Source organism: Oncorhynchus tshawytscha, linkage group LG19, assembly GCF_018296145.1.
Source record: "Oncorhynchus tshawytscha isolate Ot180627B linkage group LG19, Otsh_v2.0, whole genome shotgun sequence".
Lineage (NCBI taxonomy): Eukaryota > Metazoa > Chordata > Actinopteri > Salmoniformes > Salmonidae > Oncorhynchus > Oncorhynchus tshawytscha.
The window spans coordinates 24,039,970-24,328,327 of NC_056447.1; the positions used below are offsets into that span (position 1 = coordinate 24,039,970).

At 46.0% G+C, this 288,358-nt stretch overlaps 3 protein-coding genes and 1 long non-coding RNA gene across 8 annotated transcripts in view; all 4 read left to right on the forward strand.

Annotated features, from left to right (window-relative positions):
* The first annotated feature begins 16,884 nt into the window (after positions 1 to 16,884).
* On the forward strand, positions 16,885 to 29,872 carry LOC121840068. 3 transcript variants are annotated; one of them, XR_006079356.1, is made up of 6 exons: positions 16,885 to 17,084; positions 21,349 to 21,419; positions 21,510 to 21,668; positions 24,785 to 24,982; positions 27,957 to 28,237; positions 29,685 to 29,872. It is a non-coding gene; the product is annotated as an uncharacterized LOC121840068 (long non-coding RNA). The 3 variants fall into 3 exon arrangements; XR_006079357.1 differs by lacking the exon at positions 24,785 to 24,982 and having other exon boundaries at positions 16,889 to 17,084; positions 27,957 to 28,258; XR_006079355.1 differs by lacking the exon at positions 24,785 to 24,982 and having other exon boundaries at positions 16,893 to 17,084.
* A 9,042-nt stretch (positions 29,873 to 38,914) lies between these two features.
* Positions 38,915 to 193,549, forward strand: LOC112218500 (zinc finger protein 423). 3 transcript variants are annotated; one of them, XM_042301488.1, is made up of 9 exons: positions 38,915 to 39,943; positions 66,241 to 66,303; positions 78,446 to 78,652; positions 117,100 to 120,548; positions 121,306 to 121,390; positions 136,059 to 136,079; positions 176,440 to 176,571; positions 178,359 to 178,474; positions 192,760 to 193,549. In XM_042301488.1, exons 1-9 carry the CDS (start codon positions 39,904 to 39,906, stop codon positions 192,787 to 192,789), a joined length of 4,143 nt encoding a protein of 1,380 aa, XP_042157422.1. In that variant the 5' UTR covers positions 38,915 to 39,903; the 3' UTR covers positions 192,790 to 193,549. The 3 variants fall into 3 exon arrangements, with proteins under 3 accessions (XP_042157422.1, XP_042157424.1, XP_042157423.1); XM_042301490.1 differs by lacking the exon at positions 66,241 to 66,303; XM_042301489.1 differs by lacking the exon at positions 136,059 to 136,079 and having other exon boundaries at positions 38,918 to 39,943.
* Positions 193,550 to 201,269: 7,720 nt separating this feature from the next.
* Positions 201,270 to 233,665, forward strand: si:ch211-212o1.2 (uncharacterized protein LOC492735 homolog). The gene is made up of 7 exons (XM_042301491.1): positions 201,270 to 201,406; positions 201,865 to 202,059; positions 219,786 to 219,905; positions 220,055 to 220,146; positions 228,801 to 228,945; positions 229,583 to 229,795; positions 232,193 to 233,665. The coding sequence occupies exons 1-7, from the start codon at positions 201,400 to 201,402 to the stop codon at positions 232,312 to 232,314; spliced, it is 894 nt and encodes a 297-aa protein (XP_042157425.1). The 5' UTR covers positions 201,270 to 201,399; the 3' UTR covers positions 232,315 to 233,665.
* A 49,043-nt stretch (positions 233,666 to 282,708) lies between these two features.
* Positions 282,709 to 288,358, forward strand: part of LOC112218502 (cerebellin-1) — a 7,935-nt gene continuing 2,285 nt past the window's right edge. The window contains exons 1-2 of the mRNA XM_024379343.2: positions 282,709 to 283,415; positions 284,055 to 284,174. Coding sequence (XP_024235111.1) covers positions 283,164 to 283,415; positions 284,055 to 284,174 — 372 coding nt within the window. The 5' untranslated portion in view covers positions 282,709 to 283,163. The remainder of the gene's footprint in view (positions 283,416 to 284,054; positions 284,175 to 288,358) is intronic.

The following is a 288,358-nucleotide window of genomic DNA, read 5'->3' on the forward strand; positions in this document are numbered from 1 at the left end:
GGATGAATTCCAGTGGAGACAGCTTTAAATCAGTTCTAATGAATTCTCCTGGTTTTGGCCAACAGTAGGCGACATGGCAATATTGAACTGTGTTGAAAATCCATTAACACCTAAATTTGGACAAGTAAAGTGACAACTGAAATAGGTTGGTGTGTGTCTCTTTGGAATACCGAGCAAATACAAAACACTGCCTATCTATGAGCAGGTGGGTAAAGAAAGTGTCCCTTTCATCCTAATAAATAATATAAAACCAGCTTGTATGTAGCCCATTTTAGTCTTACCTACACTATTTGACTGTGGTTGGACATTTGTTGCTTACCTAATTAGTAAACCGTTGTTCTGGACTCCAGTGTTCCCTGGTGAAAACACTAACCTTGGGACTGCTTTGATTTCAATGTATTATTTTTGTCTCACAACACACACAGCACCCACAGCACCTTAACAGAAGAGTGTTTTTTGAATTAATTAACCAAACCTTGGTATTAATTGCAAGAGGTACCTGTTCTGACCCAGAGTAGAAGAGCAAAACTACTAATGTGCACTCTTATAAAACATATGATGTGCTTTGTAAAATGAATGCAAAGCCAAATGCATGAGGAATGTTCTAATGTAGACAGCTTTGAAAAATAAAACACAATATTTTTCCACAGAAACAAAACTCCCTTATAGGCCCTCTATTTCCTCCAGCTACTAATAGACTATAGATGTATAGGTCACAGGTAAGCCAAAGGTGCCATAGACCAGTGTGTCCTGACATCTGCCCAACAAACATAATGTTCTATAGAGATTAGACTAAATGTATTACACCAAACACAATTTTTCTTGCCTGATGGTATGAGAGGATAAAATATGCCCCAGACTTGAGATGAGTCCATACACCAGCTGAGCAGATGATGATAGACAATATACAGTAGACATTTCAAGGCTCAATAGCCTACATTATAGCACTATTATCTGTAATATACACTGAGTATACCAAACATTAGAAACACCTTCCTAATATAGAGTTGCTTTTGCCCTCAGAACAGCCTCGGTTTCTTGAGGCATGGCCTCTACAAAGTGTCGAAAGCGTCCCACAGGGATGCTCGCCCATATAGACTCCAATGCTTCCCGCAGTTGTGTCAAGTTGGCAAGATGTCCTTTGGGTGGTGGACCATTCTTGATACAAACAGGAAACTGTTAAGTGTGAAAAACCCATCAGCATTGCAGTTCTTGACACAAACCGGTGTGCTTGGCACCTACTAACATACCCCGTTCAAAGGGACATCGATTTTTTGTCTTGCCCATTCACCCTCTGAATGGCACACATACACAATCCATGTCTCAATTGTCTCAAGGCTTAAAAATCCTCCTTTAACCTGTCTCCTCGCCTTCATCTACACTTATTGAAGTGGACATCAATAAGGGATCATAGCTTTCACCTGGTCTCTCTATGTCATGAACAGAGCAGGTGTCCTTAATGTTTTGTACATTCAGTGTATATATATTATATCATTTTACACTCAAACCCACATGTGACATCTTAGCAGATTCTAAATGTTCAAAAACATTCCTTGGTATAAGAGAGCCACCTACTGGTTACTTATAATGTTACATTCCCTCTTTGTGAAGCCTATCAGATGTCCCGGTATAAAAAGGATTCCATATACTGCTGCATTACAGTAATAGACCCAGCTTTAGGCCAGTAACACAGAGGACATTACATCACCTCATAGCTCTCTCGTGGTGAAGTTTAATTAGACCTGCTTCCTGCTATCACACTTATTCACAATTCAGAGGTCAACAATCAACATAAATCAAATACTGTCCTCAATCTCTCCATCACCTAGTCACAACGTTAGCATAATTACATTATAGTATCCTTTCATGGCACACCAGATGAATCTCTCCTTGGGCATATTGAATGGCTCATCACTTTCACACTTTTAACTTGCTCCCCTGATAGACACAGGGCCGGCTCCAGGCATAAGCGACATTAGGGACCCAGGCCAATAGGGGCCTCCAACCCCCCAAAAAATGTACTTAACTTACTGTTGTTAGTTAGAATAGTAGAATACACAAGATGCAAGTTCAACATTTGGTTGTGCTTCAGCAATTTTTATCCTGTTATGTCAGCCACTGACAGGTACTCACTTAGCAAGATCAGCTAACATTTTTTTATTGGTAAATTAGTTTAGCCGGCTATCTAAACATGTAGTTGTCATGGCCGAATACCGACCGGTCATGCAGGGCACGTGCCCAGGGGCCCTTACCTCCATGGGGCCCTTATTGACTTTGTTTGTCACTCTCACTCAGATATAATTAACGTGGCATACGTCTTTACAAAATGGGTAGAATTGCAGGAAATTAGCTGTAAAACTGAATTTGCTGAGGGCCCTCAAAACACTAGAGTCGGCCCTGGACAGATGCTAAATTAAAAGGACCATTACCTCAGGAAGTCTTGCACTTTACTAAAATACCATTTTCAAATCTTATGTTATATCGTCATGTTATTGAACAATGAGTTATTCAATCTAGAAAAGAAAGAAAATGATCAACTTACCACCAATTACTTTTTATTAAGTAGCATGTAAACCATCATAGGCAGGCAGGAGGCAAAGTAGGCCTTTTTTGTTTGATTCATTAACAAAATAATGGTAATAGCAGTGGTTAGATGAATAATAATGTCAGCAAAATATGTTTAAAAAAATCATTTAAAAAAGGACATAAACATTGGGTAGGTCGCGAAAGAACCTACCAATGGATACTCTTTCTATCAGAGTTTACCTGGAAAAGCCAGGTAGAAATACCTATTACCACCACTTGGGGTAAAACATAGCCACAATGACAGGGGTGCAATTAACTGGTTGAAACCTCTTTTACCCAAAGGCAGTCAGAGGATAGAAATGCCTAAAGCAACGCCGAGACTCCGAAAGGGCATAGTTCTTCTTGGTGTAGTATTACCTCTAGGTGTCGACGCAGTCAGCCCAGCTGATAATACACTTCTGTTCTCCGTGGTCCAGCTCATACATCAAGCATTCTCCATTCAGGCTGAAAATGCGTCAGTTTCCTCCTTAACTTAATACCTGTATAATGGGTCGCCAGTGGAAAAGAAAATTGGGGAAATATGCGTATTGTCTTAATAAATCAAATTTTTACACCACCATGCTAGTGTGGCAAATGCTGCTTTCTGATGTTGCGATGGGCATTCAGACAGGGGTAAACAACAGACTCATGCAGTGTGTAAAATCTGTACGTTTTCAGAAAATATGCAGTTGTGAGGCTGATTGGTGGTACTGCCAAATTCCTTAAAATGTCATTGGAGTCGGCTTATAGTAGAGAAATTTACATTCAATTCTCTGGAAACAGCTCTGGTGGACATTCCTTCAGTCAGCATGCCAATTGCATGCTCCTTCAAAACAAGAGAAAAATATGTGGCTTTGTGTTCTGTGACAAAACGTGGCCTATTATTGTTCCTAGGTTTTTGTGCATATGGAACATTTCTGGGATCTTTTATTTCAACTCATGAAACATGGGACCAACACTTCACGTTGCATGTTGCGTTTATATTTTTGTTCAGTTTATATTGACATACAGTTGAAGTCGGAAGTTTACATACACTTAGGTTGGAGTCATTAAAACTCGTTTTTCAACCACTCCACAAATTTCTTGTTAACAAACTATAGTTTGGAAAGTCGGTTAGGACATCTACTTTGTGCATGACACAAGTAATTTTTCCAACAATTGTTTACAGACAGATTATTTAACTTATAATTCACTGTAATCACAATTCCAGTGAGTCAGAAGTTTACATACACTAAGTTAACTGTGCCTTTAAACAGTGTGGAAAATTCCAGAAATTGATGTCATGTCTTTAGAACCTTCTGATAGGCTAATTTACATCATTTGAGTCAATTGGAGGTGTACCTGTGGATGTATTTCAAGGCCTACCTTCAAACTCAGTGCATCTTTAATTGACATCATGGGAAAATCAAAAGATATCAGCCAAGACCTCAGAAAAATAATTGTAGACCTCTACAAGTCTGATTCATCCTTGGGAGCAATTTCCAAATGGCTGAAGGTACCACATTCATCTGTACAAACAGTAGTATGCAAGTATAAACACCATGGGACCACGCAGCCGTCATACCGCTCAGGAAGGAGGCGCGTTCTGTTTCCAAGATGTAAACGTACTTTGGTGCGAAAAGTGCAAATCAATCCCAGAACAACAGCAAAGGACCTTGTGAAGTTGCTGGAGGAAACAGGTACAAAAGTATCTATATCCACAGTAAAATTAGTCCTATATCGACATAACCTGAAAGGCCGCTCGGCAAGGAAGAAGCCACTACTCCAAAACCGCCATAAAAAAAGCCAAAAAGCAACTGCAAATGGGAACAAAGATCATACTTTTTGGAGAAAGTCCTCTGGTCTGATGAAACAAAAATAGAACTGTTTGTCCATAATGACCATCGTTATGTTTGGAGGAAATAGGGGGAGGCTTGCAAGTCGAAGAACACCATCCCAACCTTGAAGCATGTGGGTGGCAGCATCATGTTGTGGGGGTGCTTTGCTGCAGGAGGGACTGGTGAACTTCACAAAATAGATGGCATCATGAGGTAGGGAAATTATGTTGATATATTGAAGCAACATCTCAAGACATCAGTCAGGAAGTTAAAGCTTGGTCGCAAATGGGTCTTCCAAATGGACAATGAGCATACTTCCAAAATTGTGGCAAAATGGCTTAAGGACAATAAAGTTTAAAAAAAACCTGTTTGGGATAGGGGGCAGCATTTTCACGTTCAGATGAAAAGCGTGCCCAGAGTAAACTGCCTGCTACTCAGGCTCAGAAGCCAATATATGCATGTTATTAGTAGATTTGGATAGAAAACACTAAAACTGTTTGAATGAGGTATGTGAGTATAACAGAACTCATATGGCAGGTGAAAACCTGAGAAAAATCCAACCAGGAAGTGGGAAATCTGAGGTTTGTAGTTTTTCAACTCATTGCCTATCGAATATACAGTGTCTATGGGGTCATATTGCACTTCCTAAGGCTTCCACTAGATGTCAACAGTCTTTAGAACATTGTTTCAGGCTTATACTATGAAGGGGGAGAGAATGAGAGCTCTGGCAGAAGGTCTGGCAGAAGGCCATGAGCTCGTGAGAGCGACCTGCATTCCATTGCATTTCTAAAGACAAAGGAATTCTCCGGTTGGAACATTATTGAAGATTTATGTTAAAAATATCCTAAAGATTGATTCTATACATCGTTTGACGTGTTTATACAAACTGTAATATAACTTTTTGAACTTTTCGTCTGAACTTTCGCCTGGACTTGCCCGCGCCTCGTGAGTTTGCATTTGTGAACTAAACGCGCTAACAAAAGGAGGTATTTGGACATAAATGATGGACTTTATCAAACAAAACAAACATTTATTGTGGAACTGGGATTCCTGGGAGTGCATTCTGATGAAGATCATCAACTGTATGTATTGGGCTGCTTCTTGGTTGAGCAAATGCCAAATCTTGATGATTTTCTTGACCTTTATTTGATTTCGGGTGCTGTAGATGTCCTGGAGGGCGGGCAGCATGTCCCCGGTGATGCGTTGGGCTGCCCTCACCACTCTATGGAGAGCCTTGTGGTTGAGGGCAGAGCAGTTGCTTTAACAGGCAGTGATGCTGCCCAATAGAGTGCTGACAATGATGTATCTGTAGACATTTGTGAGGGTCTTAGGAGCCGTGCCGAATTTCTTCAGCAGCCTGAGGTTGTAGAGATGCTGTTGCGCCTTCTTCACCACAATGTCGGTGTGACGAGACCATTTCAGGTCCACAGTGTTGTGCATGACGAGGAACTTGAAGCTTTTGACCCTATCCACTGCGGCCTGTCAAAGAGAATGGGGGTGTGCTCTGTCTTCGGTCTCCTTTTCTCCATGATAAGCTCATTCGTTTTGTTGACGTTGAGGGAGAGGTTATTTTCAGGGTTCTAACATCCTTCCTGTGGGCTGTCTCGTCGTTGTTATTAATCAGGCTGTCGTGTCGTCAGTAAACTTGATAATTGAGTTGGAGTCGTGTGTGGCCACGCAGTCATGGGTGATCATAATGAGAGCTTTTGTCACTTATGTAATCATATCTTTCATTAATTGTTTAAATAAAATTCCTTCTAGTGCAGCAGTATGATGACAGCATTCCATAGTTACAGTACTTTCATATGTATTCACCCCCTTAGATTTGTCATTGATCGACACAATTACTCCACAATGTCAAAGTGAGAGAAAAAAATATGCAAATGTAAATTAGTTCAGGAGTCAAATATGGCTTAACAAATCACGTATTAAGTTACATGGACTCACTCTGTGTGAAATAATAGGGATTCTTTTTATGACTCCCTCTGTCCCCCATACATACAACATTTGTAAGGTCCCTCAATCAAGCATAGATTCCATTGCAAAGACCAGGGAGCTTTTCAAAAGCCTCATAAAGAAGGGCGGTGATTGGTAGATGGGTGAAAACTGAGGATGGATAAACAACGTTTTAGTTACTCCACAGTAATGACCTAAATGACAGTGAAAATAATACAAATATACAGAATAAAAATCACCCAAAACATGCTTCCTGTATGCAATAAGGCACAAAAGTAATACTGCAAAAAAACACGACAAATGAATAAACATTTGGCCTAAATTCAAAGCCTATGTTTGGGGCAAATCCAACACAAAACATTACTGACTAACTGCCTCCTTATTTTCAAGCATGGTGGTGGCTGCATCATGGGATGGATATGCTTGACATAGGCAAAGACTGGGGAGTTCCCTTTTAGTCGGTCACTCGGCACAACATACGATGGGGAGTCAACGACCAATCCTATTCACCTGAAGCAAACTGAAATAACACCCAACAGGCCAATGGATGCCGAGCCAGGCCTCGGAAGAACCCGCCTTCCTGGCTATAATACCGAGGCTCGCAACCATTTACTCTATTCTTCGCTCTTCAGCTCACCTGAAGGAAGAACGTGCCACGCAATTTACAACGTTTTCAAGCACACGAAGGCTTTGAAGAACCTAAAATCTAAAATATATTTTGATTTGTTTAATACTTTTTTGGTTACTACATGATTCCATATGTGTTATTTCATAGTTTTGATGTCTTTGATGTCTAAAAATAAAGAAAAACCCTGGAATGAGTAGGTGTGCTCAAACTTTTGACTGGTACTGTATATGGATAGGACCAAGGATATCTGCGTTTCTGACCAGCTTTTTGTCTATTTCGCTAATTCATCTCGCGGCAGGGAGCTTCTAAGCAGCGTCTTTCTCATTGGATTGCGGAGCCTACAGTATCTCTCTGGCATATGACAGCAAAGGACAAGGTTAGCTCAGCAGTGTGTGTGCTCACTCCACTGGGGGTGTGATGGCTTCTTAGGCAGTGTTCAGGGGATGAGAATTGGTGATAACTGTGCTGCAACGAGTTGGGGTTCCCCACATACCTTTGTGATGTTTAATCACTTGGATACAACTGTTCCCAATATGGCTCATAGTGTGCTTCTGGCTGGGTCCAGGAGTATGTTAGGTAGCACACAGATAACGCTTTTATCCGGGTTACCACAGTTCCCCTGTGGGTTTGAGCCGACACGTGACGCATTATCAAGTCACTGCAATTGCTCTGTTGTTAGAACTTCGTTCCCTCCATCAGGGATCAGTAGTTACATTGATAACTGTACATTTTTCAGGATAAAAAGAAAACAGGATTCTAGAGAAAAAGCTGCTTCAGTCTGTTTTACAATAGACAATGGGAGAAGAATTCACCAGGACAATATTCTACGACACAAGGCCAAATCTATAGTGGAGTTGTTAACAAGAAGACAGTGAGTGCTCCTGAGTGGGCCAAGTTACAGTTTTTTCTTAAATCTGCTTGAAAATCTATGGCAAGACTTGATCATTGCTGACAGAGCATGAAGAATTTTGAGAAGAATAATGGGAAAATATTGCACAATCAGGGGTGCAAAGCTCTCAAAGAGTAACCCAAGAAGACTCACAGCTGTAATCACTGCCAAATGTGTATTGACATTGACTCAGGGGGTTGAATACTAATCTAATCAAGGTATAGCAGTGTTTTATTTTTCATATTATTATTTGTTCAAAATACAAATTTTCTTCCACTTTGACAGAGCATTTTGTGTAGATCAATGACAGAAAATAACAATGAAATTCATTTAAATCCCACTTTGTAACGCAACAAAATAGGAAAAAATCCAAGGGGGTGAATACTTATAATACCCACTGTAATTTTGAGATATTTTAATCCCTTTGCACGGCATTCAATTTGAGCCCTCCTCAAATTGCTTTGGAATTGAATTACAAAATCCTTGAAGTTCCGGTTTTAATGCATGACATGGCACCGCCGGCAAAATAACATTTGATTGATTCGTTTTTTTATCCTCACAGGAGTGAATTGGAAAAGCTGCTTTAATTCCAATGCATCCTAATTTGAGGGATTTAGTCTGCTTAACTTAATTAAAGACAGAAATAATCATATAAAACCAATTTCAAAAGCACATGGTAAAAATAAAAAAAAGTAATTTATAATCCAAGTAGATATTATCGACTGCAGATATGATGAATGATTCATCTCTTATTCAAGGGTTGATCATCTGGCAATGAAAACAACAACGTAGTATCAATTTCACTGTTGATCCCTATTGTAACAACCCTGACCTTGGAGAAACATATTACCACTGCCAAGCAAGTGGTACAAAAGACATACATATAAACAGGATGGTACAATTTTTATTGGTCACATACATGTGTTTAGCAGATTTTTATTGCGGGTGTAGCGAAATGCTTTTGTTTCTAGCTCTAACAGTGCAGTAGTATCTAACAGTAATATCTAACAATACACACAAATCTAAAGTAAGGGAATGGAATTAGGAATATATAAATATTTGGGAGAGCAATGTCAGAGCGGCATAGACTAGGATACAGTAGAAAAGGATAGAATACAGTATATACATATAGTTGAAGTTGTACGGGTACATACACTTAGGTTGGAATCATTAAAACTTGTTTTTTAACCACTCCACAAATTTCTTGTTAACAAACTATAGTTTGGCAAGTCGGTTAGGACAATCTACTTTGTGCATGACACAAGTGATTTTTCCAAAAATTGTTTACAGACATTATTTCACTTATAATTCACTGTATCACAATTCCAGTGGGTCAGAAGTTTACATACACTAAGTTGACTGTGCCTTTAAACAGCTTGGAAAATTCCAGAAAATGATGTCATGGCTTTAGAAGCTTCTGATAGGCTAATTGACATCATTTGATTCAATTGGAGGTGTACCTGTGGATGTTTTTCAAGGCCTACCTTCAAACTCAGTGCCTCTTTGCTTGACATCATGGGAAAATCAAAAGAAATCAACCAAGAACCCAGAAACAAAATTGTAGACCTCCACAAGTCTGATTCCTCCTTGGGAGCAATTTCCAAACGCCTGACGGTACCACATTCATCTGTACAAACAATAGTACGCAAGTATAAACACCATGGGACCACGCAGCCGTCATACCGCTCAGGAAGGAGACGCATTCTGTCTCCTAGAGATGAACGTACTTTGGTGCGAGAAGTGTAAATCAATCCCAGAACAACAGCAAAGGACCTTGTGAAGATGCTGGAGGAAACAGGTGCAAAAGTATCTATATCCACAGTAAAACGCTCAGCAAGGAAGAAGCCACTGCTCCAAAACCATCATAAAAAAGCCAGACTACGGTTTGCAACTGCACATGGGGACAAAGATCATACTTTTTGGAGAAATGTCCACTGGTCTGATGAAACAAGAATAGAACTGTTTGGCCATAATGACCATCCGTTATGTTTGGAGGAAAAAGGGGGAGGCTTGCAAGCAGAATAACACCATCCCAACCGTGAAGCACGAGGGTGGCAGCATCATGTTGTGGGGGTGCTTTGCTGCAGGAGGGACTGGTGCACTTCACAAAATAGATGGCATCATGAGGTAGGAAAATTATGTGGATATATTGAAGCAGCATCTCAAGACATCAGTCAGGAAGTTAAACTTGGTCGCAAATGGGTCTTCCAAATGGACAATGACCCCAAGCATACTTCCAAAGTTGTGGCAAAATGGCTTAAGGACAACAAAGTCAAGGTATTGGAGTGGCCATCACAAAGCCCTGACCTCAACCCTATAGAAAATTTCTGGTGTGTGCGTGCAAGGAGGCCTACCATCCTGACTCAGTTACACCAGCTCTGTCAGGAGGAATGGGCCAAAATTCACCCAACTTATTAAGGGAAGCTTGTGGGAGGCTACCTGAAACATTTGACCCAAGTTAAAAAATTTAAAGACAATGCTGCCAAATACTAATTGAGTGTATGTAAACTTCTGACCCACTGGGAATGTGATGAAAGAAATAAGCTGAAATAAATCACTCTACTATTATTCTGACATTTCACATTCTTAAAATTAAGTGGTGATCCTAACTGACATAAAACAGGGATTTTTTAAATCAGATTAGATGTCAGGAATTGTGAAAAACTGAGTTTAAATGTGGTTGGCTAAGGTATATATAAACTTCCGACTTAAAGTGTATGAGACAAGTAATGCAAAATATTTCAACATTATTAAAGTGACTAGTGTCCCATTAAAGTGGCCAGTGAATTCAAGTCTATGTATATAGGGCAGCAGCCTGTCTGTGCTAGTGATGGCTATTTAACAGTATTTAACAGTCTGATGGTCTTGAGATAAACAGCTTCTTTCAGTCTTTCGGCCCCAGCTTTGATGCATCTGTACTGACCTCGCCTTCTGGATGATAGTGGGGTGAACAGGCAGTGGCTCAGGTGGTTGTTGTCCTTGATTATCTTTTTGGCCTTCCTGTGACATCGGGGACTGTATGTGTCCTGGAGTACAGGTAGTTTTCCGCCGGTGATGGGTCGGGCAGACCGGACCACCCTCTGCAGAGCCCTGAGGTTGCTCCTTTGTTTTGTTGACGTTGGGTGAGATGTTATTTTAATGGCACCACACTCCCATGGCCCTCACCTCCTCCCTGCAGGCTGTCTCGTCATTGTTGGTAATCAGGCCTACTACTGTTGTTTCATCTGCAAACTTGATGATTGGGTTGGAGGCGTGCGTGGCCATGCAGTCATGGGCAAACAGGGAGTACAGGACGGGCTGAGCACACATCCTTGTGGGGGACAAGTGTTGAGGATCAGCAAAGCGGAGGTGTTTTTTCCTGCCTTCACCACCTGGGAGGCCCATCAGGAATTCAAGGACCCAGTTGGACAGGGAAGGTTCAGACCCAGGGCCTCAAGCTTAGTGATGAGCTTGGAGGGTACTATGGTGTTGAATGCTGAGCTATATTCAATTCACAGCATTATAACATAGGTATTCCTCTTGTCCAGATGGGATAGGGAAGTGTGCATTGTGGTGGCAATTGCATGGTCTGCGGATCTATTGGGGCGGTAAGCAAATTGAAGTGGGTCTAGGGTGTCAGGTAAGGTAGAGGTGATATGATCCTTGACTAGTCTCTCAAAGCACTTCATGATGACAGAAGTGAGTGCTACGGGTCGATAGTCATTTAGTTCAGTTACCTTTGTTCCTACACACAAGAAAGCAATGGTGGACATCTTGAAGCATGTGGGGACAGTAAACTGAGATCGGGAGAGATTGAATATGTCCGTAAACACTCCAGCTAGCTGGTCTGGGATAACACGCTTAAATGTCTTACTCACGTCGGCCACGGAGAAGGAGAGCCCACAGTCCTCGCACTGTGTTATCCTCAGAACAGGCAAAGGTGTTTAGCTTGTCCAGAAGCAAGACGTCGTTGTCCGCGACGTGGCTGGTTTACCCTTTGTTGTCAATGATTGTCTGTAGACCCTGCCACATACGTCTCGTGTCTGAGCCATTAAATTGCGATTCCACTTTGTCTCTATACTGACGTTTTACTTGTTTGATTGCCTAACGGAGGGAATAACTACACTGTTTGTATTCGGCCATATTCCCAGTCACCTTGCCATGGTTAAATGCGATGGTTCGCCCATTCAGTTTTGCGCAATGCTGCCATCTATCCACGGTTTCTGATTAGGGTAGGTTTTAATAGTCACAGTGGGTACAACATCTCCTATACACTTCCTGATAAACTCAATCACCGTATAAGTATAGTCGTCGATATTATTCTGGGAGGCTAACCGGAACGTATCCCAGTCGGCATTATCAAAATAATTTTGAAGCGTGGATTCCGATTGGTCAGACCAGTGTTGAATAGTCCTGAGCACAGGTACTTCCTGTTTGAGTTTCTGCCTATAGGAAGGGAGGAGCAAAATGGAGTTGTGATCAGATTTGCCGAAAGGAGGGCGGGGGAGGGCCTTGTAGGCATCCCGGAAGTTGGAGTAGCAGTGGTCGAGTGTTTTAGCAGCACGTGTACTACAGTCAATGCGTTGATAGAACTTCGGCAGCCTTTTACTCAAATTTGCTTTGTTAAAATCCCCAACTACAGTAAATGCGGCCTCAGGATATGTGGTTTCCAGTTTGCATAAAGTCCAGTGAAGTTCTTTGCGAGCCGTCGCGGTATCGGCTTGAGGGGGATATGCACAGCTCTGACTATAATCGAAGAGAGTTCTCTTGGGAGATAATACGATCGGCATTTGATTGTGAGGGATATTCTAGGTTGGGTGAACAAACAAAAGGACTTGAGTTCCTGTATTTTATCACAATCACACCATCAGTCGTTAATCAAGAAACATGCACACACGCTCTTCTTCTTCCCAGAAAGATATTTATTCTTGTCTGCGCGATGAACTGAGAACCCAACTGGCTGGACGGATTCAGACCGTATATCCCGAGAGAGGCATGTTTTCGTGAAACAGAGTATGTTACAATCCCTGATGTCTCTCTGGAAAGACATCCCCACCCTGAGCTCGTCAACTTTATTATCCAGAGACTGAACATTAGCGAGTAATATACTCGGAAGCGGTGGGTGGTCTGCACGCCTCCTAAGTGGGACTAGAAGACCACTCTGAGTACCTCTCCTCCGCCGTCTGTGTTTTGGATCGGCCTCTGGGATCATTTAAATTTCCCTGGGGGGTACGAACAAAGGATCCGATTCGGGAAAGTCCTATTCCTGGTCGTAATGCTGGTAGTGCTGATGAGTTACCGCCTCTCTGATATCCAATAGTTCTTCCCGGCTGTATGTAGCAACACAAAAACATTTCTGGGCTAATAATGTAAAAAATAACACATAAAAAAACGAAATACTGCAAAGTTTCCTAAGAGCTAGAAGCACTTCAGTCCTCTGTCTGTGCCATTTCTTAACACCTCAAATGGGAAATACATTGATGAGAAGAAACTTTTTCCATAACACAGAGTGGCTAAACTCTGGTGTACAAACACCTGGCGTGCCCTGGAATGCTGTCAGATGACAGACTGGGGTCCCCCAGCCACATCATAATTCACACAAGCATAAACAACCTGAGTGCCACGCAGGAAAGGGTGGCCACAGCATTCAATAGAGTGATTGAAAAAGCTTCTCAAACTCACATGTAGTCATCTCCTCCCTGCTACCACAAAAATACATTCACCCTGCCACTATAGTCAGTGAATGCAAGCATTTCCCTGGACTGTGCCTCAAAATGTCTACCTGGCCCACCACCCCACCCTGGACTTGAACCGCCTCTAAGACCTGGTCCACCTGTACAAGGCAATAGTCCCCACCTTTGAGAGGACCCTGAAGGACGTCGATCAGCACCTCACACAGGAGCAACAGAGCAACGGACACCCCAACCAGACCAGCGAGACACCCTCCCAGAACTACGAGACCCCCTCCCGGAGGACCTGCACAAAGAGGATCCACACCAAGATGACCGACAACAAAACCACAGTTCCATAAGCCACATACCCAACCCAAGCAGTTGACGCCCCCCACCCCCAACAATCCCTAGCCACACCCTATAGAGGCCCCCCTCAGATCAGGCCTATGCCCCTTCTGCCCCCACATGCACCCCATCCCTGCAGCAAGGACCTCAACATGACAGCCACACACATGCCTAGGCCGTGAGCAGAGAAACAGGCCCAACCCCCACTAATACACCAGCCCAAGCACCATCCTGCAACCTAAGAGGCATGTACCAGATGCTTAGCATGCTCTGCTCACACCTAATGGTCCAAGCATAAACCACACAAATAACAACACTGGAAACTATGAAACACAATGCTTGAGCCCTACCCTCTTCAGAATTTATATAAATGAATTGGAGAGGGCTCTAGAACAGTCTGAAGCACCCGGCCTCACCCAACTAGACTCTGAAGTCAAATGTTTACTGTTTGCAGATGATAGATAAACTCAGCAAAAAAAGAAACATCCTCGCACTGTCAACTGCGTTTATTTTCAGCAAACTTAACATGTGTAAATATTTGTATGAACATAATATTCAACAACTGAGACATAAGCTGAACAAGTTCCACAGACATGTAACTAACAGAAATGGAATGTGTCCCTGAACAAAGGGGGGTTCAAATCAAAAGTAACAGTCAGTATCTGGTGTGGCCACCAGCTGCATTAAGTACTGCAGTGCATCTCCTCCTCATGGACTGCACCAGATTTGACAGTTCTTGCTGTGAGATGTTACCCCACTTTTCCACCAAGGCACCTGCAAGTTCCCGGACATTTCTGGGGGGAATGGCCCTAGCCCTCACCCTCCGATCCAACAGGTCCGAAACGTGCTCAATGGGATTGAGATCTGGGCTCTTCGCTGGCCATGGCAGAACACTGACATTCCAGTCTTGCAGGAAATCACGCACAGAACGAGCAGTATGGCTGGTGGCATTGCCATGCTGGAGGGTCATGTCAGGATGAGACTGCAGGAAGGGTACCACATGAGGGAGGAGGATGTCTTCCCTGTAACGCACAGAGTTGAGATTGCCTGCACTGACAACAAGCTCAGTCCGATGATGCTATGACACACCGACCCATACCATGACGGACCCTCCACCTCCAAATCGATCCTGCTCCAGAGTACAGGCCTTGGTGTAACGCTTATTCCTTCGACAATAAATGTGAATCCGACCATCACCCCTGGTGAGACAAAACCGCAACTTGTCAGTGAAGAGCACTTTTTTCCAGTCCTGTCTGGTCCAGTGATGGTAGGTTTGTGCCCATTGGTGACGTTTTTGGTGAGGACCTGCCTTACAACAGGCCTACAAGCCCTCAGTCCAGCCTCTCTCAGCCTATTGCGGACAGTCTGAGCACTGATGGAGGGATTGTGCGTTCCTGGTTTTAACTCGGGCAGTTGATGTTGCAATTCTGTACCTGTTCTGCAGGTGTGATGTTCAGATGTACCGATCAGGTGTCAAACCTGTCTCCCTGTAGCACTGTCTTAGGCGTCTCACAGTACGGACATTGCAATTTATTGCCCTGGCCACATCTGCATGCTCATGCCTCCTTGTAGCAAGGCACTGGGCATCTTTCTTTTGGTGTTTTTCAGAGTCAGCAGAAAGGCCTCTTTAGTGTCCTAAGTTTTCATAACTGTGACCTTAATTACCTAACGTCTGTAAGCTGTTAGTGTCTTAACGACCATTCCATAGATGCATGTTCATTAATTGTTTATGGTTCATTGAACAAGCATAGGAAACAGTGTTTAAACCCTTTACAATGAAGATCTGTGAAGTCATTTGGAATTTTACGAATTATCTTTGAAAGACAGGATCCTGAAAAAGAGACGTGTCTTTTTTTGCTGAGTTTAGATAGATATATTACATTACCAAAAGTATGTGGACACCTGCTCCTCTCATTCCAAAATCATGGGCATTAATATGGAGTTGGTACCCCCTTTGCTGCCACAACAGCCTCCACTCTTCTGGGGAAACTTTCCAATAGATGTTGGAAAATTGGTGCGGGGACTTGCTTCCATTCAGCCGCAAGAGCATTAGTGAGGTCGGGCACTGATGTTGGGCGATTAGGCTGGCACGCAGTCTGCGTTCTAATTCATCCCAAAGGGGTTCGATGGGGTTGAAGTCAGGGCTCTGTGCAGGCCTGTCAAATTCTTCCACATCGAACTGTTTCCACAAAGTTGGAAGTACAGAATCGTTTGGAATGTCAAGGGGCCTAGCCCAAATCATGAAAAACAGCCCCAGACCATTATTCCTCGTCCACCAAACTTTACAGTTTGCACTATGCATTCGGGCAGGTAGCGGTCTCCTGGCATCCACCAAACCCAGATTTGTCCGTTGGAATGTCAGATTGTGAAGCGTGATTCATCACTCCAGATAAAGCGTTTCCCCTGCTCCAGAGTAAAATGGCAGCGAGCTTTACACCATTCCAGCCGACACTTTGCATTGCGCATGGTGATCTTAGGCTTGTGTGCAGCTGCTCGACCATGGAAACCCATTTCATGAAACTCCCAATGAACAGTTATTGTGCTGACCGTTGCTCCAAGTTTGGAACTTGGAGTGTTGCAACCGAGGACAGGCAATTTTTACTCGCTATGCACTTCAACACTCCACTGTCCCCTTCTGTGAGCCTACCACTTCGTGGCTGAGCCGTTTCCACTTCACAATAACAGCACTTACAGTTGACCGGGGAATTTTAGCAGGGCAGAAATTGTTGGAAAGGTGGCATCATATGACGGTGCTATGTTAAAAATCACTGAGCACTTCAGTATGGCCATTCTACTGCCAATGTTAACTATGGAGATTGCATGACGGTGTTCTCGATGTATACACTTGTCAGCAACGGGTGTGGCTGAAATAGCAGAATCCACTCATTTGAAGGGGTGTCCACATACTTTTGTATATATTAATGGTGTGATTGGTATGATGGTTTCCTCCTTTTTTTGATGGGACTGCAGTCCAGTCGGGCGCATATAGTATAGAATAGATAGATATATCTAGGATTAGCTTGCCCTCCATTGGTGCATTTTTAGTTGCTAACCCCGCCCTCTTGTCATGTCACATGATCTAGCCTAGCTTTACTTTGCGGTTCAGTGTTTGGTAAATTACATAGCACAATTTTGTTATTTTCCTACAGGTTCTTTAGCGATTAGTCCCACCTGGCTAAGGTGCAATGTCGTCGTGGGGACAAGGCGACAGACGGCCTCAACTCAAACGGAGGGTAAGTGGCTAGCAAGCTACCATTAGTTGGCTAGTGAGCTAGTTAGCTGGCTAACTGTTATTAGATAGCTAGCTAACATTAGCCTCATTCAGTTTAATTCTAGCTATCCTAACTAGCTAGATAATAAACTAGCTATGACTATAGTCATCTTTGTAGCTACCCTAACTAACGCTAGCTATTAACCGGATAGCTAGCTATTGTATATGTAGTAAGCAAATTGTGAGTGTGTAACGTTAGCGAACTCAAATTTCAAGGAATGGCTAGGTGAAGAGCTGAAATTAGCTAGTTATGATACTAATAGCTGGCTAACTGTAAATCTCCTTTAGTCGTGTTAAACCTCTTCGACCATTTCGAAGACCAGCACCATACCCCGTGAGAGAAGACAGGATGAACGACCACAAATACTCTGTAGTGGTAGTTAACATTAAGTTACAGCTTGCAAGTTATCAAAATTGTTAGATCGTTATCAATATAGCTAACGTTAGCTAGACAGTCTGCCAACATCCCGTGGTTGACTGTTCATAAATGTTAATGGCAGGTTGGAGGAATGATGGTGAGGTGACGCACCGAAACATGACTGCAAAGGTTTTGTATTATTACACCATAATCTGCTAGATGCAGTACTTGGGGTGTTATGCTGTCCGCTCCATTTTTAAGAATGAAGTAGACACACCTGTGTGTAGGAAAGGGTGAAAAACTCCAGGCCTAGTAAGATTTTTGTTTACTGTAACATTTTTACTTTGAGAACAGAGCTTGACATGTTGGTGTATCACTGATACAGGACGCAGGCCTATACTACACAACACCGATATAAATGCAACATGTAAAGTGTTGGTCCCATGTTTCATGAGCTGGAAAAAAAAGCTTATTTCACTCAGTTTTGCACGCATTTGTTTTCATACTTGTTAGTGAGCATTTTTCCTATGCCAAGATAATCCATTCACCTGACTGTTGTGGCATATCAAGAAGCTGATTAAACAGCATGATAATTACACAGATCTACCTTGTGTTGGGGACAAAAGGCCACTCAAAAATTTGAACTTTTGTCACACAAAACAATACCACCGATTTCTCTTGTTTTGAGGGAGTGTGCAATTTGTATGCTGACTGCAGGAATGTCCGCCAGAGCTTTTGCCAGATAATTGAATGTTCATTTCTCTACCATAAGCCGCCTGCAACGTAATTTTAGAGAAATTGGCAGTACGTCAAACCGGGCTCACAACCGCAGACCATGTGTAACCATGCCAGCCCAGGACCTCCACATCCATCTTCACCTGCGGGATCGTCTGAGACCAGCCACCTGAAAAGCTGATGAAACTGTGGGTTTGCACAACCGAAGAAGTTCTGCACAAACTGTCAGAAGGAAGCTCATCTGCGTCCTTGTCATCTTCACCAGGGTCTTGACCTGACTAAAGTTTGGTGTCGTAACCAACTTCAGTGAGCAAATGCTCACCTTTGATGAATGCTGGAGAACTGTGCTCTTCATGTTTGAATCCTGTTTTCAACTGTACCGGGCATATGGCAGACTGCATGTATGGTGTTGTGTGGGCAAGCTGTTTTCAGATATCAACAGAGTGCCCTATGGTGATGGATGGGGTTATGGTATAGGCAGGCATAAGCTAGGGACAGCAAGCACAATTGCAGTTTATCGATGGCAATTTGAATGCCCAGAGATACCGTGACGAGATCCTGAGGCCCATTGTCATGCTATTCATCCGCCGCCATCACCACATTTCAGCATAATGCATGTTGCAAGGATCTGTAAACAATTCCTGGAAGCTGAACATGTCGCAGTTCTTCCATGGCCTGCATACTGCATACCATACATGTCGCCCATTGAGCATGTTTCAGTATGATTGCTCTGGATTGACGTGTACAAACAGCGTGTTTCAGTTCCTGTCAATATCCAGCAACTTCGCACAGCCATGGAAGAGGAGTGGGACAACTTTCCACAGGCCACAGTCAACAGCCTGATCAACTCTTTTCAAAGGAGATGTTGTGCTGCGTGAGGCAAATGGTCACACCAGATACTGACTGGTTTTCTCATACACGGCCAACTTTTTTTTAAGGTATCGTTGACCAACAGATGCATATCTGTATTCCCAGTCTTGTGAAATCCATAGATTAGGGCCTAATGAATTTCTTTATATTGACTGATTTCCTTATGAACTGTAACTCAGTAAAATCTTAGAAATTGTTGCATGTTTTATTTTTTTTGTGTGTGTAGTATGGTGCATATGTCTTTGCCATTGTGAGGTGGCAGAACGGAGTATTCTGGTTGGGGTGTAGTGTTTAGCATAGCCTGAAGGTAGGGAGGGGCAGTTCCTCTTGCTGCTCCTTAGGCAAGCACCATGGTCTTGTGGTTGCGAGCTTCAACTGGAAACTAGTGGAGTGTGCGGAGGAGCGGGTGACACAACAGAGTTTAGGAAGGTTGAACACAAGGATTGCTGCAGCGTTCTGGATATGTTTCAGGGGTTTGATGGCACTAGTGGGGAGCCCAGCCAACAGTGAGTTGCAGTAGTCTAGATGAGAGATGACAAAGGCCTGGAGTAGGACCTGCACAGCTTCCTGTGTGAGGTGGTGTCGTACGAGGAGCTGGAGCGAGTCACTGCTTTGATGTTTGCAGAGAGCGACAGGGTGTTGTCCCGGGTCACGCCAAGGTTCTTTGCACTCTGGGAGGGGGCCACTGGAGTTGCCAACTGTGATGGAGAGGTCTTGTTGCGGGCAGGCCTTCGCCGGGAGGAAGAGCAGCTCCGTTTTGTTGAGCTTAAGGTGGTGGGCCGAAGTCCAAGCTAAGATATCTGCCAGGCACGCAGGTGGGTTTCGACACCTGGTTGTCAGGGGGATAATTGGTTTTATGGTCATCCACATAGCAATGATAGAAGAGGCCGTGTGAGGATATGACAGCCGAGTAGGGTTGGGGTTAAGAAGATGGTTCTGAGAGGGATAGTGAGGGACTGCTCTCTGTGAAGGGACACTTTCATAGGGGTCGATGTTGGTCTCTTGAGGGGCTCTGGACATTTTGAAGTCAGAAGGGGTGCAGCCAGTGGTCAGGGATGAGAAATGGAAGACTGTTTCCAGAGATGATCGGGATGAGTGGTTGGGGTCGATCGGGCAGGTTGTCGGGTGGCTGGACCGCACTAGTCTCATGATTTCATCTGGATAGAGAGGGGAGAAAGAGGTCAATGTGTGTTGTAGTTTTGTGTGAGTGGGACCAGTGGATTCTAGGCTGAGTGAATGAGGAGCAGATGTCGTCAACCTTTTTTTTCCAAAGCGGTTGACCAAGTCATCCCTAAAGGTTCGGAGTGGAGGATTGAGGGAGGAAGGTGGGAGTTTCTTGTGGTTCGAGGCAGAAGCTTGTGATAGAAAGTGGCTTTAGCAAAGTATACAGAAGAGAATGTAGAGAGGAGGGAGTGAAAGGATGATAGGTCTTCTGGAAGTTTAGTTTTCCTTAATTTTCGCTCTGCTGTCCGCAGCCCTTTTCTGTAAGCTTGCAATTAGTCACTCACCCACTGGGCACACACTGGTTGATCAATGTTGGTTCCACGTCATTATTAACAATTTTGGAGCTTAGGCCACCAGGTATTCCCAGGCGGTCTCCCATCCCAGTACTAACCAGGACCGACTCTGAACAGGTGTGTTCAGGGTCGTATGGCCACCAGCTTATTCTTTTAACTTAGTTTTCTCCCCAAATTAGGCCCCTTGGCTCATCTCTGCGGCGACTCAATGGGCTCGAAGGTCGAGTCATGCGTCCTCTGAAACATGACCTGGCTGGCCGCCTACTTATCACATTGCTCGCTTAACACGGATGTCAGCCGTACCAATGTGTCGGAGGAAACACTGTTCGACTGATGAATCGTTATAAGCTTGCAGGCGCCCGGCCCTGCCACAAGGTGTCTCTAGAGCACAATGAGCCAAGGAATTCCCCACCGGCCAAACCCTCCCCTACCCCGGACGGCGCTGGGACAATTCTGTGTCCTCCTATGGGACTCCCGGTCACATCCAGTTGTGACACAGCCTATGATCGAACCCCAGGTTGTGGTGGCACTTCAGCACTTCATTGCAGTGCTTTTGACCTCTGCGCCATCCAGGACCTTTGTCATTGAAATGACTTGATTCAATGTTGAATTGCTGTCTGTGCCCAGTGGGCAGCCAGCAAGGGGAGGGGACATTGAGTCATAGGATGCAGAGTAGGAGGGGGGCAGAGCAATGATTCAGATGGTACATGACCATCACTTCATGCATGAATGTGTTACTCTTTCAGTCATGAGGAGTTAGACCAACAGCATGACTACTCCGGTAACAACGTGGACTATGAAGGATATCAACAAAATGGTAAGCTCACATTTCTCTTATGTGGTTTATCAACAAAATGTTTTTATTTGCCAAGAACTGGTTTAGAAAATGTCTTCTCTCACCCCTCAGCTTCTCTCAAGGTTTTACAATCCAGCTGACAACCGTAGTGCCCTCTACCAGCGGTTCTACAAGCAACTTCACAAGGCACCTGCTGGCTGTGTGGTCCTGTCTATGAGCAACAAGAGCATGCGAGTACCTCACCTTCAAGCAAATAGGGAATAGCCATGGGTATGCTTTTGCAAATTTTCTTTGCCCTTGTTGTAAATGGAGGTGGGTGTTTTGTTTCTCCAGGAGTGAGGATGAAGATTTCAGCAATTGTGGTGATTGTGTGTGTGAAGAGGAATGAAAAGACCCCTACTCCTGTTGGATCACTTTTGTGAGAGTTTAACAGTAATAGTCAAGAATAACTACAATGCCTTCAGAAAGTATTCATAACCCTTGACTTATTCCACATTTTGTTGTTACAGCCTCTATTCAAAACGTATTAAACATTTTCCTCATCAACCTACCCACAATACCCTAGAATGACAAAGTGAAAACATGTTTTTAAAATTGTTGCTTATTTATTGAGAATGAAAAACTGATATATAATTTACATAAGTATTCACAGCCCTGCGTCAATACATGTTAGAATCGCCTTTTGCATTTACACCTGTGATTCTTTCTGGGTACGTCTAAGAGCTTTGAACACCTGGATTGTACAATATTTGCTCACTATTCTTTTCAAAATTCTTCAAGATTTTGGTGGTTGATGAATGCTAGACAACAATTTTAATGTCTTGCCATAGATTTTCTAGCATAGATTTTCTAGCATATTTTAAGTCAACTGTAACTAGGCCACTCAGGAACATTCACTATCTTCAGTGTAGATTTGACCTTGTGTTTTAGGTTATTGTTCTGCTGAAAGGGGAATTAATCTCCCAGTGTCTGGTGGAAAGCAGACTGAACCAGGTTTTCTTCTTGGATTTTGCCTGTGCTTAGCTCCATTTCTATTCTGAAAAACTCCCGAGTCCTTAACGATTACAAGCATACCCATAACATGATTCAGCCACCACAATGCTAGAAAATATGGAGTGGTACTCAGTAATGTGTTGTGTTGGATTTGCCCCAAACATAACACTTTCTATTCACGGTCAAAAGTTAATTGCTTTGCCACATTTTTTGCAGTATTACTTTAGTGCTTTATTGCACACACAATGCGTGTTTTAGAATATTTGTATTCGGGTCTGGCTTCCTCCTCACTCTGTCAACTATTTTGCTGTCGCCCTTAACTCACCTGATTACTTAATCAAGGGCTATGTATAATTAGTTGAAATACATGGAACGCCCGGGATCCCCGAAGAGAGGTTGGGAGAATCACTGATCTGAATGGTTAAAGTGCTACCACTCACTTACACGCTACCCATGTCTTTCTCTCCAGGTTGGCTGGAAAATGTAAGATCTATTTTTAGGAACAGCCTCCCTGTTGTCCTCACAATCACTGATAAATGAGAATTTTCTCATGCATACATTTCATCTCTCTTCCTAAAAAAAAATATAGAAGACGATACAAATCTAAATTGCACCCATTTAAACCTGAGACTGACTAACGCTATAGTTAGGGATTGTTCGATTTCCCATCATATGCCAGCTTGATGTTTTGTTGAAGATGCATATTTCGTTGATTTCTTGACATGCCCATCAGTAACGTTAATTCAGACATTCACCACAGACACTCTACAGAACAAATCGACGGCAACATAAGTGTTGTGCAAACTAAAAATCTCTTGGAGTAAAAACATGTCAACTCATGCAATGCATGTTTCTACTTTTCTGTTCTACTTGTTCTTATTGCACTCTGGGGGGAAAAAAATATTTTCTTTCATTCTCTTCCTGTTCAATCTCAAGGTCTGACAAGCGAATATTGTTCCCGTTTGCCGAGCCGATGTAGCGTTGAAATGCATGTCTATTCAACTAGACAAACCTGGGATATTTCATGGAGTGGGATGAATGAGTTGTACTTTAAACTCACAAAACTAAATTGAATGGAGACTGAAGATCCATTGACCTATGGCAGTTTTTGTTTTCCTCGCAGTCACTGAGATTATTTTCGTACATAAATTTGAACTTTCTCTCCATTAAAAAAAAGACCATACGAATCCATACGGCTTCCATTAAAGATCCGTTAAGTCTCTGTAGAGCTTATACACTCAAAACAATCTGCATTTTCAAATGGAACTTCTGGTAACCTTATATTGTAACGTTAGGTTTTAATTTTGTACAGTAAGTAACCTGCTTTAGCAATGCTTTGGTAGCTACTTACACGTGTAAATAGTAGTAACAGGACAGAATTCGCTGTCATTCTTAAATGCAAACATATAATCAATTCCATGCTGAAAAGTTTGACACTCACAAATATAAGAATGTTAGTTGAATATAGCCTACCAAAAAATGCCCAGCCTAAACCCTATCTACTGATATTTTTTATTTTCCTCAGTGTGCTATGAAGTTGTATGTTCTCTCAATGTTAAATACTGTAAACCCGAATGTCCTATTCAATGACATCTTTACACTGTTAACTCATCTTGGTACTTGTGGACAAAAAATGTATGCATACTGTATTTTGAAGTTGTCACCCCTGCCAAAAAGCATTGCTGAGCAGGAAACACCTACATACTGACTGGTGCCAAACGTTTTGTGGAGAAATTGAATATGTGCAATGTTAATCGACAATAGTCTGTGTTAATGAAGCAGAGGTTTAAGTTTTATTAGTCGCATGGTGTACACTGTCCAATGAAATGTATACGTGCAGGTTCCTTCTGGACAATGCAACAACAATAAGAAAAGATAAGAATAGGATCATAAAGTAAATGGCTCAGTAAAATAGATTAAACATTCATCACAAGTATTGCTATGATATGTGCCTGTTGTGTGCTTCAAGAGACCTCACTGTCCCACCCTCTTCAACATTCTATATTACTCACAGTAGACAAGTGGTTTGAATGACAATTGTAACTGGTCAGTATATGCTGTTCGTGCTCTTTCAACACTGTGGTAAGATGTTTAAGAACACACAAACGATAAGCATGTTTACAATAAATGCACATCAGCAAATAACGAACTCAAAGCTTTATTGAATCAACCTATCACATCCATTTTTACCATATTAGGCCTATGGTTAAATCAAGCTATCCTGCTCTTCACTGGTCACTTAACTACAAATTGATAAGAGTTACGATTCAGTTTAGGTGTGGTTGTTGACTCCAGGCCTGCACATGCTGCTGCAGAGCTGCTCCTCGCGTCATGTCTGTGTACCCCTCGGTCTGTGTGCAGAAGTCAATAACCAGCTTTCTTCTCTTTCAAAGGGATTACCCCAAACCGATAGGTCACTGTTTGCAGGACCACGGCCTCTCCGTGGAAATGATTTACCTGCAGGCGGAGTCGGGCCTGACCCGGGCCCTACAAGATCTCCGCTCCGACGGTTCCCCCTTATGTATTCTCGTCGAATAGACCAATGTAGCTCTGTCCTCGTGCACAGTAATCATATTTTCACAATCCCGCAAGTAAGTCCCCACAGTCACCTGCCCGCTTTTAACAAAGCAATTACAATGCATCTATAAAAGAACAATAATACCCCAAACCAAACATTCCTGATAATGATCGTAAATAGACAATTTGAGGGCAAAGAACATGACATGTTTCCATGGCGATTTAGTTCCGTTCTGTGGTTGTCCTCAGAACTCAGTGGTTCACAGTCAGTGGTTCACAGTTAAGGCCGCCTCATCAAAGGCTCTCACATTATACTTCCATAAATAGCTTTATTCACCAAAATATGAATTTAGGTTTGAAATAATTCACACACATATGCAGTCACATTAGACCGGTATAAATCGCTTGATATAAATCTGCAGGAAATGTCAAACTAACAGAGGGTGACAATGACCATTCTTAAATTGTATTTGGCTTATACAATTATAAATAGCTTCTTAGAGGTGTACTATACAGCTTAGAAATATCTGAAATAGCTCTAGGTTTACCTTTTTTAATAAAAAATATTTAGTGCAGGGACGTGAGGTCATATTCAATTATTAAACGAGAATCATCTGTGAAAAAGGAAGATCCTATTTTGTATACACTGAATGTGGCCAAAACATCCACTTACCAGTTGACAAGTAACTTTACAGCTTCAAACAAGGTTCCAAAAAAATTCTCATTATGTATCATGTCCCTTTCATTTAGTGGTGCCATTTTATTATAACATGTATCATATACAGTGCATTTGGAAAAGTATTCAGACCCAATTACTTTTTCCACATTTTACAGCCTTATTCTAAAATGGACTTAATACACCCCCCCCCTCCCCTCCCCTCCTCGATCTACACACCATACCCCATAATGAAAAAGTGAAGAAATGCTATGGGACCTAAACTTGAACTCAGGTATCGTGTTTCCATTGATCATCCTTGATGTTTCTACAACTGTCTATATAAGGTCCCACAGTTGAAAGTGCATGTCGGAGCAAAAACCAAGCCACGAGTTCAAAGGAATTGTCCGTAGCGCTCCGAGACAGGATTGTGTCGATGCACAGATCTGGGGATGGGTACTAAAGCATTTCTGCAACATTCAAATCCAATTTTATTGGTCACGTGTGCCAAATCCAACAGGTGTAGACCTTACAGTGAAATGCTTACTTACACGCCCTTAACCAACGATGCAGTTAAGAAAATACCTACAGTTTTTTATTTTTTAAGTAAGAGATAAGAAAAACAAAAAATTGAAGGTCCCCAAGAACACAGTGGCTTCCATCATTCTTAAATGGAAGAAGTTTGGAACCACCAAGACTCTTCCTAGAGTTGGTTGCCCAGCCAAACTGAGCAATCGGGGGAGAAGGGCCCTGGTCAGGGAGGTTGTCCTTCTGGAAGGTTCTACCATCTCCACAGAGGAACTCTAGAGCTCTGTCAGAGTGACCATCAGGTTCTTGGTCACCTCCCTGATGAAAGCCCTTCTTCCCCGATTGCTCAGTTTGGCCGGGCGGCCAACTCTAGGAAGAGTCTCGTGGTTCCAAACTTCTTCCATTTAAGAATGATGGAGGCCACTGTGTTCTTGGGGGCCTTCAATGCTGCAGATACCCTTCCCCAGATCTGTGCCTCGACGCAATCCTGTCTCGAAGCTCTACGGACAATTAATTTGACCGCATTGCTTGGTTTTTTTCTCTGACATGCACTCAACTGTGGGACCTTATATAGACAGGTGTGTGCCTTTCCAAATCATGTCCAATCAATTGAATTTACCACAGGTGGACTCCAAGCAAGTTGTAGAAACATCTCAAGAGTGATCAATGGAAACAGGATGCAGCTGAGCTCAAATTCAAGTCTCCTAGCAAAGGGCCTGAATACTCATGTAAAATAAAGTATTTTTGTGATTTTTTTATACTTCAGCAAAAATGTCTAAACCTGTTTTCCCTTTGTCGTTATGGGGTATTGTGTGTACATTGAAGGGGGGGGAGAATGTAACACAATGTGGAATAAGTCAAGGGGTCTGAATGCACTGTATAAACTGAAGCTGGGCTATATAATCATGAACAACAGCCTATATGGAGGAATTTCTTAAATTCTATATTATGAACAAATACTATTTAAAAGTAGTTGAAAACCTTCAAAGAAGTTATCCTAATTATTCTCTTAAAATATTTGGAATTTGTTTTGCTATCCACCACATCCGTACCTGCTTTAAAAATATGCCATTGTTAAAGGCCTAGCTAGAGCATAATATTTGATGTATATCCTAAACTCACAAATAATCTTCAAAGATGCCCTTATTTCATCTACCTAAAACAAAGATATCATTTAAACAATATTTCAAATAATATATCTGTACATTGAAATAACAAAATAATGTATAGTATTTCAGTGGATTTTCATTTTGTGATATCTGCAGGTACAAATGATTTAACATGGCAATTCTGACATTTTGCTTTGCAATTTTCCATTTCTGTCGAGTTTGTCACAATTGCGCTGATGGGAAAGTTTGACGTAGGTTAATTTGAACCATATGTCATAAAGGTGCAGTGATTGGTTAAAATTGTGGGCCCTCTTTTTGTAATGAGGTTCTGACACTTATGCGGTAGCCTAATATTTTGGTGATTTTACATTTTTATGAGATAATAGTGCGGTGATCGGTCAAATTTGCAAGCCCTCACGTAATATGCGGGGAGTTCTAAGTAAATGTATGACTTTTTTTTTTTAAATTTTGTCAATTTATTAAAGAGTACAAAATCTGTTTTGAACACGTGCTTTGCACAGACACACATCACATCATTCCCAATCTACTGCAAATCTTCCAATAAATTGCATTAAGCTTTCAGTGAAAAAAAAACAATAGGCAATCACCATTGTCATGCATTGATTTTTCACTTGACCCCAAAATTAAACCCCATATAAAGAGAAACCGGAAGAAGTGGAACATAACAGAGCAAAGCAAAGTATGATTCACTTGTAGAATATTTTTACTTTGACCTTCAAACCCCTCTTCTTCTAGTCCATCGCAACATGCCCAAGGACCATGCCATGGACTTTGTGATGGCGGAGAATGGCCGTGGGCTTGGGAAGCAGATGCAGCAGAAGGACCCTGCAGAAACGGGGGCGCGCGGGCGGTCGAGCTTGTGGATGACTACCTAGAAAGGGAGAAGGTGGAGAAGCATGCTGTGCCCTCTGACACGCGCCAGCTGCTCTTCTTCCTGGCCGATGGAGTCCACCTGTACCCTGAGGAGCTGAGCACCATTGCAAAGTATCTCCACAACCGCCAGGACCATCTGCAAGGTGCAGCCACACAACCATAGTGTACATATGCACAGTACAGTCTTTTTTATTTAGGACAGTGAATGATACACTACATGACCCAAAGTATGTGGAAACTTGCTCATCGAACATCTCATTCCAAATTCATTGGCATTAATATGGAGTTGGTGCCTCCTTTGCTGCTATAGCATCCTTCACTCTTCTAGTAAGGCTTTCCAATAGCTGTTGGAACATTGCTGCGGGGACTTGAGTCCATTCAGCCACGAGCATTAGTGAGGTCTGGCTCGCAGTTGGCGTTCCAATTCATCCCAAGGTGTTCGATGGGGTAGAGGTCCGTTTCTGTGCAGGCCAGTCAAGTTCTAACACACCGATCTCTAAAAAACATTGCTGTATGGACCTCGCTTTGTGCACGGGGGCATTGTCATGATGAAACAGGAAAGGGCCTTGCCAAACTATTGCTACGAAGTTGGAAGCACAGAATCATCTAGAATGTCATTGTATGCTGTAGCATTAATATTTCCTTTCAGTGGAACTAAGGAGCCTGACCCCAAAACAGCCCCAGACCATTATTCCTCATCCACCAAACTTTACAGTTGGCACTATGCATTCGGACAGGTAGTGTTCTCCTGGAATCCTCCAAACTCAGATTTGTCTGTCGGACTGCCAGATGGTGAAGCGCGATTCATCACTCCAGAGAACACGTTTCACCTGCGCCATAGTCCAATGGCGGAGAGCTTTACACCACTCCAGCCGACACTTGGCATTGTGCATGGTGATCTTAAGCTTGTGTGTGGCTGCTCGGCCATGGAAACACATTTCATAACGCTCCAGGCGAACAGTTCCTGTGCTGACGTGCTTCCAGAGGCAGATTGGAACTGATAAGTGAGTGTTTCAACCGAGGACAGACTGTTTTTACGCGCTTCAGCACTCAGGATTCCTGTTCTGTGAGCTTGTGTGGTCTACCACTTCGCGGCTGAGCCATTGTTGCTCCTAGACGTTTCCACTTCCCAATAACAGCACTTACAGTTGACCGGAGCAGCTCTAGCAGGGCAGAAATTTGATGAACTGACTTGTTGGAAAGGTAGCATTCTATGACGGTGCCACTTTGAAAGTCACTGAGGTCTTTAGCAAGGCCATTCTACTGACAATGTTTGTCTATGGAGATTGCATGGCTGTGTGCTTGACTTTATGTACCTGTCAGCATCGGGTGTGGCTGAAATAGTTGAATCCACTAAATTGATGGGGTGTCCACATTACTTTTTGTAAATATAGTGTATATCCTTATTTGCTTATACTTAATGTGATTATTGCTTGTCTCTAACTACACCATGCATTGTCATTATGTAGTGGAGATGTTGTATTTGTAGACTATCCTAGGAAAGTGACAATGCTGAGTTATAGTAACTGTATTTTTAGGATATAATACTCTCCTATATTGGGTTTTTCTGTTTTGTTCTCTTTCTCTCAGCCACGTCCACTGAGACATCTGATGGCCCCCTTCCTGAGAGGACGAAGATGTTGCCTCCTGGTTTAGGGAAACCCCCACCGCTGCTACCCACCCCTTCAGGCCCTCGTGGCAGAGAGACACCTCCTGGGATGAGAGAAATAACTGTTATAAAACTAGAAATGTTCTACAGGACAAATGGGCATTAGATGGCAAATGTCTAAAATCAGACTCATGAGTCACTTGTTATAATTGTATATGTACATGTCGACAGTCTCTGATCTGTATCCTATCTAGGCCCATACCCCAAGACCAAGCCCCCTCCACTGCTGTCCATGCACCAGGGGTCACTTCCATTCAAATGAAATGGCCCCCCAGAGGGATCATGGTTCCACACCCCACTGGCGTGCCCCCACAGAACACTTTCTACCACACACTGGCCTCAGACCACAGAACACTGGCCGTCCTATCGCCTCAGACCACAGAACACTGGCCGTCCCTATCGCCTCAGACCACAGAACACTGGCCGTCCTATCGCCTCCTTCCACAGAACACTGGCCGTCCTATCGCCTCCTTCCACAGAACACTGGCCGTCCTATCGCCTCCTTCCACAGAACACTGGCCGTCCTATCGCCTCAGACCACAGAACACTGGCCGTCCCTATCGCCTCCTTCCACAGAACACTGGCCGTCCTATCGCCTCCTTCCACAGAACACTGGCCGTCCTATCGCCTCCTTCCACCGTCCTATCGCCTCCTTCCACAGAACACACTGGCTGTCCTATCGCCTCCTTCCACAGAACACTGGCTGTCCTATCGCCTCCTTCCACAGAACACTGGCTGTCCTATCGCCTCCTTCCACAGAACACTGGCTGTCCTATCGCCTCAGACCACAGAACACTGGCCGTCCTATCGCCACGGACCACAGAACACTGGCCGTCCTATCGCCACGGACCATAGAACACTGGCCGTCCTATCGCCACGGACCATAGAAAACTGACCGCCATGTTCTTTTCATTTCTTGATTTTTCTTTCTACATGTTGAATTGTCACTGTTCTTCAACACCCAGCAGGTAATTGACTGCACGGCGTATGTCTTCCCTCTTTGTGTCAGCAACACACAATACAAAACAGCAACGTTGATGTAACATGTCAATGTCCACAAATGTTATCCAACCATGTTTCTCTCTCCTGTCTGATCAGGTGGTCTCCCTAACACACCCAGGCGCTGAGAGAACATCATCTCTAGAACACCATGGACAGACGGCAGAAAGCATCAGGACTCATTGTCATACTGACCTGAGGAGTGGGATCTCCTTCAGCTCAGTGCCCTCTGCTGCCCCCTCAGGAACCCACACTAGCACTCCTCATCCAGAGCAATGAGTTGATAGAGGATCCATAGTTCAGCAAGCTGAAATGGAATATTGTGAGTTGCCTTTGACTATTTGGGAGTTCACAGCTCAATTTTTATGAGTGTGAGTTGACCCACTACTATGTTCAGGAGCCAGTCAGAACAAATGATCAGATTTTAAGTTTCATTCCCAGATTCTTTGTTTTATATTTGTCTGTTTTTGTATTTCTTTTAACTGGAAATTGTCTGTAAAATGTTATGCTAGTAATACATAACACAATAAAGGCTAAACAAGCCAAAATATCTATACTAATTTCCTCATAAAAGCAAGCATCTTCATGCATCAATCTTCTCTCATAACTTTGGCTGCTGTCTCCCTCAGTCAGAATGGCCTGTCTTTCCATCCCAGATTTGCCCTATGCTTAGGAGGATATGATGCCAATATGCTAGCGATTCAAGATAATCATGATATCCCGTGAATGTGTTAAATATGAAGGTGCTCTGAACATTGTAACATCCTGAGGCATTAACTTACCTAGTTCTCACAAAATACATTTTTATAATGTAAGTATTTGGTAATACTGGAATGAGCTGTTCTGAACAACAGTTTTTATTTCTGCTTCTTAGGCTCTGTATTGAAAATCAAAGTTTATTGTCCGTGTTCACAGATTTGCAGACGTTATCACAGGTGCAGCGCAATGCTTGTAACAGGCATTTTATTAGAAGAAAACTAATTCCATTTGAACTTTTTCAGTAGGTCTGAGTGAATGAATGTACTTTTCAAGAATGTTCATGTTAATTCCTTTTCTTGTATCATGATCAAATCATATTTTTACCATATTATACACAGTGTTTGGGACAGTATAGACAGTGTTGCTAAGCATTAGCTGGTTTCGGTTCTCTATTAGAAAACCTCAATATGACATGCCCATCCAAATGAAGAAGTTATTGTGGAGATGTTCCATAACCTCCAACCCAAACTCAGCACAAAAAGATATATCCTCTCACTGTCAACTGCATTTATTTTCAGCATACTTAATGTGTAAATATTTGTATGAACATAAGATTCAACAACAGACATAGACTGAACAACTTCCACAGTCATGTGACTAACAGAAATTGAATAATGTGTCCCTGAACAAAAGGGGGGGGATCAAAATCTAAAGTAATAGTGCATCTCCTCCTCATGGACTGCACCAGATGAGCCAGTTCTTGCTGTCATATGTTACCCCACTCTTCCACCAAGCACCTGCAAGTTCCCAGACATTTCTGGGCAGAATAGCCCTAGCCCTCCCCTCTGATCCGCCAGGTCCCAGACGTGCTCAATGGGATTGAAATCTGGGCTCTTTGCTGGCCATGGCAGAACACTGACATTCCTGTCTTGCAGGAAATCACACACAGAATGAGCAGTATGGCTGGTGGCATTGTCATACTGGAGGGTCATGTCAGGATGAGCCTGCAGGAAGGGTACCCCATGAGGGAGGAGGATGTCTTCAATGTAACACACAGCATTGAGATTGCCTGCAATGACAACAAGCTCAGTCTGATGATGCTGTGAGACACCGCCCCAGACCATGGCGGACCCTCCACCTTCAAATCGATCCCGCTCCAGAGTACAGGCCTCTGTGTAACGCTCATTCCGTCGACAATAAAGGCGAATCCGACCATCAGCCCTGGTGAGACAAAACCGCGATTCGTCAGTGAAGAACACTTTTTGCCAGTCCTGTCTGGACCAGCGACGGTGGGTTTGTGCCCATAGGCGATGTTGTTGCCAGTGATGTCTGGTGAGGACCTGCCTTACAAGCCTTCAGTCCAGCCTCTATCAGCCTATTGCGGACAGTCTGAGCACTGATGGAGGGATTGTGCATTCCTGGTGTAACTCGAGCAGTTGTTGTTGCCATCCTGTCCCGCAGGTGTGATGTTCGGATGTACCGATCCTGTGTAGGTGTTGTTATACGTGGTCTGCCACTGCGAGGACTATCGGCTGTCCATCCTGTCTCCCTGTAGCGCTGTCTTAGACGTCTCACAGTACGGACATTGCAATTTATTGCCCTGGCCACAGCTGCAGTTCTCATGCCTCCTTGCAGCATGCCTAAGGCACGTTCACGCAGATGAGTAGGGACACTGGGCATCTTTCTTTTGGTGTTTTTCAGAGTCAGTAGAAAGGCCTCTTTGGTGTCCTAAGTTTTCATAACTGTGACTGTAATTGCCTACCGTCTGTAAGCTGTTAGTGTCTTAACGACCGTTCCACAGATGCATGTTCATTAATTGTTTATGGTTCATTGAACAAGCATGTGAAACAGTGTTTAAACCCTTTGCAATGAAGAGCTGTGAAGTTATTTGGATTTGTACTAATTATCTTTGAAAGACAGGGTCCTGAAAAAGGGACATTTCTTTTTTTTGCTGAGTTTGTCAAACATGGATGAGATCAAATGTATCTTTTCCAACCTTAGGCAGTGGTACGTTGTAAAATCAATCAATTTTTTATCACTAGATGGTGCTATAGAGCCATTCAACTTTTATTTTTGAAACCACTGCATCACCAATATCAAATGTTTAGTCTTCTCTGAAATGAAAAGGCTAAAATCTATTATATCAGAAGTCCCAGTTGAAATGTTTTCATTGCTGTTTTGCCACAGGCCTGTAATATTTTTCATTATTTGCTTTCTTAGTAATTTCTTGTTCTGTATTAGTTTAAGTGGAAGAAGCACTGAACTCATAATTGAGATTACAGGGAAACAATCTTGTTACTGAAAATGCTCTGCAACAGATAAAGGTGCCAGACTTTTTGAGAATGAAATCAACTTCTCTTCAATTCTATTTTCATCCATTTCATGTTGTGCACCATGGCAACTGTATTATGTTTTGATTCTGTGGCATCAAAAAGTGTATTAATATGTACCCAGTCTGAACACCATTGAGGCTTACATGAGGACATAGGCAATAAATATTGTTTACCAATATAACAGTAATGATGGCTCTATTCAAAGTTTGAATCCAATAACTTTACTTTCAGAAAATGTCTATCAGTGCTGAGAAACAATGCTATTGTTGGCTTGAGATACAGACTGTATATGTATTTCCAGTATACTGTCGGTTGTACATTGCTAAAGAACAAGTTGTGGGGAAAAATCTACTACTGTTTGTTCTCATTTGGCTGTGTGTATTTGCAGGATGCACACGGTCATGGTTGGATTAGAGTTATTGTCTGTTGGTGGTAGGGTGTGATTGTGCTGTGAGTTTAGGAGTTAGTGGTGTGATCGTGGCACACAGAGTCCGTGTGACTGTATGAGTGGGTGGACATGTGTGGCCAGGCATGTTCACCAGTTGTTTGTCTCCAATTCCTGATCACAGGCCATCGGCTGCAGTTGTGAAGAATCCATCGACTCTCAAAGTATTAGCGAAATGTTTGCTTCATTTCACCAGCTGAGAAATGTTGATTGGAGCTTTTGTGGGAGAAGGGAAAACAAGCTGAGGAATGGCTAGACTGAAAGATGGATAATCAGATTGACCAATCAACTGCTTAAATACAAAAACAATTGCGCACATACCTCCAACTTTTAACCCATGTTTTTGCACATGTAAGCCTACATACAGGAAGCAATCATGTTGAGAACGGATTTTTTTTGTTGCACAGGAGGGCCCTCCCCTGAAGCCTACATATACTTTACTTTCCACTCCTGAGTTCACAATTGGATATCAATCAAAATGTATCACTATGACTATTCCTGGCACCGTTGTGTCAGAATTCACAGGATCTGATCTGCAGTTGGCTCTTAATGGGACGTGTTTCTTCGTTACCTTTACCCCACATTGGGCCTGTGTGTGCTGCTGTGAATGAGATCTTCATTAGGATCCTCCAGCCCCCCCGCCATTGCCACGGATGAGTGCCAGGTAGGCACTCTAACAGCCAAACATGTTGATAATTAGACCCCTGTTATTGGAAGGTGTTATCACAACCATTAACATTATAATGTGTGGGTATCTATAAGGGGTGGGGTTGATTGATTTGGGGTAGGTAGCTTTGTTTGTCGAGATTGATGCCCCTTTCTCATTTAAATGTCATGGAGGGTCAATCCGAAAGCCTCTATATTATGATTGAGCACGTGTCTCTGGTACATTTTGATCATGTGTACTGTATGACATGTATTATTGAGGGGAAATGTGCACTGTCGTCTGCATGTATTTGTGTCTCGTGGTATGAAGTGTGTGCATGGGATAAGAGTGAAGTCACCCAGTCTTTGACTCTCTCTCTCACACAAACACACAGTACAGAGAGATGAGAGGCTGTGTATTTTGTTTCCATCCATTCTACAAGACACATTTCCTTTTTTCCCCTCTGCCTTTTTGGCAAAAACATGCTTCTCTTTCTCTTTTTTTCCCTTCAGTTTTCCTCCCCAAAGTTGGTTGGCTTGACTGTGCCGCCATTCCTCAGTTCCTCAACATCAGCGACAGATCCGGCAAAGCCCCTGTGCACAAAAGGCTTTAATTGGGTTAAGTTTGTCCGCCACAGATAACATTTCTCTTTCTGTTGAGAATAAAACAAATTGCTGGCACTAATGGCACTGTTTAATGTAGCTCTTTATTATTATGGATGAAGGAAATTAGGAAGAGACTCCCTACAGAGAGCTGATGTCGTGGGAGTGAGTGCATTGTTGCAGCTCACCAGAAAATATTTTTGCTGGAGTGCCGTCATCCTTGCCTTTGCCTCCACTTCCCCCTTTCACTGCCAAAAAACACACATAACACACTTTTTAAACCCAGTATGGGACGAAATCCCATTGAATGTGCATTCACACAAAAGTCATGAATTGAGTGGCATATTCTAGGTGGGAGAAAATGAGGAAAAAGTTATAACTTAACAAACTGAAAACATAATAGATGGGGTCCGAAATTATTGAAACCCTTGATAAACATGATCAATAATATATACTGAGCTATATTCTACGCAAAAAGAAATGGGGAAATATTATTTTATACTAATACAATTGATAAGTGGAAGATTTTATTTTTTCCTAAAAGAAGTATGGGTAAAAATCATTGACACCCCTATAGATTCTTATAAATATAGTAGTCTGTTATTGGTAATGGTGCTAACCTCTCACCATTACCAATAACAGGGGAGGTTAGCATGTTTTGGAGCTATGATCTGTGTAATATTCTCTATCGTCATTATTCACGATTAATTTAGGATGATCTGTAATCATGGTAGCATCCACATTAATGTAGAAGTGTTTAGAAACATATTCTATTCTTATTTACAATAAAATGTACTCCCAAATGACCCAATACATTATTATTCATTTCTATTGGGCCAAAATAACCTGAAACACAATCAAAACAAACTGAAAATGCATCCAACAAGTTTGTATAGTCACAAGCGTAGTCATTGCATGCTGGGAATATAGGACCAAATACTAAACTTGTGACTACTTTATGTCTAAGAATCTTTATGGGTGTCAATAGTTTTGATCCCTACCTTTTTGAGAAATAGTATTACTTGTTAAACAAAATCTATTTCTCTGAGCAATTGTATTAGTTGAAAATAATATATTTTCCCCATTTTTTGAGCATACAATATTGCTCTGTATTTGATTAATTTATTTTATACAGTCATTATTGCTCATCTTTATCAAGGGTGTCAATTTCAGACCCCTCTGTACATGGATACATGAATATCCCAACAAGCAGCACCCTCCTCCTCCAATCTCCCTTCATCATCATCATTATTGTTCTCTGGTCCATGGAGGCCTGTTCCTGTGTAGAGCATCTGAAATCACTGTGCTGCCAAACCCCAAACTGTGGTGGGGAACCTGAGCAACAGCAGAACAAAGAATTCCTCCGTGCACATTTGGCTGGAGTTTAACACAGTCAGAGGAAATGGATTCATCTTAAGTGACAAAACAATATACAGTTAAATATTGGTCAAATGTGTATTTTCCCATGCATATTCATTTAAAAAAGATACTAGAGGCAAAATGATTCCTCTGCTCTCACCTTATTGCTCACTATCCACACACAGACACCACGCTTAAGAGACAAAAAGAGTGTGGCTTTGCAGTATTTAAATCAGTTATGTCTAATTATTTCCTTTAAAAATAGCTTATCTAGGGCAAAACCAATGAGATATAACATTGTCTGTGGAAGGGGGGGGGGGGCTAGCAGAGCTGGCAAGAGTTCAGCTGAACAGAACAGAGAGAATCCGCTGTAGGCAACATAAATATAACATGAACTCTCCAGGCTTGTGACAGTACAGTGAGGGAGTGTTTAACAGGGCTTTCTGAGGCTAGTCCTACTACACCAAGAATATACATGTATTTAAGGTGGAGAGGCAATGGGAGAGGGACAGACAGGAAACGGACTGTTGTTTCCATCAACTGTGTCGTTTGTGACAGGTGTATTGGTGTGCTCCTTCACATCCTTGTCAGTTTTCATGTGTCATCATTAACTGTGTTACCAATAATCAAACAGCATTTCAAATCAAGCAGCAACACAGTGATGTCTACATTGTAATGTGAGTCAATAAAATGTGCATTGCAGTCACATTTCACATGCTGATCTAAATCAATTTAGGCCTACATGAACTATGTAGACATCCCCAAATCAAATATGCTAAACTGGTTTTCTAACACAAAATCCAGTTAAACAGAACAGTATTATTATTCAACTATACTACATGTCCCTTCTCCTAATACTTCTGGCCCAGTGTGGGGAATCAAAATGGCAAGCAGGATATTCATATGTCCCTGCGTTGTTACTGCTAGACCAGAGATTGTCTTAATTAATATCAGCCACATGTCTTTTTGCCTTATTCAAAGCTGGTTGATGCTCTATAAAACCAAATCCGAACGATGACAGAGGGTGTAATCGCGTGCTATGTGATTCAACAATACTACTTTTAGAAACCATTCATCTCTCGGCTGTCCTTGACCCTTAAGGAGCTTGTAATGTGGGCTATTTTCCTCCTTTGTATTTATCGAAGAATAAGGGACCACTGCGGAGAGATTTTACCCTTGTGTGCCAGCGGCCTCTCTCTGGGACGCCACAAGCGCTTTAAAAGCGGTCTCCAGGCGCGCGCTCATTTCAGGGGGAGTTCAGACGAGACAAGAGGGGCCCCCACCTCAACGGGGGTCAATTTTAAAGGCCGCTCCGTCTCACGACGGGGGCGAGGCTCAATCTGCAGGACACCCCGCAGGTCAAGACAGGGAGGGAGCCCACCAAGTTATCCATGACAACGTTCGGGCAGCTCTAGCTTGGTCAAAGAGCACACTGTGCAGGAGGGAAAATAACAAAGCACCATGTGATTTTAAATATTTTTGTGGCTCATATTGGCAACATGTCCCTTTTCTGTAGGGGACAAACACACGAATTGCAGTCCTAGTCTGAACTGTTAGGGCTCAGCAGTTTGCCCCAACACATAACTCCTGACATTATGAGTTCCGTTGGTGTTGAAAACATATGGCCCTCTAATAGGTTCTGTCCGAGGGTTAAGCTTACCACAAGTGAGGGCCCAGACCCCTTTGATAAAACAACATAAATACACTGCTAGGCCGATTATTTCAAATACATAAAACATGTGAATAATTACATGACAGGGATTTATATTTGTAATCGGTGCATTTAGAAAGCCACCACGCACAATATAGGCCCATATAAAAAAATACAATCCAGTCAGACTAATTTATGATAAAATATAAACAATTAGGCCTATGTATGTAAAAAAAAAAATATCAGGTTGCATTTCACGACCACCGACTTTTAGAAAAATAATTTAAACATAATTGGCAATCGTCACCCCTAGTGAGAATGTAGCGCACGACTAACCAATTTAAGATGGAAAGGACTAAAACCGAATCCGGTCCGTATTTTTCACGCGCTGTGCAGAGTTCTTTGATGCTCCGTGTTTTGGCCCCGATCCGTGCTCCAAGTTGAGCTGTAGTTTCCATGGCTGACCATGGTTTGGTGCTGTTGGCTCTCTCTGTCTGTTCAACCCAGGCTGTGCATAGCTCCCTGCGGGATCAGAGCGCTCCCCCGCCGGGACCCTACTCTCACATCCTCCTGCTGGGACACGGCTACATTTCCAGCCAAGCCTGGCTTTATTATGTGTGTCTGCGCTGCAGCCCCGCCAGCAGTCGGATCGGGAGGCGGAGGGAAGACCAGAGTCAGGACAAAGAAAAAGGTAGAGAGAGGCTAAATACTACAAACATTTGGCTGATTTCAGGATTTAAAAACACAAATCCCCAAGGGATGAAAATGCTGGGTAAGGTTGCATTACCCCATGCCACCTTCTGAAAAATAACGGACGAAGGGAGGTTCGGTGTTCGCAAGATTAGGGTGAAAGAGACTTATTCCGAGAACTGCACCAACAAACCCTCAAGACGAAGAGGAAACGGAGACAACGTAACGCTTGATTTAACGGAATTCTATAATTGTATAGTCAATGTCATCGTATTTTGACGTATTGGCACCTTTCTAACGGCCCGATCAGGTGTTACCGCATGGCTGTCATTTTGGCGTTGGCTGCCTCTTGAAACTTGGACTCTACCGATTAAGTCGCCTATAGCTAAGGTGTTTATGAACGTAAAGGAGCAAAAGATACTGTCGTCACGGACTCCGAAAGAAAGACGCGTTATTCCGTTAATTCTACAGGTTGAGTCCAGCCGAAGAAGTTACATTGCTGGAGTATCCGGGGCGCAGCTCCTCTCCACAGCTCCAAATTGTATAGACTACTCACCTCCCCTTTAACTGGACTATAGGATACTATCAGACTTAAGTTGCCGCATTGCAACAGGCAAAGAAGTGAAAAACACGCCAGCTGAAGTATCCATCTATATGACTGTTTTCGCAAAACATTAGAGATCGATACGATAAGAAAATACTTTCACAATCCAGAGATGTCTAGACGAAAACAGGCCAAACCGCGCTCCGTAAAAGGTAAGTTGTTTTAATGGGGACAAACTCTCGCATGACCAATAAGATTTCATGACTACCTTTTGGCCTTGGCTACTATGTAATTCAACAATTAAATATCCTCACTGTTTTATTTATATATATATATATATATATATATATCAAACAAAAGCCTAAGCAATTAAGAGGGGGAAATAATAGATAGGCCTAATTTATCCGGTCCAACACAGCCAACTTTTTGTAGTGTTGCAATAGTGACTCAGGTCTTCCCTGGTCAGTTGATTACTTAATTGATTTAACATTGTGACCACATTTGTTACTTGACTAGACTGCAATGTGTTTGTTTCATTCGCTACTGTTCACCTGTATCGTGGAGATGTGTGTATTGATGGTCACCCCTGCTGTGTATGACGCGCATTAAGCCCGTGCATTCCCACATCTTGCATATGTTGTTTTTCCATCGCCATGATTAAACTATTGGCATATTGGTTTGTTTTACTTACTAGACCGTTTTCTTGGTAACCTGTATTTTCTAGTCAAATTCAATAGTACCGCATCCGTGAACTGAGAGCGAGATGACTCTGAGCCATTACAGTGAAGTGGACGGGCAAGGGGCATTTGGCTCGTTTTGCCTCTGTGGAAACCAGATGGGCAATGGGGTGGCCATGTGGTCCCGAATTATTACCCCTCCCCCAATTTGTCTTTTTGTTCTAATTGGTGGCAACAACGTGCAATGGTTTATTTAGGTTGAAAGGTTATAAAGCCTACATTGTTTTCATTATTTATTTCTTGTTTTGTTAGTTGTGCTCTCTGTACATGCAGTAGATGGTTCATCAAGACTAATGGCAAGTTGAAAATGGGTTGATGACCACAGGGGTTGGTATGTTTCTGAGTCAACAGAGATTGGTGTCATGACCTCTCGGGATACCTTTGGTGTCTACTAAAATATACACTGGTTCAAAGCAAGACATTTTAAAATGATCACATATAAGCTGAATATGAGAAAGGGATCACTTGATTATTTCAACAATTACTAATATCGCTGAACTAACTTCAAGGCAAATACAGGTAACTCCCAAAATAAAGGAAACACTTGGGTAAATGAGAGATACAAAGTATATTGAAGGCAGGTGCTTCCACACAGGTGTGGTTCCTGAATCAATTAAGTAATTAACATCCCATCATGCTTAGGGTCATGTATAAAAATGCCCAGTTTCCCGTTATGTCAGCTGCTATGGCTAGAATGTGTGTCAATCACCATATCTCAACACAAGTGAAAACTTATGGGAGAATCTGAAGTGGTGGCTGAGACAGCGTTTTACACCACCATCAACAAAACACCAAATTATGTAATTTCTCGTGGAGGAATGGTGTCGCATCCCTCCAACAAAGTTCCAGACACTGGTAGAATCTATGCCAAGCCACATTGAAGCTGTTCTGGCAGCTCGTGGTGGCACAATGCCCTATTAAGATGCTGTTTCCTTTATTTTGACAGTTACCTGAACATGTACTACATGTCATGTGAAAACAAATCCCAATTTCTCTGCTTAAAGCAAGCTAGTCTTTGTACTGTTTTGTATCCTGAGAGTGTGTGTGTTTGGCAGTGGCAGCTTGTGGCTTTGAATAAACAAAGCTTGTGCTTAGTCAGTGATGCACAGCAGCCAGAGGCCAGATCTATGTGTAACTAAGATGTGTTCTGTTGCTATCTCCCCACAACACCTTTCCCACTAACTGGCATATTCTCAAATTATGAGTGAGTGTCAGTGGTACAGGGCATGCACCAGGGATTATTTGTGTTTTTCCTGTGTCCTCTTGTCTCTCACCTGCTCACTCAACTCCTAAGAGTGCCTGTCAATGCCAATGCTCAAATCAAATATTATTGGTCACATACACATATTTAGCAGATGTTATTGCGGGTGTAGCGAAATGCTTGTGTTCCTAGCTCCAACAGTGCAGTAATATCGAACAGTGCAGTAGTATCTAACAATTCACCATAATACACACATTTAAACGTAAAAGAATGGAATTAAGAAATATATAAATATTAGATTGAGCAATGTCAGAGTGGCATTGAATAAAATACAATAGAATAGAATAGAGTATATACCGGCTATGATGAAAAAGGATTTGAGGAAACCACCAATCCTTGTTATCATCAGTAGGTTGTGGTGGAGGGATTTACTATCCTAATTGTAGATGGCTAATTGAGGTTGCATTAATAGCTATGATTGGCTGTTTTACTAAATGGGGAGGGGGGAGAGGGGAGCGAGTGGTTCTTATCAAAATATTATTTCTCCCGATTAATCCCTTTTTTAATGTGTGTCTTTGCGTAGAGTGCCTAGCCGGGGTATTTCTGTTTCATATCTCCCCCGTCCCCATGAGTATTTCATGCATTATGTAGTGATGATTATTACTTAATTACACATTAATAAATCCTCTTCATTTACAGGACATTAAGCGGGAATGAGTGCACATGACATCCAGGGAGCGAGAGAGCACTTATTTATTTTCCACAGTGTTGTTTAGTCAATCAAATCAAATAGGACCTTTAACCTGGGATGGGGGAGAAGGAGCCGTTGGAACAAGGCTTGTTCTAGGGCTCCACCTCCCCTCTGCTTTCCCCCCTCTTTCCACACAAATTCCACCAGTAGTACTGTTTACACCAGCTTCCCCTATCAATTCAACATTTTTCTAAGTTGCAGTAAAATCTTCAAACATCTTAATCTATTTCTTTAGCTCCACCTGGCTGAGATTGTAATGTTTCTCTTCTCTAGATTCTGTAGTGTAGATATTCATTTTGTGCGTCCGTTTTATGTTGACATAATAGAGTACTTGATTGTATTATTTGTGCAGTTAAATCGTCTCTCAATCTACATTATGGTTAGATTATTCAGTTGCTCATACACCTTTGTAGTAACACTGTAATTACCTAAGTAGTAACATTGTATTAACATATGAGATAGCACTTCAGTAATTGCATAGCAATAGCAAGAGTTGAGCGTTTTTTTGTTATACAAGAAGAAAAGGGATTGTTCTTTATTACATATTTTGTTATAACACAAACTATGCAATTTCCAAAGCAATTGAGCACCCTGTAACAATAATGCTGGTACTCAATTAATTATAGTGTTAATTATATACAGGCAAGCATCTCATTGAAAGTGTTACTGCTGCATATTGTTATGGATTGATGTGGATTTGTTTTTCAGGAATTGTGTGTGCGTGAAGCATATCCCTGGCATCCCTCTACCCCTCTCTCTGCCTTCCTAAAACCATCTATTTTAACATTAAATGGCATTTTTATTGTCATCTAGGCTTTTGGTAGCACAGCCAATGTTTCATTGGTCAACAGGCTGTTATAAAGTGAGTGATGAGAGCCTGCTCCCCTGTCTTTATTCTCGTGTGTGTGTTTGTGTGTGTGCGCGTGTGTGCGCGTGTGTGTGTGCGCGTGTGTGCGCATAAGAGGGAAAAGCGAGAAAGTCCGGTTTGTCTCTTTCACATTATATACAGACAGTGATATTACACTTTTATGTGCCTTTGTGTTTACTAGCAGCAGGCAGGCATGAAATGTCTTTTAGCAATAGTTTTTTTCAATCTGTGAGTATAGAAGACTGTTGCCCTGTATTAATGGTAGGTGAACCACAAAATAGATTTTTCCAAGCCTTTGTAAAATGTTCATTGACTACACAGCAGGGAGAGTGATTTTTGTCCTGTATTTTGATATGACCAAAAAAGTAATTGGTCATTGTTCAGCCACAGCGGTCGACTATTTTTATATAGAGCTTATTGGTTGGCACAATATCATATGGATTTTGCACATTTTTCAAGATGGGAAAGGGGGGGGGGGTTTAAAGGTACAGTGCTCTTCAGTTACATGAGTCATTGAAATAGGAAATGGAATAAACTGCTTATAGTGGGCTGATACTTACAATAAACGTTGCTCTAGAATCAGTCGGTTATTTTAAAGATATTGTCAGGGATGGATCTGATTCTTCCTTCCTTCAAAATAAAATGTTATTGGTCACAGGTGCTGAATACATCAGGTGTAGACTTTACAGTGAAATGCTGAACACATCAGGTGTAGACTTTACAGTGAAATGCTGAACACATCAGGTGTAGACTTTACAGTGAAATGCTGAACACATCAGGTGTAGACTTTACAGTGAAATGCTGAACACATCAGGTGTAGACTTTACAGTGAAATGCTGAACACATCAGGTGTAGACTTTACAGTGAAATGCTGAACACATCAGGTGTAGAGTGAATGTGCAGGGGTATGAGTTAGTTGAGGTAATACAGTATGTTCATGTGGGTCGGGGTAATAGTGACTCGGCAATCAGGCCGTATAATAAACAGTGTAGCAGCAGCGTATGTAAAGTGTGTGTTGGAGTGTGAGTGTTGTATTAGTGTGTGGGTGGAGTCTAGTGAGTGTTGTATTAGTGTGTGGGTGGAGTCTAGTGAGTGTTGTATTAGTGTGTGGGTGGAGTCTAGTGAGTGTTGTATTAGTGTGTGGGTGGAGTCTAGTGAGTGTTGTATTAGTGTGTGGGTGGAGTCTAGTGAGTGTTGTATTAGTATGTGGGTGGAGTCTAGTGAGTGTTGTATTAGTGTGTGGGTGGAGTCTAGTGAGTGTTGTATTAGTGTGTGGGTGGAGTCTATTGAGTGTTGTATTAGTGTGTGGGTGGAGTCTAGTGTGTGGGTGGAGTCTAGTGAGTGTTGTATTAGTGTGTGGGTGGAGTCTAGTGAGTGTTGTATTAGTGTGTGGGTGGAGTCTAGTGAGTGTTGTATTAGTGTGTGGGTGGAGTCTAGTGGGTGTTGTATTAGTGTGTGGGTGGAGTCTAGTGAGTGTTGTATTAGTGTGTGGGTGGAGTCTAGTGAGTGTTGTATTAGTGTGTGGGTGGAGTCTAGTGAGTGTTGTATTAGTGTGTGGGTGGAGTCTAGTGAGTGTTGTATTAGTGTGTGGGTGGAGTCTAGTGAGTGTTGTATTAGTGTGTGGGTGGAGTCTAGTGAGTGTTGTATTAGTGTGTGGGTGGAGTCTAGTGAGTGTTGTATTAGTGTGTGGGTGGAGTCTAGTGGGTGTTGTATTAGTGTGTGGGTGGAGTCTAGTGAGTGTGCATATAGGCAGTGCAATGGACTCAAAACAATTAAGACAAATAATAAAAAAGAGATTCAAAGTCAATTGTCTGGGTAGCCATTTTTATTAACTGTTCAGCGCTCTTATGGTTTGGGGGTAGAAGCTGTTCAGGTGCCTTTTGGTCAGACTTGGCCCACAGTAGCAGAGTGAACAGTCTATGACTTGGGTGGCAGTAGTCAATGACAATATTTAGTAGGGCCTTCCTCTGACACCCCCTGATATAGAGGTTCTGGATGGCAGGGAGTTCGACCCCAGTGATGTACTGGGCCGTATGCACTATCCTCTGAAGCGCCGTGCGGTAGGATGCCAAGCAGTTGCCAAACCAAGCGGTGCTGCAGCCAGTCAATATGCTCTACGGGAAGGAACTTCCTTCCTTCCTGTAGTGCAGAGTAGTCTTACTCTACAGCAGTCCCTACTGGTGTGGAGATGTGTGTGCCCAGGCAGGGTGAGCTCCCTTGCGGCCAGTGTGTCTGCCATTGACAACTCCTTATCAGCAGCCTGCCTGCTAGTGTGTATGGAAGGATCTGTCTTAATGGAAGAGCTCAGTCGTAGGCTGTGCCGTTGTACCGGCTTAGCACCAGGGTTTATCAGCGCTCTAGACTTACTGGGCCGTAACCACGGTCCGCTCAGGTCCCTCTCCGCTCCGCGCTTCCTTTCTAAAGAGCCAACGAAGCCGGGGTGACTTTTGCTATTAATTATGTTTGTGTGGTTGGTTCCCTCTCCACTGCTCCCCCTGAAACCCCCCCCCCCCCCCCACCCCTCCGGCCTGCCAACCATAGCTCCCCCACCAGTACCTCCCTGTGGAGTCAGTCCTCTCCTAGGTCCCTCACTCTCAAACTCTGTGCTGCTGCATTGGGTGGATTAAAATGTGTTGGAACAATGCTTTCAGAAAGCTTCGTTCCTAATCTGCTCCTTCCTGTGCAAATGATGTGTACAGGACCGTAGCCTCAGAACGGCCAATACTCTCTCTACCCTACGAGCCAAGTGTGGGAGTAGATGTAGGATTTGTTATTTTGTTTCACTGTCGTTTGCTGTTCTTTTTAAAAACATTTTTAGAACAGTCAAATGTTGTGCAATGTTAACCTGAGGGCGTGTGGAATGGCCCACCTGTTGTTTGATGTTGAACCAGGCTGATCTGTGGCAGACACCCAGAGTTAACCAGACTAAACGCCTGAGCAAGGTGCAGGCTCCGTAAATGGGATATGTCAAGCGCAGCTCTTTGTGAGCCTGTGAGTGGTTTAGTGAGTGTGTTAATGGGTTTTGTGTGTACATGTGTCTCCAGTGTGGGCAGAGGGCTGTGACCCAGCTCTGCTTTGACCTCGGAGAGAGAAGGCCAGAACCATGAACCTTCTGGAGGATGGCTACAAGAGCCAGATCAGCACTAGCAGAACACTGCTGTTTGTCTGGTCCAACAGCGTAGGCAGAGGTCTTCATGTTCATTTCCCCTTTATTTCTTCCTGTTCAGTTTCCTCCTACTTTCAACCCTTCCCATCTTTGTCACCTCTCTTCCTCCTGCTCTCCTCTCATCTCCTCTGTCTCCTTGGCCCGCCATGATGTCCGTGAGGCTGTGTCCATGCTCCTTTCTCTAGGCAGCTGCTCCTCGATCCCACAGTTTCTCCGTAGACTGTACATTAAACATAAGCAAAGGGGGCAATTAAGCACCTTCGCCACACCTGGCTGATGCATATATTTATTGAGAAGCTACTCGCTTGGAAGGCTCCTCGTCCCAGCTCTGATGATTAAAGGGTGGTTGTTGGGGAGGGGAGGCGAGAGGAGAGGGCCTGATGCTGAAGTCATTAATGAAGAGCTTTGGTCCTGTGTTGACCCCTGCTGACCCCTGCAGCCTGCCTTGTGTATTACGTGTTTTACTTTTCTATTATTTCTCTTTTCTTTCTCTCTGCGTTGTTGGGAAGGACCGGTTAGTACGCATTTCACTGTTAGTCGACACCTGTTGTTTACCAAGCATGTAACGAATGAATTGGATTCGATTTTTACCTCTTGCCAGGAGTTGCTAGGCCTCCTGCTGGCCAGGCCCTAGATAATGGATCCTGCTTGGGTCCTGGGCTCCTTCCAGGGCTAGTATGGGTCTCAGAGCTGCAGGGGGAGTCAACTGGAACAGTCCTGGGTGGGAGATGGGAGACTTACTGTGCCCACGCACCAGGAAAAATCCTCCAATAGCTTCCTTCTGCTCAACCTATTGATTCCACTGCGCCTAGAAACTTTCCTCTGAAATACACGTGGAGTTAAAAACCGAGAGAAATTACTCCAAAGGATTGAGTGCCCTGGGCTGTGTGTATACATTTGCTGTGTTGGGTTATTAAATAGCTCTTTGAATCACAAAACATCAAGTACATTCAGGAAGAAGATGAAGAAACACAGAACTCCCACTTCATCCTAGTGTGAAGTGGTAATTACGTATATTATTATATTTTAGTAATGATTAGCAAAGTATTTTACATGAATGAATGACATTTATATTCGTGTCAAATCGTCAGGCGGCAACCCATCCTTTTACGGGATTAATTAACCCATAAACAAACATTACAATAATGTGATAATTCAGTAATCGTTTTTCCGGTGTTCTGTGCAGTGCACAGACTAAAAAAGAAATCAATGTATAATAGTAAATAAGGTTATCCAAGCAATAATTAGAACCCCAGAGCAGTAAAAAGAATACAAATACAGATAAATAAATGCTGAAAAATTTGTATGACAATGTTAAAATATTTTTGAAATGGAAGCATATCATATCCTATTCTTTGGTCCAATATTTGTCTTGGTCTTTTAAACCTACGCTACATGTTTGATTCTATCAGCATGACCATGCTGCACCATGCCACAGACTTTATTGTATAACCTAAATAAAGTCATGGTTAAAAGTATGGCTAGGAATTGCCAGAGGCCTTACGATATGATATTATCATGATATTTAGGTGTGGGAATTATATTCTCACGATTCTATATGTATTGTGATTCGATACTATGATTTTGTTGCAATTCGATGTTCCAAACATATTGCTCTCCATATGTCTACTGCAAGACATTAGCAAACAAATTTTGATCAGTCATGGAAATAAAAGTGTTGAAAACAAATTGGCTCCCTGTTAGAAGTTGGAAGATGGAGAACAAGCTATGAATGTAAAATACTGGAGTGTTGGTGCGGCTAGTGCAAAATAATATTGCGATATTGTTAAAACGATACGTAATATCGTCAGAAAATATCCCCATCTTTCAACTGTGCCTAGTCTTTTGAGCTTCAATAGGATACTAAAGGAGATTTGTGTTTTGAGAAAAGCGCTGCTCTGTGTTTTGCGGTATAGAGCCTTGATACATTCATCTTCAAATTGATTTAAGCTGTGAAGCAGCCTCTCTCTATCCCAGGGCTAGACACTTGCCTAGAACCTCGCATCATACATTAATATTTAGCTCAGACAGAATTAGCCCTTATTGTAGCCTTCCTTAATGCTGGCCTCACAACCTCGGAGAATGGCTAGTCCTTGATTATGAAGTCACTTGTGTTTGTCAGATTTATTTTAATTCAATTCCTCTGTCAAATGGCGAGCACCCCCTACAGAGGCCAAAATGATTTGCCTTGCAAAGAGCAGGGTGAGGAGGAGGGGGGGGAGACACTATTAAAGTCGCTCTCGATTTCAGCGCAAAAATGACATTTACAAAGCATGCACACATTTGCCATGTTTTCATTTGCTGTTAGTCTTGCCCGTGGTGCATTTTCACTTCATACCCACATTGTTGGATGGTGAGCTACTTACAGATGGTGTTCCCATGAGAGAGAGGGTGAAAAGGCCTCCCCCTTTCCATGTCTCCCTCCTTTCTCACACTTCTTGTAATTTTCCTATTGAAGTTCAAATGAAACAATCTAAATCAGGGAAGTTTTGTGTGTATGTTTTTGGTTTTACTATCCATGTGGGGACAAGAAGTCCTCACAGGGAAAATTCTGACATGTGGAGACCTTTCGTTGGTCCCCACAAGGAAAAAGCCTATTTTAGGTGTTAGGGTTAGAATTCTAGTCCATGTGAATTGATGCGTTGATGGCCGGAAACAGAGACCATATGTTGAGATGTGTGAAGATGAGAAGGAAGGCCTCTGCTCCCAGTCACAGCTCTGTATTGTTCTACCTCCAATGCCACGAGGGACTGGAAGCCACTGGAGAATAGAGGTGGTTGTGGGAACGAGGTGCAGATGTGTGAGAGAGATAAGAGATGTGTTTTGTCTTTATGAAGTAGTCTTTCCAGGGGGACGTTTAGCTTGTAGCCTAATGAGGATTGTGCCGACCCACCAGCCAAACATCAAGAAGAGTAGTCTAGCTGTCCAACATTGTTTGTCCACTGAAACCATCTGTCTGTGAGTGCCACTCTAAGGGCAAGTAGACCGTTTGAGGCTTTTGAGTGTGTGTGAAGGAAGGAGTTGAAAGAGAAGAAGTCTTAAAAAATATATAAAATCAGTATTTTTTTTTTCATTTTCCTTTCCCCTAATAAATCCTTTATGTCACCATCAAACAGGGGCTGAGAGACAGCGTGAGAGTCTGCAGAAAGAGAATAGGAGTGCGGGTGAGAGGATATTACTGTGTTCTGTGGGGCTCCTGTGTTGGTCGATGGATCTCTGCTTTAAAAATGTAGAGTCTAGCCCTGGTCCAGCCGTGTTGATGTGCAGTCCAGGGACCATCCTCTCCTCTTCCCCGAACATACATTGGGAGGGCAGAGGAGGCTGGATTAGAGTGGTGCCCTGCATCACCATGTCCATGGTAATGCCCTGCTCAGCTTCTACAGTGAAGGTCTAGTTGGAAGCTATCAGGGGTTTCAATAGTGACGCATCTTCACCTCAACTTCATCTGTAAAATGTTCCCTTTCTCAGCACGGTCCGTATGGCTATAGTAGGACTCACGGTGTCCAGACATTAAAACGGAATTCAACTGTAGGAAAAAAACTAAACACATTGAATTTAGTAGAAAATGCATTAATTTGCTCAAGATTATTGTAAAGACCTGAACAAAATGCAGTGATTTGTATTTTCCTCCAGCTTTCTGAAGTTTGCCCCTGTACAGTGGGGCAAAAAAGTATTTAGTCAACCACCAATTGTGCAAGTTTTCCTACCTAAAAAGATGAGAGAGGCCTGTAATTTTCATCATAGGTACACTTCAACTATGACAGACAAAATTAGAAGAACAATAATTGTAGGATTTTTAATGAATTTATTTGCAAATGATGGTGGAAAATAAGTATTTGGTCAATAACAAAAGTTTATCTCAATACTTTGTTATATACCCTTTGTTGGCAATGACAGAGGTTTCATTTTCAATGCCCTTGCTGATGGAAGGAGGTTTTCACTCAAAATCTCACGATACATGGCCCCATTCATTCTTTCCTTTACATGGATCAGTCGTCCTGGTCCCTTTGCAGAAAAACAGCCCCAAAGCATGATGTTTCCACCCCCATGCTTCACAGTAGGTATGGTGTTCTTTGGATGCAACTCAGCATTCTTTGTCCTTCGAACACGACGATTTGAGGTTTTACCAAAAAGTTATATTTTGGTTTCATCTGACCATATGACATTCTCCCAATCTTCTTCTGGATCATCCAAATGCTCTCTAGCAAACTTCAGACGGGCCTGGACATGTACTGGCTTAAGCAGGGGGACACGTCTGGCACTGCAGGATTTGAGTCTCTGGCGGCGTAGTGTGTTACTGATGGTAGGCTTTGTTACTTTGACCCAGCTCTCTGCAGATCATTCACTAGGTCCCCCCATGTGGTTCTGGGATTTTTGCTCACCGTTCTTGTGATCATTTTGACCCCACAGGGTGAGATCTTGCGTGGAGCCCTAGATCGAGGGAGATTATCAGTGGTCTTGTATGTCTTCCATTTCCTAATAATTGCTCCCACAGTTGATTTCTTCAAACCAAGCTGCTTACCTATTGCAGATTCAGTCTTCCCAGCCTGGTGCAGGTCGACAATTTTGTTTCTGGTGTCCTTTGACAGCTCTTTGGTCTTGGCCATAGTGGAGTTTGGAGTGTGACTGTTTGAGGTTGTGGACAGGTGTCTTTTATACTGATAACAAGTTCAAACAGGTGCCATTAATACAGGTAACGAGTGGAGGACAGAGGAGCCTCTTAAAGAAGAAGTTCTAGGTCTGTGAGAGCCAGAAATCTTGCGTGTTTGTAGGTGACCAAATACTTATTTTCCACCATAATTTGCAAATAAATTCATTAAAAAAAAATTTTTTTCTCATCTTGTCTGTCATAGTTGAAGTGTACCTATGATGAAAATTACAGGTCTCTCTCATCTTTTTAAGTGGGAGAACTTGCACAATTGGTGGCTGACTATATACTCTTTTGCCCCACTGTATGTGTGTGCACGTTTGTCTACCACTTAGCGCTGATGTCATGACAACTGTCTTCTGGTAGATGGAAAGGTTACCAAAAACCTTCTCAATTAAATGTTAACTACAAAGTAGCCTATGCCTACCTGGCAGAATGATTTCATGATTATTTGCACCTATCCAGTGGCCATTTGTTTTGCAAACTCTGCAGTATATTGCTAATATACTATACTGCGCACTATACAACTGCGCAGTATAGTGCGCAGTTGACAAAGAAAACAGATTTGATAAGGCTCTACTAAAGTTAGTGGCAGTGATTGAGGAGACTTGACTGGTGACTAGTAAAAGTTGAATGTGTTAGTGTTTGGGATAAGAGGAACCCTCTCCTGCCGCACCAAGCAGGCAGGCGTCAGGCTGTGTGAGGCTGTGGGTCTCAGAAGGAGCGTGACTGCAGAGTTAATCTCTCCTCCAGTGATTTGAGAGCCACAAAGCTCCTCCAGAAAAGGGGCCTGCTGTAATGCCTAATCAAGTCTGTATCAAACTAAATAATGCCTTAGTGTGAAATTGGAATCTCAAGTCAAAAAGCACTCCCCAGAATGTACTACAGGGTAAGGCAATTAAGGGTCCCCATTCTGCCTCTCTCTCCCAAGCTGCCCCGGGTGCTCTCTGAGTCTGATGCCATTGTCATTGTGTGTGTCTGGATCGGTGAATATGTGTGTACCTCCCTAAGGCTGTGTTTACACAGGCAGCCCAATTCTGATATTTTGCACATTTATAAACAGCAGAGCTGATCTGATTGGTCAAAATACCAATAGGTGTAAAAAGATCAGAATTGGGCTGCCTGTGTAAATGCAGCCTAAGTGCATGTGTGCCTGTGCCTTTGCATGTATGTGTGTCTCCCTGTGTGGCTGTGTTTCCCCTGTACATGTGAATATGTCTGTCTGCATGTGTATGTCTCTCCCTGTCTCTGTGCATGTCTATATGAGCGGGTCTCGATCTGTACATGCGGCTGTGAGTTGGGTACAGTGGTGGTGTAGCTCTGTGCAGCACTTCTATTCCTGGAGGGTCTCCTGAGGGCCTCTAATCCAGAGAGGCTTTCCTCCTCCTCCTAGGTCACCAGTCAAATGCTAGCTTTTTTGGGGTGGGGTGGAGGGACAGAAGTCTGTCTCTTTCTCTGTCCCCCCCAACACATGTTCCTGTTGTGAACCTTGTGTCACACTCAATGACCGCGGGAGGCAGCCCTTGTGATTTAATCATGTCTGCTTTTCTCTTCACAAATGTTCCTATTCCTCTTTTCTATCCCCTGTTCCCTCCCGCCCTCCTACATTCTTTCTCTTCCTCTCTCTGGTGTTTTATGTACAAGCTGGAGGTATATTGAAATAATTTCCCTCTCTGCTCTGACAGTTGAGAAGGATGAAAAACCACATTGGAGATCTGAGAGGCCCTTTAATCTTCCACTGTGTTGTCTGCTCTCTAACATAGTGGAGACAGGTGTGTGTGTATATATACATATAAAGCTGAGTGTTTCTCTTGGTGTTGAGAAGGGTGGATTTGTTGTCGGCTGATGAGCTCTTGGCGCTGTTTCTGAAGCTGAGTGTGTGGATTCCTTAGCTCCCTGAGACAAAGGTAGAACAGGCAGGCTCAGGCAGGCACAGACGGTGCAGAATCAAAAGGAATGGGTTGACACAGCACCCAGGGCTTTCTTCAGGAAATGCCTGCTGACGACAAGAGTGAGAAACACAGCACAGTCAGGAGTGTGACATGTGTACAAAGGGGAGGAGGTGTGTGTGATAAAACCACAGCTTTGTGAAGACACGGGACCTATCCTGTGAGTGTAAACATAATTGGCCTGTCTTCCATGCGCCCCTTTTCTCCCTTCCACTGAGTCACCAGTGTCCCAGCTCTTACTTGACCCTGATTTACGACCCTATTTGAACAGGACTTCTTCCGTGCGTGTGTGTGTCTGTTTGACCCAGGCTAAAGAGAGTGATCAGAGCCTTCCACACCTGACGCCCCTCAACTTTGCTGCTCTGGTGTTGGTTGCAGACCAGCCAGGTGGATCCTGTTGTGGTGTGGAACTCTGATTTGTGCTGGAATGTAATACGCCAGTCAGGCATTCTGCTCCTCCATTGACTTGCTCCTCCAGGTAAAGGCCTTTTCTTTTTGGTTGTGTCTGGGGTTGGTTCTGCCAGTGCTCCTCTTGTTGTAGAGCTGGGGCTAAGGCTGAGGCTTGGCGTGGGTGCTGCTGCTTGGATGCTCCAGGCAAGAGAAAGAGAGAGTGAGTGATCAAGCCAGGGAGACGGTGTGCGCTTCACAGAGCTCTGCTTGGCTCAGACTAGCCAAGTTCTCCCCAGGGCATCAGCCAAGAGCTGCCTGAGAAGACCGAACCTGAAAACCCACTACCACTGCTAGTCATCCACCCACACTCCTATCCTCCATCCTCTGCTCTTCCACTCCCATCCTCCCTTCTCTGCTCTTCCACTCCTATCCTCCATCCTCTGCTCTTCCACTCCTATCCTCCATCCTCTGCTCTTCCACTCCCATCCTCCCTTCTCTGCTCTTCCACTCCTATCCTCCATCCTCTGCTCTTCTACTCCTATCCTCCATCCTCTGCTCTTCCACTCCCATCCTCTGCTCTTCCACTCCTATCCTCCATCCTCTGCTCTTCCACTCCCATCCTCCCTTCTCTGCTCTTCCACTCCCATCCTCCATCCTCTGCTCTTCCACTCCTATCCTCCCTTCTCTGCTCTTCCACTCCTATCCTCCATCCTCTGCTCTTCCACTCCTATCCTCCCTTCTCTGCTCTTCCACTCCTATCCTCCCTTCTCTGCTCTTCCACTCCTATCCTCCATTCTCTGCTCTTCCACTCCTATCCTCCCTTCTCTGCTCTTCCACTCCTATCCTCCCTTCTCTGCTTTTCCACTCCTATCCTCTATCCTCTGCTCTTCCACTCTTCCCTTCTCTGCTCTTCCACTCCTATCCTCCATCCTCTGCTCTTCCACTCCTATCCTCCCTTCTCTGCTCTTCCACACCTATCCTCCCTTCTCTGCTCTTCCACACCTATCCTCCCTTCTCTGCTCTTCCACACCTATCCTCCCTTCTCTGCTCTTCCACTCCTATCCTCCCTTCTCTGCTCTTCCACTCCTATCCTCCCTTCTCTGCTCTTCCACTCCTATCCTCCATCCTCTGCTCTTCCACTCCTATCCTCCATCCTCTGCTCTTCCACTCCTATCCTCCCTTCCTCTCTCTCTCTCCAGCTCTCTCCAGTCTCGCTTGTCCTCTAGTTCTCCAGCCTCTAAACTCATGCTCCTGTAGAGGCAGGGGTTGTTTGGTTACGGGAGGGGGCTAGTGGTGGGGGGGGCTGGACGGCTCGGCAGGATTTTGGAGCAGCAATGCCCTCAGTGAGGGAGGCAGAGCTGTGGGCCCCGTCAAGCTTTGTGTTTTTTTTCTCTTTGCCATCTAAGCTCTCTGCTGTGTTCCCCCTTTACCCATTTGTGCTTTTTTGGCCAGTGGTGGTGGTTTGTGTTTTTAAGGCTGTTTTGTGCGGCAGAGCGGTTTCAGTGCTGATAAAAGTATTTGGTTAATCAGCTTCTGTCGCTGTCCCATGGTGGTGGCTTGGAGGACAGACCATTGAAGTTAGAGTTCCCCGGGGGATGGCTTGGGCTGCAGATTGGCATCACGCTTGGCCAGTGGTAGAGCGGCGGCGACCAGAGGAACACTGCAGCCAGCCAATGGGTGAGCCCCCCAGGATCCGAGGGGGAGGAGGTGGGGACAGGGGTGGGGGTTGAATGGGAGGGTTGGATCTATGTGCCTGTGTCCTGTCCAGCAGGAAATTCCAGGCCCCTGCCCTCCTGGGCCTGTAGACAGTGTGTGATTGGCCAGAGTGACCCGGTGCAGTGATAAGAGCCCCTGCAGGCCCCTCTCAGCCCCCTCTGTTCACACTTCCTCTGTGAACACAGCTAGCGCAGAGGAGCACCCTGGGAATTGCCATCCCTGCCATTGTGCCCACGTTGTCGTTTGATTATGGTTTGGTCGGGAATGGCAGGGCAGACAATGGGGCCCTGCGCGTTGTGGTGAAGCTGCAGTGGGGGTGAGGAGAGGGGGGATAGAGATGCAGATTGACTGCAGCACTCAGCTCTACACTTCCATCACTTTGATGAATGACTTATAGCTGTGTAGATATTAGTTTTTAATGGCTTGTTTTCTCAGTTATGACTACATTGTTGTTGTCTTGCTGTTAGTGGTGAGTTGGTTTAGTCCTCCCCTGTGTTAGTCCCAACGTGCCAGTCAGTGTGTCTAGCTGCAGATGGCCCTGGTTGCTGGCCTTCTAGTCAGGACTACAATGATGTTCAGCTCTCTTCACTGGCAGAGGAATCCTCTTGTATTCCAGTCGCGTGTCTTTGTGTGTTTGCGCACGATGTAGTGAGACGCAAGAGTCGGTCTAGCACCAAGCCCTAATCCCCAACTGTGTTCGTATGTATGAATGTATATGAGAGGATGAGACAGATCGAGTGGATGAGTCTCTCTTGAGTGAATGCGTGTGTAGGAAAATGAGAGAGAGAGAGAGAGAGAGAGAGTGTGTCAGATCATGTGAGCAGGACTGTGTGTGCGAGGAGATGGGTGTCGTCAGTAGTATTGCTTGCTCCCTAGGGGGGGTTTGGTCCACCACATGCAGACTGCACTGTGCGTGTCCCCATCATTCTCCCAGCTATTAAAATCCATTAAGCCATGCAGAACAAGCCAAGCCTTTATCTTTTATTAATTATCTTGAAACCCAAGACTCTTTGTCTTTCCCTCTGCTGTGTCTGTGTACAAGCCATTGGCTGTAGCTGAGAGATGTGTCTGTGTAAAAGCCATTGGCTGTAGCTGAGAGGTGTGTCTGTGTAAAAGCCATTGGCTGTAGCTGAGAGGTGTGTCTGTGTAAAAGCCATTGGCTGTAGCTGAGAGGTGTGTCTGTGTAAAAGCCATTGGCTGTAGCTGAGAGGTGTGTCTGTGTAAAAGCCATTGGCTGTAGCTGAGAGGTGTGTCTGTGTAAATCCATTGGCTGCACCTGTAGCTCGGAGGTGTGTCTGTGTAAAAGCCATTGGCTGTAGCTGAGAGGTGTGTCTGTGTAAATCCATTGGCTGCACCTGTAGCTCGGAGGTGTGTCTGTGTAAAAGCCATTGGCTGCACCTGTAGCTGAGAGGTGTGTCTGTGTGGTCGTAGAGGACCATTTGGTTTGAAAAGACACAAGTGCACCATCAGTAAAAAGGACAGTAATCAGCCATTCTAAATAGTCAGGCAGCCCATAGATGTTACTGTTCAGTCGGTCTGGGGTTTGTTCAGGATGCATGCTATCAGTGTGACCCTGTGCAGTATGTGAGTTGGAGAGAAGTGAACACCCAAAGGCTTCTAAAAGAGAACAGCTCCTGTTGTACAAGGCTAATAGAACTAGGAAGTAGAGCACAGCTCCTGTTGTACAAGGCTAATAGAACTAGGAAGTAGCGCGCAGCTCCTGTTGTACAAGGCTAATAGAACTAGGAAGTAGCGCACAGCTCCTGTTGTACAAGGCTAATAGAACTAGGAAGTAGCGCGCAGCTCCTGTTGTACAAGGCTAATAGAACTAGGAAGTAGCGCATTGGAGTTTTGTAATGATTTCACCTTTTTCATGTTTATGTAAGGATGAGATGAGGGATGTATTTTCTTCTCTCTGTCTGTTTTATAAACGTATAGAGATCTTAAACTTTGTAAAGAGATCATCTTATGTGCGGAGATCAAACCATAATTCAGTTACGATGTGTGTGTGTTCCGTGTACATGAGGCCTGATTGTGTGTCTAGCTGCGGACTGCGCCATTGCTGCTTGATGCAATGCAGTGTAGTGGGTGTTGTGGTCAGGGGGTATGGGAGGGTGATGTAATGGGTGTTGTGGTCAGGGGGTATGGGAGGGTGATGTTGTGGTAAGGGGGTATGGGAGGGTGATGTAATGGGTGTGTGTGGTAAGGGGGTATGGGAGGGTGATGCAGTGTAGTGGGTGTTGTGGTAAGGGGGTATGGGAGGGTGATGTAGTGGGTGTGTGGTAAGGGGTATGGGAGGGTGATGTTGTGGTAAGGGTAAGGGGGTATGGGAGGGTGATGTAGTGGGTGTTGTGGTAAGGGGGTATGGGAGGGTGATGTAATGGGTGTGTGGTAAGGGGGTATGGGAGGGTGATGTAATGGGTGTGTGGTAAGGGGTATGGGAGGGTGATCTAGTGGGTGTGTGGTAAGGGGGGGAGGGTATGGGAGGGTGATGCAGTGTAGTGGGTGTGTGGTAAGGGGGTATGGGAGGGTGATGTAGTGGGTGTGTGGTGAGGGGGTATGGGAGGGTGATGTTGTGGTAAGGGGGTATGGGAGGGTGATGCAGTGTAGTGGGTGTTGTGGTAAGGGGGTATGGGAGGGTGATGTAGTGGGTGTGTGGTAAGGGGTAAGGGGGTATGGGAGGGTGATGTGGTGGGTGTGTGGTAAGGGGTATGGGAGGGTGATCTAGTGGGTGTGTGGTAAGTGGGTATGGGAGGGTGATCTAGTGGGTGTGTGGTAAGGGGGTATGGGAGGGTGATGCAGTGTAGTGGGTGTTGTGGTCAGGGGGTATGGGAGGGTGATGCAGTGTAGTGGGTGTTGTGGTAAGGGGGTATGGGGGGGTGATGTAGTGGGTGTGTGGTAAGGGGGTATGGGAGGGTGATGCAGTATAGTGGGTGTTGTGGTAAGGGGCTATGGAAGGGTGATGCAATGTGGTGGGTGTTGTGGTAAGGGCGTATGGGAGGGTGCAGGGCTGAGGCAGTGAACCTGTAACAAACTGCTGCTGCCTGCCGAGTAGGCTCCCAGGGTGCAGGGCTGAGGCGGTGAACCTGTAACAAACTGCAGCTGCCTGCCGAGTAGGCTCCCAGGGTGCAGGGCTGAGGGGTGAACCTGTAACAAACTGCTGCTGCCTGCCGAGTAGGCTCCCAGGGTGCAGGGCTGAGGCGGTGAACCTGTAACAAACTGCTGCTGCCTGCCGGTAGGCTCCCAGGGTGCAGGGCTGAGGCGGTGAACCTGTAACAAACTGCTGCTGCCTGCCGAGTAGGCTCCCAGGGTGCAGGGCTGAGGCGGTGAACCTGTAACAAACTGCTGCTGCCTGCCGAGTAGGCTCCCAGGGTGTAGGGCTGAGGCGGTGAACCTGTAACAAACTGCTGCTGCCTGCCGAGTAGGCTCCCAGGGTGCAGGGTGCAGGGCTGAGGCGGTGAACCTGTAACAAACTGCTGCTGCCTGCCGAGTAGGCTCCCAGGGTGCAGGGTGCAGGGCTGAGGCGGTGAACCTGTAACAAACTGCTGCTGCCTGCCGAGTAGGCTCCCAGGGTGCAGGGCTGCAGTTTTGTTCTTAAAGAAATGCATACACACACACTCTAGTATACACATACACACACTAGTACACACACTAGTACACATACACACACACTCTAGTATACACACACACACTAGTACACATACACACACACTCTAGTATACACACACACACTAGTACACATACACACACTCTAGTATACACATACACACACTAGTACACACACTAGTACACATTCACACACACTCTAGTATACACACACACTCTAGTATACACACACACACTAGTACACATACACACACACACTCTAGTATACACACACACACTAGTACACATACACACACACTCTAGTATACACATACACACACACTCTAGTATACACACACACTAGTACACATACACACACACTCTAGTATACACACACACACTAGTACACATACACACACACTCTAGTATACACACACACACACACTAGTACACATACACACACACTCTAGTATACACATACACACACTAGTACACATACATACATACACACACAGGCCTGTACACTCACACACGCTATCGGATGCATTTAAACATTCATACAATCCCACGTGCTCTGTACAACACACACACACACACACACACACACACACACACACTCATGGACCTGCAAATAGGGGGCTGCTAATGGCTTCCAGTGGGAGATAGGGAGAGCAAGGTTTTATCCCTTAAGTGTAGAAGACTTAATCAGACAGAATGGCCGGGGGCCAGCAGCAGGACTGTGCAGCCCGCCCCTCCTGGCCAGGGGAGCGGCTCCACACACATTACGTATTCTGTGTCTACCTCTCCTGCAGACGGCTGCAGTGGAGCTGGGCCCAGGTGAGACTGCTCTCTGGTTAGGTCTGCAGAGCTCTCTCACTCACACACACTCCTTTACATGTCCTTCTGTTAGTGTTCATTATCCAATCTGCATAAAGTAGCAGCCTTTCATCTCTCTGTCCTTTCTTTCTCTATGTGTCTAGCACTAGCCCTGTGTTCTACAGTGTATTAACAGAAGGTCTAGCCCTGTGTTCTACAGTGTATTAACAGAAGGTCTAGCCCTGTGTTCTACAGTGTATTAACAGAAGGTCTAGCCCTGTGTTCTACTGTGTATTAACAGAAGGTCTAGCCCTGTGTTCTACAGGGTATTACCAGAAGGTCTAGCCCTGTGTTCTACAGTGTATTAACAGAAGGTCTAGCCCTGTGTTCTACAGTGTATTAACAGAAGGTCTAGCCCTGTGTTCTACAGTGTATTAACAGAAGGTCTAGCCCTGTGTTCTACAGTGTACTAACAGAAGGTCTAGCCCTGTGTTCTACAGTGTATTAACAGAAGGTCTAGCCCTGTGTTCTACAGTGTATTAACAGAAGGTCTAGCCCTGTGTTCTACTGTGTATTAACAGAAGGTCTAGCCCTGTGTTCTACAGTGTATTAACAGAAGGTCTAGCCCTGTGTTCTACTGTGTATTAACAGAAGGTCTAGCCCTTGTTCTTAAGTGTATTAACAGAAGGTCTAGCCCTGTGTTCTACAGTGTATTAACAGAAGGTCTAGCCCTGTGTTCTACAGTGTATTAACAGAAGGTCTAGCCCTGTGTTCTACAGTGTATTAACAGAAGGTCTAGCCCTGCGTTCTACAGTGTATTAACAGAAGGTCTAGCCCTGTGTTCTACAGTGTATTAACAGAAGGTCTAGCCCTGTGTTCTACAGTGTATTAACAGAAGGTCTAGCCCTGTGTTCTACAGTGTACTAACAGAAGGTCTAGCCCTGTGTTCTACAGTGTATTAACAGAAGGTCTAGCCCTGTGTTCTACAGTGTATTAACAGAAGGTCTAGCCCTGTGTTCTACTGTGTATTAACAGAAGGTCTAGCCCTGTGTTCTACAGTGTATTAACAGAAGGTCTAGCCCTGTGTTATACTGTGTATTAACAGAAGGTCTAGCCCTTGTTCTACAGTGTATTAACAGAAGGTCTAGCCCTGTGTTCTACAGTGTATTAACAGAAGGTCTAGCCCTGCGTTCTACAGTGTATTAACAGAAGGTCTAGCCCTGTGTTCTACAGTGTATTAACAGAAGGTCTAGCCCTGTGTTCTACAGTGTATTAACAGAAGGTCTAGCCCTGTGTTCTACAGTGTATTAACAGAAGGTCTAGCCCTGTGTTCTACTGTGTATTAACAGAAGGTCTAGCCCTGTGTTCTACTGTGTATTAACAGAAGGTCTAGCCCTGCGTTCTACAGTGTATTAACAGAAGGTCTAGCCCTGCGTTCTACAGTGTATTAACAGAAGGTCTAGCCCTGCGTTCTACAGTGTATTAACAGAAGGTCTAGACCTGCGTTCTACAGCGTATTAACAGAAAGTCTAGCCCTGTGTTCTACAGCGTATTAACAGAAGGTCTAGCCCTGTGTTCTACAGTGTATTAACAGAAGGTCTAGCCCTGCGTTCTACAGTGTATTAACAGAAGGTCTAGCCCTGCGTTCTACAGTGTATTAACAGAAGGTCTAGCCCTGTGTTCTACAGTGTATTAACAGAAGGTCTAGCCCTGCGTTCTACAGTGTATTAACAGAAGGTCTTGCCCAGTGTTTCCCAAACTCTGTCCTCAGACCCCAAGGAGTGCACGTTTTTGGTTTTTGCCCTAGAACTACTACACAGCCGATTCAACTAACCAACTAGTCATCAAGCTTTGATAATTTGAATCAGCTGTGTAGTGTTAGGGTAAAAAAAAAAACAAAAAAAAAAACATGCACCCCTTTGGGTCTGAGGACAGAGTTTGGGAAATGCTGGACATGGCTGCAGACTCAGGCTGGCTTTACTGCCTGTACCTGAGCAGTCTCTTTGTCAATGCAAGGCCCTCCCTGGGGTAGACCGGAGCACAGTTGTTTGTGTGTGTTTGGGGTTGAATGAAGAGGCTGAGTGAGGTAGGCTCTTTGTCTGATCGGGGGTCTGGGTGTGTGCTCTGAGGTCCCCCGCACCTTGTTTGCGTTCTGTGGAGGAGCACACGCACCATTCCTTGGATAAATAAAAGGGCTCGTTTAGAAAGGGCGCGTTTGGAACACAGCGCTGTTCTCCCATCCCCCTTATGGGCACAGGGGCTTTTTGTCGGGTAAATTCACGCTCTCTGTTTGTGAGGTCCTCGAGAGTGGTCTCGTTTGATCTCTACCCTCGTGCCATTCGCTGCTACGCTGATTGCTGTGTTTCCGACAGCAACGCTACCCCAGCTACATTTGCTGGTGTGTCATGATGTTACAGCTTAACAAGGCCCAGAAATGCAAATATCAGCATGCGCTCCCACCGCCAGAGCAGCAATTAACAGAGGAATTTCAATAATATAGAAATAAATAGTGTCAAGGATTGGGTGGGTGTGTTTGTGTTTGTGTGTGTGTGTGTGTGTGTGTGTTGTGTGTGTGTGTGTGTGTGTTTGGAGCTTTGTTTTTTCAATCTCTTGAATAATAGTTTAAAGAGGGAGGGAGTAGGAGAGGAGCCTGCCCTGTGATGCTGCTAGATACAGTGTGCTTCCTCTGGGAGCTAGGAGTTGTTAACCCTTCTCTACCTGGCTCAGATACTCTGGTTAACATGCAGGTATTTAGTTAACCCTTCTCTACCTGGCTCAGATACTCTGGTTAACATGCAGGTATTTAGTTAACCCTTCTCTACCTGGCTCAGATACTCTGGTTAACATGCAGGTATTTAGTTAACCCTTCTCTACCTGGCTCAGATACTCTGGTTAACATGCAGGTATTTAGTTAACCCTTCTCTACCTGGCTCAGATACTCTGGTTAACATGCAGGTATTTAGTTAACCCTTCTCTACCTGGCTCAGATACTCTGATTAACATGCAGGTATTTAGTTAACCCTTCTCTACCTGGCTCAGATACTCTGGTTAACATGCAGGTATTTAGTTAACCCTTCTCTACCTGGCTCAGATGCTCTCAGTATCATACTGACAGGTGTTAAGAGATGGTAGGGGACTGTTATTGTGGAACGGTCAGGGAATAACACCAATACTGAGTACACCCAGTCTGTAACTTAGGTTCTGATTTGCGGAAATGGTCCCAGTTGGTGAAAGAGGGGCTGAACCACACCTCAGTGGTGTGTGGACTGGGAGGGGAGGAGGGCAAACGGGGATCCCATTCTGGTTGTTGAGTTCTAGGTACCGGTTTTCCGTTTCTCTCACAGCCCCGGTGTGTGTTTTGGCAAAGGCTGGTCAGTGTAAGTAGGAAACAGAGGGTATCCAAGGTAACTTACTGAAACATGTTGGATTCATTAGACCCCCCCCGTTCCTCTCACAGGGCTGTTTTACTGTAGGTTAATGATGATGTCACAGAGCTTCTGAGGGAATTTAAAAACAGGGGAGTGACCTACTGTATATAAAATAGTACTCTGCATATACTTCCCCTACCTTACATTCTCTCTCTGCTACACACTCCCACTCTCTCTGCCTCTGTTTAGCAGTCTCCCCCTCCACTACTCTCCCACTCTCTCTACCTCCCGCTGGCTTCAGGGTTCACATGAACAGTGCTCTGTACACATGGGACGCAGGCAGGGGGAGGACATCTGGAAATAAATAAATATATCCTCTCTGCTAATGAAGACGAGCAATTCCCCACGGTCACGCTTTTATTAGAATGGTGTTTTTATCTCTTTCTAATGATCGTTATCTTTATCTCCCCCATTCTCTTTTTTTTTCTCTCTCTCTCTCTGTCTGTTTCTCTTGCTTTGTTTGGCTGCCTGGTGATCGTGGTGTGAGGTCTGTCTCTATCCTCCACTGGCTGTATGTTTCTGGTCATGTGGGCTAGGTCTCGCCCGCAGGACCAATCTCTCCGGGAAACATCTGTATCCCGTCCTGTGTCCACATCTCAAGGGCCAAGCCCCAAACCCCGGTCCGTCAGCACTGGCATTCCCCTCCTTTTCCCCGTCCCTTACCTTGCCTCTCCATAGCAACAAGACGGTGTATGGTTCAGTGTATAGTGTGAGCAACTGCATTGCCTCTGAACTCTATCCCAATGATTGCCTTCTGCATTCTTAAATGTAGTGGAATGGAATCTATGGAATCTAAATGAAGGTTAGAAAACATCATCTAGCAACATTTGGAGATAAATCATTCCAGGAAAGCCCAGACCAATCAATAGGTGTCTCTAATCTCCCCCATCTCTAAATGAGTTTTTTTTAAAGCCGGTAATGATCCTGTCTGCTTCCATCAGAGATGGACGTTTTTCCTGAATTTACACCCAGTGCACTATAGCTGTGTGTGGGAGGCTGGGGCCTGGTAGTGTCCTGAGCTTCACTTGTTTTAGCTGGGGAGCTGTGTGTACAGTTGTGTGTGGATGGGGTTTGCTGTGTGCTGTTGCCTGCAGGTAGCTGAGTGCAGTAGTACTGGGTAGTTGTGTTTGTAGAAAGAACCATCTCACCACCTCTACCCTGCTCTGCTCTCCTCTCTGCCTGACTACACTTTAATATTCCCCCTCTAATGAAGCGCTAAATGGAGGATGAGTAGAGCTCTGATTGGGTGTAATTTAGTGCTTTACCTCCTCTGCTGGGAAAGCGGTGTCTTTTAGGAATGAACAGGTCCACTGCAGGCTAGACTATTTAAAGAAGATCAACTGACTGTAGACTTTGACCGCCGTTTGTATTGGATCTAGCCTGTGTTATGCCACAGTGGGGTTTAGACTGTGTCCTCGTTCCTGAGAAAATGCCTCATTGGGCGTGACAAATTAGATTTTTTTCCCCCAAATAGTATAATTCCTGTATATGACAGCCCAAATAGTGCCTTGAATCCCTCCCTGAGCACCTGATGTATGAGCCATAGGCTGCAGACAATACCTGGTGTTCAGTAAATGTCCTCTAGGAGGATCTAAGAGCAGTCTGGGCCCGTAACTACTACAGTCCTAATGGGACCTTGGTCCAGATCCAGCCCATAGTTTCCCCCAATCACGCCTGAAGAGTGATCTCTCCTCAGAAACACCCAGAGAGAAGTAACTCTAAGTATTCTGTACTATGGGAATACTCTATGAATGGTGAAAAGGTACTACTGAGAGACACTGCTCAAGCTGAAGCTCTGCCATTTGGCAGCTCAGACTCTCTCTCTACAGTCCTGGCTAGCTCAGGGAAGAGAAAGAGGAATAGTGAGAGATGGAGAGAGATGTTATGGTGCAGGACCAGAGTTGACCCTAGTCTTCCAGGGGCTTGGGAGCCTGCTGGGTTTTAGCTCTAGGCCATCAGCAACAAGGCCAGTCCTCTTGGAGTCTGGCCGACACACTGGTCCCAACTCTGGATATCTGGATCGCACTCATGAAATGAACATGGGATGGTTGGAGAATGGAAAACAGGGTCTGTTGCCCTTGGCTTTGTTGGGGAATATGAAATAGTGTTTCTTGTCTGGTGAGGAGGCCACTCTGACCACCCTGCTGAGTTCTGCCTGGACAAACCAAGAGCATGAGGGGAAAATGGACTGGCCACTGCTTGGTCCAATCTGCACACTCAGACCATGAAGAGGAGTGTGTTATTTTTTCTGGAATGGGTCTGTTAGTATTTTGGTGTGGAATAAGCTTTTTATTTTTCCTCAACTTTATTTCAACTTAGGTGGGGAATTCACACATTAACAAAAAAACTCCATCTCTACGTACTAGCTCTGGGACTTTTTTACCACCACCTCTCGCTAATAAAGAAAACAGTTTTGACAGTTTGTTTTCGTGGCTTCTACTAGACTGTTGTTGGCCCATACCCTGGGCCATGGGGTTGAGGGGAAGGGGGGTCCTCATTGTGTCCTGACTACTGCCATTTCCTGTTTGTGTGCCAGCGGTGCTTCCTTCCTCTGCAGTGCCCAGGAAAACCTTCAACACACCTTCCTGTTCTGATCTGGTTTCTGTTGTTACATATCTCACACCTCTGAAATTAGGACATCAAAACAAGTAGAACACATTCCCAGTCACTCAGGGTAGACAGACAGACAGACAGACAGGGGACCTTTGATGTTTTCTCCCATCCAACCACCCACCCAGCTAATGAATGATTGAACACTTGTTTTGAGGTCTACCTGTTGTGTTTTTAAGGCATTGTCATGTAGATTAAGAGGAACCAACAAAATGCTGTAGTCCTAAAGATACTGTATGTATTTCTAAGCATCCCTCTCTTTTGTCTTTCTCTCCTCCTTCTCTCTCTCTCTCTCTCTCTCTCTCTCTCTCTCTCTCTCTCTCTCTCTCTCTCTCTCTCTCTCTCTCTCTCTCTCTCTCTCCTTCTCTCTCTCTCTCTCTCTCTCTCTCTCTCTCTCTCCTCTCTCTCTCTCTCCTCCTTCTCTCTCTCTCTCTCTCTCCTTCTCTCTCTCTCCTCTCTCTCTCTCCTCCTTCTCTCTCTCTCTCTCTCCTTCTCTCTCTCCTCCTCCTCTCTCTCTCTCTCTCTCTCTCTCCTCTCTCTCTCTCTCCTCCTTCTCTCTCTCTCTCTCTCTCTCCTTCTCTCTCTCTCTCTCTCTCCGTCTCTCTCTCTCTCCTCCTTCTCTCTCTCTCTCCCCATCTCTCTAGCGGTAGAAGAAGGCGAGTCGTCGGAGTTTGCAGGGAACTGGGATTCATCGTCTGTCCAAACAGGTATCCTCTTTGTTATTCGGAAGTGTGCAGCCTGCCAGGCAGCTGTCAGATCTGCGACACAGATTAGATTCTATATGTCACATTCCAGGTCCACCGCCAGACTACCCACTGAATCAGAATCTTTAATATCAATTCCACATGGCCCAGAATGTTCTGCTCTGAGGGAGAGGGGGATGAGAGAGGGAGATATGGCATGAGGGAGAGAGAGCTTTTCACAGGACGCTAATGTCCAGGCCTGCATGTGAGAGCAGACAGGACTCTGGGGCTCCAGCAGTCTCACATCCTGTTTGAGGTTTTGGTGGTAAAGTAGCTGCACTGAATCAACTCCCCTGTCCTCCCTCCCTCCCAGCCTGCTTTATCCAGCTATTCACATAGGGCCTATAGCACAGCAGTGGGATGGGTTCCTGATGGGCCCAAATAGCATCATGGTGATTGCAATCAAGATCATTTGTTAAGGATTCCATTTGATTAATGCATGGCACCCACTTCAATGTTCTTTACACGCAGTGCAGAGACACAGTCACAGCCATGGAGTCATTGGTATGGCTGTACCTGGAGATGATGCAGCAGATAAATGGACCCATTTTTACAGAACACGGTATGAGGATGGTGACTGACTGATTGTGGTGACATGTTGGCCTCTAGTCTTTGAGTCAGCCCAACATTATGAAGGAGAATATTTATTCTGTTGTTTTACAGCAGTGAGAGATAAGAGAGCTGCATGTTATTTATCTAAACGGTGCTCTCTCTCTCTCTCTCTCTCTCTCTCTCTCTCTCTCTCTCTCTCTCTGCTCTCTCCTTCTCTCCCTCCCTCACTCTGTCCGTTCTTCTGGGAGGGGGAATTGGAAAGTGAGGCCCTGAGGGTGTGATGAGGCAGGGGCTTCTGGTGGGGGGTTGGGGGTGCTGACTGAGGTCCTGGGTGGCTGGAAAGTGCTTTATGTGTGAGATACAGCAGGAAGTGGAGTCCCAGTGCTCTCACTAGCTCTGCTCTCTTCCTCCCTGCTGTTTCTCTTCACCTCTTCCCCACACACACAGACAATCTCGCTCTATCATTCTCTCTCTTGTGTTTGTTTGTGCTCCTGTGTTCAGGCTCAGGGGGGCTGCCCGCCATTTCTTATTTAAAAATCTAAAAAACCTTCCTTCCCTTTATTCCCTGGGAGATGATGTCGACAAGGACACTGGCAGGCTTTTGCTGGTATTAAATTCAAATATTTTTCCTTCCCTTCTCTGGAAAATGTGTGTCGAGTTTGGAAAGAGCAGCGGGGGGTTGAGGGACGAGCCCCCCCCCCCCTGAGGGCCCCTTTGGTCTGTCCCACAGGAGGTGCCTGCCTACCCCCTCCTCTCCACATCCCACCCTCCACCCCAGCCTCCTTGAGACAGAAAAACAACACATCCCTCCCTGGCCCAGAGGGGGAGAAACGGAAAAGAGAAAAGACAGAAAATGAGCCAGGTCTGACACTGTAGACCAAGAGAGGGAGAGGGTGGAAAGCATGGAGAGGACGAGTGAGATTGAGTGAGGAAACGAGAGGGGGAGGGGGGAGTTTTTGGATAGTAGTACAGACGTTTGTCATTTCTGTGGAAGGAGGAGGAGGGGCCGTCAGTGGTGATGTTTTAATAAGTGCCACTAGAGCTGTGGAGTTCAGCCTTGTTTTGCTGGCTTCCTGTTGGAAAGACCCCACTGCTTCACTGTCTGATAGAGATCACCAGGGTTAAGCACACAACACATGCTCAAATCAAATTGTATTTGTCACATACTTCATAAACAACAGGTGTGGACAATGAAATGCTTACAGGCCCTTCGCAACAATGCAGAGAAAAAAACATAAAGAAATGATAGAAAAAGAATAACAGGTAATAATAAAAACACAATGAGTAGCGATAACTTGGCTATATACACGCTATGCTACAGGCAGAATTTTTGCGAGGTGACGGTTTCTCCATGACCTCTTACATACACAATCAATGCAGACACACACACTGCACCCTGTCCGTGTGGACTGTGATTCATGGTGGAAAAAGTAGTCTCATATCCCTGAGCAAAGGGCCGATAAGGGGCTGTAATGGAGCTGAATTAAATTATTTCATTCATTTCCTCCCACAGCCATTGGTTGGCCGTTGCATCAGCGACACCAATGAGAAGGGCCTTTTCCCCCCCGGCCCTGCCATTACACCATTGGGCTGTGGGTGTTGTCTGTGACCTCACTACTGAACAATATGGTGTTCTCGCTATAGGAACAGTACGGTGTTCTCGCTATAGCAACAGTACGGTGTTCTCGCTATAGCAACAGTATGGTGTTCTCGCTATAGGAACAGTATGGTGTTCTCGCTATAGGAACAGTATGGTGTTCTCTCAGTACTGTTCTCGCTATAGGAACAGTATGGTGTTCGGTGTTCTCGCTATAGGAACAGTACGGTGTTCTCGCTATAGGAACAGAATGGTGTTCTCGCTATAGGAACAGTATGGTGTTCTCGCTATAGGAACAGAACGGTGTTCTCGCTATAGGAACAGAATGCTGTTCTCGCTATAGGAACAGTATGGTGTTCTCGCTATAGGAACAGAACGGTGTTCTCGCTATAGGAACAGAACGGTGTTCTCGCTATAGGAACAGAGCGGTGTTCTCGCTATAGGAACAGAACGGTGTTCTCGCTATAGGAACAGAATGCTGTTCTCGCTATAGGAACAGAATGCTGTTCTCGCTATAGGAACAGAACGGTGTTCTCGCTATAGGAACAGAACGCTGTTCTCGCTATAGGAACAGAATGCTGTTCTCGCTATAGGAACAGAACGGTGTTCTCGCTATAGGAACAGAACGGTGTTCTCGCTATAGGAACAGAACGGTGTTCTCGCTATAGGAACAGAATGCTGTTCTCGCTATAGGAACAGAATGCTGTTCTCGCTATAGGAACAGAATGCTGTTCTCGCTAGGAACAGAATGCTAGGAACAGAATGCTGTTCTCGCTATAGGAACAGTATGGTGTTCTCGCTATAGGAACAGAATGCTGTTCTCGCTATAGGAACAGAATGCTGTTCTCGCTATAGGAACAGAATGCTGTTCTCGCTATAGGAACAGTATGGTGTTCTCGCTATAGGAACAGTATGGTGTTCTCGCTATAGGAACAGAATGCTGTTCTCGCTAGAGGAACAGAATGCTGTTCTCGCTATAGGAACAGAACGGTGTTCTCGCTATAGGAACAGTATGGTGTTCTCGCTATAGGAACAGAATGTTCTCGCTTAGGAACAGAACGCTGTTCGCTATAGGAACAGAATGCTGTTCTCGCAATACGGTGTTCTCGCTAGGAACAGAATGCTGTTCTCGCTATAGGAACAGAATGCTGTTCTCGCTATAGGAACAGAATGCTGTTCTCGCTATAGGAACAGAATGCTGTTCTCGCTATAGGAACAGAATGCTGTTCTCGCTATAGGAACAATACGGTGTTCTCGCTAAGGAACAGAATGCTGTTCTCGCTATAGGAACAGGTGTTCTCGCTATAGGAACAGAACGCTGTTCTCGCTATAGGAACAATACGGTGTTCTCGCTAAACAGAACGCTGTTCTCGTGTTCAGAACGCTCGCTATAGGAACAGAACGCTGTTCTCGCTATAGGAACAGAACAATACGCTGTTCTCAATACGCTGGAACAATTGTTCTCGCTATAGGAACAGAATGCTGTTCTCGCTATAGGAACAATACGGTGTTCTCGCTATAGGAACAGAATGCTGTTCTCGCTATAGGAACAATACGGTGTTCTCGCTATAGGAACAATACGGTGTTCTCGCTATAGGAACAGAATGCTGTTCTCGCTATAGGAACAATACGGTGTTCTCGCTATAGGAACAGAATGCTGTAAGGACAGTGCAGCAGACAGAGATGCTAAGCTAACATTACAGGCACCAAAGGCATAAGCATCACAACACATGCACCCATTTTTAGAAGAAGAACGTTTCTAGAAAGACTTGTTATTGAAAACATATCAGACTTCCAATCCAACAGTCAGGGATTGGATTAGTTTAAGAAAACCACGTGTGCTATAATTTGGAGTATGTTTCCACAATAGTTTGACGGTTTTGTGCGTTGTTTGTGTGTTATGTCTGTGTATTTGTTGGGTTATAGTGTGTGTGTTGTTTTGATTCCAGGATGTCCCTTTAACAGTGTGTGTTGGATCACTCCACTGTCTCTCTCTCTCTCTCTCTCTCTCTGCAAAGTGAGATGTCAGTCAGTCTCGTGGCTGTGCACGCTTTCAGTCCCCTCCGGGCTCCAACCTGAGTGTGCGCCAGCCGTCCGGGGGAAAGAATGTACTGGTTTTATTTTTCCCCTTGAAAGGAGGAGAGGAAGGAGGAGAAAGAGGAGGAGGAGGAGGAGGAGGAGAAGAAGATATTACAAGGGGCAGACTGAGACACAGGAGGACGGCCCTCCTTTCTGTTCTTGCTAACTAATGTATGGACATCTTGATGATGTAGACCAGAGGACACTTTGAAAAAGAGGACACGTGTCTCTCTCTCTCTCATTCTCTCATTTGTCTCCCTCTTCCTTTTTTCTCTCGCCATCTCCCTATATAAACCTCTGGAGGTCCATAATATATTTTTTAATTTCCCCAAGGCAACGACAGGAAAACAGTTTTAATGTGCGAGGAGGAGGTGTGTGCTAGCGTGTGTGTGTGTGAAGCCACGGGCTGGAACAGGTGATGGCATTGGTGAGCAGCTGTCAGGCTGTTTGTGTGTGATTTAATTCGCTCCCTTCCATGACACTCCTTTTGGTTTTCATCAGCCTCTCTGGGTGGAGGGGCTGGTGTTGGGTGCTGCGCTCCCCTGCCTCCCTGCCTCTCTGGGGGGGTTAGAGACACACTGAGCCTGGTACACAGTGCTTCTGCTGGCTCCCTGGGGGGAGCACTGTATTTTGAAAAAAAAAGTTGGCAGAGGACAGGGGAGCTGTGGAGAGAGGCCTGCTTTAAATAGGTCCCCCTGTTTACTGGGAGAAGGATAGTGCTCCCCAGAGAGACGGGGGGCTGCACCTGCTCAGCCTGTGTCTGTGTCCCAGACCCCAGTCCTTTTGTTAGTACCCATACTGGACGCACCTGACAGCCTAGAGGCCAGTTAAGGAGGTTCACAGATTCATACAACATTGTACAAATGGTAAATAACCTTTTCTCACACTGTAAACCCAGTGAACCTCCCATGGTGATTAGCGGTGGCTATTTTATTTTTTCACTCCATAAATAGTTTTGACCTTCTTTTTGAAACATTAACCAGGCATAGTGAATACAATGGTACAGTTCAAGTCGGAAGTTTACATAGACTTCAGCCAAGAAGCCAAAAATGTAGACCTCCACGTGTCTTGTTCATCCTTGGGAGCAATTTCCAAACGCCTGAATGTACCACGCTCATCTCTCAAAACAATAGCACCCAAGTATAAACACCATGAGACCACGCAGCCGTCATACCGCCCAGGAAGGAGATTAGTTCCTTCTAGAGATGAACGTACTTTGGTGCGAGAAGTGTAAATCAATCCCAGACCAACAGCAAAGGACCTTGTGAAGATGCTGGAGCAAACAGGTGCGCAAGTATCTATATCCACAGTAAAACGCTCAGCAAGGAAGAAGCCACTGCTCCAAAACCATCGTAAAAAAAGCCAGACTACGGTTTGCAACTGCACATGGGGACAAAGATCATACTTTTTGGAGAAATGTCCACTGGTCTGATGAAACAAGAATAGAACTGTTTGGCCATAATGACCATCGTTATGTTTGGTTGGAAAAAGGGGGAGGCTTGCAAGCCGAAGAACACTATCCCAACGGTGAAGCACGGGGGGGGCAGCATCATGTTGTGAGGGTGCTTTGCTGCAGCAGGGACTGGTGCACTTCACAAAATAGATGGCATCATGAGGGAGGAAAAGGATGTGGATATATTGAAACAACATCTCAAGACATCAGTCAGGAAGTTGAAGCTTGGTCGCAAATGGGTCTTCCAGATGGGCATTGACCCCAAGCATACTTCCAAAGTTGTGGCAAAATGGCTTAAGGACAACAAAGTCAAGGTATTGGAGTGGCCATCACAAAGCCCTGACCTCAATCCTATAGAAAATGTGTGGGCAGAACTGAAAAAGCGTGTGTGAGCAAGGAGGCCTACAAACCTGACTCCGTTACACCAGCTCTGTCAGGAGGAATGGGTCAAAATTCACCCAACTTATTGTGGGAAGCTTGTGGAAGGCTACCCTAAACGTTTGACCCAAGTTAAACAATTTCAAGGCAATGCTACCAAATACTACTTGAGTGTATGTAAACTTCGGACCCACTGGGAATGTGATGAAAGAAATAAAAGCTGAAATAAATAATTCTCTCTACTATTATTCTGACATTTCATATTCTTAAAATAAGGTGGTGATCCTAACTGACCTAAGACAGGGAATTTTCACAAGGATTAAATGTCAGGAATTGTGAAAAACTGAGTTTAAATGTATTTGGCTAAGGTGTATGTAAACTTCTGACTTCAACTGCATGTACCTCACCAGGCCTGTTTTTCTTACTGTCTATGTGCTGTACCTGACTCAGTGAAGTGGAGCATTCCTTCTGAATCCCCTCTCTAACATACTCCGCGAGAGCTATTTGCAGTCCATCCATGTTTTACTTCACTTGGCTGCCGCTGGTCGGTTTGAATGTTTGTGCGCTGTGGAGAGTTGAAAGGCAGCCTTGTACTCTTTTTGTTTTTCATAAAAACACTGGTTTTGTGGAACTTGGAGCTCGTATTTTTCTAACTCCCAGGCAGGCTGGATAGTGATGGCGGTGGAGTGGTGTACCGGGCCGTGTTTGGGCGACCCAGGGCCAGGTGTCCTGCAGATTTACGCCTCTCTTAGCGCAAGTGTGTCCCAAACAGGCCTCCGTCCTGGCTCACAGCACTGCTCCAACACCTAGTCCGGACTCTGTGCTCCATCCGCTCATACAGTTTATTTCTCTCTCTCTCTCCCTCTCACTCACTCACTCTCTCTGAGGACTCCAATGAAGTGTCTGTATTCTGTTTGCGGTATGCCTGTATTCTCCCTCTGTGTACAGTACGATCAAGTCTCACTTCCGTTGCGTGCCCACTGTATGAGTAATAGGAAACTGCTCTGCCTCCAGAGGTCAGGACATTGGGACTGGAACTAGCCAGGGGGATCGTAACGAGCTTCACTTTAAATGTCAAATCTCAAAAGGCACTTAAATGTAGGTTTTGGTTCTGAGCATTTGTGGAGTGGAGGGGAGGGAGCATCTCTGAACATTCCCAGACATTTGCCTAGTATTTCAGTTCAGCTGGTGTTTATTCCAAGTCAAATAATATTTGTTAAGCTGATTATAAGAGGTGAGAGTAGATCTCTCTACCTCCGTGTACATCTAAGATGGGGATCGCTGTACTCTGATGGTGCAGTGAGGGAGGGAGAAAGAGAGACTCTCTGTCTTTGCTGTTGCCTTTGTCTTGTCTCCCCCGTCGCATGCCTGGCGGTGTCCATTAAGCCCACATCGCCCAGCTCCTAATTATTTCCACATCTCACGTTGGAGCTTTGCACCGTTAAAACAGGAGGAAAAAAACATATCAACCTAACGAGCGGTAATTAGCGGGTCCCAGCAAGGCGGGCCTCTCCTCGGCAACACCACTGCTCTGTGGATTCTGTTAATTCACTTCTCTTCATCTAATTACCCCACACAAACATGTCTGTTTGCCTTTCCTCTGAGAGGGAGCAAGAGCGGGAGAGGGGCATTATCTACAAACATTAGACACCCTCCTCCCTCTCATAAACACACACACACAATCTATGAGGCTTAATCAGCAGATATGAAACGTCTGACCTTTATTCATGAGGAAATAATTAGTTGAATAAAATCTGAAAGTACACTTGCCAACGAGCGAATGGTTACAGTATGCTAAGAGTATCTCCATAGCATTAAAGCGAATTGAAATAAAGACAATTACTGATTATTACAGTATATTGTAAGAGTATTACTTTGAGCACAACCTGCTGGTATGCAGTGATTCCTTTCCCCTCTACAACCAGGAAGTGCCAGTCCAGTTGTAGATGTTAAGGGGAAGGGTTAAGATGACCATCCTATCATTACTGTAGGACCATGTTCTCACCCTGTTAACTCCACTGGTCTCTTCTTGGGGCGGCAGGGTAGCCTAATGGTTAGAGCGTTGGACTAGTGACCGAAAGGTTGCAAGTTCAAATCCCCGAGCTGACAAGGTACAAATCTGTCGTTCTGCCCCTGAACAGGCAGTTAACCCACTGTTCCTAGGCCGTCATTGAAAATAAGAATTTGTTCTTAACTGACTTGCCTAGTAAAATAAAGGTAAAATAAATAAAACATTTTTTTAAATGTACACCTGTTCTCCAAGTATTTCTCCCTCTTCTCTTTCTGACCATTACCCCATTTTTTTTTTATATTTTTTTTTTAACCTTTATTCAACTAGGCAAGTCAGTTAAGAACAAATTCTTATTTTCAATGACGGCCTAGGAACAGTGGGTTAACTGCCTGTTCAGGGGCAGAACGACAGATATGTACCTTGTCAGCTCAGGGATTTGAACTTGCAACCTTTCTGTTACTAGTCCAACGCTCTAACCACTAGGCTACCCCGCCGCCCCATCATCTGTCCCAGGTTATTTTTGGGGGGTAGGATATATGGAGATTGTACATTTTCTCAGCACAAAATAAGTATGTGAATAGTCTGCCAAATTGTATTTGACAGTATTTTTTAAATACTTATTTCAAATAGTATTTTCGAATACCTAGGTTAACTGCATGGGAGTGTATTCGAGTCAATGTATTTGAGTATTTTAAATACTTTCCAAGTTTATTTCCAAATAGATTTTGCATTTAACTACTTGTCTTTTCAAATAAAAAGTATCTGAATATTACTTCCAATGTATGTGAAAGTAATTGAGATATTTGAAATAGTTTTTGAACGCGAGTCTGGTGCGTGTTTGTGTATGTGAGTTCATTTGATCTGACTGTGTGTGTATGTAAATGTGTGTACTATGGGTTTGTGTAAATGTGTGTATGAGTGTTTTTGTTTTTTGTGTGTTTTTGCCTCTTGGCGTGGTGACGGTCTGTGACTCAGAGATAATGGCTCTCCGCAGAGTGGGGGACAGGAGCTCCAGCTGGCACAGGGAGACATGACGTGTGCTGCTGGGATTACCACTGCACGCCATGCAGACCCTGCCTGTGTCCCCAACACTCCTCCACCCCTGGAAGCCCTAGGCCCTCATTAAGTGTCCCTACTCTGGATGGGATACCGGGGAGGGGGGCAGCCAGGAGTGGACTATTAAATGAGGGATAAAACAAACATATGAAAGCAAAAGTAGAGGAAGAGAGGGGGTATAGGATAATGTAATGGGGTCAGTTAAAACTGCCTTTGTGAGGGTAACATTTGTTCTTGGGTAGGTGTTGTTGTTTTATTCAGACAGTGGTCAGGAGCATTGAGTTTAAACGGCACGTATTTTAAGATGAAACGCATCAATCATTATCTCCACAACTATCTTGTCAGAATACCCGCTGGCAACTGCCATGCCTGCCTAACAGAGAAAGGTGTTTGACCTATGACCTTATTAACCTCACACAGGCATGTCATTTGTGTTTGCTACATGATATCTAGGAACATTATCGTTTACTATTTGCAGAGGAAAACTGGCCACTAGCAGGGCTGTCATTGCATTAACCATTGACAGAGCACTGTGCATGTTTAGCTCTCCAACCTAGCAGACAGGTAGGCAGAAAGCAGGCTGTCTGGATGAGAAATATAGTCTCTCAGAATATATCTGGGGGCATAAAGAGGCCTTGTTCATCTGAATGGCCATTTAGAAATCATTAGTCTCCTTGGACACCACTTCCAACATAAGCCCTCATTTCATTTTGGTTTCCTCCCCTCAAATTGAATTATGTTTGAAAACACTCTGCGCGTCTCAAACGACTCTGCAGAGCCTTATTAGTAATGACCTCAGCACACATTACGGCACATCTAGGTGTGTGTGCGTCTGGTTGGGTAATATTGTAGTGTGTTTTGTCTTTGCCTGTGAGGGCGGTGTTGCTGTGTGAATGATAACATTCAACTATAGGACTTTATCTTCGATATGGTGCCAGTGTTAGACTTTACAACTGTGTAGTAGTGTTTAGCTGTAAACACTCTCCTAACCATTGTGAGTCCTATTACAGTGGTGTGGTCTACACCAGGTAGAGAAGCCAGCCCACTTTTTTTACGTTCACTAGTATCCGTCACCTCTCCCGAAAAACGATTCTCCGCCAATCAGGACCATTATCCTCTCATCTCCTCCTTCCAGATAAATAGTGTGCTCTGTGTTCATCAGGGCCACTGCTGGAGCTGCAGTGGGTACAGCTGGGGTGCGCACCACCACCGTATCAATCTTCCCCAGTAGCAGGCACATCCAGGGAGGCCTAATGACGGAGGCAGCAGCACTGTGTAGAAGGCCTCTAAATGAAGTGTGCTCCGGACCCCCCCCCTGAGACCCCCTCCTCCATCAGAGATTTGAAAGGCTTACTGGAGGAGCGGGGGCTGCTGTAGAGTGGGGGTGGTGGGGGGCTGAGGAGGGGTTGCTGGATGGCATGGGGCGCCCCCCCCACACACACCAAACACCCTCCCAACCGTGCCAGGCACTCTCATCCTCTCCTCTTCCTCCTGCCGAGCCCCATCCATCTCCCTGAGCCCTGTGGAGAAGAGGGAAGGATAGATGCGGGGGAAAGAGGAGGAGGAGAGGTGGAGAGGGGAAGAGCAAGGTCCCATCTGGCTCCTCCCTTGTTGTCATGGTAGCCGGTTGTGCTGGCATGTACTGGAGTTGGCAGTACCCATACCTCTGGCGTGAGGGCACCTTTGGGAATGACGGTGTGTGTGTGTACACATGCATGTATTAATGTTAGTTTGATTGTGCATTCATGTGTGTGCATGTGTTTGACTGCTAATATGCATTTCCTCTGTCATGGATGAAACATTGTTTAAGGCGCATATCAATGAATATGTGGGTATGTTCATGTCTAGATGTGGAAAGGTGCCTGTGTCTTTGTGACTGCAGTGTAGGACTGTGTCCGTGTAGCATCAGTTAGGGGCCACTCTCCTCCCTGTCCAGACGGCGCTCTCACCACTGGACAGATGGCCATAACCCTCCCTCCCACTCCTTTCCCCCCTAAATGCTCCATTCATCCCTCCATCCATTCATCCCATCATCCACCCTCCGCATCTCTCCCCGAGAGGACGAGTGTGGAATTAGAGCACTTCCACACACAGTCTCTATCTCACTGATCCAGCCCAGACACTCTCTCTCTCCCTACCTAAGTTGTGCTGGGGGGCTGGGGTCATGGGCCAGAGCCCATTACCAGCAGCAGAATGGCGGGCGGGCAGAGTGCTGGGCACTGCCAAATCAAAGCTTTGGAGTGCAGGAATGGCCTCCTCCTGCTCTCCTCTGATTGCACAAGTCCACCATGATTAGACAGGATGTGGAGCCTTAGGGATCCAGCCAGCAAAACCACCCCCACTCCCTCTCCATCTCTCTTTCCCTTTACCACCCTCCTCTTCTGCACTGACATTCCCCATCTCTCTTTCTTTCTCTCTGTCCCTTTCCCTCCCTCCCTCCCTCCCTCCCTCCCTCCCTCCCTCCCTCCCTCCCTCCCTCCCTCCCTCCCTCCCTCCCTCCCTCCCTCCCTCCCTCCCTCCCTCACTCCCTCCCTCCCTCCCTCCCTCTCTCAGTCTCCAGTCCTTTTGGAACAGAGCGTTTAATGTGATAATAAGGTGTGAAAATGGAGCCACAATGGTGGAGGGAGGATTGTGGAGGCCGATTTTTCCACTGGTCCTCCTCTCTGCATGCCATGAGTGGCAGCGTGGGCACACAGGCTGGCATGAGTCGTCTCCCTCCAGAGCCCTGAGTCCTTATACACCCTCTAATGCCACCTCACATAGACTCTCCATTAGAGAGCACACACAGGGCATGTGACCAGGGACATCTTTAGTATGAGATGGACTTGAAATAGTGCTTGTCCCTTTCAATTGCTGGTACAAATGGACTCAATCAAAAAATAATCTATTACCTCTGACCAATCTCCAGTAGATCAGTAGTTCCGGCTGTATGAGTCACATGCTGGTACTCAGTTTCCCTCTCTCTGTGTTTTTGTCCCAGATGTCCCTGCTGCGTTGGACCGCGAGGCGGCAAGGAAGGAGCGGCGTGCAGCCCTAGAGGATGGGGACCACAGTGTCACCAGCCATGACGACCGCATTGGGGATGATGACCTGGACGATGAGTCCATCTTCACCTGCGACAATTGCCAGCAGGACTTTGAGTGTCTGGCGAAGCTGACTGACCACCGCACCAACCACTGCCCCGCAGGTAAGACATCATACACACACTGAGATTAATACACTACACTGCAGGTAAGATAAACACAGGGTGGGCTACATCCACAAACAGTTATTTTGGGGCCAGGGGACTCGGGTTGTTACCACCTTTCAGTTCAATCAATCCAATACCTTGAGTAGTATTTAAAGCTACATTATGTGACCTGACCAAATTCACACAGAAATGTGACTTATAGATCTGTCATTCACATAGAAATCAAGTCTAAGAAGAAAGGTAGATCTGTTCTATGTGCTCTATTTCTATGCTTCCCATTCTTACATTTTGTTTTTGCGTCTTTTACTTTCGGTATTGTACACCAGCTTCAATCCGCTGAAAATACAAAAAATTTTGTTATGGAAAATATATTTCACAGCTGTTTAAATGGTACAATGATTCTCCACACTATACTTGGTTGTTTTGTCACAAACTGAAATTGGGCGAATTACAGTACCAGTCAAAAGTTTTGACACACCTACTCTTAAGGGTTTTTCTTTTTGTACTATTTTCTACATTGTAGAATAATAGTGAAGACATAAACTATGAAATAACACATATGGAATCATGTAGTAACCAAAAAAAGTGTTTCACAAATCACAATATATTTTAGATTCTTCAAAGTAGCCACCCTTTGCTTTGATGACAGCTTTGCACACTCTTGGCATTCTCTCAACCAGCTTCACCTGGAATGCTTTTCCTACAGTCTTGAAGGAGTTCCCACATGCTGAGCACTTGTTGGCTGCTTTTCCTTCAGTCTGCGGTCCAACACATCCCAAACCATCTCAATTGAGTTGAGGTCAGGTGATTGTGGAGGCCAGGTCATCTGATGCAGCACTCCATCACTCTCTTTCTTGGTAAAATTGCACTTGCACAGCCTGGAGGTGTGTTGGGTCATTGTCCTGTTGAAAAACAAATTATAGTCCCACTAAGCGCAAAACAGATGGGATGGTGTATTGCTGCGTTAGCCATGCTGGTTGTGTGCCTTGAATTCTAAATAAATCAGACAGTGTCACCAGCAATGCACCTCCACACCATCACACCACCTCCTCCATGCTTCACGGTGGGAACCACACATGCGGAGATCATCCGTTCACCTACTCTGCTCCCCAAAAAGACATGGCGGTTGGAACCAGAAATCTCAAATTTGGACTCATCAGACCAAAGGACAGATTTCCACCAGTCTAATGTCCATTGCTTGTGTGTCTTGGCCCATGCAAGTCTCTTCTTCTTATTGGTGTCCTTTAGTAGTGGTTTATTTGCAGCAATTCAACCATGAATGCCTGATCCACACAGTCTCCTTTGAACAGTTGATGCTGAGATGTGTCTGTTACTTGAACTCTGTGAAACATTTATTTTGGCTGCAATTTCTAAGGCTGGTAACTCTAATGAACTTATCCTCTGCAGCAAAGGTAACTCTGGGTCTTACTTTCCTGTGGCGGTCCTCATGAGAGCCAGTTTCATCATAGCGCTGATGGTTTTTGTGACTGCACTTGAAGACATTTTCAAAGTTCTTGACATTTTCCAGATTGCCTGACTTTCATGTCAGTCATAATGGACTGTTGCTTCTCTTTGCTTATTTGAGCTGTTCTTGCCATAATATGTACTTGGTCTTTTACCAAATAAGGCTATCTTCTGTATACCACCCCTACCTTGTCACATCACAACTGATTGGCTCAAATGCATTAAGAAGGAAAAAAACATTCCACAAATTAACTTTTAACAAGGCACACCTGTTAATTGAAATGCATTCCAGGTGACTACCTCATGAAGCTGGTTGAGAGAATGCAAGAGTGTGCAAAGCTGTCATCAAGGCGAAGGGTGGCTACTTTGAAGAACCTCAAATATGAAATCTATTTTGATTTGTTTAACACTTTTTAATTTGATTTTTTTGTGGTGTCTTCACTATTATTCTACAATGTATAAAACAAATGATTATTTTGGTTATTACATGGTTCCATAGGTGTTATTTCATAGTTTTGATGTCTTCACTATTATTCTACAATGTAGAAAAGAGTAAAAATGAAGAGAAACCCTTGAATGAGTAGGTGTGTCAACTTTTGACTGGTACTGTGTAAGAATTGTAATAACCAGGAAATGGCAGATAAATGTCTTCATAGTGCATCTTTAAATGGTAGCATATCAAATAATGTTTTCCCCATAGTCATTATATTGTTGAATTGTAGCAAATGTGTACAGTAAATGCTGGGTGAACCCCATCACGGGTAGCTAAAGGCCTGCAGTTTTCAGAATAAGGAGGTGTGTGAATATGTGCACATTGCCATGATAGACTGGATGGAATCGGGCCCTGTGTCCTTATGTGACTGTCTGACTGGGTTTGCTTTGGTATGTATATCCAGTGTTGTACCTTTTGACCCATCTCAGTTGAATTCCATTCAGACCTTGGTGTACTGGTTTAGATTAAACAAGTGAGCTATGTGAGCGCATTTACATTTGATATTTCACTTCAAGCCTTAGACACATGATTGGTTCTGACTGGGTAAGGCCCCCCCCCCCACTCTCCGGGCTCCTATTGCTGTTGGTTGTAGTCATACACCACTAACACCAGTGTTGTTTAGTGTTCCTAAGGGACAGACTTGTTTTAAAGCTAACACAGGTCACACAATAGGAGTTATTAGGAGCGTTGGAATTAATGGAAGGCTCCAGGGCCCCCTGCAGGAGCATCTGGTTCCAGATTAATCAAGGCTCCTTAATGACCGCAAAAACGATCGACAGAGCCACTCAAGCTCCTAACATAACAGCCCGTAGTGCGATTTTGTGTGTGTGTTTGATAGGGGGGGGAGTCACGTTGGGGACTATGGGGGGGGCTTAGTGTGAGTTCAGACAGGGAGAGGGAGCATGGCCTGAGCTCACACAGGGTAGGTGTATGACTGAGTGACCCAGGGGTTGGTTGAACATTAGATACTTAACGTTTACGTATTGTGTTGCGTACACCCTAATGCTGAATGACACTGGATGACCCAGAACTGAGACGTGTCTCACACTTTGGCGACTCCCTCCCTTCCTCCGCCTGACAGAGTGAAGGCTGGGAGATGTGATTTCAGCTCAGAGTCAAGGGAGAACTACATGTTGCTGAGTGAAGAGAGAAGGAAAGAAAAGAAAGAAGGAAAGAAATGAAATAAAACATACAGTCCCCAGGGTGTGAGTGGTGGAGATTGCAGAATAATCCCAGGCTTCGACTGGTGGCTGGTATTCCCCCTGGACCTCAGCTTTAATATTATTATTGAAAAGAACGGTAAATTAAAAAACATTCACTGACGAATCCTTTTAAGTTCTCTGTGGCACCCCTGGGATTCTGCCTTGTGCTGCCTCCATCCCTCTATCTGTTGGGGATAAACACACGCCACCACTCTGTGTGTGTGTGTGTGCTTACACATGCTTACTTGATTAGCGATTCACAGAATTGGAGGCCATCTTGGTATGGGTGGTAGTCAGAGCTGGGAGGCCATCTTGGTATGGGTGGTAGTCAGAGCTGGGAGGCCATCGTGGTATGGGTGGTAGTCAGAGCTGGGAGGCCATCTTGGTATGAGTGGTAGTCAGAGCTGGGAGGCCATCTTGGTATGGGTGGTAGTCAGAACTAGGAGGCCATCTTGGTATGGGTGGTGGGAGTCTTGGTAGAGCTGGGAGGCCATCTTGGTATGGGTGGTAGTCAGAGCTGGGAGGCCATCTTGGTATGAGTGGTGGGAGTCAGAGCTGGGAGGCCATCTTGGTATGGGTGGTAGTCAGAGCTGGGAGGCCATCTTGGTATGGGTGGTAGTCAGAGCTGGGAGGCCATCTTGGTATGGGTGGTAGTCAGAGCTGGGAGGCCATCTTGGTATGAGTGGTAGTCAGAGCTGGGAGGCCATCTTGGTATGGGTGGTAGTCAGAACTGGGAGGCCATCGTGGTATCAGTGGTAGTAGTCAGAGCTGTGAGGCCATCTTGGTATGGGTGGTAGTCAGAGCTGGGAGGCCATCTTGGTATGGGTAGTAGTCAGAGCTGTGAGGCCATCTTGGTATGAGTGGTAGTCAGAGCTGGGAGGCCATCTTGGTATGAGTGGTAGTCAGAGCTGGGAGGCCATCTTGGTATGGGTGGTAGTCAGAGCTGGGAGGCCATCTTGGTATGAGTGGTAGTCAGAGCTGGGAGGCCATCTTGGTATGGGTGGTAGTCAGAACTGGGAGGCCATCGTGGTATCAGTGGTAGTAGTCAGAGCTGGGAGGCCATCTTGGTATGGGTGGTAGTCAGAGCTGGGAGGCCATCTTGGTATGGGTGGTAAGTCAGAGCTGGGAGGCCATCTTGGTATGGGTGGTAGTCAGAGCTGGGAGGCCATCTTGGTATGGGTGGTAGTCAGAACTGGGAGGCCATCTTGGTATGGGTGGTAGTCAGAACTAGGAGGCCATCTTGGTATGGGTGGTAGTCAGAGCTGGGAGGCCATCTTGTGGGGATGGCAGTAGACTAGATGATGGGTCCCAGGTGTTTAGACAAGTGGCAGGTAATTCAGCCACTCGGCAGCAGGTTCATAAAGTGGCTCCATTAATTTCCTATTACTCTGAGTACATGTGAGTCTGGGAGGCCATACTGTCTGTAGGGGGACTGAGCACAGGCATAATGATCTGGGAGGCCATACTGTCTGCAGGGGGCTGAGCACAGGCATAATGATCTGGGAGGCCATACTGTCTGCAGGGGGACTGAGCACAGGCATAATGATCTGGGAGGCCATGCTGTCTGCAGGGGGACTGAGCACAGACATAATGATCTGGGAGGCCATGCTGTCTGCAGGGGGACTGAGCACAGGCATAATGATCTGGGAGGCCATGCTGTCTGCAGGGGGACTGAGCACAGACATAATGATCTGGGAGACCATGCTGTCTGCAGGGGGACTGAGCACAGACATAATGATCTGGGAGACCATGCTGTCTGCAGGGGGACTGAGCACAGACATAATGATCTGGGAGACCATGCTGTCTGCAGGGGACTGAGCACAGGCATAATGATCTGGGAGGCCATAGTGTCTGCAGGGGGACTGAGCACAGGCATAATGATCTGGGAGACCATAGTGTCTGCAGGGGGACTGAGCACAGACATAATGCCATGGGGTAATTTCATTCCACGGCTGACATAAGCCAGTGTGACCGGTGAATTTCACCTGAAATCCTGTAATATCCCCCTGCGTGCTGCATGCTGGTCTCTCTCACTCCATGGCCCACACAGACCTGCTCTGCCTGGGCGTATCCGAGAGAAGCAGTAACTCTAGACAGTGTCTGTGTATCGGGGCAGTGCAGCTGTGTTGGTAGGGGCCTGGTGGGCCAGAGCTTTGTTTGGGAAGCCTGTTGAGCTGAAGGGCTGCTCTGCTCCCTCCACCGCCTCACCCAAAACCCCTTTTCAACACGTGGTTTCTCTGCCTGCCCCCTCCATCCTCTGAGCCCTAATGGGGTAATAGTCTCCCCTGATCTGACACTCGTCTCTTTCTCGTACGCTCTCTCTCATCTTTTTCTGCTAATAAGAGTCCCAACAGGCCACATTAGATTTTATGTTTTAGTTTTCATTCCTGAAATATTTTTATGACCAATAGGCCACCCAGTGTACAGAAGCCCTGTGATCAGCCAGACTATGAGCTGCTCTTAGCATACTATGGCTGCCAATCCAGTCTAGTCTAGTCCAGTCTAGTCTAGTTTAGTCTATCCAGTCTAGTCCAGTCTAGTCCAGTCTAGTCCAGGGCTGGGCCTTTATAGAGAAACTCACTGCAATACATCCTTCCTCCTGCTGCTGTTGACTCTGCTGGAGAGGCCATGTTTGTGTTAGCTGTGTGGAAGCAGTGTGTTTGTGTTAGCTGTGTGGAAGCGGTATGTTTGTTAGCTCTGTGGAAGCGGTGTGTTTGTGTTAGCTGTGTGGAAGCGGCGTGTTTGTGTTAGCTGTGTGGAAGTGGTGTGTTTGTTAGCTCTGTGGAAGCGGCGTGTTTGTGTTAGCTGTGTGGAAGTGGTGTGTTTGTTAGCTCTGTGGAAGCGGCGTGTTTGTGTTAGCTGTGTGGAAGTGGTGTGTTTGTTAGCTCTGTGGAAGCGGCGTGTTTGTGTTAGCTGTGTGGAAGCGGTGTGTTTGTTAGCTCTGTGGAAGCGGCGTGTTTGTGTTAGCTGTGTGGAAGCGGTGTGTTTGTTAGCTCTGTGGAAGCGGCATGTTTGTGTTAGCTGTGTGGAAGTGGTGTGTTTGTTAGCTCTGTGGAAGCGGCATGTTTGTGTTAGCTGTGTGGAAGTGGTGTGTTTGTTAGCTCTGTGGAAGCGGCGTGTTTGTTAGCTGTGTGGAAGCGGTGTGTTTGTTAGCTCTGTGGAAGCGGCGTGTTTGTGTTAGCTCTGTGGAAGCGGCGTGTTTGTGTTAGCTGTGTGAAAGCGACGTATTTGTGTTAGCTGTGTGGAAGCGGCGTGTTTGTGTTAGCTGTGTGGAAGCGGCGTGTTTGTGTTAGCTGTGTGGAAGCGGCGTGTTTGTGTTAGCTGTGTGGAAGCGGAGTGTTTGTTAGCTGTGTGGAAGCGGAGAGTTTGTGTTAGCTGTGTGGAAGCGGAGAGTTTGTGTTAGCTGTGTGGAAGCGGAGAGTTTGTGTTAGCTGTGTGGAAGCGGCGTGTTTGTGTTAGCTGTGTGGAAGCGGCATGTTTGTTAGAGGATGTCTATTTCCTTGACATAGGCCTGTGTAGTGTGTTTTTTCTATTTAGTTTAGTTTGTTTTTTGTGTGTATGTCTGTGTTTCTGTGGAACATGAATGGTGTGTTAGGCCTTATGCATGGTTGTGTGTGTGTGTGTGTGTGTGTGTGTGTGTGTGTGTGTGTGTGTGTGCGTGTCAGAGAGACCGATACTAGAGGTTGATCTGTGCATGCGTGCCGTTGTGTGGGAAGAGTCTGTGGAGAGTCTCAACAGGATAAGAAATCTGTAGCACTGGCTCCCCGAGGAGAGCTTGGAAAAAACCTAGAGATCAAATGGAGAACATTCGTTGCTCCGCTCTGCTGCCCTGCGACCGGTCAAGGTTGGGCTCTGGCTGTGAGAACCCCTCCATCTGCATCCCCCCTCTCCCCCGCAGCGCTGCACAGATGACCCCCGCCCCTGCCCGCCTCCCCACGGCCTGGCAGGGCTGGAGCTGAGTGCCGGGGGGTGGCATAGGAGGTGTGGGCCCCGGGGTTAAGACACCACAGGCACCATCACAGAACCAGTGGGCCAGCCTGAGCGAATGGGACCATTCAGACCCCCCCCCCTCCCCTCCTCAAGACAGAACGGGCTCGTCCTCCACTCCATTCTGTGGGGGGCCCTGTGTTTATGCTGCAATCCTCTGTTTAGTTTGGCTGGTTTATATATAGCAGACTGCCCCCATCTCATACACATACACACACACCTCTGCTCTTCAACCCATGTGGCATAGCAGCGGGAAAGTGGGGGGCTGAGAGTTAGCACATTGACACACACACACACACACACACACACACACAGAAGTGTCCAGGGTATCTATGCAGTGAAGGAGGATAATACGGCAAGATACTGAGAGAGGGAGAGTTTTGAAGTAGGCAGTGACTGGTCTGCTGGTGCTGAACAGTGGAGCTCTGTGGGTGGGTGAGAGAGCTGTCAGTCAGGAGAGGGGGGTGGTGCTTCAGCCTGTCAGATACAAATAGGAGGTGAGCACTAGTTAACCCGCCTTCAGGAGACTGAAAAGAGCTGTTAGGAGTGCGGGGGAGAGAGAGAGAGAGAGAGTGTGTATGTGTGAGAGAGTGGGATTACAGACTCGACAGTTAGAAAGCACTGTATTACTCACACCCTCACCTCAGAGCGAGGGAGGAAGAGAGAGCGAGCGAGAGAGAAGGGAGTGGGAGAATTTCAGCATCCTTCAAACAACACGGCAGTTGATGTATAGCTAGTTTCCTCTTACAGATACACATCTGGTCTCATACATACTAATGCAAACATACATACATTCTAAGACGTATGGCTATTGCAAGTGCTAGCATATTGGTGTTTACTTGTGTGTGTTCATGCAGGACATGAAGCACAGGCTGTGTGTGTTTGGTAGAGGAAAAGGGTGTTGGGACATTTAGGTCGAGCTCCGGCATGCCCCGTATGCCCTCTGTCTGCCTGGCACGGTCACCCATGAGACGAGGAGACTGGAATCTGACTCTCACTGCTGCTCCATTTCACTCTCTCCCTTCTTTTTTTTCTCTCTCTCTCGCTCTCCCTCTAAGATCATATACTTTCTCCTCCTCAATCTCTCTCTATCTCTGGGTGCAGCTGTGCTCTCTTTCCTCAGCAGGTGGGCATGGTGTTAGAGCCCCGAGCCTGCCTGCCAGGGAATCTGTCTAGAAAGAGAGGGGGAGGGAGAAAGGAGAGGGTAGTGTCTGTTTAAGGCGGGGGTCCCTGGGTGATTGGATGTCTCTAGGGTGCCCCGTGCCCCCCTCGCCCCAGGTTCCCAACGCCATGAATACATTTCCATTCTCCTTCCTGCCTGTCGTCATGGTGGCAGCTGGATCCGACACGAGGACAGGGCTCTTATTAAAGCCACAGATCACTTTCCTCAACCGAGCGGGAGGGAAAAAGACAAGGAGAATGAGAGTGGTTGAGGGAGATGGAGAGAAAAAGAAGGCGAGGGTGGTTGAGGGAGAGAAAGAGAAGGTGAGGGTGGTTGAGGGAGGGAGAGAAAGAGAAGGTGAGGGTGGTTGAGGGAGAGAGAGAAAGAGAAGGCGAGGGTGGTTGAGGGAGATGGAGAGAAAGAGAAGGCGAGGGTGGTTGAGGGAGGGAGAGAAAGAGAAGGCGAAGGTGGTTGAGGGAGGGAGGGAGGGAGGGAGGGAGGGAAAAGAGAAGGCGAGGGTGGTTGAGGGAGGGAGAGTAGTAGTGAGAAGAGGTTGGGATAAGAGAGGCCTGCAACCTGAGGCAAAATCACCAGACAGCTCCTTTCTTTGTGTGTGTGTGTGCACCATATGGTACTGTTTGTGTGTGGTTTTGTCTGTTTCTGTCTGTTAAGTAAAAGCTATTTTGATTTGAGTGTGTTTGACAGAGTAAACACATTGGACTGTGGGTATATCACATCTTATTGGTGTTAGCTGGGTTTTGCTGCTTTCTCTGTATCTCTCCCTCTGTTTCCTTCTTTCTCCCTCCCGCTCTCCTTCCCTCCCTCCCTCTGTTTGGAGCCTAAGGGTGGCCTGAAGATTCCTCCACTAAGCCCTTGGCACAGATACAAATGCAGTCACAGCTGGTTGTAAACTCAGGTTTTCCAGGGAGAGCAAGAGCCCTGCTCTATAGGAGAGGAGGATTGAGAGGAGGGAAGGGGGCACAGCATGCAGAGAGCGGAAGAAGTGGGGGTGAGGCGGAGGAGGGTTGTTGTTCATCACAGGGTTCATTTTTCACAAAGTTCTCTCTCTCTCTCTCTCTCCCTCTTCCTCCCTCCATTTATTCCCCTCCCTCGTTCTGTCTTTCTATTCCTCTTCTATCGTTCCGTCCCTCTCTTTCTTCTTCTCTCTCTCTCTCTCTCTCTCTCTCTCTTTCTCTCTCTCTCTCTCTTCCAGCCTACTTTCCTCTCCCTGTTATAAAATGGATGGTACCAGTTTTGGGCGCTGAGAGCCTCTGGCAGAGTGCGGTGCTCTGTCTCTGAAAAGACTCGGCTTGTGCATGCACCTAAACAGCAATCTGTCAACATGTCAGCAACACATGTTTTGTAAAAAAATAGGAAAAAAAGCTTCCAGAGGGAGTAATGGCTCCCACCAGAGCCCCGAAAATGCTTTGAATTCAGCAGATTTCTATTGCAGGGGGACTCCCCTGGGGTGTTTTTTTTACAATGCCTGCATTTCATACATTTGAGCCAAAGACCCCTGGGGGCGTCCTTTCATAATGCCTGAAAATGTAGGGTTATATTGTGTGCAGTTCCCCATGGGGCCTTTATTAATACCTGAATTCTGAGGGACTGGAAATTACATAGGGGCTCTGCGGGGGCCCGCGCTCGCACCAGGAAGGGAGAAAAACTCTGTGGGGACATTTTCTCTTCCCTTTCCTTCTCTTCTCCTCTTCATTTTTTTGTACTTCATGCAAGAGTGAAAAAGGAGAATTTGCCGAAGGACACAAAAAGTGTGTGTGTGTGTGTGTTGGCGCTAGCCTTCTTGTATTCAGCTTGTTTGCTTGAAGGCAAAAAATCGTACGATTAAAAATGTAACTTCCCCCTCTATTCTTGTGTTCAGCTCGCAGTCTGAAGAGCACATAGTAAATATTTGTGCTGTCTGTGTGTGCCCAGGAAAAAAGCCTAAATCTGGTGGAATATCCACACTGGTTTTTTTCAGGGTCTTTGGAAGAGGGGGGGAAAGAGGACTGCATGCGTTTCCATACATTCATTTATATTCCTGTGCTACAGGGTTTTGGTGTAAATTTCTCAGATATTTACACATCAAATGCTGTCTGAAAACACTTTTCAGGACATTTAAAAACAGCCATGTTTTGCCATCAACAAGCATACATATTTTGAAACTTTAGAAGTTATTTTAAATACATTTTCTTTGTACATTGAAGAGTTACTGCTTTCAATACATGTAAAAAAATATATATACACTGCCGTTCAAAAGTTTGGGGTCAATTAAAAATGTCCTTGTTTTTGAAAGAAAAGCTAAATTTTTTGTCCATTTAAAATAACATCAAATTGATCAGAAATACAGTGTAGACATTGTTAATGTTGTAAGTGACTATTGTAGCTGGAAACGACTGATTTTTAATGGAATATCTACATAGGCGCACAGAGGCCCATAATCAGCAACCATCACTCCTGGGTTCTAATGGCATGTTGTGTTAGCTAATCCAAGTTTATAATTTCAAAGGCTAATTGATCATTAGAAAACCTTTTTGCAATTATGCTAGCAGAGCTGAAAACTGTTGTGCTTATTAAATAAGCAATACAACTGGCCTTCTTTAGACTAGTTGAGTATCTGGAGCATCAGCATTTGTGGGTTTTCAGGCCAGAAACAAAGTACTTTCTTCTGAAACTCGTCAGTCTATTCTGAGAAATGACGGCTATTCCATGTGAGAAATACTACTCCCTTTACAGAACAGAGCAAACTGGCCATAACCAGAATAGAAAGAGGAGTGGGAGGCCCCGGTGCACAACTGCACAAGAGGACAAGTACATGGGAGTGTCTAGTTTGAGAAACGGATGCCTCACAAATCCTTAACTGGCAGCTTCATCAACCTTTCTAGCGCAGGCGTTCCGCTAGCTGAACCCCTCAACAACATTCCGCTGAAAAGGCAGTGCGCGAAATTCAAAAATATTTTTTTGAAATATGTAACTTTCACACATTAACAAGTCCAGTACAGCAAATGAAAGATAAACATCTTGTTAATCTACCCATCGTGTCCGATTTCAAAAAGGCTTTCCAGTGAAAGCGCAACATATGATTATGTTAGGTCAGAGCCAAGTCAAAAAAATACACAGCCATTTTCCAGCCAAAGATAGGAGTCACAAAAAGCAGAAATATAGATAAAATTAATCACTAACATTTGATGATCTTCATCAGATGACACTCATAGGACATCATGTTACACAATACATGTATGTTTTGTTCGATAATGTGCATATTTATATCCAAAAATATAAGTTTACATTGGCACGTTATGTGCAGTAATGTTTTGATTCCAAAACATCCGGTGATTTTGCAGATAGCCACATCAAATCCCAGAAATACTCATAATAAACATTGAAAAAAGATACAACTGTTATTCACAGAATTAAAGATAGACTTCTCCTTAATTAGTACCCGCAAAACACCAGTCACAATGGCAACAGTGAAGAGGCGACTCCAGGATGCTGGCCTTCTAGGCAGAGTTGCAAAGAAAAAGCCATATCTCAGACTGACCAATAAAAATAAAAGATTAAGATGGGCAAAATAACACAGACACTGGACAGAGGAAGTTTGGAAATAAGTCTTATGGACAGACGAATTGAAGTTTGAGGTGTTCGGATCACAAAGAAGAGCATTCATGAGATGCAGAAAAAATGAAAAGATGCTGGAGGAGTGCTTGACCCTATCTGTCAAGCATGGTGGAGGCAATGTGATGGTCTGGGGGTGCTTTGGGGGGTGTAAAGTGGGACATTTGTACAGGGTAAAAAGGATCTTGAAGGAAGGCCATCACTCCATTTTGGAATGCCATGCCACACCTTGTGGACAGCGCTTAATTGGAGCCAATTTACTCCAACAACAGGACAATGACCCAAAGCACAGCTCCAACCTATGCAAGAACTATTTAGGGAAGAAGCAGTCAGCTGGTATTCTGTCTATAATGGAGAGGCCAGCACAGCTCCCGGATCTCAACCCTATTGAGCTGTTGTAGGAGCAGCTTGACCGTATGGTACGTAAGAAGTGCCCATCAAGCCAATCCAACTTGTGGGAGGTGCTTCAGGAAGCATGGGATGAAATCTCTTCAGATTACCTCAACAAATTAGCCAGCTGGCTAAAACTGGCACTTTTACTGAAACGTTGATTAATGTGCACTGTCCCTGTAAAAATAAAATAAACTCAAACTCAAATTGACAACTAGAATGCCAAAGGTCTGCAAGGCTGTAATTGCTGCAAATGGAGGTTTGAAGGACACAATTATTATTTAAATAAAAAATCATTATTTATAACCATGTCACCGTCTTGGCTATATTTCCTATTCATTTCATGTATGTTTTCACGGAAAACAAGAGCATTTCTAAGTGAACCCAAACATTTGAACGGTAGTGTATATTGGCACAAAAACAAGGTTTTCTTCAAACAGCGATGACATGACGCTTCTAAAAATCTGAATGTACATAACATTGTAATTGACTATGTGCTGAGACCAATGTCTTATGTTTGAGTTCAGTGCCGTTCTTTTCCTTATTGACATGGTGGTTCAATGTTCAGACTAAGGGACCAGATGATTGAGTTTGTCAGTAATTTCCTGTAGGCTGTCAAAGTAACAGCAAACTATTTCAGGAAGGGAATGGGTGTCTACTTCCTCAATTTAGGAGCTGATATTCCTTTGTCGTTGTGTTACTATGTACGTATATATTAATGTGTGTGTTAGTATGTGAGTTTTGAGGCCTAATCTGCTAATGTATTTTGGACTAGGTGTTTTTGTCCCCTAGTTGTGATAATAGCATGTCTGTCTGGTTGGTGCTGGTTAGTGGAGTTGAGGTGTTGACCCTGTGGGCCACACTGACCCTGTGACCTGGTGGGGGTCAGAATAGAGCCATCACCAGGCCCCTCCCAGGGAGCCAGGATAATGAGGAACATACTGTTCTCTTGGACCCCCCCCCATCTCATTCACCCTGTGGAGTCTCCCCCAAAACCACCCCTTGTCACACCCCCTCTCCCATGCACCCTGTTGAGTACACCTCAAAACTGCCCCTCTCTCGCTCTGTCTCTCTCTCTCTCTCTCTCTCTCGCTCTGTCGCTCTCTCTCTCTCGCTCTGTCGCTCTCTCTCTCTCTCGCTCTGTCTCATACACCCTGTAGTGTCTGCCCCAAACATGTCTCTCTTTCTCACTAAGTCTCCTTCACCCTGCAAAGTCTCCTCAACAACACTAGCTTGTATCAAATCAAATTTTGTCGGTCACATACACATATTTTGTCTGATTTCTCTTGTCTGAACATTATGCCTGGGTCCAGTCTGGTCCCCATTGGGCTGTAGGCCTGAGATGGATCCCTGTAGATAAGCTGTTCCTCCTGCCTCTGTCACCGTTCCTCCCCTGTTGAATGGACACATGGACTCCGTGTGTATTTTCTAGAGGACCTCACATTGTATTGGAACAAACTGTAGAAAACCTCTGAGTCATTTACAGGACACAGCCTCACACATTATCTAACACACCGCTGAAGACAGACTCGCACACGCAGACACGCACACAGACGCGCGCACATACGCAGACACAGACACACACGCACAGCCACACGCACACAGCAGTGACAAAGGCCAGTATGCCGTGGGAGAGCTCATAATAGTTTTAACCCTGTGTACAGGTGTGGCTCCCACAGTTGATTTCTTCTGCTCCCACAGTTGATTGCTTCAAACCAAGCTGCTTACCTATTGCAGATTCAGTCTTCCCAGCCTGGTGCAGGTCTACAATTTTGTTTCTGGTGTCCTTTGACAGCTCTTTGGTCTTGGCCATAGTGGAGTTTGGTGTGTGACTGTTTGAGGTTGTGGACAGGTGTCTTTTATACTGATAACAAGTTCAAACAGGTGCCATTAATACAGGTAACGAGTGGAGGACAGAGGAGCCTCTTAAAGAAGAAGTTACAGGTCTGTGAGAGCCAGAAATCTTGCTTGTTTGTAGGTGACCAAATACTTATTTTCCACCATAATTTGCAAATAAATTCATTAAAAATCCTACAATGTGATTTTCTGGATTTTTCTCATTTTGTCTGCCATAGTTGAAGTGTACCTATGATGAAAATTACAGGCCTCATCTTTTTAAGTGGGAGAACTTGCACAATTGGTGGCTGACTAAATACTTTTTTGCCCCACTGTATATATATATATATATGTGTGTGTGTGTGTGTATTCACACACATATATATATATATATATATATATACATACACTGCTCAAAAAAATAAAGGGAACACTTAAACAACACAATGTAACTCCAAGTCAATCACACTTCTGTGAAATTAAACTGTCCACTTAGGAAGCAGCACTGATTGACAATGCATTTCACATGCTGTTGTACAAATGGAATAGACAACAGGTGGAAATTATAGGCAATTAGCAAGACACCCCCAATAAAGAAGTGGTTCTGCAGGTGGTGACCACAGACCACTTCTCGCTTCCTGGCTGATGTTTTGGTCACTTTTGAATGCTGGCGGTGCTTTCACTCTAGTGGTAGCATGAGACGGAGTCTACAACCCACACAAGTGGCTCAGGTAGTGCAGCTCATCCAGGATGGCACATCAATGCGAGCTGTGGCAAGAAGGTTTGCTGTGTCTGTCAGCGTAGTGTCCAGAGTATGGAGGCTCTACCAGGAGACAGGCCAGTACATCAGGAGATGTGGAGGAGGCCGTAGGAGGGCAACAACCCAGCAGCAGGACCACTACCTCCGCCTTTGTGCAAGGAGGAGCAGGAGGAGCACTGCCAGAGCCCTGCAAAATGACCTCCAGCAGGCCACAAATGTGCATGTGTCTGCTCAAACGGTCAGAAACAGACTCCATGAGGGTGGTATGAGGGCCCGACGTCCACAGGTGGGGGTTGTGCTTACAGCCCAACTCCGTGCAGGACGTTCAGCATTTGCCAGAGAACACCAAGATTGGCAAATTCGCCACTGGCGCCCTGTGCTCTTCACAGATGAAAGCAGGTTCACACTGAGCACGTGACAGAGTCTGGAGACGCCATGGAGAACGTTCTACTGCCTGCAACATCCTCCAGCATGATCGGTTTGGTGGTGGGTCAGTCATGGTGTGGGGTGGCATTTCTTTGGGGGGGCCATGTGCTCGCCAGAGGTAGCCTGACTGCCATTAGGTACTGAGATGAGATCCTCAGACCGCTTGTGAGACCATATGCTGGTGCAGTTGGTCCTGGGTTCCTCCTAATGCAAGACAATGCTAGACCTCATGTGGCTGGAGTGTGTCAGCAGTTCCTGCAAGAGGAAGGCATTGATGCTATGGACTGGCCCGCCTGTTCCCCAGACCTGAATCCAATTGAGCACATCTGGGACATCATGTCTCGCTCCATCCACCAACACCACGTTGCACAACAGACTGTCCATGCTCATCAGGAGCATGCCCAGGCGTTGTAGGGAGATCATACAGGCACGTGGAGGCCACACACACTACTGAGCCTCATTTTGACTTGTTTTAAGGACATTACATCAAAGTTGGATCAGCCTGTAGTGTGGTTTTCCACTTTAATTTTGAGTGTGACTCCAAATCCAGACCTCCATGGGTTGATAAATTTGATTTCCATTGATAATTTTTGTGTGATTTTGTTGTCAGCACATTCAACTATGTAAAGAAAAAAGTATTTAATAAGAATATTTCATTCATTCAGATCTAGGATGTGTTATTTTAGTGTTCCCTTTATTTTTTGAGCAGTGTATATATGTACAGTTGAAGTCTGAGGTTTACACCTAAGCCAAATACATTTAAACTCAGTTTTTCATAATTCCTGACATTTAGTCCTTGTAAAAATTCCATGTCTTAGGTCAGTTAGGATCACCACTTTATTTTAAGAATGTGAAAAAACAGAATAATAGTAGAGAGAATGAATTATTTCAGCTTTTTTCTTTCATCACATTCCCAGTGGGTCAGAAGTTTACGTACACTCATTTAGTATTTGTCTGCATTGCCTTTAAATTGTTTTAACTTGGGTCAAACGTTTTGGGTTGCCTGACTTTGTTGTCCTTGGTGTTATTGTCCATTTGAAACCAAGCTTTAACTTCCTGTCTGTTGTCTTGAGATGTTGCTTCAATATATCCACGTCATTTTCCTCCTCATGATGCCATCTATTTTGTGATATACACCAGTCACTCATGCAGCAAAGCACACCCACAACAAGATGCTGCCACCCCCGTGCTTCACAGTTGGTATGGTGTTCTTCGGCTTGCAAGCCTCCTCCCTTTTCCAACCAAACATAACGATGGTCATTATCGCCAAATAGTTATATTTTTGTTTCATTAGACCAGAGGACATTTCTCCAAAAGTACAATCTTTGCCACCATGTGCAGTTGCAAACTGTAGTCTGGATTTTTTTATGGCGGTTTTGGAGCAGCGGCTTCTTCCTTGCTGAGCGGCCTTTCAGGTTATGATGATATAGGACTAGTTTTACTGTGGATATAGATACTTTTGTATCTGTTTTCTCCAGCACCTTTGCTGTTGTTCTGGGATTGATTTGCACTTCTCGCACCAAAGTACGTTCATCTCTAGGAGGCAGAACACGTCTCCTTCCTGAGTGGTATGACGGCTGCGTGGTCCCATGGTGTTTATACTTGCGTACTATTGTTTGTGCAGATGAACGTGGTACTTTCAGGCATTTGGAAATTGCTCCCAAGGATGAACCAGACTTGTGCAGGTGTACACATTTTTTTCTGAGGCCTTGGCTGATTTCTTTTGATATTCCCATGATGTCAAGCAAAGAGGCACTGAGGTTAAAGGTAGGCCTTGAAATACAGTGAATTATAAAGTGAAATAATCTGTCTGTAAACAATTGTTTGAAAAATTACTTGTCATGCACAAAGTAGATGTCCTAACCAACTTGCCAAAACTATAGTCTGTTAACAAGAAATGGTTGAGTGGTTGAAAAACGAGTTTTAATGATTCCAACCTAAGTTTATGTAAACTTCCGACTTCAACTGTGTATATCTATATATATATATATATATAAAAACACACACACTTTGTTGTTTTTGCAGCTCTCTGTCAGACCGGTTGGATATTTTACGTGTGGACTGTTCTGTAATCTTAGAGGGCGGCTTTGAGGTGTGTGTGATGGAATCTGAGAGGCTGTAGGCTGGCATTAAAGGGGATGTTTTAATTGTGAGGCAGGCAGCCCATGTCTGGGTCAGGCTAGACCACTCAGCAACCATAATGAGGGGGCACTGCGGGAAGAGATGGAACGCCACAGAGAGAAGGGGAGGAAAAGGACAGACTGTGATATGGAGGGAGACGGGGTGGACAGCATATTACTTTGAGGAAGCAGCGCTAGTAGCGACAACGGAAGACATTACAGTGAAGTTGATGAGAGCAGCCAGCCACAGAGGAGGCGATGTGATGTCAGCTATGCTACGGTTGGATGGGAGTTAGGGGAGGCTCTGTTCTCCAGTTCTTCCCGTACGAAGGGCTCCCCAGTGGGGCTTGGACCAGCCTCTGGCAGCCTCTCTCATACACCCACTTACCCCCACCCCACCCCCTGACGTCAGTATGTGACTGGCTTTCTTCCCTGGGGGCCTGGAGCAGCCATTGTTTCCCTCCTCCCCCTCCCCCTCAGGCCTGCTCCACACTGCTCCTCTCCCTGTCCTTTGTCCCTGGAAATAGCTGGCCTGCTTAGTGCCTGATTCGGATTCGTTGCTCTTTGGCAGTCGCTGGAGATGAGGGGGCAGTGGGTGATGGCGTGGGGGTGCTTCCACACTGGGTGAGGTAGAGGGGTTGGCTATGATGTCGGGGGAGGCATATTTCAGTTGTTTTTGCTGGGGGAAACAAAATGTATATAGGTGAGTGAGCATTGATTTGTCAGTGGTTGTGACATTGGAGCCACCCCAAGGAGAGGGTAGGCGGTGGGGAGCACTGTGGGGCCAGGCAGTGAGCTCAAAGCCGAAGACCCAGAATTGGGGTTAAGGACCAAGAGAATCCTCCCTATATTCCCTCTTCCCCACATCCCACGCACAGAGGAGACCTTTTGAAATATTTAAATCTGCTTTTCATTTTCAAATATGATCGAAAACATACTCCTAAATAAGTAAGCAGAGCCACGGGGGATAGAATCAGACAAGAATTCGAATACCCAACAAAACACACAACAACAACCATATATTTTTTTAAGCGGTCACGTTATTAGTCTTGCTGCATCACTGTCTTTTCAGAAGCAAGAAGTCTCTTTCCTTTCTTTCACTCTTTTTTTTTCTCCTTCATTCTTTTTTTCCTTTTAATGAGAGCAGCTCCAGTGGAGCGCAGTGGGGACGTGGCGGGCCTGCACTCTGGCTCACTGGTGGGAGCCCCCTGCTCGAGTAATGAACTCCCCCAGGACGCGGCACAGCAATGCGGGCCTGTTTCCATGTGCTGGGGAAGGCAGGGAGGGCTGGGGTGGTGATGATGCTGCTGCTGCTGCTGATGTGGGGGGGGGTGGCTGTGGCTTTGGAGAGAAGAGAAAGACTTGCTCACCCCCCCGGTCGGCTGCCAAACAGTGCGGCCTGTGAGTGAGCAGATAAAGGGGGAGGGGGAGGCTGGGAGGAGAGGCTAGGGGGGGCTGACAGCTGTGAGGGACTTGGGGCTGACTGGTGAGGGGCTGATAAGGGTCGGTATGGATCGGAGGCACGAGGAGAACACTAATAATCCTCCAGCACTCTGCCACTGTGTGGAAAAGTTAAGGAAAGCTGAAGGGAGCACAGAGACTGGGGGTGTTGGGTAATGAGGAGGAGGAGACCAATGAACAGCTTGTCAAGATACACAAATCACATCTCAGCAAACTTTAGATTGGAAGATAGTCACTGGTTTGTTTTTTTCCTCATGGCCAGCCACCTTCCATTCATGGGCCTCTATGCTGCCGTTGTCCTGTTTGGTAAGTCCATCTGGAAGAGAGGATGATCTGGTCTACAATTCTCCATTTGGCCCATGGCTGATGGAACACAGTGTTGTAGTGTCCACTTGTGTCGCTAACTAGTAGCAGGCTAGCATTATGGTAAAACTGGTTCCCAACATAACTGCTTACCTTCAACACTAGACTCCCCCCCCCCCGTCCACCAACTCCAGGCCTGACCCCATAGTCCCTTCATTGTAACTCATAGGTATCAATATCAGAGCAGAGAGAGGGTCAACAAGGAAAACCCACATTAAATAAGGCAAGAGGAATTGTTTTTTTCTAGATACCCATGTCTAATTATCACTTTTTTTGTAATACAATTTCAGTAATGGAACACCAGTAAGTAATAACAACACTTGGGGGTTTGATTTAATTTAATTGTTGTATTAATTCAATTTTGGGGCAGGCATGTGCTTTTAGCCTCGCCTGGCATCGAACTATGTGTCACAGGAGGGTGGGTGGTGTGTGGATGGAGGTACTGTAAGAGGTGTGAATATGCATCCAGGTGAATGGCCTAGATTATGAGTTTGGCAGCTTCTGTCTTGCCGTGTCCTTATTCTCTCTTGACATGTTGAAGTCATGCAGATTAAACTCAATCAGTCAAACCCTTTTAATAAAATTAGGAAATTGAATAAAATGTTCCTGTCCTTTCAGCCAGTGGCTAAAAAGTCTCTATGGTTGTGAAATGCAATAATACTGCATTAACCTCCTGGCTCCAGTAATTCAGGTTTTGTGCCGAGCCCAGGTGGTCGTGTAGTACTGTAACCCAGGTTGGTGTATTACTGTAACCCAGGTTGGTGTATTACTGTAACCCAGGTGGTCGTGTAGTACTGTAACCCAGGTTGGTGTAGTTACTGTAACCCAGGTTGGTGTAGTTACTGTAACCCAGGTTGGTGTAGTTACTGTAACCCAGGTTGGTGTAGTTACTGTAACCCAGGTTGGTGTAGTTACTGTAGGTTACTGTAACCCAGGTGGTCTGTAACCCAGGTTGGTGTAGTACTGTAACCCAGGTTGGTGTAGTTACTGTAACCCAGGTGGTGGTGTAGTTACTGTAACCTGTAATCCAGGTGGTCTGTAACACAGGCTGGTGTATGTTACTGTAACCAGGTGGTGTAGTTACTGTAACCCAGGTTGGTGGTAGTTACTGTAATCCAGGTGGTCGTGTAGTACTGTAACACAGGCTGGTGTAGTTACTGCAACCAGGTGGTCGTGTAGTACTGTAACACAGGCTGGTGTATGTTACTGCAGGACCGGGTGGTCGTGTAGTACTGTAACCCAGGCTGGTGTATGTTACTGAAACCCAGGTTGGTGTAGTTACTGTAACCCAGGTTGGTGTAGTTACTGTAACCCAGGTTGGTGTAGTTACTGTAACCCAGGTTGGTGTAGTTACTGTAACCCAGGTTGGTGTAGTTACTGTAACCCAGGTGGTGTAGTTACTGTAACCCAGGCTGGTGTATGTTACTGTGGTAGTTACTGTAACCCAGGCTGGTGTATGTTACTGCAACCGTTTGGTACTGTAACCCAGATTGGTGTAGTTACTGTAACCCAGGTGGTCTGTAACCCAGGTGTAGTACTGTAACCCAGGTTGGTGTAGTTCTGTAACCCAGGTTGGTGTAGTTACTGTAACCCAGGTGGTGAAGGTAACCCAGGTGTAGTTACTGTAACCCAGGCTGGTGTAGTTACTGTAACCCAGGTTGGTATAGTTACTGTAACCCAGGTTGGTGTAGTTACTGTAACCCAGGTTGGTGTAGTTACTGTAACCCAGGTTGGTGTAGTTACTGTAACTGTAACCAGGCTGGTGTAGTTACTGTAACCCAGGCTGGTGTAGTTACTGTAACCCAGGCTGGTTTAGTTACTGTAACCCAGGTTGGTGTAGTTACTGTAACCCAGGCTGGTGTATTACTGTAACCCAGGTTGGTGTAGTTACTGTAACCCAGGTTGGTGTAGTTACTGTAACCCAGGTTGGTGTAGTTACTGTAACCCAGGTTGGTGTAACTGTAACCAGGTGGTCGTAACCCAGGTAGTACTGTAACCCAGGTTGGTGTAGTTACTGTAACCCAGGTTGGTGTAGTTACTGTAACCCAGGTTGGTGTAGTTACTGTAACCCAGGTGGTCGTGTAGTACTGTAACCCAGGTTGGTGTAGTTACTATAACCCAGGTTGGTGGTAGTTACTGTAATCCAGGTGGTCGTGTAGTACTGTAACACAGGCTGGTGTATGTTACTGCAGGACCAGGTGGTCGTGTAGTACTGTAACACAGGCTGGTGTATGTTACTGCAGGACCGGGTGGTCGTGTAGTACTGTAACCCAGGCTGGTGTAGTTACTGTAACCCAGGTTGGTGTAGTTACTGTAACCCAGGTTGGTGTAGTTACTGTAACCCAGGTGGTCGTGTAGTACTGTAACCCAGGTTGGTGTAGTTACTGTAACCCAGGTTGGTGTAGTTACTGTAACCCAGGTTGGTGGTAGTTACTGTAATCCAGGTGGTCGTGTAGTACTGTAACACAGGCTGGTGTATGTTACTGCAGGACCAGGTGGTCGTGTAATACTGTAACACAGGCTGGTGTATGTTACTGCAGGACCGGGTGGTCGTGTAGTACTGTAACCCAGGCTGGTGTATGTTACTGAAATCCAGGTTGGTGTAGTTACTGTAACCCAGGTTGGTGTAGTTACTGTAACCCAGGTTGGTGTAGTTACTGTAACCCAGGTTGGTGTAGTTACTGTAACCCAGGTGGTCGTGTAGTACTGTAACCCAGGTTGGTGTAGTTACTGTAACCCAGGTTGGTGTAGTTACTGTAACCCAGTTTGGTGAAAGTTACTGTAACCCAGATTGGTGTAGTTACTGTAACCCAGGTGGTCGTGTAGTACTGTAACCCAGGTTGGTGTAGTTCTGTAACCCAGGTTGGTGTAGTTACTGTAACCCAGGTTGGTGAAAGTTACTGTAACTCAGGTTGGTGTAGTTACTGTAACCCAGGCTGGTGTAGTTACTGTAACCCAGGCTGGTGTAGTTACTGTAACCCAGGTTGGTATAGTTACTGTAACCCAGGTTGGTGTAGTTACTGTAACCCAGGCTGGTGTAGTTACTGTAACCCAGGTTGGTGTAGTTACTGTAACCCAGGCTGGTGTAGTTACTGTAACCCAGGCTGGTGTAGTTACTGTAACCCAGGCTGGTGTAGTTACTGTAACCCAGGTTGGTGTAGTTACTGTAACCCAGGTTGGTGTAGTTACTGTAACCCAGGTTGGTGTAGTTACTGTAACCCAGGTGGTCGTGTAGTACTGTAACCCAGGTTGGTGTAGTTACTGTAACCCAGGTTGATGTAGTTACTGTAACCCAGGTTGGTGTAGTTACTGTAACCCAGGTGGTCGTGTAGTACTGTAACCCAGGTTGGTGTAGTTACTGTAACCCAGGTTGGTGAAAGTTACTGTAACCCAGGTTGGTGGTAGTTACTGTAATCCAGGTGGTCGTGTAGTACTGTAACACAGGCTGGTGTATGTTACTGCAGGACCAGGTGGTCGTGTAGTACTGTAACACAGGCTGGTGTATGTTACTGCAGGACCGGGTGGTCGTGTAGTACTGTAACCCAGGCTGGTGTAGTTACTGTAACCCAGGTTGGTGTAGTTACTGTAACCCAGGTTGGTGTAGTTACTGTAACCCAGGTGGTCGTGTAGTACTGTAACCCAGGTTGGTGTAGTTACTGTAACCCAGGTTGGTGTAGTTACTGTAACCCAGGTTGGTGTAGTTACTGTAACCCAGGTGGTCGTGTAGTACTGTAACCCAGGTTGGTGTAGTTACTGTAACCCAGGTTGGTGTAGTTACTGTAACCCAGGTTGGTGGTAGTTACTGTAATCCAGGTGGTCGTGTAGTACTGTAACACAGGCTGGTGTATGTTACTGCAGGACCAGGTGGTCGTGTAGTACTGTAACACAGGCTGGTGTATGTTACTGCAGGACCGGGTGGTCGTGTAGTACTGTAACCCAGGCTGGTGTATGTTACTGCAGGACCGGGTGGTCGTGTAGTACTGTAACCCAGGCTGGTGTAGTTACTGTAACCCAGGCTGGTGTAGTTACTGTAACCAGGTGGTCAGGCTGGTGTATGTTACTGCAGGACCAGGTGGTCGTGTAACACAGGCTGGTGTATGTTACTGTGGTCGTGTAACCCAGGCTGGTGTATGTTACTGCAGGACCGGGTGGTCGTGTAACACAGGCTGGTGTATTACTGTAACCCAGGTTGGTGTAGTTACTGTAACCCAGGCTGGTGTATTACTGTAACCCAGGTTGGTGTAGTTACTGTAACCCAGGCTGGTGTAGTTACTGTAACCCAGGCTGGTGTAGTTACTGTAACCCAGGCTGGTGTAGTTACTGTAACCCAGGCTGGTGTAGTTACTGTAACCCAGGTTGGTATAGTTACTGTAACCCAGGTTGGTGTAGTTACTGTAACCCAGGTGGGTGGTAGTTACTGTAACCCAGGCTGGTGTAGTTACTGTAACCCAGGTTGGTGTAGTTACTGTAACCCAGGTTGGTGTAGTTACTGTAACCCAGGTTGGTGTAGTTACTGTAACCCAGGTTGGTATAGTTACTGTAACCCAGGTTGGTGTAGTTACTGTAACCCAGGCTGGTGTATTACTGTAACCCAGGTTGGTGTATGTTACTGCAGGACCAGGTGGTTGTGTAGTACTGTAACCCAGGTTGGTGTTATTACTGTAACCCAGGCTGGTGTATGTTACTGCAGGACCAGGTGGTGGTGTAGTACTGTAACCCAGGTTGGTGTATTACTGTAACCCAGGCTGGTGTATGTTACTGCAGGACCAGGTGGGGTGTGTGGTGTCTTTTGAGGAGTACTGTGGTCCACTGTACCCTGAATCGTGACAGTCTGACGGGCAGCCGAATGGTTGAGGTGATCTGTCATTAGCATGCCGAGGGTAGGCAGCATTAGAAAGCTGGGTGGGAGGGGGACCGTAGAAAGGCATGAAAGCACAATGAGCTAAAAGCCGCATTGGCTTTTTCCCTAACATTTCCATGTTTCTGTTCTTGTGCTTTATTAAAAGGTGGAGGTGGTGAGGTGTTTGAAGTCGGGAGGGTGCAGTACTTTTTGTCTGGTCCCTCTGCAATCCTTTTTTCTGCTGTGGAGTCAAACCAGCCAGTGGTCACCATTGATCTATTCCTCCCACTATGCATCCGCAGAACCCAGTTGTGTGCGAGTGTATGTGTGTGTAAGCATTCTCTCTCACATATAGGCATGTTGACGGCTTATTGAATGCATGCTCTTGTATGTAACATAATGTGAGAGGGTTTGTTTAATGGTTTTGTGTGTGTGTGTGTGTGAAGGTCAGTTTGGTTTCTCCTTCCCAGAGAACAGCCCCTGGGGCGATGCCAGAAGTTCCCAACAAAAGTTTTTTTCTCTCTCTGTCGGGCAGTCACAGTGGACAGCCATCCCCCCGCAGGCCAGCGGGAGGACCCCTGAGTGGATTGGGGCCTCGCTGGCGGGGAGGAGGAGGGAGAAGGGCAGAACTAGATCTGGCACTGTTTGTACGGCCTGGTGGGGGGTTGGGGGGTGGGGGGTGAGGACTAGAGCAAAGGCAACCCCAGGAGCCAATGGATTTGAGAAGTTTTTGGGAACCCCCATCCTCCCTCTCTCGCTCCATGGTTTGGCGGATGTAGACCGTAATTACAGGACCCCCTGGCCTCTCATTCTCCCGGCCTCTGCCTTTGATCTGTTTCATGTTGGACAGATATTTTTCCCCCCACTAGCTCTACCTTTGTCTCGTTCTCCATTTCTTTTCTCTGTGGCTCCTTTCCCCCTGTCCGTACCCCCTTTTGATACACACTGTGCGGCTCTGCGCTCTTTAATACACAAAGAAACTTATATTTTCCCCTATTTTGTGTTTTAAAGTTGATGACCACATTGAACTTGATACAGATTTTTATGGGGTGGGGCTTTGTAGTCCAAAGTTAAAAGCTCTTCTCTTATTTCTGGTCTTGTGTGAAGCAGACCCACAAAGCCAACAACCAGCCCTTCGTTGAGCCAGCCCTGACCGACTCCCAGACATGCCCCCTCTGACCGTTGTCCCTCGTTCAAAGGTCCCGCCCCTTGTTTGAACAGTAAACAATTATGAGGCATATGCATGGTGCGTGCATGTGTGTAGGAGACGGCCAGGGACTGTTAGTTGGAAAATAATAATGCAATTATGAAAGTCGACCTACACTAAACAGGGAACCCCACCTGTTGTCTCTATGTAGCTCCCTGTCAGAGACAAGTCCTGCCAGGCATTGATCCTGGCTGGCCTAGCTGTGACTGTGTGGCTGTGTGGGTGGGATCAGGGACAGGCTTTGTTTGTTAGGAAGGTAATGGCCAAGCTACAATAATGGCCTGTTGATTCACCACCCTGTGCATTTGATATAGCCATTCTGCTCAGCTAATTGCTAGTGTGTATCCACGCAGTCCATAGGCAATTCAATCACACCAGTATTGTTAGCTACAGCTAGGCAATTGTAGCTATACAAAATCAGTACAAATCTTTTAACCCTAATTGCAGTTCAATTGAGGTGAGTACTAGTTTCATTGGACTGGAAATGAGTGGCGAGTATTGTAGGTGTAGCTTGGCAGGTGGCAGGGCTTGCTCTGAGATCTGTACAAAGTGTGTGTGTTTGTGGTTTTACTATTCTTGTGGTGACCAGAAGTCAGTCCCCAAGGAAAAAGGCTATTTTAGGCTTAGGGGTTAGGTTTATGGTTACAATTTAGGGTTAGGCGTTATGTTTAGGTTAGGGTTTAGGTTAGGGTTTAGGGAAATAGGATTATAAATGGGAATAAATGTTTTGGTCCCCACAAGGATAGTAAAACGAATTGTGTGTGTGTGTGTGTGTGATAGAGTAGCGCTGCAGACTGAAGGCATGTTGCCCAGACACATCGCTCCTGGACATGGCTGTACTCTGACCAGCTTTCCCATCACCTGTCCAGGAGAGGAGATGTGCTGCTCAAGGCAGGAATTACAGAACAGGAGAAAATGTTTTTTGTTGTTGTTGCTGCAGATGATTTGGGGGCAGCTCTAGTTGTAAATATCTCTCTAACAACCTATTTCTCTCTTCCTCTACATCTTCCTATTTTTGTCTCTCTTCCTCACCCCCCTCACCCGGTCTCTCTGTGTGACAGTGAGAGGTGGTGTAATGACAGTGTTGAGGTGGAGCTCTCTCTGTGTCCTTGAACCCCAGCTGGGTGCTCTGGTGTCACCCTGAGCAGTTTAATAACAGACTAATTATCCTGTCCTTATTCACAGTGTACAGTCACAATAGCAGGGTTGTCCAGGTTTCTCCTTCACCCTGCCCCCCTCTCTGTTGCTTACTGTGTGGGTGTGTGAGTACCCGTCAATCAGAGCCTGTGCTCTGTATTGGTTCGTATTCTGTGTTACTGCTTGTGCGTATCCATGCCTGTCTCCTTGAATCGGAGGGGTTTTGTGTTTGTGGCACTGTGTCTGTGTGTATGTCTGTGTGTGTGTTTGTGTGTGTGTGGCTCTGTTTGTGTTTGTGTGGCTCTGTTTGTGTGTGTGTGGCTCTGTTTGTGTGTGTGTGGCTCTGTCAGTGTGTGTGTGTGTGGCTCTGTCAGTGTGTGTGTGTGTGGCTCTGTCAGTGTGTGTGTGTGTGGCTCTGTCAGTGTGTGTGTGTGTGTGTGCTCTGTCAGTGTGTGTGTGTGTGTGTGGCTCTGTCAGTGTGTGTGTGTGTGTGTGTGTGGCTCTGTCAGTGTGTGTGTGTGTGTGGCTCTGTCAGTGTGTGTGTGTGTGGATCTGTCAGTGTGTGTGTGTGTGTGGATCTGTCAGTGTGTGTGTGTGATCTGTGTGTGTGTGTGTGTGTTTGGCTCTGTCAGTGTGTGTGTGTTTGTCTGTCAGTGTGTGTTTGGCTCTGTCAGTGTGTGTGTGTGTGCTCTGTCAGTGTGTGTGTGTGTGTGTGTGTGTGTGTGTGTGTTTGGCTCTGTCAGTGTGTGTGTGTGTGTGTGTGTGTGTGTGGCTCTGTCAGTGTGTGTGTGTGTGTGTGTGTGTGTGGCTCTGTCAGTGTGTGTGGGCTCTGTCAGTGTGTGTGTGGCTCTGTCAGTGTGTGTGTGGCTCTGTCAGTGTGTGTGTGGCTCTGTCAGTGTGTGTGTGGCTCTGTCAGTGTGTGTGTGGCTCTGTCAGTGTGTGTTTGGCTCTGTCAGTGTGTGTGTGTGTGTGTGTGTGTGTGTGTGTGTGTGTGTGTGTGTATGTGTGGCTCTGTCAGTGTGTGTGTGTTTGTGTGTGTGTGTGTGTGTGTGTGTGTGTGTGTGTGTGGTGTGCTCTGTCAGTGTGTGTGTGTGGCTCTGTCAGTGTGTGTGTGTGTGGCTCTGTCATTGTGTGTGTGTGTGGCTCTGTCAGTGTGTGTGTGTGTGTGTGTGGCTCTGTCAGTGTGTGTGGCTCTGTCAGTGTGTGTGTGCTCTGTCAGTGTGTGTGTGTGTGTGGCTCTGTCAGTGTGTGTGGCTCTGTCAGTGTTTGTGTGTGTGTGGCTCTGTCAGTGTGTGTGTGTGTGGCTCTGTCAGTGTGTGTGTGTGTGTGGCTCTGTCAGTGTGTATGTGTGTTTGGCTCTGTCAGTGTGTGTGTGGCTCTGTCAGTGTGTGTGTGGCTCTGTCAGTGTGTGTGTGTGTGTGGCTCTGTGTGTGTGTGTGTGTGTGTATGTGTCTCTGCCAGTTTGTGTGTGTGTCTCTGCCTGTGTGTGTGTGTGTGTATGTGTCTCTGCCAGTTTGTGTGTGTGTCTCTGACAGTTTGTGTGTGTCTCTACCAGTGTGTGTGTGTTTGTCTCTGCCTGTGTGTATGTGTGTGTCTATGCCTGTATGTGTGTGTGTGTGTGTCTATGCCGGTGTGTGTTTGTGTGTCTCTGCCAGTGTGTCTGCCTGTTTGTGTGGCTTTGCCCGTGTGTGTGTCTATGCCAGTGTGTGTGTGTCTATGCCAGTGTGTGTGTGTCTATGCCAGTGTGTGTGTGTGTGTGTGTGTGTGTGTATGCCAGTGTGTGTGTGTTTGTGTCTATGCCAGTGTGTGTGTGTCTATGTGTCTGTGTGTCTGTGTGTGTGTGTCTATGCCTGTGTGTGTGTGTGTGTCTATGCCTGTGTGTGTGTGTGTCTATGCCAGTGTGTGTGTGTGTGTGTCTATGCCTGTGTGTGTGTGTGTGTGTGTGTGTGTGTGTGTGTGTGTGTGTGTGCCAGTGTGTGTGTGTGTGTGTGTGTGTGTGTGTTTATGCCAGTGTGTGTGTGTGGCTCTGTCAGTGTGTGTGTGTGTGTGCTCTGTCAGTGTGTGTGTGTCTCTGCCAGGCTGTGTGTGTCTCTACCAGTGTGTGTGTGTTTGTCTCTGCCTGTGTGTATGTGTGTGTCTATGCCTGTCTGTGTGTGTGTGTGTGTCTATGCCGGTGTGTGTTTGTGTGTCTCTGCCAGTGTGTCTGCCTGTGTGTGTGGCTCTGCCCGCGTGTGTGTCTATGCCTGTGTGTGTGTGTGTGTGTGTGTGTGCCAGTGTGTGTGTGTGTGTGTGTCTGCCAGTGTGTGTGTGTTTGTGTCTATGCCAGTGTGTGTGTCTATGTGTCTGTGTGTGTGTGTGTGTGTGTATGCCAGTGTGTGTGTGTCTATGCCTGTGTGTGTGTGTCTATGCCTGTGTGTGTGTGTCTATGCCTGTGTGTGTGTGTATGCCAGTGTGTGTGTGTGTGTGTGTGTGTGTGTGTGTGTGTGTGTATGCCAGTGTGTGTGTCTATGTGTGTGTGTGTGTGTGTTTATGCCAGTGTGTGTGTGTCTATGCCTGTGTGTGTGTGTCTATGCCTGTGTGTGTGTGTATGCCAGTGTGTGTGTGTGTGTGTGTGTGTGTGTATGCCAGTGTGTGTGTCTATGTGTGTGTGTGTGTGTTTGTGTCTATGCCAGTGTGTGTGTGTCTATGTGTCTGTGTGTGTGTGTGTGTGTGTGTCTATGCCAGTGTGTGTGTGTCTATGCCTGTGTGTGTGTGTCTATGCCTGTGTGTGTGTGTGTCTATGCCTGTGTGTGTATGCCAGTGTGTGTGTGTGTGTGTGTGTATGCCAGTGTGTGTGTCTATGTGTGTGTGTGTATGTGTGTGTGTGTGTGTGTGTGTGTGTTTATGCCAGTGTGTGTGTGTGTGTGTGTGTGGCTCTGCCTGTGTGTGTGTGGCTCTGCCTGTGTGTGTGTGTGTGTGTGTCTATGCCAGTGTGTGTGTGTCTATGCCAGTGTGTGTGTGTGTGTGTGTCTATGCCAGTGTGTGTGTGTGTCTATGCCAGTGTGTGTGTGTGTCTATGCCAGTGTGTGTGTGTGTGTCTATGCCAGTGTGTGTCTCTACCAGTTTGTGTCTCTACCAGTGTGTGTGTGTGTGTCTCTACCAGTGTGTTTGTGTGTGTGTGTTTCTGCCAGTGTGTGTCTCTGCCAGTGTATGTGTGTGTGTTTGTCTCTGCCAGTGTCTCTGCCAGTGTGTGTGTGTGTGTGTGTGTGTGTGTGTGTTTGTCTCTGCCAGTGTGTGTCTCTGCCAGTGTGTGTGTGTGTGTGTGTGTGTGTGTGTGTGTGTGTGTGTGTGTGTGTGTGTGTGTGTGTGTTGTTTGTCTCTGCCAGTGTGTGTCTCTGCCAGTGTGTGTGTGTGTCTCTACCTGTGTGTGTGTGTGTGTCTACCAGTGTGTGTGTGGTTCCTGCTCACCGTCTGTGCTCTACTCCCTCAGTGTGTCACTAATGGCAGGTCCAGGTGTTCCTCTCAGTGCCGCTCCTCCCCAGAGAGGCTGGGGGGCTCCTAGGGTGTCACAGTGGGCAGGAGGTACCCGCCTCTCTCTGCCTGTGCTGGGGGTCCCCTGGGCCCCAAGCCTCCCAGGAGCCCCATGTCCTAACCCCCATCTCTCAGCCCAGGCTGCTGCTGCCTGCCTCTCTGCCTCCATCTCCCCATCTGAAACCACACAGCTCAGCCTACTGCTTCTGCTCAGCTCCAGCTGCCGGCATGACTTATTTACAGGCCCTACTACACCAGGGTGGGGGTGGGGGGTCTACAAACATGGGGTAACCTCAGAGGAACAGGAAAACTGGCAGAATGACAATTAGCTCTGCTCCACTGGTAGAGGTACAGAGAATGTACGTTAGTCTGGTTGTAGTCACTCACAACATGAGGACATTTTGTCTGTCTATTTGTTATTTGACAGACACAATGTAGTGGTGTAATGTCTTTCCCCCCCATCTCATTCAGTGGATATATGGATGCATGTTTGGGGCAGTGTACTGTGGAAGCATTTTGACACCATCCACTGCCTTGTATTCTCCCAGGCAGACTCTAGGTGGCAATGTCTCTAGTTGTTGGGGTAGCTGATTTTCTGAAGCAGATTTTATTTTGCTGTTCTTAGCCAGGCCTGGACAGTATGTAAAGGGATGCTTGTTTCATACTCCATTTGTGTTTACTAAAGGACCATATGTCTCTTGTTAGATTTCTGAGTGGACATGGCTGTTATACCACAGATAGATAGATAGGAGTGACATTACGTAAGTGATGTCTCCTGGTAACTCCTCTATCCCAAGGCCCCTCCTTCTGAGTACACACGCTAACCCCTCCACTAAACTCCTCCTATGCTGAACCTGCCGCCGGCGATGCCGGCTATTTTTAATAATGAGGTTTAGTTGATTGAGCTCTGTTGAATGATGCCGAGAGAACGGCTTTAACCTAGAAAATCCTCAGCATACACCTTAGTCACAGCACAGAGACCAACACAGTGTCTGACTCATAACCCTACAGAGCAGAACAGCGTCATAAGACCTGAGTCACAACCCATTGAAACGCCCTGGAGAATAGTCAGGAGAGAGGGAAGAGGGTTATGTGCAACGAGAGGACCTGGTGAGCTGTGAGAGAATGGATGTGTTTGATCATAGGGGAGAGGTTGAGGGCTGAATGACGGAGAAAACGCTTCGGTGGGGTCTGCCTAAAGCCCAGGGAAAGAGAGGACGCTCAGATCCCAGAGAATAAGAGCACCATAGCCGGACACTGACGAAGGGCTGACTGAAACCGATGATGTGGTGGTGCAGCTATGGTGGCAGGTGAAACCATAGCGGTTGAGCAAAGCTATGGTGGCAGGTGAAACCATAGCGGTTGAGCAAAGCTATGGTGGCAGGTGAAACCATAGCGGTTGAGCAAAGCTATGGTGGCAGGTGAAACCATAGCGGTTGAGCAAAGCTACGGTGGCAGGTGAAACCATAGCGGTTGAGCAAAGCTATGGTGGCAGGTGAAACCATAGCGGTTGAGCAAAGCTATGGTGGCAGGTGAAACCATAGCGGTTGAGCAAAGCTATGGTGGCAGGTGAAACCATAGCAGTTGAGCAAAGCTATGGTGGCAGGTGAAACCATAGCGGTTGAGCAAAGCAGGTTCTGTTGAAGGTTTGTGCTGTTGATTTCATCCATGGGATCTCACAACAGTTGCCCATTGACAGAGGGAACATGCCCAAACTGTTACTCACACACAGTGACACAGGCAAGGGAGAGGAACTGAGAGGCAGAGCGCGAGGTAGAGCGAGAGAGAGGCAAGGTTGGAGAGGGATGAGAAGAAGAGATGGGCAGAGAGAGAGTAGAAGTAGAGGTAGAGAGTGCAGGATGGAGTAGGGGGAGAGAGGGAGAACCAGATGCCTGCCGTCTTCCTCCACATGGCCTCTGTAGCAAGACTTGTTTTGGTACACTTCACATGTAATTAATGTGCAGCTGTTTAACAGTGCTGGCTCCTTGCAGCTCTCACAGACCGACCAAGACTTGAGTCAAACTCATCTTAACCAATCACGGTTGGTCTCTCTCTCTCTGTCTCGCTCTCGGCGCACATTCACAATTCTATGAATTTTATTGGACGTTACTTTCTACTTATGTAGTGACTTTACCCGGTGTAAATCTGCTTCACATAATGTAGTTCAATAACTCCCGCCCCCCAAAAATTGCTGACACCCCATTCTTTCTGCAGACATTGTTTAATCTTAATTCGGAGCAGATATTTAAGAGTTTTATGAAAATATGTACGCATAACAAACTGAGTGAGATTGTACCAAGATTCAGTTACCAAACTTCCATTTTCAGTGTAAGTTGTTTTTTTCGTATTTTTTCCTCTCACCAATCTACACACAATATCCCATAATGACAAAGCAAAAACTGTTTTTTTATATCACATTTACGTAAGTATACAGCCCCTTTACTCAGTACTTTGTCAAAGCACCTTTTGCAGCGATTACAGCCTTGAGTCTTCTTCTGTATGGGGCTACAAGCTTGGCACACCTGTATTTTGGCAGTTTCTTCCATTCTTCTCTGCAGATCTTCTCAAACGTTGCTGCACAGCTGTTTTCAGGTCTCTCCAGAGATGGGTTCAAGTCCGGGCTCTGGCTGGGTCACTCAAGGACATTCAGAAACTTGTCCCGAAGCCACTCCTGCATTGTCTTGGCTGTGTACTTAGGGTCGTTGTCCTGTTGGAAGGTGAATCTTCGCACCAGTCTGAGGTCCTGCGCACTCTGGAGCAGGTTTTCATCAAGGATCTCTCCATATTTTCACAGTCCCTGCTGCTGAAAAACATCCCCACAGCATGATGCTGCCACCATCATGCTTCTCCGTTGGATGGTGCCAGGTTTCCTCCAGACGTGAAGCTTGGTATTCAGGCCAAAGAGTTCAATCTTGGTTTCATCAGACCAGAGTATCTTGTTTCTCATGGTCTGAGAGTCCTTTACTTGCCTTTTGGCAAACTCCAAGCAGGCTGTAGTGCTTTTTCCATGTGTCTACTGTCCTTCTGGAAGGTTCTCCCATCTCCACAGAGGAACTCTGGAGCTCTGTCGGAGTGACTATCGGGTTCTTGGTCACCTCCCTGACCAAGGCCCTTCTCCCACGATTGCTCAGTTTGGCTGGGCAGCCAACTCTAGGATGAGTCTTGGTGGTTCCAAACGTCTTCCATTTAAGAGTGGAGGCCACAATGGAGGCCACTGTGTTCTTGAGGACCTTCAATGCTGCAAAAAATGTTTTGGTACCCATGCCCAGATCTGTGCCTGGACACAATCGTGTCTCGGAGCTCTACGGACAATTCCTTCGACCTTTTGGCTTGGCTTTTGCTCTGCCATTCACTGTCAACTGTGGGACCTTATATCGACAGGTGTGTGCCTTTCCAAATCATGTCCAATCAGTTGAATTTACCACAGGTGGACTCCAATCAAGTTGTAGAAACATCTCGATGGATGATCAATGGAAACAGGATGCATCTGGGCTCAATTTCAAGTCTCATAGCAGAGGGTCTGAATACTTATGTAATTAAGGTATTTCTGTTTTTAATTTTGCAAATATTTCTAAATGTCTGTTTTCGTTTGGCAGTATGGGGTATTGTGTGTAGATTGATAAGAAAAAAAATCTGAAATACATTTCAGAATGAGGCTGTAACATATAATGTGAGAAATGTCTAGGCGTCTGAATACTTTCAGAATGCACTGTACGAGGGGTGATGGAGGTCCTTAGTGGTTCAAGGTTGTGTCTATAGGACAGAGTGACTCATATACTGGTCAACCTCCCATGTTTGTCCCAGTTCCCCTCCTGTCACCTGGATGTCTCTTGGGCGGTGAAGAGAGGAGAGGCCTGTCAGCTGTTGCCGCCCCATGCCCCCCTCACCCCGACGCCCCCTGCCCCTCACCTTCTGCCCTGGGAATGTGGCCGGCTGCTTGGGAACTTTTGGGCGCCAACTGCTCCATATGGGCTGTGGGCAGCGTGTGACTGTGTCCTCCAGGACTCAGGCCCCTGACAGACTGCGTCCGCTCTGACTTCACCCACCCTGTGTGTGTGTGTGTGTCCTCCAGTACTCAGGTCCCTGACAGACTGCCTCCCATGGGTCTGAGGGACAGCAGTGGACTGGAGACCTCTAGAGACAGACTAGGCCTAGGGAGATAAATGTGTGTACGTTTGCGAAAGAGGGAGATTAAACATTTTGATGGTCAACAACAACCCCACATGGCTTCAGACCCCATCAGAAGTCACAGTGTGTGTTGTGATACAGTATTTGACTGAGGAATGAGTTATAGCATAGTATACCACAATTTAGGTTGATAGTTTTACCCTGGAAAAGTTTGGAAACGATGGATTGATAGTGGGAGGAAGGAAGAGGGGAGAAGAGGTGAGAAGTAAGGACGGAAGGAGCTTGAAAATGGGGAGCAGTTCTCCTCTTGAAAGCTCCATTCCCCCTGTCGGCTTGTCCGTTGCTCCAGGCTTGTCTGGCCTGCATGTTGCGCTGCCCCGTCAGAGACCTGGCTGGAAGTTGTTTTTCTGCCCCCTACGGTGCGTCTCTGCTGCCTGGGGCCATGGGAAGGGGGCCAAGGGGATGGGGTTGGGAGCCAGGCAGGGGGCTCGGTGGAAGTTTGGGCAGGGAGCCAGACTGAAAGGTGGAAATGTTAATTAGGGAGGAGGGGTGTGAGTGGAGGGCAGGGGAATGTGACGAGGTGAGCCCATATGATAAACATACACACATACTGTACATTAGTCTTATTAGAGAAGACCTTCTACATTACCCACTGCTCCCTCAGTAGGGCCAGTCTTGTTACCTGATTCCTGTTGTCTCTGACCCACTGGGGGGTGGCAGCAGCTATGGCCCTTGCTGTTACTCTTCATTACGACTATTGATCATCCATAAATATTGATTCAATGGTCACCCACTTTGTTTTTGTCCTAGTCCAAACCATGTTGTGTGGTATTGAAATGATGTGTACGACATAAATAACAGACACACACACCACGGTTGTCCAAGGCCTGAGTGACTACAGACAACTGCTTTCTAGAATAGGATAGAAACAGACCCCCTGCTTTTAATCAAGTCTCAGTAGAGAGATGTCAGCCCAGTCAAGCTGGCTGTTTGCTCCCCCCCCCCCAGGAGGAGCATGTTGACACTGCAGATTATCTCCATATGCATATGGAGCAGGTTTAGTGGCAGTACAGTTGATAGAACAGATTATTAATGATCACATTGTTTGGACATGAAGGAAGGCGTTAGTCTCTGTCTGCCAGTCAGTGTTGTGGACATCATGTGGAAATGGAGGGAGGCCGTCCTGCTCTAATGAACAGCCTGGCTTTTTGCTTTCTGGGGCTGTGTTTCCGTTGCACTTCAGAGGAGACGCCGCCACAGCGGCTTCTCAGGGGTGGCGTAGTTTTGGGATGGGGTACACGGGGAGACGGACCTCTGTCCTCGTGTCTGATGAGGGGAAGAGCAAGCTAGAGCTGGGGACGCCAGGCTGGGCATGTCTTCATTACCGCGTTTCCTCCACGCTCCGGCCTCGGCATGCCGGCTGGCTGGCCAGCCTATTAGAGAGGGGACAGGCGTCATCAGGCCGGCCCAGTCTGGATAGAGCGAGGTGGGGGGTGGGGCAGCATGGGGCGTCCTCTTGAAACTCAGACCAAAATTGGCCATCCCTGCTCCATCCATCCACTACCTCTATGCTCGTGCTCAGGTAGAGCTCAGTTGGGGCCTTCGTCTGTGGCCTTGTGTTTTGTTCGGCCAGTTCCAATTACTGGGCCCTGATTGGAGGCAGGATGGCCGTTCTTCCTCTGGACTGCAGTGTCTCCATCTGCCAGGCACTCCCTCCTCCCTGCCTGGCCCCACCCCTCCACCTGGGCCATGGCAGCGGAGGTGAAGGCCAGCGCCAGGGGCAGCCATGACTGTAGCCTGTTAATTCAGTAATGAGTAACAACATGAAAGACATGGGCGGACGGAGGGTGGAACAGACTGGGAGAGCGAGATAAAGACAGAGAAGCCATCAGGGGTGTGCTTGGGAACGCTGGAGTGAGGAGACATGGGAGCAGCATGTGTTTGCGTGCCCATTCCAGTCTTTTCTCTCTGCTTCCCCCTCGCCTTTCCCCCTCTTTATTTTCTGTTTCTTTTCTAATTTAACTTTTCATTGAAATTTCTTACCCTGTTTAGTGCTCTTGCCAAGTCCCCCAGCGGACCGATGACAAAAGCCCTCTAAAAGCCATGTGATCTTCCATTTTCCGACAGCCACACTTCTGAGGATTAAGGCTATTTAATGACTATAATCTCCTTTCTCAAAAGTGATTTCTCACATTCTGTTGCAGTCAGAGGGATTGCATTAGCATTAATAGATTTAGAATTCGACAGAATGACCACATGTGCCAGGAGTTTTTTTTTCTTCTCTTTTTTCCCCTCACCATTCTTTCTCCCTCTCACTTCTCTACTTATTTATCTCTCATTTTATTTATTTCTTCTTCTTTATGCTCAAGCAAGTGTTCCTTTGTATATGGTGTGATGTGGTGCAGTACATGGCTGGGGCTCGGCAGGACGGCGTACCTGTCAGTCGTGAGCAGCTCTCCCCTCTGCTCTCTCACCTCCACTCGGCTCACATCAGAGACCAGCCTGTCAGGGGCCACGCTTTCATTGTGCAGCCAAAGAATTCACCCCAGTTATAAGGCCCTTTTGGGCTTTTCATCCCCTCTCTTTATTCGGGACGCCGAGGCCCTCTCTCGCTCCTGTGTTGCCGGGGTTTAACTTGTGTCAGAATGACTCTTATCCTGACACGGACACAAAGGCATGAGAGGAGGACTGGGGGGGAATGGCTACAATAGGGAGGGGATGTCCAGACACCCCAGCTGTGTAGACAGTGGGGTACAGGCCTTAACTGTAATCTGAGAAACAGAGTTGTTCCCCCCCTCCATCACGCTTACATCGTTACCCACACATAAATACAGCACACACTCACGCACGAGCACAGATGCACGCATACACACACACACACACACAATGCAGGTGGTACTCAGTTTTGGGCTCAAAATAGCATTTATGTTAGGATTTATGTACTCAACAAAACAGCGTGTTACTGGTTTGATCTGTAGCATATAAATAGGCTGTAATTGTTAGTTTCTCCTGCTTCCCCTGTCTCTGTACAAATTCTCTCAAACATATTTCCCAGCATCTTTTCTTTCCATCTTTGTCCATTTCCTTGGTCTCGTTCATACTTGTTTATTAACTTGCCCTCGTCCTGTAATATTACTCTCCTCATTGTTGCGGCTGGATGGCATCTCTCTCCTGTTGCCTTTTATCTTCCATGTAATATCTCTATTTTACAGTCTTTTAGAGCAGAGGTTTCTTTCCTAGCTCCAAGCTAAATTCATAATTCATGTTTTTACAACAAGATGACCCACAAACCCCTGCAGTTTTTCTATTTGCTCTGCACCGCATCTACATTTTCGAGTGCATCGATTCATCACATTCATCTATTTTCCACCAAATCTGCAGTGCATACCCTTTTGTATAACACATATTGTAGGAGTGGGTAGTGGGAAGGGAACAATATTCATAGTTGCTTAAAGAGATAAGTAGCAAATTACTTCTCTCTCTTAGATAAAGAATGTTGTTAATACTTTGTTTTGAAGCCTACTTTTGCTGAGAGGACAGTTACCTGTTTGAGTGTGATTGTCAGCCAAAATACAAATGAGATGCAGATTGAGTCACGTGCCCTCCAGCTACAGACTAGTTTCATGTAAAAAGCGTGTTTTATAAGATGTATGTGTGGAGAGGGGAAATGCGGGAGGCTGTTTACTTATTGTAAACATTTGGTTATGTGTGATGATGACTACCAGAGGCTTCTCTCCTCACGCATTGAGAGCAGTGTGTGAAACTTAGTCAAATAAAGCAAACAGGCTGAGCTGGAGAATTCTGGGTTTGTCTGAGCCACAGTGGGACTCCAGGCTCGCAGCATTCCTGCTCAATAAGTCATGAGCGTTTCTCCTCTCCTTCAGACGGCTCTAGTTTAGATGCTAAATAGATGACGTGAGGGCTGTGGCAGGCCCCCTCAGACTGCACAAAGCAGGACAGAGTTAATTTATGCTCTTTGTGTATATTTCTATTATGTATGCATTAATAGACTTTCCCTTGTGTCAGCACCAAACTGGAGAGAAGCATACAGAATCTCGTGTTTTATTTCATTCACATTGTTATATAAGAATATACCCTCACTATTGAGTGTCTTCTAATCGGTTTTCGGAATTTCAATCTTGTCCCCATAATGACAATATATGATAAGGCAGATGTAATTCTAGAGGGGGTGGGGGATGTTTGCTTAGGGAGGATGAAGAGAGAGAAAATACAATTTGTCCTTATTTCTTAAATCTTGTGGGACTGTCTTTAATTCTATTCTGTTTTAGATTTTTTTTTAAATCTCCTCTCTAACACTTTAATTCTGCCTGTGTTTTGCATTGCAGATGGTGATGATGACCCTGGGCTCTCCTGGGTAGGGTCCTCTCCCTCCAGCAAAGACGTGGCGTCACCGTCACAGATGCTGGGGGACGGCTGCAGCGATCTGGGCATGGGCACAGGGGAGGAGGAAGGGGGCGCGGGGCTGCCCTACCCCTGCCAGTTCTGCGACAAGTCTTTCAGCCGCCTCAGCTACCTGAAGCGCCACGAGCAGATCCACAGCGACAAGCTGCCCTTCAAGTGCACCTTCTGCAGCCGCCTGTTCAAGCACAAGCGCAGCCGCGACCGCCACGTCAAGCTCCACACCGGAGACAAGAAGTACAGCTGCCAGGAATGTGAGGCGGCTTTCTCCCGCAGCGACCATCTCAAGATCCACCTGAAGACCCACAGCTCCAGCAAGCCCTTTAAGTGCAGCGTGTGCAAGAGAGGCTTCTCCTCCACGTCCTCTCTGCAGAGCCACATGCAGGCTCACAGGAAGAACAAGGAGCACCTGGCCCTGCGTGCTGAAAAGGAAGGGGGGAAGCGTGGCAGCAATGCAGGCAGTGGAGGGGAGATGGACCAGGACCTGTACATGTGTGACTACTGTGAGGAGACCTTCAGCCAGACAGACGAGCTGGAGAAGCACGTAGTGACCCGCCACCCCCAGCTGTCTGACCGCTCCGACCTGCAGTGCATCCACTGCCCCGAGATCTTCAGTGATGAGGGCCTGCTGCTCTCCCATATCGAGACGTCCCACGCTAACCACAAACACAAGTGTCCCGTGTGCTCAGAGCAGTTCCCCTCTGTGGAGGACGTCTACTGCCACATGGACAGCCACCGGCAGCCCGACTCCAGTAATCACAGTCCCAGCCCTGACCCCGTGCTGGGCAGTGTGGCATCCATGAGCAGCGCCACCCCGGACTCCAGCGCCTCTCTGGAGAGGGGCTCCACCCCAGACTCCACCCTAAAGCCCATCCAGAGCCGGCGCAAGCTGGCCCCGAACTCTGACCATGACGACGGGGGTCACTGGACGGCCAAGGTGACCTACAGCTGCCCCTACTGCTCCAAGAGAGACTTCAACAGCCTGGCCGTTCTGGAGATTCATCTGAAGACCATCCATGCAGACAAGCCCCAGCAGAACCACACCTGCCAGCTGTGCCTGGACACCCTGCCCACGCTCTACAACCTCAACGAACACATCCGCAAAGCCCACAGAGGCAGCGGAGGCGCCTCAGCGGCCTTCCCCCTGCTTCAATTCACCAACGTGTCAGCCTTTCACTGCAACTACTGCCCAGACATGTTTGCAGACATCAACACCCTGCAGGAGCACATCCGTGTGTCCCACTGCCTGCCTGGAGGAATGGTTGCAGGCTCCACCACCCTGGAGGGCAACCACGCCTTCTTCTGCAACCAGTGCTCCATGGGCTTTCTCACAGAGTCCTCTCTCACAGAGCACATCCAGCAAACCCACTGCAGCGGAGGAGGCATGCCCAAGATGGAGTCTCCCATCCTGCAGCCCTCCCAGTCCTTCATGGAGGTCTACTCCTGCCCTTACTGCACCAACTCGCCCATCTTCGGCTCCCTGCTCAAGCTCACCAAGCACATCAAGGAGAACCACAAGAACATCCCACTGGCCAATAACAAGCGGCAAGCAAAGGTGGCGGAACTCAGCCCCGCCTCCTCTGATGTGGAGATCTCCTCCCCCAAACGCCATAGGCTGGCTGGGGACTCCACCACGGCAGGATCCAATGGAGACTACCCCTGTAACCAGTGTGACCTGCGCTTCAGCAGCTTCGAGGGCTTTCAAGCCCATCTCAAGTCCCACCTGGAAATGCTGCTGAGGAGGCAGTCCTGCCCGCAGTGCAACAAAGAGGACTTCGACTCCCAGGAGTCTCTGCTGCAGCACCTGACGGTCCACTACACCACCACGTCCACCCAGTACGTCTGTGAGAGCTGTGATAAGCAGTTCTCCTCAGTGGACGATCTGCAGAAGCACCTGCTGGACATGCACACCTTTGTGCTGTACCACTGTACGCTGTGCCAGGAGGTGTTTGACTCCAAGGTGTCCATCCAGGTCCACCTGGCTGTCAAGCACAGCAACGAGAAGAAGATGTTCCGCTGCACAGCCTGCACCTGGGACTTCCGGAAGGAGAGTGACCTTGAGCTGCACGTTAAACACAGCCACCTGGGGCACCCCACCGGCCCCGGTGTCACCAGCAAGGCCCGTAAGTGCATCTTCTGTGGGGAGACGTTCTGCACAGAGGTGGAGCTACAGTGCCACATCACCACCCACAGTAAGAAGTTCAACTGCCGCTTCTGTGGCAAGGCCTTCCACGCCATCGTTCTGCTGGAAAGGCACCTGAGGGAGAAGCACTGTGTCTTTGATGGGGGGAACGGCACCGGGAATGGAGGAAGCCAGAATGGCACACCCAACGGTGTAACCCAGAGCTCCAAGCGTGGGGGAGGAAGCGAAAGATCCACAGTGGCCACGGAGCAGGCTGACCTGCAGAACATGCTGCTAAAGAACGCGAGTCAGGATGTAGCCAACAGCCATGAGGCCAGCGGAGGGGAGGAGGAGCTGGACAATTCAGAGCCCATGTACGCCTGTGACATCTGTGGAGCAGCCTACACTATGGAGAGTCTTCTGCAGAACCACCGACTGAGGGACCACAACATCCAGCCCGGGGACGACGACGCCGGCACCCGCAAGAAGAAGGCCGACTTTATCAAGGGAAACCACAAGTGCAACGTGTGCTCACGGACCTTCTTCTCTGAGAATGGCCTGAGGGAGCACGCCCAGACCCACCGTGGTCCCGCCAAGCACTACATGTGCCCTATCTGTGGAGAGCGCTTCCCCTCCCTGCTCACGCTCACCGAACACAAGGTCACCCACAGCAAGAGCCTGGACACGGGCACCTGCCGCATCTGTAAGATGCCCCTGCAGAGCGAGGAGGACTTCATAGAGCACTGCCAGATGCACCCAGACCTGAGGAACTCTCTGACGGGCTTCCGCTGTGTGGTGTGCATGCAGACGGTCACCTCCACCCTGGAGCTCAAGATCCACGGCACCTTCCACATGCAGAAGCTCTCAGCCGGCGGGGGCAGCGGAGGCGGGGGCGGCTCAGCCTCCTCCTCTCCCAATGGCCAGCTGCACCAACACAAGCACTACAAGTGTGCCCTGTGCCTCAAGGAGTTCAAGAACAAGCAGGATCTGGTGAAGCTGGATGTGAACGGGCTGCCCTATGGGCTGTGTGCTGGCTGTATGAGCCGGGCTACCAACGGCCAGTCTCCCAGCGGGGGCACCACTCCCCAGGAGGCCGGGGGAGAGAAGACGGCGGTTGGGCTGCGATGCCCCGAGTGTGCTGTGAAGTTTGAGTCCCTGGAGGACCTGGAGAGCCATGTTCAGGTGGACCACCCCGAGATGAGCCCGGAGAACAGCGGGGCCAAGAAGGTGATGGATGCCTCTTCTATCCCTAAAGTAAGAACACACGTATAATGTTTTCCCCCACTATGGCTTGATCAGCACATTGATTTACATTGAAATCTACGTACAATATAAGAAAATGCTAAGGTTTCGGTAAATAGCAGGTTCAGTTTAGTAATTTATGAATCAGCCATATGGTGAATAACCAACATGGTCCTCTGCAGTATAAAATAAATGGAAGTTATTACCAACCCAACAAAAAGTTTAATGGCCCTGCATTTAGACAAATCTAATTAATGCATTAGAACGTCATTGTATTCAATCACTCTTAATCCTTTTGAAATCTAAAGATTTTAATGTCATTTTTATCATTTGATGCCATGTTGTTCCCACTTATACTTATCATGGGTGCAAAAATAGCCTAGTTTTAAAAGATTTCCCTCATACAATACTATAAACATTTTAACGGTATTTTCTAGCAGTGTGTCAGTTCCCAGTGGCTAGCGTGTCAGTAAGAAGTTGTGCTCAGTTAGATGTGTGAATTCATGGCTGCGTTTCATTTGGGCCCGGCGGGGCCTACAGCTCGGCCCTGCTGAGGCATTGTGTGGCCTGTTCGCTCTACTAGATATTGACAGTGAGGTCCCTGGGACGCTCAATCTTTACCTCCGCTTTTGTTTCAGCTCAGTGTAACAGCAAGAAGAAACCTCCAACCCCCCAGTACATCCTTTCTGTATTGTGTGTGTGTGAGTGAGTGAATGAGCAGTTTGATTCCCTCTCTAAAATGATTGTCTACCTGTCTGTTGCATTGCAGAAGAAGACGTACCAGTGCATCAAATGCCAAATGACCTTCGAGACAGAACGGGAGATCCAGATCCACGTAGCCAATCACATGATTGGTGAGTCAGCCTAGTCTCTTCCTGTTTGTGTGTTTACGCGTGTGTGTTTGTTATCTCTGTGCCCGTCTCTCCTTTCTGTTTCCTCTGGCTCCACAGCCTTCTGTTTAGCCTAGCCCTCGCCCTCTCTCTCCCCGGCCTGCACAGCACACAGGTGTGAGACAGACAGGTGAAATGAACAGCTCTATTTGTGGAGCTGCCGCACTCGACAGCTGTTCCATTGTTTAACACTTGACTGCGCAGCTGAGGCCGTGGCTGCAGGTCTGATTGCTCCGTTAACTCTTCACTATGTGACCAGGGCTGTGACTGCAGGCCGTGCTGTACAGTAAAAGGGCAACCAACATTTCCTTTTCTTGCTCTCCCTTTTTCCTCCTCATCACTGGACTTTCTCCCAGACAATAGCCCTCAATGTGTTCTCTCTCTCTCTCCCTCTCTCTCTCTCTCCCTCTCTCCCTCTCCCTCTCCCTCTCCCTCCCTCCCTCTCCCTCTCTCTCTCTCTCTCTCTCTCTCTCTCTCTCTCTCTCCAACATGTGTGCACTCTCTCTCTCTCTCCTCCTCTCTCCCCTCTCAATTCAATTCAATTCAATTCAAGGGCTTTATTGGCATGGGAAACATGTGTTAACATTGCCAAAGCAAGTGAGGTAGACAACATACAAAGTGAATATATAAAGTGAAAAACAACAAAAATTAACAGTAAACATTACACTCTCTCTCTCTCTCTCTCTCATCTCTCTCTCTCTCTCTCTCTCTCTCTCTCAACATGTGTGCACTCTCTAGGACATTATAAGGACAAAGTATTTTTTTCTCTGCTCTACCAGTAACATTGAAATCTATGTACAATATATGAAAATGCTAAGGTTTCGGTAAATAGCAGCCATATGGTGAATAACCAACATGGTCTTCTGCAGTATAGAATAATGGCACTGTAGAGCATTTCCTTTGTATGGTCTGATTGGCCACCCACTACTAACCTTGTGTGTTCACCACCTCGCACTGACCTCCACACCTGGATGTAGAGGACACTGTGGGGAGTTAGGAGGCATGGACGATCACATTACCTCACCCACAGTATGCATATCATTGTAATAATATGTTGTAAATAGGTCTCCAAAAAAGTTAGCGAGACCTTAGAAGCAGCCCAAAGATGCCAGACAGACTCCCCCCTGATTCCCACCAGGTGGATGACATTTCCTAGCACATGCTATCTGGAGGCAAGTCAGGTTTACAGGCTCTGATGCAGCACAGAGGTATGTGTGCTCCAACTGAAAAGTTCCTCTGTAGTTTTTTACGGGCTTCCTCCCTCTGTGTTGTTATTTCGTAACTAATAATTGCTGCCGCAGTGTACTGTAGTGTAGATTAACAAGCTTGGCCTGTGAGTAATTTGGGAGAACAAACGGCAGAACACTGAGAGCCGCAGCGACTCCCCAGCCTTCTCCAGGCCTGACAGCTGATATCGGAGTTGTGCCGGTTGATGTATTTTCAGTGCGTGGGTCCTCCTGAGTCCTGCAGTAGTTGTCTAGAGAGAGAGAGAGAGCTGGTACAGAACAGAACCACAGCTTTAGTGTACAGGCGTGCTGCCTATCTCAGCCCAGTCTGGCTGAGAACAGAGCTTCTCCCCACTGCATTCATTCACCACCCCAGTTTTCATTTTCTCTTACTTCCCATCACACTGTGTTAATTTTCCTCTCCTCTCTGAGGGCTGAAGGCCCATCCCATCCATGTCCCCATGCTCTCTCTCCTCCCCCATCTCCACCTTCAGCCCTCCACCCTGAGAATCCTCTCCTTTCAGAGCGCTCTCTCCCCCTAAAAGACTGTACCGCGATGGGGAGAGATAGGGGGTGCTTGAAGCGGGGCAGGCTGAACGCTCGTCTCTCTCAGCCACCATGGAGGGAATTTTGGGTTAATTAACATCAGAATTTTCAGAAAAACTGGAGATTAATTATGGAATTGAGGCAGATTATTTTCAATAATGTTATTATTTTATTTCTTTCGAACCCCTCTTCAAAGATGGATGACGTTTTTTCAACAGTGAAAGAGAGCCGTGTCTTTACCTTTATCTGTCGAGGCGTCTGTGGTGAGAAAATTGAGGAGAGATCACAGAGGAGGAGTTTTCTGCTCTCCCTCTCGCTCCTCTCTTTCCTGGGCAGATTACGAAACAATCATTAAAAAGCTACGCTATCTGTCGGCTTTGATATATGACTGCTGAGGTTATCCCTGAGCTTTGATATATGACTGCTGAGGTTATCCCTGAGCTTTTATATATGACTGCTGAGGTTATCCCTGAGCTTTGATATATGACTGCGGAGGTCATCCCTGAGCTTTGATATATGACTGCTGATGTTATCCCTGAGCTTTTATATATGACTGCGGAGGTCATCCCTGAGCTTTGATATATGACTGCTGAGGTCATCCCTGAGCTTTGATATATGACTGCGGAGGTCATCCCTGAGCTTTTATATATGACTGCTGAGGTCATCCCTGAGCTTTTATATATGACTGCGGAGGTCATCCCTGAGCTTTGATATATGACTGCGGAGGTCATCCCTGAGCTTTTATATATGACTGCTGAGGTCATCCCTGAGCTTTTATATATGACTGCGGAGGTCATCCCTGAGCTTTGATAAATGACTGCGGAGGTCATCCCTGAGCTTTGATATATGACTGCGGAGGTCATCCCTGAGCTTTGATATATGACTGCTGATGTTATCCCTGAGCTTTTATATATGACTGCAGAGGTCATCCCTGAGCTTTGATATATGACTGCTGAGGTCATCCCTGAGCTTTGATATATGACTGCGGAGGTCATCCCTGAGCTTTTATATATGACTGCTGAGGTCATCCCTGAGCTTTGATATATGACTGCGGAGGTCATCCCTGAGCTTTGATATATGACTGCGGAGGTCATCCCTGAGCTTTTATATATGACTGCGGAGGTCATCCCTGAGCTTTTATATATGACTGCGGAGGTCATCCCTGAGCTTTTATGTATGACTGCGGAGGTCATCCCTGAGCTTTTATATATGACTGCGGAGGTCATCCCTGAGCTTTTATATATGATTGCGGAGGTCATCCCTGAGCTTTGATAAATGACTGCGGAGGTCATCCCTGAGCTTTGATATATGACTGCGGAGGTCATCCCTGAGCTTTGATATATGACTGCGGAGATCATCCCTGAGCTTTGATATGACTGCGGAGGTCATCCCTGAGCTTTGATATATGACTGCGGAGGTCATCCCTGAGCTTTTATATATAACTGCGGAGGTCATCCCTGAGCTTTTATATATGACTGCGGAGGTCATCCCTGAGATTTTACCCTCCTCTTTTCTCCTTATAGAAACCCTTCAGAATGCGCAAGTCTTAGTTTTCACTAGGCATTTCCAACCTAAAATGTCCTGAAACATTTGACCTTGTACACACATTCTATGTCATACATTAGTTTGTTAGAACAGTAGCAACAGTGAAGGTATTCTGCATTCTACTCCATTGTTTACCGTTTGTAAGGTGATGGATGCAGTCTTCATCCCCATTGTGGCAGAGATGGAGTTTTGGAGAGAGTGATCTAGAACAAGAGGTCTTCAGTGTGTGTTGGTCTGTGCGTCGTATCACTAATGATGAAGTTCCGGCGGTGCGGCTTACCTTGTCGACGCATTTGTCAGCAGTGATAATCATGTCGACTTCATTTCTTCCTCTCCGCTACTTCGTTGGTGTTCAGACATTCACCTTACATTTCCATACATGTTATTAATGTGCATCTGCCGTCACAGGTCTGTGTGTGGTAGAGATGTGTGTGTTGTGGTTGAGCTTGGGTGGGTATCTTTTGTCATATATACTATCTTAGCCCCTCTCGTAACAAATCCCCCTGATGTAACTGAGATACCTGAAATAAACTCAGTTGACATTGACACACACACACACACCTCCCAATTGTACATCCCTGCTCTCTTCACATTTGCACGGTGAAGATGTGCACTGCAGACACCTCACCTACCCGGCCCTGTTATCCACAGTGACATTTGGGAAGGTGTGATCATACCCCCGCTCTCCCCTCCCAGTTTTGTCTTGGATGATCATTAACAAGGTGACACTGCATCTCAATCAGTTTACCTCCTGAAAGCTCCAACATCTGCTCAATGCGGCTCCTATCTCCTTCATGTGCGAGTACACTCGTGTGTGTGTGTGTGTGTGGGGGGGGGGATTTGTGCAACTTCCCCACTGTCACTTTTCTTATACACCTCTACCCCACAAACTCACTTAGCATTGAAGATGGTGAGATCTCCCTTAAGCCTAAACCTGGAACTGTCTCTGTGGAAAGGTTGGGACACAGTTATTGTAGAGTGAAGAGGTGCATGTGTGGTTAGCAAAGCTCCGTGAACTGATGTGTTTAGCTGAAGTTGATGCTTCCCTCAGATGGCTTGTTATGCATGCATCCTCACTAGCTGCGGATTTATTTTCGTGTTGCTAGCCAAGTTTGAGTGTGGATGGTAATCGATGAGACGGGGAGAAGTGGAGGAGCAGGCACGGAAAAGTCCTTGATTACATGGAGAAAAGGGGGTGTAGAAACCTGGTGTTTTAATTCATCTGAGTGGTGCGCCAGGCAACTGCCATACGAGAGGCCTTCACCAGGAGGCAGTGGACCTAGGGCAATGGGTGTGTTTCTCCCACTGCCTGTCCATTCCTATTCCTCTGATTGTTTCATGTAGACGTACCACGGCTGGGTGGAGAGGAGACTGCCTAACAACACGGCTCAGACAGCTCACACTGTCACGTGTGATTACACTAGCAGAATTATTATTCTGTTATACACACGACACGTACACTCACATCAAACACACAGATAAACCTGCTTACCTACGGCCTCCCTCACCTTGTTAAAGAGTCAACCCCCCCCCCATCACATTGGCCTGTCAGCGTTTCTCCACTGGGAGGTTATTTATTTAACTAGGCAAGTCAGTTAAGAACAAGTCAGTTAAGAACAAATTCTTATTTAAAATGACGGCCTACCCCGGACTACGCTGGGCCAATTGTGCGCCGCCCAATGGGACTCCCAATCACGGCCGGATGAGATGCAGCCTGGATTCGAACCAGGTACTGCAGTGACGCCTCTTGCACTGAGAGCTCGGGAGACTGGAATGTGATTATGCAGCTTTCCTCATGGCTGTGCCAGCGTTTTGCTCTGTCCTGGAGGACAGGTGATTTGAAGGGAGGCAGCGAGACCTCCAACTGTATAATCTAATCCAGTAATGTGATAGAGTCCCCCAACGCTGCACTAACTGCTCACAGGGTAAAGCAGTGTAGAGTGTACCCATGGCCCCCTAAAAACCCTGTCAGACTAAATCAGATATAATGGGATGAACAGAGAGACACAGAGAGAGAGAGAGGGGAAACTGCTCTCTGTTATTAAAGACTTGTACCTTTTCCTCTTAATCTCTTCAGCATGAATGTGTTAATATGGCAATTCCTTGGTACTCGAATCGTCTTCAACAGTGTATTTGATCATTAAAGTAAGTGCCCATATTCTCCCTGACACCATGTTTCATCATAGGAATGAACAACGTGATGGTGTCATAAATATTACATCTGACATATGTTTACACTTTTCCAATAAGTACATCCTACAGTATACTAACACCCACCAACTGCAATTTTGTGTACACTATTTACACTCTCCGCCCACGATACATGTCTACACACTGCCAAAGCCAAACAGCCAGCGACTCTACATCTCATCTCTCGCCCTCAGATGGAGAGCAGAGGAGAGAGAGAGAGAAGCCATTTTGGCCCGGGGTGATAACCTGCCAGTGGGGACAACCCAGTGTTCTGCTATTGTGTTGTAAATCCCTGCGGCGTGCCTGCCGTGTGGGCTGTGACTGATGCCCATGTCTGCGCACGATGGAGATAACCGCAATAATAATAGTTCAGCCCTTCCAGGGGGAAGCAGACAGAGAGAGGGAGTGAGAGGCCACATGCTGAACAATAGGAGTGTCGGACCAGAGCCCCTCATTTCCCAGAGAGAGGGAGTGAGAGGCCACATGCTGAACAATAGGAGTGTCGGACCAGAGACCCTCATTTCCCAGAGAGAGGGAGTGAGAGGCCACATGCTGAACAATAGGAGTGTCGGACCAGAGCCCCTCATTTCCCAGGGAGAGAGAGTGTCAGAGGGCCAGATCACTTTCATTTCCTTTCCCCCCCAGATGGAGGGATACCACTAGCAAGACAGACAGAGGAGAGATGACAAAATATTAGAAAGGTGGCTGCTGAGAGAGGGGAAAGCTGGGAAATTCTGAAGTAAAGGAGAAAAGAACAGAGTAGAGAACGATCGAATATTGAAAGAACAGATTGAAGTCATTAGTGAGGACTAATGTGGGGATTGAGGTTTGGATTTTAAGAGCCTCTAAATGTCCATGAAGACGTAGCTATTTAACTACAGGCAATCAGGCATGACTACAAATGACTATTTTGTATGATGTGGTGAAGCCTTTCCGTTTAAGACAAAAGCTCTCACAGCAGTTACTACGCCATTTTGTTTTCCTCAGAATGACAAGGAATAGGGATGGAAGGGTTGTTCTAGGAAACTGCAGGCAGTTCAATGGTTCTGCATCTTCCCTTTTTATAGGCTAGAGGGGTGTAAGGTTGGGGGGGGTTGTTGAGGGGGTGCTGTGCACCACGGTGGGGCCACCCCCTGGGCCCTTGACTGGGGGTCCCACCTATGTGGTTAATCACAGTGCTCTTTGAGTTCAGAGCGTCATTTTAACCCCGGTTTGGCAGGGCTCAGCGGGGCAACGGGCCCAGCGCGCCACCCCACCCCCTGCTGGCAGGGGTGGGAGAAGCAGGGGGGGCAGAGCGTTACCACACAAACTCACACCTGCAGGGGGCTCCTCCATGCTTTGCAGCTGCACAGCGGAAAACAATAAAGCCCGTGGAAAAAAAGGCCAGTGTGGTCCTAAGAGACACCAACACACAAAGAGAGGAGAGAAGTGAGGGAGCAGGGAAGAGAAGTGAGGGAGCAGGGGAGAGAAGTGAGGGAGCAGGGGAGAGAAGTGAGAGAGCGGGGAAGAGAAGTGAGGGAGCAGGGGAGAGAAGTGAGGGAGCAGGGAAGAGAAGTGAGGGAGCAGGGGAGAGAAGTGAGGGAGCAGGGGAGAGAAGTGAGAGAGCAGGGAAGAGAAGTGAGGGAGCAGGGGAGAGAAGTGAGGGAGCAGGGGAGAGAAGTGAGAGAGCGGGGAAGAGAAGTGAGAGAGCGGGGAAGAGAAGTGAGAGAGCAGGGAGAGAAGTGAGGGAGCGGGGGAGAGAAGTGAGGGAGCGGGGGAGAGAAGTGAGAGAGCGGGGAAGAGAAGTGAGAGAGCGGGGAAGAGAAGTGAGGGAGCAGGGAGAGAAGTGAGAGAGCGGGGAAGAGAAGTGAGAGAGCGGGGAAGAGAAGTGAGAGAGCGGGGAAGAGAAGTGAGAGAGCGGGGAGAGAAGTGAGGGAGCGGGGGAGAGAAGTGAGAGAGCGGGGAAGAGAAGTGAGAGAGCGGGGAAGAGAAGTGAGAGAGCGGGGAAGAGAAGTGAGAGAGCGGGAAGAGAAGTGAGAGAGCGGGGAGAGAAGTGAGGGAGCGGGGAGAGAAGTGAGAGAGCGGGGAAGAGAAGTGAGAGAGCGGGGAAGAGAAGTGAGGGAGCAGGGAGAGAAGTGAGGGAGCGGGGAAGAGAAGTGAGGGAGCAGGGAGAGAAGTGAGAGAGCGGGGAAGAGAAGTGAGAGAGCGGGGAAGAGAAGTGAGGGAGCGGGAAGAGAAGTGAGGGAGCGGGGGAGAGAAGTGAGAGAGCGGGAAGAGAAGTGAGGGAGCAGGGAGAGAAGTGAGAGAGCGGGGAAGAGAAGTGAGGGAGCGGGAAGAGAAGTGAGAGAGCGGGGAAGAGAAGTGAGGGAGCAGGGAGAGAAGTGAGAGAGCGGGGAAGAGAAGTGAGGGAGCGGGGAAGAGAAGTGAGAGAGCGGGAAGAGAAGTGAGAGAGCGGGGAAGAGAAGTGAGGGAGCAGGGAGAGAAGTGAGGAGCGGGAAGAGAAGTGAGGGAGCAGGGAGAGAAGTGAGAGAGCGGGGAAGAGAAGTGAGGGAGCAGGAAGAGAAGTGAGAGAGCGGGGGAGAGAAGTGAGAGAGCGGGGAAGAGAAGTGAGGGAGCAGGGAGAGAAGTGAGGGAGCAGGGAGAGAAGTGAGAGAGCGGGGAAGAGAAGTGAGGGAGCGGGGGAGAGAAAGTGAGAGAGCGGGGAGAAGTGAGGGAGCAGGGAGAGAAGTGAGGGAGCGGGGAAGAGAAGTGAGGGAGCGGGAAGAGAAGTGAGGGAGCAGGGAGAGAAGTGAGAGAGCGGGGAAGAGAAGTGAGGGAGCGGGGAAGAGAAGTGAGAGAGCGGGAAGAGAAGTGAGAGAGCGGGGAAGAGAAGTGAGGGAGCGGGGAAGAGAAGTGAGAGAGCGGGGAAGAGAAGTGAGGGAGCGGGAAGAGAAGTGAGAGAGCGGGGAAGAGAAGTGAGGGAGCGGGGAAGAGAAGTGAGAGAGCGGGGAAGAGAAGTGAGGGAGCAGGGAGAGAAGTGAGGGAGCGGGGAAGAGAAGTGAGGGAGCAGGGAGAGAAGTGAGAGAGCGGGGAGAGAAGTGAGAGAGCGGGGAGAGAAGTGAGAGAGCGGGGAGAGAAGTGAGAGAGCGGGGAAGAGAAGTGAGGGAGCAGGGAGGAGGGAGCAGGGAGAGAAGTGAGAGAGCGGGGAAGAGAAGTGAGGGAGCGGGGGAGAGAAGTGAGAGAGCGGGGAAGAGAAGTGAGGGAGCAGGGAGAGAAGTGAGGGAGCGGGAAGAGAAGTGAGGGAGCGGGGAAGAGAAGTGAGGGAGCAGGGAGAGAAGTGAGAGAGCGGGGAAGAGAAGTGAGGGAGCGGGGAAGAGAAGTGAGAGAGCGGGGGAAGAGAAGTGAGAGAGCGGGGAAGAGAAGTGAGGGAGCGGGGAAGAGAAGTGAGAGAGCGGGGAAGAGAAGTGAGGGAGCGGGGAAGAGAAGTGAGGGAGCGGGGGAGAAGTGAGAGAGCGGGAAGAGAAGTGAGGGAGCAGGGAGAGAAGTGAGGGAGCGGGAAGAGAAGTGAGGGAGCGGGGAAGAGAAGTGAGAGAGCGGGGAAGAGAAGTGAGGGAGCGGGGAAGAGAAGTGAGAGAGCGGGAAGAGAAGTGAGAGAGCGGGGAAGAGAAGTGAGAGAGCGGGAAGAGAAGTGAGGGAGCGGGGGAGAGAAGTGAGAGAGCGGGGAAGAGAAGTGAGGGAGCAGGGAGAGAAGTGAGGGAGCGGGGAAGAGAAGTGAGGGAGCGGGGAAGAGAAGTGAGGGAGTGAGAGAGCGGGGAAGAGAAGTGAGGGAGCGGGGAAGAGAAGTGAGAGAGCGGGGAAGAGAAGTGAGGAGCAGGGAAGAGAAGTGAGGGAGCAGGGGAGAGAAGTGAGGGAGCAGGGGAGAGAAGTGAGAGAGCGGGGAAGAGAAGTGAGGGAGCAGGGGAGAGAAGTGAGGGAGCAGGGAAGAGAAGTGAGGGAGCAGGGGAGAGAAGTGAGGGAGCAGGGGAGAGAAGTGAGAGAGCGGGGAAGAGAAGTGAGGGAGCAGGGGAGAGAAGTGAGAGAGCGGGGAAGGAAGTGAGGGAGCAGGGAAGAGAAGTGAGGGAGCAGGGGAGAGAAGTGAGGGAGCAGGGGAGAGAAGTGAGAGAGCGGGGAAGAGAAGTGAGGGAGCAGGGGAGAGAAGTGAGGGAGCAGGGAAGAGAAGTGAGGGAGCAGGGGAGAGAAGTGAGGGAGCAGGGGAGAGAAGTGAGAGAGCAGGGAAGAGAAGTGAGGGAGCAGGGGAGAGAAGTGAGGGAGCAGGGGAGAGAAGTGAGAGAGCGGGGAAGAGAAGTGAGAGAGCGGGGAAGAGAAGTGAGAGAGCAGGGAGAGAAGTGAGGGAGCGGGGGAGAGAAGTGAGGGAGCGGGGAGAGAAGTGAGAGAGCGGGGAAGAGAAGTGAGAGAGCGGGGAAGAGAAGTGAGGGAGCAGGGAGAGAAGTGAGAGAGCGGGGAAGAGAAGTGAGAGAGCGGGGAAGAGAAGTGAGAGAGCGGGGAAGAGAAGTGAGAGAGCGGGGAGAGAAGTGAGGGAGCGGGGGAGAGAAGTGAGAGAGCGGGGAAGAGAAGTGAGAGAGCGGGGAAGAGAAGTGAGAGAGCGGGAAGAGAAGTGAGAGAGCGGGGAAGAGAAGTGAGAGAGCGGGGAGAGAAGTGAGGGAGCGGGGAGAGAAGTGAGAGAGCGGGGAAGAGAAGTGAGAGAGCGGGGAAGAGAAGTGAGGGAGCAGGGAGAGAAGTGAGGGAGCGGGGAAGAGAAGTGAGGGAGCAGGGAGAGAAGTGAGAGAGCGGGGAAGAGAAGTGAGAGAGCGGGGAAGAGAAGTGAGGGAGCGGGGAAGAGAAGTGAGGGAGCGGGGGAGAGAAGTGAGAGAGCGGGGAAGAGAAGTGAGGGAGCAGGGAGAGAAGTGAGAGAGCGGGGAAGAGAAGTGAGGGAGCGGGGAAGAGAAGTGAGAGAGCGGGGAAGAGAAGTGAGGGAGCAGGGAGAGAAGTGAGGAGCGGGAAGAGAAGAGGGAGCGTGAGAGAAGCGGGGAAGAGAGAAGTGAGAGAGCGGGGAAGAGAAGTGAGGAGCAGGGAGAAGTGAAGAGAAGTGAGGGAGCAGGGAGAGAAGTGAGGAGCGGGGAAGAGAAGTGAGGGAGCAGGGAGAGAAGTGAGAGAGCGGGGAAGAGAAGTGAGGGAGCAGGAAGAGAAGTGAGGGAGCAGGGAGAGAAGTGAGAGAGCGGGAAGAGAAGTGAGGGAGCAGGGAGAGAAGTGAGGAGCAGGGAAGAGAAGTGAGGGAGCGGGGAAGAGAAGTGAGAGAGAAGTGAGAGAGCGGGGAAGAGAAGTGAGGGAGCAGGGAGAGAAGTGAGGAGCGGGGAAGAGAAGTGAGGGAGCGGGGAAGAAGAGAAGTGAGGAGCAGGGGAAGAGAAGTGAGAGGCGGGAAGAGAGGAGCGGGGAAGAGAGGAGAGAAGAGAAGTGAGAGGGGGAAGAGAAGTGAGGGAGCGAGGAAAGAGAAGTGAGGAGCGGGGAAGAGAAGCGGGGAAGAGAAGTGAGAGAGCGGGGAAGAGAAGTGAGGGGAAGAGAAGTGAGGGAGCGGGGAGAGAAGTGAGAGAGCGGGGAAGAGAAGTGAGGGAGCGGGGAGAGAAGTGAGGAGCGGGGGAAGAGAAGTGAGGGAGCAGGGAGAGAAGTGAGGGAGCGGGGAAGAGAAGTGAGGGAGCGGGGAAGAGAAGTGAGGGAGCGGGGGAGAGAAGTGAGAGAGCGGGGAAGAGAAGTGAGGGAGCGGGGAAGAGAAGTGAGGAGCAGGGGAAGAGAAGTGAGAGAGCGGGGAAGAGAAGTGAGGGAGCGGGGAGAGAAGTGAGAGAGCGGGGAAGAGAAGTGAGGGAGCGGGGAAGAGAAGTGAGGGAGCGGGGAGAGAAGTGAGAGAGCGGGGAAGAGAAGTGAGGGAGCAGGGAGAGAAGTGAGGGAGCGGGAAGAGAAGTGAGGGAGCGGGGAGAGAAGTGAGAGAACGGGAAGAGAAGTGAGGAGCGGGAAGAGAAGTGAGGAGCGGGGAAGAGAAGTGAGAGAGCGGGGAAGAGAAGTGAGAGAGCGGGGAAGAGAAGTGAGGGAGCGGGGAGAGAAGTGAGAGAGCGGGAAGAGAAGTGAGGGAGCAGGGAGAGAAGTGAGGGAGCGGGGAAGAGAAGTGAGGGAGCGGGGAAGAGAAGTGAGAGAGCGGGGAAGAGAAGTGAGGGAGCGGGGAAGAGAAGTGAGAGAGCGGGGAAGAGAAGTGAGGGAGCGGGGAAGAGAAGTGAGAGAGCGGGGAAGAGAAGTGAGGGAGCGGGGAAGAGAAGGAGAGGGGAAGAGAAGTGAGGGAGCGGGGAAGAGAAGTGAGGGAGCGGGGAAGAGAAGTGAGGGAGCGGGGAAGAGAAGTGAGGGAGCGGGAAGAGAAGTGAGAGGAGCGGGGAGAGAAGCGGGAGCGGGAAGAGAAGTGAGGGAGCGGAGAAGTGAGGGAGCGGGGAAGAGAAGTGAGGAGCGGGGAAGAGAAGTGAGAGAGCGGGGAGAGAAGTGAGAGAGCGGGGAAGAGAAGTGAGGGAGCGGGGAGAGAAGTGAGGGAGCGGGGAAGAGAAGTGAGGAGCGGGGGAGAGAAGTGAGGGAGCGGGGGAGAGAAGGGGCGGGGAAGAGAAGTGAGGGAGCGGGGAAGAGAGTGAGGGTGAGGGAGAGAAGGGGAGAGGGAGAGAAGTGAGGGAGCGGGGGAGAGAAGTGAGGGAGCGGGGAGAGAAGTGAGGGAGCGGGGAGAGAAGTGAGGAGCGGGGAGAGAAGTGAGGAGCGGGGAGAGAAGTGAGGAGCGGGGGAAGAGAAGTGAGGGAGCAGGGAGAGAAGTGAGGGAGCGGGGGAGAGAAGTGAGGGAGCAGGGAAGAGAAGTGAGAGAGCAGGGGAGAGAAGTGAGGGAGCGGGGAAGAGAAGCGGGGGGAGAGGGAGGGAGAGAAAGTGAGGGAGCGGGGAAGAGAAGTGAGGGAGCAGGGAGAGAAGTGAGAGAGCGGGGGAGAGAAGTGAGGGAGCGGGGAAGAGAAGTGAGGGAGCGGGAAGAGAAGTGAGAGAGCGGGGGAGAGAAGTGAGGAGCGGGGAAGAGAAGTGAGGGAGCGGGAAGAGAAGTGAGGGAGCGGGGAGAGAAGTGAGGGAGCGGGAGAGAAGAGAAGTGAGGGAGCGGGGAGAGAAGTGAGGAGCGGGGAAGAGAAGTGAGAGAGAAGGGGAGAGAAGTGAGGGAGCGGGAAGAGAAGTGAGGGAGCGGGGAAGAGAAGTGAGGGAGCGGGGAGAGAAGTGAGGGAGCGGGGAGAGAAGTGAGGGAGCGGGGGAGAGAAGTGAGGGAGCGGGGAGAGAAGTGAGGGAGCGGGGAGAGAAGTGAGGAGCGGGGAGAGAAGTGAGGGAGCGGGGGAGAGAAGTGAGGGAGCGGGGAGAGAAGTGAGGGAGCGGGGAGAGAAGTGAGAGAGCGGGGAAGAGAAGTGAGGGAGCGGGGAAGAGAAGTGAGGGAGCGGGGGAGAGAAGTGAGGGAGCGGGGAAGAGAAGTGAGGAGCGGGGAGAGAAGTGAGGGAGCGGGGAGAGAAGTGAGGGAGCGGGGCCGGGGGAGAGAAGTGAGGGAGCGGGGAGAGAAGTGAGGGAGCGGGGAGAGAAGGAGGGAGCGGGGAGAGAAGTGAGGGAGCGGGGGAGAGAAGTGAGGGAGCGGGGAGAGAAGTGAGAGAGCGGGGAGAGAAGTGAGAGAGCGGGGAAGAGAAGTGAGGGAGCGGGGAGAGAAGTGAGGGAGCGGGAGAGAGAAGTGAGGGAGCGGGGGAGAGAAGTGAGGGAGCGGGGGAGAGAAGTGAGGGAGCGGGGGAGAGGAGGGGGGGGAGAGGAGTGAGGGAGCGGGGAGAGGAGTGAGGGAGCGGGGAGAGGAGTGAGGGAGAGGAGGAGGGGGCCGGGAGAGGAGTGAGGGGGCCGGGAGAGAAGTGAGGGAGCGGGGAGAAGTGAGGGAGCGGGGAGAAGTGAGGGAGCGGGGAGAAGTGAGGGAGCCGGGAGAGGAGTGAGGGAGCGGAGAGAGGAGTGAGGGAGAGGAGTGAGGGAGCGGGGAGAGGAGTGAGGGAGCCGGGAGAGGAGTGAGGGAGCCGGGAGAAGAGAGGAAGAGTGAAAAGGGAATTCAGAGTGAGTAGAGACTGCCTTAGCAACCCAACCTACAGCAAAAAATAAGGTAAAGAGAGAGACTGTATTGTTGTTGTCAATACCCAGCTGTTTTTAGCACCCTTCTGTTGTAGAAACTCATGGTAGCTGATACAAATATTTGGACGGTACTACTGCTACTACTGATATTTGGCCAGAATATGCGAGCGGCACGCCATTTTGTCTGTGCGCGTGGGCAGACATACTTCAGGACAGGAGCTCTTCCATCTCACACACATGGCCTCTCCCCCACCCCTTCTCACTCTCTCCTTTACACACACATCGACACACACACGGCTCTGCTCTCTCCACCACGTCCTGAGGAAAAGCATGCAGACACTAATGCCGCACTAATCACCGGCGCCCAGAACTCACAGCACGCCCGCTCTCCTTTCAATCGCCTTAATCAGCCAACACATTTCAATTAGCATATTGTGTTTAACCTGACTTTCATCTTCTTTTATTGGTAGATTTAGCTGTACCCCCCCACTCTCTCTTTTTTCCTCTACCCCACCCCCTCTCTCTCCCCCTCCTCCCGTCTCTCCCCCTCCTCCCCATTCCAGTAACTGTACAAGTGGAAGAGATCAGTGTAATGGAGACACACATTAAAGCATCTACTAGAGTTTCTCCCCTCAGCAAGGCCACAGTCTGAAAAACCGAACTCTGGATCCAACCACTTTAGTTGAGCGCTGTAGCCTTATGACTGATGCTCATGAGTTTCTTCATCTGTATTTTCATCATATTTATTTGCTTGGGATATGAGCTGTGACTGGATATTAGTCTGGGTCTTAGGAATACAGAGAGGAGTGAGTTGGTTTATCACATTGAACAATACAGAGAGAGTATCCGGTGCATGTTACAGTAACCGCTGCCCTACCATAACCCCCATGTATGAACCCCCCTCTAACCCCCATCTAATCATGGACCTACTGACTAACTGTCACCCTGCCTTCTCTTTCCACCCACCTTGCCTGTCGGACGGCCTGTAGGAGAACCTGCCCATCTGCAAGGTTTGTCCCCCTTCTCTCTCCGTACCAAGCTGTGTGAATGGAGCCCTGCCTGTTGAGCACTGGGAAAGAGTGGGGAGGGGGACCGGCCCATAGGGCTACAGGGCCATATGGCAGGACACTGCATGATGCACACGAGATAATAGTGTAAGATACTCCAAATCAAATAGAAATAGCAGCAGACTGCTTAACTGGCATGGCTACAATGTAAAGATGATCTGTAGCGCCCACTCTCAACACAAACCCTCTCATATTCTTTGCACACCAATGTAAAGGTCCACACCCCCCACCCCCGATGGCTGTGTGTGCATGATGAACCCCCCTCCCAGCCAGGCCCAGGGTACAGCCACTCACCTGAAACTAATTGCCCTCGGGGGAGCCCAGCTAATGATGCATCTCATTCCTAATTCTTACTTATTCATTTCAAGGAAGTTAGCGAGCTAGCGCCCCGAGCATGAACCCAGATGAGCAGCGGGGCGGAAAGGCGTCCCGGCTGATCCCTTTAACCCAGAAGTGATGTCACAGTACAGCACTATTCATGTTACTGCTCCTCTACTCTGGCACACACCTGACCTCTCACTGGTAAATCAGCGCCTGCTATCAGAGCCACGTTCCCAACGGTAGTGCTGCTGTCTTGAACTTTAAGCCATATGTTACCCTTAATGCATGAGTGATGTTTAAGATGCCTTCTGTCCTCCTGTGATGTTTTAAGTGTTATTCCAAGCATGCTCTTCAGTGACATCGTGAGACTAACCCTTTATACGGAGGCCAGACCTGTAATCTCCCTGTGACGGCCCAGCCATCGGTCTCTAGTGATGTATGTCTGTGTTGCGCTCCACTAGTAATGTCTGAGGAGTATTCCCTAGGGCAGTGCCTGAGCAGTCTCCTTTTAGTGTTTGCGCGTGGTGTGTGTGTGTGTCGAGATGAAGAGCGAGTGAGGGAGAGGCGCTGGGGAGAGAGGCCTGGTGTGGGCTCTGTGTGTCACTGAAGACCTAATGAGGCAGCACACACAAAGCTTTAGGAGTCAATGGATGTGGATAATGTGGATGATGGCTCACTCCACTGCGTGCATGAGTGTGTGTGCGCCCGTGCCAGCCTGATAGCCATAAGGCAGCGTTTTTGAGCAATGAAAGCTTTGCCCTCTGCCTTCAGTCCACTGCTCAAATAATTATTGTACCATCCATGAAACTCCTTCAAATAGTCACCATCTGAAGTATTCCTCCATATCTGTTATTCCCCCTGGCTGTAGAACATTGCAGTGTAAATGTGGTCTGTTGGAGGATGTTGGTTCTCTACTGGCCTCCACTGAACACCTAGTAACACACCTAGTAACACACAGTAGAGATGCTACGAACATGGGAACAGATGACAGGCCCCTCATGCACATCCCTCACCACCTGGAGCCAGCCAGCCAGAACACCAGAGGGGAGGGAGGGTGGGTGGATGGAGGATAAAGGGAGGGAGGGAGGGTGGGTGGGTGGGTGGGTGGATGGATGGATGGATGGAAGATAAAGGGGGCGGGGGTGGGATGGAGGGAGGGGGTGGGGTGGATGGAGGATAAAGGGATGGAGGGAGAGAGGGATGGGGAATGGAGGGAGGGAGAGAGGGATGGATGGAGGGAGAGAGGGATGGATGGATGGAGGAAGAGAGAGTGGGAGGGAGGATTAAAGGAGGGAGAAAGGATGGAGAGAGAAAAGGTTAGAGGGAGAGAGGGATGGAGGATATAGGGAAGGAGGATTGGGGGAGAGAGGGATGCAGGACAAAGGGATTGAGGGATGGGGGAGGGAGAGCGGAATGGAGGATAAAAGGATGGATGCAGGATGAGAGGGAGGGAGAGGGATGGGGGATGGATGGAGAGAGGAGGGTGAGTAGATTTGGTATTGCTCTTTTATGGATCTACTCGACCGTTTCGTTGTGATCGGAGAGGTGTCAATTGTTCCACAGAATGTCAGCATACCTCTCGTCATAGAGACAACATAATGTAATGTTGTTGCAAGGTTTACATGCACATGATCACATGGTCATAGGCAGCCAGCCAGTCAGAAGTGTTTGAGTCAAGTAGCCTGCCACAGAATCTAGCAACTAACCCAATAATAGTAACTACTTTTACGGCCATTGTATTCCTGTCATTCCCTCTTTCACTTCTTGTCTTTCTGTGCCGGTCTCTACTGCATTCCTCTAGTTACCCCCACTGAGCATTACATGTTTGAATGTAAAAAAGCAAGAATAAAATAGCTCTGATGTTGGTGAAGTGTTTGTTTGCAAGGCTGAGTGCTGTTTGATCCCCCTGAGAGCTTGTTTTTTCCACGTTTGCGCTTGATTTGCTTCTTATGCTGTTTATTAAAAGTAATTACAAGCTGTTTGGAGATCTATAAGAGAACTGCTCAGGGGAGCTCCTCCAAAATGTGTGGGAACAGAATGGATGTGTGTGTGTGTGTGTGTGTGTGTGTGTGTGTGTGTGTGTGTGTGTGTGTGTGTGTGTGTGTGTGTGTGTGTGTGTGTGTGTGAAGAATGAAGAGAAAGAAAAGGGGGTGTAGCATGTAATACATTTTTAAGTGTGTGTTTCATACCAGTGTAAGTATGTACACTAGTTTGTGCGTACAAGCACTAATGCCAGCCCAGGCTTAAATGTCTGTGTTATACAGTGGTAGAGAGTGTATTTGCGCCTCATACCTCAAGTCGGCTTGTGCTTAGTTTAGTGATGGCAGAGGTGCACCTGCCCATCTCCTCTCCCCCTCGTCCCCGCCCCACCCGGCTCTCACACCCGCCCAGGTGTGGCTGAGCCAGCTGCTGGGGAGAATGGGACAATTACCCCCCCTCTCCCCCTCTCCCTGCTCTGTCTGGTAATTGTTAAAAGACAAACAAGCCGCTTGCCTTTTTGCGCATGATGAACACGGGCCAGCCACAATTAGCTCCTCGCTTAATTCGTTAAGTATTCTGAATTTATTTTCTCGAGTGACGGCGGCATCTGTCGCAGCTGGTGAGGAAGGTGTGGCGTGCGGTGGTGAGAGGCGGTACGGGGGGGGGGAGGGGTGCATGGGATTAGAGAATCACACGCTGTAATACATCACACTGTCCTGAGTGCGAGCTCACGGCGGAGGACAGAGAGCAGCGATGGAGGAATGCGGTAGTCCTGGACGGGGAGGAGAGTAATATAGACGAGTGAATCAACAGAGATTCATCTTTGACTTCCATGGTTCCCTAAGGGTCTTTGTGAAGCTCTTAATGGCCTGGTACCTCATAGTTTATTTAGAATGGCAGATAGTTTTTAGTCTTTCTGATGAAGTCAGGTACAATGATAATCCTCTGCGCTAATTAGCATCTCCTGTCTGTCTGTTGGAGGTGATTTGAGTCTGATACGTCAGCGAGGCTCCAGGTGGGATTTATGAGAGGATGACACAGCTCATCTCTCTCCACTCCCAGATCAACCGGGATGTCAGCTAGAAAGGATTGTGGGGAACGTTTGCAGAACGCCCCCTTCCTTATAGCTGCTGAGGGGCGGTGGTGGAGATCCCAGCGCGGCACGGCAGAGCCCCCCATTAGCTTCTCTGTGTGTGGAAGAGGCAGGCGTCCTCTGTGTTCAAAGCCCCACTCCCAGGATGCAAAGCGAGGCTCCCAGAGTGCTGACAGGCTGACAGACACATGCAGCTTTGATACAGGGCTAGTGAGCATCACACGGTTAAATAGGAGAGGGGAGGAGGGAGGCAACATGAGGGAACGGTACAGCTGGGAGGACTCTGGCAACCTGATGTGGATTAAGATCCAAGCTGCCACGGGTTTTCTGGGATTTCAAAATATTTGTTACAAACTTTTTGTTTTACTGGATATTATTTCTCCCCAAATTCAAATCAAACAGTTGTGGACTTTATGTGGTTACACTGGGCTTGAATTGGTCTCATTGGTGAAAAGGCAGTTAGGCAGACAGTACTGATGGAAAGAGTGAGAAATAGTAAGTAAGAGATTATTAGGTCAGTGGAGAGAGGGATGTGGGAGTTGGCAGGAAAAGGGATCAGTTGGACGGTGGGGAATGAAGGTAATTTGGCAGGGTAAGGGAGTGCGATGAAGAGGTGGAGAAGTAGTGGAGGACTGCATGATCAGTGTTTTTGACGGCAGCAACCTGGAGGGGGGCAGAGATGTCCAGAATGGCCACTGATGGAAGGAGGCTGACCTTCCAAAGCCACGGAGAGGTTAAGATCAGGGGATTGATGAAGAGAGGGATAAGGGACGGACACAGGGATGGGAGGATGAGGAGAGAGGGTGGGGGTGTGAGGAGAGCGATGGCTGCCTGACAGGGGCTCTCCCGGATTTTGGCACGCGTTCAGTCTGCGCGGGTGAGCAGCTGGACTTCATTAGGCGCTGGTGTTAATTACTGGGACCAGGCTGGAGCAGCTAGAGGAAAACACTCTCCTCAGCCAGGGTCACCTTGAAATCGATCGTTTAGCATCAGAGAGAGAGATGGATGGATGGAGTGAGAGGAAGAGAGCGAGGCGCCCATTTTTTTTTTGTCACGAGTGAGTGTGTACTGATTCCTGGTTGTGATTCAGGCTGTAATAAGACATAGGAAGGGTTGGTTCATTAGTGATTAGTGATCACTGATTGCTGTTGACGTTGTTTTACAAATGACCGTTAAATGATACAGCTGCTGCTGATGTGGAGGGAGGCGGAACATGGCAGCAGATCAAACCAGTACCAGTCATCCTCATACATACAGAATACAGCTGTGGGTGAATGCAGCCGGACGAGATACACTGCATCTCACTGATCTAAGGTTGCTGTTCTGCTGCTGTGGCGTTGGGATAGTAACACTAGGGGTAGTTTATGAAGACATTTGATACAACCAGGTTCTGTACACACACACACACACACACACACAAGCTGTTTTAGCAGTGAGGTGCTCAAGGTTTATCTTGGCTGTGTTTTCCTAATTACAAAGTAAGACGATGGGAAGAGACTGAAATTAAAGGAAGAGAGGGCGCTGGAGAAATGCTGGAACAATAGTGTCCCATTCTTATCGTCTCCCTCTCAAACAGCTGTGTACAATGGTGTTCTCTCTATTCTGCTACCAATAATAATACAAAGGTCTCCTACAATTTCCTCCCTAATTCTCAGCCATGACTGTTTTTCAGGCCTTGTTTTGTCTTTCACTTTTTTTCCCTCCCCACAGAAAATCAATGCATTCTGATTCAGTAATTTCCCAGGGTGCACTGCTCTGGGCTCCCTGTGCTGAGAGAGGTGACTAATCCGGTCATGGCAGCGTGAACCTTTCCTTTTGTTCCCTTCTCTCTCACCCTTCGTCTTTCTCTGTTTCCTCCCTGGTTCTCTCATCCCTCTCTCTTTCTCTCCCAACACTGTCTCATGTGCTGCGACATAGCGCAAGAATTCATTGGAATTTCCCAGCCTTCCCGGGCTCTCGTGAAAAAACACTCATTTGTGACGGTGCCAACCTGCTAATGGCGGATGGCGGGGTCCTGCCGAATCCCACCTCCGCTCCCTGGCGCTCGGTGCCGCGCGCTGCCTCCCATACATCTGCCAAACTCAGCTGCCAGGGAGCAGCGTAATTATCCCGTCGGAGCGAGAGAGACGCCGCCATGCCGTCACAACTGGGGCTTCATTAGAGACCTGCACCAGTGGAGATGCTACGGCGCCCCCAACGTGTGTGTGTTTGTGCATGATGCTGTGGGTGTTAGGATTGTCTGTATGACTTTGAGGGTGTTTCGTCTAATGTAACAGAAATACTTCTTACCCTGAGTTGAGCTGAGTTGTGAGCTGTACTCCAAGAACTCCTATACTGCGTCAGTACAGTGATGATCCTGCGCAATTATCATAGTTGACCTTTCTTTTAGTCGCAACACTGCATGTCAGGCCAGTATTTTATTTAGTTCCCCCTCGTCCTTTACTTCAGCAGCCCTGTGCATATCCCTGATATTGTAATTGTAGTGCTGTTTTTGGCAGGCCCAGTGCATAGTGAGGCAGTAATAGCTGTCTGGGGCTGGGACGGCTGGGAGAGGCTGGGAGAGGCTGGGAGAGGCTGGGAGAGGCTGGGAGAGGCTGGGAGAGGCTGGGAGAGGCTGGGAGAGGCTGGGAGAGGCTGGGAGGGGAAAGGTGTCGCTGGTGGTAAGTGCAGGATTATTAGCATCTCCTGACGGAGCTGAGACCTGAAAGCACAGCCTCTGCTCCCTGCTTGAGCTGTCACACACACCAGCTGTGGCTGACTACATGGCAGTGCATGAGGTGATGGGGAGAGACTTAGAGTAGACTGTGCCGGAATGTCTTCAAAGGTAGTTAGAAACAGGTATGAGTGCTTACGCTAGGTTTACCTGTGGAACTCTTTACTGAATAGTGTAGTTTAAGAGCTATATGTAGTTTCATCAATACATCCTCTCCCTCCAGCTAGAAACCCCAACATCCATGGAAGCCCCCCCCATTTCCCCCTGACAGCTAGCAGGTATCCAAGAGAGTGCCCAGGCCCTTGGCCCTGCTCCCCCTATCCCCTCCAGCCCACACACATTCTGCACAGGTAGTGCTCTGATTTCCCCTGCGCCCTCCCAGCCAGGAATATCTTCATCTATTACTGCTGCAGGAGAGACGGAGGGAGGCCAGGAGGGGAGTGGGGAATTGGGGACTACTGGGGATGTGTGTGGGGGGTCAGTATGGAGAGGGGTAGGGGGCACGGGAGTGTTCCTTTTTCTTTCTGGGAGTTCTTGCAGACCTGCATTAAAGTAAAGCTAGGATGACGCCTGGTCCATCGTTAATCTGTCCACTAGCACAAGAAATGGCAAGGGCGTTATAATTCTGGGTGTACTTGAGTGCGTATGTGTGGGCTCTTTGCAGTATCATTCAGATTTTCCCTAATAGAGAGGAACATGCCCTAACCATAAACCCCCTCTGAAGAGCCTCTACCCACCCACAGGACTGACAGGCTTCCTCTGGTGCATGCCAATCCAAGCACTGTCTAAAGGAAATATGAACCTGATCTCCTAGCCTGAGACACCTAGCCTGTGTGTGAGCTAAACTGAGATCTCATATCGTCATCTCTGGTGTGAACAGTGGTGTAATGTAACTTCAGTGCCATCTCCCCTGGTTTAATCCAGTGTAGTATGGATCAGAACAGTGATTGAAAGGTACCACTGCCAGACTACACTATCCAGTCCTGGTAACTGCTAACATGAGATATCAAGGGTTAAAGGGATAATCCACCCCCAGAAATTAAATTCTGGACACTCCTGTCAATTTGGTGAAAGCCTATGTTCTGTCAGTGGGTCAAATAAAAAATGTCCCCATGATTTAACTTCTAAGTGGTCCGTCTGTGAAAATCAGGAAATTGTGTGGGAATGCGTCATGGCTACATAACTATTGTCTCTGGAGACGGGGGATAACACGCTATCACTTTTCATACCGCTTTTAAAAGAATGACCTGTACTCCAGATCGCCAAATCAGCTAATAGATGCTATGGCCATACTCGTCTAGAACACATCCGTCTGTTTATACCGTCATGACAAAGTATATATTTCGCTTAGATGTGCTTAATCTAAATAATGTACCAAATTATTCAACTCTGTTTCTCCTTCAAGTACCATGTCGCAATGGTGTCTGTGGAAAACCAAGATATTACCCCCCCACTGACTGTCGAACCATCGCATTCATCTTGTCATGCTGCGTCACGCGGTTGCTATGCTAATCATCGGGCAAACCATTCTCAAAGTTAGGGTATGAGTCGAGAAACCTGCCTATTTTCCTTGAAAGTACGTAATTTCACGATTCCAAAGTTATTCGATATTACAAAGAACAAGTTAATTATCTCATATCTTGGAAAATATTTGCAATGTTGTACTCCTTGTTCACAAAATTCATGCTAATTTTCTATTTTTGAGCTAGCGCCCAATTGACTCTCACCACTCCCTGAAGGAGAGCTCTCCTTGTCGCAGAATCACCCAGAATGCACCATGCGGCCCATTGACGAATTATGGGCAACATGTACACAATGGGCGTTAATACGATTCTAATGTTTCCCATCTCTTTACAAAAACAATAAAAGCAACGTTACTCTGCGCTTTGGGCAGAGACGCCATTTTTGCTCACTGGCAGATAAAACCTGCAAGTTGAACTGAGTGAGTTAGACTCCTAAATTGACAGTGCAGTTTGTTTAGGCGATTTTACAGCTAGCTACTTCACATGCTTTTCTAGCTAACTACCTAGCTAGCCAGCCAGCCCAGAGAAAGAGATCATTTCATTGTGTTTTTTGTAGTTGACTTGAGCTGCAACAGATTTCCAAAAATGTTTCTAAAGTTTCTTTACCAACCTCGTTATAACAACAAAATTAAACATTTGTTTGTAAAAACAATTCTTCACATATTAGTGTTATTTAACACTATTTAACTGTTAATCATAGGAATTCATGTTTGGGGTGGATTGTCCCTTTAAAGAAGGGTCTATGGTGTCTTCAATCAGTGTTCTCCCAACATGTTCAACAATAATGTCTGGTTTACACATTTCATTCTTCCCCATTTCTCTCTTTCAATCTCGACCCTCTAGAAGAAATAAATATTCCTTTTCTCTGAGAGACTGAACCTATTTGGCTGGAGAGAAAAGAGAGGGAGAGTGAGGTCGGTCCGCCAGTCACATTAAAACTCGCTGACAGTCTTGGTTTCCACACTAAACTTTCAACAAATAGCTTTCTGATCAATAGTTTCCCAACAGCAATATTTGGTATAAATACGTGTCCTTCTCATTACACCATGAGGCGGTTGTCTCCACGGGCGTGAATAATTTATCCCCCCAATGTGGACAGAATGCTAAAGGAGGGCAGGCCTCTCTCTCTCTGTCTCTCTGTCTCTCTCTCTCTGTCTCTCTGTCTCTCTCTCTGTCTCTCTCTCTCTCTCTCTCTCTCTCCCCTCAGCCCAGGGAAGAGGGGGAAGCGACCTAGCAACTGTCGCACAATTTCTCTACATTTTCAACCTATCCCTCTCTTTCTCTCTTGCTTATTCATGCAAACTCAGTTCCTTCCTTCCGCTATTTTGTTCCTTCACTTTTTCCCCCTGCAATCTGCACTCTGTAATTGTCTTGGCGTTACATTTGGGTATTCCTAGTTTCTCACTGACCTGACATGGTGTTCAGGATGTAATAAAAATGACTGTTTTTGAGTTCTAACCCATTTCAATATTCTCACTACCCATAGAGGCCTCTACTAAGACAATTAAACACTCACTGCCCTGGTTTTTCTAAGCTAGATGGTGGACAGTATCTCAGGGACGTACCAGTCTGGGGGGTAGTGTGTGTGTGTGGGAGGGGGGGGATAGTTTCACCCCTCCCAGTTGCAGTAGTGTGTCAGCCCACCCCTCCAGGGCTAAGGTCAGTCCTGCCCACTGAAACACATTAGCTCTGAGGCTAATGGAGGTCCTGAGACCGATGGGGCTAATGAGAGAGGGGGATCGCTCTCTGGCTGAGCTGTAGAGCTCCTATTCCTCCTCTCCTCCTATAGGCCAGAGAACCAGGGAAGAAGAGAAGAAAATCACCCCCTTCTCCTTCCTCCCCATCCTCTTCCTTGTGTAGCGCGACTCTAACCCCCTTTGTCCTACTGCCCCACGTGATGCTCATCGCAAAGTATTATAAATGTTAGCTTTGACCCTGCATTAATCTTCTCCCAAAATAATAACGTTGTATTGCCGTGTTCCTATTTAGTGAGTTAATATTGTCTGCTGATGGCGTGTAATTGTGCTTCTTCTCTGCTTAGGCGCGTCCCGCATTCCCTCATGCCCAATCAGCTCCGCACAGGGAGAGGAAATAAATAGCCTAATGCTGTTTTAATTACAGAAAACATCATGCTGGCAGCCCACGCCTTAATTTCAGCTCTCTTGACCAGTATACCTGCAGCTCACTACAACCCTACAGATTGAGAGGTGGGCAAGGTCCGGTGCCTTGTCAGTCATAAATACAGGATGTTATAATACGAATACAGGATGTTATAATACAAATACAGGATGTTATAATACGAATACAGGATGTTATAATACGAATACAGGATGTTATAATACGAATACTGTCACAAACATGGGCAAACAAGATATAAACACATCCTCTCACACATACATTGCTTACATGACTGTATTCATACATAGCAGCACATATACTCACCTAGGCTCACACTCCCACATGGCTCCAGAGGGAACACATTGTTCAGCCCACCCCATTACTAGTCTTCTAGACTGTCACCCTGCCGGTGTCACACAGAGACACGCTGTTCCAGACGCCCGCCGCTGTTCTTATTTTATCCCACACCTTGGCCCCTTTGAGAGGCGACGGAGCACACTCCCCCGATAGGCCTGACACTCGACCAGATGTTAAGAGCACTCCTGCTGTAATTAATCTGATACCTGCATGAGCCAGAGAGGGAGAGGGAGGGAGAGAGAGCGAGCTAGGTCTCTGGACCAGGGAGGGCACAGTGCTGGGTGGAGTGTACTGCTCACCAATACAATTAATTTAGGGCCTACCTCTGTCGTTAGAGGTAGCGTCGACTCTGGTGGTCCGGGAAGACACTCAGAAGCTATAAGGTTGTATCTCTTAAACCAGGAAGAGTTGAGAGGTATGACAGACAGTCCTAATGAGGGAAGTGTTATTTTCTGGTGATGGGAGGAGGGGCTGCTCTACTCTTTAGTATGTGTGTGGCGGCGTGGGGCTGGGCTCGGAGGGCTTGTATGCAGATGAAGATATAGTGATGGAGGGTTTGATTGAAGGTGCTAGTGCCCCGAGGCCCTGGTCCTGTGTGGCTGGCTAACGGGGCGCAGAGCGCCCGCCCATGCCTTCTCCCCTGGATCGATATGGCCTGCGTGTGCACTGCTCATTAACGCATGGCGAAGGGGAGCCAGGGGCCCTCTAAGTCCCTGTTCGGGGACACACAGCAGTCCCAGCACCTGGACAGAACACGCACTGAGCAAGGCTGAGAGCACAGCACAGACACCGGCAGGATCAAGACAGACACGTGCACAGAGACAGACCAGGCTGGATCACACAATGGCCATGTCTGAATACCCGTACTTGCGTTCTAAATAGTATTTTGGGGATGCAAAAATAGTGTTTTACAGTTTAATATGTGACATTTCAAAAAGTGAGTGCTTTGAATGCCAGGATGTCATACTCATTTTGGATCCAGTGAAATTCGCTGCACACAAGAAGAGAATCGTCTTTTCAGACTCACGTGTGTTTGACAATGGCTGATAATCTGATAAAATGATGCGCTGTACCAAAATGAACGAATGGCGGGAGTCAACACAACCACACATTAGTTGCCGTATTCCAAGTATGGATGAACCAAGTATGTTTATGTGTTGCTTACTGCATTAGTTTTTACTAAATGGTACATTTCAAAGTAGTATGATCAGAACACACAGGATTCAGTTTTAGTAAATATTAGGCAAGACAGATTTCAGACATGGTCACAGGAGACAAACAGGAGTATGGAGAGCGAGAACGGCGTAAACATCCACTTTTCCAAATGGGTCACAGGTTGAGCCAGTGACAGTGCTGTATGTATGACATACTTGGCCAGATGGTTCTGGGTTTGGTATTGGCCCACTGATACTGAAGCAAGATACTAAAGTAAGACAGACATGGCCATTGCTTTAAAAATAAAAAATATGTTTGATGTCTTCTGTGCCCACATGAATAACCCCTATGACATAACTGGAATGATGTTTTTGTTTTATTATTTCACTGCCATACTGTGTTCAATCTAAGTCTCAGACTTTGTGTGTGCATGTATGTCTTTTCCAAGTTTTATGTGTGCCTGGTTTTTTTTTAATGGTCGATTTAATAAACTAAACTAAAAAAGAGAAAGTGAGGGGGAGTTTAAGTGTGATTGTGAAGGAGTTGCTGTATTTATCATATTCGCCTGGATGTGCTCACACAGCCACGGTCACACACAGCCAGGGTCACACACAGCCAGGGTCACACACAGCCAGGGTCACACACAGCCAGGGTCACACACAGCCAGGGTCACACACAGCCAGGGTCACACACAGCCACGGTCACACAGCCACGGTCACACACAGCCACGGTCACACACAGCCAGGGTCACACACAGCCAGGGTCACACACTGCCACGGTCACACACAGCCACGGTCACACACAGCCACGGTCACACACAGCCAGGGTCACACACAGCCACGGTCACACACAGCCACGGTCACACACAGCAGACAGCACGGTCACACACAGCCAGGGTCACACACAGCCACGGTCACACACAGCCAGGGTCACACACAGCCAGGGTCACACACAGCCAGGGTCACACACAGCCAGGGTTACACACAGCCAGGGTCACACACAGCCAGGGTCACACACAGCCAGGGTCACACACAGCCAGGGTCACACACAGCCAGTGTCACACACAGCCAGGGTTACACACAGCCAGGGTCACACACAGCCAGGGTCACACACAGCCAGGGTCACACACAGCCAGTGTCACACAGCCAGGGTCACACAGCCAGGGTCACACAGCCAGGGTCACACACAGCCAGGGTCACACACAGCCAGGGTCACACACAGCCAGGGTCACACACAGCCACGGTCACACACAGCCACGGTCACACACACAGCCAGGGTCACACACACAGCCAGGGTCACACACAGCCACTGTCACACACACAGCCACTGTCACACACACAGCCAGGGTCACACAGCCACGGTCACACACACAGCCACGGTCACACACACAGCCACGGTCACACACACAGCCACGGTCACACACACAGCCAGGGTCACACACACAGCCAGGGTCACACACACAGCCAGGGTCACACACACAGCCACTGTCACACACACAGCCACTGTCACACACACAGACACTGTCACACACACAGCCATTGTCACACACAGCCAGGGTCACACACAGAGTATGAATGCTAATAATACCAGTTAGATACCAGTGTGTCTACCTGTGTGAGCTCCTCCTAACACACTTACCCAGACATCAGCAACCTCAACCAGACCAGTACAGAACTTAACTATGAGCTGCAAAACCATACCTTTCTATCAACCCAAGTGTGCGTGCGTTCATGCGTGCGTGGACACAGTGGGTGTTCATTGGAGCAGAGTTGTTGAAGTGGAAGGGTCCATGAGTGTGAAAAGCAGTCCATCTCACAGTCAAGGACACCTCTAATTACATCAGGTGGGGGTTGTGGGAAGGGGTGCCAACAGCACTGGCTTACGGGTAGAATAAGGGTATTTGTAATATTTTGTCTTTTTGTGTTATGTTTACAGGTGTAATGATGTGCCCAGTATGTTTTGGCCAGATTCATGATGATGGATGCTGTTCATTAATGTAATGTGGATGTGTCTGCTGTGTCTGTGTGTGGGCAGTGGCCTGTAGGGGCAGTGTTAGAGGAAGCAGGAAATGAACTAACGGGACGGGAAGGATAGATATGTGAATGAGGAGTATGGCGGTGTGAGAGGCAATGATGCCTGTGTTGGGTACAGGGGTGAGGAGGTAATTAAGGGGTGAGTGAGCAGAGATGTGAGGTGAGGGGTTTAGTAATGGGGGGGGTATTCTACGTTTGAGAGGCCAGTCTGGTCTCCTCACCTCTACTGACAAGGTGTCTGTAACAATAATGGCCTCTGCTATCCACTCTTCTCTCCGCTCCCTCGCGTTCTTCTCCTCAGCTTTCCTATCGTTCTCGGCTCTAATGTGACGATTAGGATGTTTACCTGCTAATGAAGCCCCTGGCTCGGCATGGCCAGGATGGGTGCTGATTGGGTGGGAGGGTGGGGGTGTCTGTTCCTCTCTGATCACTTCTACATTCCATTCACGGAACAGTAGAATGCCTCGCACCTCTCATCTCGCGCCTCTGCCCTCTTGTGATTTCGTGATTAGAGGTGAGCTGTAGCACATCATTAGTAAAGGATGATGCAAAATTACACCTTGTCTGAAAAATAACGAGCTGAAGGACTTGATTAATGAATTAATGTTGTTGCCGCAGAAACAAGAAGATTCCGAATCCTGATCTTGCATTGCGTGTCCTCAGCAGACCATTGGTATTAGCATAATAATAATTGCCATTGTTTACAAGAGAGAAGCGTTTCAATTGAATGCTTTGGCAGTATTACAAGCTCAAGTCATGATTATGGGGTAATGACTCAGGGAAAGGTGAATGTTAGGTCTATGGCCTTGGACTGTCTCAAAGCAGAGACTCATACACTCTAAGTGAATTTGTCCAAATACATATTTTTTTTTTAAATAGAATGGGGCAACTAGATGCATACATGTTTTAATGTCTAAACGGTAAAACAGATATGTATGAAAATATTCTGTACTGTCACCTCATATAGAACATTTGATCTCAAATCCAAAACGCTGGAGTATAGAGACAAATGATATACAAATGACAAATTCATCCCTCACTCTTCCCTATCCCCACTCTCCTCCATTCATCACTCACTCTTCCCTATCCCCACTCTCCTCCATTCATCCCTCACTCTTCCCTATCCCCACTCTCCTCCATTCATCCCTCACTCTTCCCTATCCCCACTCGCTCCATCCATCTCCAGTTCTCAGCATAGTGCACCCTGGGGCATCAGGGTTTGGCCTGCATAGACTTGATTCCCTCCTCCCATTCTGAGGGCTGAAATGGGGGTTGGGGGTTTAGGAGTTGGCAGGCAGAATAGTGAAAAGGGGACATTTGTAGAGGAGGTGGTGGGTGTGGAGTATGGACACTGTAAGAGAACTTGACTGATGCTGTTTTTATTTGGCCATAGATTGGTGGTCCCCCACCACTCCCCTCCCCCTCTGTAGTGGATGCTGGAGGTCTGTTCCATTATGTCTCTCTCAGGGGGTTAAAGGCAGTGTGGAGGTGCGAAGCAGCACTGGAGTTATATTACCATCCCGAGACCAGTGCACTATAGTGTGCATTAATAAAGGCCAGCTAAAGGATACTGTTTGGCCTCCAGTTTGAACCAGATTACCAAGCTCTCGCTCTATCTTAAATTAGTTATCCTAGCCCCTTTGAGCTAATCCAATTAACCCAAACCAGGCCTGTTACCACTCTCGCTTGTAAAGGATTTGTTTATTTGAATGTGTGAGTTGTAATATGCGTGTCTGTGAGATAGTATATGTTAGTCTGTCTGTGTGTGGGTCCTCGTCAGTATAAAAGCTTGGTGTTGTTGCCGAGCTGTTAGTCTCTGCTGTTTATCCCTCTCACGCTGGCTTGTGAAACGCCAGATAAATGTGAATCTTCTGTCACCACGGAGCTCCCACTAATTACGGCAGCTTAAGTGCTTTAACCACTGTTATCACAAACTGTTCGGTCCTAGAGACCTTGTCAAAATACCCTCACCCCCTCCCCTCCACTTTCTAGTGTGTATGCTAGTGTGAGTGTGTGTGTGTGTGTTCATGCTTAGAGACCATGAAAGACTACTTCCAGCCAGTGCAGCAGTATGTGTCTGTGTGTTCGACAGACTCCTCTCTGTGTGTGAAGAAAAGTAGAACGTGATGGCACATTGACGATCTGTTGAGCACAGATTTTCCAGCGCATAATTTAAAAGTTTCCTCCTGTGTTTGTCCCCTGCCGTTTCTGTCTTCTCCTTCCCTCTCTCTCTCCCTCTCCCCTTCCCTCTCCTCCATCCCTCCCTCCTTTCTCCCCGTCTCCTTCATCAGTGATTTTACCTCAGTGACAGCCCCCCACACACGCGGCTGCCTGTGGTGTGCCTATTAGAAGTTGCGTTGCCCAGGCCATAACGCTTCATTTACAATATGTATTTAATGTGAGAGAGCCCAGAGAGATCAGAGAGAAGGTGTGGGCGCACTAATGTCTCTTTTTCTGCATCTTTTTTCTTGTCTTTCTCTCTGTCACTCTTCCTCTATGCCTCTCTCTATTTCTCTCCTCCCAATTGATTGGTTTATTTCCTGGGAAGAATCAACATCACCGAGTTTCAGAAGAAAATAGTCCGATGAGAAAGGAAAGAGTAGACTGCAGTAGCAGACAATGCCTCAGAGAGTCTGGTGTCTTTTTGTCTCAGGTAGGGGGGGAAGGTATATACCCAGAGCAGGGTAAAGCAGAAAAGAGCGAGGAGGAGGTAGTTGGGTTTTAATCAGTTGTCACTGTTTATCGCCCAGTCGTGTGAAACTATTTGAGTTTGAACCTGGGAACTACGTGGCAAGAGGGTGATGCCGAGGGTCCATGTGCAGCGATGTAAGTCACCACTGGGCTAGGCCATGCGGAAACGGAGTCACACTCCCATTATAAAAATTAATTTTTTATAATCAGTGCCAAATATTAATGCTATGTAGGTATTTGTAAGTGCTTTAATGCAAAAAAAAAGTACAATTAACAAAAATATAAATGCAACATGTAACAATTTCAATGATTTTACTGAGTTACAGTTCATATAAGGAAATCAGTCAATTGAAATAAATTCATTAGGCCCTAATCTATGGATTTGACATGACTAGGAATACAGATATGCATCTGTTGGTCACAGATACCTTAAAAAGAAAGGTAGGGGTGTGGGTCAGAAAACTAGTCAGTATCTGGTGTGACCATCATTTGCCTCATGCAGCGTGACATCTCCTTCACATAGAGTTGACCAGGCTGTTGATTGTGGCCTGTGGAATGTTGTCCCACTCTTCAATGGCTGTGCGAAGTTGCTGGATATTGGTGGGAACTGGAACACGCAGTCGGTCGTACACATCGATCCAGAGCATCCCAAACATGCTCAATTGGTGACATGTCTGGTGAGTATGCAGGCCATGGAAGAACTGGGACATTTTCAGCTTCCAAGAACAGTGTACAGATCCTTGCGACATGATAGTTTGTGCAGAAATTCTTTGGCTGTTTCATCCGATGTCTGGCTTGTCTCAGACGATCCTGTAGGTGAAGAGGCCGGATGTGGAGGTCCTGGGCCGGCATGGTTACTCATGGTCTAAGGTTGTGAGGCCGGTTGGACGTACTGCCAAATTCTCTAAAACGACATTGAAGGTGGCTTATGGTAGAGAAATTAACATTCAGTTCTCTGGCAACAGCTCTGGTGGACATTCCTGCAGTCAGCATGCCAATTACATACACCCTAAAAACTTGTGTTGTGTGACAAAACTGTACATTTTAGAGTGGCCTTTTATTGTCCCCAGCAAAAGGTTGCACCTGTGTAATGATCATACTGTTTAATCAGGTTCTTGATATGCCACACCTGTCAGGTGGATGGATTGAGAAATGCTCATGAACAGGGATGTAAACATTTGTGCACAAAATCTGAGAGAAATAAGCTTTTTGTGTGTATGAAACATTTCTGGGATCTTTTATTTCAGCTCATGAAACATGGGACCAACACTTTACATGTTGCGTTTTATATTTTTGTTAATTGTTTGAATATATCTTTAGTGCCAAAAATGTATTAGTGCTTGGCGATGGAGTCACAATTGCCCAGAAACAAAATACATCTTATTTTACATAATTTTGATTCATTTTATGACTCCCATATGACTCCATGACACAATCAATCTTGCAATACGGAAATTGTCCTTCAAATACCGATAGCATATTGCAATAAAAATATCTATTTCGCAAATGTTTTACTCCGTTACCACTCTGTTACCATGTAACGCTGTTATGACTCTGTTACATGTAACTCCATTACCACTCCGTTAACATGTAATTCCGTTACGTTACCATGTAACTCTGTTACCACTCCGTTATGTTACCATGTTACTATGTTACTCCGTTACCATGTTACTCTGTTACCATGTTACTCTGTTACCATGTTACTCTGTTACCATGTTACCATGTTACAATGTTACTCTGTTACCATGTTACTCCGTTACCATGTTACTCCGTTACCATGTTACTCCGTTACCATGTTACTCCGTTACCATGTTACTCCGTTATGTTACTCCGTTATGTTACTCCGTTACCATGTTACTCCGTTACCATGTTACTCTGTTACCATGTTCCTCCGTGATGTTACCATGTTACTCCGTTACCATGTTACTCCGTTACCATGTTACTCTGTTACCATGTTACTCCGTTACCATGTTACCCTGTTACCATGTTACTCTGCTACCATGTTACTCCGCTACCATGTTACTCCGCTACCATGTTACTCCGATACCATGTTACTCCGTTACCATGTTACTCTGTTACCATGTTACTCTGTTACCATGTTACTCCGTTACCATGTTACTCTGTTACCATGTTACTCTGTTACCATGTTACTCCATTACCATGTTACTCTGTTACCATGTTACTCTGTTACCATGTTACTCCGTTACCGAAAAATGTCTTTGGGTTATCTGTATTTTCATGTAATATTTTATCATCAAATGATACCAAAAGTGGTGTTGATATAGTCAACTAAGTACATTATCAGATGATATGTTACATAATGGATAATAACTGAACCGCATGTTATGCTGCTTTGCATATTTCCCCCAAAATATGTTAACTGGCTGTGACTCTGTTACGAAGCACTAATTAGAGATTATTTTGCATGAAGGATATATTAGAACAATTACTTGTTAGTATAGTATTGCAATTAAAGCACTTACAAATACCCATAAAACATACATGGCATTAAGACTGATGGTAAAACAGATATGGATGTTTTTTATAGTGGGAGGGTGACTGTTATCGGGTGACATTGCTATGCAACTGTCAGTGTGTGTGCATGTATGGGCATGATAGTGAATTTTTGTGTATGCATATGCATGTACTGTTTAAGTGGGGAGGGCAAGCGATGGACTCAGTGAGTGACAGCTGGGCAGTTTGGGAAGAGTCGTGTGAGTCATAAAGGGCTGAATTAAACTCTGCTGTGCCAGGCCGCTGCCAACACACACCACCATTTTAGGAAAGGCCAGTGGTGTACTGGTGCCAGGAGAAATGGGTATATTCTAATTTTGGCAACATTTTCCCAAACTGCCTGCCCGGTGACAGAAAGGTGCCCTGTATGAACAATTCTATGAGAAACAGTGACATATACTCTGAATGACCTAAATGATAAATCCCATATTGACCTTTCACAGTCAGGCCAACCCAAGCTGTACTTTGCAAGTAGGCTAATGGTAAGACTACTATTGAAATAGATACACGAGTCAGAAATTCACAGGTTTCAGATTTTTCCCATTTTTTTTCCATGTTTTCGCCCTGGCACACTTTTGTAATATTCCACAACAATGCTTAAACCACATCAGGAGACCATTTAAAAAAAAAATAAGATTTTTGAGTGTAGTTACCCTTGAATTTAGGTGCAGGAACCTAGCACTATTGTTTGGTTAGTGGTATTTCTGTAGCACATGAGATGGAGTTTGCAAAACAAATGGCCACTAGATTGATGCAAATAATCATGTAATTCTGCCAGGTATGCATGTATATACCCTCCACTACACCACTGGGAAAGGTAGAGCAAAGCATCGCCAACTCTCCCTCTCTCTCTCTCTACCTATTTTTGGCCCTCTTTCTTGTTTCCCTTCGTCCCCACCCTCCCTTTCTCCGCCCGTCCCTCCCCTTTCCGTAAACCTTCTTAGTGGGTGATTTGACCTGGAATTTTAATGAGGGGTGGAGAGGTGCAGTGGTCAGCAGTTGGCTGTGGCCCTGGTGGGTGTAAAGAACAGGAGATGGGGGAGGGGGGTATCCAGGGGGGGTTCCTCTACCTCTGACATTCTCCCACTGATCTCTCCTGTCTGATCACGTACAGGGGTCCATTCTGGTCAAAAGGGAAGCAGGGAAATGACCGTAATAAACCAACCATGAAAATGTTGTGTTGTGGGTTAGAATCAGCTTTGATGTTATTAGTAGCTGGCAGACTGCTGATCTGGTAGCTATGTTGCATTGGCTGACATTCTGTAGGAAAACAGAAGGAGAGAACATGAAAAGCAGAGGAGAACGACTGAATGGGCACCAATGAAAAATAAAGAGGGTGAAAGAGAAGAGGCAGGGGGTGCAGACAGGCAGTGCTGAACGGGTTACTAGGAGTTGAGCGTGTGGGCAGACGTTTTTGGGCTATTTTACAGCAGCTGCGGAGCCCCGCTGGTAGATTAAAAGCGGCTCCCGGGCCCGAATGAAGTACATCAGAGCCCCCACCGGGCCAAGGCCGAGGGCTGGGAGGGGCCCAACACAGCTGTCACCCAGGCCAAACTTTCCCAGCAGCCCTAGGAGCACAGGACGGTCAAGCCCCAAAGAACCAAGCCAAAGCCAGGACGCCACCCCCAGATTTGGGCTAGAGGGGGGCAGGCCTGGGGGTGGAGGGTTGGAAGGGTAGTTGGTGGCTAATTGTTTGTTTACAGAGGATCAACAGCCGTATGGGGGTGTGTGTGGGGGGATGTTGCAGGTGCAATTTAGGACAGGAGAAAGTATTTTGCTGTTCTGTATTACTACAGGCTTAAGAATGGTCATGTGGGTTACATCCTGGGGTAACTGGTGATTTTACAGTTAACAAGTTCTCTACAATATCTCTCCAGTCCTGTCTGCCATTAAGGTCCAATGGTCAGTGTTGAACCCAGTCTTCGTCACAGCTCAGTGGTACAGCAGTGATCCACAGAGCCGTCTCTGTGGATCACTGGGGGGAGAGGAACAGCAGCGAGCACAGCCACATGCAAGGAGTGTGACGCATAGCAAACAGATGCTGCTCACATTATATTGTCTTGTCAGATTTGGTTTTGTTTTCGTGTGTGAAGTATTCTCTTGTACATTGACACACAGGCACACACACATATTCCCAGTCACACACTGACAGGCTCTCGTCATGGGGGACTGGGGCTTGCTGAGGAGGCTGGAGTCAGTGGGGCTCTGTGGGCTGGGCATGGGGGACTTCTGTCACGCACACATGCCCTCACCCATGAAAACAGAACAATGACACTGGAGCTCGCCTCATAAACAAACCATGCACACATGTCTCTAGTCTATTCTGAAGCTGCAGCACCACAAGAATACTAACCCTGGTGAGAGTACCCTCCTTTTGTTGTTGCTGTGGGGAGGTTGTGTGTGTGTGCGTGCATGCATGCGTTAGTATTGTGTACTTTGTGTGTGTATCGGCATCTCAGATCCTGATGAAAGTGTGCGGGTGGTGCCAGCGTCCTGTCCTGTGGATGAATGAGGCTTGGCCTCCCTGGACGCAGTTGGCCCTGCCACTCTGTGGCCCCTCCCCTCCTGGTCTCTGCACGCCGCCCGGCAGGACAGGCAGACCAATCGAAGGGCTGACGAGAGCCTTTTTATTCGTGGGGAAAGGCTCTGTCCAGCTGGGAGGGGGACACACACACGCTGATCACCAGTGTGGGCATACAGCCCTACTAAGGGAGGGATGGAGGGGAAAGGGAGGAGATGAGGACATGGATTTGGCAGCACACAGACCTGGTCCCCATAATGGTGGACTTGAGCCATTCCACCCACAGCCCCATTCTATTGGTCTCCTCCACTGAGGAGACATTCTAGAGCCCCATTCCTCTGGTTCAAGACATTCTAAAGCTCCATTCCTCTGGTTCAAGACATTCTAGAGCTCCATTCCTTTGGTTCAAGACATTCTAGAGCTCCATTCCTCTGGTTCAAGACATGCTAGAGCTGTATTCCTCTGATTCAAGACATGCTAGAGCTGTATTCCTCTGATTCAAGACATTCTAGAGCTCCATTCCTCTGGTTCAAGACATTCTAGAGCTCCATTCCTCTGGTTCAAGACATTCTAGAGCTCCATTCCTCTGGTTCATGACATTCTAGAGCTCCATTCATGTCGTTTAGGGGCTGGCAGTCTAGTATATGTGCTTGGTAACAGTGCAGACAGTTCATGTAGTGCGGGGAGTTTCATTCCTGCCTCAGAGAAATATTGGCCTGAAGCAAGTGGTCTGGCCTTCATAGGACCCTAACCCAACCTAGAGAATGGAGAGCAGCATCTGACAAATTACTTGTTTTCCACAGCTTCCCTCTTTCTTAATGGCGTCCTCCATTTTCTCAGTTCATTCTGTCTTTCTCCCTCTGCAGTTTTTCTCCCCCTGCCTCTCTTCTTCTCCAGCTTCCCTCCATCTCTCTACCTCCCTGGGAGAGTAAATCCCTCTCTTCGGAGGAGTGTTTGGAGGAGTGTTGGGGCTTAGATGTGACTTCCCGCTTCGTTTCTTCATGAGCCCTCCCCGTGTCCACCCCCTCCTCCTACACCCCTCCCCCCCATCCCCTTATGCTTTAATCCAGAAACAGCACAGGCCCTTTTCCCAGCTTTTCCCCATTTTGTGTTTTTGAGGGAGGAGGGGGCGAGGGGGGTAGTTATTAGGATTTATTTCTCTTTTGCTCTGTTCATGTGAACATGCTCTGTCTCCTCTGCCCTCTGGGCTGAGTCTGTCTGTCTGAGGATAGTGTGCTTATCTATGGAGAGACGTGGGAAGAGAAGAGAGAACCAGAGAGAGAGCGGGAGGATGGGAAGGAGAAATTGCTGTCCTTTTGTGGTGGGCCTCTCTACCGTGCATTTGGGGGGCCTGTGTGAGTCTGTGTTCTGTACTGTGGTGCTACTCGGTATGAGGCAGTATAGTGTGGCAGGCCCCTATCCATGTGGCTGAGAACGCAGATGATCAGGATATCGCTACTGCCATGGTCAGGAAGCTGTCCGACAGTGGCAGACAGTGAGGCCCAATGCCTGATCATGGTTATTTTAATCAGGCATTACCTCTGTGTAGGTGTGGAAGAGTTGAGTAAGGAGGCAGAGGGCACTCTCACCTGGCGGCTGAGACGGTTTGTCCCCTCTTCCCTCGTAGCGCCAGAGCTGGTGGATTAGCTCAGGTGTGACAGGCAGCCCTCACCAAGGTGGTGCGTGGTCGTGGCTTAGAGATGTGTGTCATTGACTGTGACCTGTAAGTGTCTGTGTGCGTGTGTACGGACCTTAATAGCATGCTGTGGGAGGTGTGTTGTAGAGCCGGGCCTGGCAGGGATTAAAGAGACTTTACTGTCACCATCCCCAGGAGAGTGAGCAGAGAGTAGAGAGCACACACTGACATGGGCATACAGGAGCCAGATTAGAGCTCAGCCCCCACAAACACAGAGGGATAAACACACACACCAACAACCCCGCTCACATGGGCACACACATACCCGCACAATCTACAGAGGCCAGATAAGAGCAGAGCACTGAGCATTGGCACACACACATACACACAAAGACACTTACACTGACTCTGTGCTGTGCTCCTCCACTCCACTCCCCTCCCTCCACCCCAACCATCTCCAAAATGCCCCCCTGATTGGCCCATCTCCTGGAGCAGACTGTGGCAGGAGGAGGAGGAGATGGAGGGGGTGAGAGTGTCAGGGGAGAGGGGGTGGGGGAGAACCGAGAGGAGCTGAAAGAATGTACCCCTCACTGTGGGGAGCGCCAGCCTGCCCTAGGCCCCCAGGGGCCCCCTCCCTCACCCCTCACCCCCTTCCTCCATCCCTCTGTTTCTCCATCTCGCTCCCTCTCTCCCCCTGGTGTTTGGACAGCTGTGGGCAGAGATCAGGTTACGGGTGGCGCTGGTACTTCCTCTGCGCTGGCAGGCAGGCCTCTCTCTGTGCTCAGTGTCTGGTTGCCATTACCACCGTGGCTCCACAGGAAGTCAGCCCAGCTCCTGAGCTCTTCTCTCCCTGTGCTGGGCTCTGCTGGACTGTGCACGTGGAGGGAGGGAGGCTCTGACAACCACTGCAACTGCATGGCTGGACCTCAGGGAACAGATCCTGCTGGGCAGCCATGGAAACCCTGTGTACTCTACGCTCTAAGTCAATGGCTATCAGGACAATGGACTGGGTGGGAGAGGAGTTGACCCGGCTGAGGCTGGACCACTGACTCTGGCTGCAGTAGGGGCTGCTGCTGTTGCTGATGTACCTGATATTAAGACATGGTTGTTTGTTTCTATAATATCCCCATAAAATAAAGCAATTTATATTAGAAATCTTAACTAATCTAAAATGTCTAAGGATTTTAGTTGTTTGCAGGTAAGTAACACATTAGTTGGGCCTAACTATCACTGCTGTGGAGGGAAGCAGTGCTGACAGGCGGGCAGATTTGTGGTGGCGTCTCCTCTGTTTAGTATGTTCGTTAGCATCTTCTCTATCTACCCATTGGCTACTGTATACCTGTTAATGAGGTCTCCATTCCCATGAGCTCCCAGCACCATGAGGCCCAGTGCAGAGACTGAGATGGCATGGCCCCTCGCTTACTGGGGCCCTGGTATGTGAGTGGGCTGTCAGAGCTCTCTCTCTCTCTCTCTCTCTCTCTCTCTGTCTCTCTCTGTCTCTGTCTCACACTCGATGTGTTGCTGTCATTAAGGAAGTGCATTCCTAGCTATTCATCACACAAGGAGAATTTGAGTGGTAGACACTGTCTGTGTTGGTCTCTCTGTGTGATTGTGTGTGTGGGGTAGTGAGTTAGAGCTTTATTGAGTGTGTGGTGGCTGCGTGTGGAGTCAGATTTCAGTGTCACAAAAGATTATCAATATGCTTTAATAAAGTTCCTCAGACTCTCAGACGTGTTTTGTAGTCTGATTATGCAAATAGCATAAATGACGCAAACACATACTGCCCTGTAACACATTCGTTCTGCAGACACCACACACCCCACAAATGGCACAGAACAGAGCTGCCAACACACAACCGCCCAAACAGCTAGGCAGGGAGGCAGGGAGGCAGGCAGGGATGCAGGGAGGCAGGGAGGCAGGCAGGGAGGCAGGGAGGCAGGCAGGCAGGGAGGCAGGGAGGCAGGCAGGCGGCCCGGTGGCCCCCAGGAAGTGGGGAGAGTTGCTGTTTGATGTTGGCAGCTGATTAATGAGATGTGAGGAGTGGGATTTTGATGGGTGCTCTCTTGTAGCCTGTTTCAGGATTCAGCTTGGGGGGGTGGAGAGGACGTGGGAACTCTGCACCCCCGTTGGTTACCCTTGAACACTCTGTGGAGGTGTTGACACGCCCCGTGCTCTGCTAACTCATGAGGGTGCTGTCGCAATTAAAACAGCACAGCAGCGCTCCTGCAGGAGAGGAGAGCATCCTCTCCACACGCACCCTGGCTCCACTACCAAGAGGGAAGGAGGGAGGGAGGGAGGGAGGAGGCTTGAAGAAGGTAGGGGAAAAGGATGGAGCTGGAGAAGAGAAAGGAATCCATAGAGGGACTGCGAGAGAGAGCGTGATGGAGAGATGAATGAATGAGGTAGTGCAGATGGACTGAGTGAATGGGAGATTGACAGCGGGAATGAAATCAGAGATGGTGTAGATGACGAGGGAGAGGCGGAAGTCACAGAGAGGTGATGCGGAAGGAAGTCGGTCCCTGAGCTGCATTGTTTTTACCTACCTGTTATACCACAGTCAGTTTTAAGCCTGAATTCTGTTCTGACGCATCAGGCCTGGTTGGCAGTGAGGGCTCATACTGGGACCAGCTCTTTAATTAGATCCTGATGAGGACCTTCAGGAAAAGAACCAGGTGATTGGACTTCTTATCCAAATAATTAACTCAATTAAGTCATTAAAACCCTGGGCATAGCCTAGCCCAGAACTGCCTCCTCTGTGCCACAGCAGGTATCCATCCCTGATCTCACTCTCGCACACTGCAAGGGCTGCCTGCAATCTCTGTGTGCCAGTGTGTGTGTGTGTGTGTGTGTGTGTGTGTGTGTGTGTGTGTGTGCCTGATGTGGGCTGAAGGAAACTTATTCTGTTTTTGTTTTCTGCATGATAGTGAGATACTGAGATCACCAACAGATCAAACATGTACGCACACACACACACACACACACACACACACACACACACACACACACACACACACACACACACAGGTAGGTAAGTTAATTACACTCAGCATCTGGATGTCCGTATGTGTGCTAGCCTCTAGCTGCAGCGTGGGTCTCTGTGGTTCTAAAAGTGCCCAGGTGTATCATGGGGGATTAGGCTGGGGCTGCTGTGTGTGGGGGATTGGAGAGGGGCAAGCACAGAGCGCAGGCAGGCAGCCGTTAGTGACTACACGGAGATCAGCCATCCCCTCCCTCTTGAGTCCCACCTCACCTCACCCAACAATGCAGAGAGAGAGAGGGAGCCAGGGCTGTATCCTATCACATACTGTACCTTGCAGAAAACCACCATCTCAACCAACCCACACACACTATCTATTTATTACCTTAAATGGGCACCGTCCATGTTCATGGAAATACAAAGCTCCTCTGACATGTATTTGGCTAATTGTGTGTGTTGAGTATTTTGTTGTTGTTTTGGAGGGGAGCCCCCCTCGTTGTGTCTGGCTGCTGACGGTGTCCAGGTGTGCGTTAGGCTGCAGAGCGTGGAAGCACACATCTGGATGAGGATGAGCGCTCTGCACCCAGATGTGCTCCGCCACACACACACACTCCGATTCACACACACACACACGCTGGCCAGTTTTTTGGCTGATTTTATGATTTTGAGAAGTGGAGCAGGGGGCGACATCAGCTGCCTGTCAGGTGTCTGTATGCTGCAAACAGATGTTATTTTGATGAGGGACTGAGAGGGAGGGAACAGAGAACAAAACAACAATGATATTATGCACAGGCTCCCCCTCTGCCCTCACGTTGACTGCAGCTCCAGCTGTTATCTCTGCATAATGTGTTTGTGGTCATGTGTGTGTAATGTATGTTAACGTGTGCAATTTATAAATTGCATACGCTGTTGGACGGGCACACTAAAGACATATTTGTAGACAGGTCCTTTCTGTCACTATTGTATTTGTACCAGTGAAGTTGTTAATTCCTTCACTTGCAAGGTCATCAGAAGTTCATGGTAAGTGTGATCTAGGAACTTCTTTCACTTCTTTCACAGAGTCCACCAGAACAGGATAGAGGCATTCCGATGGGATTTGGTGCCTGTGAAATGCCTCTGACATTTTCCATCCACTTAAGGCGTCCGCATGCTTCAGTTGGGCTGGCGCCTAGCCGAACTCCGCCAGGCAAACTGAATGAGTGTGCCCACATACTCTCTTAAAAGACCTTTGCTTGAAAAACAAGAACAATAGTACTGTTTGTCCATTTTGAGATGCCGTAGCCAGTATACACTTCCTTTAAACTAGTCAGAATTAATCTCAGAGAACTCAAGAAATCTGTCGTAGATTTTTTTTACATTTTTGCAGAGGAGATCTTTGTCACAAATGGCGTCATTTTTTAATTGTTTCAGCTAGGAAGCATGCGGACGCCTTTACTCTCCCTGTCTGCAGTCACTGTGCAGCTCTGGAGACACAGACCCAGACAGACTCGTCCGACAGTCAGGTACAGAGAGGAAGTAGGAGGGTGAGGAATAGTAGCCCCTCCACCTACTGCCTCCCTACATCTACCTGGTTGTCAGCCTCAGTGTGTAGGTGACACCACATTAGCCCTGGCATGGCGGGAGAGCCTTTGATTTGACTGAGGGCCTGGGACACATGAGCTTGCTTAGGGGGATAAACAGCCTCTTCCCCCCTCCTCCTCCGCCTCCTCTCTCCTTCTATGGGGGGGAAGTAGAGAGAAAGAAGGAGGCAAAGTTCAGATGAAAAGGCCCTCTAAATGGGGGAGCTGACATCCACTCCTTTGTTGTGGATGTGTGTGCATTAATATTGATTTATTTTGACTGGGGGTCTATGAACATCTTGTTTGATGTCACCCTCAGGGGAAGGTCTCCCTCCACATGACCTCATAATGCTCAGTCATCTTTAATAACTTGCATCCTTGACACACTGATATTAATATTAGTGTGTTGCTTTAGACCACAGATAACCTTCAAACAGCCCTGGTTAGGAGCCCCTGTCCGGCTGCTAAGTGGTGTCGTTAGTACACAGTGCCGGGTGAGGCAGGCAGGCAGGGCTTGGGGGCTGAGTGGTAAGCTGTGTGTATCACTGGTGCAGTCTCACCCTGTGGCCATTGTGAACTCTGGTGCCTCTGCAGACTGATTGCCTATGTTCTGTTCTGTCCTGCACTCCACTCCACACTGCTGCTAGTTAGGCTTGAATTCTTTCTGCCCCTCTCAGTGCGGAATCCCAGAATCATTTGGGAATCATGCTCACAACGAGACGCTTTTAAAAGACTCTGCTGCTACTCTAACTCACAAACAAAGTGGAGTTAGGAATTCTGGGAGAATGAGTTCCAGAGGAGAAGGGCATTTAAGAGCATCCTTAATACACTTGTCTTTTCCTACTACTTTTTTGAGGAAAAATGTACTTACTATGACTGACGTGGTTGTCTTACCTAGCTATCTTAAGATGAATGCACTAACTAAGTCGCTCTGGAAAAGAGCGTTTGCTAAATGACTAAAATGTGAATGTAAAAATGTTCCTCCTTTCTCTGACATCAAATTGTTGGGAGCAAAGTGCTCTGCACTATAGGAGGGACAGCCATTTGTGGTTTTATTTCGGAGAAACGAACGCTTCTCTTCCTGGTATTACAGAGCTCTCTGGTCACACTGATCACACCGGTTTGCCACCATGCTCTACAGGTATTTGTGCCTGCTCTGATTCCTTTGAATTGCTGTGGAATTATTTCAGTCTCACACACCGATATGCCCTCACATGCAGGAGCCGTGATTGGCAGCAATTTCCTTTCCGGCACTGTTCCCAGTATGATCTCCAATTGATAGGAGTTGTGAGTTGAGTTCCTCTCTCACATCATAAAATATATCAGAGCTATGGGGGACAGAGAGTAGAGATCAGGATGACCAATTACATTTGGAATATGGATTTTGTTTTCCAACAAGTCGTCTTGTTCTATCGTCTGGACTTGGTTCCGTTTTACTTTTTTCCTCCCCTTTCCCTCCAAACCCTAACAGTAGAGTCTGCGAACACACACCAGCCAACATACACGCTTCGTGAAGAGACAGAGGGAGGGTTGTAACAGTTGATGCTTCTGGCAGAGGTTCACACGCACGACCTACACATGATCAGTGTCTTCATTAGAGCTGCAGTACTTCTATGCACTCTTTTTTTTGGGCTTTGGATGCGCTGTCTGTGGTGTGTGTGTCTGTTTAGTGTGTGCTGGGATGTCTATCTGTGAGTGGTGTGCTGATGTAGAGTGTTACTGTGGGCCGGGCATGGAGGGCCTGAGCACAGCCCAGCGTGGTGGGGTTTGGCTGGGCTTGGCTCGGTGCCGCCCGGCCCAGTGTGGAACATCCAGAGGCAGCACACAGTTGGGCTCAGGGCAGGGGGCGGGACAGCCAAGGTCACTCCTACTGCTCCACTCACTATTATGGCCACAGAGCAGGCACTCAGCCAGAGACCATCTCTACATCTCTCTCGCTCTCTACATCACTCAGATGTTCTCGCTTTATTGATATGAGTGAATCAATGTTGCCAAGGCATTGTACTGGATGGGAATTAAATTAATAATTACATTCTGCTTGGATGTTGTATTTATATTTTGATGTGTGTATTTTTCTGTACTCTATGTAATTTGTGGCGCATCTGTAAAGGAGACCTTGGTCTCAGTTTGACTCGCCCCTCCCCCCAAAATCATTTAATAAAGAATTCCTTTAATTGTCTTTCTCCATTTTCCCCCAGATTTCCCCTGGTATATAGTTATCTCCTCTACCGCTCTATTTTTCTCTACGTCCTCTCTCTCTCTCTCTCTCTGTCTCTCTGTCTCTGTCTCTCTCTCTCTGTGTCTCTCTCTCTCTGTCTCTCTCTCTCTGTCTCTCTCTCTCTCTCTCTGTCTCTCTGTCTCTCTCTGTCTCTCTCTCTCTCTCTCTCTCTCTCTCACTCTCTCTCTCTACAGATGGACACATTTGCAGGTTAACTTGAACAGCAGGAGGTGCATTATTAGCATCCTGCTGCTTTCTCATATTTGCTCAGATTCTTTCTCCCCCTCCTTGGCGGCCAGATAATTCACAACCAGCCGGCCAAAGACTGAGTTTGTGTTTTAATGAAAAAGGAACAACACAAAGGGAAGAGCAGGGCGGCAGGCACACACAATCCTGGCTGCCGATCGCTAGCTACAAAGTAGGTTGGGATGTCTTTTGCATATCTGTGTGATCGCTCAAATCTGCTGTCGTTGGGGTTGTTGTTTGTGATTATTTCCCCTCACAGCTGAGAGTTGGGCTGGGGGTGGGGGACAGGAAATTAAGTCCCAGGAATCTGCCATCTCCCTTAGGGAAGAGATGACAATGAGAAATTGTTGTGGAATGGTTCGTGGAGATTGCTTTTTAGCCGCATTTGGGAGATCTACCGTGGATAAACCCCCCCAGTGCACCCAGGGGCGTAGGATTAGGCATTCACATGCATACACACATGTATACAGATGAACACACACACACATGCACCACAGCATGGTAGGATTAGAAATACACATATAAAAGCATAGTATTGAACAAATGTGGACACACACACACACACACCAATACACACAGTGCAGTGGCATTGTTGGCCTGGCTGTGTGATATGTTCTGTTGAAGGCCATGTCAGGAACAGGGAAACATTCTCTCAGATGAAGCTGTCTTCAGTGTAGTGATGGTCCATCACCACTATGTTAATGATCAACAGTGTGTCTCTTTGTGCAAAATGTGTTTGAATACTATACTACTACAGACCATCTCTTTCAGCTAGTGAGGGTAGTAAAAGTGCCTTGTGAAGATTGATGACCAGTGGTGTTAGTTGTGAGTCCGGTCAGGTGCCTTGACTCTCTAGCAGCCCACAGCGCCAGGCCTCAGATTCAATAAGTCTTTCTCAGACCAGGGCTGTCCAGAAACACAGGCCAGCAGCAACCAGGCCTCAGATTCAATAAGGCTTTCTCAGACCAGGGCTGTCCAGAAACACAGGCCAGCAGCAGCCAGGCCTCAGATTCAATAAAGTTCTCTCAGACCAGGGCTGTCCAGAAACACAGGCCAGCAGCAGCCAGGCCTCAGATTCAATAAGGCTTTCTCAGACCAGGGCTGTCCAGAAACACAGGCGAGCAGCAGCCAGGCCTCAGATTCAATAAGGCTTTCTCAGACCAGGGCTGTCCAGAAACACAGGCCAGCAGCAGCCAGGCAGAAGCCTATACCATTTACAACACTCCTAATTACACGATCTACATAATCTTCAATCACCCCAATTAGCAATCTGTGATGGGTGTGTTTTGTGTAGATGTATTCTGTATGTGTGTTGCAACTATTAAAGTTGAGTCTTGAGCATGGAATAAGTGCGGAGTTCCACCTTGAAGTCTGTGGGCAGCAGGTTAGATCAGCGGGTGTATGCTAGACAGCAGTGCACGTTGTATGAGCAATATCAATGAGTAAAATAACCGTCCTATTTTCCTTCGTTTACTTGGTTTAGTTGTCTCCTTATTACAGATTCTTAGTTTTTACAGTGTTTTGGCACAGATCAGTTTTGAAAACCTTGTCCCTCAATCTCAGAAACAGCTGTGTTTGCCAGCAATAGCCAGAGAAAGCGCCAGTCACACAGATAACTGTATAAAAAGGAACACATTATTCACACCAGCCTTGATTACAGGTTACAGTCAACCGTTGTTGCCATGGTGATTAGCTGTAGATACAGAACAGAAGCGCTTGGTAACCTGGTTGGATGGGTTATGATGATTTGTGTTGCTGCTCTCAGTGGGAACTATCACAGAGTCACAATGCCTTCCACTGGAGAGAGTGATGTTGGTTGTCAGTTAATTAAGCAATAAGGCACGTGGGGGTGGTATATGGCCAATATACCACGGCTAAGGGCTGTTCTTAAGCATGACGCATCGCGGCGTGCCTGGATACAGCCCTTAGCCGTGGTATATTGGCCATATACTACAAACCCCCGAGGTGCCTTATTGTTATTATAAACTGGTTAGCAAAATAATTAGAGCAGTAAAAATAAATGTTTTGTCTTACCCGTGGTATACAGTCTGATATACCACGGCTGTCAGCCAATCAGCATTCAGGGCTCGAACCACCCAGTTAATAATGTCAGTTAGAACGTACACTGAGTATACCAAACTTTAAGAACACCTTCCTAATTTTGAGTTGCACCCCTCCCCTTTTGCCCTCAGAACAGCCTGAGTTTGTCAGGGCATGGACTCGACAAGGTGTCGAAAGCATTCCACAGGGAAGCTGGCCAATGTTAGCTCCAAGTTGGCTGGATGTCCTTTGGGTGGTGGACCATTCTTCATGCATATGGGAAACTGTTGAGCGTGAAAGACCCAGAAGCATTGCAGTTCTTGACACACTCAAACCTGTGCGCCTGGCACCTACAACCATACCCCATTCAAAGGCACTTAAGTATTTTGTCTTGCCCGTTCACCCTCTGAATTGCACACACACACATCTGAACGGGACACCATCCATGTCTCAAGGCTGAACAATCCTTCTTTGACCTGTCTCCTCCCCTTCATCTACACTGGTTTGAAGAGGATTTAACAAGTGACATCAAGAAGGGATCATATCTTTCACCTGGATTTGCCTGGTCAGTCTGTCATGGAAAGAGCAGGTGTCATTAATGTTTCGTACATTCAGTGCATGTTCCCAAATAGCACCTTTTAATTGTAACTAAGGTGTTATGTAGGGCCTGTGTGTCAGTGTCTCATCAATGTGGTCTATCTGCAGCCTTTATGGACAGGCTGTGGGCTGATAATGTGGGCTAAAGGACAGAGGCATATGGAAACATATGGATGGGGTCAGTAAGAGGTAGAGGAGGGAAGATGTAGAGCACCACTTGAAATAAATGGAGGCCCTGGGAGTGACTTGCACTTATAAAGACTTATCATATGGCAGTTTTATTGGGGCACTGATTAGAACTATTCCCACATGGGCACTTCTGAGCATTCAATTAACATTCAAAACACAAATATCTGTGCATACATTATACTCCCCGCTCATAACAATCCGTCTGGGCTGTTTGGTGTTGTTATTGTGTAAGTTTGACATTTGAAAATATAATTTCCATATTTTCCCCCTCGCTTTAACCTAGCTCTGACAGATAATTGATTGTTGGGTTTGGATCATGCAAGAAAGGCATTTCACTGGACTTGTGCACGTACATTTAAAAAAAATATATATATATTTTTTTTTTCGACCCTGAGATTTAAATTGACGTATAATTTACTTTTTGATTTGCAGTTTTTTTTCTTCCATGTGGCTGTGATTATTTTTGACGTGTTCTCAAGATCCCTAAACATAATCATCTTGTCACCATATAGGCTGCTAGGTGTAAGCCGAGGACACGCAGCACTTCCAGGCTTATTTAGTTGATTATTTCCCATTTCTCTGGCGTTGGCTGGGGGGTCCCTGCCTGTCTCTCTGTGTGTTGCCTCTTTATCTGTGTGTGGGGGGGGGAAATGAGAAGCAGCTCTCCCAGGGAGAGAGGCCTGGATGCACAGCGGGCGGCCAGGGCTGCTGGGCAGGGGGCACGGGACTACTGCCTAAACCTGATTGGTGGAGCCCAGGTGTTGGGGAGGAGGGATGAGATGTGATTGGTTGGAGGTGGGGAATTGGTGTGAGGAAAAAAAGAGTAGTGGTTAGTAGTTCAGTAGAATAGGACTAGCAGGATTATTGAGGACCTTGTCAGAGATGCGGGGGTGTCTTTGAGATGAGGGATTCCAGTCCCAGAGGCTGTTGTACTATGGCTTCTGTCCTGCAGTTCAGAGTGAGCAGTTTGGTCCATTTGACCTTGCAGTGTGTCAACAGACCCAATCAGAATGGAAAACCTTGGCACCCGGACATTGTGCACCTATCATGGTGGACATTTTCCCACTGTTCCCCAAGTACACCAGTCTTTAGGTCACAAGCTCGCCAAAAGCGTGTCAAGCAGTGGCGGTTGGTGCCGTTTAAGACGAGCGAGGACGATCATTTTTTTATGAGTATGACCTTATTTCTATTAAAGCATATTGGATGACTGCCATTCATATTCCTTTCGCCCTGTTCAATGTAACATTGATAGGTTTAGACTACTACATGATACTCAAATTTTCCCTATACCCATCATGACGTTGATACAACCTAGCCTATGAAGGAAAGTTTACAACATAGGTGCACACAGGTTGAGAGAAAGATTTGAGGTGACAGACAGTGACATACCTCCTTGCACACTCTTGCCTGCATTTAGCTGATCTAAGGTGTAATCATTAGTCCAACAGTTGCAAACGAGCATTTCTATTGGACTAATTCAGGAATGTTTATCCTCGTCTCGTTCTGTTTGCTTATTTTTTATACACCCCTGATCACACACAAACCATTCACTTTCATAGCCACACACGATAAGGAATGCAACAAGTTGTTTGTGTCTACCCGCTCTTCTCTTCTCACCTTTTCCCTTTGCTTATGGACTTCAGTGAACAACACATCAGCTGTCTGTAACCAACCGAAACAACCTTTCCATGCCAAACCTTCATATCATAACTGTTACACACAGCCTAAGTCGTTGTCACCATATTAGCGAAAGTAATAGTCAACATAGATAATAGAAATAACATATTAGTAAACCCGCTACAATCATGCAGTACAGTCCGTAAGCAGTTAAGCTGTTACACCGGCGGGCCCCTGTTTTACTAATAAACCAAAAGCTTACATTGACTTGGAAGAGTTCCAGTGTTGTGTTGTCATAGCCAGCTACAGTAGCTAACATATCATCCCTCTGTTTGAGCCGGGTGTTTTGAGTAGGCTAACCTAGCTAGCTGCATTTGCTAGCTAAGTGAAAGTGGGAATAAAATATGAAATATAGCTATCGCTCTCTCTCTTGCTCCTCCATTTAAAAGTGGTTAAACTACAGTGCCTTGCAAAGTATTTCCTATTTTCTGTTTTCCTATTTTGTTGTATTACAACTTGTTATTTAAATGGATTTTTATTTGAATTTCATGTAATGGACATACACAAAAGAGTCCAAATTGGTGAAATGAAAAAAATAACTATTCACCCCTTTTGCTATGAAGCCCCTATAAAAGATCTGGTGCAATCAATTACCTTCAGAAGTCACATAATTAGTTGCACACAGGTGGACTTTATTTAAGTGTCACATGATCTCAGTATATATACACCTGTTCTGAAAGGCCCCAGAGTCTGCAACACCACTAAGTAAAGGGCACCACCAAGCAAGTGGCACCATGAAGACCAAGGATCTCTCCAAACAGGTCAGGGACAAAGTTGTGGAGAAGTACAGATCAGGGTTGGGTTATAAGAAAATATCAGAAACTTTGAACATCCCACGAAGCACCAATAAATCCATTATTAAAAAATGTAAAGAATAGGGCACCACAACAAACCTGCAAAGAGAGGGCCGCCCACCAAACCTTACCTTAGGCCAGGAGGGTATTAATCAGAGAGGCAACAAAGAGATGAAATATAACCCTGAAGGAGCTGCAAAGCTCCACAGCGGAGATTGGAGTGTCTGTCCATAGGACCACTTTAAGCTGTACACTCCACAGAGCTGGGCTTTACAGAAGAGTGGCCAGAAAAAAAGCCATTGCTTAAAGAAATCAATAAGCAAACAGATTTGGTGTTCGCCAAAAGGTATGTGGGAGACTCCCCAAACATATGGAAGAAGGTACTCAGGTCAGAATAGAATCAAATGTAGCTTTTTAGCCATCAAGGAAAATGCTATGTGTTGGGTTTGCGCCAGACCTTTCATCATCCCGAGAACACTATCCCACAGTGAAGCATGGTGGTGGTGGCATCATGCTGTGGGGATGTTTTTCCTCAGCAGGGACTGGGAAACTGGTCAGAATTGAAGAAATGATGGATGGTGCTAAATACAGGGAAATTCTTGAGGGAAACCTGTTTCAGTCTTCCAGAGATTTTGAGACTGAGGCAGAGAATCACCTTCCAGCAGGACAATGACCCTAATTATACTGCTGAAGCAACACTCGAGTGGGGGGTGAATAGTTATGCACGCTCAACTTTTACATTTTTTGTGATATTTCTTGTTTGTTTCACAATAAAACATGTTTTGCATCTTCAAAGTGGTAGGCATGTTGTGTAAATCAAATGATACAAACTCCCCAAAAATCTATTTTAATTCCAGGTTGTAAGGCAACAAAATAGGAAAAATGCCAAGGGGGTGAATACTTTCGCAAGCCACTGAATTGTCTTTCTCTCCGAGTCAACTAGTCACCACATTTTATGCGCTGCAGTACTCGCTAGCTGCAGCTTAGGCTTTCAGAACTAGATTCATTATTTGATCCTTTGATTGGGTGGACAACGTCAGTTCATGCTGCAAGAGCTCTGATTGGTTGAAATATGTCCTCCGGAAGTTGTCATAATTACTGTGTAAGTCTATGGAAGGTGTGAGAACCATGAGGCTTCTAGATTTTGTGTTGAAGTCAATGTACCCAGAGGAGGTGCTAACCTACAGTGCTGTTGTGGCTACTGTCGACCTTCATTGCAAAACAGTTAATGTTTCACTATTTACATTTTCCTGAAATTTACTGAGGAGTATGGTCCTCCCCTTCCTCCTCTGAGGAACCTCCTAGTGTCAAGGAATTGCAGAGCTTTAAAAGTTATTTTGATGGAGGGAGTTGGTGAGAGGAGGGGGAGATGATAAGAGTGAGTCAGGGGGGGGAAGAGCTGTGATTATCTAGTGTGCTTTGGAAAGAGAGTTTGTCTGTTTGCATGAAGGTTGGTTTCTACTGGGTGGAGAGATCCAGCATCCTACTGTTATGTAATCTGATAGGAGATTCCAAGCCGGTCAGCTCCATATGCTGTCCACGTCTGCCAAAAATATCTGGAGCCGGAGACTCCATCACGCTTGGCCGCCGGAGAGTGCGCTCCGGAAATATTTACTACAGATAATAGGAAACGTGTGAACCAGAGCCGTGGCCAGGAGAGAGGGAGAGGAATGAAGAGAAGAATAGAAAGGGATAGTCACTAGCAGAGTCACTAAACTGGTGAATAGTGATGACTGATGGACGGACTGGCAGACGGAGATTTTGTTTGTGTGTAAACAAGATGTTTGTGTCAGAGAGAGATTGAGTGAAGGCGCATGAGAGTCTATGTGTGGGTGTTAGGAGCTCCAGGGATCAGCGCAGCATTACAGCATTCTGTGTGTGTCTGAGAGGGAGAGTAGAGGTGGAGAGCTCTTGGGACCCCTCCAGCTCTGCAGCAGGTGTGTGTGTGTGTATACTCTGGCCCACATTGCCGCCCCACCACCATGGGTCAAGCTCAAAATGCCTCCGTTTCTCCCTCCTCTCCCTCTGTGTTTCCATGGCAACACACCTTGAGCTAGCCCCCTAGAGGAGCCAAGCACCTCCATCTCACCCCCTCAACCACTCAGCCCTCCTGCCCCCCTCCCTCCCTCTGCTCTCCCCTGGTGTATCTCTTGCCGTCCCTGCCATCAATCGCCAGGCCAGGTTTTAGGCCGCAGGGCGAGGGGAGTGGGGCCGGGGCCCTGGGGAGGCCCAGCTCCCAACCAAGGAGCTCATTTGTGTGCCAGTGCACGCTGCAGGGTGTTGTGGGTGGGTGGGGGAGAGGAGCCGACAGGGGGAGGTGAGCTTGTGGGGGGGGGCTTGTGTAGACGGGACTGTCCCCGGGGAGGGCTGTGAGTCAGGGCGCCACCTGGCTCCCTCTGGTCAATTAGCTGGAAGCACATTGGCTAAGCAGCAACAGAGGCAGCCGCCATGCCGTAGCAGTGTTTGTGCAGGATAAGAATCCTGTTCAGTTGGTGGAATAATAATTTAGGAATAATACATAAATATTGTTCCTTCACACCTTTCCTTTCTCCGTTGCTGCAAGGCCCTCAATCTCTCTATCCACCTCAGTCTGTATTCCTTTACCTTCTTTCTTTCCCTGTATCGCTCTTTCTTCTCCCCTCTCTCTTCCTCACTCTCCCATCCCCTTTCCATGTCTCACACTGTCTCTCTCTCGCTCTCCCTCTGTCTCACTCCCTCTCTCTTTCCCATTAGTGTCCTGGCAAGCCCTCATCAGTAATTCTGCGTATATGTGGCGGCGTCATGCCATTTCTCAATTAAGATGGTGCATACCTTAGGAGGTGGGGAAGGTTTTTTTTCTTCCCCCCCTCTCAATCGGAGTTAAATGTTCTCCCGGTCTCTCTATCTCGCCCTCACACACTCTCTCTTCTTCTCTTCACTCTGCATACTGATCAAGCCTCTTAACAGATCAGTGTGTTTTTCCCCGTTCTTTTCTTTCCTACTCTTTCTTCCTGTTCTCCGTGTCTGATCTGTGGTGCAGATAGCTGAAGTGGGTCCTTTTGAAGGATGAAATGTCCTGTAGCTATTTAACCTCTCCCTTCTGCCATACTAATGACTGCTCTATATGCTGCTACTACCAAACATGCCTACACTCATCCAACGTGTCAAGTCTGGAAACGTCTTACTTGTGGTTAATCAATTGAACCGGTTGGTGCTAGTAGTCTAATAGTCACAGAATGGCAAAGATAAGAGGTCAACCACTAATAAGGATTGTATGTATGATATTCTGCATCAGTGATTTGTATAGCAGTGTAGTACAGTAGTAATTAGTAATTACTGTATATGTTATGCACTTTCTGCAAGTTGAATATAGTTTGGTTTTGTGTTCTAGTTTAGGACTCACCTTCACCAAACCTCTGCTTTCCTTCCCTCCCATCCTGCCCCAGCGTGGGCCTCCCGGGGTAGCAGCCATGCAGCTGTGTGGCCGTCTCGCGGATCAAATGCTCTCTCAGACACAAAGCGGGTCATCAGGATGTTTCAGGGTCCTGTCATCTCTCCATGGTTCCCTCCCTCCCCCACCCACACACACACACACACACACACACACACACACACACACACAGCCCAACCAACCCAGCCCCAGTCCGCTTTGTGCCTGTCCGTGCACGGCTCACCAGCCCTGCCTCCACTCTCTGAAAGGGAGGACAGACAGAGTACACTCCCCACTCACTGATCAAAACCACTGTATTTGTCATAGAAAATACATTACTTTCGTAGGACACACACACAAAAACGCTTTGGGCCCCCTCACTCTGCGCCCCCGGCCCTTGTCAGACAGCCCAATTATCCCCCTGCTCTCTGTACTGAGCTCTGTTCTCTCTTTACTCATAGTTGCCTTCAATTCTCCTGATGTCTCCCATACATAACCCTCATTTCACCTTGGTTTTCACTTTTGGACCTGTAGGCTAGATCTATTGGTCAGTTGGTGTTTAAAGATCAGTATTCTATTGGTCAGTTGGTGTTTGTAGGTCAGTATTCTATTGGTTAGTTGGTGTTTGTAGGTGAGGATTCTATTGGTTAGTTGGTGTTTAAAGGTGAGGATTCTATTGGTCAGTGTCTGATCTGTGGTGCAGATGCTGTTGATTGTGGTTGTGGCTCTAGGGTTTTCTCTCAAAGACAGTTCTGAGGGAATCTCTCTCTGTGTCTCTGGGTTCATGAGAAATTTCATCTGCTGCTTCAATCTTGCCTCAATTTAATATTTTAATGGTAATCAACCTCCATCTCAGGGTGGTTTGGGACCGAAAGGCATCCCACCAAAACGTGATGTCTTTGAGGAAGCAGCAGCGGGGACGGGCAGAGCAAAGGAGTGCCCTCGCCAATCCCCCTAAGCCCCGTCCGCACCCAGCCCCCCTTCCCCTAGCCATTCAGACAGGGATTAAGTCACCCTTGTGGAGGCCTTTGAGACAGAGAGGAGATTGGAATCAGTGGAGGTGGTTTGGGTATGGGGGGTCATGGGGGTGTCAGGGATGTTTGATTGAAGACTTTATCAACCCTGCGTGCCCCTGTTGCTGAGCAGCGGGGCACCTCGGGGCATGGGGGGCTGTCTATGGTGGGACGGCAGGGGAGGCTGCCATCAGGGGGGACAGAGACCGGCGGCGGTGTCTTCCACGGTTCGGGACTCAGCGAGGGGCTAGGATTGGGGCGCAGTGGAGGCAATATGATGGCGCGGGGGCGGGCGCGGCTCGGTCCTGTGTGACGCTCGGCCGATAAGGCGGGAGCGTAGGCACCCAGCCAGGACCCAACGCCCACCTTTCATCTGTCCCACGGCGGAGGGGGCCGCTGATGGCATTCATGCAGGCTTAAAATAGAGCGGCGAGCAGGGGGAGGGCACATAGCCCAGACCACTGGGGGTGGCAGGCAATTACCGGCCGGGAGAGAAGAGGCACTGGGAGGGGAGGGGGGGAGTGGGCCGGTCACACAGGCCAGATCTGGAGAGGATGGAGGGAAAGACGCAAGGAAGGACGGACAGCCCTCTCTTTCGGATTCAGACCTGGACCTGTAAGTGCAGGATCATGGTATCCCTCTCTGGGCTCTGTGACAGGGACATTGTGACCAAGGCAGAGGGACAGGCATGTGTTGGAGCTGTGCAACGTGCTGCAGCATGAGCAGACAGGCAAGAGAGAGGCAATGTTTGAATTAAACTGCTATACTTTAGTACACAAACTTACCTGTACATGAGCTTACACTTTTCCTTTTTTGTCTGTGTATGAGTGAGAGTGTGTGTGTTTGACGATAATGTGTGTGTATAATATGTTTATCCCCGCCTTCACTTTCTGACCCTCCTTGTTGTATGGTGTGTTCTTCTTTTACAGAGGAAGGCATCAATCACGAGTGCAAGCTGTGTAACCAGATGTTTGACTCTCCGGCCAAGCTCCTGTGTCACCTGATCGAGCACAGCTTCGAGGGCATGGGCGGCACCTTCAAGTGTCCCGTCTGCTTCACAGGTGAGGGGTCGGTGTGAGGCCTCAGAGGGGGGCCAGGTGGAGGGCAGTCAAGGTGCTTGAGTGTCTGACCAACATTAACATACACACAGAGACACGATATGAACACATGTTCCACTAGAAGGCCCTCACACAAAGTTGCACTGCACTGTGTCGCCCATTGAGTAGCAGAGATGCTAATACATTGACCCAGATAAATCCTCTCCATCTCCTTATTCCTCTCTCCATACCTTCCACCCTATAACCCCTCATGTGGTAACATGTCGTCCTCCTCCTCCACTACTGAATTGAACTGTATTAACGATCAGTTCAGTGGGAGGTAAAGAGTTGGGTTGGAGAGAAGTCCCGTCTCAGGAAAGACATGGTAGTCCATGTAGTAAGTAGCCAATATAGAAAAAACTCACTCCATACATTGGAATTAAGTCCATTGTGCAAGAAGGTGAAAATATTATGACAAATAGCCAAGTAGACCAAGCAGACATGTTCCACAGAGGTCAACTCTGTGCCTCTGAGATGGAGAACTCAGGTCCTTTAACAGTCCTGTCGTGCTGATGGGAAAGTTAGAGTCGATGTACCCATGGTGCAATCTGGTGAGATGTCCCCCTTGAGTAGGCCAGACTCCCTGTGACATGGTCAGCTCCACTCAGTCACAGCCATAGTCATAGGGCAGGGAAGGCCTAGCACAGAGACTAGCCCAGTCACAGTCGGCATGATTCCGTCAGAGGCACAGTCACAGCGACCATCACAGGGAACCGGCACAGGGCTGGCCAGGTGTAGCCAAGACTTTCAGGCCAAGCAGAGCGGCTCAGGGTTCTTCAAGCTTGGTCGTGGTCCCCTGTGTCTGATGTGCCCCGGATCAGAAAGGCCCTGAGAGGTCAGAGAATAAAGAGCAGGTTGAAAGAGGAGGGTAACTAATCCTCTGTGGCCGTCCGGCTGTTTTAAAGGCCCTCTGTACGTGTCCTCCGAGTTAAGCAGCCTCTCCAGGCAGCAGGCTCAAAGTCACATTGGACTTCTAGCTCCGCTGTGGGAGTCAGAAATCATTATAGACACTGAGACACAGACATGGCTGACCGCAGCTGAGACTAAATGTTGTCTGTCTTTATCCATTGTCTTCTGCCTGTTCTCTTACTTCCTGTTTGTCTGTCTGTCTGCTTTTTTGTATGTTTCTCTATCAATTGGACATCCCAATCCCTCGCTGTCAGTCTGAGTCTACCTGCTTATATGTCTGTCTGTCTGTTTCTGTTAGTCTGTCTGCATCAGAAGCTCAGACCATGAAGCAGCCCCCCGTCTCCCTCTCAACAGTTGTTTGGTTGTGTTCTCCCCCCACCCTCACTCCTTTCCCCCACAGCTACACAACACTCTTTTTTAAAAGTTGAACTCTATTCCTGTGCGGGTTATGAATAAGTAAGAGGATGCTGCTCCTTTGGGGAGGGTTAATAATTCAGACTCTCCACACACACACACACAGCAAACTTAAGTTTACTGAAACAAAACATTAAAAAACCCAGCTGCCTCCCCATCTCTCCATATCTAATCCCCTCCCTGTCATCGCTCTTTTCTCTTTATATTTATATTTACGCTGTTGAAGTTGTTGTTTTAGTGCAATGAGTGTCTTTCCCGCACCTCTGTATTTGCACGGAGAGCGACAGATTCCCACTATTCCTCCTTTTCCTTTTCCTCCAGTTCATTCAGTAACCTAGCTCACTGTTTGGCATAGCTCCGCCCTGTCACTGGTCTTTTTCATCACAAACCAATCATCTGACACGCCCTCTCCTTCTCCCCACCCCCAGTCTTTGTCCAGGCCAATAAACTGCAGCAGCATATCTTTGCCGTCCACGGTCAGGAGGACAAGATCTACGACTGCTCCCAGTGTCCACAGAAGTTCTTCTTTCAGACTGAGCTCCAGGTCAGTACTAACTACATATAGACACAGACTGATGTCATCTCCCAGCAGCATTTCTGCCAGGCACCACTCAACCAATATAATCTGAAATCATATGATCTGACTTCAATAATAATTGCTCCTAATGGAGTAAGTAGGTTATCAATATTTTTTGTCTACCTCGGTTAATGGTCTTCATTACCCGGATTTCATTGCAGTCTTGGACTCAGGGTATACCTGCACATGTTTTGTGGTATGGTTGATTAATGATTTGAAGAGAAAATGTGTAACTTCCTTATGGGCATGATTAGACCCCAGTGCACTGCTAATCAATCAGCTCTCCTGCTGGGTTCTTTGTAACCCAATATTAGACCTCTGATTAATCATTTAATGAATGAATGAGATGAGGTCTAAGGGCATTCCATAGCGACTTCATTCGAGATGATAACTCATGGTCAAATGACTGTACCTGCGTAGCATGTGTCCCGCGTCCGGAGCTACATCCATAATGGTCGACGTTCTGGTGGAGCGTTGCCGTTTGAGCAGAAAACCATGAAACCCAGTGTTTAGATGCTAATCCTCCCTCCCTCCCAAAATCTACAGCTCATATGGATGGCAATGTTTTGTTCTCGCTTTGCACACACACGTTTCCTCGACTTCCCCTCTGGGGCAGCATGGTGCACATTGCAAGGCTGATTAGCTAGACAAACAGGTGTGAAACACAGACTGGTGTGTGCGCAAAGTGAGAACACAACATGGAATCCATGTTTTGGTTTTGATTTGGGGGATGGTAGAATCTAACAATTGGATTACATTTTTTCCTGGGCACCGCTCGGCCATGCAGACGACGACCTCCCAATTGGAACCATCTACCGATTATGGGTATAGCTTCGGGAAGTGGGAAAGCATCGCCAAACAGGCACAGACACAGGTCGGCAAATAACTTGCAAGTGTTATACTGCTAGACAGAGATACAGTATACTGTACAATCTCTGTCTAGAAGCTGGGCTAGGCCCTCTGGTGTGCGCACACACACACCTCCCCTGATGCGCATACACACACACACCCCTCCCCTGAAGCACACACACCCCTCCACTGACGCACGCACACACGCCTCCCCTGACGCACGCACACACACCTCCCCTGACGCACACGCACACCTCCCCTGACGCACACGCACACCTCCCCTGACGCACATGCACACCTCCCCTGACGCACACGCACACCTCCCCTGACGCATACACACACCTCCCTGACGCGCACACACACAGCTCCCACTGACGCACACACACACACCTCCCCTGACGCACACACACACACACACACACCCCCTGACGCACACACACACACACACCTCCCCTGACGCACACACACACACACACTCCCCTGATGCACACACACACACACACCTCCCCTGATGCACACACACACGCACACCTCCCCTGACGCACACACACACACACACACTTCCAGGAAACCATTACCATAGTGAGAGGCCATCATTTAGATGCCCAGCCTGGTCTCATAGACTAGATGTAACACAGTAAACGAAAATCAAGGACACTCCATGAAGTATGATATGTTACGATTGGTATGGTTACATAAGACAGATGGTTACTTAAGGCAAAAACAAAAGGAGGGTGGTTGGTTGGGGTCAATAGGTGGGCGTATAACGTGAACGTCTAGAAACCCAAAGGCTGCGTGTTTTAATCTCATCACGGACAGCTTTAGCATTTTAGCTAATTAGCAACTTTGCAGCTTACTACATTCTAACTACTTAGCATGTTAGCTAACCCTTCCCCTGGCCTAGCTAATGTTAACTAACCCTTCCCCTGGCCTAGCTAATGTTAACTAACCCTTCCTCTGGCCTAGCTAATGTTAACTAACCCTTCCTCTGGCCTAGCTAATGTTAACTAACCCTTCCTCTGGCCTAGCTAATGTTAGCTAACCCTTCCTCTGGCCTAGCTAATGTTAGCTAACCCTTCCTCTGGCCTAGCTAATGTTAGCTAACCCTTCCCCTGGCCTAGCTAATGTTAACTAACCCTTCCTCTGGCCTAGCTAATGTTAACTAACCCTTCCTCTGGCCTAGCTAATGTTAACTAACCCTTCCTCTGGCCTAGCTAATGTTAACTAACCCTTCCTCTGGCCTAGCTAATGTTAGCTAACCCTTCCTCTGGCCTAGCTAATGTTAGCTAACCCTTCCTCTGGCCTAGCTAATGTTAGCTAACCCATCCCCTGGCCTAGCTAATGTTAACTAACCCTTCCCTGGCCTAGCTAATGTTAACTAACCCTTCCTCTGGCCTAGCTAATGTTAACTAACCCTTCCTCTGGCCTAGCTACTGTTAACTAACCCTTCCCTGGCCTAGCTAATGTTAACTAACCCTTCCCCTGGCCTAGCTAATGTTAACTAACCCTTCCCCTGGCCTAGCTAATGTTAACTAACCCTTTCCCTGGCCTAGCTAATGTTAACTAACCCTTCCTCTGGCCTAGCTAATGTTAACTAACCCTTTCCCTGGCCTAGCTAATGTTAGCTAACCCTTCCCTTAACCCTTCCCCTGGCCTAGCTAATGTTAGCTAACCCTTCCCTTAACCCTTCCCCTGGCCTAGCTAATGTTCGCCACATCGTAACATATCTTAAATATTGCAAATTCGTAACATAGTACGAATTGTAATTCAGAACATATCATCTGAAATGGATGATGGACGTTCACAAATGATTGCATACCAAATGTAACATATGATACTAATTTGAGTGTCCCGGATTTTCTTTTTACTCTGCTATGTCTACCCAAGTCCACGTTGCGCAACCACATACTTAAATATATATTAGTACACCCACACTTATACTAACTCGTTCTGTTTTAGACACAGAAGACACTGACACACAATAATGTCCAGATCCAGCCACCCCTCCCCTCCATCAGGTTGACTTCCTTCCCTCCCTCCATCCCCTCCTCTCCTTCCCCCCACCCTCTCCTGGCAGGGTTCTGGCCATGTTGGGTCGTTAGGATCCAGACAGATCGAGGAGGACCCAGCTCTGTATAACTCACTCAAGAGTGGGTCCAGTGGGCAGCTGGGGTCAGCGTTATTCTGCCCTGCCCGTGGCTGGATCCATCATCCTGAGAAATGAGCTACAGGCTGGAGGATGGACCCACCCAGCCGCCTGCTACTAACACACCCTCCCTCCCACTCTTCCTCATGTGGCTCCTCCCCGCTCCACTAGGGTGGATGGTAGAGGAGAGGGTCTGTGTGTATGCTAGCCCTGGGAGTGAGCTTCCTGTGAGCTTAATGTCCAAATAATATCAATGGCTCCATTTTGGGGCTATGACCTAAATCTCCTGACCGGTCCACAGAGCCCTCAAGCCCCCCCCCCCTTCCGTGACAGTGATGTAGGGCCGGCGGCAGTGGGCATATGGCCGGTCAGTCCATTTAGCAGCAGGAGGAGTGCTGGACCCTGTCGGTCACTGTCTGCCTCACCCCGAGGCCGAGCGACTGAGAGATAAACACCAGCCGATCGCACAGTGTGGCACGGCCCCCTCTTGTGCCTCTCCACCTTTCCACACTCCTCCATTTTCCTCCCTTCCTTCCATCCTGGCCACACCTCTCCCCTCCTGACCGGGTCACACCGTCAATAATAAGTCATTTTCCTCTCTGAGCTTCTTTAAGTAGGACCACTCACTCCATCACCAAGCTAGGAACACCATACTCACATGGCCACAGCAGCATCCTCTGATGAGTGTGAATCCTTCTTCCATTTCCTGGCCCTGTTCCATATCTGAGCATTGACTCCTACTAACCACCCCCACCCGCCAGCCCACCACTCTGCCTGTCCCCAAGAGGAGCAGGTCTAAGTGGGGGAGATGGAGTGGTCTGAGTGGGGGATGTGGGCTGGTCGTGGAGGTTCGTGGTGAGGCTGGTTGTTGTGGTGTTTGTGTTTAATGAGGTCTGAATGGATGGCTGGCCTGGGCTGTGCCGTGCTTGGGGTTCCTTACCCCAGCCCTCTGAGGGTCCACCCAGGGCCACCCTCCTTTAATCCTTCAGCCTTCCCACGAGCCTTTGGTGGGACACGTCACTGCATCATCCTCTCTCCCTCATGGCCACCTATCCCACCTCCCTTACTTTTCTGAACTCTCTTGCTTTTGCCTCCCTCTCTTTCTTTTTCTCTATCCTAGTCCCATATGTACCAGCCCCCATGCATATTTTAGCCCCTCTCAGCTCCTCTCTCCTCTAGTCCTTTGTGCCTCTCCCCAGTGCCCCATAAATAGTCCAGACGTAAGCCGGTAAATAAGTGATGCTTATCGTCCCTGATCAGCGCTGCTATACCCAACCTGCTAGATCTGGATTCCTTTACTGGAAACTTCAGAGACTTGGCTTTTTTGTGGTTGTTGTTTGTCTTCCCCAGGTGCCTTAGAGCCTCCACCTCCCCGTCTCACCCCTCTGTGCTCTGCTGTCATTGGCTGACCACATGGCTGAGCTTTACACTATGCTGGTTAATTCAACCCTCAGGGGGGGCGCTCGCGCTCCCCACCCAGGCCAGCACACCCCTCTGTTGGCATGTGTGTACACTATTTCCTTTAGCACTAGTAAATATTTAACTCCAGTCAGCAGTTTAGAATAGGAGGGGATGGGGGGAAGGAAGGAGGGGGGTCCTCTGGCTTGTTTGTTTGTTGATTCCTCCTCCCTCTACATCCCGAAAGTGTTGAATATTTAAGTGCAGTGCATTCTCACACAATGCTCTTATAATGGTAGGAGCTGGGGTTTGGGTCTTAGAGCAGAGAAGGCACACGATTAACATGCAGTGTCTGATCTCTCGGTCTGCCTTGTTTGATTGGACAAGTTGTGCACTGAGCAGTGTCTTTGTTAGCATCGTGTATGTTCACGTTAGGAAATGTGTCTGTTTTAGATTGCGTTGCGCTATGGAGTCTAAGTAGTGCTTTCTTTAATAGTCCTTGTCTATGCTCGCTGCCGTAGCTACGCTACAGTGTGTCAATATTGTAGTGTGTCTCTCTGAACTAAGGATGTGTTTTTGGATATGTGTGTAGGTGGCTGGGGAGTCCTTAGTTTGATCACCATGGCGTGCCACAGTGTGGAGGCAAGATTTGATCTAGGTGTCCCAGTGGCGGTGTCTGGTTGAGTCCCAGCTGCCCCGCTGTGCAGAGTGTCGCTCCATGTTATTAGAATGGGGACCAGGGGGCTCTCTGCAGACCTCACTTCCCCACTGCCCCCCCCCGCTTCCTCCCGCAAGCTGATTGGCCAGCTCAGAGAGATGCAGTCTAGGGACTGCATGCACCACATACAGGATACAGCTGTCTGGCTTGGCATACCTGTCTGTCTGAGCTGCACCGCAGAACACTATGGTCCACTGTGGTAGCCTACACTGGTCTAGTGATCAGGCAGTGGTATGAAGCTGTGGTCACGGTATCAATGGTATTGTATTTTTCAGCACAATAATCACATTAATTGTACAGCAACAACACTTAAGGAGGTGAGAACAGGGATTTTGAGTTGTGCTAGGAAAGGGGGGTGAGAACAGGGATTTTGAGTTGTGCTAGGAAAGAGGGTTAAAGGGGGGTGAGAACAGGGATTTTGAGTTGTGCTTGGAAAGGGGGTGAGAACAGGGATTTTGAGTTGTGCTAGGAAAGAGGGTTAAAGGGGGTGAGAACAGGGATTTTGAGTTGTGCTAGGAAAGAGGGTTAAAGGGGGGTGAGAACAGGGATTTTGAGTTGTGCTTGGAAAGGGGGTGAGAACAGGGATTTTGAGTTGTGCTTGGGAAAAGGGTTAAAGGGGAGTGAGAACAGGGATTTTGAGTTGTGCTTGGAAAGAGGGTTAAAGGGGGTGAGAACAGGGATTTTGAGTTGTGCTTGGAAAGAGGGTTAAAGGGGGTTGAGAACAGGGATTTTGTGTTGTGCTTGGGAAAAGGGTTAAAGGGGGGTGAGAACAGGGATTTTGAGTTGTGCTTCAAAGAGGGTTAAAGGGGGGTGAGAACAGGGATTTTGAGTTGTGCTTGGAAAGAGGGTTAAAGGGGGTGAGAACAGGGATTTTGAGTTGTGCTTGGGAAAAGGGTTAAAGGGGGTGAGAACAGGGATTTTGAGTTGTGCTTGGGAAAAGGGTTAAAGGGGAGTGAGAACAGGGATTTTGAGTTGTGCTTGGAAAGAGGGTTAAAGAACAGGGAGTTGTGCTTGGAAAGAGGGTTAAAGGGGGGTGAGAACAGGGATTTTGAGTTGTGCTTGGAAAGAGGGTTAAAGGGGGTGAGAACAGGGATTTTGAGTTGTGCTTGGAAAAAGGGTTAAAGGGGGTGAGAACAGGGATTTTGAGTTGTGCTTGGGAAAAGGGTTAAAGGGGGGTGAGAACAGGGATTTTGAGTTGTGCTTGGAAAGAGGGTTAAAGGGGGTGAGAACAGGGATTTTGAGTTGTGCTTGGGGTTAAAAAGGGTTTTGAGTTGTGCTTGGGGGTTAAAGGGGGGTGAGAACAGGGATTTTGAGTTGTGCTTGGGAAAAGGGTTAAGGGGGGTGAGAACAGGGATTTTGAGTTGTGCTTGGAAAGAGGGTTAAAGGGGGGTGAGAACAGGGATTTTGAGTTGTGCATGGGAAAAGGGTTAAGGGGGGGCCTCTGCAGCCTCTGCATAGAACATGGAACAACCTCTGCACAGAACATGGAACAACCTGCAGACCTCTGAGGAGATGGAACAGGAACATACTGTCATCCCTCACATCCTCCGCCCCAGGACATGTTTAAGTTGTTTACCTGTTTCTGTGTGTTTTGTTTTTGTTCCCGAACTCCCGCACTGCGAAAGAAACTCAGACAAATTTGAGTGAGGTGAATTCAAATGAAAAACGCTCTACATGGGGTGAGCTAATCTTCTGAGGGAATCAAGACATTCACATCCTGTCGTCTTACCATGGTGTGTGTGTGTGTGTGTGTGTGTGTGTGTGTGTGTGTGTGTGTGTGTGTAAGCATTATTTGCTACAAGCCTCTGAAAGGGACTCTTTGAATAAGGGTTGTTGACTAAAGATCCAATGACACCCTGTATAATACCCACACACACATTCCCCATAGGGATTCTGTCACAAACCTCCCCCTCATGAAACAACCCTACTTAAGTGATATGAAGAGAGAGGGAGGAAGAGAGAGGGAGACCATGGCTGCCCTGGTGCCCGGAGAGATGAGGTGTCTGGTAGAAATTGAATAATTTAGGGGCCAGTGTGGAAGTGGGGAGAGAAAGGCTGGGACAAAGAGGAGGGAGATCCATCGGGATTGAATCAACTATTCTATCTCCTTACCCTCTCCATCCCTTCTCTATCTGTCTGTTACATTCCATGATTTGTATTCTATGAGAGAGAGAGAGAGAGAGAAAGAGGGAGAGAGTGAGTGAAGGGGGAGAGAGTGAAGGGGGAAGGAGGAAGGGAAGGGGGGCAGTTCTCTCCTCCTGGAACCTGTCCCTGTTTGTGTGTCTGTCTCCACAGAGCAAAGCATCGTACCTAGTCAGACATGACAGTTTAACTGAGAACTGTTGTCGCGGTACAGGACTAGCGCTGTATGGTGCGGTGTCGTTCCACTCATGCCAAAACAGGAGCGGAACTGTCATGGCTGTGACAGTGACGTATGAGCCGGAGTATTGTCCCTGAGTGGGTTCTCCTGGCACAGTGTAGAGACGTGGTTACACTGTGATCTGATTTGATCAACCACAAATATGTGGATTACGTCACTAGATCAACATCATACATCACCACAATGGTGGTTTGGTAATGGTCTTTTCTTTCTTTCTCTCTCCCTCTCTCTCTCTGTCATTCTCTTGGTCTCTTTATCTCTATCGTTCTCTTTCTCCATCTCTCCCTCTCCATCATAGAGAACACATAGGATGGGGTCTTTTACACCCTGATGTTCTCCGTTCAGCAGCTGGAGGCTGACACAAACACACTCTATAAATCACACACACCACTGACAGCTCACAGTTGCACCATCAACCCTTCCTCACGCTCTCCTCTCTGTAAAATGTCCCCATCTCTCTCTCTCTCTTTTTCTCGCTTTCTCTTGCTTTCTCTCTCCCCTCTGGGTGATCATATTTGTGACACCACAAAGCGCACCACATCAAACCCCTCCCCTCACCCCTCTCTGTGCACTTTTGTTCCCTACTCTTAGCTTTCCCCCTCAGTTTAGGGTGCATTGTAATCAAATTGGTGGGCTCCCTGGGGGCCTGTGGGGATTGGGTCTGTTATGACAGTGACACGGAAAGGGAATGGGAGTGTGCTTTAGTGATCAGGCCGGGCGGGCTGGGAGAGTGAATGGGAGAGCAGCGCTGCATGTCTCTCTGTACTCTGTCACCCATGGCACAGTCCGTCTGGGGCCCCTGAGCTCATCTGGCACTAGGCACTCCACTACGCCCCATAGAGCCTGTACAGCCACAGGCCCCCTCTCTGTTCTCTCTCTGGGTGTACATGTTCTTATCATATGGTGTAAATAAGTGCACATGTTCTTATCATATTGTGTATGCAAACCAATAAATATTTGAGGGGATATTCTCACACACTAACACAACATTCATATTGTATTTTAGAGGGTATGCCAGTCAGCAGTTGGATCAGGAGGTCATGGTAGGTGTGTTATTTTGTTAGCCTATACAGGGGGATGATGAGGGACTGAACCCCATAGCTGTGTAGGCCAAGGAGAGACTCATTACTGCCACCAGCTGAATCATGCCTATTTTCTGTAATTTAGCTGAAGCTATTTCAACTAGGATGTTATAGTAGGTCTAACTAGGTGAGTGTGTTTCTATGTGGTTTTGTCTTATGGCTAGCCAGTTCTGTGAGTGTTTGTGTGTGTGAGTCTTTCGGATGCGCTTGTCTCTGAGTCTGAGCTTGGCTTTACTGAAGGATAACAGCAGGGGAGGGGAAGTCCCCCTTGGGTGACAGGGTGGGGGCCAGGGGGGAGGATGGCGAAACAGGACATGTCAGGAGAACGGGCACATTTATTGGGTGGGTTGGGAGGTTAAGGAGAGGCGGGGGGGGGAAAGAGGGAATACAGGGGGAGGGCAGGGGGCGTTTATTTGTAGCACACTCCCCAGTGAGTTTCCTGTCTCTCGGAGGTGAAAACCTGGGAACATATGAAGCTTTAAGACAGCCCATCTGTTAGTCTCCGGCCCTTGGAAGACTGTCAGCGGTCTAAAAATAAGGCACACTAAAGTGCACCGGGCGGCAAAGGTGGTTTTTAATTTAGTGTTAAAAACAGAGCAGAGAGGGACAGGCTAGTGTCCTAAGAGTAGAGCCTCTCCCAGATTAATACAAATGTAATAACTCAAATATAGTCGTTGCATAAGTATTCACACACCTTTGTTTATCAGATCACATAATCATTTATATTGACTCACTGTGTGAAATAATAGGGGTTGAAATAATTTTTTGAATGACTACCCCTTCCTCTGTCCCCCATACATGCAATATCTGTAAGGTCCCTCAGTCAAGTATTGCATTTCAAGTACAGATTCGACTACAAAGACCAGGGAGCTTTTCGAAAGCCTCATAACGAAGGGTAGTGATTGGTATATAGGTAATAATAACAAATCAGACATTGGATGCATGGTCAAGTTAATAATAATGCTGTGGATGATGTATTAAACCACCTAAACGCGTCAAAGATGTAGTCGTCCTTCTGAACTGCAGGAAGGAAACTGCTCAGGGATTTTACCATGAGGCCATTGGTGATTTTAAAACCGCTATGGCTGTGATTGGAAGAGAAAAAATGAGGATGGATCAACAACATTGTAGTGACTCAATAATGACCTAAATGACAGAGTCAAAAGAAGAATAAAAAGTATTACTAAACATGCATATGTAAGCAATATGGCACTAAAGTAATACTGCAAGAAAACACAGCAAAGGAATACATAGTTTTTGGCCTGAATGCAAAGCCTTCTAGGAAACTCCAACGCATCACTGAGTAACTGCCTCCTTATTTTCAAGCAGCGTCTATGGAGGAACTTTGAATGTTTTTGGACGTTGGCTTAAAGTTGGACCAGAGCTAGCTCGCTAACAAGCGTCTGTGTGCAGAGCGGCACCTGAAATAAAAACACCTCTTACCTTTTTAGTAGTTAATAAATCCAATGTGAAACGTGATAAATATAGTGTCCGCAATTAGCATTGAAAAAAATGTATCCATTTTCTCAAATGAAACATTTCTCCCTCGTTTCTGAATCACACTTGTAATGTCAGTAGGCTCCAGTAGCTTTATATAACGGCAACAGGCTACAGTAGCTTTATGTAGTGTCAGTAGGCTCCAGTAGCTTTATATTACGTCAACAGGCTACAGTAGCTTTATGTAGTGTCAGTAGGCTACAGTAGCTTTATGTAATGTCAGCAGGCTACAGTAGCTTTATGTAACGTCAGCAGGCTACAGTAGCTTTATGTAACGTCAGCAGGCTACAGTAGCTTTATGTAATGTCAGCAGGCTACAGTAGCTTTATGTAATGTCAGTAGGCTACAGTAGCTTCATGTAATGTCAGCAGGCTACAGTAGCTTCATGTAATGTCAGCAGGCTACAGTAGCTTCATGTAACGTCAGCAGGCTACAGTAGCTTTATGTAACGTCAGCAGGCTACAGTAGCTTTATGTAACGTCAGCAGGCTACAGTAGCTTTATGTAACGTCAGCAGGCTACAGTAGCTTTATGTAACGGCAGTAGGCTACAGTAGCTTTATGTAATGTCAGCAGGCTACAGTAGCTTCATGTAACGTCAGCAGGCTACAGTAGCTTCATGTAACGTCAGCAGGCTACAGTAGTTTCATGTAACGTCAGCAGGCTACAGTAGTTTCATGTAACGTCAGCAGGCTACAGTAGCTTCATGTAGCCATGTCAGCAGGCTACAGTAGCTTCATGTAACGTCAGCAGGCTACAGTAGCTTCATGTAACGTCAGCAGGCTACAGTAGCTTTATGTAATGTCAGCAGGCTACAGTAGCTTTATGTAACGTCAGCAGGCTACAGTAGCTTTATGTAATGTCAGCAGGCTACAGTAGCTTTATGTAATGTCAGCAGGCTACAGTAGCTTTATGTAACGTCAGCAGGCTACAGTAGCTTTATGTAACGTCAGCAGGCTACAGTAGCTTCATGTAACGTCAGCAGGCTACAGTAGCTTTATGTAACGTCAGCAGGCTACAGTAGCTTCATGTAACGTCAGCAGTCTACAGTAGCTTTATGTAATGTCAGCAGGCTACAGTAGCTTTATGTAACGTCAGCAGGCTACAGTAGCTTTATGTAACGTCAGCAGGCTACAGTAGCTTTATGTAACGTCAGCAGGCTACAGTAGCTTATGCCTCGGAGGGGAAAGGGCAGGTTGCCTGCACATACACTGCCGAAGATTTTCAGCTGGCAGGCAGACACTGGAACAAGTTTCTGAGTGATGGAGTGAGGGCTTTGCATAGGCACCTTGTTGCGTTTTTTTGTGAGACTGAAAAAAATACTTTACTTTCGTTCCCAGTTCTGATTCTGTTCCTTGAAAAATGTTGTTATTTTCCAGTTTTCGGTTCTGTTCCCCGATTCCTGTGTTTGCTAAAGGACACCTAGCGAACTGACATGTTTGAGTCTCCCCATTCCTCCCTGCTCCCCAGGGGGCGCCACAAAACCAGGAGCCGAGAGGGGCCAGGGGGCCCTGCGGCGGCGCATCAGACGCCTTATTGAAAGTGACATGATGGCAGCCCTGTCCAGGTTCTCACGCGTTGTTAACATGGTTAGAAAAAGCACCGTGTTGGAAACATAGATTTGATTTTCCTTTATCTTTATCTCCTGCCTCCCCTCCCTTCCCGTGTGTGTGCAGCAGTCTCTGCATTAGTAATGCGACTGGGCCATATTTCCCATGAGCCCACAGCTCGGCAGGATTTAGCCTCTCTTTTATAACCAGTTTAGGAAAACAATGACAGCGTTGATATTGACTGAGCAGTGAGGGGCTGTTCTGTCCACTGCATAGACTCCCCCTGCAGAGGGGCGCTGTTCCATCCATCACACAGTGTCCTCCTGCTACACGGTGACATGAGAGCAGGCTCTCTCCATTTAGTTTGATGGTACAATACAAAGAGAGAACACTGTCAGTGATGTCTTGCCTTTGTTAGTACAGTGGCTAGGTTATCTTGTACACTAGATGTCTTTGTCTTGGCTGTGGTTAGATGTTTGTAAGGTGGAGTTTGCTAGAGATATGATGCAGTCCAAGACAGGGAGGAGGAGGTTGTTTCAGGATCAATTACTGTCTTGATTGGTTCTTAAGGTTGTAAGGGTTTAAGTGATAGATTGTCAGGTACTGTATTGGGGTGATTCTCTGTGAGATGACGGGGTGTATTTTTGGTCTCCGTCTCCACTTGTTTAAAGAGCAGAGCCCTTGATCTCCTCATCCTGGAGAATATATCAATTACAGCTGCAAAGGACTGATGTCACACTGAGAGTCATTATCAGATTCAGAGATGCACGCCATTCGCCCCATCGATTGCCTGCGGCGTGATCAATACTCCTGCCCCTGACGCCGCTTTCAAATGAAGAGCGCTAACTAAGACCAGCATCACAGTGTGTACGTTAACACTGATTAACAAATGAAACAAGTGCTACTTGTTGTGTGTGTCTGTGAAACGGTGTGTCCATCCTATGGAATGTGCAGCAGTGTAGGTGAGGGTGTTTGTGTGGCTACTTTCTCCTCTGCTCTCCCTAGCTGTGCTGTTTCCATCAGGCCACTGCGGTGCTTGTGTAACCCGGGACCCAAGGGAGTAGCCGCTGCCTCTCAATCCCATCTTTCTGCAAATCAATACATACCAGCAAAACCCTGGAAACCTTGGGGGAAACATGCACTCACACTCACTCACTCTCTCACTCACTCACTCACTCACTCTCTCTCTCTCTCCTCCCTCCCTCTCTCACACACACACACACATTCCCTTACTAAGATAAGACAAGGCCGCATCCAAAAAATGCATGCCATTTGTGGTCACAGAATGACAAAGTACACAAAAAGCAAGCATAGATACAACTGACATGTGCATTTACGTGATGATGATGACATCCAGATCTAGTATTCTGTTTTGTCTAAAATGTTCCTCCCCTCTGGCTGGAGCTCTCCAGTCTGTTGTGGTCTGACTAACAGGAGAAGCAGGCAGAGGAAGAGCCAATCCTGACCTCTGCTGGAGGGGGGCAGAACTGCAGGCGGTGTGGCTCAGAGAGAGAAGTGGTTTGCTCTCATAATGGGGTCAGTGGCTCCCAGTGAGATACGGCTCCTCACTGGAGAGCCTCCCTTGTGTGTGTTCTTGCTCACATACGTGGGGGAGGGGCACGGGAAAAGAGGGAGGGATAGAGCAAGAGAGACTAAAAGAGGAAAAGAAAGACTGGCTCTGAACGGCTGCAATCAGACAGTTGAAGGCTTTAAGACCTGGACTGGGCGCTTGGCCTCCTCTGCTGAACTAGTGCAGCCTTGCTCTGCCAACAGTCGCGTGCAAAATATGTGCACCAAGATAAGGCCCGAAGAATAAGAATAAGCATTTATCAACGGAAAACCATGTTTAATCCTACAGATTTTCCACCCTTTTCTTTTTTCATAGTGGTGCACAAAAACATGGGCCTATCTTTCTGTGAGAGATTAATCTTGGAAAGCAGCTTTTAGCAAGAAGAGGGGGATGATTGCTGAGCTTTCCCTGGGAATTGGGTTTATGGTCCAGGGGAGAGCGCAGAGGAACCAGCCAGCCTACCAGAAATCTCCCTAACACACAAGCCTCTGGGAGCCCCATATCTGCTGTGATTGAAAATGTAACTCTTCACATCATATCTGGTTTGGTTTGTGAAGTTATAGCCTCTGGTTGAGGTGTGCATAGAATCTAAGCTCCTGCAGTTGTTTCTGGGGGTGTTGTGAATTTAGTTTTGATAAAGGTGTTTTGTGCATTTTTATTATGAATTTATGTGTTGCGCTCGAGAGCCGTTGAAATGTGGGCCTCATAAGGTATTGAGATGGTGTTTTCAAATATTTATAAGAATATCAGAAGGGATGCATGCCTCATAAATCTGAATAAACAAATCATTGTTTCATGTTGCCATGGATTAATATAATATGACTGTTGTGTTTATCTGCAGCTCTATGTAAGATGAATAGAAATGGTGTGTGTGTGTGTGGAGAGCAGGTAGTTCATGTTACAGGAGGCTGGGGCCATCCGATGGACGGACAGACAGACATGACGGTTGTGTATAAAGATAGGGATAGCGTGAGGGGGTAGGTGGCTGTGGGGGCTCGGAGGTGTGGGCACGTAGCTTATTATTTCTCTCCTCATGTGTTCTCCTCTCCTCTCTTCCCTTCCAGAACCACACACTGAGCCAGCACGCGCAGTGAGACTGGGCCCGGCAGGACTCCCGGCTCAGCCCAGAACCCCGACCCAGGCCCGGTGGGGGAGGACCATTTCAACATCACAGCCAATCAAAGTGTCATTTGCTACTCACATGTAAAACTCTAAGGATTCCGCCACCAGGCGCAGCTATTACGAGCAGTGGGGAATGAATATTAATGGGATATGCTATTAAAAAAGAAAAGGAGAGAAAAAAAGGATATGAAGGAGAGAAAAGGTATTGTACGTGCAGTATTTTTTATCGTCCCTGCTTCCCGGTTGTGAGGGTTTTTTTTAACAAAAGAAAAAAACGGGAGAGAAAAATAAACGCCTCTGTCTGATTTTAGTCTCTAGAAATGCTTCCCTTGGCCTCTGTTGCTTCTTGTATCAAACTTCAGAGGTGCCAAATCTTTTCTCCTGTTTTCTTTGCATATGTTTTCTTCCTGTTGGTTTTTGTACCTTGCAGTAACTAGGTACTTGTGTTGTGATTGTTTGCCAGTCGTAATATTTCTGCCTTTTCCTCCTTTTTATTATTATTGTTACATATTTTCTTTTTTGTAATTACAAAATTAAAAAGACATAAAACAAAATAAAGTTGAGAAAAACACAATGGTTTGATTGGATTTTCCAATCTATGGACCTAAAGGTTATTGTAAAAATGATCAATTTCAGTGAAACTGGATGACGTCTGCTTTTTAAATGTGAATTAACCAGAATGCAACTAGTACAGTCAAAAATGACAAATAAATCAATCACAAATAAAGGGAATGCGTGTGTATGTGTGTCTTGTTTTTCTAATGAAAGTCAGCGAGGTACCCTGGAGAGAACAACATACCTTCACTACAGCATGCGCTCACTGTAAACTAATGATTTCATCTTTTACACTCCATCCACAGCCATTCCAGCTACCTAGCACTCATCATTATCAGTGACTCATCAGGGGTAGACATGTTCCTATCTGAAAACTGATCATAACACATATATGAAATGTAATATAATATGCGGAGCTATGTCTTCCGTTTTCTCAGAACATGAGGTCTTTACATTCAGGGAAAGGATCTGTTGGGGGACAATATCATTAACTAATTGTGGATCATGATTATGATTCCCCCCCCCATTGCTTTTACACAATTATTTAGAGCCTAATAAAACGTGTATAACTGCAATGATCGCTATACTACTTTAAAAAAACATGTACAATCAATGTGGAATCACATTTCCTAGTATAGCAGGATAAAAAAAGCTTACTCCACAAATCATTCACTGATGATTGAATGAACTTGTGTATAATACATTTGAATATATTTCCCTAAATCCTATAACATTTGATGATCATATCAGGAAGAATTTATTTTCAATGTATGACATTGAAATCTGGATTATACAAAATATAACAGAGAGGAATAAACGTATGTCATCTAAAGCCAGCCATATAAAACCTCTTTCCACCTCCCTTTAAACTAACAATAATAGACTGTTGGTTTGACGACCATACGGCTCTGCTTTAATTGCATCCATGTGTTTAAGCAGCTGGTTCAGCCGTTGAGTCTCATGGCTTCTGCTGGACAGAAGGTCGGTACCGTTCCCAGAAATCAGTCATCGGAACACATTGATATACCACAGTGCCCTGGGAGCAGTTGAACTTGAGTCAACTTGCCATATAACTTGTTTGAACTACAACTGGCAAATGCATGTGTACTGTATCTTTCAATATATTTGCCAGCTTTCCTTGAAAAATTAAGGGATATGTTTTAATCATTTACAATTTAAATGTTGCATTTCAATATATTTTGAGCCCAACATTTACAATCAGAACATGGAATTGATATTTCCTAGATGTTAGAAAATATCGACTTTGCAATGGTTATAGCAGGTTATAAATTGTTAGCCTCAAATCAAATTGCATTTGTCACATGCGCCAAATAGAACAGGAGTAGACTTTACCGGGAAATGTTCACTTAGTCCATTCCCAACAACGCAGAGTTAAAAAGTAAGGAAAATATATACAAGGAGTACCAGTATCAAGTAAATGTGCAGGGGTACGAGGTAGTAGAGGTAATATTTAAAAATGACTAGGCAATCATGATAGATAATAAACCGAGTAGAAGCAGCGTGTGTGTTTTGTGTGTGTGAGTGTATGTTGTGAGTGTGTGGGTAGAGTCCAGTGAGTATGCATAGAGTCAGTGCAAATAAAAAGGGGGTCAATGTAAATAGTCAGGGTAGTATTTAATTAACTGTTCAGCAGTTTTATGGCTTGAGGGTAGAAGCTGTTCAGAAGCCTTTTGGTCTCAGACTGCTTGCAATGCAGTAGCAGAGAGAACTGTCTATGACTTTGGTGGCTGGAGTCTTTGACCATTTTTAGAGCCTTCCTCTGACACCACCTGGTATAGAGGTCCTGGATGGCAGGGAGCTCGGCTCCAGTGATGTACTGGACCTCACTACCCTGTGTAGCGCCTTACGGTCGGATTCTAAGCAGTTGCCATACCAAGTGGTGCTGCAGCCAGTCAAGATGTTCTCAATGGTACAGCTGTAGAACTTTTTGAGGTTCTGACAAATATTTTCAGCCTCCTAAGGGGGAAGAGGTGTTGTCGTGCCCTCAACTGTGTTGGTGTGTTTGAACCACGATAGGTCCTCGCAATTACTCGACTGATGGAGGTAGCGAACCATTCATGTAAGCTTGCGAGATCAGGTAGCGAGGCTTATAAACTAGAGGCCTAGTATGTGTAATAATATTTGATGGACTGTGTGTGTCACACCCTGATCTGTTTCACCTGTCCTTGTGATTGTCTCCACCCCCTCCAGGTGTCGCTGATTTTCCCCAGTGTATTTATCCCTGTGTTTCCTGTCTCTCTGTGCCAGTTTGTGTTGTATGTTTTTGACCCTTGCCTGTTTCTGTACCATTCCGCCTGCCTTGACCACGAGCCTGTCTGCCACTCTGTACCTCCTGGACTCTGATCAGGTTTTGACCTTTTGCCTGTCCACGACCATTCTCTTGCTTACTCCTTTTGGATTAATAAACATTGTAAGACTCCAACCATCTGCCTCCTGTGTCTGCATCTGGGTCTCACCTTGTGTCATGATAGTAGGAACTGGCCATGACAGATCCAGGAGACTTGGACCAGCTCCGACAAGCTGTCTCCCTGAATGGCGCCACAATCGGGAGATATCAGGAGTTGCTACAGGGTCTTTTGGAAGGGCTCAGGTCCTTGACCGAATGCCACGACCATGGGTTAAAGGCTATTATGGAGCAAATCAGGGAGTTAGCTCAGAGACTGTCTGCCACCTCTGAAAAACCCCAATCACCCAGTAAATGTTTATTTCTGTGGTGAGTTTGCACAGCCTATTCCAGCTCCCTGAGAACCCTGCTTACCTCCTCCGAAGTGATATTCGGGGAATCCTGGTGCCTGCCAGGGTTTTCTTTCTCAGTGCCCGCTTATTATGGCGCTATAGCCATCTTTGTTTCCTTCAGACCGATCGAAGATAGCGTATATCATTACGCTAATGTCGGGAAGGGCGCTCTCCTGGGCTACGGCAGTTTGGGAGCAACAATCTGCCATTTGTGGTCATCTGGAGGAATTTATGGCAGAGGTGAGAAAGCTATTTGAGTCTCCGGTATCTGGGAGAAAGATGGCCAGTAAACTGCTTGACTTACGTCAGAACTCCCGTAGTGTGGCAGACTACACGGTTGATTTTCTCACGTTGGCCGCCAAGAGGGCCTGGAATCCGGCATCTCTTTTCGATACTTTTCTGCACGGATTATCTGAGGAGGTAAAGGATGAACTAGCTGCTCGGGAACTGCCTGTGGACCTCGACTCCCTTATCGCCCTAACCATCAAAATCAATGAACGCGTAGGAGTGAGAGGTCTCGTCTCGGGCACACTCGTGCACCCGCTATGGCTCGCTCACCTTCAAGGGAATCCGGAAGTTTCCGAAGGCAGCTTTTCCAAGAGGATTTGAAGCCACCCAAGCCCTCTCATAAATCTACCTGCCCTATTAGAAAACCCTTGTCTCTACTGGGTACCAGCACTATGGTAAGTCAGACTGGGAGTTCCCTAATTCCCATCGTCCTCACACCCTTTTTTTGTGCTGTGGAGAGACCAATATAAGTCTCTCCGAGTGCCCATTGACTCTGGGACTGATGAAAGTTTTATGGATGCCACTATTGCTACGGAGCATGGTATTCCCACTCAGTCTCTCACTGTTCCCATGGATGCTAAGACACTGGACGGCCGCTCTATAGGGGAAGTCACTCATAGTACTGTGTCATTTAATTACGGGTTTCTAGTAACCACAGTGAGACTATACAGTTCCTCCTCATTGCATCTCCCCATGTTCCATTTGTTTTGGGATGTTCCTGGCTACAAAAGCACAATCTGGTGAATGACTGGACCACAAGCTCCAACCTGGGTTGGAGCCCATTTTGCCATTCCCACTGCCTTCAAGCAGCACAGCCTTCCCCAAGTCGTATTCCTCAGGAATGTTAGCAAGACTGTGGATGTCTCAGCTATTCCCACTGAATACCATGACCTCCTGGAAGTGTTCAGTAAGGCACGTTGCTTCCCTTCCCCCGCACCCTCCTTATGACTGTGTCATTGATCTTCTTCCAGGCACTATACTACCTCGGGTCGGTTGTATACTCTGTCCAGACCAGAGACCAAAGCTATGGAGGAGTACATAGAGGAATCTCTGGCTACTGGGGCCGTCCGTCCATCTGCATCTCATGCCGGCGCAGGGTTTTTCTTTGTGGAAAAGAAGGACAAGACCCTGCGTCTGTATCATTGACTACAGGGGACTTAATGACATTACGGTAAAAAATCGTTATCCCCTACCTCTCCTCTCCTCGGTGTTTGAACCTGTCCAGGGAGCCACCATGTTTTCAAAGATGGACCTTCGGAATTCCTACCACCTGGTTCGGATACATGAGGGGGATGAGTGGAAGACAGCCTTCAACACAGCCAGTGGACATTATGAGTACCAGGTCAGGCCGTTTGGACTCACCAACGCCCCCGCTGTCTTCCAGGCTCTGGTAAACGATGTGCTCCGGGACATGCTAAACCGTTTTGTGTTCGTTTACCTTGACGACATCCTGTTTTTCTGCACAAGAACATGTACTTCATGTCAGACAGGTTCTTCAATGCCTCCTGGAGAACCAACTGTTCGTGAAAGCCGAGAAGTGTGAGTTCCACTGCTCTACTATCACCCTTCTGGGATGTGTCATTGCTGAGGGCAATATTCAGATGGATCCTGGAAAGGTGAAAGCAGTGGTGGATTGGCCTCAACCAACATACAGGGTGCAGTCGCAAGGGTTCTTGGTTTTGCTAACTTCTACCGCCATTTTATTCGGGATTACAGCACCTTGGCGGCCCCACTCTTGGAAATCAACTCTCCCAAGGTACCGTTCAAATGATCTCCAGCTGTCGACAAAGCCTTTGTGGACCTGAAGCATCGGTTCACAACAGCTCCCATCCTCATCCATCCGGACCCCTTGCATCATTTTGTGGTGGAAGTGGATGCTTTGGATGTTGGAGTGGGGGTCATCCTGTCCCAGTGATCTGCCCAGGACCAAAAGCTTCATCTCTGTGCCTTCCTGTCCCATTGGCTCAATCCTGCAGAGAGGACCTACGATGTAGGCAATTGAGAAATCATGGTGTTTAAGATGGCGTTGGAAGAGTGAAGGAACTGGCTGGAAGGAGTAGAACAGCCATTCTTGGTCTGGACCGACCATACACACTTGGAATATCTCTGTGCAGCCAAGCGCCTCAACTGCAGGCAGGCCAGGTGGGCCCTCTTGTTAACCAGATTCAACTTCACCATTTCCTACTGCCAAGGGTCAAGAAATGTGAAGCCTGATGCTCTCTCCCGCCTATAAAGTACCTCTGCCACACCCTTGACCTCCGAATCAATTCTCACTACCTCTTGCCTTACTGCCACTGTGGATTGGGGTATTGAGAACCTGGCTCGTGAGGCGCAACGCTCCCAGCCTGTTTGTCCCTAACCCAGTCCAGTCCCAGGTCCTGGAATGGGCTCATTCCTCCAGGCTGACCTGTCATCCAGGGTCCCGTCGTACACTAGCCTTCCTCCGACCATGTTTCTGGTGGCCCACAATGGTTCCTGACATCTCTGCCTTCGCCACCGCATGCACAGTGTGTGCTCAGAACAAGACTCCACGGCAAGCTCCTTCTGCCCTCCTTCAGCCACTACCAATCCCTCATCATCCCTGGTCTCATATCTCTGGACTTTGTCACTGGGCTCCCTCCGTCTGATGGCAACACTGTCATTCTGACGGTAGTCGATTGGTTCTCCAAGGCCGCCCATTTCCCTCTCCCCAAACTACCTTCTGCCAAGTAGACAGCCCAGTTTATGGTGCAGCATGTCTTCCTGATCCATGGACTCCTGGTAGACATGGTCTCCGATCGGGGTCATCAATTCTCGTCTCAGTTCTGGAAGGCATTCTGCACCCTTTTTGGGTCGTTGGCCAGCCTGTCATCTGGATTCCATCCCCAAACCAACGGTCAGTCGGAGCGAGCCAAACAAGATCTGGAAACCAGCTTGAGATGCCTGGTCTCAACCAACCCCACAACCTGGGGCCGTCAACTGGTCTGGGTGGAGTATGCCCGGAACACCCTTCCCTGTTCTGCCACGGGACTCTCCCCTTTCAAGTGCTGCATGGGGTATCAGCCTCCACTCTTACAAGAGCAGGAGGTCAGCGTACCCTCGGCCCAGATGTTTGTCCACCGCTGTCGACGTACCTGGAGAAGAGCCAGGGCGGCTATTCAGACAGTAGACTCTAGGGCATAGAGTATGCAGTGCCATTGATGACTTCCACCCAGTTGATTACCTAAGAATGGTGAGACTTCCTATGAGTTAAGGAATGATCACATAATTCCATCCAGGTCATCGGTAGAAGTTGAATTGGGCAATGAATTATACTTTTGAGAAAACATGCCATAACTGCAGGTGGCAATAAATCATCAACATTGGCTTTATACCTGTTCCAACAACACACTATAGGTGCCAGTGTGCACCCTTTAGTACTAAATTTCCCTTTTTCAGGACCCTGTCTTTCAAATATAATTCGTAAAAATCTAAATAACTTCACAGATCGTCATTGTAAAGGGTTTAAACACGGTTTCCCATGCTTGTTCAATGAACCATAAACAATTAATGAACATGCACCTGTGGAACGGTCATTAAGACACTAACAGCTTACAGACAGTAGGCAATTAAGGTCACAGTAATGAAAATTTAGGACACTGAAGAGGCCCTTCTACTGACTCTGAAAAACACCAAAAGAAAGAAGCCCAGGGTCCCTACTCATTTGTGTGAACGTGCCTTAGGCATGCTGCAAGGAGGCATGAGGACTGCAGATGTGGCCAGGGCAATAAATTGTCATGTCCGTACTGTGAGACGCTACAGAGAGTGCTACATGGCCAGCGAAGAGCCCAGATCTAAATCCCATTGAGCAAGTCTGGGACCTGTTGGATAGGAAGGTGAGGGCTAGGGCCATTCCCCCCAGAAATGTCCGGGAACTTGCAGATGCCTTGGTGGAAGAGTGGGGTCAATCTGGTCCAGTCCATGAGGGGGAGATGCAGTGCAGTACTTAATGCAACTGTTGGCCACACCAGATATCGACTGTTACTTTTGATTCTGACCCCCCCTTTGTTCAGGGACACATTATTCCATTTCTGTTAGTCACATGTCTGCGGAACTTGTTCAGTTTATGTCTCAGTTGTTGAATCTTATGTTCATACAAATATTTACACATGTTAAGCTTGCTGAAAATAAATGCATTTGACAGTGAGAGGACATTTCTTTTTTTTGCTGAGTTTAGAAGTAGTAGAAGAAGAAAATGTACTACTTCACAATGGAGATGCCTCAATGTTGCTGCCCAATTTCACACAGTCGCCAAATGGAATATATACAATGTTGCATCTGCTAACTATCTCAATGGGGACTCCTGCCAGCACACACAACAGGTGCAGTTGAATACAATCATTAGGCTACTTTGTCAGACGCAGCCTAGCCAACAGAAATGTATGCTATTATGTTGTCCGTTTACTTCATTCAATCTAAGGTAATGTGATAACTAGAAAGATTTAAATTAAGATATATATACATTTACATTTCAACAAGTCTGCATGAGAAAACCAGATGCTTTGAAGAGGAATTGAATTAACTCAACTCTATAAAGGAATAGAGAATATTGGCCTGCGGTGTCATATTTTAATCATTAAAGTTTGTGAAATACCAACTGGTCTTTGTTTTTGTCGTGCACTGTTGGATCGGTGCCAGTGGGCAATGGGCATCACCCGCGTATCATTTCGAACTACGGGTGAATTCCTTCTGCTGATTCTGTTGCAAAACGTTTCTTAAACGGAAGTGAACTGAACGAAACGGGATGGACCTACCTGAATTTGTCCAATAGAAACTCTCGTTTTGCTCCGTTTTCTTCCTTTTGGTTCTTAAACAGTACATGGTTTCCATAATGAATACGCCCAATGGTTCACTTCGCTGTTGCACCAGGACATTAGGGATCCTCAATATTTTACAGATGATTCTCTGAAGTGCTGGAGACTGAAAGTGTGAGACTGTCAGTCACAGACGTAACCTACGGTCCAATGCCAGGTATTTATCGCGGTGGTTTTGTCATTATCAGAGGAAATCTAAGATTTTTTAAAATACCTATTTAAGTCGTTTCCATAAACAATTGCCTTTTTGTTTTAGACCTTTTTTGTTATCATAAATTTACTATCCCTACACTCTGGCAAGCATGGAGAAATGCAAAAACAAGTGTTTACAATAATTAGCGGAACATGAAAGCGCTGCTCTAAAACACGCAAGTTTTAGGCAGACTTTTGTCTTTGAAGAATGAAATAAACTGTTGTCTCAATCAGACGAAAGGAACGTAGTACTATAGCCGCCGTTATAAGTCTGTTTGTCAGAGGCGGTTCATCCGTATTGTAGTTCCGGGTTTTACTGGGTAGCTCCGGTGCCGAGAGCATCACAACACCACACTGACAAACATTACCTAGCAATCAAATAACTGACTTCGTTTGAAGAAATACATGATTTATGTATTTTAGTTAAAACTGGGGGAATGGAAGGGAGGATCGCGGTGGCAGCGCCAGTACTACTGTCAGAGAGAGAGATTCAACATCGGTCTATGGCAGAGGAGGATCCTAACGGGAATGAGCACGGTTCGGCTGCCCGCAGCACGGCGCCTCGTTGGGGACCGCAGCATGCAGGGGCCCGACAACTTGCAACACTGTACTCACCTGGTAAGACCAATGAATGAGCTGGGGAGAATACTTTTTAAATTAATGAAAGACACTAAACCTCACTAAGATTAGGGCTGTCACCTAACTACGCGCGCCACGCTGCTGATAATTCGTCAAAACTGTAATGGGCTGTTTATATAGAGGATGATAATAACACCTGTCATTGTTCAGATGAAGTATAGCAAAGATTTTGTATTATATTGACAAGATAGTAAGGTGACCGCTCTAACGATGAAAATATATGTCCTCAAAGATGGCATGCATGCGTTAGGAGGCGAGATCAGGTGGGACCAGTCTAGCCAATGAGGGGGCAGATATTCTTTAAAAAATATATTTTATTGCCGAAATGCCATGTGTGTCCATTTATAACAGTGCAGTTGTAACAACCTAACAATTACCAAACTTATATAAGCCTCACGTTGTAAATTAGCAATTACATTTTTGTTGTTGACCAAATTCGACACATTGACCGCCATACAAAATTCCTCACTTTGTGGTCTTATTTTCGTGGACAGATTTTGGGCAGAGTAGAACCTCTCGCTTTGCTTTTTCCTCTCTTGAGTATAGCAACGTTTTAACGTTGGGTAAAAGGGCAAAACCCTTTTGTTATAGAAATAATCCTTGCATTGGCTTCAACATAAAATTATGAGTTATATATTTGTAGCACCAGAAATTTTCATAGAAATGAAAGTGTCCTCCATTTATAAATATGGGCCGATCCAAGCAGGTAATGTGCACTTAATGCACATTTGTAGTAGTAGGCTACTCATCTAATATGATATTACATTGTTTTTTATTTCTGAACCAAAATCCCCAAATACTTTTAACCTGACACAGATCACACGGAATATGGACCTCGTAATACTGTATGCGTTTATGTTGTATTACACATCTATAATGAAATATATCTCATATTTGAATTCTGTCATAGGCTTGTTTATTCTATACAGACTTTAGAGCTGTAAAATGCATATCACTGATTTGGTGCTTTTCCCGAAGTGGGGTTCAGAGGAGAGCACTCTGTCTTGTTTCTGCACACTATGGAGGGTTGAGATCGGTTGGAAGATGAAAGCCGAAAAACTTAGGGGAGCTTTACGAGAAAAGAAGACTATAGTTCAGCTCTATGCTTGTCCTGGACTGTGATTCCTTGTGTTTAGGGAGTTTTTACATCTATTCCAAATTCAGAGTGCTATTTCGGGTGAAAATGATCAGCCATTTTCCTGGGTGTGTTTGTCTATTGCCAGACATATGATACTGCTACTGGCACATGTTATGAATGTTATTACTGTATACATGTGTGTAGATGGATGGAGGGGAGAGTGAATGGTTAATAAATTCATGTAGTAATGTATTTTCTTGGTAATGGGGGAATGGAGAGTTTTCTTTCGGCCAGATGTGAAGCTGGTTCTCACACCAGTTTATATCTAATCTGTTACTCTGCTTAGTAGTAGTAGTAGTAGTAGTAGTAGTAGTAGTAGTAGTAGTAGTAGTAATAATGATACATGGGACTTATATAGCTCTCTTCAAGGACCCAAAGTTGCTTTACAATTCTAAAAAGAAAAACAACCAAACAGGAGTCAAAACATAAATAAAGAGAAGGGAAAGAGTGTGATGTATCAGTATGTGGAGGGTTGGGTTGGGATTGGGGTTAGGATAGTAGTGTGATGTATCAGTGTATGTGGAGGTTAGGGTTGGGATTGGGGTTAGGATAGTAGTGTGATGTATCAGTGTATGTGGAGGTTAGGGTTGGGATTGGGGTTAGGATAGTAGTGTGATGTATCAGTGTATGTGGAGGTTAGGGTTGGGATTGGGGTTAGGGTAGTAGTGTGATGTGTATGTGGAGGGTACGGTTGGGATTGGGGTTAGGGTAGTAGTGTGAGAGGGAAGTGGACAGGTATTAGCGTGTGGCATTGAACCACACATTGGCCTGGAAATAACACAAAACCAGATATCAGGACATTACAACATCACAGCTGTTCATGAGAACACCCATTCCACGACATGGACTCCTCTAATGGTATCTAAGAGGTTGCTTACTGTATCCGTCTGTTGAGTTAATGGACTGACAGGTTTCAGGGTTGAGGGATGATACTGTTACAGCACAGAGATGAAAGGGACGTGATCTTGTAAAACCAGAGTTGCATGTTTGACTCTTTGAGTCTCTGATTATGGATAACTATTCTAAGAGGATTCCCCATGCATTTGGGGTCCTATTTTATCCAAGTCACTAAATGGCTGGGCGGTTTAGTGGGCCATATGGGCACTTCCATGGTAACGGAATTACACTGAGACTCAGATTTTTCATTTTAAAATGTATATCAAACAAAAAACATTGATTTCAAAGTTTAACAAACCATATAACTCTATTTTCAACCGTTCGTTGCCTGCACCCGCACACCTGACTAGCATCACCACCCTGGATGGTTCCGACCTTGAATATGTGGACATCTATAAGTACCTAGGTGTCTGGCTAGACTGCAAACTCTCCTTCCAGACTCATATCAAACATCTCCAATCGAAAATCAAATCTAGAGTCGGCTTTCTATTCCGCAACAAAGCCTCCTTCTCTCACGCTGCCAAACTTACCCTAGTAAAACTGACTATCCTACCGATCCTCGACTTCGGCGATGTCTTCTACAAAATTGCTTCCAACACTCTACTCAGCAAACTGGATGCAGTTTATCACAGTGCCATCCGTTTTGTCACTAAAGCACCTTATACCACCCACCACTGCGACCTGTATGCTCTAGTCGGCTGGCCCTCGCTACATATTCGTCGCCAGACCCACTGGCTCCAGGTCATCTACAAGTCCATGCTAGGTAAAGCTCCGCCTTATCTCAGTTCACTGGTCACGATGGCAACACCCACCCGTAGCACGCGCTCCAGCAGGTGTATCTCACTGATCATCCCTAAAGCCAACACCTCATTTGGCCGCCTTTCGTTCCAGTTCTCTGCTGCCTGTGACTGGAACGAATTGCAAAAGTTGGAGACTTAAAACTCCCTCACCAACTTCAAACATCTGCTATCTGAGCAGCTATCCGATCGCTGCAGCTGTACATAGTCTATCGGTAAATAGCCCACCCATTTTTACCTACCTCATCCCCATACTGTTTTTATTTATTTACTTTTCTGCTCTTTTGCACACCAATATCTCTACCTGTACATGACCATCTGATCATTTATCACTCCAGTGTTAATCTGCAAAATTGTAATTATTCGCCTACCTCATGCCTTTTGCACACAATGTATATAGACTCTCTTTTTTTCTACTGTGTTATTGACTTGTTAATTGTCTACTCCATGTGTAACTCTGTGTTGTCTGTTCACACTGCTATGCTTTATCTTGGCCAGGTCGCAGTTGCAAATGAGAACTTGTTCTCAACTAGCCTACCTGGTTAAATAAAGGTGAAATATATATATTTTTTTAAATAAACAAGGACTGATGGAGATTTTACCATCATTCTTTTACCAAACTTTACATCTACAGTTTTTCCAGTTTTTTAAAAATGGCATAAATAGTTAAATGTAGTCATTGTTCATATAGTTGTAGGGTTTCTTAAACTTTGAAATGAATTGTTTTTGTTTGGCATACATTTTAAAGTGAAAAAAATCGAGTCTCAGTGTAATTCCGTTACCGGGGAATTGCCAATATACAGTGATCCAGAGAGACACAAAGTGAGAGAGATTCTGGGGCAGCAGTAATAGGAGAAGAGGTATGTCAGGGATTCATGGTCCATGGCAGTAGACCTAGCAGACATGTGTTGAGGTGCAGGCGAGGAGTGGTTGGAATGAGAGGGCTGTGTTTGTGGACATGTTGAGGCTTAGCGGCAGGACTGGATTGATGAGGCTTTGGTCTGCTCAATGGAGGCTAAGGCTCATTACAGTAACCCCAGGACAGGCAAACAGCTGGACGTATCTCTCTGCCATATGTCTATCTGTCATGCACGGCTGACTGCTCTTTGCGCTTTTTATCCCACTTTACGGATTTGCCTGGAAGTAAACAGGATTTCTGCCTGCTTTCTGTTTTCCTGATTACTTTCACCAGCCGTCTTGGTCTGGTCTCAAGGCCACTGGCTTTGTGTGTGTGTGTGTGTTCTCACATTACACTTTAAGATCTAGTTTCCTTGGCTCTAAGCGATCTAGACTGTGATAGTCATCTTTTTTTGCCCTTGTCCACATCACAGGCCCGTTTCTATGATTCTTATTCAACAGCTTCCATTTATAAGATAGTACGGTGTGGTTACCATCAGACAGACTAGAGAGGCAGCCACAGTGTTTGGCCGCTTCTGTAGTTTTTAGCTTCAGTGTTCGTAGTGTACATACTGTATGTGGATTGTGTAAATTATGTGTCTATAAACAATATTTTGCCTATAAACTCTGTTTATTGTCTGTGCATTCTGTTTATTGTGGCAGCACCATTTCACTGAGCCAAATTTCTGTACACGAAAATGTATTTGGCAAATAAAGGCATTTCTGATTCTGACCAACTGGGCACTGCACATAGTTCAAGCACAGTATTTTACATTAGTAAAATATGTCTAATGAGATCGATCTCTCTTCAACATCAGATTTGCAACGTTTGTGTTTTCATTAAGTTTCTAGTTTTAACGTCACATGCACAAGTACAGTGAAATGCATTCCTTGTCAACTCAAATCCCAACAATGCAATAATCAATAACAATGTATAACTAGAAAAAAACATACGAGAAATAATACATATGAAGAACACAATAAGTAAGTAAGCATACTATATACAGGGTCAGTTCCAACACCATACAATGTGCAGGGATACTGGAGTGATGGAGGTAGATATGTATAGGGGTAAGGTGACAGGGATACTGGAGTGATGGAGGTAGATATGTATAGGGGTAAGGTGACAGGGATACTGGAGTGATGGAGGTAGATATGTATAGGGGTAAGGTGACAGGGATACTGGAGTGATGGAGGTAGATATGTATAGGGGTAAGGTGACAGGGATACTGGAGTGATGGAGGTAGATATGTATAGGGGTAAGGTGACAGGGATACTAGAGTGATGGAGGTAGATATGTATAGGGGTAAGGTGACAGGGATACTGGAGTGATGGAGGTAGATATGTATAGGGGTAAGGTGACAGGGATACTAGAGTGATGGATGGAGGTAGATATGTATAGGGGTAAGGTGACAGGGATACTGGAGTGATGGAGGTAGATATGTATAGGGGTAAGGTGACAGGGATACTGGAGTGATGGAGGTAGATATGTATAGGGGTAAGGTGACAGGGATACTGGAGTGATGGAGGTAGATATGTATAGGGGGAAGGGGACAGGGATACTGGAGATGGAGGTGATGGAGGTAGATATGTATGGAGGGATATGTATAGGGGTGACAGGGATACTGGAGTGATGGAGGTAGATATGTATAGGGGTAAGGTGACAGGGATACTGGAGTGATGGAGGTAGATATGTATAGGGGTAAGGTGACAGATACTAGATACTAGAGTGATGGAGGTAGATATGTATAGGGGTAAGGTGACAGGGATACTAGAGTGATGGAGGTAGATATGTATAGGGTAAGGGGACAGGGATACTGGAGTGATGGAGGTAGATATGTATAGGGGTAAGGTGACAGGGATACTAGAGTGATGGAGGTAGATATGTATAGGGGTAAGGTGACAGGGATACTAGAGTGATGGAGGTAGATATGTATAGGGGTAAGGTGACAGGGATACTGGAGTGATGGAGGTAGATATGTATAGGGGTAAGGTGACAGGGATACTGGAGTGATGGAGGTAGATATGTATAGGGGTAAGGGGACAGGGATACTAGAGTGATGGAGGTAGATATGTATAGGGGTAAGATGACAGGGATACTGAGTGATGGAGGTAGATATGTATAGGGGTAAGGTGACAGGGATACTGGACAGGGATACTAGGAGTGATGGAGGTAGATATGTATAGGGTAAGGGGACAGGGATACTAGGAGTGATGGAGGTAGATATGTATAGGGGTAAGGTGACAGGGATACTAGAGTGATGGAGGTAGATATGTATAGGGGTAAGATGACAGGGATACTGGAGTGATGGAGGTAGATATGTATAGGGGTAAGGTGACAGGGATACTAGAGTGATGGAGGTAGATATGTATAGGGGTAAGGTGACAGATACTAGAGTGATGGAGGTAGATAGGTATAGGGGTAAGGGGACAGAGATACTAGAGTGATGGAGGTAGATATGTATAGGGGTAAGGTGACAGGGATACTAGAGTGATGGAGGTAGATATGTATAGGGGTAAGGTGACAGATACTAGAGTGATGGAGGTAGATAGGTATAGGGGTAAGGGGACAGAGATACTAGAGTGATGGAGGTAGATATGTATAGGGGTAAGGTGACAGGGATACTGGAGTGATGGAGGTAGATATGTATAGGGGGAAGGGGACAGGGATACTAGAGTGATGGAGGTAGATATGTATAGGGGTAAGGTGACAGGGATACTGGAGTGATGGAGGTAGATATGTATAGGGGGAAGGGGACAGGGATACTAGAGTGATGGAGGTAGATATGTATAGGGGTAAGGTGACAGGGATACTGGAGTGATGGAGGTAGATATGTATAGGGGTAAGGTGACAGAGATACTGGAGTGATGGAGGTAGATATGTATAGGGGTAAGGTGACAGGGATACTAGAGTGATGGAGGTAGATATGTACAGGGGTAAGGTGACAGGGATACTAGAGTGATGGAGGTAGATATGTATAGGGGTAAGGTGACAGGGATACTAGAGTGATGGAGGTAGATATGTATAGGGGTAAGGTGACAGGAATACTAGAGTGATGGAGGTAGATATGTATAGGGGTAAGGTGACAGATACTAGAGTTCTTCCTTACCCAAAGCTCCTCCCTCCACCTCAGTCACCTCCATTAGAGAAGTGAATGCACTGTACTCTGGCAGAAGGCTGAATTATTAAAGCCCTCTCACTCGGGGTTAAAAGTCGGCTCTGGACTCCTGACCCCAGGGTCACAGGGTCGCGGCTTCAAGGCCAGGCTGAGAGTGGAGCTCAGTGCGCTGACCTTGACTGACCTGTGCTCTGTGTCTGACCCGGATCGACCTGGGCAAGACTGGGCCTCTGGACCACCCCAGGTAGAGGGCAGAATACAGGATACATGCATTAAACAAGAGCAGGCCATTTGTTAGACGCTGTGTGTTCCACTGTAAACCTGATTGCATTGCACGCCTTCCTGCATGTGTGCTGCTGAGAGAGAGGAGAGAGAGGAGAGAGGAGAGAGAGAGGGAGAGAGAGAGAAAGAAATAGGCTACCTGCCATTGCCCCTGCTGTGCTCCTCAATTATACACCCACCAGGGCAGCTAAATACATTAGGCTGGATGCATAGTTTCAAACACACACATGTTCTGCCCAAATACATTAGGACAAAGCCTGTTATTAATATTTGATTGAACTCTCCTTCTGTCCTTTGTATCTTCTGGTGACTTTGCTATAGTGAGGATGGAGGCAGTGGGACTCTCGTCTAATTACTGTTATTAAACTGAATATTTTCCTCCCGTCAGTGTGGAGCAGAACTTGGAAATGGGTTTGTGGGAACTTTTACATTTTTAAAGCTCCGTTTACTCAGATACACTACATGGCCAAAGGTATGTGGCCACCTGCTCGTCGAACATCTAATTTTTGTAATTATTTTTTATTTAAACTTTATTTAACTAGTTAAGAACAAAATCTTATTTTACAATGACGGCCTACCCTAGCCAAACCCTCCCCTAACTTGGACAATACTGGGCCAATTGTGCTCTGCCCTATGGGACTCCCAATCATTGCCAGTTGTGATACAGCCCTGGATCGAACCAGGGTCTGTAGTGATGCCTCTAGCGCTGAGATGCAGTGCCTTAGTCCGCTGCGCCACCCGGGAGCCCCAAAGTCATGGGCATTAATATGGAGTTGGTCTCCCCTTTGGTGCTAGAACAACCTCCACCCTTCACGATTTTTAGTGCTACACGCTTCAGCACTTGGCAGTCCCGTTCTGTGAGCTTTTGTGGCCTACCACTTTACAGCTGAGCCGTTGTTGCTCCTAAACGTTTCCACTTCACAATTACTGCAGTTACAGTTGACCGGGCAGCTCTAGCAGGGCAGATATTTTACGAGTCACTGAGCTCTTCAGTACAGGCCACTCTACTGCTGATGGTTGTCTATGGAGATTGCATGGCTGTGTGCTCGATTTTATACACCTGTCAGCAACGGGTGTGGCTGAAATAGCAGAATCCACTCATTTGAAAGGGTATCCACCTTAAAGTGGAACTGACAGCATTTTAGCAACATAAAATCTTATTAAAATATGTTCATATACACCCATAGGAAGAATATGACACTTTAAATATTCTGACAAGCGAGCACTTAGATATAGTCATTTTCATCATGTCTTAGAATGTTTGGGAATTACGTATACTAAGGCATTTGTGAAATTCTAGAACAATATATAGTGGAAAAGCTGCCGTGCATTTGGACAATTACTAGACACTGCAGTAAATAAAACCTCATAAAAACATCTGTCTCCGCTAGGACCATAGTCTACACAAACCGGTGCACCATAGCCAATCAGAGCTACTGTAGGCCTTTATGCAAACAAGACATTTGCCACACAAGCCTGCCATCGTTCACTTTGAACTGGACTGTGTGTTTACAGGCATTTGCAGCAATTAGATTATTTTAACACATTCGGCAAAAACTACACCTTAATGGTATTCTGAAAATATGTCAATACCACGTATTTACCTCTTACATTTGGGAACTTTACAGTCTTATTGATCAAACAACCATGAAAAGGTAGATTCTCTCTCCCGCAGTTATGCAAATCAACAACAACAAAAACAACAACTAATGCTAGTCACAATGGCTAGCTAGCTACTTCCGGACACAAATAAGAGAACACCTCACTCTGAGCATTTTACTCGCCCAAGCAGAGCTCGTTAGCTAGGCTGTTTACATGTTATCTAGAGCTTTTGTGACTAAATGACTTTTTTTGACTACGTTTACTGACACGAACATATTCCATCAGTTATTGTTAATAGTTGCGGCTTGGAGCGCAGCTTCAAACATATTGTGTAATGTGAATTGTCAATGATCACGGCCCTACGGATCCTCATAGGCCAATTATGCAATCGATATGGTTCATGTGTATTGAAATTAATTATATGTACACATGAAGACAATTGAAAGAGTGAAATGAGAAACGTCATTGTTTGCTAACTGATTGACTTTGATCACGGGGATTATAGATTGTATCACCATTCACTGTTTGTATTCTTTCATGATTTATGATAAATAGTTACGAGCCTAAATGACTCGCGGATGATTACTATTGACTTAATGAACTGGACTGTAGAATTCCCTAAATTATGTTAATAATGAATGATATGATTTGATCTTTGATTATGAACTTGATTGGATACATGTTATTTGTTTCCTTTGTGATGCAGCACAGACTATTCAGTAAATATACCACTTTATGGTTAAAGCAATTCCTGCCTCAGTCTCATCCATTCCTCTGTCACCTGACACGTGACCACCTGTTCACCTTCACTGTCAGTCATCCTACCTGTCCAGCTACCCACACAGATTCCACTAATCTTTCAGTGGGTGTTGAGCGTTCGTAAATTCATCAGTTATTCTGCGCTCTGGCACACTCAGACGAGAGTGCTCTGAAATCGGAGTAGATAGCCAGGGTGAATTTGCAAACGCAAGAGATATGCTAACTGGATACTGTAAAAGTCGTTCAATTTCTTGCTAGCTAACCAAATGACACCTGCATCTCTAGCTGTGTATCGCCACCGACAACGATATGAGGGGAAAAAGTAAATCACTCACCCACTTCTCCAATGACATGTCATCCTCCTAGCAGCTACAGTGGTTCTTCCTTTAAAAGTTTTGAGCTTATGCCGTGACTGTTTGTGGTAGATGGTGGCAGATTGTGGTACATTGCATCATTCTGGCAACAATGGCTGACACTTACATAATGTGCCATAGAATTGTGTGGCACCCTGCAAGCTGTGCTGCAGTATGCTGCAACTTTTAAAGGAAGAACCACTGTAGCTAGCTATCTAGCTAGTTTGATTGTATTGACATGCCCAGCCTTAGTTACATTAGTCCGTTTTTGTACAAAATATTGAGTCATTGAAATTGAAACAGTGCATCCCGAATGGAGGCAGCAAATAATGTACCAGGCCAGCTGCGATTACCAATAAATATATTGGTGAATCATATTAATCATGCATGAAACTGCATCCACCTATTCTGCCAACAATGCTTAGTGTACATCATGGAACGTTGAGTCAAATATAACCTATTTTTAAAACCTGTTTATAAAGTTGGTTTTGTTGCATAAACTGGGAATTTGATATTTTTTACCTGATATTATGATTGTCTGTGTAACGATCGTTGTTGGAAGGATCGGACCAAGGTGCAGGGTGGAAGGCGTTCATCATATTTATTCATGTGAACCAGCAACAAAACAAATAAAACGTAACAAAACGACCGCACAGCTTTGTAGTGCAAAAGGCTACAATACAAAAACAAGATCCCACACACAACAGGTGGAAAAAGGCTGCCTAGATATGATCCCCAGTCAGAGACAACAATAGACAGCTGCCTCTGATTGGGAACCATACCAGGCCAACATAGAAAAGAAAAAACTAGACTACCCACCCTAGTCACACCCTGACCTAACCAAAATAGAGAAATAAAAGGTTCTCTAAGGTCAGGGCGTGACAGTCTGTTTGTTCCATATCTGCAAAGTAGTTAAAACACTGTCAGTTCCACTTTAAAGAACTAGAGCTGACATTTTTCAAATTCCTCAAGCTCTCAGATCCAGAGCCCAATGTTCATTATGTCTGAAAACAATAGATATGGACACACGACACATAAAGCATGGAGCTTGCAGTATGCATTTGACTGTTGACCTTGACCATTGCTTGAATAGAGGATGCTTTCCATTTAGCAAAGTGTGATCTTGTTTATGTGTGTGCATCTGTAGTTGAATGAATAAAAATGAATAAAAAATCACTCAAACAGGTAGTGTACGTGAAATACATGATACGTTACAGAACAACACAGAGTAAATGACTATCAACTATACTGAACAAAAAATATAAATGCATCATGCAATAATTTCAATGAGCCGGATGTGGAGGTCTTGGACGGGCATGGTTACACATGGTCTTGTCACACCCAGATCTGTTTCACCTGTCTTGGTGATTGTCTCCACTCACCTCCAGGTGTCTCCTGTTTTCCCCATTAGTCCCTGGTGTATTTATCCCTGTGTTTCCTGTCTCTCTGTGCCAGTTTGTCTTGTTTTGCCAGGTCAACCAGCGTTTCTCCTAGCTCCTATTTTTCCCAGTCTCAGGGTTTTTCCCTAGACCTCCTGGTTGTGACCCTTGCCTGTCCGGACGCCGACTCCACCTGCCTGACCACTCTGTCTGTTCTGACCTCGAGCCTGCCTATCGCCTGGTACTGTTTGGACTCTGACCTGCTTTATGAAATTCTGGGATCTTTTATTTCAGCTCATGAAACACGGGACCAAATCTTTACATGTTGCATTTATATTTCTGTTCAGTATAAATAAGACTTAACACTTCAATTCAAAATAATCTCTCATAGAATAAACTATGTGTGTGTGATACACACAGGAGCTTTCTACCAAGTTCTCAAATTCAAGCTGGAACTCAGGCCCAACCTGAATGAACATTTCTTTGCACTTTGCTAGTTAAAACAATAGGCAGGAAAACACACCCAGATTATAGTCTAATCAACTCAATTTAAATGATAGGAGTGTAAATCTGTCGCTCCTCTTTGAACTATAGCCACTGTCCAATGAACAGAATGACACAGTTTCTCTGTAACAATAAATCCATGACACTTACATATAAAATAGAACAGATAAAAAGTCGTAGTTCTTTAACTCTTGAAACAATCCAAATATGACAATTTAATTCACATAAGTAACATTTCGTCGATTCGAGTTTCACCAGTCTTCACACCTCACCTGGTGTCAGTGACCCCAGAAATTCTGTTGGAACGTCTTAGAGATTGCCACAGATAAATTGGCTCTCACCTGTATCACCTTCTCAAATGTTTCCACTACATTCCCCCCCCCCCCATGGATACTCTGCATTGCAGAAGACAGAGGAACCAGAGAAATATGAGGAGAGAGGTGACTAGACTAAAAAAACTAAATAGCTTGGGTCCATGTAATAGCTACCTCCCAAAAGCTTGCCAGGACACAGTCGAGACACTCAACAAGACAGTCGCCATCTACTTGGCCTGCATTAACTTCTTGTCCATGGTCGTTAGGGGCCCGGTACTCTCCTCATAGAAGGTATCCTCCCACCAGGGGCCAACGTCAGTCTCAAGATACCCAAGGTACCCTGCCTAGAATGGTCAGCTGTCCCAACGTGGAATCCTCCATCAGAAGGTGTGTGGCTTAGCTGGACAGGTCAGGCACCATCATCTGAGTCCGTTTCACGTTGACAACGCACCACTGTTTGTGAATGACTATGAAAACATTCGAAATAGCAGTAAAAGTAAACACATCATGATATCATCCTCTGCAATCTATGACAAATACAGATTATGAAATAAATGTCTCATGACAATAAAGTTTCACTATCATTAATATGAAAACTAGCCCACAAAGGTATCCCATCAACTGCCTGATCCAAACAGATGACGAGTTAGGAGACACATGATCTGGATGAAGGAAACGAGCACAACATGAATCCAAATTCAAACAATATACAGTAAAGAACAATTAGTGTGCCCTCCTTTTAGAGGGATGAGTTTGGAAACAAATGAGAACACTAGAAAACAATTAGTATAGTGTTGAGCAAATACCTTCCCACCCCTATTGTACAGAAAGTAAATGAGTACAAGCAAATCCTAGAATATTAAAATCAGAGAAACAAGGCATAAGAGGCTATATCAAATAAGTTCTGAAAATGTTCTGGCACGGTGAAAATTACAATCAATGTTAAGATTTATATTTCCACATTCTCAGCAGACAAATCATAAAAGCAATTGTGTTGTAAATTTCAGACTGGTTTCTAAACCAGCACGGGTCTAGGCCTTTTATGCTATTACTTCTCTCCCTCTCTGATCATGACTAGAATTATGCCTTGCAATGCTTGTTAATGCCTTCTAACTTCAGCTTATGCCTTGCATAATGTAATCATTCACTTTACAAAGTAATTAAATACATTTGTATTGAGAATTCCATTCTCAGACATTTCTTGATTGCAAATATAATGTTAAATGGAGTCAGATAAACATTGTATTAGGCTAATTGCAAATTTGAATCATGGGTCGCATGTGTGGTATAAATACAATGCATAGGACAAATATTACACCAGTCTCCGTGTGTGTACGTGTTATACTGTATCGTATCTCTCCGTCACCCTTCCCCCACCCTACTCATCTGCGGCTCCCATCATGCTCATTCGACATCCCCAACACACACACCACGGGATCTGTCCATCCTCTTTTCTCTCCCTGTTCACAGGGGAAAGAGGAAGGAGCCAGGCCTAGATACCACTCTCTTGGGCCGTGTCTCTGTGTGTGGTGTTGTTATGCAGTTGTTAAATCTGTCACATTTGTCACATTCATTTTTTTGTTGTAGTTCTTGTCCATAGGTTAATGTATGGATTCTCTGTGTAATTGTTGCTTGGTGTGTGTGATGTGTTGTGTGTGTGATGTGTTGTGTGTGTGTGTGTGTGTGTTATGTGTGTGTGTGTGTGTGTGTGTGTGTGTGTGTGTGTGTGTGTGTGTGTGTGATGTGTGTGTGTGTGTGTGTATGTGTGATGTGATGTGTGTGTGTGTGTGTGATGTGTTGTGTTGTGTGTGTGTGATGTGTGTGTGTGTGATGTGTTGTGTGTGATGTGTTGTATGTGTGATGTGTGTGTGATGTGTTGTGTGTGATGTGTTGTGTGTGATGTGTTGTGTGTGTGTGTGATGTGATGTGATGTGTTGTGTGTGTTATGTGTTGTGTGTGTGTGTTGTGTGTTTGATGTGTTTCCCAGGTTGAGACGTCCACTGAGAACTGATGAAAGGAACGAGGCCTGTGACTGATCCGTTCATCCTGATCAGGGGAATTCTACCTCTGTCTTTTTCGCTTTCTCAGTCTCTCTGTCTCTTCCGCTCTAAGCATATGACCCACTTTTTACTACATCCCCCCCTCCCCCAGAAGATTGGCCTACAGAGAACTGGACAGGGGACAGAGAGGGAGAAAGAGCAGAATTACTATGAATAAATGTTCGTAATTGTATTGTGAATGTTCACGAAGGCGCCCCTGTGTGTGTGTGTGTGGGGGTGGATATGTGAGAGAGAGAAGCGAGGAAGAGAATGATGCTGTCATGGTATGTTGGCACCACTGACTCGGTCTTTGTGCTGTGAAAGGCAGCCATTCTGGGTGTGTGAGTTAGTTTTTGTCTGTGGCTCTGGAGGAGGTGAGAGGCTGTCTTTCAAAGGGACTCTGTACTGAGAACACAAGGCCTCAGCGTTTAGGACAACACAGTCAGGAGAGAGGGAAGAAAAGAGCCCTTTGTCCAGACCAGATAGAGGCGGAATACTGGGCTAGCTTTGAAGTGCTGTACAGAAAGCATGCGAATCATGCATCTTTTTACACAGGACAAGCAAGATATCGACTACTTGTGATAAGTAACTCGGGCTCTGCTCAATATTCACACAACGTTATGGTACATGCTTGTCGATTCACTGAAGCCATCTGTGCAGCAGACTAGGCCAGGTACACGGAGGCCCTTTCCTGGAATAGACCCCAACCACACTCAGACCCATGTATCAGGGGGAAGGAGGAACAAACCCAGGTACCTTCCTCCTGATACATGTATTGTACCAACAACACAGAGATCAATGTCACGAGCTACTCATATTGCAAGATGATTTGAACTGAGAGGTTCAGAAATCACTTCCTTTGTCAGTGTGATGCGCCACCATGGCAGGATGGGGCCCGTTCTGCTGCTGCGCTGTAAAGCCGTGTGGGAGGTAAAAGGGTGAGATGGAAAGAGAGTGAGAGAGAGAGAGAGAGGAGAAGGCCATTAGCATTCACAGGGTGTTGTTTGGTGCTGGCGCCGTCCCTCTGCGCCGAATCAGGCGTCGTTGATTAATTTCAGCCTATTAGCACCCCCCTTTCCTCATCTCCCGCCTCTCCCAGGTTAATTCCATGCCAGCGTGCGGAGTCGGGGGCTGCTGGTGTGAGCGATGGAAGAGGGGTTGCCAGGGAGCATGTTGTTGTCAGGACTGTATTAATGAGCACACCACTCTGGTCCTATGGACAGGGGGACTGTGTTTCTGGCTGCGTGCGTTTGCTCTGTCGAGGCCTGGCCTAGTTTCTCCTCTCATCAGGGATCCAAGGGCTGATGCAGATCACCTGACAGTGGCCCGAATGCTCAACCCTGGGTATGTGTGGGTGTGTGTGGGGGATGTGTGAATTTGACAGAATGGTAGAAATTGTGTCATATTTAGTGTGGAGACAACAAACCTATGTTGCTATTAACCTTCCTGTAAATGGTGTGGTCTATATATTATCTTGGGCCAAAGTTTCTGTTATACTGAGTTTTCACTGGTTTTTCACGCTCAACAGTTTCCCGTGTGTATCAAGAATGGTCCACCATCCAAAGGACATCCAACCAACTTGACACAACTGTGGGAAGCATAGTCCGTATGTGTTCTGTAGTATTAGGTTTCTCCCCCCTTGATAAAAGGTACTATCTCTTAAATGTTGGATCACTTCCTGCAAGAATTACAGACCTTTTAAAGGATCTTTCACACACTTTGTTAGCATCCCAGTGTAAGAAGTGAGGTCAGATAGAGGGTAAGTGGTAGAGGCCTGCCAGGCTCTGAAGGCATTCCTCTGCAGTAGCCTCTGCTGCACGCCCATCCTCCACAGCTGGCCACAGCACATCTGGCCTCCACAGCTGGCCTCCACAGCTGGCCACATCACACCTGGCCTCCACAGCTGGCCACAGCCCACCTGGCCTCCACATCTGGCCTCCACAGCTGGCCACAGCCTACCTGTCCTTCACATCTGGCCTCCACAGCTGGCCACAGCCTACCTGTCCTTCACATCTGGCCTCCACAGCTGGACACATCACACCTGGCCTCACCTCCATACAGAGCGTGCACACCTGGATGCTTCTCACTTGATTAATCTGTTTCATTTAATTTAGCAGCTCATAACAGCTAGGAACATTCCAGTGTCCTCCATCATCAGTACTAGCACAGCTTAAACAATTGCTGTGTGAGAGATGAGACAGTACACAGGTGAAGGGTTGTGTGTGGACTCTTCTGTGATGATTGAGGGCCAGATCTATGTCTTGTGAGAGGGAGGTGTGAAACTAATATTCCCATGAGTATTGGATTGGTTGGTTAACTTGGTTTAGGTTATTGGTGTCAGTTGAGCCTGTGAGGCTTTATTAAAATCTGTCATCAATATCCCATTAACTCCTAGCACGCCAATCTACTGCATTAGGAAAGTCTAATGGCATTAAAGTTTCAGAAGGCCTGGCTTCACTGTGGCACTTGACGCTTTGCATCCACAGAAAAGGAAAAAGAAAGTCGCACTGGATATGGAGAAGAGAGTGAGGGACAGCGACACAAAGGTTAAAAGGTAAAGAAAGAAAATAAGGAAATCTGAATTGAGAGGTATAGTGTGAGAAGGAAGCAGAGGGAGAGGGGATCAGGCTAGTCTCCGTGGATGTGGTGATGAGGCCCAGTACAGGAGTGGGCGGCTAGCTCCGGCTTAAGCACCTCCGCACCCCTCCGTAGCCTGCTGAATTATTCACTAACCCCCCGCTGGGGCAGAGTGGCGACACGGAGGTCCGCCCACCCTGACCTGTGAGTTTAGAGCTGTGTCACCACCGCTCCGCACACGAGGGTTCACGACTCCAGCCTCGGCATACACTTGTCTTCATCGAACCGATTACCTCTTAACACTGTGGTTGATGGGACACACACAGACTGTGGTGGACAGACAAAGATGTGGCGGCGCCACCAGCGGATGACCCCATGACCCTACAGAGCTCCGAGGGATGTTCTCCTGGTAGCAGGGCTGACCTCTCTCTGCTCATTAACACCGTAGATCACAGGACAGGTCCCCTGAACGGAAGAAAGTTACTCTACCCTCTCTTCAGAATGTAGTCATCAGCACAATTGTTCAGTGAAAGTGAAAATGTACTTTTGAGTTTCTGTAGCTTTATTACTGTATCTGTTATGCCGTATCTTTGTTATTCACACTGACTACACAAAACATGAACAATATCTGCTCATACCATAACAGGCTGGCCAGGTGAATAGATGAAGGGGAGGAGACCGGTTAAATACGGATTTTTAAGACTCAAGACAATTGAGACACGGATTGTGTATGTGTGCCATTCAGAGGGTGAATGGGAAAGAGAAAAAATGTCCGTGCAAGGTTTGGTAGTAGGTGCCAGGTGCACCGGTTTGATTCAAGAACTGCAATGCTGCTGTTTTTTTTCACGTTCAACAGTTTCCTGTGTGTATCAAGAATAATCCACCACCCAAAAGGCATCCAATCAACGTGACACAACTGTGGGAAGCATTGAAGTCAACATGGGCCAGCCAGTATCCCTGTGGAACGTTTTTGACTCATGTAATGTTGTGTGATTTGTTGTCTTCCTCAGGTAATGTGTAATGTTGTGCGATTTGCTGTCTTCCTCAGGTAAGCGACTGCAGGAGTGGATCAGTGTAGTTCTGTGCCTCTCTCTCTTCATCATCAACCTCTCCTTCCTTCTCCTCAACTTCTCCACTGTTCACATCTACAAAATCATCTTGGGCATCCGTGAGTTTCTCGAACACATTTTTGGGGTTTCTGTTTGAAATGACCTTGAAATAGTCTGCAATTACATTACGTCTCCAAAACATTTGTTGTCTGTTATTATGGCAAAAGATTTGGTAAAATACTTTTCCCTCCTTTGTTCCCCACTACAGTAATGGGGATAGTGATGGCGGACTTTGCATCTGGTATGGTGCACTGGGGAGCAGACACCTGGGGCTCTGTGGACATCCCTGTCCTTGGGAAGGTAAGGGACAGGGTTCTGAGTTCAAGGTCTTTCCCAGACCTTAGACTCATCATTTGACTCTTGAGAAGATTTACAAATTACTACAGTGCCTTTAGAAAGTATTCACACCCCTTGACTTTTTCCACATTTTGTTGTGTTACAGCCTGAATTCAAAATGGATTAAATGTAGATTGTGTCACTCGCCTACACAATAGCCCATAATGCCAAAGTGGAATTTTTGGCAATTTTTTACAATTGAATAAAAAGTGAAAAGCTGAAATACCTTGAGTCAATAAGTATTCAAGCCCTTTGTTATGACAAGCCTAAATAAGTTCAGGAGTAAAAGTGTGCTTAACAAGTAACATAATAAGTTGCATGGATTCACAATGTGTGCAATAATAGTGTTCAACATGATTTTTGAATGACTAACTCAGCTCTGTACCCCACACATACAATTATCTGTAAGGTCGAGCAGTGAATTTTAAACCGATTCAACCACAAAGACCAGAGAGGTTTTCCAATGTCTCACAAAGAAGGGCACCTATTGGTAGATGGGGGAGAAAAAGAAGAAGCAAATATTGAATTTCCATTTGAGCACCCAGCCACTACAAAGATAAATTAATACTGCCCAAAAAGTGGCAACGCAATTTTCTTTTTTGCTGTATTTGTTTTGGACAAATCCAATGAAACACAGAGTACCACTCTCCATGTTTCCAAGCATAGTGGTGGCTGCATCATGGTATGGGTATAATTGTAATTGATAAGGACTGGGGAGTTTTTCAGGATAAAAAATGTACGGAATGGAGCTATGCACAGGCAAAATCTTCGAGGAAAACCTGGTTCAGTCTGCTTTTCACCAGACACTGGGAGATGAATTCCCCTTTCAGCAGGACAATAACCTAAAACACAAGGCCAAATCTACACCGAAGAAGATGAATGAATGAATGTTTCTGAGTGGCCGAATTACAGTTTTGGCTTAAATATGCTTTTTTTAAATGTATTTATTTTTTTACCTTTATTTTACTAGGCAGTTAAGAACAAATTCTTATTTTCAATGACAGCCTAGGAACAGTGGGTTAACTGCCTGTTCAGGGGCAGAATGACAGATTTGTACCTTGTCAGCTCTGAGATTTGAACTTGCAACCTTCTGGTTACTAGTCCAATGCTCTAACCACTAGGCTACGCTGCCGCACCATATCATCTATGGTACAAAATGGTTCTCTAGTAATGATCGACAACCAATTTGACAGAGCTTGTATAATTTTTTAAAAGAATAATGCATTTTTGAAAGAATAATGGGGAAATATTGTACAATCCAGGTGTGCAAAGCTCTTAGATTTACCCAGAAATACTCACCTCTGTAATCACTGCCTAAGGTGATTCTAACATGTATCGACTCAGGGGTGTGGATACTTATGTAAATGAGATATTTCTGTATTTAATTTTCAATAAGTTTACAAACATTTCTAAAATCCTGTTTTTACTTTATCATTATGAGGTATTGTGTAGATGTGTGAGAATAGTTTTTTTTAAAATTCAGGCTGTAACACAGCAAAATGTGGAATAAGTCAAGGGGTATGAATACTTTCTGAAGGCACTGTACATATCAGTCATATGAGGGATTGTTAGGCAAAACATAATGTAATCCCATTTCTCAATGAGCTATATCAGTGGTCACACCTACACCGTCTGTATACATTACCTGTACTTCTGCAAACCACCGCCCAGCACACCCACCGTCCTGCACCTGTGCTGGGAAGGCCACAACCAGCCAGTCTCCCCCTTCCTGTCCCCCCTACACCCCAGTTGTGTGAAGAGCACAGCCATCCAGGGTTATACAGTAGCTCTGGATTTTGTTGGTCTTTTGTGGTTCATCCTCCCTTGGCTACTCTAAGCAAAATGTCATTCTATCCCTCAGGATATACCACTACAGTACATTTCTGCCTGCCCCCCTCACCACCACCACCACCACAGCCACCCCACCCACTCCTCTGGGGCTGGGGTTCCAGCACCCTGGGCTCCGTATTAATGCATGAGCACAACTTGGTCATGCTCCCCTCTCCCAATTAAAGAAAAGGTCACTCTTATCCTGTCCAATTAAAAGAGCACCTGGCCCTTATGTTGTGCAGTGTGGTGGGTGTCGTCTTTGAGGTGATGAATCGCTGGGTCTGTGTGTATATCTGCTGATGATGGGGTTTATTGTTCTATTGTCAGGGGTCAGGGGGGACAGGGGGAGAAAAGGAATTGGCATTTTAATCTCCAGCTCTGCTTATGATCAGTATGTGTAATGGCTTCACTGATCTTCACAGTGATTTATGTTATTCTGCGTACATTATATTATGTATCGTATTTTGACTGTAAACAGACTGTTTCTATGACCAAAGCACAGCTGTGTGGTGAAGTCAGGTGTACAGACAGTACCAGAGTCATTCTACCTCAAAAAGCACAATAGAGGTTTGACACCCACAGTCTTCTGTTGTTCTGAAATTGTTTCTGTAGTTAGAAACAGAAAAGATTAGCATTTCTGCAACATTATTTTATATATATATATAATTTGATCTCTGAGAAATTAAGCTAATTGATTGCACCCAAATTGGCACTTTCAACTATAGGATTCATATAATATTCAATAAATGTAGTACCCAACATCTGATTTGCACAAGAAACTCTTCTTAACAATAATTCAAATGTGAGCAATCCAAATAAATGGTCAAAGTCATTATCACCATCTATGCACGCATCCACTCACCCAGGTGTGTACCATTTCGCTGACGAATTCCCGGCTCCGCCCACCGACATCCGATTTAAGGAAAACAAGAGCAAAGAGAAATAATTCGGCAAACAGAGTGGGAGGGTCGTCACATTACAGAAAAGGTTTCAGAACAATCTGAGATGGTGGGTGTTATGGCTTTCTGAAATGACAGGAACGACTCACCACATATTAGACTACACATCACTAGGGATATCAGACATAATGTCAAGGAATATACATTCTGAACACCTCGACACCTAGTGTTAAAGGTGTACAATTTAAGCAAAAACAAATAGGGAAATAGCCCAATTGTTAGACAGGGACCTTTCTTAAAGATGTGTAGGGGCCTACATGTTGGCTGCTGTATGTTACTGTACTGCAACAAAGGCCTTGTTCTCCTCTGTAATATATTCCTCAAACATACCTGTGCCCTGGTGAGGCAGAGGGGGGCCGTCCTAGCAGAGCAGACTGCCTGCCCCCTGTAGTTCCAGCTAAGGGGCCCGGGCCTGCTGCCTGCACTCCTTTCATCAGCAGCCTGTCTGGTTGGAGTTCCAGAACGGCTCAGTCCCTGTTCAGCCTGCCGCCCCGCCGTGCAGCGCTTACTGCTCTGACTCTGTAACATGGCCGCTGCTCGCTGTCGATCCTTTCGCTGTCTGGGATAATTAGGATTCACCACCTGGGAACGATCGGACTTCAAAAAGAGCGGGGGAATTTACAGACATCTAGAAAGGAGTGTTTTAAGACCCTTAACCAGCAGATTAAAGGAAACACTTAGCGGATGGATACGCCGTTTTGTCCCGAGGTTCAAACAGAAAAACTTCACTTGAGGGAGAATCATTAATGACAGTGATTAGAGGAGAAAAAACTCTAATTGAACGTCTTCAACCAGTTCAGTCCATAGTCGAGGGTGAGGGGAGGGACATTTCCTTTCCATGGCTGGGTAACCAGGACGATGGTAGATGTGAGTCCTGATTAGTGAAAGGCAGGCGAGGCAGGCCGTTAAACGATGTGGGATTAGTGCTGGTGTGACTCGGGGCGGCTGCAGTGTCCCGAGGAGTCCACACACCCGCTCTGTGTGCCGAGGAGTCCACACACCCGCTCTGTGTGCCGAGGAGTCCACACACCCGCTCTGTGTGCCGAGGAGTCCACACACCCGCTCTGTGTGCCGAGGAGTCCACACACCCGCTCTGTGTGCCGAGGAGTCCACACACCCGCTCTGTGTGCCGAGGAGTCCACACACCCGCTCTGTGTGCCGAGGAGTCCACACACCCGCTCTGTGTGCCGAGGAGTCCACACACCCGCTCTGTGTGCGTCTGGGGTTTACCGCTCCTTTAATCTCACAGACAGACTGGGAGAAGAGAACGAGAGGAACGGAGAGGAAGAGAATTGTCAAGATATTGAAAGATAGTGTCCCTTGCTCCAGCAGTGTCTCAATGTGTTCTCAGATATACATGTGATTGAGTTCTGCCCACAAACACAGGATAATTACTTTTTACCGTCAGTGACACGCTATGGTAATTTGGCGCCAAAAGATTCCTCTTTTTATGTGGGAAATAAATTACCTTCATTGTGTATTTTCTCTTTGTGCTCATGCGAGTCTCTCCCTCTGTCCCTTTCATTTGTGACACCCACGCTGTTACAAGCAGGTGTCTGTCTCAGCTTAGCGAGGTGCTGGTTGTGAGTGACAGGTACGCTGTTACAAGCAGGTGTCTGTCTCAGCTTAGCGAGGTGCTGGTTGTGAGTGACAGGTACGCTGTTACAAGCAGGTGTCTGTCTCAGCTTAGCGAGGTGCTGGTTGTGAGTGACAGGTACGCTGTTACAAGCAGGTGTCTGTCTCAGCTTAGCGAGGTGCTGGTTGTGAGTGACAGGGTGTCTGTCTCAGCGCTGCTGGTACAAGCAGGTGTCTGTCTCAGCTTAGCGAGGTGCTGGTTGTGAGTGACAGGCACGCTGTTACAAGCAGGTGTCTGTCTCAGCTTAGCGAGGTGCTGGTTGTGACAGGCACGCTGACAGGGTGTCTGTCTCAGCGCTGTTACAAGCAGGTGTCTGTCTCAGCTTAGCGAGGTGCTGGTTGTGAGTGACAGGCACGCTGTTACAAGCAGGTGTCTGTCTCAGCTTAGCGAGGTGCTGGTTGTGAGTGACAGGCACGCTGTTACAAGCAGGTGTCTGTCTCAGCTTAGCGAGGTGCTGGTTGTGAGTGACAGGTACGCTGTTACAAGCAGGTGTCTGTCTCAGCTTAGCGAGGTGCTGGTTGTGAGTGACAGGTACGCTGTTACAAGCAGGTGTCTGTCTCAGCTTAGCGAGGTGCTGGTTGTGAGTGACAGGCACGCTGTTACAAGCAGGTGTCTGTCTCAGCTTAGCGAGGTGCTGGTTGTGAGTGACAGGCACCGCTGATACAAGGTTTATTATGATGCTGGATCAGAGCCATAAGTCTGTGCAGTTTTATAGCAAGTTATCTCTCTGGTCCCTTTAGCGTAATGGAGAGGCTTCCCCTCCAGCTTTCATGTACACTCCTCTACAGGGCAGTCATGAGTTTAACTGTGAGACCAACTCCAACCTCTAACCCAGTGGTTCCCAAACTACGTGGTGTCGCCTGACAAGAAATGTATTCAAATCTGAAAGATACAATTCAACCAGAGAGCACCCGTAGATAATGGGAAAAGGTCGTACTTGACCGTTGCTCTTGAATCATTCCCACGGTGAATGGCTAAGCCCGCTACGCTATGTAACCACACACTATTGCAGGGACTTTGATATTACCACCTGCAATTGATATGGTGAAAACAATGAGTGGGGGAGGCAGAGGCACAGCAACTCACATCACTGCCTTCGTCAGATAACACTGTTGAGCGAAGAATGTGTGCTATTGCTAGAAATGAAATGAAAACTGACTGAACGACTCAAACTCCTCAGCTTCTGCTCTCCAAATGGATGTTAGCTGTGAGGGCCAAGATGCCCATGCATTGACTTCTTGTTATGTCTCATGATTCCCGAGCATGAAACAGCACAGGGGATGTTCAGTGTGCTGTGTGGCTATATTGACGAAACGGATTCGATGGAATCGAATGGTGGGCTTTTTGCCCAGGTGGGGCTCCATCTATGGCGGGACGGTGGGCAGGCCTCTGCACTCTAGTTATGATTGTGTCTCCCTCTGCTATATGGACACATTGTACGACACACCGAAACAACTTTAACTACATCAAACCACATCCATTGAGCACACGCCTGTTCACAAATCTAGATAAATCTAGATATCGAGATATGGGATGAGAGCATGACAATGTTATATTTCACACCATGGCTCGTGGTTATCAAGGGGGAGTGTTGGAAAGATTTTCTTTTTATTTATTTTTACCCCTTTTTCTCCCCAATTTCATGATATCCAATTGGTAGTTACAGTCTTGTCCCATCACTGAAACTACCCTATGGACTTGGGAGAGGCGAAAGTCGCTAGCATTGCGTCGTCTGAAACACGACCCTGCCAAGCCACACTGCTTTTTGACACACTGCTCGCTTAACCCGGAAGCCAGCCGCACCAATGTGTCGGGGCTCCACCGTACAACTGGTGACTACAGTTAGCGTGCATGCGCCCGGCCCGCCACAAGGAGTCTCTAGAGCGCAATGGAACAAGGAAATCCCAGCCGGCCAAACCCTCCCCTCATGGGACTCCCGGTTGCGGCCAGCTGCAACACAGCACGGGACTGAACCTGGGTCTGTAGTGATGCCTCTGGCACTGCGATGCAGTTCCTTAGAGCATTGCCCCACTCGGGAGGCCGGAAAGAATTCTTATTGGAGAGAGAGTCTTTCAAAGCAAACCATGTCCCCTTCCCTCGGCTGTGCTTGTTTCTAACAGAACACAGCATCAGTAAGTGTCCCACATGAGTGATGGCTGCTCACCTCCAGCACTTGGAAGAGCACTTTGGGACCTACTTCCCAATCCATTTGACTGTGATTCTGCTCAGTTGACATACCGGTAAGTGAAATGAAACAGCTGATTGAGCTGTCATGTGACCGAATGCTGCAGACAACGCATTAATGGATCATTGCGGAAGATTTTTGGTTCCGGACTGAAAGGGAATACCCTGCTGTCTCCCTCTGAGCATTAATGCCGCGTTCAAAACAACTGGGAACTCGGGAATCTCAGAATTCCGACTTCAGTGCGTTGAAGACAACTGGGAATTCTGAAAAAAACAAGCTCTGACTGGGAAAAATAAGTTATCCAACTCAGAATTCCAACTTGGGAACTTGGGCCTCTTTCTAGAGCTCAGACTTTACAACCTGAAGTTCACTGACATCATGATTTGACCTCTTATTTTTCAGAGTTCCCAGTTGTCTTGAAAGCACCATAGAACTCATGGTACCCTTTGCCAGCTCATATATGTGTGAAGCTGGATTCAGTGCTCTCGTCTGCATTGAAACCTAATATTGATCCAGGTTGGATGTGACAGCAGAGAAGAGGTGCGCACTGTCGACCACGCCCCCTGACTTTGAGAAGTTCCGACGCGACATGCATCAAGCCACACCCATCTTATTAGTGGTGGTGAGATAATTATGTCAGACTAATTTGCAATTGACTGTAATAGCCCCATATTAATGATGGTGAGTTGAGAATACAATCAGAAATACTGTTAGAATGTTTTGCAATAGACGGCCATAGCCCCAAATAAACAAGTCAACACTGACTGTTAATGACATATTTTCTTCACATGGTTGGGGTCGTGAGAATTTTCAGATATGAAAATGGGGACATGGGCCAAAAAAGTTTTGGAATCCTTGCTCGAACACAGGTTATCATGTCTCGCTCCAGGGTTTAGGATTTATGTAAAAAATCCCATTCCCAACCATAACACACCCCCTGACGACTTACATAATATAGCTTCCAATCCTTACATCCTTCAGCATCTCTTCCCTATGTTTTAATGGACACAGCACTGTGTTTTAATGGACACAACACTGTGTTTTAATGGACACAACACTGTGTTTTAATGGACACAACACTGTGTTTTAATGGACACAACACTGTGTTTTAATGGACACAACACTGTGTTTTAATGGACACAACACTGTGTTTTAATGGACACAACACTGTGTTTTAATGGACACAGCACTGTGTTTTAATGGACACAGCACTGTGTTTTAATGTACACAACACTGTGTTTTAATGGACACAGCACTGTGTTTTAATGGACACAGCACTGTGTTTTAATGGACACAACACTGTGTTTTAATGGACACAGCACTGTGTTTTAATGGACACAGCACTGTGTTTTAATGGACACAGCACTGTGTTTTAATGGACACAGCACTGTGTTTTAATGGACACAACACTGTGTTTTAATGGACACAGCACTGTGTTTTAATGGACACAGCACTGTGTTTTAATGGACACAGCACTGTGTTTTAATGGACACAGCACTGTGTTTTAATGGACACAACACTGTGTTTTAATGGACACAACACTGTGTTTTAATGGACACAGCACTGTGTTTTAATGGACACAGCACTGTGTTTTAATGGACACAACACTGTGTTTTAATGGACACAGCACTGTGTTTTAATGGACACAGCACTGTGTTTTAATGGACACAGCACTGTGTTTTAATGGACACAGCACTGTGAAAGCTACTCCTACCAACCTAGCACAAGTTCCAATATTTGCCATGGCCCTTCGACCCGGATTTGAACCAGTAACAACACCTGATGACCATTTTATTGTTTTGGGAAATCTTTGGTATTTTGTTGCCCCTCAGATAATGAGGAGGTACAGACTAGGTAGACCTCTGTCTGTGACTGCAATTGATAGCCCATCTTACCTTGTGTCTTACATGATTGGATTACACTGAATATTCAGATGTAAGTGAATTATCATAATGATATTCCTCTAACTACCTCCCCTCCTCCTCTATCTTGTTCTCTTTTTCTCCAGGCATTCATCCGCCCATTCCGGGAACACCACATTGACCCCACAGCCATCACTCGACATGACTTCATAGAGACCAATGGGGACAACTGCATGCTTACAATACTGCCCCTGGCACATATGGCCTACAAATTCCTGATGTACCAGCCAGGTGAGAGAGAGAGGGGATGGACACACACACCCATGCATTACAACCTGAACAAGGTCTCATCCATAAAGTATGTGTGTGTGACACAATGTGGAGTAGGAGCTGTAGACAGATAGACAGACGCGGGTTACTCTCAGACCATGACAGGGTGATGTGTTTTACGAGAGACATGATGTCAGGGCTTCAGGGTGGCTCGGAACGAGCCGGAGGTCACTGACCCTGTCATGAGCCGTGTCACAGTAAGAGGAGACAAAGACGGGGCGGAGGGCAGGTAAGCCTTGCGAGGGGACAGGGTGACATCCACACCTATCATGTCTGCTGCTCGCTGAGTGTCAGGGTGAGTGGAGAGGGGGACATGGAGAAACATGCAAGACCAGTGTGAGATTGGAACCAAACAAACCAGACTTCACCACAACTTTATAGCCTTTCTAGTCATCTCACCAACACTGGTTCTCCAAAATATGCTGATAATCTGGTACTGTTTCATACTTGCAAGTGAATACCTTAAATAGTACAAATTGGGCAGTATAAATAGTATAAACTCATTTACATGTGAAGATGCTTCATGTACTGAAACCACCTTGTCATTTTCAATGAATGTCACAATTCTCTCCCTTAACAACAAATCCCTCTCTCTCAGATGCCCTAGCAGAGACCTACCCCTGGCAGTGCTTTGTGTTTGCACTTGCAGTCTTCGTGACGTTGACCAATCAGATCCATAAGTGGTCTCACTCCTACTTTGGTCTTCCCCGCTGGGTGACGCTGCTACAGGACTGTCACCTGGTGTTACCACGGAAACACCACCGCATCCACCACGTGTCCCCTCACGAGACCTACTACTGCATCACCACAGGTACTGTACAATACTGTACTGACATACCGCCTACTACTTTATCACTTCAGGTACTACACTGAGGATACAAAACATTAAGAACACCTGCTCTTTCCATGACATAGACTGACCAGGTGAATCCAGGCGAAAGCTATGATCCCTTATTGATGTCACTTCAATCAGTGTAGATGAAGGGGAGGAGACAGGCCAAAGAAGGATGTTTCAACCTTGTGACAATTGAGACATTGATTGTGCCATTCAGAGGGTGAACGAGCAAGACAACATATTGATGTGCCTTTGAATGGGGTATGGTAGTAGGTGCCAGGCGCACAGGTTTGTGTCAAGAACTGCAACTCTGCTGGCTTTTTCACGCTCAACAGTTTCCTGTATCAAGAATGGTCCACCACCCGAAGGACATCCAGCCAACATGACACAACTGTGGGAGGCATTGGAGTCAACATGAGCCAGCATCCCTGTGGAACGCTTTCGACACCTTGTAGAGTCCATGCCCAGACTAATTGAGCCTGTTCTGAGGGGAACAGGGGGGGTGCAACTTAACATTAGGAAGGTGTTCCTAATGTTTGGTATACTCAGCGGATACACTACTCTGTATATTACTTAAGAGGTACTATACAATACTGAACTAATATACTTATTAAAAATGCATAGCCACAGGTAATACACAGTACTGTGCTTTACAGTACTGACATACTGGTTACTACTCCATCACCGTGGCTACTGTAACACATTACTGACATACCATCTACTGTAACCACAGCATCACCATGACTACTAACAGTAAGCCACTGCATATTTGCAGAGGAATTGTCACTGATCAAACATTAGTGACCTCTACAGCAGTGCAGTGTGGAACAGTATAGGTCAATTGCAGGGATCCACCTACCAAGAACACTGCAATATCATGCACCATTCCATGCTCATAGAAGCTATCCCGCTTAGACCTACCACTAGAAGAAAACATAGAAGTTCATATGACAACGTCTAAACACGGGTGAGCTAACGGCTAAACCGATAAATCAAGAAGAATTTTCAAATGGTGTCTTCCATTAAAAGGTCCATCCATTCAAGATGGCTGCCATCTGTGGGTGGTAGATATAAATAACATGGAAAAGCAATCTGCTTGGTTATGCGTGTGTTTGTAAGCATAGGCCCGAGTAAGAGATCCACATTGAGTATTCAGTGTGTGTCTGAGAGAGTGCACTGGAGAGAGGATGCTTGTGCGTCACCCTGTCCTCCCTATGGAAAACAGATGTGTGTGTGTGCAGAGGGGTGTTTGTGTGTGAGCTCACGCGTGCGTGTGTGTGTGTGTGAACAATCTTTCTGACACCCTCCTCCCCTCGTCTTCATAGTCCCTAACCTCAGTGGGGGGCTGTGATGAGTAGAGTGGAGGGGGGGAGCGGCCACAGGGGAGCACCACAGCTCTGTCCCCACTCCTCCACCTCACCTGCCTGGGTCCCCGCGGCCTGCCGCCTGCCTTTGTGTGCCAGTGGCTGACAATCTCCATGTATATTTAATGCTAACCTGCTGTCAGTGCTAACAAATAGGCCTGCATGGGGAGAGAGAGGAGAAATCAAATAAATAAACGGAGCTGCTTTGCTCTCCTCTTGGAGAGAGAGGTTCACCAGAGGGACCGCAGACACACTGCACGCACAACACACTCTACTCTGTATGCATGCACAGCACTCACTGTATGCCCTCACTGTATGTGTATGTACTGTGTGTACAGTATGGATCTCTATAGGCTGTTTGATGTGTGTGCACACAGTCCTTATATATACTGTATCCCTGAATGTGTATTTCTCTATCAATACTGTATATCTGTGTGTGTATGTGTGGCAATTCCTACATTGCATCCAGTATCTTTGTGGATCCAAATAAATAAAGTGTTCAATGTGTGTGTGTGTGTGTGTGTGTGTGTGTGTGTGTGTGTGTGTGTGTGTGTGTGTGTGTGTGTGTGTGTGTGTGTGTGTGTGTGTGTACAACCACGTGCGTTCGCTCCATTCCTTCCCGTGTATGTGTAATGCTAAAAACGTATTTGATGTCTAACCCTCCTGGGAGTGGGTGTCTGATTCTATAGCATGGCTCAGGGTGGATGTGAGGTATTTGAGTTCAGCAGGCCCTGTGTGATGTATGGTGTGTGGAGACGCGGTACATATTTATAACTGTAAGTGTGTGCATTACTCTGGTGCCAAAGCCAGATCTCCTTCCTCTCCGCAGGGAGCAAAGATCCTCTGAGAGCGTCTGTATCTGCTGCTGCCTGGAACACAGTGTGGTGTGGGGGATGTGTGCATGTTTCATTTGATATCTTCCTTTTGTTAACTTGCCTAATGTATTTCTTCCAAATACCCTTGCTCTCTTTTCATCTTTCTTCCCCCATTCCGTCCCTCTCTTTCTCAGGGTGGTTGAACTACCCTCTGGACAAGGTGGGCTTCTGGCGGAGGATGGAGAGGTTGATAGAGAGAGTGACAGGTCACATGCCTCGGAGTGATGACATGGAATGGACGAAGAAAATGGAGTGAAGGGCTCTGGGACTCTCTGGACCAGTAGGACAGTGGGGTGGGGGTTTTGGGGTGGTGGACTAAGACTGGGAAGGGTTTTTCCTGCTTTTCACCCACTTCCTGTGTCTCTCTTCCTTACCCCTTACACTATAACACGCCTACAGTATATACTTCCTTGTCATGGCACAGCACCTCAGCAATGACACTAGTAATGCGGCCTTCTAGATACTTCCAAGTTCCATCCGTTATTTACTTTTGTTTGCTATTTGCTTTTTCAGTGTTGCAAGAGAAGCAGTCCACAGTCAGACTCTGTTTGCAATAGTAGGTCCAGTGGCAGATCTGGGGTTGACTTTGGAGATTTTATGTCCTTTTTGTGACCCCATTTCTGTTAACTGCTCATCCTTCCATCCAATGGGCTTGTATCTCCTTACATATCGTAACCAATTAGCTATTATTTTATTGTGTCAGTGTAAGAGGTTTCTGGAGGATGGGCTCTCCAGGGGACAAACCATGTTGCCTTCTCAGGCATTGTCTTACATGACACAGAGAAAGAGTCTGTCATCTGGATCCAAGTTCAGCTTAATGTAAGAAGGCAATCATATTGCTCCTTACCTAAGTTGGGGGGAAAACAACCAAATGTCTTACCTACAGCATGTATTGGCCTTTTAAATGTATCGATTTTATTTGTTTGATTCATTGGAATTTGTTTTGAAATTATGTTTAGATCAGTCATGGTGGAATGAAACGTTGACTCAAACAAAGGTCCCTCACCTCTAGTAACTACGTGACGATGTTCACAGATTCTTCCCTACTCATTTGGTCAGGTAAGAGTAGAGAACCGCGGAGGATCAACCAGCAGGCTATTTATTTTAAAGACTGTAATGAAATGATTTCTACCTTCAAAAGGTAAATATCTGCACTTTACTGACTTACCCATAACTATGTTTATAAAAGACAGTCCTGTCAGCACGCATGCATGCACACACAGACACATACGCACACGCAGGTTGACTTTTGTCATGACTCTTGTCCTGGAGGCAGAACTGAGCGATTTCCCCTTAGATAGGCCAGCTGCAAAGTCAAAACCTGCCACACACACACACACAGTTCCTGTCCATCATTGCATTGAATCGCTTGGACAGCTCGAAAGCAGCCATAATACACCCAGCTGAAATAAGTATGGTGTTTTCATCTTTGGGTTCATACCAGCAGCTTTTGGTTTTCTGTCTGGCTTTATAATGTGACATTTTTTATATTAACAGATCAGCCTTGAATTGAATTATTACATCCCATCATGCAACTATTGCTCACAGCTAGTCTGCCTTAATGTTTTTTATCTGCTGTATGATTTAATAAAGCTCTATTAATTGAACTGAAGTTTGTTTGCCCTTTATTTGTTGAAATAATCATTGCTAGATTGTACATGTCTATATACAACAAAGAACCTCAAAATACCAGGAGATGATAGTTAAAGAACATGAGAAAAATGTACAAGTGTGGTTGTTAACATCGCTTTCGAATAGAAAAGAAAACCCATTTCCTGTAGTTTGTGATTATGCCAATAGATGACCATCCAGATGGGCCAATGGGAGCTGCTCAGGCTGGAAATGGTCTATCGATGTGAGGAGACCGACAGACAGAGACCGACAGGTGATGATCCACCACTCTGCTGCTTCACCAGCTTCCTCTAGTGGCCTAATGGAAACACTGCATATTCTGTCACATTTTACCATGCACTTACACGTTAGGTTTGAGTCAAGCCAGAGGAAGCGGTGAAGCGAGAGGTCCACGCCTGTCAAAATCTGTCCACGTGGGAATACCACGATAAGCTGCCTTTGGTTCAACGACTCTCATTGTTAGGGTGGAGACAAGACCATCTCGTCATTATATACAGTATCTCTGGTAAAGTTTAGTTTTTTCCCCCCTGTGACTTGACTCGTTGAATTTGTAAATTCATTTGGATAGTTTTTATTTTAGACACAGCAAAGAAAGAAAACACATTTCAAGTATTTTGTTTTTGGAGATATAAAGGACAGATCACAGTTATGAGGCTGTACGCGTTGAACTTTACAAGAATGTATTTATCGTGTGTGTGTTCATGATTTGTGTGTGTCTATCTGTGTCTGTGTCTCATCTCGGGGATGGAGAGCGAGAGTCCTTGAATAGCTTGCTGATATCAATGTCAGAGTCTTTCATGTGAGGATGGATGTCCATATCGATGCCACTGTCCTTACACTGCTGGAGCAGAGTTCTGATGTTACTCTCAGACAGACGCAGGTACCTGTACACACAGACACGTAGCATGACGTACTGCAGCAGTCGTTACAGCATGCGGCTGTTGCATTGCAATTAATACCATTTCATCTTAATATCAATATACCAACTGCGTTATCAGTGATTGGATTCAATATATTGGAGCAGCTTGAAGGCTGCAGTATACGTTTTTTTTTATTTTTTATCGCTTAGGTGAATTTAAAAAAAATCTTAGTACAAAACTCCAAACTGCTAACACTTGTAACGCAGCCAGTCTTACATGTTTTAAAGCCTTTCGTTGTGCGTTCATAACACTGTTTTTACATTAGGCAATACACTTGCACTACCCATTACACATTACACTGGTCAGTCAATCGAATGCTCTTCCCTCTGCTAGCCTCTAGCTGACTCGATGGTTAACCTGTTTGTTTGTTTTCATTTCAACAATTTACTATCCTTGATGTACTAGATAACTTGCTTGAAATTGATGTATTAAAAAAATCCACTGGAGCTGATATGCTTGATCCATTTTCTCTGGAGCTCTCTGCCACCCTGATTGCTGAATCATTAACCCATATGATTTACCTGACAATTATATCTGGTACTGGTTTGGAAGGCGGCCCTTGTACTAACCCTTCACAAAGGTGGTGACCCTTATTATACTGACCTATTTCTAAATGTTCTTGTCTAGCTAAAATATTTCAATCTTTGATTCATTCTCAGCTAAGATCTTATTTTTGAATACGTATTCTAAATGTACATCAGTCGGCTTTTAGACCAGGTCATAGCACTATCCCTGCTGCATCCGTAGTTATAAATTATGTGGTTAACTGTATGGATAAAAGGCAACATTGCGCGGCCTTCTTCATTGACCAGTCAAAGGCTTTCGATACTGTTGATCACTCACTGCTAATTCATAGGCTTTCATCAATTGGCCAAGACCAGGCTGATTGTAATTGTTTTAAAAATTACTTGACAGATTGAATTCAATCAACCTTCGGCCTGGACTTTTTGCACATTTTGTTATGTTACAGTGTTATTCTAAAATCGATTAAATGTTTTTTTTCTCTGCAATCTACACACAATACCCCATAATGACGAAGCGAAAACAGGTTTTTCAAAATTTTTGCTAAGAACCGAAATACCTTATTTACGTAAGAATTCACACCCTTTGCTATCAATTGATCATCCTTGAGATTTCTACAACTTGATTGGAGTCACCTGTGGTAAATTTAACTGACTGGACATGATTTGGAAAGGCACAGAGCTGTCTATATAAGGTCCCACAGTTGACAGTGCATGTCAGTGCAAAAACCAAGCCATGAGGTTGAGGGAATTGTTCGTAGAGCTCCGAGGCACAGAGCTGGCCGCCTGGCTGAACTGAGCAATCATGGGAGAAGGGCCTTGGTCAGGGTGGTGACCAAGAACCTGATGGTCACTGACAGAGCTCTAGAGTTCCTCTGTGGAGATGAGAGAACCTTCCAGACACTCCCAAAATACAGGTGTGCCAAGCTTGTAGGAGGAGTGATGAGTTCTCCAGCAGTCTCACAACTCAATCGCTAGTTGAAAACTGTTTTCTGCACCTCCCAAAATATAGAATTTGTAGATAATTGGCCCTCTTTCTGGGACTCACCCACAAACAGGACCAAGCCTGGCATGCTAAGGAGTGACGGACTCCATCCTAGCTGGAGGGGTGCTCTCATCTTATCTATGAACATAGACAGGCCTCTAACTTCACAATGAGACAGGGTGCAGGTCAGCCAGCAGGCTGTTAGCCAACCTGCCAGCTTAGTGGAGTCTGCCACTAGCCCAGTCAGTGTAGTCAGCTCAGCTATCCCCATTGAGACCCTGTCTATGCCTCTATCTAGGTTGAGCAAAACAAAACATGACGGTGTTTGCCTTAGGAATCTCACTGGAATAAAGACCTCCTCCATTCCTGTCATTATTGAAAGAGATCTCAAAATAGGGCTACTTAATGTTAGATCCCTCACTTCCATTCCATCACTTCAATGAACTAATCACTGATCATAATCTTGATTTCATTGGCCTAACTGAAACATGGCTCAAGCCTGATGAATTTACTGTGTTAAATGAGGCCTCTCCTCCTGGTTACACTAGGGACCATATCCCCCGCGCATTCCTTAAAGGTGTTGCAAACATTTATGACAGCAAATTCCAATTTACAAAAAAAAAGGACGGCGTTTTCGTCTTTTGAGCTTTTAGTCATGAAATCTATGCAGTTTACTCAATCACTTTTATAGCTACTGTTTACAGGCCTCCTGGGCCATATACAGCGTTCCTCACTGAGTTCCCTGAATTCCTTTCGGACCTTGTATTCATGGCAGATAATATTCACATTTTTGGTGACTTTAATATCCACATGGAAAAGTCCACAGACCCACTCCAAAAGGCTTTCGGAGCCATCATCGACTCAATGGGTTTTGTCCAACATGTCTCTGGACCTACTCATTGCCACAGTCATACTCTGGACCTAGTTCTTTCCCATGGAATAAATGTTGTGGATATTAATGTTTTTCCTCATAATCCTGGACTATCAGACCACCTTTTTATTATGTTTGCAATGGCAACAAATAATCTACTCAGACCCCAACCATGGATCATCAAATGCTGTGATATAAATTCTCAGACCCAAAGATTCCTAGATGCCCTTCCAGACTCCCTCCACCTACCCAAGGATGTTGGAGTACAAAAATCGGTTAACCACCTAACTGAGGATATTAATTTAATCTTGCATAATGGAAGGGTGAACTCTGTAGTTCTGTTCAGGACTACACGACGGACAAAGACACCCACACGCAAATACATTCATGATTTCTTATTCCAAACGGGCGGCGGGTTTGTATATGATTAATGTGAAAATAATTCCGAAATGTATTGACGATAAGTGTCTTTTGCTCTCTCTCTCTCTCTCCATGTTGTTGGGTAAAATGCCATATTGTGTCAGTCCGCTAGGGACTTATTTCTCATGAATCAAGTGTGTATTATCCTGGTATTATTTAGTTAGCTAGTAATTAAACAATTTAACCAATTTGTGTAGGGCTGAATCATGAGCACGGCTGGGTTTTTTGCAGATGCACGAGGTTACGACTGTTCAGAATGATGATATGATAAGAGGTAATGATTAATCATTAATCATACGACTGTTCAGAATGATGATATGATAAGAGGTAATGATTAATCATATGACTGTTCAGAATGATGATATGATAAGAGGTAATGATTAATCATTAATCATACGACTGTTCAGAATGATGATATGATAAGAGGTAATGATTAATCATATGACTGTTCAGAATGATGATATGATAAGAGGTAAGGATTAATAAGTTGACTGTTCAGAATGATGATATGATAAGAGGTAATGATTAATAAGATTACTGTTTATCGATGAAATAGATACAGTATATACTTTAATCCGGGAGATGGTAACTCTTTAAACAACCTATTCTGTGGTACCCCAAATCCTAATTAGTTAATTGTTACATGATTAATTTAATCGGGTGACAATTAAACATAGTTAGTGGATTAAATAAATAACACTCATCAGATTAATGAAAGTAGTCATGATACTACATTTCGATGACACATGGTGAAGCCCCAAAATTGCCCTCCCTGGAAGCCTGTGTTTCAGACATAAGGAAGTGGATGGTGGCAAATGTTTTACTTTTAAACTTGGACAAAACAGAGATGCTTGTTCTAGGTCCCAAGAAACAAAGAGATCTGCTGTTGGATCTGACAATTGTTGTACAGTCGTCTCAAATAAAACTGTGAAGGACCTCTGCGTTAATCTCGACACTGATCTCTCTCTCTTATCAAGAATATTTCAAGGACAGCTTTTTTTCATCTTCGTAACGTTGCAAAAATCTGAAACTTTTTGTCAAAAAATTATGCAGAAAAGCTGATCGATGCTTTTGTCACGTCTAGATTAGACTACTGCAATGCTCTACTTTCCGGCTACCCTGATAAAGTACTAAATACATTTCAGTTAGTGCTAAACACGGCTGCTAGAATCCTGACTAAAAAACCCAAATTTAAACACACGACTCCAGTGCTAGCCTCTACATTTGACTTCCTGTTAAGGCCAGGGCTGATTTCAAGGTTTTACTGCTAACCTACAAAGCATTACATGGGCTTGCTCCTACCTATCTCCGGTTTGGTCATGCCATGAGTACCTACATGTACCCTACGGTCACAAAACGCAGGCCTCCTTATTGTCCCTAAAATTTCTAAGCAAACAGCTGGAGGCAGGGTTTTCTCCTATAGAGCTACATTTTTGTGGAATGATCTGTCTATCCATGTGAGAGATGCAGACTCAGTCTCGACCTTCAAGTCCAAACTGAAGACTCATTTCTTTAGTAGGTCCTATGATTGAGTGTAGTCTGGCCCAGGGGTGCGATGGTGAACGGCAAGGCACTGGAGCGACGAACTGCCCTTGCTGTCTCTGCCTAGCAGGCTCTCCTCTCTCCACTGGGATTCTCTGCCTCTGACCCTATTATGGGGGCTGAGTCACTGGCTTACTAGTGCTCTTCCATGCTGTCCCTAGTAGGGGTGCGTCACTTGAGTGGGTTGAGTCACAGACGTGATCTTCCTGTCCGGTTTTGCACCCCCCCCCAGGCTCGTGTGCTGGAGGAGATCTTCGTGGTCTGTACTCAGCCTTGTGTCAGGGTAGTAAGTTGGTGGTCTGTTAATATCCGTCTAGTGGTGCGGGGGCTGTGCTTTGGCAAAGTGGGTAGGGTTATATCCTGCCTGGTTGGCCCTGTCCGGGGTATTGTCGGACGGGGCAGACAGTGTCCCCTGACCCACCCCTGTTCCAGCCTCCAGTATTTATGCTGCAGTAGTTTATGTGTCGGGGGCTAGGGTCAGTCAGTTACTGTATATCTGGTGTAATTCTCCTGTCTTATCTGGTGTCCTGTGTGAATGTAAGTATCCTCCCTCTAATTCTCTCTCTCTCCCTATCTCCCTCCCAGGGGACCTGAGCCCTAGGACCATGCCTCAGGACTACCTGGCCTGATGACTCCTTGCTGTCCCCAGTCCACCTGGCTGTGCTGCTGCTCCAGTTTAAACTGTTCTGCCTGTGGCTAGGGAACCCTGACCAGTTCACCAGACGTGCTACCTGTCCCGGACCTGCTGTTTTCTACTCTCTCTCTCCCTCTACCGCACCTTCTGTCTCGACCTCTGAATGCTCGGCTATGAAAAGCCAACTGACATTTACTCCTGAGGTACTGACCTGTTGCACCCTCTACAACCACTGTGATCATCTTGAAGAACAATCTGGCCTTGTACATGGCCATGTACTCTTATAATCTCCACCTGGCACAGCCAGAAGAGGACTGGCCACCCCTCAGAGCCTGGTTCCTCTCTAGGTTTCTTCCTACGTTCTTGCCTTTCTAGGGAGTTTTTCCAAGCCACCATGCTTTTACATCTGCATTGCTTGCTGTTTGGGGTTTAAGGCTGGGTTTCTGTACAGCACTTTGTGACATTGGCTGATTTAAAAAGGGCTTTATAAATACATTTGATTGATTGATTGTAGCATCAAACCTAAGATTTGAGTCTGTAATCACTGCCAAAGGTGCTTCAACAAAGTACTGAGTAAAGGGTCTGAATACTTAAGAAAATGTGACATTTCAGTTTTTTGGGAGGATATTTCAGAATTTTTAGAATAAGGCTGTAACGTAACAAAATGTGGAAAAAGTCAAGAGGTCTGAATACTTTCTGAAGGCACTGTATATCTGCTGATGGTGTTGAATCAGGTTTCCTGGATATTACGAAAGGTGTCCCGCAATTGGTCGTACTTTTTGCTGTTAACAATAACAACATCAACTTGTCTGTCAAAAAAATGTAACCTGCGCTTGTATGCCGATGATACTGTTGTGTATGCTATTGCCCCCACGGTTGACCAGGCTCTGAACTACAGTCTGCCTTCATTGTATTACAGGAAAGCTTTATTGACATGAAATTAGTACTGAATGCAGGTAAAACTAAGTATATGTTGTAATAAAGCGCATGAAAATAAGACTGATTTAAGCATATGTATTGGTGGTGGCCATATTGATCGTGTCCGTGCTTTTAAATATCCGAGCATCTGGATAGATGCAAATCTGTCCTTTGAAAAGCATATTGATGAGTTAAGAAGCTGAGAATACAAATGGGCTTCTTCTATAGAAATAGGTCCTGCCTCTCGCTAAATAGTAGAATGCAGATTATTCAGTCGACGTTCCTTTCGTTCCTGGACTATGGCGACATCATCTAAATGAACGGACCTGCCACTTCATTAAAGTCGTTAGATGCAGTTTCTCATAGCGCACTGAGCTTTATTACAGGTGGCAATGTCAGTACTCATCACAGCATTCTCTACCAGGAAGTCGGTTGGCCTTCTTTGATGTCACGTAGGTTGATACATTGCTATATTTTCATTTATGAAGCCCTTTTACAAAAAGTCCCACTGTACCTAATATCATTACTAAACTTTAGACATATGACCACACCCAGTCTCAGGTATAGTTAACTCTGGAAGTTCCTTTGGTTTTTACTGAGTTAGATATATCAGCTTTAAGTTTTCTTGCACCTTATTTGTGGAACAATCGTTGAAATGTTCTTAAATGTGAGGTTCTCATGCATCTATGGAAATTCAGAAAGCTGATTGAGAACTGTATTAATGATGAATGTGTTTGTTTTTATGACTGTGTTTTTCTTTCTGCTTGCAGTTTGTATTTATATTTTGAAGTGTGTATTTTCTGGAATTCTGTAAAGGAGACCTTGGTATCAGTATGACTCCCTGATCAAATAAAGGCAACAACATTTTTTGGGGACTTAACATCAAATTTCCATAATTTCTATCCCATGTGATCAAAGGTGTGATCATTGAAGATACAGTGCATTTGGAAAGTATTCAGACCCCTTCAATTCTTCCACATTTTGTTACGTTACAACCGTATTCTAAAATGGATTAAATTGTTTTTCCCCCCTTCAAGCTACACACAATACCCCAATAATGACAAAGCTAAAACAGGTTTTTAGAATTTTTGCAAATTTATAAACAAAAACAAAATTGAAATATTACATTTACATAAGTATTCAGACCCTTTACTCAGTACTTTGTTGAAGCACCTTTGGCAACAATTACAACCTTGAGTATTCTTGGGTATGACACTACAAGCTTGGCACACCTGTGTTTGGGGAGTTTCTCCCATTCTTCTCTGCAGATCCTCTCAAGCTCCATCAGGTTGGATAGGGACAGCTAAGGTCTCTCCAGAGATGTTCGATCAGGTTCAAGTCCGGGCTCTGGTTGGGCCACTCAAGAACATTCAGAAACGTATCCCAAAGCCACTCCTGCGTTGTCTTGGCTGTGTGCTTAGGGTTCATTGTCCTGTTGGAAGCTGAACCTTCTCTCCAGTCTGAGGTCCTGAGTGCTCTAGAGCAGGTTTTCATCAAGGATCTCTCTATACTTTGCTCCGTTCATCTTTCCGTTGATCCTGACTAGTCTCCCTGCCCCTGAAAAACATCCCCACAGTATGATGCTGCCACCACCATGCTTCACCGTAGGGAGGGTGCCAGGTTTCCTCCAGACATGACACTTGGCATTCAGGCCAAAGAGTTCAATCTTGGTTTCATCAGACCAGAGAATCTTGTTTCTCATGGTCTGAGAGTCCCTTAGGTCCCTTAGGTGCCTTAGATCGCTGCCCCACTCAGAGCCTTACTCTCCCGGGCTCCTAACTTAGCAAAATGTGGAACAAGTCAAGGGCTCTGAATACTTTCCAAGTGCACAGTATCTTTCACAATGTAATCAAATGAAATACACTTATTCAGGCTAGGGTCTATTTTTCTCCACTTCCTGTCTGACTGATGCGCCCAAAGTAAACTGCCTGTTACTCAGGCCCAGAAGCCAAGATATGCATATAATTGGTACCATTGGATAGAAACACTTTGAAGTTTGTAGAAATGTTACAAATATGTATGAGACTATAACGCAATTGATATGGTAGGAGAAAATGCAAAGAAAAAACAACCGGAAAATGTTTTCTTTGAGAGCCCATGCTCTTCCAATGGAATGTATAGGGTCATATAAGTCCAGCTCCCAGATTGCAATTCCTATGGCTTCCACTAGATGTCAACAGTTTTTGTTCAAGGTTTCAGGCTTGTTTCTTCCCAAACGAGTAAGAATTTTGAGTTTTAGTACTGGGAGTCAGAGTTCAAAATCAGTCTGTGCGTGTGCACTTGCTAATTTTGCTTTTCTATTGAACATACTCCTTTCCGTATGAAATATTACAGTTTAATTACATTTTAGGGTACCTGAGGATTAAATGGAAACATATTTTGACTTGTTTTAACAAAGGTTAGCGGTAGCTTTTTGGATTCCTTTCTCTGCATGTTGAACAAGTGGATTACTCAAATCGATGGCGCCAACTTAACAGACTTTTTGGGATATAAAAAAGGATTTCATCTAACAAAACAACCATGCATGTTGTAGCTGGGACCCTTTGGATGGCAAATCAGAGGAAGATTTTCAAAAAGTAAGTGAATATTTAATCGCTATTTGTGATTTGTTTTAAGCCTGTGCTTGTTGAAAAATATTTTGGTGTGGGGCGCCATCCTCAAATAATTGCATGGCATGCTTTCGCTGTAAATCCTATTGTAAATCGGACAATGTAGTTAGATGAACAAGACTTTAAGCTTTTAACCGATATAAGACACTTGTATGTACCTAAATGTTTAAATTTCACCTGAAGTTGTCGAATTAAAGGAACAATGTTTAGCAGGCACTAGTTTGCATCAAGCCTGTCTTGAGCATTTAGCCATATATTCTCATGGAAATTGCAGTAAATATACCCATTGTTCATGCACCTGGGGAAAAACCTTTTGGTATGGCGAATCCAAGCCTGACATAGGTCTGGGTTGAAATCATTGCATGCCTTATCTATGACCTGACTGGGGATGGCAATCATACGTACATTTTCCACCTTTACTGTAATTGTGTACTGTATTTTACAGTATTGTATTGTACTTTTTTTTAAATAACATTTTTTTAACTAGGCAAGTCAGATTGTATGGTACTACAGTATTGTATGTACCACCCCATCAAAAAGACCCCAGCAACTTCATTTTGGATACATATTTGATTTACTGTACCGAGGATGCATTTCTTTCTTGTTTTGGACTTTCTGGATTATTTGCATAGCATATTGGTATTGTATTGATATTGTATTACTACACTGTGGGAAGTAGAAACACAAGCATTTCGCTGCACCTGCTGTAACATCTGCTAATCTGTGTACCCAACCAATAAACTTTGATTTGATTTGTTACGTATAGTACATCTCAGATCTTCACTTACTGTGAAGTAAAATCATAATAGTAATCATCATAGTAGTACATGCGAGTATATACTGTACAAAAATATAAATGCAACATGCAACAATTTCAAAGATTTTGTTGAGCTACAGTTCAAAAGGAAATCAGTCAATTGAAATAAATAAATGAAATAAATCTATGGATTTTACATGACTGGGCAGGGGCGCAGCTATAGGTGGGCTTGGTAGGGCATAGGCTGATCCAATTGGAAGCCAGGCTGACTCACTGGGGAGCTAGGGCCAGCCAATCAGAACTAGTTTTTCCCCACAAATGGGCTTACAGAAATACTACTTAGTGAACTGAAAATGTGCTTAGAGTTTTGAAACAAGTGCCTTTATGATGATCTGTTTTGAGTTTTCTACTAAGTGCTGGGATTTACCACATACTTGTGAAAATTGCACCAAAGCGATAAAAAAACGGTAATATACTGTATGTATCTCTTCTCACCTGCAGCGCAGGGCCTCCAGCGGGCGTAGGGTGAGGTTGCGTCGGTCCTGTCTCTCCTGTTCAGTGGCCCTAGCCCGAGTGATCAGCTCCCTCACCCTCTTCTGCAGCAGAGGGAAGCCCAGCACAGCCTCCTGCAGCCCATGGAGCTCCGGGGACAGCTGGGGGGGAAGCAAGGCCAGCAGGCTGGGGGTGGGGAGCAGGAGTGTAGTGCTGCCATCCAGGCTCAGGGTACTGGGGGTCAAGCTCAGGGTACTGGGGTGCTGGCTGGGCCGTGGGGTCAGACCCCCGTAACGCATACCACCCCTTGAGGAGGAGGGGTTCTCTGACAGGGTGTCTCTGGGCCACAGATGGTGGGGGGACATGGTGTCCCCGTTAATGGTAAGAGGGAGAATCAGACCTGGAGAGAAGTGCAGAGATGATCAGAGATTATTACACTAGTTATTTAAGCACTCTATTACACCAGCTACTATTGCAGATTGTAGGTCATTAATTGCTGTAAGGAGGTAGTTGTTTCTGTGTTTTGTTCTACAGATACAGGTACTTCAGTGTACTGACTTCTGTGGCTGGTTCGTGGGGATGGGGCTGCAGTGCTCTGGGGGATCCTGAACAGAGGGCTGTTGAGAGAGCAGGAGGAGCAGTCCTCTCGGCTGGCATGGGACGGGGGGCAGGTGGGGAGCTGTACCCTGCTGCCCCCTCCACTAAGCTCAGCCCTGCTGTTATCACTAGAAATCTGGAGGGGAGAGGCACATGCTCAAAATCATCATACTCAGTCCAATGAACTGAATTCTGCACTACTCACAGTATGTTAACATATGTCATATTACCTGGAATAGGGTTTGGCTTCTGAAAGTAGGAGACACGCTAGTTAGCCTCCTCAGGTTCTGTTTGACCCTCCTCTCCTCCTGTAGCCAGAAGTTCTTGTGGAGACTTTCCATGCTGCTGAGGGCCTGGTTCAGCTTCTTAAACTGATAGAGACACATGCCAGTGAGTATATCCCCCCAATACTCTTTTACTTAGGCCTATGCACCTTTTCGTTTTTTATTATATATACAGTGAGGGAAAAAAGTATTTGTTCCCCTGCTGATTTTGTATGTTTGCCCACTGACAAAGAAATGATCAGTCTATAATTTTAATTGTAGGTTTATTTGAACAGTGAGAGACAGAACAAAATAATCCAGAAAAATGCATGTCAAAAATATAAAAAATATAAATAAATTGATTTGCATTTTAATGAGGGAAATAAGTATTTGACCCCCTCTCAATCAGAAAGATTTATGGCTCCCAGATGTCTTTTATACAGGTAACGAGCTGAGAATAGGAGCACACTCTTAAAGGGAGTGCTCCTAATCTCAGTTTGTTACCTGTATGAAAGACACCTGTCCACAGAAGCCACGACCAAAGAGCTCTCCAAGGATGTCAGGGACAAGATTGTAGACCTACACAAGGCTGGAATGGGCTACAAGACCATCGCCAAGCAGCTTGGTGAGAAGGTGACAACAGTTGGTGTGATTATTCGTAAATGGAAGAAACACAAAATAACTGTCAATCTCCCTCGGCCTGGGGCTCCATGCAAGATCTCACCTCATGGAGTTTCAATGATCATGAGAACGACGAGGAATCAGCCCAGAACTATACAGGACGATCTTGTCAATGATCTCAAGGCAGCTGGGACCATAGTCACCAAGAAAACAATTGGTAACACACTACGCCGTGAAGGACTGAAATCCTGCAACGCCCGCAAGGCCCGTCTGAAGTTTGCCAATGAACATCTGAATGATTCAGAGGACAAGCAAAATGGAGCTCTTTGGCATCAACTCAACTCGCTGTGTTTGGAGGAGGAGGAATGCTGCCTATGACCCCAAGAACACCATCCCCACCGTCAAACATGGAGGGGGAAACATTATGCTTTGGGGGTGTTTTTCTGCTAAGGGGAACAGGACAACTTCACCGCATCAAAGGGACGATGGACGGGGCCATGTACCGTCAAATCTTTGGTGAGAACCTCCTTCCCTCAGCCAGGGCATTGAAAATGGGTCGTGGATGGGTATTCCAGCATGACAATGACCCAAAACACACGGCCAAGGCAACAAAGGAGTGCCTCAAGAAGAAGCACATTAAGGACCTAGAGTGGCCTAGCCAGTCTCCAGACCTGAATCCCATAGAAAATCTGTGGAGGGAGCTGAAGGTTCGAGTTGCCAAACGTCAGCCTCGAAACCTTAATCACTTGAAGAAGATCTGCAAAGAGGAGTGGGACAAAATCCCTCCTGAGATGTGTGCAAACCTGGTGGCCAACTACAAGAAACATCTGACCTCTGGGATTGCCAACAAGGGTTTTGGCACCAAGTACTAGGTTATGTTTTGCAGAGGGGTTAAATACTTATTTCCTTCATTAAAATACAAATCAATTTATAACATTTTTGACACCCGTTTTTCTGGATTTTTGTTGTTGTTATTCTATCTCTCACTGTTCAATTAAACTTACCATTAAAATTATAGACTGATCATTTCTTTGTCAGTGGGCAAACATACAAAATCAGCAGGGGATCAAATACTTTTCCCCCTCACTGTATATACTGTATATAATTTCCAACAGACTTGGGAGATGCGAAGTTCGAGTCAGGCGTCCTCCGAAACATGATCCGCCAAACCACCCTTCTCTCTGAGAAAGTACCGCTCAACTGATGACGGCAGTCAGCCTGCACGGGCACCCACCACAAGGAGTCACTAGAGCGCGATGAGCCAAGTAAAGCCCTCCTGGCCAAATCCTGCCCTAACCCAGAACGACGCTGGGCCAATCGTGTGCCACCCTATGGGACGCCCGGTCACAGCCGGTACTGACACAGCCTGAGATCGAACCTAGGTCTGTAGTGATGCCTCTAGCCCTGAAATGCAGTGCCTTAGACCGCTGCGCCAGTCGGGAGGCCCTGTATGCACCTTTTCAACCACATTGCTGTTTTCAGTTTATGTTATCTGCCTAACCCACTCAGGGGTCTGTACCCAGCTTGCACGTAATATTCTGAGAACCATATATTTCTAATAGCTTGGTGATTGCGTACGTGCTCTAAAGTTATTTTGCATACAACCTTCCACAACTTTCTAGGAATGGTGCAGGATAGTTGCTTGACTTTGGAACATTCTCAGCACATTTAATAAGGAACCTAATTTTCTTGGTATTTCATTATTTTGACAGAACGTTTCTTAAAAGTTCAAACATGGTTACATTTCATTTAGGTAATGTTCTAGAAACGTTCTCCAACTGGTTTGACATTGGGAATATTCTAAAATAGTTCAGAGAATGTTAAGAAACAACATTCTTTTAAAATGTTTAATTTTTTAACCTTTATTTAACCAGGTAGGCCAGTTGAGAACAAGATCTCATTTACAACTGCGACCTGGCCAAGATAAAGCAAAGCAGTGCGACACAAACAACAACACAGAGTTACACATGGAATCAACAAACATAGAGTCAATAACACAATAGAAAAAATCTATATATAGTGAGTGCAAATGAGGTAAGATTAGGGCGGTGAGGCAATAAATAGGCCGTAATGGCGAAGTAATTACAATTTAGCAATTAAACACTGGAGTGATATATGTGCAGAAGATGAATGTGCAAGTAGAGATAACGGGGTGCAAAGGAGAAAAATAATAATAACAATATGGGGATGAAGTAGTTGGATCGGCTATTTACAGTTGGCTATGTACAGGTGCAATGATATGTGAGCTGCTCTGACAGCTGATGCTTAAAGTTAGTGAGGGAAATATGAGTCTCCGGCTTCAGTGATTTTCGCAATTCGTTCCAGTCATTGGCAGCAGAGAACTGGAAGGAAAGCTGGCCAGAGGAGGAATTGGCTTTGGGGGTGACCACTGAAATATACCTGCTGGGGGTGGGTGCTGCTATGGTGACCAGTGAGCTGAAATACGGTGGGGCTTTAGCTAGCAAAGACTTATAGATGACCTGGAGCCAGTGGGTTTGGTGGCGAATATGAAGCAAGGGCCAGCCAATGAGAGCATACAGGTCGCAGTGGTGGGTAGTATATGGGGCTTTGGTGACAAAACGGATGGCACTGTGATAGACTGCATCCAATTCGCTGAGTAGAGCATTGGAAGCTATTTTGTAAATTACATCGCCGAAGTCAAGGATCAGTAGGATGGTCAGTTTTACAAGGGTGTGTTTGGCAGCATGAGTGAAGGATGCTTTGTTGCAAAATAGGAAGCCAATTCTAGATTTCATTTTGGATTGGAGATGCTTAATGTGAGTCTGAAAGGAGAGTTTACAGTTTAACCAGACACCTAGGTATTTGAGGTTGTCCACATATTCTTAGTCAGAACCGTCCAGAGTAGTGATGCTGGACGGGCGGGCAGGTGCGGGCAGCGATCTATTGAAGAGCATGCATTTAGTTTTACTTGCATTTAAGAGCAGTTGGAGGCCACGGAAGGAGAGTTGTATGGCATTGAAGCTCGTCTGGAGGTTAGTTAACACAGTATCCAAAGAAGGGCCAGAAGTATACAGAATGGTGTCGTCTGCGTAGAGGTGAATCAGAGAATCACCAGCAGTAAGCGCGACATCATTGATGTTTCCAGAGAAAAGAGCCTGCCCGAGAATTGAACCCTGTGGCACCCCCATAGAGTCTGCCAGAGGTCTGGACAACAGGCCCTCCGATTTGACACACTGAACTCTATCTGAGAAGTAGTTGGTGAACCAGGCAAGGCAGTCATTCGAGAAACCAAGGCTGTTGAGTCTGTCGATAAGAATGCGATTATTGACAGAGTCGAAAGCCTTGGCCAGGTCGATGAAGACGGCTGTACAGTATTGTCTTTTATCGATGGCGGTTATGATATCGTTTAGGACCTTGGCTGAGGTGCACCTATGACCAACTCGGAAACCAGATTGCATAGCGGAGAAGGTACGGAGGGATTGGAAATGGTCTGTGATCTGTTTATTCACTTGGCTTCCGAAGACTTTAGAAAGGCAGGGTAGGATAGATATAGGTCTGTAACAGTTTGGGTCTAGAGTGTCAGCTTTCCAATCTTTAGGTGATCTCAGACGATACGAAAGAGAGGTTGAACAGAGTAGTAATAGGGGTTGCAACATTTTTGGAGGATAATTTTAGAAAGAGAGGGTCCAGATTGTCTAGCCCAGCTTATTTTTATTGGTCCAGATTTTGCAGCTCTTTCAGAACATCAGCTATCTGGATTTGGGTGAAGGAGAAATGGGGGAGTGATAAAATCATTTAAATGTTGAAAGATAATGATTAAATAATTCCACTCTGAAACCTTATAACTGTATGAAATTGATTACAATCATACAATTATAATCTGATGATGTGTGTAGTTTTAGTCAGAATTAGATTAAACAATGTATCTGCATAGTGGAAAAACTGTCTGAGCAAGGCGTAGCTCGGGATTTGAACTTGTATGTGGGGGCTGAAGAAAGATACCGAGAACAGTTCAACTGTGTTTGGACCGACCTGGATAAGCTTCTGAGGAATTTATGAGGGCATAGGGAGTACTTCTCAAGGTTTCCCTAATCTCGGGGGAATGGAACTGTCGGCTGGGTAGTGATACACAGTGGTGAGAACTATGGAGAAGGATAAAACTCACCTACTGTTTGTGTGGAAGTATGTGCGTAGGATACCTACGGTTTGTGTGGAAGTATGTGCGCAGCTATAAAATGGATGTCTTTGTATAATGGACTTCAGAACGTTCTCGTGAATAAACACTTTGATTTTTGTAAACTGGGACTCTTGTCTGCTTCATTCAACCAGAATCTTACAAACTCTGGGTTGCAGACTGAGTAGATTAATTGAAGTTTATGAACATTGATAACAAAATTCTCATAACAGGGAGGCTTGGGCAAGTTGCTGTGGGGGTGCAGAGCTGTTGATCGGGTTAGGGGTAGCCAGGTGGAAAGCATGGCCAGCTGTAGAAAAATGCTTATTGAAATTCTCAATTATTGTAGATTTATCGGTGGTGACAGTGTTTCCTAGCCTCAGTGCAGTGGGCAGCTGGGAGGAGGTGCTCTTATTCTCCATGGACTTTACAGTGTCCCAGAACTTTTTGGAGTTTGTGCAACAGAATGCAAATTTCAGTTTGAAAAAGCTAGCATGGTCTTTCCTAACTGCCTGTGTACATTGGTTCCTAACTTCCCTGAAAACTTGCATATCGCGGGGACTATTTGATGCTAATGCAGTACGCCACAGGATGTTTTTGTGCTGGTCAAGGGCAGTCAGTTCTGGAGTGAACCAAGGGCTATATCTGTTCTTAGTTAAACATTTTTTGAATGGGGCATGCTTATTTAAGATGGTGAGGAAAGGACTTTTAAAGAATAAGCAGGCATCATCTACTGACAGAATGAGGTCAATATGCTTCCAGGATACCCGGGCCAGGTCGAGTAGAAAGGCCTGCTCGCTGAAGTGTTTTAGGGAGCGTTTGACAATGATGAGGGGTGGTCGTTTGACCACAGACCCATTACGGACGCAGGCAATGAGGCAGTGATCGCTGAGATCCTGGTTGAAGACAGCAGAGGTGTATTTAGAGGGCAGGTTGGTCATGATGATATCTAAGAGGGTGCCCGTGTTTACGGATTTGGGGTTGTACCTGGTAGGTTCATTGATCATTTGTGTGAGATTGAGGGCATCTAGCTTAGATTGTAGGACGGCCAGGTTGTTAAGCAGGTCCCAGTTTAGGTCACCTAACAGTACGAGCTCTGGGGGGCAATCAATTCACATATGATATGATATGTGAATATCATATATGATAGATGGGGGGCAATTAATTCACATATGGTGTCCAGGGTACAGCTGGGGGCTGAAGGTGGTCTATAACAATCGGCAACGTTGAGAGACTTGTTTCTGGAAAGGTGGATTTTTAGAAGTAGAAGCTCGAATTGTTTGGGTTCAGACCTGGATAGTATGACAGAACTCTACAGGCTATCTCTGCAGTAGATTGCAACTCAGCCCCCTTCGGCAGTTCTATCTTGTCGAAAAATGTTATAGTTAGGAATGGAAATTTCAGGATTTTTGGTGGCCTTCCTAAGTCAGGATTCAGACACGGCTAGGACTTATTCTGTGGGAATGTCAGTAGCTCAGCATAACGTTTCCTACTGGTTCAATTTAAAGTCATGTTCTCAAATGGTTCCAAGAACGTTAAACAGAAACACAAGTTCCCATGTGGTTCTATTTAATGTCAGTTTTATTATATTCTGGTTAAGTTCTCAAAAATGGTGACTTAAGCTCAGAACTTTCAGAGAATTTATGGTTCTCGTTTATGTCAGTTCTTGGCAATAATTGAATATATAATTGAATTGTACCACAGGTTGGTGGCACCTTAATAGGGGAGAACGGTCTTGTGGTACTAACTGGAGCGGAATCAGTGGAATGGTATCAAATACATCAAAATCAAATCAAATCAAATTGTATTTGTCACATGCGCCGAATACAACAGGTGTAGACCTTACAGTGAAATGCTTACTTAACCAACAACGCAGTTTTAAGTAAATACCTTAAAAAAAAGTAAGAGATAAGAATAACAAATCATTAAAGAGCAGCAGTAAATAAGTAAATAACAGTAGTGAGGCTATATACAGGGGGTACCGGTACAGAGTCAATGTGCGGGGGCACCAGTGTCGAGGTAATTGAGGTAATATGTACATGTAGATAGAGTTATTAAAGTGACTAAGCATAGATAATAACAGAGTTGCAGCAACGTGGGGGGGGGGGGTGAAAATAGTCTGGGTAGCCATTTGATTAGCTGTTCAGAAGTCTTGTGGTTTGGGGGTAGAAGCTGTTTAGAAGCCTCTTTGACCTTGACTCTGCTACCGCTTGCCGTGTGGTAGCAGGGAGAACAGTCTATGACTAGGATGGTAATGGTTAGTATGAGTATTCGAACACGGCTATGGTTTCCAGGTGTTTGATGCCATTTCATTTGCGCCGTTCCGCCCATTATAATGAGCCTCCACTGAACTCATTAACATCATTAATCTCTAAATTCCATGCTCAGAACATGAGTAAAACGTTCTCAGAATCTCCCTGCAACCTAAAAATAAATGTCCCAGAACAGGCGAAACGTTCACTTCTGTAAACCAAAAACATACGTTACCACAACTTCTATGGAACCAAATGTGCTAGCTAGGTATTCATAGGATGCACCTCTGTCACTTGGTCGCCTCATAGCATTGTTATAAACGTTCTCAAGCCGCCCTCTATCGGCAGCATCATAGTGGTGCCCTTAAGTGGTGATAGCCTCTGTCCAGGATGACTGGGTTTAACTACTATTTCGTATAAATTACACTAGAGTGCCTGGAAATACGATGACATTGCTAAAGTAGTCATATTTAGTAGGAAACAACTTAGCCAGCATTATCATGTCCTTAAATTTACTTTAGACAGATGTCAATGTTGTCATTAGCAAGCAAATTTGATACAAAAATAGCTAGCAATGCTAACGTTGGCAAGCTAAAATCCCGGTGAAATCAAAATGACAAAAGGTTTTCGTACTAATTATTTGCCTAGTTTTTTAATGTCATTGAATTTCCAAGCCACTGTAATGCACTTGTGATGAAATCTTCATCAGCGCTCACTGACGACGCATTAAGTAAAATGCTCAATCGGGCATCACTTCAAGACGAACGTTCAAAATAATATTGTGACGAAACATGCAACACATGAATACTAACCCTGAAAGCCTCTTTGTGGTTGGCAACTCTGAGTAATTTGACATTTTTGCCATCGATCCAGTCCAAGGTGACAGGTGGTGTTCTCCCTCTGGGATGGACATCACCGTGATTTGACCTGGGCATCCTAAAGGCTGTGGGATCTAGTACCAAGCAGGTTTGTTTCTCTCACCACAGAATGTTGAGAAACACAAAGTTCTTTCAGCTTTGTGATGTCACTGACGATTTAAAATTTGAATTCTATGGATTCTATGGATGTTCCATTCCCCTTGTTCTTGACAGGTTCAATACAGGTTCACATAATAATAAGGAATTCCCCTCCATCAAATCCACAAATTGGGGAAAACAAACATACTCACTACTTGTACATTAGCTGCATAGTTAATTTGTTTGTGTTGTTGGTCTTGGCTAGCTTAATGTTAGTCTGTATCTGGTGTGACCACCATTTGCCTCATGCAGCACAACACATCTCCTTCGCATAGAGTTGATCAGGCTGCTGATTGTGGCCTGAAGAATGTTGTCCCACTCCTCTTCAATAGCTGTGCGAAGTTGCTGGATGTTGTAGGGAACTGGAACAAGCTGTCATTCACGGCGATTCAGAGCATCCCAAACATGCTCAATGGGTGACATGTCTTGTGAGTTTGCAGGCCATGGAAGAACTGGGACATTTTCAGCTTCCAGGAATTGTGTACAGATCCTTGCGACATGGGGCCATGCATTATCATGTTGAAACATAAGGTGATGGCAGTGGATGAATGGCACGACAATGGGCCTCAGGATATCGTCACGGTATCTCTGGTGGACATTCCTGTAGTCACCATGCCAATTGCATGCTCCCTCAAAACTTGAGACATTTTGTGGCATTTTGATGTGTGACAAAACTGCACATTTTAGAGTGTCCTTTTACTGTCCCCGGCACAAGGTGCACCTGTGTAATGATCATGCTGTTTAATGAGCTTCTTCATATACCACACCTGTCAGATGGATGGATTATTTTGTCAAAGCTGAAAGGCCCACAAATGTGTGCAAAACATTTGAGAGAAAAGTTTTTTATGCGAATGGAACATTTCTAGGATCTTTTGTTTCAGCTCATGAAACATGTTGCGTTTATATTTTTGTTCAGTGTAGTTTTGTAATTGACTAAAACAAGCAGACAACAATAACATTGTGTTTGAAAAGGGTCAAGTTTTTATGTGAGCCAACCACAGGTTGTTTTTCCCACAAGCGGGAGTTATATCCAATCCCAACTGGGATTATGATGAGTTAAAAGAGACTTGCAAATCCTCCCTCTCACAAATAGAGAAGAGTGTGTGAGAGTGTGGTCACTCTCAAATTAATCTTGTTGTTGAGACCTCCCAGCAAGGACATTTGGTTCCTTGGAAGTTGTGGGAATGTACGTTTTTGGTTTTCCATTGGTTCTGGGAACGAAGCCATAAGTTTTCTGACTGGTAAAACAAAACGTTTTTTAAATGTTCTGAGAATTTTACCTGTTCTGGGGACATTACTTTTTAGGTTGCAGTGAGGTTTTTAATGTGGTTCCCTGAATGTTTTAATAACACTGCTGGCTTACTTTGTGTTATCTGTGATTGGAGTTCAAAACCGTTAGGACACTTGGAAATGATTTTGCTTAGGTGTCAATCATGCAAACACATTTCTTTTTTATTGTGGCACGGCATACAGGTAGATTCAAACCTATGACCTTCTGTTGTCTAGATGTGTAATTAGTCCACTGTGCCACCACAGTGGATGGAGCTAGCAGGCCATGTTTTTTTTTTATCATACAAAGCTGTTCATTTTAGTCTATTCAAAAAAACAATTAGTGGGCGCAGACAAAACACATGAACACACTTAACAAGATAGTGGATAGAGAAAGTTTTAGATGATGCTGAGAACAGAATGTATATGTTTAAAATAACTTTCTATGATGTTCTGAGAACATGACTTTAAATAGAACCATGAGGAAACCTGCAAAAATTGTTAGGATGAAGTACTGAAATTCCCACAGAAACCGTTATGCTGAAGTACTGAAATTCCCACAGAAACCGTTATGCTGAAGTACTGAAATTCCCACAGAAACCGTTATGCTGTAGTACTGAAATTCCCATAGAAGAACGTTGTTTCTTAACATTCTTGGAACGTTCTTGGAACGTTCGTGCGAACATGACCATGAGGACAGGGATTTCCCAAACTCTGCTTGGGAAACTTTGCTGTAGAAAACATAATGCTGAATTACTGAAATTCCCACCTAAGAAACATGGTTCTCGATATGTTATGTGCTAGCTGAGTATCCTGCACCTTTCCCAGAACGGTGTGGGAAGGTTGTACGCAAAATAACCAATGGACAACCACACTCTCACCAAGCTCTAAGAAATATATGGTTCTCAGAACGTTATGTGCTAGCTGGGCCTGATCCTATGATAACCTGAGTAAAGATAAAGGTGTGGTCATTTCTCAGATGCATGCTGTCTATCTCATTTTATCTACAGCGATATACATCTGCTCCTCAGCTGTAGGTGATTAAGGAAACAGAGAAAGCCAATTATAAAGCCTGAGAGAGAGCATACAGGGAGGCCCCAGCAGTAAGACTGAGCGTTTCAGAGAGACAGTACAGTACTGTTGGAGTCTGAGGTAGTTGGTGTGTGTGTGTTTCTTGGGCCAGGCCTGGTCCATGGTTCTGTTTGGCAGAGTGATGTTGGTGTGGTCCAGGGGGTCAGTGGTAGACAGATGCCAGGGACCAGGGGGTATCAGGAGACACAGAGATGAATCGCTGACTCAGGGCGTTGGGGACCAGATCACTGTCAACCTGTCACGGTCCCTTACACAACGAGAGGGACACTACGGGAATGCAAATCACACACTATAGGGGTCTTGCAGTGTGTGTGTGTGTGGGGGGGGCTCCCCAGTCCATTAGATGGCAGTGTTGCACCTTAACTGTGGCCCAGACTAGAAAATATTTTAATGAGAGCAGTTTGTTTTGAGAGTGGGATGTTATTTGCTCTGTGCATTGGCAGTGGTGTCTGTGCTGCTGAAGGGGCTGAATATGAATCCACCGGAAAGAGTGTGAGAGCTGCTGATGACGAGGCTGAACATGAATCACAGAGAGAGGTAGAGAGAGCGCTCTGGATCCCTCTGTGTTAATCTGTCTCTGTGTGAGCCTCTGCCTCTCCTCTTATTTGCCAGTCACTGTGGAACACATATTTGGTTTACCACAGCACTATATGATATGTGTGTGGGTGTGTATATCTCTTCTGTGTGTCTGACATGGAGAGGGGACTTACAGTACTTAAGCGGTTGTGCAGTACGTGTGTGTTCTGGTAGTGGAGTGAGTAAGGGAGAGAGTGTGTGGGATTGATTAACTCAGTGTTCCCGCTGCACCTGAGCTCAAGGCTTGATTATGTGTCTAATCAAAGCGTGATTAAGTTTCCTATTCAGAGGTCCAGTCCAGGACTGAATCACTGGGCAACCGTGCTGCTGACAGCCAGGCCTCTGGGGCTTCGAAGTGATTCGGTTTTAGTTTGCCGGTCAGGAGTCGGGACACAGAGTATGTTGGCTCACCCCAGCCTTGCCTTAACCAGTGTGTTTGTCCTGGTATTGATCCCTGATCTGCAAGCTAAGGTCAGCCTGTCCGCAGCGGCAGGGGAGTTGGAGAGGCATGGATTGATCTGGAGGCAATAACGCAGGTTTAGGTCTGCAGGGCCGGCTAGCAGACAATAGGAATATCAATCCGATGGCCTGTAATTGCTGGCCTCTCGTTGCTAATCACATCACAGTGTCTCCTATTGGGGGAGACTGCTGTGTCAGGTGTAGATATGGGGAGTGGTGGGACAGGACAAGAGGGAAGGGAGGTATGGCATAGATCATAGAGCAATGCGTACATGGGGAGGGGGGGGTACTCGGCGGGTTAGTTTGTCCTCAAGTGGTGGCCATGAGGAATACACAGTCCGGTGCACACTGTACTCTGTGTTCTCCTCTCCCATTGCAGTTACAGGGCTTTGATCAACTTCAGCACTTAGTGACGCTTGATCACACAGGTGTCAGTGTCATTAGACTGCCCCAGGAGGCTGACCTTTTCAGAGAGACACAGAGACAGACATCCAGGGAACATGTTGTTTTCAGGAAACAAAGCCTTTGAAAACATTTACACCAAAGACTTTGCACTTTGCGTGACAATTTAGCTACGCCCCACTCCCTAAAACTCACTTCCAAAACCCAACCTTTGCAATTAGGTGACAAGGCTTCGAAGCCTTGTACACATTAACATCAATAAGTTGTAAACACTGTAAAAACATATACATTAAAGAAATGGCATGCTAGCACCATCCTGGTGGCGCAGTGGACTAATTCCACGGATAGAAAACAGAAAATCACAAGTTGAAATCTCACTGATGACGTCACAATAAAATAGAAATGTGTGTTTAATGCCTAATGAAATGTGTGTGTCCTATTTGTGCTTGGAGTTCAAGAAACTTAAGCCAAAATAAGCTAGCAGTGTTATTGAAGGTCTTATTGAAACATTCAATTGAAGTTTAAGGAAGTTGTTCAAAAACGTTCAAATATCCTATCATTTCCATTCTCGGAGCGTTAATAAAACTTTCAAGGAACCAAAGTGAAACATTCTCAGAACCTCCCTGCAACCTAAAACTAAACGTTCCCAGAACATGAGAAATGTTCAATTTTGTTCTCAGAACGTTTAAAAAAGAAATCTGTTTTACCGGTCAGGAAACTTATGGCTTAGTTCCCACAACCAATGTGCAACCAAAAATATACGTTCACACAACTTCCAAGTAAGCAAATGTGCTAGCTGAGTAGTATACTAACCCTGAACGCCTCTTTGTGGTTTACCACTCTGAGTAGTTTTACATTTTTGCCATCGTTCCAGTCTGGGGTGACAGAGGGTGTTCTCTCTCGGGGGTGGACAACACCATGGTTAGACCTGGGCATCCTAAAGGCTGTGGGAAGCTCATATGACAGGAATCTAGTACCAAGCAGGTTTGTTTCTCTCACCACAGAATGTTGAGAAACAGAAGGTTCCTTCAGATTTGTGATGTCACTGATGATTTAAAATTAGAATCCTATAGATTCAATAAAAATGATATGATTGTTCCATTCCCCTTGTTCTTGACAGGTATCTATGATGAGCTACTAGAGACTTGCCATCCTCCCTCCTACAAATAAAGAAGAGTGTGTGAGAGTGTTGTCACTCTCTAATGAATCTGGTTGTTGAGACCTCCCAGCAAGGACATTTGGTTCCTTAGAAGTTGTGGGAATGTACGTTATTGGTTTTCCATTTGGTTCTGGGATGGAAGTCATAAGTTTCCTGACTGGTGAAACAGAACGTTTTTGAAATGTTCTGAGAATGGAAGTGAACATTTCGCCTGTTCTGGGAATGTCCTTCTTTAGATTGCAAGGAGGGTTTCAATGTGGTTCCCTGAAAGTTGTCCTGGGATGTTTTATTAACATTCTGAGAACAAAAATGATTGGTTATTTGAAAGTCATTAAATAACATTCTGAGAACATGTTTCAATGAGACTTTTAATAAAACAGCTGGCTTAGTTTGGGTTACCTCTTTTGAACTAAAAGCACAGATAGAAAGTAATTTGCTTAGGCATTAATTTGGCAAACACATACATATTTGTTTGTGGTACGGCATCAGTGAAGTTTAAACCTATGATGGTCTGTTCTCTATCCATGAAATTAGTCCACTGCACCACCAGGATGGAGCTAGCATGCCATGTTTCTTTAAGTCCAGTCACTGTGTTTCATTTCAGCCTATTCAAACAGACACCACTTCAAATGAAACAAGCACTCATTAAGATCAGGTGTGGGAAATTAGTGGGCGCGGCCATCATACCTGAACACACTTAACAAGATAGAGGATAGAAAGAGTTTTGTTGATGCTGAGAACGGAATGCATATGTTTGAACATAACATTCTTAGAACGTTCTCTGAACATTGCTAAAGTTTTCTTAACGTTCTGAGAACTTGACTTTAAATAGCACCATGTGGAAACCTGCAGAAAACATAATGCTGAAGTACTGAAATTCCCACCTAAGAAACATGGTTCTCGGTATGTTATGTGCTAGCTGAGTATCCTGCACCCTTCCCAGAACGGTGTGGGAAGATTGTACGCAAAATAACCATAGTACAATCACACTCTCACCAAGCTCTAAGAAACATATGGTTCTCAGAACGTTATGTGCTAGCTGGGCCTGATCCTATGATAACCTGAGTAAAGATAAAGGTGTGGTCATTTCTCAGATGCATGCTGTCTATCTCATTTTATCTACAGCGATATACATCTGCTCCTCAGCTGTAGGTGATTAAGGAAACAGAGAAAGCCAATTATAAAGCCTGAGAGAGAGCATACAGGGAGGCCCCAGCAGTAAGACTGAGCGTTTCAGAGAGACAGTACAGTACTGTTGGAGTCTGAGGTAGTTGGTGTGTGTGTGTGTGTTTCTTGGGCCAGGCCTGGTCCATGGTTCTGTTTGGCAGAGTGATGTTGGTATGGTCCAGGGGGTCAGTGGTAGACAGATGCCAGGGACCAGGGGGTATCAGGAGACACAGAGATGAATCGCTGACTCAGGGCATTGGGGACCAGATCACTGTCAACCTGTCACGGTCCCTCACACAACGAGAGGGACACTACGGGAATGCAAATCACACATCATAGGGGGCCTGCAGTGTGTGTGTAAGGGGGGGAGAGAGAGAGCGAGAGAATGGACTAGTGTAAATTTGTTTAACTTTTGATCCAAGATGACACTCCCCTCCAGTCCATTAGACGGCAGTGTTGCACCTTAACTGTGGCCCAGACGAGACAGTTTGTTCGAATGAGAGGAGTTTGTTTTGAGAGTGAGATGTTATTTGCTCTGTGCATTGGCAGTGGTGTCTGTGCTTCTGAAGGGGCTGAATATGAATCCATAGGAAAGAGCGTGAGAGCTGCTGATGACTGGGCTGAACATGAATCAGAGAGAGAGGTAGAGAGAGCGCTCTAGATCCCTCTGTGTTAATCTGTCTCTGTGTGAGCCTCTGCCTCTCCTCTTATTTGCCAGTCACTGTGGAACACATTTGGTTTACCACAGCACTATATGATATGTGTGTGGGTGTGTATGTCTCTTCTGTGTGTCTGACATGGAGAGGGGACTTACAGTACTTAAGCGGTTGTGCAGTACGTGTGTGTTCTGGTAGTGGAGTGAGTAAGGGAGAGAGTGTGTGGGATTGATTAACTCAGTGTTCCCGCTGCACCTGAGCTCAAGGCTTGATTATGTGTCTAATCAAAGCGTGATTAAGTTTCCTATTCAGAGGTCCAGTCAGGCTGAGTCACTGGGCAATCGTGCTGCTGACAGCCAGGCCTCTGGCGCTTCGAAGTGACTTGGTTTTAGTTTGCCGGTCAGGAGTCGGGACACAGAGTATGTTGGCTCACCCCAGCCTTGCCTTAACCAGTGTGTTTGTCCTGGTATTGATCCCTGATCTGCAAGCTAAGGTCAGCCTGTCCGCAGCGGCAGGAGAGTTAGAGAGGCATGGATTGATCTGGAGGCAATAACGCAGGTTTAGGTCTGCAGGGCCGGCTAGCAGACAATAGGAATATCAATCCAATGGCCTGTAATTGCTGGCCTCTCGTTTCTAATCACATCACAGTGTCTCCTAGTGGGGGAGACTGCTGTGTCAGGTGTAGATATGGGGAGTGGTGGGACAGGACAAGAGGGAAGGGAGGTATGGCATAGATCATAGAGCAATGCGTACATGGGGAGGGGGGGTACTCGGCGGGTTAGTTTGTCCTCAAGTGGTGGCCATGAGGAATACACAGTCCGGTGCACACTGTACTCTGTGTTCTCCTCTCCCATTGCAGTTACAGGGCTTTGATCAACTTCAGCACTTAGTGACGCTTGATCACACAGGTGTCAGTGTCATTAGACTGCCCCAGGAGGCTGACCTTTTCAGAGAGACACAGAGACAGACATCCAGGGAACATGTTGTTTTCAGGAAACAAAGCCTTTGAAAACATTTACACCAAAGACTTTGCACTCTGCTTGCCAATTTAGCTACGCCCACTCCCTAAAACTCACTTCCAAAACCCACCAAGCTTTGCAATTAGATTTTGACCCTTTGGAGCTTTGAATCCAAATAAATGTTGTTATTGAATGGTTTTAGATTGATGCCAGGTATTGATAATGTGTCATCGAGCTCATCTTGTTGTCAGAGGTGTTAAGGGAGGTGGTAAACCTCAGTCTAATGGGGTGGCTGTTCCCCCTGGCCCTGACTCTCATCAGCTCCCACACAGGGAGAGCAGGGGACAGACACACAGCAAACAGCAGCTACTGTATCTGCAGGGCCCTCCCGGCCTGCACTAATCTAGCAAACCAACTGCTGGCTGCCTGTTGTCTGTCTTGCCTTGTCTTCAGCTGCCTGCCTGCCTGCTGTCACGTGACTGGGGGAGAGAAGCTGCTGGGGCTGTACTGTCTGAGGTTGATGATGTCTTCATGGGCATGCTCTGATGAGCTCATGGTCAGGGGCCTCTGTCTTTAGTCCACATCATTTCTCTCTCTTTGTCAATCTTTTATCTCAGTGTTTGATGAGTGTGTGTGTGTGAGTGAGTGTGTGTTCTTCCATGCTGAGCGTTAGGAAACAGCGCGCTGCAGCAAGAGGGAGAGAAAAGGTAGATGACAGGCCTTGAGTGAGGTGACAACACATTCCTCCTCTCATCAGCCCAGCCCCACTGGAGACACACAGCTACGTGCTTCACCTGGGCCGTCAAGGCCGTTTCTACTCCTCTACCATAATTTCTCTCCATCACATTCCTCCCCTCCTCCTTTTCCGCCCACCTCTGCTCACTCATATTTCCTTGTTTCCAACCTGTTCATACGTTCCTATTTCTTCATGTCCATATATTCTTATTCCGAGGTACAGATGGCTTTTCGCTCCCCTGCGTTTCTCTGGGGATCTGTTTGTGAGATAGTCTATGTCCCGGCAGTGCCACAACACTTCAATAGAACAGCCAATTAACTTAAATGGAGAGCATGCAGGGGGACTTGAAGGCTACAAAACTGGTGTTTTTTGTTCCCGCTAGTTACCACAGGCAACTTACTACCTTTGAGCTGTACAATATAGTCATTGATTTTATGTTCATATGTACAGTTAATGTGCTCCTCATTTAGAGGTGACTCAGTAACTTGCCTAGCTCCTGGGTGAGGAGATGTCAGTCTGTGAGCCTGGCAGTGAGAAGCCTACAGTAGAGAGATGGTCAGCAGACTGTAAAGTACAGTACAGTACAGACAGTGTCACATGTGCTGTAGTCAGCTGAGTCACAACAAATACTTTGGCCCCAACCTGCAAACTGCAGTCCCGCTATTAAACATGTGGACTAGGCAGGTTGCACCAGTCAGTGTGCACAACCTCCACAAGGGGGCAGTATATACACGACTCACTCCTGACTTGCTTTCCCAGGGTCATTATTTCATAATTTTGAAACCGATGTTTGAATCACTTAGCTAATGTTCAATCGTAGGGAGTGGATGTTGGAGCACTGTTAAGGGCAGAAAGTAGCAGGATTCACAGTGTAAAGGTGGTCCAGGTGAAAGATTCAATCTGATGGATATTTTAAATAGATATACCTTAATAGTCGTCGAAACATATTATTAATGGAGCCTTCCGCTCGGCGCTCCACACAGACATGAGTCACATGACAGACATGGGTGGACTTGGAGTCGTATGAATTACAACAAAGGAAATATTAGTAAAGTAACAGTACTAAACTTAGCAAAAAAGGAAACGGCCTCTCACTGTCAACAGTGTGTATTTTCAGCAAACTCAACATCTGTAAATATTTGTATGAACATAATAAGATTCAACAACAGACATAAACTGAACAAGTTCCACAGACATGTAACTAACAGAAATGGAATTATGTGTCCCTGAACAAAGTTGGGGTCAAAATCAAAAGTAACAGTCAGTATCTGGTGTGGCCACCAGCTGCATTAAGTACTGCAGTGCATCTCCTCCTCATGGACTGCACCAGATTTGCCAGTTCTTGCTGTGAGATGTTACCCAACTCTTCCACTAAGGCACCTGCAAGTTCCCGGACATTTCTGGGGGGAATGGCCCTAGCCCTCACCCTCCGATCCAACAGGTCCCAGACGTTCTCAATGGGATTGAGATCCGGGCTCTTCGCTGGCCATGGCAGAACACTGACATTCCTGTCTTGCAGGAAATCACACACAGAACGAGCAGTATGGCTGGTGGCATTGTCATGCTGGAGGGCCATGTCAGGATGAGCCTGCAGGAAGGGTACCACATGAGGGAGGAGGATGTCTTCCCTGTAACACACAGCATTGAGATTGCCTCCAATGACAACAAGCTCAGTCCGATGATGCTGTGACACACCGCCCCAGACCATAACGGACCCTCCACCTCCAAATCAATCCCGCTCCAGTCTACAGGCCTCGGTGTAACGCTCATTCCTTTGACGATAAACCCGAATCCGACCGTCATCCCTGGTGAGACAAAACTGCGACTCGTCAGTGAAAAGCACTTTTTGCCAGTCCTGTCTGATCCAGTGACGGTGGGTTTATGCCCATAGGTGACGATGTGGCCGGTGATGTCTGGTGAGGACCTGCCTTACAACAGGCCTACAAGCCCTCAGTCCAGCCTCTCTCAGCCTATTGTGGACAGTCTGAGCACTGATGGAGGGATTGTGCGTTCCTGGTGTAACTCGGGCAGTTGTTGTTGCCAACCTATACCTGTCCCGCAGGTGTGATGTTCGGATGTACCGATCCTGTGCAGGTGTTGTTACACGTGGTCTGCCACTGCGAGGACGATCAGCTGTCTGTCCTTGTAGCACTGTCTTAGGCGTCTCACAGTACGAACATTGCAATTTATTGCCCTGGCCACATCTGCAGTCCTCATGCCTCCTTGCAGCATGCATAAGGCATGTTCATGCAGATGAGCGGGGACCCTGGGCATCTTTCTTTTGGTGTTTTTCAGAGTCAGTAGAAAGGCCTCTCTAGTGTCCTAAGTTTTCATAACTGTGACCTTAATTGCCTACCGTCTGTAAGCTGTTAGTGTCTTAACGACCGTTCCACAGATGCATGTTCATTAATTGTTTATGGTTCATTGAACAAGCATTGGAAACTGTGTTTTAACCCTTTACAATGGAGATCTGTGAAGTTATTTGGATTTTTACGGGTTATCTTTGAAATACAGGGTCCTGAAAAAGGGACGTTTCTTTTTTTGCTAAGTTTATATGGAAATAAACATATATTATTCTAAGTGTAGTGAGTGTCCATGTGCACCTGAACATCGATCCACTTGAAGGATTGCAAACTGGTAAATAACTGCAATTTAAATATGAAACTGAAATATGCCCATAACTTGACCAAACATGTCCACAACATGTGATTAGACACATGATACTGGCCAAAGAGGAAAAGAACAACATATTGTAGCAACCTTAAACCAACACCTAGCCAACTCTTGGTGTAATGGTTAAGGTGTTGGCTTGACAGTCGCTGAACCCTGGTTAGAATCCCGGTCGGGGCTACTCCCAGAATTCGCTACATTGGTGTCGAGAGTAGGATGGCGCATGTGAGGCCATCAGAAAGGCGTGTACACGTGAGGGACTTGGTAAAAGGAAGTGTAAGGACATGCTCTCCCGGAGGAAGGGGGTAATGTAGCGACCTTAACCCAAAACCTAGCAATATCATCGGACCTCTTGGTGTAACAGTTAAGGTGTTGGATTGAAAGTCACTGGACCAAGTTCACGTTGAGCTCAGTGAGAATTCAACTGATATTCCACACAATGGAATGTGAGTTGCAATACCCACAGGCAGTGATTGATAGTGACTATAGATTTACTGAAGCCTTCAGATTGATTTCCAGTGATACTTCGGACTTTCTATCAACATTGTTTGTGAAAATGTATGTGTGCGCCTGCATGTGTGTGTGTCTGTGCACACATGCTTCTGTGTGTTGTGAGTGTGTCAGTCATGCAGGTAGTAAGTGGTGGCATTAAGGCCCAGGCAGGCAGCCTGTCTGTCTCTCTCAGTGTTCAGGGCATTGTGTTTTTCTGCCCATCTGCTGGACGCCCTGACAGCAGCGCTGAAGGCCTGTCATCAATGACCTTTCTCCAGTAGCACCTCTCACTGTCTTCACAAAGGGCCAACCGTAGAGAAACGGAGAGAGAGATGGAGAGGGTATTGATTTCTCTGCTCTGGGAGAGGAGAAACCTCCCATTTCCCTGTTGTCTGTTTGCCTTCCCCCAGAAGACTCTCCAGGCCTGGGTTATATGTTCATGATTCAATTCTGCTTCCCTCCAGGTGTTACGTCTGTGTGCCTTGTGTCATGTATGCTTGCGTGCATGTGTGTGTGCGATAAAACCACAGATCTGACACATCGGCACTGAGATCGAGAAATGTCTGTGTCATGATCGGAGCGGTCTGTGGTTTGTGAGTGTCATATGACCGAGGGAGGTAAAGCGCCAGACATATGCTACCTCATAATGTGACTGGGAGTTTCTTTTATTCTCTCTGGACATGTCAAACTGGAGACTGGAGATAGCTGAGCCTGTTGAGGGGACAGCTACTAGAGAGAAGTAGTTGTGAAGAATCAATCATTGTCAGGTCAGAATCTGGTCCCATCTTTCTGTCTCTCTCTCTCCCTCTCTCTCTCTCCATCCCCTACTCAGCTCCATCTAGGCCCCAGTAGGTGTTTCTCTTCTGACCTGTCCCCTTGTCCTTTCCCCCTCTCCTCATCCCTCCATCTGAACAGTGGTGAGTAGTGACCTCTTCTGGAGAGATAATTGAGTTAGAGCTATCAGCTGTGTTGTTTTAATGGCCCCTCTCTTTGTATCTCTCTCTCTCTCTCTCTCTCTCTCTCTGTCTCTGTCTCTCTCTCTCTCTCTCTCTCTCTCTCTCTCTCTCTCTCTCTCTCTCTCTCTCTCTCTCTCTCTCTCGTGTGTGAAGTTAACATGGCTCTTATCGCTGCATACATTAAATTAATTGGGACTTGTAAAGCAGACACAGCTTTTCATCTTCAAAATGTAATGAGGTGCATTTTGAACACTCTGTGAGTGTTAATTGCTACCTTAGCCAATCTGACTCCCAATTTATGCAGGTACAAATGGGAGGTTTTAGGATGTTTTATCCGATTAAATGTGTCTCAATCGTCATTTGCCGCCCAAAACATGTCCATGGGTTGTTTCAGGTCAGCCTGAATGCTGTATCTGTGTTCTTGTAGAGTATTTGTCCTCATGCCCCAGGCTATCGTATTACAGTGACTTTGCTCAGTTACCGTGCTAGAATATTGAGACATAATGACCCCTGAACTTTAATGTTCTACCTGCTTCAGATAACATGGGCTGATTCACAATGACTAGAGCTTCAGAAATATGACGAGCACACTGACACAGGCCTAGAGCAGTGGGCCATCAAAGCAAAGAAAGCTCAGGTCAATCCATCAAACACAGGTGGACATGAGGACAGGAAGACAGGGCCAGAAAAAGAGGCACGCCAGGGGTTTGGTTACTATTGTGCCTCAAATCCCTGTGGACATTCTGTGTCTACAGATGTAGAATCTTAATTTGATCACTATTTTGTTGAAGATAATTTTCCTGCACAGCAATTTTGTAGTGTATTCAAGGTTTTAAAAGGCTTCTAAAGTTTGTAATATACACTTTAAAATTTCAGACTTGATTTGCCCAAATGTAAAATGTATCAACCCGACAAAAAATATCCATGAATTAAAAATTATAATCCACATAATAATTCACATTTTCTGTTGCTGCAGGATTATTTTCCTGCTGTAGCAAACTGTCTCAAATTAAGATCCTACATATGTATGTGTGTATGCACAAAACAGGGCATTTGGTATGTACTGTATGCATGTGTATCAGTAGAGGCTCCTCAGGAGGATATTCCTCAGGAATCTTTTTTTTAATGGTAAAACAGAATTTTATAAACCCTTTTTAGATTAACTATACTAAATATATTCATGTCACCAAATAATTGATTAAATCACACTGTTTTGCAATAAAGGTCTACAGTATCCTCAACAGCAGTAGGGTAGCACCTTGGTGTACCTGGAGGACAGCTAGCTTCTGTTCTCCTGTGGGTACATTGACTTCAATACCAAACCTAGGAGGCCCATGGTTCTCACCCCTTTCTATAGACTTACACAGTAGTTATGACAACTTCCAAAGGATGTCCTCCAACCTATCAGAGCTGTTGCAGCAAAAACTGACATGTTGTCCATCCAATCAAAGGATCAGAGAATTAATCTTGTACTGAAAGCATAAACTACAGATAGCTAGCACTGCAATGCATAAGGTGTGGTGAGCAGTTGACTGAAAGAGAAAGACAATAAATGAAAAGTTTTGAACAAATCAATTTCTTCCAAAATGAAGGGGAAGTGAGAGAGAGAGAAAGAGAGAGAGAGATATATTTGGTTGTATTTGTATAAACTTTCACTTAGCTAGTGAATGCAGCTATGTTAGCTAGCTGACTTTTGCTATCCAACACTGAAACTCTTCCAAGTCAAGGTAAATCAAACAAAAAGGGCATTGCTTTGCGTGGACGCAATAAAAATAGACTTGCTTTCTAATTTTAAGCACATGAAGCTTTTGACTGCGTTTTCTGTCATTCACCACCATGCATTCTAATTCCAGCATGTATACGCTCGTTCGCGTTTCGTCAGATTTGGCCCTATGACGTGACAACGATGTGGGCTGTGTGTAGCGGTTAGCGGTCATGATTTGAAGGTTTGGCTTGAAGGGTTTTTTTCCCCTGGTCACAGACAGCTGATGCGTTGTGCACTGAAGTCTACAAGCGAAGGGAAAAGGTGAGAGGATGAGAGCATGTAGATGGTTGCGAGAAGGAATTATACAGTATATATAACGAGCAAAGTGATCATGCAGTTTTTATGTGGCTGGTATGAACGTGAACTGTGTTTGCGTGTGATTAGGGGTTTATTTACTTTATTCCACAGATTCTGTTGAAAAACGTTTCTTAAATGGAAGCAAACGGAACGAAATGTGGATTAACATACTGTACCTGAATTTGTCCCATAGAAACTCTCATGTGCAACAGTTGGACTAATGATTACACCCTAGATCAGCTAGATGCAGACAAGAGTGTGCAAGGCGTTATTGAATACATCACTGTAGGTCACCTTGATTACTTAAAATTCTCTCAACCTGTGCACCTACAGTATGTTGTAAACTTTCATTCATAGGCTAGTTAGAGCTGTATACGGCCATTAGCAAACAGGAAAATGCTTACCCAGAGGCGGCGCTCCTAGTGGCCGGGGACTTTAATGCAGGGAAACTCAAATCAGTTTTACCTCATTTCTATCAGCATGTTAAATGTGCAACCAGAGGGGGAAAAACTCTAGACTACCTTTACTCCACACACAGAGATGCGTACAAAGGTCTCCCTAGCCCCCCATTTGAAGAATTGGACCGTTCTATCCTCCTGATTCCTGCTTACAAGCAAAAACTAAAGCAGGAAGCACCAGTCACTCGGTCAATAAGAAAGTGTTCAGATGAAGCAGATGCTAAACTACAGGACTGTTTAATAGCACAGCCTGTAATATGTTCCCAGGATTCTTACGATGGCATTGAGGAGTACAGCACATCAGTCACTGGCTTCATCAATAAGTACATCGATGACATCGTCCACACAGTGACCGTACGTACATACCCAAACCAGACGCCATGGATTACAGGCAAAATCCGCACTGTGCTAAAGTGTAAAGCTGCCTCTTTCAAGGAGCGAGACTCAATCCCAGAAGCTTCAGACGAACCATCAAACAGGCAAAGCATAAATACAGGACTAAGATTGAATCGTACTGCAACCGCTCCAACGCTCGTCGGATGTGGCAGGAATTGCAAACTATTAGAGACTACAAAGGAAAGCACAGCCACGAGCTGCCCAGTGACACGAACCTACCAGACGAGCTAAATTACTTCTATGCTCGCTTCAAGGCAAGTAACACTGAAACAGGCATGAGAGCACCAGCTGTTCCAGACGACTGTGTGATCACGCTCTCCACAGCCGATGTGAGGAAGACCTTTAACTTCTTATGGCTGAGATCCCATTACCGGGAGCGATATAACAGCAACCAGTGATAGTACAGGGCGCCATATTAAAAATAAAAAAAATCCTCAAACATACATGCATCTTATATCGTTTTCAAGGTAGTCTTGTTGTTAATCCCATTCTTAAGGGGAAAGCACCACAAATGATTATGTTAGCTCACCAACAACTCACTAAAATACACAGCCAATTTTACCAGCCAAAGGGAGAGAGAGAAAAAGCACATATAGAGATAAAATGAATCACTAACCTTTGATACTCTTCATCAGATGACACTCATAGGACTTCATGTTACACAATACATGCATGTTTTGTTTGATAAAGTTCATATTTATATCAGAAAATCTGAGTTTACATTGGAGCATTCCATTCACTAGTTCCAAAAACATCCAGTGATTTTGCATAGCCACATCATTCAACAGAAATACTCATCATAAATGTAGATGATAATACAAGTTATACACATGGAATTATAGATATACCTCTCCTTAATGCAACCGATGTGTCAGATTTTTTAAAAACTTTACGGAAAAAGAAACCCATGCAATAATCTGAGACGGCGCTCAGAACAATAGAAGAATTAGCCTCCATGTTGGAGTCAACAGAAACCAGAAAATACATGATAAATGTTTCCTTACCTTTGATGAACTTCATCAGAATGCAGTCCTAGGAATCCCAGGTCCACAATAAATGCTTGATTTGTTCAATAATGTCCATTATTTATGTCCAATTAGCTACTTTGGTTAGCGCGTTTGGTAAACAATTCCAAAGTCACAAAGTGCGTCCACTATAACGTGACGAAATGTCCAAAAGTTCCGTAACAGTCAGTAGAAACATGTCAAACGATGTCCTGAATCAATCTTTAGAATGTTGTTTACATACATCTTGAATAATGTTCCAACCGGAGAATTAGAATGACTTCAGATGACTGGTGGAACGCAGGTCCTTTTGCATAGTGAAAGCATGGTCAATTCGTGGCAGTGGTGACTATTTCCTGTCTCATTCAACCCCCCCTTCACATCTATTGACTGTTGACATCTAGTGGAAGGCGTAGGAAGTGAAAACTCATCCATATCTCGCTGTAATTTCAATGAGAGCTAGGATGAAAATCTGCCAGGGGAATTTCTCAGGTTTTTGCCTGCAATATGAGTTCTGTTATACTCACAGACATAATTCAAATAGTTTTAGAAACTTCAGAGTTTTCTATCCAATACTAATAATTATATGTATATATTAGCAACTGAGACTGAGGAGCTGGCCGTTTACAATGGGCACCTTTTCATCCAAGCTACTCAATACTGCCCCTGCAGCCATAAAAAAAGTTAAACAGGTCAACATTCACAAGGTTGCAGGGCCAGATGGATAACCAGGATGTGTACTCCAAGCATGCGCTGACCAACTGGCAAGTGTCATCACTGACATTTTCAACCTGTCCCTGACTGATTCTGTAATACCAACATGTTTCAAGCAGACAACCATAGTCCTTGTATCCAAGAACACGAAGGTAACCTGCCTAAATGACTACTGACCCGTAGTGCTCACGTCTGTAGCCATGAAGTGCTTTGAAAGGCTGGTCATGGCTCACATCAACACCATTATCGCAGAAACCCTAGACCCACTCCAATTTGCATAGAACCCCAACAGATCCACAGTTGATGCAATCTCTATTGCACTCAACACTGCCCTTTCCCACCTGGACAAAAGGAACACCTATGTGAGAATGCTATTCATTGACTACAGCTCAGCGTTCAACACCATAGTACCCTCAAAGCTCATCACTAAGCTATGGACCCTGGGACTAAACTCCTCCCTCTGCAACTGGATCCTGGACGTCCTGACGGGCCGCCCCGAGGTAATAAGGGTAGGGAACAACAAATCCACCACACTGATCCTTAACATAGGGGCCCCTCAGGGGTGTGTGGTCAGTCCCCTCCTGTACTCCCTGTTCACTCATGACTGCATGGCCAGGCACGACTCCAACACCATCATCAAGTTTGCCGATGACACAACAGTGGTAGGCCTGATCACCGACACCGATGAGACAGGTGTTGGAGGTCAGAGACCTGGCCATGTGGTGCCAGGACAACAATCTCTCCCTCAACATGATCAAGACAAAGGAGATGATTGCGGACTACAGGGAAGGAGGACCGAGCACGCCCCCATTCTCATCGACGGGGCTGTAGTGGAGCAGGTTGAGAGCTTCAAGTTCCTTGGTGTCCACATCCCCAACAAAGTATCATGGTCCGAACACACTTACACAGTCGTGAATAGGGCATGACAAAGCCCATTCCCCCTCAGGAGACTGACAAGATTTGGCATGAGTCCTCAGATCCTCAAAAGGTTTTACAGCTGCACCATCGAGAGCTTCCTGACTGGTTGCATCACTGCCTGGTATGGCAACTGCTCGGCCTCCGACCGCAAGGCACTACAGAGGGTAATGCGTATGGCCCAGTACATTAGTGTGGACAAGCTTCCTGCCATCCAGGACCTCTATACCAGGCAGTGTGAGAGGAAGACCCTAAAAATTGTCAAAGACTCCAGCCACCCTAGTCATAGACTGTTCACTTTGTTTTCCTCATGGCAAGCGGTACCGGAAAGCGAAGTCAAGGTCCTCCACAAGGCTTCTAAACAGATTTTGCCCCCAAGCCATAAGACTCCTGAACAGCTAATCAAAGGGCTACTCAAACCCCTCTTTCACGCTCCTGCAACTCTCTGTTTATAATCTATGGCATGCTCATAAAAACAATCATCATAAATGGCACGACCATCACTGATGTGTACGTTTGTGTGTGTATTTAATGTGCACACGTGCGCCTGCATCCATAGGCTATTATTTGTGTGTGCCTGTGAATTCTGGCCCCCAGGGCCTGTTCAGGTGGCAGTGAAGGTGACAGTTGCTCGTCAGAGTGAGTGACATGGAGGTAATGGTGGTGGAGGAGACAGTGACTCACCGTGGGCCTGTTATTACAGGAGAGGATTGGCCTGCTTCCCCTCAGAGGGATGCCAGCTATTGATCCTCAATGTCAACACTTCACTTCTCCTCTGTTTGCTGAGGATGTCCAAGACTTAGCTCGCCTCTGTATACACGCACACACTCACAGAAGCACGCACTCGCCCAAAAACACACACACACACACAGGCATGTACGCACACTCACACAAACACAATCATCACTCCACGTGTGGTATCCTAGGAACCCTATGCCTTTTCTTGTATCTTTGGAGTAGAGTGAGAATAACCTTTTTCTTGCCACTGAGCACAGTGCAGCACAGCACAGTACAGCACAGTACAGCACAGTAAACCACACAGCACAGTAAACCACACAGCACAGTAGTGCACTACACCCAGAAACATGCATCCAAACCTCGTCACACACATGCAGTGGATTTATTAATTATCCCCAGACACCGTGGTTGTGTTTGTCCTCTCAGACGTGTGCTTTGAGGGTGTTTGTGTGGTTAATAATTAACATCTACAGTAACTTCAAAGGAGTGCCAACACACTCTCTTTTCCGCTGATAAATCATGCTCCAATACATGGTAATGAACTCCTCTGTTACTACTTGCCCCTTCTGCAAATAATACTTTTGCAGTCTTATGTAGGCTACTCTAACAGTCAACATGCTTCCACTCCAATATGTTTTGTATTTTCATTGTGGGTTTATTCATTTAACCCTTGTGTGGGGTTCATGTTTTCGTTATTCACCCAATGTTCACATTATTGGGTTTTTAAACATAATACAGCCATAACAATTTACATGAAAATACTTTACATAGATGTTGACTTATATCAATTACACGCGTTATAGACGGCATACATGGTTAATATTTGCCATTTACCTGCTAGATCACATTTATCAATAAAAACGCAATTCGTTTTTTGGGGGATAAAATGTGATTTTTGTTTACAAAAATCTGACTCACATATATAGTTACAGCAGGCCAAGATAGGAGAGTCAGACACACACACACATGAAACAACATCACTCACACTTACTTCTGGTATTGGAATTGTTGGTTCTGTGGGTCGGGCGGATGGGGCACCAGCATCCTCCTCCTGAATCCTCCTCATGATGGCTGCAGAAGCTGGAGTCCTTGAGATATGTTGCCTCCTCTGGATTTGATGTCTAACCAATCTGAGTTCAACGCCATCCAGATGACAAACGCGTTGTACGCTGAGATGTCCAAGATGTTGAAGAATATCACAAGTGGCCAGTGTAGGGTTCTTCTTTTGCAGCTGTAGCCAGTTACCAGATTGTCTAAATTGTCCACCCCTCCTTTCGTGGCAGTGTAATTCATTATGATTTCTGGTTTTTGATGGTCCTGGGCACAGATTCTACCATCCCTATGCAGTGTACTCATGAGTAACACATTTTGGCCTTTTTTTGGCACGTAGGACACTAGGGACGTGTCGGCTTTGAACACAAACTTAGAGGAAATGATAGGCCTGTTCCGTGTATTCAACAGCTGAGGTTGGAGCTCTGGCTTGTTTTTTCGTACTGTTCCTACCATCGTCAGCTTCCTCTTGAGGAGCTCCTGTCCCAGCTTGTGCAAAGTAAAAAAGTTATCACACGATGTTGTGGCCACGGAGTCCCTGTGTTACGTCCAGGACATCCCGCATCCCTTGGTTCTTCTCAGGGGCTCCTCTATCTGGCTTCCCCGTATACACTTGCAAGTTCCACACATATGATGAAGCCGCATCACAGGCAGCCCAGATCTTGATTCCATATTTTGCGGGTTTAGACTGTATGTACTGTCTGAAGGGGCTGCGGCCCCTAAATGGCATAAGCTGTTGGGCCCAGGGTTGTAAAACAGGGAAGGTGGTCCACCCACTTGTCCCACAGTGACCTGATTGCAGCTACTTTGTCTCTCTGCCCCCGAGCTGGTCTGGTGTCTCGGTTATCGAAGTGGATAATCCTGGAAATAAACCTAGAGACCTTGCGACACAGAAAAGTTCTCTGCCAGTTTCTGCATTCTGTGGATTCCCTATTGGATCTGAAAAAAAAACATCAAGGATAAGAACCCCAAAGTAAGCATGCAAATGAGTTTGGACCATCTTCTTCCATCTCTCTCCAAAAAGGCGAGTATTAGTGCAGTCCAGAATAATATTCTTGATGGTGTCTGGGATTAACAGTTCAAAATAAGTCTTTATGTCCTGCCCAGGAGTGTCCTGCTAATTCCTTGGGCAAGAAGGCCATTCAATTTCACAATTTTTACATCCATATTTCTCCTCTTGCAGGCTGCTGATGAGCTGGTTGATGACTTTCCTGGGGCAGGCTGCTGACGGGCAGGTCCTGGGGCTGGCTCAGGGTCAATCTCATCCTCTTCTTTCAATCACTGTCAGACTCTGCATTGACAGAGACATTTTGAAAATTCTTCATCTTCCGTTCCTTCCACACTAGCTTCTCTCTCTGCAAAATGTATTTCTGAGGCCCTCTGAGCAGAGATTATTTTTGCCATACTGATTGATTGTGGTAAGGAGACACACATGCAAAACTATTTTATTTGCTGTGGCTGGGGTAGAGTGTGGGAAAATACTGCAATTTTACAATGTATCGAAATAATGTATTGTAATAACATTGCGCAGGTTCCCGCAAGACATTGTGTAGTTTCACACACTACAAAGGGTAAATAGTGCGAGAAAAGAGGGAGACAGGCAGGGAAACAGACAGGTTGCTGTGTTGAAACAGCGAGCCCAGGGAGGAGGAAGACAGAAGGTACACAGCAAACCTTTTTGATTCATTTTGACTTGTTTTCACCTACACACACACACTTCCATACTTGTATTACCCTCGGGTCGAGAACACCACATATGTAATATAAATGTGTAGGGGGGTGCACAGTGTGCACTCAATGACAATGTGTTCTTTTACATGTTCCTCACAGACAATGAGCCAATGAGTCTCAGGTTGAACAAAATAATGAATTACATCATTTTTCTTTTAGTAAACATTGAAAATGGGTCCCACAGACCCGAACACCATACAAAGGGTTAAATTCTAACAACATAGAATCACATCTGGCAGACTGTTATTCTTTTTGTTGGTTGATACCAGAGCAAATGCAACCATGTATATTTCTGAGGTGTTTTTTTTCTTCTTCTCTCGAGTACACTTATAGACTGCTCTGCACTGGATATGGACAACATGTGGTCTAAAAGAATCAGATCAGATGCCACTCAGAACAGAGAACTAATGTGTATTCTATTACTAGCTTGTGGCAAAATATTCAGTATTTTACATGGAGGAGGGCTTGCACGATATTTACAAAACATTGCATGCTGTTGCTTGTCAAAGCTGTCGTGTGTGTGTGTGTGTGTGTGTGTGTGTGTGTGTGTGTGTGTGTGTGTGTGTGTGTGTGTGTGTGTGTGTGTGTGTGTGTGTGTGTGTGTGTGTGTGTGTGTGTGTGTGTGTGTGAATGCTCTTGTATGATTTACAGAATAGTTTAACTTCCTTGTTTTTGTTTTAAAGTAACCGTTCCATCAAGCAATGCTAAATGCTATCTTTGTGTTTCTCACGTCTCCCACACATTTTCTTTCAATTTTCCACACATACTCCCACTCCCCTTCTTTTCACCATTCCCAACCTTGTGTTCCCCTACTCCCTCTCGCTCTCTTTCCCTCTGTCTCTTTCCATTACCGAGGGTCTCTGTCTCTCTCTCTCTGTTCTCAGAAACCCACCTCAAAAACAGAGAAAACAAAGAGAGCAACCAAACAGGCAGAAAGTGATGACAGGTTATTTTTCACCTCCCCTCTCCTGACAGTACAATGCTATTCCCCCTCTCCTCTGACACACACAAGATTTAATCTAGCCATCTCTGGGCGGTCCTTCCACTGCTGTAACCAAATGAAAACCTTTATTGCACATGTTACACAGGGATGGGGAGGGAGGGGCTTGCCGCTGCAACAAAAGACGAGAGCAGCCCTTTCACAACACTCAGCTCTGTGTGTGTGTGTGTGTGTGTGTGTGTGTGTGTGTGTGTGTGTGTGTGTGTGTGTGTGTGTGTGTGTGTGTGTGTGTGTGTGTGTGTGTGTGTGTGTGTGTGTGTGTGTGTGTGTGTGTGTGTGTGTGTGTGCTCCAGCGTTTCACATATGGTAGCTCTCGTCGTAATAGTGAAGGGCACTGGGGTTTTGGTGAGGTAAATGCTTAATTGTTTTGATGTTAGTTGAAGAGGTTTATTGTTCACTAGGCAGTGTAGTAGGTATACACTGGAGACCCAGTAAACCATCAAATAAAAATGCCCACTGAATTATTATTCCAGAATTGCCCCCTCTTCTTCCGATTTAAGTGTTCTAACCATCCTCCATTTTACTTCAGTCCCTCTGTGGAAAGGGAGCAGAGAGAGGGAAACTAATATTCTAGATGTGGGAGAGGGCCAAGGGTATATTTTACTCTTCTAAGATTGGGTTATGGGATTTATTATGATTTGTAACCTGGGTGTGACAGAGAGTGATTGTACAGCTGATGCTTGGGATATTGAGTTCAGTGTAGTCACCCGAGATGGAGCAGGTAGACTGTGAAACTATAATCGGATGTGTATGGAGGAAGGGACAGATTAGGACAGGGGCTCATTGTAGCCTGTATCCGTAAAGAAAGGACAGGACAGATATGTAGAATGGTTATCTTCATTTAATATATAACCCTTTCAGATATTTTGAAATCATTTGAGATAATTCTCCCAAAATTGACTTTTACCTGCCTTGTTATGTGAATAATACAAAATACTCTGAGACCAGATTTGCGTGTAGTTCAGCAATATGTACTGTATTTCAGTCCTGTCCCTTTAAGAAACAAACAAGCCCTATATTGCTGCATGCAATATTGATAGTACTGTATCTTGGAGGAAGGATTTAGAGCCTATTTGCCCACCCAGCTGAGTGCTTCAACACCAACATAAACAAGAGGACAAGGGTGTTCATGTCATTTATAAACAAATTTCATATCTGAGGTTAAAAAAACATGTATGTGATAGGCATTTACAAAAAAACATGTACAACCCACAACAATTAGGCCATTGAAGGCCATTTGAGCCTTCCTAGACTAAAATGGTGGACTCGCCTGCCTTCTTGTACCAGGGCTCGCTCTCTCTCTCTCTCTCTCTCTCTCTCTCTCTCTGTTACCGAGAATTAATTGGGACAAACTTCCTAGAAAAACTGAATAAGATGAATTAAGTATGCAGGCCCACTGAATCCTAGAGAGGTTTCTCTTCCTCTCTCTGTATGGGAGCCCTGCAGGCCTGTGGAACCCTGTGGCAGTGATAGATGTGCTGCTGCATAAAGATGGATATGCTCCTAGACTAGTGGCTGGGTGACCCATTGTAGCTCTTATTGGCCCTGCCTGGCCCCCTGTCCTCCTACCCTTGTGCTGTGTCCTTCACATTCCCAATCAGCCTGCCACTTGCCAACCGCTGTTATATCACATTATCACAGCGCCTACAGCACACCAACTATATTCCTGACAAGCCACTGTTAGTTCGCCTGTGATGATGACCTAATGTGATTGGCTAAATTGCATTTGTAGTGCTTTACATACTTGATTTGATTATTTCCTGCAAATCGCTGGACACGGTGATAGGCTGATTAAGTTAATTTGCAGCCCTCTCCAAAAAAACTATGCATAAATAATGCGCAAATGTTTAATTAAGTTGAGCTCTACCTCAATATAATTAGATTAGTATCAAACTGCTATCGGCAAATGGCCCAGATCTGTTCATAAATAATTTATGTTTGTGGAGACACAGCACAATATTTGCTGTATATTACTTCTTCCTGGAAGCCACCAAGTGATGGGAACTCTTTCTGTATTCGAATTTTGAGTGAGTGGGCTCGCCCATTTCTTACATTTTCTACTCCTATGTAATTTGCTGCATGAGTTTGTCCCCGTGGTGATTTTTGAATAATGACCCTAAATGTCTTCATGTTCTGTAAATAGATGTAGTGTGTCAAAACAGACCAGCTCATTTTACGCCCAGACAGACAGATCAGCTCATGCATGATGCTCTCTCTGCCACAGACACAACTGGTCTCCAGTCAGTTTGTCTCCTTGTCTTGCGCAACCGGTGTGGCGTGTGAAACCATGGCAGCTCTTATGCGCCTCGCTCCCCTTCGCTCCTCTCCGACAAATTTCATGATCACCCTGACGCTCATGGATGGCTAATCTGTCACTGCGATACACCCACCGCACCTTGCTGTGCCTCTTTCTCTCTCTCTTTCTCACACCGTCAAACACACAAATAACTTATTTGTTTATTTCTGCCAGTCCTGCTCTGTGATGCGGGGAAAAAGAGCACCTCAGGTGGTGGGCGGTGTGACGCAACGCGAACGGCAACATGTGGCGCCTGACAGGAGGGCCCTCCAGGGGAGGCTGTCACTAGATGCCATCCTCCAGTCCTGATGCTCCGCTAACCTGGGCCTGACTGTTCACCTGCTGCCTCACTGCCTCACTGTGTGTGTGTGTGTGTGTGTGTGTGTGTGTGTGTCTGTGTGTGTGTGTGTGTGTGTGTGTGTGTCTGTGTGTGTGTGACTGTTCACCTGCTGCCTTACTGCCTCACTGTGTGTGTGTGTGTGTGTGTGTGTGTGTGTGTGTGTGTGTGTGTGTGTGTGTGTGTGTGTGTGTGTGTGTGTGTGTGTGTGTGTGTGTGTGTGTGTGTGTGTGTGTGTGACTGTTCACCTGCTGCCTCACTGTGTGTGTGTGTGTGTGACTGTTCACCTGCTGCCTCACTGTGTGTGTGTGTGTGTGTGTGTGTGTGTGTCTGTCTGTCTGTCTGTCTGTCTGTCTGTCTGTCTGTCTGTCTGTGTGTCTGTGTGTGTGTGTGTGCGGGGCCAGGTCGCTCAAGATCGACTTCGAAAATTGAACATACTGTACATTGGACGTACTGACGTTGGAAGATGCCTTCAAAACGCGCAACTCGGCACAACGTTGAACGCTATTACCATCAAGTAGGCTTGAGTTTTGCTAGGGTGTTGTAGATGGGGATGGTGGATGGAAGTATGCTGCTCTGGCTTCAAGTGTTGTGTGTTCAATCTCAGTGGCATACACTTGTTTTGTTTTATTTTTCATTTGAACCATATCTCAAAACTTAACCCTTAACGTTACCATTCAGCATGAATGGCTAAACTTAACAGTGTAGATGTTTTTGTTTTAACCCTAGCCAAAACACTTGAGGACCATTCTTGCGAACATGAGCAAGCATTTAAAGTTAAATGGGCTCTCGTATAAATGTCAAAATACCACGTTTTTGTAGTTTTTGTAATCAGTTTCACACACATACGAGTGCTTTTATAAGAAACATATAAATGAGGTCTTTACAACATGTACGTTTACCGTACATCGTTAAAAAAAAAAATCAAGAGCCTTATGGATTTATGAAATGGCAGTCATGTAGACTATCATTGCCATCATTGCTTCTCAGTGGCACACACTGCTAAAGCAGTTGATTCGTAAGCCATAGTGCACTTTAACCGTGGGTTTGAGCTCCCCTCAAGGTTTTTATTGAGGAAAAAAAAATCACTGCCGGTCCTTGATGCGACAAAGTGGATGATTATAATAATGCATAGCCTATAAAATGTTGTAGCCCTACATTTAAGTGTACATGTCCATGTAATATACAGTAGCCCTATGCAATATGATTATTAGGCAATAGCAGTGTGTATGTGTGCAAGGCTATAGAAAGAGGTATCTCATTATTTAGATTCATTCATAATCTTCCTGCACCTCTTATCAAATATTAGCTCAAAAGTACTGTACAGTTCAGGCACCCAAAAGGAGTACTGACACCTATTTCAGTCCAAGTCAAGCACTGCACGCTAACACAATACATGTAAATCAACATTTTAAAGTGGGGGGAACTAACGTGAGATTCGAACCCTTGCCTCAATCTACAACAATAATGCGGACTAGGCACTTTACACAAAGAGCAATCTGACCAGTCAGTCAAATACACATGGTATTTGCTTTGATGATCAAACCATGCTATTGGACTATGTTAAATGACACATCCAACCATGAACAAAGTCCAACTATTGTTCATTGGCTGATACACATTTTTTGCTAGAACCCATGTAACTTTAAATGCTTGCTTGTTTGCAAGTATGGCCCCTTTGAAATTTGACGTTTGGAGCAACTTCGACATTGACGTTTGGATAAATGTGGATTAACATCAGAATTTGAAATCAAATTTGTCAAGCCGCGAGATCTTGTGTGTGTGTTGGTTATGGAAATTAAGTCTATAAAAGAGCTTCTTCGTGTGGGTGGGTGTTGTTTTTGCAGTACAGTGTGGTAAGATTTCTCTGGTGAAATGTTGTTTTAGCTAGTCAAAGTCTCAGTGTTGCTTTCCCTGAATCTTCCCACTTTCTCCACTCCACCTGGTCTCAATACCTTTTTGCATCCCCAAAGCAGGAAATGGCCAGTTATCCTCTAACAAGAAAAGCAAGTAATGCAGAACTTCAAACCAACACATTTAGAACTCAATCTTGATAAAGGGATAGGACGTTGGCAAAAATATAACTTTGGGACAGATTTATATTCAGGGCAAAGCTGTGGCTGCCTTTCTAGTTCACTCTCACAAGAAGATGTCCCATCTATAACCTAAAAGGGTTCTTCGGCTGTCCCCATAGGAGAACCCTTTGAAGAACCTTTTTGGTTCCAGGTAGAAACCTTTCCAAAGAGGGTTCTAAATTGAACCCAAAAAGTTCAATCTGGAACCAAAAGGGATCTCCTATGGGGACAGCCGAAGAACCCTTTTGGAACCCTTTTCTTCTAAGTGTTGTGTTGAATAAAACAGCTGCTGGAGGTTTTGTAACTCCCACTTGTGCTTATACTGAAGTGTAGTGATGTGAAAACAGAATCTAGTCTCGCATCTCAACTAAGTGATACTTTATGCATTGTAGGCTGATTTGCACAACAAATAATTTGTTGTCATGGCAGGTGCTGTGCTTTATGTGGTGGCACTAAAATGTACTCACTGGTATCTTGGAGAGCGCCATTCAACTTTCAGCCATTCCTCAATGTTCAATACAGAACGGTTCAGCCTCAGAACACTACGTAAACTCTCACTAGATTAAGATTGTCTTTGAGCTCATCATATCATATTAGTCACTTTACTGAAAGGAATGCTCTGGAGTTATTTCTCTCTTTTTCTCTTCATCTGGTTTTGTTTGTCTCTCTCCCTAAAAGGAACTCAGTGATCTAATTTATTAAATGTCATGTAGTCAATGTGCTGGCACAGAGTAAGTGAGCCTTGTCAGATGCGACTTGGAAAGGGCCCTCCGCAGGCAACGATAGCCTTCATAACATCACATACACTGAATAGAAAGATGCCAGGCTGATTCCTTCCTTATATTTAAACTGCCAGCCTGGTCTCATAGACTAGACATAACATAGAAAATGTCACAACAAATTAGAATTCTTAACATATCATTCATTTTGCAAATTTGTAACATATGAAATGGATGATGGAAGTTCACAAATTAATTAAATGTTTACTCCATGTGTAACTCTGTGTTGTCTGTTCACACTGCTATGCTTTATCTTGGCCAGGTTGCAGTTGCAAATGAGAACTTGTTCTCAACTAGCCTACCTGGTTAAATAAAGGGGAAATAAAAAATAAATAAAAAAATACACAGGCTACCATACCAATAGAGGGAGACAAATTTACTTTCACTATGTTATGTCTACCCCTGAGTCCAGGTTGAAACTCCAGGCAAAGACTCATGTAAAACAAAACAATCACCAACAGCGAGTTTCCAGAAGTCATTTTGCCCCTCAGTTATTTTCAACATGGTTTAACTTCCTACGTTTTCCACTTGTGTGGGTACACCCAGAACAGACTGAGCATGAGGGGGGTATTTAGGCCTAATCGATATTGCAGATTACCCCATGATTGTTATCGGTAGGCTATGTATAGCTTTGTAAATCTTTGTATAATGTCTCTCCCAATCATTCTCATAATCAGTAGAAAGAGGAGGAAGGGAAGCGCTACTAAGGTACACAATAGTACATTTTGGTAGATAGAAGGTGCTCTTTGGTAAAAGGGGTAAATTGGTCATCAACAAGACAGGAGGACCAAGGCACTCTTCATATAATTAATTAAAATGCCTTTATTAGTATGGCATGTTCAATAGAAACCAAGATTTTTTTTTAAACGAGGTTTTTCAGCTGCATGGCCTTCGTCAGGGAGGCCATGCATTAATACTATAGTATTTCAGAACGTCCACTCTCATGTCTTCACTCATGATCGATATCGTTCTCAGAAAGAAAATCCTTTCACGTGACGCGAAAAAAACTTTCCATGCGCATGATTCTTTGAAACCGTATGTTAGATTTTCCACCTGCTATTATTCCTTCTTCATTGACAATTCTTAATAGCATCCAAAGTCAAAGTGATTATGACAAGAGAATTGGGGGTCTGTGTAGGTTCTCCTCTTCCTCGAAGATTGGGGTGTCATCATCCTCTCTGGCGTCTGCTCCAGCCGAGTCCACCTGTAAAATATCTCCGGAGCGGGAAAACTACTCCGCCACTGTCACGTGGTGGGGAGGCGGGCTCGAGCGGGGCGATTGGAAATCTGGAGATGCGCTAATCTGTGATTGGTGCCCGGGGGAGGGGTCTGCTGAAAACGAACGGGGCGTGAGCATTGCGCGTCCGGAGCCTTTGTGTTTCAGCTCTAATATCTCACATATCAATAATTCAGTGCGCAAGCAGACGGACCCCGCGCTATGTATTCAACTGCGCTTCAACTCGACAAGGGCCTCGTACCGCTCTCGACTGGTTATTCGATTACGGAGTGAGACAAGAAGGCGGGGAGGCTTGAGCTGAGAGGGGAAAAATAAGTTTACACGTGGAACGACTGGGTAAAGGGGACTCTCCATGATTTAAAAAAAGAAACGGGAAAACCAAACCTGTCTTTGACCTTTCCAAAATTTAGAAATACACAAGGATAGCTATAATTCAAGAAAGCTAAAGGAGTTTGTCATTTCGAAAGACTGCATTCTGTCGAACATAATAAGAATAGCAGGATACAGCCACGAAGTGCAGAGTGAAGTTTCCATAATGTTGACGGTATTACTGGGTGCAGTGTGGCTAGTGACTCTAGTGAACGCTCAGAACGAGACGGAACCCATCGTGCTCGAAGGGAAATGTCTGGTCGTTTGCGATTCCAACCCAACTTCGGATCCCACTGGGACTGCTCTCGGGATATCGGTGCGCTCCGGGAGCGCCAAAGTGGCTTTTTCAGCTGTGAGAAATACCAACCATGAGCCTTCGGAGATGAGTAACCGGACTATGGTCATCTACTTTGACCAGGTAACTTTCACTGATCTGTCTGTCTGCTATATCACTCTGGACCTGGTAGGCTAATGTGGAGTGAATGTGGCGGGAGGGGTTTTGGATGACTGGTGTTGAAAATTGATTTTAAAAAGCTCTCTGTCCATGAGTTGAGAATGGAGATTCACTGTTTCAGATAGAGGGGAGATGTATAGATGCAGGCAGGTGAAAGTAGTCAGCCTTTAAATATTTCAGTTAATTTTGATGATATGAAATTATGTCTGACATCTCTCCAAATAATTTAATACCAGTGTCGGGGGGGGTTGAAGTCTTACTCCTTGCTACTCCATATCTCAAAAGGTTAATAGCCGCCAAATGGCTATTCAATTCAATTACATTTTGGTCTAATAAAATTAGACCTTTGAGCCCCAGAATTTTATAGATGGATTCATTCCAAAATTGATTAACTTGGTTTCTATAATTGTCTTCATTTGAAACTAACAAAGTTATAGTCAAATGTCATCAGTTACCTAGTCCTATAAGATCCAGTATCATTGTGTATTGGGTGAGTTCCTTTCATCTTTGTAATGCAATGAAATTCTAAAGCGTTTATGTGATTGAGAAGTGCCTTTGATGTTAGTGTATTTTCCCTCTTCACACTCTTTCTATCTTCCCTAGATACTTGTAAACGTTGGTAAGAATTTCGATGAGGAACGGAGCAATTTCATCTCCCCGCGCAAAGGGATTTACAGTTTTAATTTCCACGTGGTCAAGGTGTATAATCGCCAAACGATCCAGGTCAGTGCTTTGTATCAATACTGAACACTGCCTCAGTTTATTTCAAGTGTGTCTGTGTGTGTGTGTGTGTGTGTGTGCGCGCGCGCGTGCCGTGACTGAGCGGGAGGGAGGAGGAGAAAGGGGAGGGAGAGACTTCGAACACCCGCTGGTAGACCCCATATTAGGCCTAAATTGAAAAATGATTCCACTAGAAATAATTTGTAGATTTGTGAGAGGTCATTCCACTAATTCCCCAGAGAAAAGGGGTGTTTGCAGATGAAAGTCACCAACTGAATCATAATGAATCGATACGGCTATGGAGCCAATTAAGAGCAGTGGCAGCCAGTTAGCCAGTGTCGCTGCCATAGTGGCATCAGGACCCTGGACAGCAGCAGCGTAGAAGCTGCTCTGTCCTGCTGCGTGGTTTGGCGGCTGCATTTTACAGCAGGTAAAAATACCAAACTGGTCAAAGTAGACCCAGACCAAACAGGTATTTTGAGCAAAGTTACTTGGTTGATAATATCAATGGCTGCTTTAAATAATATACACATAATATACACATACAGGTAATTGGCAAAATATAGGAAACACTTGGAGTAAATTAGGGATACAAAGTAGTTCTATATTGAAGCTGGTGCTTCCCCAGAGGTGTGGTTCCTTAGTTAATTCAGCAATTAACATCCCATCATGCATAGAGCCATGTATAAAAATGCTCAGTTGCCCATTATTTTGGCTACCATGGCACTAGACGAAATCTCATTGACTTTGAAAGAGTGGTCCCAAAGGAGCATAGGGGTATAACGTGTCTGTGTGTGTCAATATGTCACCCGATCTTAACCCAATTGAACACTTATTGAACACTTGATTCTGGAGCTGCGCCTGAGACTGTTTTCCACCACCATCAACAAAACAGGAAATTATTGAATTTTTTGTGGAAGAATGTGTCGCATCCCTCCAATAGAGTTCGAGACACGTGTAGGTTCTATGCCAAGGTGCATTGAATCTGTTCTGACCTGTGGGGGCCTAACACCCTATTAAGACACTTTATGTTGGTGTTTCCTTTATTTTGGTAGTTACCTGTACATATTGTGCAGCGCCAATCCATCGAACAACGACTGACAGCTCGCTTTTCCCAAGCAACACAAATAGAGTAATCCTTTGATTGCGTTAAATTAGTGAATATACTTGATTAGATGTAACCCTCTTTAAATAACATTTAACACGGACAACGTGGCTTTTAAAACCAGCCCGTATTAGAGTGTATCTTTCACTAATTAAATCATGGTCTAATTATGCCGTGAAATCCATGGGGCTTCAGCATTACATTCTGTTATTCATCTCTTATTGGAAGCTGAATTAATTAGTTGAAAACAAACCAGGCAAGCAAAATGAAAAGCTCTGTCAAACTGTATTCCCCTCTCTTGTCATTGACACCAACTAAACCATGAACAGGTACAAATTACAGACAACTTACTCAAGCAACTAAATAGCACACTAAATACATTTCACTCTCAATAATTTTCTCACAAAAGACAAATATAAAGATTTTCACTGGAAACATGCATCATCCTCCCCATATAAACCAAACAATAAATAGAAGAGTATTCCCAGCTCAGTTCAGCTCTGAGACACTAGTCCAACATAGACACAACTGCTGTGTTCAAACTCCCACTATTTGATTGCCTTAGAACTCTGTTTGCCATGGGGAGACAAAAGGAGGGAGGCAGGGAGGGAGGGAGGGGGGATGTGTGTGTATGTGGTTGGTTGAAATGGAGATTAAGAACTTTCCAGTGTCTTTCTAGAAGGTTGGTCATGTATTTTGTGGAACAGGATTGTCTTACAACTCCAGTATTTTGCCATTGAAGGAGGAATACAGGCATCACATCTTGAAACATCCATTAATATCTCACCTCCTCGTTCAAATCTGTGTGGATCTCACAGAGACCAGGGGAATGAGAACCCAATCCACTGACATAAATATATGTCTTATCTCCTCATCATTCTATTTCTTTTGAATGTAAATAACCATCTTGACTTTATAGAGTTGGCACAAGTACAGATTGTTTCAGCAATCCACTTCAAGGACGAACAGAAGCACAATTCTAATTTCAGAGGCTTCCATTTGTATGTGCAAACTCCATTGTCATAGTGTTACATGTGAGCCCCAAGTACAAATCCCCTGAAATAATACATTAACCAACTAATCAATAACTTAAAGTTAAGTATGAGTCCCTACTGGGGATGGAATTGTAATTTTTGGGCAGTCGCCAGTCAGGCCTGCTGGGCTAGTAGACCACAGTTTTTACTAGCCCGGGTCCAAAATCTGTGCCAACTAACCGGTGGGCTAATTGAGCAGACTTTCTAACAGCCCGGTCTGAAAAGTACTAGCCTCGGGCTAGCGGGCGATCTTCATTTCAATACAAGTAAGACAGAGCAGGCTAACAGTCATTCAAACTGACAAGAAAACAAGCACTGAATATTGTAGGGAATCATTGTACCATCTAAATCGTTGTGAAATATGTTTTTAATTACAATGATTCCTTACACTATTTGGTGCTTGTTTTCTCACAAAAACTGAAATTTAGCAAACAGCATAGAATTTTAGCAACCAGGACATTTTTTATTTCCACTAGATACCACAGTTGCAAAGTCAAAATAGCTTTCCCAGTTTCACAACAGATGCCGCTCCAGCGGGAGAAATCAATAGGTGAATATTACAGCCAATCACAACACTGGCAGGTAGGTAGTACTGTGACACACTATCATTACAATATTAGCAGAAGACATATTATGGACAATTTCTGAAATTCCAATGCAAAAACATTTTTTTAAAACCTGTGTAGCACCTTTAAATGCACACTTCTCCCAAAAACATGACATTTCTAAAGATAACCTTGCTGCCCAGTCTGTGTGTCTCCCTTCACCCAATGAAGAGAAGAAAGTGGTCTGTTGTCACGTTACTGCTGTCATCTGTCTGTCTGGACAGGAAATTATGTGAGATGAGGATGTGTGCTTTTTCATTACAGCTAAGTGCTGCATTAAACTGTGGGCGGAAATCCACTCGCCAAATGTATATCTAAATCTTCTCTCACTGGGCTTAATTGGGTGCTAACGCATTAATGAATTCAGCAGCTCAATGGAATGCTGACACCATGCACCAGCCTTTATTCCATTTACACATCCATGTGCTGTAATTGCAGGGGCTGGCTGGGAGCGATGATGGTTTTGGGAAGTGACTTGTGAATATCAGACTCCGTGGTCCCACTACATATAGGACCTTCCACCCCCCTATATATAGGACCTTCCACCCCCACTGTATATAGGACCTTCCACCCCCACTAATTTATTTATCTGTTATTTTACCAGGTAAGTTGACTGAGAACACATTCTCATTTGCAGCAACAACCTGGGGAATAATTACAGGGGAGAGGAGGGTGATGAATGAGACAATTGTAAACTGGGGATTATTAGGTGACCAGATTGGGAATTTAGCCAGGACACTGGGGTTAACACCCCTACTCTTACAATAAGTGTCATGGGATCTTTAATGACCTCAGAGAGTCAGGACACCCGTTTAATGTCCCATCGGAAAGACGGCACCCTACATAGGGCAATGTCCCCAATCACTGCCCTGGGGCATTGGGATATTTTTTTTAGACCAGAGAGAAGAGTGCCTCCTACTGGCCCTCCAACACCACTTCCTGCAGCATCTGGTCTCCCATCCAGGAACTGACCAGGACCAACCTTGCATAGCTTCAGAAGCAAGCCAGCAGTGGTATGCATGGTGGTATGCTGCTGGCACTATATATAGGACCTTCCACCCCCACTATATATAGGACCTTCCACCCACACTATATATAGGACCTTCCACCCCCACTATATATAGGACCTTCCACCCCCACTATATATAGGACCTTCCACCCCCACTATATATAGGACCTTCCACCCCACCCCACTATATATAGGACCTTCCACCCCACCCCACTATATATAGGACCTTCCACCCCACCCCACTATACATAGGACCTTCCACCCCACCCCACTATATATAGGACCTTCCACCCCACTATATATAGGACCTTCCACCCCACTATATATAGGCCCTTCCACCCCACTATATATAGGCCCTTCCACCCCCACTATATATAGGACCTTCCACCCCCACTATATATAGGACCTTCCACCCCACCCCACTATATAGGACC

Coding starts and splice junctions, on each gene's coding strand:
- LOC112218500 (XM_042301488.1), top strand. CDS start 39,904: ATGTCTAGACGAAAACAGGCCAAACCGCGCTCCGTAAAAG. Junction 39,944..66,240: donor CAAACCGCGCTCCGTAAAAG/GTAAGTTGTTTT, acceptor CCATCTCTCTAG/CGGTAGAAGAAGGCGAGTCG. Junction 121,391..136,058: donor CGTAGCCAATCACATGATTG/GTGAGTCAGCCT, acceptor GACGGCCTGTAG/GAGAACCTGCCCATCTGCAA.
- si:ch211-212o1.2 (XM_042301491.1), top strand. Junction 202,060..219,785: donor TGCAACACTGTACTCACCTG/GTAAGACCAATG, acceptor TGTCTTCCTCAG/GTAAGCGACTGCAGGAGTGG. Junction 228,946..229,582: donor ATTCCTGATGTACCAGCCAG/GTGAGAGAGAGA, acceptor CCTCTCTCTCAG/ATGCCCTAGCAGAGACCTAC.